The sequence below is a fragment of the Nycticebus coucang genome, chromosome 24 (genome assembly GCF_027406575.1).
Source record: "Nycticebus coucang isolate mNycCou1 chromosome 24, mNycCou1.pri, whole genome shotgun sequence".
Classification (NCBI taxonomy): domain Eukaryota; kingdom Metazoa; phylum Chordata; class Mammalia; order Primates; family Lorisidae; genus Nycticebus; species Nycticebus coucang.
Window position 1 is genome coordinate 23,455,071 of NC_069803.1, and position 278,587 is coordinate 23,733,657.

The window sequence follows — 278,587 nt, forward strand, 5'->3', positions numbered from 1 at the left end:
GAATCTCCAACTCAAGGTGACTTTCAAAGAAGTACAGATTAGGGGTGTGACTTCACTTCCAGATCCAACTGGGCTTGGCTCCCAGCAAACACATCATGTGGAAGTCTGCAAACAACTATGCCCTGATATTGAGGATCAGATTGTGTATTGAAGATTTCTAAGAACTCCCAAGAAGCAGAAAAAGCATCACTTCAGCCCAGTTGCCTGCCAAGGAGTGACCCTCGGGGACCATGGCCAAAAGTCTGTATGCAGAGGCGACTTGCTCAGTTTGTCTGGATTTATTCACCAATCCTGTCTCCTTGTCTTGTGGGCACATCTTCTGTTTGGATTGCATCCAAACTTGGGCATCAGAAAGGGTGGGTTTGAAAATGATCTACCCCACGCACCGAAGATCGATAGACGAACCTCCCAAGTTAGAATGGCAGATGAGAATACTGACCCTTCTGCTCAAGCAGCTGCTTGGGGCTGTCCTGGAGTATACACTGCATGTGAGCCATGAGCTCCAGCGGTTCCAGAAAGATATGAACCTGGATGTGGCCACCGCCAGCTCCCTTCTTGCCATCTACAAGGACCTAAGGAGCATCCAGCGTGCAAAGAGCCATCAGGACATGATGGAAGATCCCAGGAGATTCACCCACCTGGCCTGTATCCTGGGTACACCCAGCTTCTCCACTGGCTGACATTACTGGGAGGTGGACGTGGGAGAGGTGAAGGAGTGGTCTGAGTGTCTGCAAAGAATCGGTTGACACAAAGCAGAGTGCTTTATCCTCTAAGCAAGGCTTCTGGATCATCAGCATGAAGGCAGAAGCAATCTGTGCCAACTCTATCCCAGGAAGTAGGATGCCTGCAAGCCTGGACTTGCGCGTGTGGGAATTTTCCTGGATGTTGCAATGGAAGAAATCCGGTTTTTCGATGTTGGAAATGATGCCCTCATTTATATATACAGTCCTCTCTCCTCTCTGGGGCCTTTTTATCCGTTTTTCCTTCTTGAGCCACCAGGAGAAGATGACAGTGGTGTCCTGAGAATCTGCCCATGAGAAGTTGAGCTCTTCCTAGAAGCTTTTTAAAGAAGTCAAAGAGATCTTTGGCCTGAAAAAGGTCACAATGATCTAGGAACAGACAATATGCTGTAGTGCAAAGATTTGTTAAATATTGTCAAGTGCATTTTTTTAGCCTCTGTAGCAACAATGATAATAGATTTGTTTGTAGTAATATTTTAGGCTTGTAGGTAAATAACTATGACATATTTGTGAATGTTATGAAGCACAAGAAGGCTTGGTTTTCTAGGCTGTAAATTGGGATGATTATATCTCTCAGACAAATAGTTGTCATGATTAGAGACATCTCTGTAGTAACATCTTTAGCAAATAATGAATGGAGAATAGTGGGTTGTGAGTTAAATGATACTAGATTTTGTGGATAGAAACTGTCTTTTTTTATCTCATGGCTTTTTTTAGGGTGAAATTTCTGATGATAGTCATCTGTGGACAAAGATCAGATGGAACCAATGTGAGATGCTTTGAGAAGGCATAAAATTTCAGAGAGAGAGAAATAAGTCCGGGGGAAAACTAAGTTTCTCATTTTTATTTTCTCTAAAACACAGTTTCTTAAGAGACAAAGAACTTTGACCAAGGCATATCGTGGGTGGTGATTCATATTGTAATAAGTATTATATTTTGCCCATTTCAACAACTGACCTGTTGTGTAGTTGTCAGTATACTAGGGTATATATGAAAGGCATGAAGATGCCAATGGGTTTAATGAGATGATGTCAAGTTTACAAAATCACAAAAGATTGAGAAAGTTCTGTGATCAATTATACACAGGATGAAATGACTGTTCCAAAGACTGCATCCCTGAAGGTCTGCCTGGTAAATGCAGGTTCACTTCAAAACCCAGTGCATTTTCTGAGATGAAAGCCCATCTCCCAGCAAGCCCAAGAGCAGTGTTGCTGATTTTTGATCTATAAGAATTGTTTATCAACCATGTTAACTCATTAACGTGTATTCATCATAAATTTCCCTTTAAGATTGTTTTTGGATTTATTATTAGTAGAGTTTGCATTTTCTTGCAATTAAATTTATAAAATGTCAAAAAAAAAAAAGATAAAGATAGTTTTAATGCTACACCGGAAGAATCTTATTGTCTATCATGAGAGTTTTGTGGTGATATTGTGAAATGCTTGAGTTTCTGTTCCCCTCTGCAACCTCTGTGCCCCATGTTTGTCCTTGGTCTCAGCAGTGATAGGAGGGAGCGCGGAGCCCTCTCTGTGCGACATGAGATGTGCTCACTATTCTGGTTCTTCTCTGTGGAGCAGGTACATACCATCCGTGTCTAATCACCCATCCTGCACATGCCCCAGGAAATCATCTTGATAAAAAGCAAACTCTTTAACCAACTGATGTCACTGGGAAAAATAATGAAAAAAGATTTCAGAATGGGTAAATGATAGATATCCCATTAGTTTATCTCCCCCAGTCCACCCCCATTCTCCAGGTAACTAGGTGGGGATTAAAGATTGGAGCCTAAGCCCCCTGGAATCATGGTGAAAAGGCCCCTACTTGGTGATCCTATCCACACCAACAGCAGTGAAGGTGAAGGGCCTCCCTCCCTGGAGACATCACTCACGTTGAAACCAGCCAGCGATGGGGAGCGGATGATCCAACGACACCCAGAGCATCCCCACCGTCTTACCCTGAAAAAACAGATGACAGCCCTGCCCCAGTCATATACCAGGAGCTGACTGGTCTACGCACAGCAGAAGCTTAAGGATGCACAGCAGCGGCGTGGACCTGATGACTGATTCTTTGCTTTGTATTTTTTCACCTTCCTTCTTTAATCTTAGGTGTAAGACATGATGAAGGTTGTGAAAAATGACAAACTGTCAAAATTGTGTTATTGGTTTACTCTTATTATGAATATACAGGAAAGTCTGAAGGTACTTGCATATATAGTAACACCCAATATCAGGCTCAGCACCTGTGGCTCAATTGGCTAAGGTGCCAGCCACATACACCTGAGCTGTCGGGTTCGAATCCAGCCCAGGCCCACCAAAGAACAATGACAGGTGCAACCAAAAAATAGCCAGGCATTGTGGTGGGCACCTGTAGTCCCAGCTACCTGGGAGGCGGAGGCAGGAGAATCGCTTGAGCCCAGGAGTTGGAGATTGCTATGAGCTGTGATACCACGACACTCTACCTAGGGCAACAGCTTGAGGCTCTGTCTCAAAAATAAATAAATAAACGAAAATAACATGCAATATCAGATATGTGTGCCCCCTCAGTGGGCCAGCTGTTTGCCACAATCGTTCTGAACGCCCAGAGCAAACTGAATTTGCTATGGGGTATATGGATATCCCTAGAAAAACAATAACCTGAGTTATAACAGAAGGAATACCTAAACAAGTAAAAAAAAAAGAATCATTAATAACAATTTTGCAATATATACAGACATGTGTCTTTTTATATTTTTAATAATTAGAAGTTTTCCATGTAGAAATACTATGTTTCTGAAAAATTATTTTTATGTATTTCATATTTTGTGTTGTCATGTTAACTTTAATTCTCTAATTATAATGGTACACAATGGATATTTGTATATTGAACTTTTATCCAATAAATAAATAGCAAACTCTTTGTTTTTAGGCAGAAAGGTAAAGAAAAAGGCCTGGGTGTGGTGGCTCACACCTGTAATCCTTGTACTCTGGGCAGCTGAGGCGGGTGGATTGCTTGAGCTCAGGAGTTTGAGACCAGCCTGAGCAACAGCAAGACCCCAGCTCTAAAAAGAGCTGGGCATTGTGGCAGGTGCCTGTAGTCCCAGCTACTCAGGAAGCTGAGGCAAGGGGATCACTTCAGTGCAAGAGTTTGAGATTGCTGTGAGTTGTGATGTCACAGTACTCTACAGAGGGTGACAAAGTGAGACTCTGTCTTCTGTCTCAAAATAAATAAATTTATTTTTATTTTATAAATTTTTATGAATATCAAATAAAATTTTCTTTAAAAAGGTAAAGAAAAATATTTCACACAAAACAACTTTGTGTGAAAGTTGTCCTTTGTCCTTTGCACTGAGAAGGTCAAATTCTAGTTTTGTAGCAGTTTGATCTCTATATTAAGGCTCATTAAAAAAAATCTTAGTAATAAATTCATTCGGTGTTGTCAACTTGACTGCACAGGATTCCCGCTTTTGTTTTCTCATTCTTTTCTTTTTTTTGCAGTTTTTGGCCGGGACTGGGTTTGAACCCGCCACCTCCAGCATATGGGAGGTGCTCTACTCCTTTGAGCCACAGGCACCGCCCTGTTTTCTCTCTTTCCACTTTTAATTTTTGCTATGCTTTGAATGTGTCCCCCAAAGTTCACGTGCTGAGACTTGAATTCCCAATGCAACAGTGTTGAGAAAGGTGGGACCTTAAAGAGATGAGCAGGTCATTTGGGCTTTTCCCTCATAGATGGATTAATGTCCCTATTTCCAGAGTAAGCTCGTTATTGCAGAATTGGCCTTGTTATAAAAGGGAATTTGGGCCCCTCTTGCGCACTCACTCTCTCTCATGGATACTCTCCTGCCCTTCCACCTTCTGCCATGGGATGATGCATCCACAAGGCCCTCACCAGAGGCAGGCTCTCTGACCTTAAACTTCCAAGCCTGTACAACAGTAAAAATAAATCTGTTTTTTTTATATATTACCAAGGTTCAGGCGTTGTTATAGTAGCACAAAACGGACTAAGACAAAAGCCATGCAGTTTATCTTTTATTTATTGATTTATTTGGAAACAACTGAATAACTTCTAAACAAAAAGAGAATTACAGTCCATTCTTTTAAAGAAGAAAGAAAAAGTCCATTCTTAAACAGCCTAAATGCCCACCAACCCAGGAATGGATTAACAAGCTGTGGTATATGTACACCATGGAATACTATTCAGCTATTTAAAAAAATGGAGACTTTACATCCTTCGTATTAACCTGGATGGAAGTGGAAGACATTATTCTTAGTAAAGCATTACAAGAATGGAGAAGCATGAATCCTATGTACTCAATTTTGATATGAGGACAATTAATGACAATTAAGGTTATGGGGGGGAGGAAAAGCAGAAAAAGCTATTAAATCATAGCTGTGTACATTAATGCAATCATGGGGTACAATGTGCTGGTTTTGTATATTTGATGAAATATTTTCTTTGTTTTTTTTTTCAGACCTTTTTTGTTGTTGTTGGGGATTCATTGAGGGTACAATAAGCCAGGTTACACTGATTGCAATTGTTAGGTAAAGTCCCTCTTGCACTCATGTCTTGCCCCCATAAAGTGTGACACACACCAAGGCCCCACCTCCCTCCCTCCGTCCCTCTTTCTGCTTTCCCCCCCATAACCTTAATTGTCATTAATTGTCCTCATATCAAAATTGAGTACATAGGATTCAATTTGATGAAATTAACCAGGCTAGCTAAACAATAATGACAATTACAACAACAAAAAATAGCCCGTGTTGTAACGGGCACCTGTAGTCCCAGCTACTTAGGAGGCTGAGGTAAGAGAATTCACAGTAGTACACTGGACTCTTGCGTCTCCGTGCTTACGATACTTTACTAAGAAGCAAATTTCTTTTCGTTTCAAGTATTCAGTTGCCATAACAAAAAATGATGGCAAATATCTATCATTTAATTTAACTTAATAACTTAAGTTTTTTCAGTTATTAATAAATTAAATATTAAACAGTTTACTGAAAAGTATATATATTATTAAAAACATCACAAAAAAGGCATATTAGGTGGTGCCCATAGCTCAGTAGGTAGGGCACCGGCCACATACACCGAGGCTAGTGGGTTCGAACCCAGGCTACGGTGCTGTGGCATCAGCCTTATAATAATTATGGGGGCTGAGAAGTCCCAAGATGTGTCATCTCCAATCTGGAGAAATAGGAAGATTGTTAAGTGTCATTCACTGACATCTGAAGGTCTGAGGACTCGGGGCGCGACGGTGCAACTCCCAGCTTAGGTCTGAAGGTCTGAGAGCCAGGGAGGTACTGGGGTGGGTCCTGGAGTCTGAAGACCTCAAGGCCAGGAGCACCAGTGTCTGAGGATGGGAGAAAGTGGAAAGCTCAGCTCACAAAGAGAAAGACAGAGAATTTGCCTCTCCTCTCCCTTACTGACTTCTGGGGCCCTCGACAGATTACAGACTGCTGCTGTAGACTCAGGCTGTACACTTAGGCTACACTAAATCTGTTTTCAAAAAGTGTGTTTCTTTCCGAAATAATAAAATGGCCTTAGCTTACCATCATGTAATCAATATACCAAAAATTATGCATGAGATAATTTCCTATTCCCTTTTAAAAGCATTAAGTCTTTAGAATCCTGTCTGTAGTTTACACTACAGCTCAACAACCTGGGTCTCAGTAGCTTCCTGGGGCCAGTGGGTGCCACACAGGACAGGGCAGCCCCTCAGGAGGCACTTTGGGGGCTGAACAAGGCCTTGAACAAGGAAGGAGGTGGATGAGGGCAGGACAGAGTTGTTATGATCATCATCATCAGGGCACAGACAGGGTGGGAGAGAGTGGAGGAGAAGGGTATTTAGAGTTCAGTGGCCATAGCATAGAATCCCTTGCTTCCAGCACTGAATGTTCTAGAAGAGACATATCAACTATGGGGATGGCAGAGTTAGGACATTGTCACCATTCCCTGTCCTCTGCTGCATCACTGGGAACAAGAAAACTTACTGTCAGTGGGGTTGGCAATGCCATTCGCTGCAGGCAGCAGGCCCCTCCTCTGCGACTCTTCACCTTCTGCCTGTCCCTGTAACACACAACGGAGAATGCCCTTAGTCGGAGGGAGGAATCCTAGATTCCACGTGGCCCTGACAGCCAGCCTGCCATGACACCTGTGGCAGGTCACCTCCCCCTTAGGTCTCTATGGAGACAGACATATACTTTCCATCCTATGTGGCTCACAGGCTCTGTCTGCTGGTTACTGGTTGCAGTGGGTGTCACATGCTCACTTGTGTTCCTTTCCACGTACACACCTGTGTTACCACCACCAGATCAAGACAGAATATTCACACCAACTAGAAAGTCCCATTCTGATGAATTCCCACCCAGCCCCAGCAGGAGACAATCAATTACTGCTCACAGGCTTTTTAATTGACTCACATTAGACTGCATACACCCATGAGGGCACTTTGCACAATCTAAAAGGGCTTGGAGGAGGGGCCAAGATGGCAGACTGCACAGCACTGCCCTGCGGACAGGATCGGATGTAGAGAATTGATATCCACCTTTGGATTGATCATCTAAGCACCAGCATTGGGAATCTAGCCAGAGGAGGCAGGATTGAAGGGAAGGAGAAGGGGACAGGCTGCTCACTAGGACTGGAGGTACTCAGGGCAGGTGCTCACATGTGGGAAAGGGGCAGAAGACAGAATCGCCAGCTGTGCGAGGCAACCAGAGCAGCAGGAGGCCCTCCCAACACAGCAGGGTCTGGACTGTACAAAGACCAGAGAGAAGGCACAGCTGCTTGAACCCTGGGCACAGTGGCTGGCACTGTTGTAACATCCTAATTCCAGAACGCTACTGAAAATTTCCTTATGAGACAAGAGGTAACAGTGTACACAAAAGACTCCTTTCCAGGGCGGCACCTGTGGCTCAGTGGGTAGGGCGCTGGCCACATATACCGAGTGACGGGTTCAAACACGGCCCTGGCCAAACTGCAAAAAAAAAAAAAAAATAGCTGGGTGTGTGTGGTGCCTGTGGCTCAAAGGAGTAGAGCGCCGGCTCCATATGCCGGAGGTGGCAGGTTCAAGCCCAGCCCGGCCAAAGACAGCAAAGAAAAAAAAGCTGGGTGTTTTGGCAGGTGCCTGTAGTCCCAGTTACTCGGGAGGCTGAGAATTGCCTAAGCCCAAGAGTTGGAGGTTGCTATGAGCTGTGATGCCACAGCTCTCTATCCAGGCGACAGAGTGAGACTCTGTCTCTACAAAAAAAAAAAGACTCCTTTCCAGTAAAGTCTGATCAAAACCAAAACACCTCCCTTCTCGGGCGGCGCCTGTGGCTCAGTCGGTAAGGCGCCAGCCCCATATACCGAGGGTGACGGGTTCAAACCCAGCCCCGGCCAAACTGCAACCAAAAAATAGCCGGGCGTTGTGGCGGGTGCCTGTAGTCCCAGCTACTCGGGAGGCTGAGGCAAGAGAATCGCTTAAGCCCAGGAGTTGGAGGTTGCTGTGAGCTGTGTGATGCCATGGCACTCTACTGAGGGCCATAAAGTGAGACTCTGTCTCTACAAAAAAAAAAAAAAAAAAAACCAAAACACCTCCCTTCTCTAAAGACTGTTGAACATTATTCTGAAAGTTCTAGCTGCACAGCAGGACACAAAACAAAAGCCTCAGGGAAAATGTTTGCAATGAAGTGGGAAAAGCAGTCATTATGTTAGATATGTTTGTAAACTTTAAAAACTAAAGTGTAAATAGTACTTAAATACGAATATATATCTGGGTGAATGTTTTAAACCATAAAACAACTAATTAAAATAGGCAATTATAAGAGGATCCAACTCATACATGTTATAAAACATTTACAAACCAGGAAAGCAGCCTTAACAAGAAATAGGAGTAATTTATCTGAAGACAAACACAAGTCTTGAATTATAATAAAACACTTGACTTGAATTGTGATCTTCTGTGATTAAAAAAAAAGTATTGAATGTTAGCAAGATCCCAATTCTTCCCAGATCATTTTTTTCATAGTTAAGAAAAATTCAAGAAAAATTCCAATGACTGTCTTGGACATGGAGAAAATCATACGAAACAATTATAAATTTTATCTGAGTAGACTGGTAAGTTTTGAAAAACTAAGGAGGAGGTATTTGCTCTATTTGTTTTTTTTTTTTTTTTTTTGAGACAGAGCCTCAAGCTGTCACCCTGGGTAGAGTGCCATAGCATCACAGCTCACAGCAACCTCCAACTCCTGGGTTCAAGCGATTCTCTTGCCTCAGCCTCCCAAGTAGCTGGGACTCCAGGCGCCCCCCACAATGCTCAGCTATTTTTTTTTTTTTTTGGTTGTTGCAGTTTGGCTGGAGCCAGGTTCGAACCCACCACCTTGGTATATGGGGCTGGCGCCCTACTCATTGAGCCACAGGCGCCGCCCTACATTTTCTTTGTTAAATGAAAAATAGGCACTGATGTAAGAAAGGAACAGTCTAGATGAAGGAGATGATTGTCTATATTAAGATTTCACCTGATACTAAGGAGGGACCAAAAGCAAATGGAAATGGGAGAATTAGAGGCTAAATGGGGTTGGAAGACGCAGATAGTAACTGGAACATTTGAGGAAGTATCTAACTTCATAACAAATCAGAAAATAAATTCCATTTAAATTATGAGTTATATGCAAAAATTGAATCATTGAAAAAGTATCTCCTGGCTCGGCACCTATGGCTCAAGCGGCTAAGACACCAGCCACATACACCTGAGCTGGCAGGCTCAAATCCAGCCCAGGCCCGCCAAACAACGACAGCTGCAACCAAAAAATAGCCGGGCTTTGTGGCAGGTGCCTGTAGTCCCAGTTATGTGGGAGGCTGAGGCAGGAGAGTTGCTTGAGCCCAGGAGTTGGAGGTTGCTGTGAGCTGTGATGCCGTGGCATTCTACCCAGGGCGACAGCCTGAGGCTCTGCTTCAAGAAAAAAAGAAAAAGAAAAAAAAATATCTCCGGGCTCGGTGCCCGTGGCACAGTGGTTAAGGCGCAAGCTACATACACCGTGGGTGGTGAGTTCAAACCTGGCCAGGGCCAGCTAAACAACAATGACAGCTGCAACAAGAGATGGCCGGGCATTGTGGTGGGCACGTGTAGTCCCAGCTACTTGGGAGACTAAGGCAAGAGAATCACTTAAGCCCTGGAGTTTGAGGTTGCTGTGAGCTGTGATGCCTCGGTATTCTACACAAGATGACAATGTGAGACTCTGTCTCAAAACAAAAAAAAAAAGTAAAACTTGTATACATGAAAAAATTAGACCAGGGTGGCGCCTGTGGCTCAGTGAGTAGGGTGCCAGCTCCATATACCGAGGGTGTTGAGTTCAAACCCAGCCCCGGCCAAACTGCAACAAAAAAATAGCTGGGTGTTGTGGCAGGCACCTGTAGTCCCAGCTACTCCGGAGGCTGAGGCAAGAGAATCACTTAAGCCCAGAAGTTGGAGGTTGCTGTGAGCTGTGATGCCACAGCACTTTACCAAGGGTGATAAAGTGAGACTCTGTCTCTAAAAAAAAAAAAAGAAAAAAATTAGACCAAACGAAAGGACAACAAGAAATCAGGAATCCAGTATCTGTACTGGAGAAAGAGCGTGGGCAGGAGAGCGTGTCTTGTTACGTAAACGCTCTAGTAGACAAGACACTGACCATGTGCAAAAACAGTCAGAACAAAGAAACAGAGCTTCAGAGCAATGAAAGTCTTTCCAGATAGCAAACCCAGAAAAACAAAAACATCTCTGTCAGACCAAAATATGTGAAATGATACAAACCCAAACCAGGTGTGTGTGCACATGTGTGTGCGTGTACGTGTGTGCCTCTGCGTGGATGTGCAACTGCACTTCCACATGTTGACTCAAAAATTCTACTTCTAAGGAGTCTCCCTAAAACATGAACAGAAATCTGGACAAAGATTTATGTTCAAATATGTTCAATGTAATACTACTTCTGGAGCAAGTGCAATGCTCCTGCTGTTTTAAGCAAGGGCCCTGAGTTCTGTTAGGAGCACATGGTGGCTCTTAATCAGTCATCAACAACCCCCGGCAGGGCTCCAGGCTCTGGGGACAGAGCCAAAGCAGGACAGGGATAAGAAGCAGACAGCCCTGCAGAGTGGGGTGGTCACCATTTTGCCGCAGCTTCTCTGGCCTGTGCCGCTGAGACCTGGGCTAGCGGCAGGATTAGGGCTCAGCACAGCTGCCCCCACTCACCAGCGTGCATTCTGTCTCCCCTGGGGACGTTACAATGACATCTGTCAGTTCTGCTGGCTCCTGCTCAGGTACTGAGATGTACCGACAGTCTCTGCTGTTCAGGATCTCGAGGGAAATGTCCTCTGCTCCAGGCCCTTGTGGGACTCTCCGGCAACAGACCTTGGAGAGGCAAAGAGCAGACTCAGGAGTCCATACCCAGGGCTCCCTGCAGGTCCCCTGAGGCACTGCTGCTCCTGCCATCGCTACCCCTCCCAATGGGGTCACCCCAGGTAGCAGAGGCTCAGCACATCCAGCACCTGCTGCTGGCACCTGGCCCCTGCTGCTGTGCTAAAGCAGGTCATCCCATCCGCAGGGTGCAGGGCTACAGGGTGGGGCTGTCACCCAGGCTGCAGGAAGGACAGAGCTGTAGCACGGCCCACTGCCCTGTAGGGTGCTCAAAGTGGCCGTGTGCCCCTGTTGGTCAGCCAGAGCTCCAAGGCCACTGCAAAGAGCCAGGGCAGCCATACAAGAGAGTGAGGGCATGCCCACCCAGGGCTCTGCGTGGGTAGGAAGCTGGTCCTGAGCACCCAGTGCCCCCTGGTCCTGGAGAAACCAACTCACTTTGCACATGAACTCGGTGACCCAGTCACAACCTGGAAGAGAAGGGGTCCCTTTAGTGACTGGTGAGGGTCCCATGCAGCAGGAACTCCCAGAGGGCAGTGTCAGGGCAGGGGCAGGCTGGGCGCTGAGACACTGGACAAGCAGCCCAGGGCCTGGGGACAGAGATGGGGCCTTCCAACTCTAAGTTCCCCTCAGGAGGAAGAATCAGAGTAAAACACACACGTGTCAAATCTGTTTGGTTCTGCTCTGAGCAAAGCTGTGACCCTCTGAGCACTCCTGGTCCTCACCCTCCTCCCCCAGTGGAGGAGCCAGCTCCTTCCCTGCCCTGGCTGGGCCCAGAAGATGGGGGTAACTCAGACTTGGGAGATGAGGGCACCACCATCCCCGAGAGAGGGACCTATGGATCCTGGTCCTTAGGGGACGTGTGAGGCCAGAGGTGGAGTGACCACCACAGGGAGACAAGGATGTGGGACATGGGAGGGCACTTCTGCCCCGACAGCAGGGAGGGGGAGGGGCAGGGAGTGCCCAGGAGCCCCTCCCCCAACCAACACCTACCTGAGCGGATGTGTTTCCGGCCATAATGTATTAAAACCCCTATCACTAGGAAGCCCAGCACAACAGCCACGACGACGACGACGACGACGACGACGACAATATAAGTCATGAGTTGTCCATTGCCTGGAGAAGGGAGGGGACCGGTAGAATTCCCCAGATTGGTGCTCCCTGGCCCTCTAGGAGCTGGGCGTCTCCGCCCCGGCGCCTTAGTACTTGATTCTTCGTGGATGCACTCAATGTCACTCCAGGGGGTACAATTAGTTTTCATGACCATCCCAGCAGGGCACCTGGGTACACACAGGGAGGACACTCAGGATTCTGTGAGAGACAGCTGGCTAAATGGGACCTTAGAGAAGCCTCCCTCCATTCACTGTCCCTGAGCAGGTGACAGAGGAAGGACAGGCTCCTCCCGTCTCCAGGAGCCCCCCTCTCCCGTGATGAGTCTGGGGAAAGATCTGTGCACATGAACTTTAACCCCCAGAATCTCCCATCAGTGGTCAGAGCTGTGGCCTCCAGGATTCCTCCTTGCTCGGCACACACAGGTTCCCTGTTGCAGCTTGGGGCTGCAGGGGACACCCCGAGTTAAGCCTCACTCCAGGGGAAGGTCAGAAGCCCAAGTGGCCACAACCTGAGCCACACCCTCTAGCCTTCCCTGGTTATCACTAAGCTCCTGTCCCCACCTGTCTGCCCAGCCCTAGTGATCACAGAGCACACTGGTGGTCAGAGAAGCCATCAGTGTGGGACCCTAGAGCCCCCAAAAGGGAGAAGACAAGGGGCCAAAGCGGGAACAGCTGTGTTGGCTCTGGTAGTCTCGGAAATCTAGAAGGAGCTACACCCTCCACCTTATTATGACTTTTGTGGGCCACACAGGCACTTTTGTCTTCGTAAAACTATTACAAATTGCATTTTAGGACTCAATTTGTTTAAGGATAAATACATTCTAGGCTGGATTCTTTTTTTTTTTTTTTTTTTTTTTAATTTGGCCGGGGCTGGGTTTGAACCCGCCACCTCCGGCATATGGGTCCGGCGCCCTACCCGCTGAGCCACAGGCGCCGCCCTAGGCTGGATTCTTTGCAGTTATGATTTAAAATAAAATATTTCATGGGCTATCATGGGCCTGAAGTCCTGGCCTCCTCTGCCAAGGGGGACATGTGCTGGGCTGGTGTGGGAAGGGGCTGCCACAGGGAGGTGACAGGGAGATCGACCAGGAGGGGCCACTGTTTGCTCAGGACACCCCACAGGGTCAGGGACACCTGGTGGGGTGGAGGTTGGCCTTCTTCGGGGAGCCCCTTGCCTTTCATGTCTTACCCAAGGCTGCACTTCTGGCAGAACTCAGGGGACTTTTTATCCCAGAACTTTCCCGGTACGCACTGACACTCTGTGTTTTTGGTTTGCGTGCAGTTACTGATCAACACTTCATCTGCAGAGAAAGGAAAAGTCTTTGGGGATATGCTCCCTTGGCATGCCCCTCAACCCTTCCTCCCACCCTGATGCCTTCTCACTCAATTCAGGTCACTGAGGAGCTCTGAGAGCCAGGCCCGCACCAACTCAGGGCACACAGAGGATGGCCACCCTTCAGCCATCACCAGTAGTAAGAATTATCCAACAAGGACCAACATTCATTATCCATTATATAAGATTAGGGAAGAAGAATCCTTTAGAGAACATGGTTAATAGTGAGGGAGATACAGGGGTAGAACCTGAGGGAGCCTGGCAGGAGAGGAGCCCTTGGGTGATTTTCCAAAACCTGACCCTGCTGGACAGGAGGGACAAACCTGAGGCTGTGAGTCTGAGAGAGTTAACACACCTGTCAGAAGCACAGAGCTGGGGAGACAGAGCCTGGCCCAGGCCCAGACCAGTGTCACGGCTGAAACCCAGCCCTTTCCCCTCAGCCATGCCTTCTCCCTGCTGCACGGTTACCCACCCCATTGCAACTGATAGTTCAAAAGATTTCCTACCAGCTGGCATGCACTGTAAAATAGTTTGTCTTTATTTTATTTTATTGACCTAAGACATAATCACCAAACAGGGTATGAACTGCAACGTGGTTCTCTGACTTGTGTGGGCTACAACCCCATCTCATCACCCTGCACTTCATCTCTGGGGGTGGGATCCACGTGTTCTGTACCTGGTTTACAGACTTTACATGGTGAGCAAGAAGACATATTGTTCGGAAAAGTCAAGTAATCCACACCCTCTGTGCATGGGCTACAGTTTCCATCGAAGATGGAGACATAGGTTCCTGGGAAGAGAGAGCAGAGCCAGTGACTGAATTGCCACAGAATTCCCAGAGGCTGACAGAGGTGGCCAGGGACCTCTTATGGCCTTCAGTGGAATCCAATCCACCTACGCAGCTTGCTCTTGTGTTCGATTTTGCATCTCTGTACACCTCCAACCAGTGCTACTGACAGAAATATATTACCAGCCATGCATGAAATTCAAATACATAGCATCCGTATTGACACAGTGAAAAGAATGAGGTTAAGTTTCTTTTTAAAATCTACCTTTTGATCCAAAATATCTAAATCATTATCATTTCCACATGTATAATCAATATAAAACATTGAGATATTTTATTTTATTTTTAATACTAAGTATGCAATATCCAGAGTGTCTTTCTCATTGACAACATACCAATTCAGAATGGATGTGTTTGAAGGATCATTAGCCATGTGGGCCTAGAGACTACACAGTACCACCTAGGTTCCTGGAAACTCACAGAAGAAAAAGTCCTAACCCTTGTTAGGACTCCTGGTCAGTAGAATACTGTCATCTTAACAATGGCAAGTCTTGGGCGGTGCCTGTGGCTCAGTGGGTACGGTGCCAGCCCCATATACTGAGGGTGGCGGATTCAAATCCGACCCCAGCCAGCTAAAACAGCAATGCCAAAATGCCAACTGCAACAAAAAAATAGCCGGGCATTGTGGCGGGGGCTTGTAGTCCTAGTTATTTGGAGTTGAGGCAAGAGAATAGCTTATTCCTGGGGGCAGAGTTGGAGGTTGCTGTGAGCTGTGACGCTACGGCACTCTACCCACTCTTGAAAAAAAAGTCAAGTCTTTTGATCCATAAACATGAGATTTTTTTCATGTATTTAGATTATCTTTCATTTTTAAAATAATTTTTGTAGTTCTGTTAAATTTATTCCTAAATATGTATTACTTTGTGTGCGCTATATTAAATGAAAAAAAAAATTTTTTTTTTTGAGACAGAGCCTCAAGCTGTCACCCTAGGTAGGGTGCCATGGCATTACAGCTCATAGCAACCTCCAACTCCTGGGCTCAAGCAATTCTCTTGCCTCCGCCTCCCAAGTAGCTGGGACCACAGGCGCCCACCACAACGCCCAGCTATTTTTTGGTTACAGCCATCATTGTTGTTTGGCGGGCCCAGGCTGATTCTAACCCGCCAGCTCAGGTGTATGTGGCTGGTGCCTTAGCCGCTCGAGCCACAGGCACTGAGCCTGAATGAAATATTTTTATTAATTTCATCTTTTTATTCATTGTGAGTATATAAAAATATAATGAAATTGATTTCAGTACACTGATCTTATATTCTATAACCTTACTAGTAAGACTTTAGACTTTATTATTATTTTTTTTGAGACAGTCTCATTTTGGGTGCTGGATAGAGTGCCAGGGCATCATAGCTCATGACAACTTCAAACTCTTGGGCTCAAGTGATCCCCTTGCCTCAACTTCCTGAGTAGCTGGGATCATAAGACTACTGGTACCTGGTACAACGCCCGGTTAACTTTTCTATTTTTTTTTTTTTTCAAATACTAACAGGGTCTTGCTCTTGCTCAGGCTGGTCTCAAATTCCTGAGCTCAAGCAATCCATGTGCCTTGGCCTTCCAGAGTGCTAGGATTACAGGGCTAAGCCACCATGCCCAGCTGGACTTTATTATTCTTAATGCTTTTCTAGTGGATTCCTTAGACTTTTCTCCATATAAGCTCATGCCATTTACATATAGAGATAGCTTTACCTCTTCCTTTTCAACTTCCATGTCTTTTTTTTTTTTTTTGTAGAGACAGAGTCTCACCTTATCGCCCTCGGTAGAGTGCCGTGGCGTCACACAGCTCACAGCAACCTCCAAATCCTTGGGCTTAGGCGATTCTCTTGACTCAGCCTCCCGAGTAGCTGGGACTACAGGCGCCCGCCACAACGCCTGGCTATTTTTTTGTTGCAGTTTGGCCGGGGCTGGGTTTGAACCCGCCACCCTCGGCATATGGGGCCGGTGCCCTACCCGCTGAGCCACAGGTGCCGCCCCAACTTCCTTGTCTTTTATTTCTTTTTCTTGCCTAATTGCCCTGGCTAAAGCCTCCAGTGTAATATTGAATAAAAGCAGTAAATACAGACATCTTTTGTGGAGAAAACCTTTCGGTCTTTCACCATGAAGTATGACATTAGCTATGGATTTGTGTAGACGCTCTTTATCAGGCTAAGGAAGTTCACATCTATTCTTAGATTATTTTATGACTTTTATCATAAAAAGATGTTAGATTTGATCAAATGCTTCCTCTATGTCTTTTGAGGTAATCTTGTAACTTTTGCTTTTTATTCTATTGATATGATTTGTTACATTGATTTCTTTTTCTTTTTTTTTTTTGTAGAGACAGAGTCTCACTGTACCGCCCTCGGGTAGAGTGCCGTGGCGTCACACGGCTCACAGCAACCTCTAACTCTTGGGCTTACGCGATTCTCTTGCCTCAGCCTCCCAAGCAGCTGGGACTACAGGCGCCCGCCACAACACCCGGCTATTTTTTTGTTGCATTTGGCTGGGGCTGGGTTTGAATCCACCACCCTCAGCATATGGGGCCGGCGCCCTACTCACTGAACCACAGGCGCCGCCCACATTGATTTATTTTTCAATGTTGAACCAACTGTGTATTCCTGGGGGCAAAAAACCCACTTGGTTATGGTATAATTATTTTTATATATTTTTTATTTATATGTATATGGATTTACTAGTATTTTGTGTGTGACTGGTATATTTCACTTACCATAAAATCATTAAGATTCAGCCACCTTATCCTATATGTTACCATTTCCTTCCTTTTTAAAGCTGTATAATATGTATGAAAGCTGTATTTAAACGTATATGTCACATTTTCTTTATTCACTAGGCTGTTGATGGACACTTGGGTTGCAGATTTTTGCATTCATATTCATAAGAATCATTGGTTTGCAGTTGTCTTTTCTTGTGACATTCTTTTTTTATTTTGGATAGAGGTCATACCGTCTTTATAATATGAATTGGAAAGTGCTCCCTCCACTGCTATTTTTTTTTTTTTTTAGACAAGAGTCTCACTCTGTTGCCCCAGGTTAGAGTGCTGTGGCATCATAGCTCAAAGTGACCTCAGTCTCTTGGGTTCAAGGGATCCTCTTGAGTAGGGACGGGTCTCACTTTTTGCTCAGGCTGGTCTCAAACCTGTGAGCTCAAGCTATCCACCCTCCTCGGCCTCCCAGAGTCTTCTTGAAATGTTTGTTAGAATTCAGTGGTAAAGCCATCTAGATCTGGGCTTTCTTTTAAGGGTAATTTTTAATAATCTTTATTTGATTCTGGTTCTGTAATTTTTGCCTTCCTAGGAATTTCTACCTTTCCTCTAAGTTACCTAATTTGTTGGTGTCCAAAGGTTCATAGTATCTTTTTATAATCCTTTTTATTTCTGTGAGGTCAGTGGAGATCAGTATTAATGTCCCTTCTCTCATTTCTGATTCTAATGTAGTCATTAATCATGTAATGATGGGAACACATTCTGAGAAATGTGTCCTTGTTCAAACATTATGGAGTGTATTTACTCAAACCTAGATGGTATAGCCAACTACACTTCTAGGCTACAAACCTGTATAGCATGTGACTGAATGTTATAGGCAATTGTAACACAATGGAAAGTATTTGGGTATTTAAACATATCTGAACATAGAAAAGGCACAATAAAGATAAAGTGTAGGGCAGTGCCTGTGGCTCAATGAGTAGGGTGCCGGCCCCATATACCAAGGGTGGCGGGTTCAAGCCCAGCCCTCACCAAATTGCAACAAAAAAATTGCACTGTGGCGGGCACCTATGGTCCCAGCTACTTGGGAGGCTGAGTCAAGAGAATCGCCTAAGTCCAGAAGCTGGAGGTTGCTGTGAGCTGTGATGGCACAGCACTCTACCGAGGGCAACTCTGTCTCTAAAAAAAAAAGTAAAAGGTAAAAAATGATACACCTATCTCAGGCACTTACTGTGAATGGAACTTGCAGACTACAAGTTCCTCTGGATGAGGCAGCCAGTGAGTGAATGTGAAGACCTAGGACATTATTTACACTAGTGCAGACTTCATAAACACTGTACACTTGGACTATTTTTTGAGACAGAAATCTCACTATCTCACTGTTGGTAGAGTGCTGTGCCATCACAACTCACAACAACCTCAAACTCTTGGGCTTAAGCCATTCTCTGGCCTCAGCCTCCCAAGTAGCTGGGACTACAGGTGCCTGCCACAACACCAGTTATGGGTGCCGAGCCACAACACCTGGCTATGGGTGCCAAGCCTAAATTTAAAATCTATAAATTTATACAAACATTTTTCTTTCTTCAGTAATAAATGAATCTTAGCTTACTGTGTTTTACTTTATAAATGTTAGAGGTTTTTTTTAACTTTGACTCTTGTAATAACACTTATCTCAAAATACAAACTCATTGCACAATTGGACAAAAATATTTTCTTCATTTATATCCTTACTGTAAGATTTTTTTTTTTTTTTTGTAGATACAGAGTCTCACTTTATGGCCCTCGGTAGAGTGCCATGGCATCACACAGTTCACAGCAACCTCCAACTCCTGGGCTTAAGCGATTCTCTTGCCTCAGCCTCCCGAGTAGCTGGGACTACAGGCGCCCGCCACAACACCCGGCTATTTTTTTTTTTTTTGGTTGCAGTTCAGCTGGGGCCAGGTTTGAACCCGCCACCCTCGGTGTATGGGGCTGGCGCCTTACCGACTGAGCCACAGGAGCCACCCCTTTACTGTAAGATTTTAAAAAGGGTGCCAAGACCATTCAATAAGGGAAAGAACATTCTTTTCATGATATGATGTTGGGCAAACTGAATATCCACACGCAAGAGAAAGAAGTTGACACCTTACTTTACACTAGGTACAAAAATTAACCCAAAGTTGATCAAAAACCTAAAGTTTAAGGTCTAAAATAATTATGAAACTCCTGGAAGAAAACACAGAAAGCTTCACAGCAACCTGAGCTATAGGTTCGACCTTATCCCCATCAGAAGCTCAGGTGACTTCTTCTAGAAATTGATGAGCTGATTCTAAAATTCATATGGAATTGCAAAAATACTAACAAAATAATTCCGGAAAATGAAAACAAAGTAGGAAAACTCACACTTCTTGATTTCGAAACTTAGTGCAAAGCAACAGTGTTCAAGAAAGGGTGGTTCTGGCAAAAGGACAGGCACAGATCCATGGAATAGAATTAAGGGTCCAAATGTGAATGCACACATTGATGGTCAACTAATTTCTGACAAGAGTTCCAAGACCATTCAATGGAAAAGAGTAATAGTTTCAGCCATTGGTGCTGGGACAACCGCGACTGTATAGCCACATGCAATAGAATAATGTCTGACCCTTATCTGACACCATGTACAGACACCCATTCGTAAAAGCTAAAAGTACAAAACTCTTAGTAGAAAACACAGGGATATTACTTCATGGCCTCAAATGTGGCAAAGGATCAGTAAGTATCTGTTGAATAAAAAACAAAACAAAACACAGGAACTGCAAGAAACAGAAGATTGAAAGAACAAGGGTGGTAAAAAGGGGTAGGGATCAGTCTTAGGATGTACCTGGTTTACACAGTCCGTCACCAACTGTGGTGGTTACAGCGGAGTCACCCAGGACCTGTGGGACAAAGCAGGAACTGGCATGAGTGGCTTTCAGATCTTATCACAAAACAAATCTCATATGCCTCCCTCCACCCCCTCCAAACCTCCAAACCTAAACGGAACTTTGATCTTTATCCCAGGTTTAAAACGATTCATTTCTGGTCATATTTGTCTCTGCCTTTGTCTCCCCAGCCCTGGGCAGTGACTATTCTATTTTCTATGAATTCACTACTCTGGGTACCTCATACAAGTGCACCCATACAGTATTTAACTTTTTTCTTTTTTTTTGAGACAGAGTCTCAGTCTGTTGTCCAACCTAGAATGTCATGGCATTAGCCTAGCTTACAGCAACCCCAAACTCCTGGGTTCCAGCTATCCTCCTGTCTCAGCCTCCTAAGTAGCTGGGCTACAGGTACCCACCACAACACCCAGCTAATTTTTCTATTTTAGTAGAGATGGGGTCTTGATAGGTGGTATGTTTTAGAAATTTATCCACTTTATCTAGGTTATCTAATTTGTTGATATACAATTATTGATAGTATATTTTCTTAAAATAATTTTGTCCCCTCTTTCATTTCTGATTTTAACTGAGTCTTCTTTTTCCTTAGTCCATCTAGGTGAAGGTTGGTCAATTTTGTGGATCTTTCCAAAAAGCCAACTTCTGGGTTTTTTCAGTTTTCTCTGTTGTTTTCCTAATCTCTGTTTCTTTCATCTCTGCTCTAATTTTAATATTTACTTCCTTTGCCAGTAGCCTTGGGCTTAGTTTCCTCTTCATTTTCTAGTTCATTAAGGTGTAAAGGTGGTTGATAATTTGAAAATTTTCTTCTTTTTTTAGGGTAAGTATTTACAGCTGCTTTTGCTGTATCCCATAAATTTGGGTATATTGTAGCCGGGCACTGTGGCAGGCACCTGCAGTCCCAGCTAGTTGGGAGGCTGAGGCAAGAGAATTGCTTAAGCCCAGGAGTTTGAGGTTGCTGTGAGATGTGCTGCCAGGGCACCTTATCAAGGGTGACAAAGTGAGACTCTTGTCAAGAAAAGAAAAGGAAAGAAGATCTTTCCTATTAACTTTTGCCCGTAAAAGAAAAAAAGAAGAAGAAAGAAAAGAAAAGAAAAAAAGAAATGAGAGAGGGAGAAGACGGAGGTAGCAGAAGATGGAGGCTGGAGAGGAAAAAGACACCTCCCCCCCCCCCCCCATTGCTTCCCTTCAGGGAATCCGTGGCTGGAGGTGGCTGGGAGGTTGGTGTTCTCCACCGATTTTAAAATAGCCTGATCCTGGAAAGTAGCGAGGAGGGCGCCACGCCAGGAAGAAGGAGCCTGGCGGGGTGAAGTTCCCCCATCCCCCACACTCCCCACCCGGTCTAAGCGGAGGGTTCTTGCCCTCGAAGCGACAAGCGACCCCGGTGTTCCTCAGACTGATGACTAGTTTGTCCTGCCCGGACATTCCCGGCTGCACTTGGCCCAGAACCATACAGCTCCCTTTTCTCTCCTAATTCTCCTCGCCCCTTCCTGGCCCCAGACGCGATCTCCCTGAGCCGTGACCGGCGGCGGGGACTCACCCACGGCAGGACACCAACAGTGAGAAGCCAGAGCCCAGGCAGCTCTCCCCGCATGGTCCTGGAGTTTGGCGCGTGTCCTCCGAGGCTGCCGGTGAGCTCTGTCCCCGCCGTCCAGTGAAGTTAGCGCGCGCCCCTAGCCAGGCCCCGCGCCGCTCTGCGCTCAGAGGTGGCGCCTACGTCCCCGCGCTGGTTTTTTTTTTTTTTTTTTTTTTTTTTTGTAGAGACAGAGTCTCACTTTATCACCCTTGGTAGAGTGCCGTGGCGTCACACAGCTCACAGCAACCTCCAACTCCTAGGCTTAAGCGATTCTCTTGCCTCAGCCTCCCGAGTAGCTGGGATTACAGGCGCCTGCCACAACGCCCGGCTATTCCCCGCGCTGGTTTTAAACACACGTGCTGCTTTTCCAGGATCTCGCGCGACTGTCCCAGACTGGAGGCTTCCCCTGGTTTATTTATTTATTTATTTATGGTGGCCCTTGAGTCATAGCCTCACTTACTTCTTATTGCAGCTGGTGTTGTGTAATTCCAGCCGTGGCAAATCGAAGAAACTTTCCGCTCCGCTGTGAACAGATGAATCAGGCTCAGAGCCGGCGTGCAAGGCCACTCCCACTGAGCTCCAGTTCCTGAATCTGAACTACCTTCTATCCTCCATCCGCGCCGCCCCGCCTGCTCTCGGCTTCTGTTCCTCCACCTCCCCAAACATTTGGTGCTGCGTCCCTGTCACTGAATTCTGAGTGACTTTACCCCCTCTGTTCCTGTGCAAGGCTTCCTGGGCAGGGGTTGATTTTAGGATCTCAGTAGCCAGGTGGTGGCATGGAGCTGGCACCCAAATAACGAATGGGTGGACGATGAAGACGCAGAGGCTGTGACTGCGGAGTGCCAACAAAAGACTTTCACACCCTACCCAAAATCACCACCATGCGAGTGAATCATCCCGCTTTTGGTTTCAGGGTTTGTTTGTTTGAGACAGAATCTCACGGTGTCGCCGGGTCTAGAGTTACCCCGGTGTCAGCCTAGCTCACAGCAACTTCCAACTCGTGGGCTTCAGTGGATCCTCTCGCCTCGGCCTCCGGAGTAGGTGGGACTACTAATTTTACTACTTTTGGTAGATGCAGGGTCTCGCCCTTGCTCAGGCTGATGTCGAATTCCGGAGTTCAAGCGATCCTCCCTCTCCTCCGCCTCCCAGAGTGCTAGGATCACAGGCGCCAGACGCTGTGGCCCGCCTGGCTTTAGGTTTTTATGTCGGTTAAATGCCACCTGAGTCAGGCAAGTCCTACTAAGAGTTAGAGAGCATTGCCATTCTGCCTTTTTTGTGGATTTCCTTCCTGTTAGATTCTTGAAAGTCCAGTAGTAACAGAACCGCGGGAGGCGACCTGATTCGTGACATGCGCATTCCCAGGGGTCAGGTCCGTCCAGCAATCCCACCACCGCGGCGCCAGGTGGGCTCACCCGCAATCCAGCCTCCCCAAAGCCCCTCCAGGTCCCAACTTCGAATGTTCACAGGCAGTTTAGGGGCTGGGAGCGAGTAGGAGGGGAGGGAACCCGAGGGCGCTTCCAGCCTTAAGCCTTGTATTACCTTTCTTTGCGTGACACGGGATGAAGTTCATTTTTCTCCGTATTTTACTGTGTTTTGGACACCATTTGTTGAATAGATTTCTTTCTGTACTGAATAGCCTTATCACTTTTGTTGAAACTCAGTTGACCATACGTGTGGGTCCGTGTCTGGACTCTGTTCTTTTCCGTTGATTTTTGTCTATTCTCATGCTAATACCACATAGTTGGTTAGAGTCAGTCTTGAAATCACGATATTTAAGTCTCCCCACCCACCTCCCCAAATAGTTTGTATTTCCACATTGTATATAGAATAAAATTTTAAATTTAAAAAAGCCCATAAACGTTTGTGAGGTCAAGGTGGTTGATAATTTTTTCAACTTCTGTGAGTTTACTGATTTTTATTTTATTTTATTTTATTTTTTTTTTTTGAGACAGAGTCTCACTTGGTTGCCCTCGGTAGGGTGCTGTGGCATCACAACTCACAGCAACCTCGCAGTCTTGGGCTCAAGCGATTCTCTCGCCTCAGCCTCAAGAGTAGCTGGGACTACAGGCGCCGCCCCAAGGCCCGGCTAGTTTTAGAGACGGGGTCTGGCTGTGGCTCAGGCTGGTCTCCAACCTGTGAACTCGCAATCCACCCGCCTGGGATTACAGGTGTGGGCCACCTCGCAGGGCCTTTGCGGATTTTTTGACTACTTCTATGAATTGTTCATAAAGGGGAGTTAAGGGCGGCGCCTGTGGCTCAAAGAGTAGGGCGCCGGTCCCATATGCCAGAGGTGGTGGGTTCAAACCCAGCCCCGGCCAAAAACCAAAAAAAAAAAAAAAAAGGGGAGTTAAAAATCTCTAGGTATACTTGCATAGCCACTTCTCTCACTAATGCAGTCAGATTTTGCTTTACATTCTTGAAGCTCTGTTATTCAGTATGCACATATTTTTTAGGGTTATGTCATTCTAATGAATTGATCCTTTTATCATTGCACATCCTCCTTTATCTTGGCTAATATGCCCTGTCTTAAATCTACATTGACCAACATGAAGAAAAAGCCACACCAGGTTTCTTATGCTCAATGGTTGTGTGGTATGTCCTTTCCCATCTTTTACTTTCAGTCTACCCAAAGCTTTGTATTTAAAGTGCATGTGTTTTAAACAGTTTATAATGTTGCCTTCTTCTGTTTTTTTTTTCCCCAGTTGGAGAAACTCTGCCATTTAATTGGATTGTTTATTCTGGCTACATTTATTGTTGTGGATGAATTTGGAAAACACAATCCGCCACAGTTTCTTCATCTCTCCTTTGTTTTTAAAGAATATTTTCACTGGGTACGAATAATAGGTCAACATGTTTCTTTCACCAATTTAAAGATCTTGGGTTCCATTCTTTTAAGTTAGCTGATTATTCATATCTGTTCCCTATGAATGCACAAAATTTTCTCTTTATGATTCACTATCATGTTCCCAGGCAGTATTTTCTTTGTCTTTATCTTCCTTGGCAGGGGGGTGGGGATGCCATGAGTTTTTTGAATCACAGGGGGTGAAAGGTGTGAGGGGTGAAAGATGTTAGTTGGTGTTTTCAATGCATGTGAGGAAATGCTATGTATCAACCATTTTTTTCTCACTTTTCAACCATTTCCTGTTGGTATTCAGTTCCACCTACAATTCATGATACTGTCTCACAGGTCACTGAGACTCTTTCTTGTTTTCTCTCAGTCCTTTTTTCCTTTGTACAAGTCCTCTCCTTCTTTCTTCTGCAATGTTTAACCTTTCTTAAGGACATCCACTGAATTTTTCCTTTCAAATAGGAATTTGAAATTTCCTTTCAAATTTTCAGTTCTGCAATTTGTATTTGGTTCTTATTTTGTAGTTATCATGTATATGCTGAAATAGCTTATCCACCACTCATGTTGACAATCTTTTCTGCACACCCAACATATATTTTATAGCTTCCTAAAAGAGATTCTATTATGCATCAGCAGCAGGGACCACTGGGAAGGCAGAAAATCCTGTCTGGAAGGGTGAGATATATAATGAGGAGTAACAATAGCAGATCATGTTTATTAGCTTCTGCATACAATAACTTTGTGTTTATTGAGCATTGATTCCAGGCCATACCAGACATAACGTATGCAAAGATTAAAATATGCAGTACTTGCGCTAAGGGACTTGCACAGGAGTAGGGAGACAACAAAACTACTGTAATACAATGTGATATTGACAGGACATATTAAAATTTTTTCTATTCCCGACAGTTTGTATTTTTACTGTGGAGGGGTGAAAGATGCTTAGGATAATCAGGAGAAAGCAGGGAGGAGAGGAGAAGAGAAAAGAAGAAAAGTAAACTGGGGAATGTCTCAGACATTATTTACGAAGCAGTCTTTAGGGAAACCCAAAGACAACGGTGGAAACAAAAACAAGCAAAACGGAGGAAATTTTAGACACCACAGCATGCAGAGAACACATCCTGTCTCCTAGCCAGATAATCATAAACCCTTTCACTGAAGTCCTATTTATCTCAGTTCTTTTTCCCCAATTCATTATGTCTGTAATATATAAAACAAACATTGACAGAACTGAAGGGAGAAATTGACACTATAATAATGGTTTCTCATATCCATAATATTTAAAGCAAATAGTAAGAGACTTCGATTCCTCAGAAATGAATAAAACAACTCAGAATGAAGATCAATAAGGAAATAGTTATCACTGGGGACTAGTGGAACCTAAAAGACACACAAAACAGTCTACCACAAACAGAAGAATATAGGTTTTCTCAAAGGCACATGGAACAGTCTCCAGGATAAATCATATGTTAGGCCACAAAACAACACTTCATAAATTTTATTTTTTATTTATTTATATTTTTGAGACAGAGTCTCACTTTGTCACCCTGGGTAGAGTGCCATGGTGTCCTCTTGGACAAACTCTTGGGCTGAAGTGATCCTCTAGCCTCAGCTTCCCAAGTAGCTAGGACTGTAGGCACCCGCTACAACACTTGGCTAACTTTATAAATTTTAAACTTTTTTTTTTTATTGTTGGGGATTCATTGAGGGTACAAGAAACCAGGTTACACTGATTGCATTTGTTAGGTAAAGTCCCTCCTACAATTGTGTCTTGCCCCCAAAAGGTGTGCCACACACATAAATTTTAAAATACTGAAATCATACAAATTATCTTTTCTGGTCACAACAAAAGGACACTAGAAATCAACAGAAAAAGGAAAAGAGTAAAATCTACAAATATGTAGAAATATGTAATTTCTACATATTAAATAACCAATGAGTCAAAGAAGAACTCATAACAGAAATCAGAAAAGGTCTTGAAATAAGTGAAATAGAAAACTATTTCTATTACTAAAACTTATGAGAAGAAAGCAGAGCTAAGAGGAAATGTTACAGTGCTGAGTTATTAAAAAGTAAAAAAGATCTAAAATCAACAATATCATTTTACCCATTAATGAACTAGGAAAGAAAGAACTAAACTCAAAGCTAACAAAAGGAAGAAAATAATGGAGATTTGAGGAGAGGCTTTTAAAAAGAGAAGAGAAAAATTAATAAACCCAAAAGTTGACTCTTTGATTAATAAATAAAATGGAGAAAACCTGTACCTACACTGACTGGAAAATAAGAGAGAAGATTGAAATCACTAAAATCACAAAGGAAGGTGAGACATTATTACTGATTCCACAGCAATACAAAAGGGTTATAAGAGAGTACTATAAAAAATTGTATACTAGGCTTGGCGCCCATAGCACAGTGGTTATGGCGCCAGCCACTTACATCAAGGCTGGAGGGTTCAAACCCACACCAGGCCAGCTAAACAACAATGACAACCGCAACAAAAAAATAGCCAGGCGGGGCGGTGCCTGTGGCTCAAAGGAGTAGGGCGCTGGCCCCATATGCCGGAGGCGGCAGGTTCAAACCCAGCCCTGGCCAGAAACTGCAAAAAAAAAAAAAAAAAAATAGCCAGGCGCTCCCTATAGCCCCAGCTACTTGGGAGACTAAGATAAGAGAATCGCTTATGCCCAAGAGTTTGAGGTTGCTGTGAGCTGTGACGCCATGCCACTCTACCAAGGGCGACATAGTGAGACTGTCTCAAAAATAATAAATAAATAAATAAATAAAATTAATTAAAAAATTGTATACTAAAAAAAAGTGGCTGATTGAGCTGAAAGGGACAGATTCTTAGAAACATACAACTTACCCAGACTGATTCATAATGAAATAGAAAATCAGAACTGACTTATAACTAGAGAGAGATTGAATTAATAAACAAAAACTTCCCTGAACTAGATAGCTTCACTGGTGAATTCTACCAAGTGTTTAAAAAAAAAATTAACTCCTAGCTTTCTCAAACTCTTCCAAAAAATCGAAGAGGAGGAAATCCTCTGTATGAAGGAACTCCTCCCAGTCTATGAAGCCAGCAGTGCACTGACACCAAAGTCAGGCAAAGATACCACAGGAAGGGAAACTACAGATCAATGTCTCTCACAAGCATTGTTGCAAAACTGTTTAACACATAGTAGCAAACTGAACCTAACATTTAAAAAGTATTACATACCATGACCCAGTGGGATTTATTGCTAAAATGCAGGGATGGTTCAACATATGAAAATCAATGTGATAGAGCCCGTTAACAAAACGAAGGACAAAACCCACATCATTGGCTTGGCGCCTGTAGCTCAGCAGCTAAGGGCAGTAGCCACATACACAGGAGCTGGCGGGTTCAAATCTAGCCCGGGCCTGCCAAACAACGACAACTGCAACAAAAAATAGCTGGGCGTTGTGGTGGGTGCCTGTAGTCCCAGCTACTTGGGAGGCTGAGGCAAGAGAATCACTTAAAGCCCAAGAGTTGGAGGTTGCTGTGAGCCATGGCACTCTACCAAGGGTGACATAGTGAGACTCTGTCACTTTCTTTCAAAAAGAAAACCCCACATCATTATCCTCATCTCAACTGATGCAAAAAAAAATTCACAAAATTAAATACTCTTGTATGATAGAAATACTCACTAGACATAGAAGGAAATTACATCAATACAAGAGGAATCTCAAAAACTCCAAACAGCCAGAAGAAACTTGAAAAAGAACAATGTTGCAGGAGTCACACATTCTGATTTCAAAACTTACCATGATACTATAGGAATCAAAACAGTGTGATACTGGCACACAAGACAGACCTATATCAAATGTACCCCGTTTCCCCGAAAATAAGACATCCTCTGAAAATAAGACCTACTCACAGGAAAGATAAGACGTCCCCTGAAAATAAGACCTAGTGCATCTTTGGGAGCACACCTTAATATAAGACACTGTCTTATTTTTGGGGAAACAGGGTAATAGTATGGAGAACCCCAAAATAAGGATGTAAATTTTACCAAAATTAAAAAAAAATATTAGGTCACACTGGAGTAGGGTGGGCCCTTCCTCCAGTATGACTGAGATCCTTGACAATTCCTGACAATGTCCTTATAAAGACACAGACACACATGGAGAATGTCTAGTAAAAACAAGAGTCAGAAGGGGGCTGGGCACAGCGGCTCATTCCTGTCCTCCTAGCACTCTGGGAGGCTGAGGTGGGTGGATTGCCTGAGCTCAGGAGTTGGGAGACCAACCTGAAGAAGAGCGAGACCTCATCTCTACTAAACATTGAAAAACTGGCCAGGCGTCATGGTAAGTGCCTAGTAGTTCCAGCTCCTCAGGAGGCTGAGGCAAGAGGATCACTTGAGCCGAAAAGTTTGAGGTTGTTGTGAGCTAAGATGATGCCACAGCACTCTACCAGGGCAACTGAGTGAGACTTCGTCAAAAAACAAACAAACAGAGGCAGAAATGGGAGTTATACTATCACATGCCAGTGACACTCTAGAAGCTGAAAGAGGCAAGGTAGGATCATCCCCCTAGGGGCTTCAGAGGGAATCTGCTCCTACCAACACCTTGATTTTCAACTTCCTAGTTTCCAGAACTGTGAGAGAATAAATTTCTGTTGTTTTAAGGAAAAAAAGAAAAAAAAAAGGATTTTTTGTAAGTCAATGATACTGTACATGAAATTGTAAAGCTTCTTATCATGCCAGCAGTGTTGAATGCTTCAGTCCTCCCAGAATTCATACGTTAGAAACACTTAACTCCCAATGTGATGGTATAAAGGTGTCACCTTGGGGAGGTAATAGGTTTAAATGAGGTCATGAGGGTGGGGCCCCATGATGGTAGTTAGAGCCCTTCTGAGAAGAAAAAGAGGCACCTGAGCTCACTCACCCCATGTGCATGTACTGAGGAAAGACCATGTGAGCACGTAAGTGAGAAAGTGGCTGTTTAAAGGCCAGGAAATGGGTCCTCATGAGAACCGAATCTGCTGGCACCTGATCTTGGACTTTTCAGCCTTCATAACTATGAGAAATAAAGTCTATCATTTTATAAGCTGCCTAGTCTGCAGCATTTTCATGCAGGACCCAGAGCTGATTAATATAAACAGCATTCACTGTGGAAGTGGATATATTGTGAATTAAGGAAATTACTGGCATTGTAATGCAGCTCCTTATGCATCTCTGAGAGATTGCTAGAACTAAAAAATACAACAAAAACACAGAGTCCAGATATATATTTTATACACACACACACAGTGTCAAATGGCAAACCCCAAATAAAGTATGAAGAGAAGTTGCGGGGTTTTTGTTGTTGTTGTTTTTAAGACAGAGTTTCATTATATCACCCTCAGTAGAGGGCTGTGGCATCCTAACTCACTGCAACCTCAAACTCTTGGGCTAAAGTGATTCTCTTGCCTCAGCTTCCCAAGTAGCTGGGACTACAGGCGCCCACCACAACACCCAGCTATTTTTTGTTGCAGTTGTCCTCGATGTTTAGCTGGCCCTGGCCATGTTCAAACCCGCCAACTTCGGTGTATGTGGCTGGCGCCGTAACCACTGTGTTACAGGCGCTGAGCCAGAAGTTGCAGGTTAATGAGGAGTTACTTATACCTCGACCTGTTCCTTAGAGAACAATGCACAAATTATTAGTGATTTAGACTGAGATCCAAGTACTCAACTCTTCAAAATATGGAAAAATATTCCCAGTCATGAAACATGTGGTAACAACTATGACTAGTTTTTATGTTGATGAGTGCTGCCTTATAACTGAAGGTTTTTCATGCAGAAAGTTTGGAAGCCAGTGTGTCAACATTCAAAAGTCTCCATGACCATGTAGTGTGGTAAAGCAGGAAGAGATACGGGTCTTGAATTCTGTTTCTAACCATTGGTAGCTGTGCTATATTGGGCAAGTTACTTAATCTCTCTGAGATTTTCTTTTTCTGTACTTTTTTTTTTTTTTTTTGTAGAGACAGAGTTTCACTTTATTGCCCTCGGTAGAGTGCCGTGGCGTCACACAGCTCACAGCAACCTCCAACTCCTGGGCTTAGGCGATTCTCCTGCCTCAGCCTCCCGAGTAGCTGGGACTACAGGCGCCCACCACAATGCCCGGCTATTTTTTTGTTGCAGTTTGGCCGGAGCCGGGTTTGAACTCGCCACCCTCGGTATATGGGGCCGGCGCCCTGCTCACTGAGCCACAGGTGCTGCCCTGTGGCTTTTTTTTTTGAGACAGAGCCTCAAGCTGTCGCCCTGGGTAGAGTGCGGTGGCATCACAGCTCACAGCAACCTCCGATTCCTGGGCTCAAGCAAGTCTCCTGCCTCCACCTCCCAAGTAGCTGGGCCTACAGGTGCCCACCACAACGCCCAGCTGTTTTTTGGTTGCAGCCGGCATATGTTGTTTGGCAGCCCGGGCTGGATTCAGACCAGCCAGCTCAGGTGTATGTGGCTGGCGCCTTAGCCACTTGAGCCACAGGCACGGAGCATCTGTACATTCTTTTATGGATAGGGTGAGATTATACCTCTTTCAAATGGTATATATAAGAGCACCCAGCTTAATACTGGCATATAGTAAAGCAGAACATTTTCTCTCCATTCTAAATTCTAACAAAGGAATTTTCTCACTTCTTAGGGATTAATGTGGTCCAACTGGAGAGAACTCATTGGCAACCTCAGGTTTGAGGAATAAAAGTCTATATGGATGCATTTATTGGATGGGTGTCTTTGTTGCTGGGTAAGATTGTCTCAGTAATGTGGCATGACGGTTCCAGGCCTTTTTGCAGATATTTCCTTTTCCTTTCTTTGCTTAGTCCCTACCATGCTTTGAGGAGGTAATTGCCTCTCTGTGGCAGGAAATCATGAGTCAGTGAATCAGTTGTGCTGGTTGTTTTCTAGCCAAGAAAAGAATTGCAGCAAACTTGTGGTTAATTTTCCTGAAGATCCAACTACAATTAATATGCGATTTCTCCTAAAGCAGAGAAGTTTTAAGTTCAAAGCAAAATTGAGCAGAAAATACAGAGACAGGCCATACACTTCTGCACAGCCTCCCCCATTAGCAACATCCCCCACCAGAGCAGTATATTTGTCACAACCGATGAACCTATTTCAACACATCATTATCACCCAAAGTTCATAGTTTATGGTTCAATTTTTTTTTTGAGACAGAGTCTCACTATGTCACCCTGGGTAGAGTGCCATGGCATCACAGCTCACAGCAACCTCCAACTCCTGGGCTTAAGCGATTAGAGATTCTCTTGCCTCAGCCTCCCAAGTAGCTGGGACTACAGGTGCCTGCCACAATGCCCGGCTATTTTTTGGTTGTAGTTGTCATTGTTGTGTTGGCAGCCCAGGCTGGGTTGGAACCCACCAGCTCCAGTGTATGTGGCTGGTGCCCTAGCCACTGAGCTACAGGTGCCCAAGCCTAGGGCTCCATTTTGATGTTGGATACTCTGTGGGTTTTGACAAATGAATGTGATGTGTATTTACCATTGTCACATCATACAAAGTAGTTTCAATGCTCTAGTAAACATTCTCTGGGCTCCACCTATTCATGCCCCTCTCCCCTTAACTCTTGGTAACAACTGATCTTGTTATAAGTTCCATAGTTTTGCCTTTTTCAGAATGTTGTATAGTTGGAATCATACAATATGTTGCTTAAAGTTGTCAGAAAATGAAAATGTCATCACTTGCATTAAATCATGACCAATAGCATCAGGGGAAGGCCAAGAAGGGAGAATTCTCATGTGCACAAGCCTGATAGCAAGAACAATCATAAAAATATGGCTCGGCACCTGTGGCTCAAGCGGCTAAGGCGCCAGCCACATACACCTGAGCTGGTGGGTTCAAATCCAGCCGGGACCCACCAAACAACAATGCCGGCTGCAACCAAAAAAATAGCCGGGCATTGTGGCAGGTGCCTGTAGTCCCAGCTATTTGGGAGGCGGAGGCAGAAGAATCGCTTGAGCCCAGGAGTCAGAGGTTGCTGTGAGCTGTGATGCCACTGCACTCAGGGTGACAGCTTGAGGATCTGTCTAAAAAAAAAAAACAATCAGAAAAATCTCTGCAAAAAGCATAATCTCACACAAAGGCCACTGCAACCTCACACAGACAGGTACTTCTGGGAGGACATCTGCCCAGCATCTTCATCTTCCTGTCCAACCTTGAACTGACATTGCCTTTGTTATTAATCCTTGTATCCTAAGACAACTGTCTTAAAACAATTTATGTAACTCTTCTTATTTTTACTTTAAAATCCTGTCTTCTTTTACCTCTCTGGATACATCCACACATTTCTACTGCAATAAATGCCCATTCCTAAATAAATGTAATTTTCTTTTACAGAGTCTCCTCCTCTGTTACTTAGATTTGATATAGCCTGTTGAGATTGGCTTCTTTCACTCAGTAATACACACTTAGCTTTCCTCCACATCTCTTAATGGCTTGCTTCCTTATTCTTTTTAGCACTGAGGTAAGTATCCATTGTTTAGACGTACCACTGATTATTTATTTATTCAACTACCGAAGGGCATCTTGGCTTCTTTGAAGTTTTGGCAATTTGAACAAACCTGGTAAGAATGACCACGTGCAGGTTTTGGGGCGGATGTAGGTTTTTAACTCATCCGGGTAAATGCCAGGGAGTGCAAATTCTGGATTGTGTGGTAAGAGAATGCTTGGTTTTGTGAGAAATTATCAAATTGTCTTCCAAAGTAGGTGCACCAATTTGTGTTCCTGCCAGCAAAGGAGCATTCTTGTTGCTTCTTGCTGACACTTGGTATGGTCAGGTTTTTACACTTTACCGTTTTAATAGGTATGTAGTGGTATCCCATTGTTGTTTAATTTGCAAGTCCCCAGTAACATAAGATATTGGGCGTCCTTTCATATACTCATTTGCCATTGGTTTATCTTCTCTGATGAGATGTGAGCTGTGTCAGTACTCTGATTTAGTTCTTATTCAATATTGTGTTAGCTGTTCTGGGTCTTTTGCCTCTCCACATAAACTTTAGAATCGGTTTGATACTCACAAAATAACTAACCAAGATTTTGACTCGGTTTGCATTGAATCTACAGATCAATTTGAGAAGAATTGACATCTTGACAATATTGAGTTTTCCTGTTCATAATCATGGTATGTCTCTCTATTTATTTAGGCCTTCTGTGATTTCTTTCATCAGAGTTTTACAGTTTTCCTTGAGTAGATCTTGTACATATCTTGTTAGGCTTATACCTAAGCATTTCACTTGCAGGGACGCTAATGTTAATGGTATTGCGTTTTTAATTTCATATTCCACTCCATCATTACAGGTATATAGGAAAGGAATTGAATTTTTTTTTTTTTTAAGAGACAAGAGTTTCACTTTGTCACCCTTGGTAGAGTGCCGTGGTGTCACAGCTCACAGCAACCTTCAGCTCAGGGGCTTAGGCAATTTCACTTGCCTCAACCTCCCGAGTAGCTGGGACTACAGGCGCCTGCCACAATGCCCAGCTATTTTTTGTTGCAGTTTGGCTGGGGCCGGGTTTGAACCCATCACCCTTGGTATATGGGGCCGGCGCCCTACTCACTGAGCCACAAATGCCGACCCAGAAAGGAATTGAATTTTACCCATTAATTTTGTATCATGCAACCTTGATATAATTGCTTCTTAGTTCCAGCAATTCTTATTTTATCCAGCAATTCTTTCAACATATTGGGGCATCAGTAAAAAAAAAAAACACTCCCACAATGTGGTGACATTTAGGTAAAATTTTGTTCTTCTGGCTCCCTAGAACTAGTCTTCTGTGATCACTCACATATCTATAGGTCAGAGACAGTACATTTAGAATCAGAATGTGTGTGCTAGCTCTGGTGGTGGAGTAGCGAGCATAGCTGCCTTCCAGAAAGTGTGTGCTAGGAAAACATCCTCCAGATCATAGCTTTGAAACCTTTAATTCACAGAGAAGGAATCTGAGAGGAAAACCGCTTGCCTGAGATCATGCAGCTATTTATAAACAGAGATAAAATCAGAATGCACGTCTGTCATTTCTTTATTCATTTAAATTCATTCATTATGTCAGGCCCGGCACTGGATACGAGAGTATGATAATGTATACTCGCTGGTTCTTCCTCCTATCCTCTCACCTAACCCCCTGCCTCAAATATTAAGTAGTTTCATCCATAAATACTTTAGCTGGATCTTTAAAAGATAAAGACTTCCATTGAAACATAACCACCATATTATTGCCCTAAAAATAATTCACTAATATCATTAAGTATCCAGTTAATACTGAAATTATGTAATGGTCTCACAGATAAGTTTTTTTGTTTGTTTGTTTGTTTTTGAGAGAGGGTTTGCTCTGTTATTCTGGCTAGAAACAGCTCTTTCCCAACTCTTTTCTACTTTCTTCTTCAGCTCAACATCAACTGTATAGTTACAGCTACAACAGAGAGTACAAAGAGTTAATGATTATATTTCTCAAGAAACTAGGGTGCTGTTATTTGTTATATAGTTTTTTTCAAAGTTATTTTAGCTCCCTGTAAAGTTTGTTCTTTGGAGGAGGAGTTCTTCTGCAGCTGTCTGTTGCTTTCTCAGGATCATTAAGAAGTCTAAGATGTATTTCTCCTCCCTCAATCATAGCTCACTGCAACTTCAAATTCCTGGGCTCAAGCTATCCTTCTTCATCAGCTTCCTAAATAGCTGGACTACAGGCATGCATTGCCACGCCTGGCTATTTTTCTATCTTTTGTAGAGATGGGGTCTTGCTATGTTGCTCAGGCTTGTCTCAAAACTCCTGAACTTGGCCAGAAGCAGTGGTTCACACCTATAATCCTAGCACTCTAGGAGGCCAAGGCAGATGGATCGCTTGAGTTCAGGAGTTCAGACCAGCCTGACCAAGAGCAAGACTCTGTTTCTACTAGAAAAATTAGATGGGCACTGTGGAGGGCACCTGCAGTTCCAGCTACTTGGAAGGCTGAGGCAGGAGAATCACCTGAACTCAGGAGTTTGAGGTTGCTCAGAGCTATAACACCACGGTATTGGAGCCTGTGGTAAGAGAGTGAGACTCTGTTTCAAAAAAACAAACAAAAGAAACTCAACAACGGGTGGTACCTGTGGCTCAAGTAGTAGGGTGCCTGCCCCATATACTGTGAGTGGTGGGTTCAAGCCTGGGCCCGGCCAAAACTGCAAAAAAACAAAACACAAACTCAACAACAAAACTCCTGACCTCAAGCAATCCTCCTGCTTTGGCCTCCCAAAGTGCTAGGACTACAGGTGTGAGCCACTGTACCCAATCTCATAGATGAGTTTTTATGATTCATCGTGTAAGTAGGGTCCAATAAGGTACACACATCTCACATTATAAGTCTCTGTTGCCAAGGACATTAGTAAGTAGTATCACCCACAGTCTGGTTGTTGCTAATTGCAACTTCAGTTTCCACTTACTATGTTCCTCAACCTTCTGATTTTATTTTATTTTATTTTTTACTCAGCCTGGGTAGAGTGCCTTGGTGTCTCAGCGCACAGCAACCTCAAATCCCTGGGCTCAAGAGATCCTCTTGCCTCAGTCTCCCAAGTAGATGGGACTACAGGAGCCCATCACATGCCCAGCTATCCTTTCGCCTTTTAAGTGGGTCAGTTAAAAAGAAAATCAATTTATTCCCAACACACTGGACGGCTTAAGAATTTTATGTATGTACATGAACTCATTGTACCTGGCCTTACATTAGTGTTTAGGTCTAGTGGCTTGATCAGATTCAAAGTACTTAACAGGTGATTCCATGTACTTCCTTTTGTAACATTAAGATCAACCAGTAGGGCGGCGCCTGTGGCTCAAGGAGTAGGGCGCCGGTCCCATATGCCGGAGGTGGCGGGTTCAAACCCAGCCCCGGCCAAAAAAAAAAAAAAAAAAAGATCAACCAGTAGGTGTTGTCAAACTGACCCATCTATTCTAACATTCCTAGGGTGCTACTTTAGATAGGGTGTTCAGACAAGGCCTTTCTAAGGAGGTGACCTTTAAACTGTGACCTGAAGGATGAAAAGAGCCAGTCATACAGAGAGAGGAAGAGTGTAGGAGGCTGAAGCCCTGAGGTGAGAAAGAGTGTGCCACTTCCTCCCACTCAGGATCAGCAGGGCTTTACCTAGTCTCTGCCACTCCCAGTAACTCTTTCAGCCTCCAAAAAGAGAAAATGGAGAGGGTTCTGCCTGGAGGTGTCAGGAACCAGTGGCTTTTTCAGGTGCAGGCAGCCTTGGGGACTTAACTTTGCTCTCAGGAAAATGCTTAGGTGCAGGACGAATTAGGCCTAGAGACCAAAGTAAGAAAACAACTTGGTCTCTCTCATAACACAAACCAAGCAGCCATTTTATCGGGCATGACAACATGTCAGAAATGTGCTTCTTAGGATACAACTTATCTATTCATATCCTATGCTATTTTTTTCCTAGAATGTTCTCCACCAGACTTAAAATAGTTGTGTTTCAACTTTGTCTTCTGTAAAATGGAGAAAGTATCAACACTTACCTCACAGAATTGATGAGTATTAGAGGAGTATTGACTGAGCAAGCACTAGGAGAAATCTACCAGAATACAAGGGTATCATTTCTGCACTCATATATCTCTTCCCTTCCTTTAAATGCTTATTAAAATTCTTTTTTACCTTGAGTTCCAACTAATGTACGCAGTGAAACTCAGTAATAATGTCTAGTATACTACGTGCTAGAAACTTTACACACAACAAACATTTCCTTCGAAAACAACTCTATTCAGTAACATTATTTTACATAGCAAGAAAGGTTATATACTTGACCACGGTCACACAGCCAGGGAGTGCCAGAGGCCAGGTTCATATTTATTATGGTGATTGTACTGTTCAATCAAACAGGAAACTCCTTTAACTGTGGTGATTGTTATTTTGTTTCATCAAACAGGAAAACAGGAAACTCCTTTCACTTTTTTTTTTTTTGAGACAGCGTCTCTGTCGGCCTGGGTAGAGTGCCTTGGTGTCTCAGCGAATAACTCAAATCCCTGTGCTGAAGATCCTCTTGCTCAATCTCCCAAGTAGCTGGGATTACAGGAGCCCGTCACATGCCCGCTATCCTTTCGCCTCTTAAGTGGGTCAGTTAAAAAGAAAAGCAATTTATTTCCAACGCACTGGACAGCTTAAGAATTTTATATATGTATATGAGCTCATTGTACCTGGCCTTAAGGAACTACGGAAGGAACAAAAGACAAAATAGTAAATGCTAAACTGTGTAGTCCAGGAAAGAGATCAAAAATGAGTCAGGACAGTCAAAGGTTTTGGGAAAGAGTTACTTAGATTTGTGCTGCGCCTTAAGGGTTCAGTATATTGATTCTCGGAAGTATCTCTAAAATAAGTGTGTGCACCATCACAGAGCTTGAGTGACCAACAGTTCTTTTTATCCGCTGACATTATCTTAAAAGTAAGTATCTTGGAAGTTTAAATGTCTGAGGAAGGACGTCTGGTCTAAACCGTGATCCAAGGACCCACCAGGGAGGTACTGGAGCCACTCGCGTACTCTAGCGGGGACTTTCTAGTCCCATGATCTCAAACTACAAATCAGAGGTGTAATCGTTTCCCTCCCTATAACGCTTTACCAGACTGCGATTCCTGAACCGGCCGCAGTAGGCATCCAGCTGTCACGCACGCGCGAAGCTCTTCTTCCCGCACAAAGACCGCAGGCGGAGGGGCCGACGCAAAAGCTCTTGTGTCGCTCTGAAAATAACGTCATCACTCACCACCTGGTGAAGGGAGCGCAGCGCAAGGCATGCGTGGTGAGGACTTTCGGGACTTATTTCACGCTGGGGGCGGCGGTGACGCGTGACTGAGGAGGAGGTGGTCTGGGAACGGAAGCCGGGAGGGAACTAGGGCGGAAGAGGACTGGGGCCAGGGTTGTGTTCGGGTCCTTGCCGGGGCTGGGGTTCCGATGTGGTCCCCAGAGCGGGAGGCCGAGGCCCTGGCCGGGGCAGACCTGGCAGGCCTACTGCCCCCCGAGTGGGAGGAGGACGAGGAGCGCATGTCTTTCCTGTTCTCTGCCTTCAAGAGAAGTCGCGAGGTGAACAGCACCGACTGGGACAGCAAGATGGGCTTCTGGGCGCCGTTGGTGCTGAGCCACAGCCGCCGCCAGGGGGTGGTGCGCCTGCGCCTGCGGGACTTGCAGGAGGCCTTTCAGCGCAAGGGTAGCGTCCCACTGGGGCTGGCCACGGTGCTGCAGGACCTGCTGCGGTGAGGGGCGGGCCGGGGCCGGGCGGGCGGGGTTGGCTCTCTGAGGGCACCGAGGACCTGGTCCTCTTTGACCGCGCGCTGCGCCCAGTCCAAGGTCTGGGCCAGAGTAGGCGTCCAGTGTTTGTCCAGTGGGCGAAAAAGAAGGCTGGAGGAGAGAGCGAGGGGTTCTGGAGAGAGATCGTGAGGCCAGGATAGTCCAATTAGATGAGTTCCAGACAGTAAAACGAGAAGCCAGCGGTGACAGAGGTGACTATGGTTTGTCTGGACTAGAATCCCGTTGTGCAGTTATTTCTTAAGGGCCTCCAAATTTGAATTTCTTTTGGAGCAGAAAGTCTACGAGGTAAGATTTGTTGAACTAAGGAAGATCACAGCTAGGAAGAGGGCATTCGTAGGGAAGAGGCTTGTGTGCATCCTGCCATCAACCGGTGGCACAGGCCATGCGTCTGGCTTGTCCTTGGCACAGGCTGTTTGTAAACACAGAGCAGGAGGAGGAGGACTTTCCTGAGTATCTTGGTGTCCTGAAAAGGTCTGTAGGTGATACGTGTGCTACAGGTGCAGTGTTTTGAAGGTACCTAAGGAGGTGACATTGATCTCTATTATTTGTACAGCACTTCACAGTATAAATATACTCTGATTACACTATTTTATTGGGCCCTCCCAGTAGCCTTGTGGCGAGGTGATAGAGTTATCCTCAGCAGACAGAAGAGGAAACTGTCTCAGATCAAGTGACTTACTCAGGATTACACAGCTAGTTAGAGGTAATGCCAGGACTGGACCCCTGGTCTTCAGATTCTAAATCATCTGCACTTCACACTGTACAAATCATTGAGACCAGCCTACCATGGTAGCTCCCTCAGGGAAGGAAGGATATGGCCTTTTTTTAGCTTGCTGCTCTTGGTGGTTAATAGGTCTCTCTTCTTTACTTTTGTTCTCAGTACCTTTTCATTGATATTGATGTGACGAGCCTTTCAGAAATTCTCCTTTTGGAGAAAGTGTATTGTGGAAAAAGTTTTAGTTCATGCCTGAAGTGGGGAACAAGGGAAACAGTAGTAGCTGAAAAGTCAGTGTGGATGAGACAAGAATGGGCCTCTTTATTGCAAAGGGACAATTGTCTTCCACTTCCAACCCAGAGGTCTGTAACATATGGGTCATCTTGAAAGTCCTGACACACGCAAAAATCAAGAAATGTAAAATCTGCGTGGACAGAAATACATGAAGCCCTTCCAGCAACACCAGTAAGCTGAGCAAGTTGAAACTTGCACGGGTGAATCATAAAGAATGCTATCTACTGCATTGCTTAGATGTGTATTAATGGACCATAACACAGTCTATCTCAAAACTGTCGTAGTGATCCACGTACCTCCATATCTCCTCTCCTGGTTGCTGGCACTCTAGTGAAGCTTCCTGGTGTTAGACCAGGTCTGGCATCTGAACAATTTCTCAGGGAGATAATTCTCCATGGAAGTAGGTTAGCATAGTAGGTAACAGCTTTGCTTAAAGGCCAACTGGCCTGGAACCAAAACCTGGGTCTGCCATTTGTTAAATTATGTGCCCCTGGACTAATTGTATGCTGTCTTTAAGCCTCAGTTTGACTGATTATACAGTGAATGATGATTGTACCTAGGTTTATTGTGAGAATGTGAAGAGATGTTCCTTATATAGCCCTTAGCATAGTGACTGGCCTGTGGTAAGCATTTAATAAATTTAGCTGCTCTTACTATTACCATGAAACACTAACATCTTATCCACACGCTAACTTAGATATAGCAGAAAGTCCTTTCTCTGTACGTCTTTGTATTGCCCCTTACGTCTTAGCCTTAACAGTGATCCTTTATTTCTTTTTATTGTTTTGAGCACCATTTGTAAAAGGAAATGTCAACATAGGTTTGGTTGCCTCCTATGCCTCTGTAATCTTGGTGGAGCACTTGTGTTTTGGAGCCTAGCAAATCACGCTTTAAATTTGGCCTCTCTCCTCACCCTCTCATTCCCTCCGTTTTTTGATTAGTTAAAATGCTGGTAACACCACCTATCTCAGAGAATTGTGAGCCTTGGAGCTGGAGTATAAGTTCTGTATGTTGTAACTGACACAGAGTAGGGGCCTAATGCATGGTAGTGATGATGATGAAGTTCCTCTTTTGGGAACAGGGGGAAGGAGGGGACTGGAATGGGACATTGCAGTGAGTGCCACTACATGACCCTTTCTTTCTTTCCCTGCAGCCGAGGGGAACTGCAGCGGGAGTCAGACTTCATGGCCAGTGTAGACAGCAGCTGGATCTCCTGGGGGGTCGGGGTTTTCCTGTTGAAGCCTCTCAAGTGGACTCTTTCTAACGTGCTGGGGGAGAATAAGGTCCCAGCTGAGGAGGTGCTTGTGGCTGTGGAGCTGCTCAAGGTGGGTGCTCAGAAGGGGGTGTGGCCTGGGGTACCATCTGGTATGACGGGAGGGTCCTCTGCTTTTCTGTGTACATCCTTAGAAAAGGACTGTCTATTTTACCTGGTGACATAGTTACATAGTTGATCACTGAGTTTATCTGACCTTTCTTCTACTGTGATTTGTAGCATTATTTCTTTGTTAGTTAGACTTTGAAATTTCAAGGGTGATCCTTTGGGAATTGTCAGTAACAAACAGTTGGTTATTTTCTAGTATTCACAGAGATTAACGATAAGCTATAATTGAAGAAATGCTTTGCCTTCTGTGGTTTGCTGACAGGAATTTTCTCAGGATTTCCGAGGACCTTGTGGCTTTCAGCTCGGCCTGCCCCTAAATCAGCAAACCAGGCTCAGCCTTCTACTTTGACTATACGCAGCTTACGGATGGCCTGCGTGCCACTGTCCTTGCTCTTCTGTCTTGAAGAGCATGAGGGCCTTGTCCTGGTCAGTCAGCTTCCTCCTGGCCTGGCCTGCCCTTCCCACCCAGATCGCATAGCTGATTGCCTGGCCAGCATTCTCTGTTCCTTTGCATTTCCCTTGGTCCCAGCCAGGAGACACAAAGCAGAGCCACAGGCTTGGATCAGCCACACCGTCTGCCTTTCCTGCTGGGGAGAATCACCCTATCGCCCAGGCTGAGGCCCCCATCAGGTGCCATCTGTAGGAGGCCCGCAGAGCCCCCAGCTTTCTTCTCCTTTCCTGTTGCCTCACACTCTGGTTCTGTTCTCCGTCCTCTTCCTCTCTGTAGGCACTTTGCAGAGAAGAGCGCTCCTGAGTGAGGCCTGCAGCGTTCTGTGCTCGGGATGCAGCGCCTTCCTGCGCAGACCTGCTCTGCCTCTGCCGTGTCCCTCTTGTCCCTTGTCCCCTCAGCTAGCCTCTGTCCCGTCCGTCCTGTCTCCCTCTCTTGATGCTCTCCTTCTTCAGCCTCTAAGCCCACCCAACCTTTCCCCATCACACATGGTTTCCTGTGGCGCGTGGGCCCTGCCTAGTGACTGCTGTCTCTTTGATGAGGCGTTACCATCACCACTTCCTCATGTCCTGTTCACTCTGTCACTTACTTCAGTCCCCCTCTTTTCACCAAAACTGCCATGGATGACATTGTGGGAACTTTCTGTGTGTTTGTGTTTACGAAATGGGCTGAATATTTGAGTGGCAGAAGTACGTTGTAGGCGGTAGTTGTTTTGAAATGCACAGCCCGATCCTGACCTCTGGGCCCTTCTGTAGTCCTAGAAGCTTCCACATAGCTGGACCAGTGCACGATCTCCTCCCCCACCCAAAGAAAAACACCCATTTCTCCTCACCCCGACAGACCCAACACACTCTGCCTCACATTGAGGAGGTCTCCGAAATCTACCAATCTCTCTCTGTCCCCCAGGATTTTTGACTGAACAGCCCACATTTCTTCAGGGGGACCCCCTTCTTCCATCTATACTCCCTTTCCCCACCTGCATGGTTATTCCCCCAACCCTCTGCCCTGAGCTCCAGCGCTCAGTCAGGGTCCCCACAGCGAATGCCGGGTGCTTTGGGTGTTTCTGGGCCAAGCTCAGGTCCTGGTTTGCAGTCCTTTTACAGTGTTTGCAGTGTCACTGAATGACAGCAAAACGAAGCAGCTAGAATTGGAAGGGAATTGACCTGCCATCTCATCCACCCTCTTTGGTTTGTGAGAGGAATGCTGAGAACCAGTGATGTGGGGACTGATTCGGGGTTGCATTGGTTGGGCTAGAATTCAGGCCTCAGCTGAAGTCCACAGCTCCTTGCACTACACCTCACCACCTCCTTCTGTGCTTGGGGAATCAAGGCCAGGGAGAGGCAGAAACTTGCAGTCCCAGACGGAAGTGCGAGTACAGAGCTGTCTGCTGTGTATCATGTGCCTCACTGTAGACCTTGTCACTCATCTTTCCTCCAAAGTTTCAAAAATTACAAGTCTTTTTGCCTTTTCAAAAAGCCACTACTTCAGGGAGGGTGGGGTCAGCGTGTCTCTGCTCTTACCTTGTGTGATCATGGTTTTAAAGCTTAGGGTCAGGGCTCACTGCATCCCATGGTGAGCCGACTTTGCCTTCTCTGCAGGAAAAGGCCGAGGAAATGTATCGTCTGTATCAGAACTCCCCGCTGTCCTCCCACCCTGTGGTAGCCCTTTCCGAGCTGAGCGCCCTCTGTGCTAACTCCTGCCCGGATGAGAGGACCTTCTACTTGGTGTTGCTGCAGCTGCAGAAGGAGAAGAGAGTCACAGTCCTTGAGCAGAATGGGGAGAAGGTATAGAAGTTCGTCTGTTCACTCACTGACACAGCAGTGACTTAACTGAGTGGATACTGTTGTCCCCCCTTATCCAAGGTGCCCCCCGTGAGTCACTTGGTAGCTATCTTGGTTATCAGATCGACTGTCATGGAATCACAGTGCTCACATTTAAGTGACTCTTACTAGACTCGAATTGCAGTGCTGAACAGCCCACATTTAAGTAACCCTTATGCAGAGTAATATCCCAAGGCACAAAAGTTGTGATGCTGGCAGTTTGGATATGCCAAGGAGAAGCCTAAAGTGCTTCGTTTAAATGAAAACGTGGAAGTTCTCCACTTAATAATGAAAGAGAGAAAACCCACATGCTGAGCTTGCTCAGATCTATGGTAAGAATGGATCTTCTGTTGGAAAAATTATGAATAAAGAAAAATGTGTATAGTGTGTACAAGGTGAACATAAAGTTTGTGTGCGGTTTAAAATGGTTTAACATAGTAAATTGCACACCAATGTCACTGACAACCTGTACGCGTAGAGTTCAGTGCTATCTGAGGATTCAGGCATCTGCTGGGAGTCTTGGGATATATCCCCCATGGATAAGTGGGGTCACTGTACTCACATGCCCACCGGTACTCAGTAATATGTCCCTGTCCCTCAGATTGTGAAGTTTGCCCGGGGGCCACATGCCAAGGTGTCCCCCGTCAATGACGTAGACGTCGGGGTTTACCAGCTGATGCAGAGCGAACAGCTCCTCTCGCGCAAAGTGGAGTCCTTATCCCAGGAAGCAGAGAGGTAACTTACCCCTGAGCTGAACCCCCACCCCACCTTACCAGAGTTAGCAAAACATTGGTCATCTGTGGTCTCTTTTTTAAAAAGAAAGGTTATTATGGCGGCACCTGTGGCTCAAGGAGTAGGGCGCCGGTCCCATATGCCGGAGGTGGCAAGTTCAAACCCAGCCCTGGCCAAAAACCAAAAAAAAAAAAAGGTTATTATTATTATTACTTTTTTTTTTACTAATTATAAAGTACTAACTGCTCAATGCAGAAATCATGGAAAACACAGAGTATCACAAAGGAGAAGAAAAATGAGTCTCAGTGCTCCTTCCTCAGGATTACGACTGTGATGTTATGTTTGTGTTCTTTTGTGCCAGTGTTCATTGGGCCGGGTGTTGTCTCTGGGACTTGGGATGTAACAGTGAACAGACAGGTCTCTGCCTTCACAGAGGTCTTTCTGAAGGTCTCCTCCCTTGGACGACTGTGCCAGAGATCCCTGTCAAGGCACAGGAACACCCCTCTGAAACAGGAAGACACTGAGATATTAGCTCCGAAGTTGTTCAGTCAGTCTTAAAATGGGAGAGATCCAGCCTTGGAAGGGGAAGGGTTATGTCCAAGGTCATTGTTGGGGTTAGGAATTGATTTCCTATCCCCCCCAGTGAGAAGCTGTGTGTGTATTCTATTTGTGCGCTCTCCCCTAAGGACTGAAACTGCCTGTCCTTAGTCAGTTTGCCTTCCCACAGGCCTAAGTCTGTGTCTTGACTTGCTGCAGGAGTTTGGCAGTGGGCTGGTGGTTGCCATTGGGTAGAGTGGGTTTGTTTTTTTCGTTTAAAGCCACCTTAACTAAATGTTATTCTCAGGGACCTTTGAAGACTCTGCCACTCTCATCCTGTGGCACAGTCATCTCCATCTGTCCCTTTGTTTCACAGGTGTAAAGAAGAAGCCCGCCGGGCATGCCGAGAAGGAAAGAAACAACTGGTGAGTTCTCTTCCCCTCTGGCCGTGTAGCAGTGTCCTGGGCAGGCAGAGAGGGGCCCACTGCAGGCTTGTAGGGAACAGAGTCTGCAGGTGGCCCAGAGACTGATTTTACAAATGGGAGGGAAGAAGGTGTGGGTGGTTTTATTGTCTGGGAAGGGCTGGCTTGCCCTCTGGCTTGTCTAATCCATCCCTGACCTAAGTCTCCATGCCCTACTAGGCACTGAGGTCTCTCAAGGCCAAGCAACGGACGGAGAAGCGCATTGAGGCCCTGCATGCCAAGCTGGACACTGTTCAAGGCATTCTGGACCGGATCTGTGCCTCCCAGACAGATCAGATGGTAGCCGCTCACTCTGCTCCATACTGGCTGGTCTTTCCAGCATGCACTGCTCTTCCCCACAACCGTGGCTTTGCTGTTTGGAAGATGTCTGTTCTTTGAGGATGTGGCTGGGGTTGCCTTTGCTTTTCCTATTGGGAGGTTTGGCCCCAGTGCACATGGGGTGAATTGAGCCTGGGTTGCAGAAAAGCCCCCCAAAGCTGTCTTTTGGAGCTAAGACAATATTACATGTATTTTGCCAAATGTTTGTCATTTGCATTAATAACTTTGCTTTCTCCTCAGGTATTTAATGCCTACCAGGCTGGGGTAGGAGCACTAAAACTCTCCATGAAGGATGTCACAGTGGAGAAGGCAGAGAGCCTTGTGGATCAGATCCAGGAGGTACTGGGAGGGACCAGGGAGGGACACACACAAAGTTAGAGAGGACATATTTCACTGTGTTGCATGTCCTTTTCTCCAAACTTGACTTGTTATCTTGTGAACTGAAGGAAGCTTTTCTTGATTCTCAGATGGGGCAGTGTTTCTTTGTAACCCTAGACATTGTTCCCCAAAGACCAAAATGCTCAGAGACTCCATTCCCAGTGTCCAAGGTCATTCTTGGGGTTAGGAATTGATTTCCTATCCCTCACAATAAGAAGCTGTGTGTGTTTTCTGTTCTCCTCCCTCCCCACCCCAAGGATTGACAGCTTTTGTCTCTTACAGCTCTGTGACACCCAGGATGAAGTTTCTCAGACTCTGGCTGGTGGGGTAACCAATGGCTTGGGTGAGTGGATTGACAAGATGATGCTTTCTCTTTTTCTTCTTTCTTTCCCAGAGAGCTTTGCTTCCCTATGCTATGGTTTCATCATAGATTTGCTTTTCTTGGCATAGGCAGGCTTCACCTCGCATATCCTATCTGGGCTTTTCTGCAGGGGCAGTAAGAAGGAATTGCAATTTCCTCCTACAGAGGCTGTGATGGTGACCCATCTGTGCTCCAGTATTCCTTTTTCACAAGGCTTTTGGCCAGAAGATCCTTTTGAAGGGCAAGGGGAGGCAGTGTCCATTCAGTGGGGTTAGCAAAATACACTTCCTTGATGATTTAGCTCTATGGAAAATGAGTATCTGCTTGAAGGTCTCCTCTATCTCTTGACTCACAAGATTTTTGGGGGGGTAGACAATCTCACTCTGTCACTGTGGATAGAGTGCCATGTTGTCACAGCTCACAGCAACCTTAATCTCTTGGATTCAAGTGCTCCTCTTGCCTCAGCCTCCCACGTAGCTTAGGACTACAGGCACCTGCCACAGTCCTTCGCTAATTTTTCTATTTTTAGTAGAGATGGGGTCTCGCTCAGGCTGGACTCGAACTCCTGAGTCCAAACTATTCACCCACTTCAGCCTCCCAGAGTGCTGCGATTGCAGGTGTGAGCCACCATGCCCAGCCATGATTTTTTTTTTAACCTACAGAGAGGCCTAGGCATCCTTTGTAAAGCTGAGTGGGTTTTTGGTAACTCAGTCCTGTGTGCATTAATGCGTTACTTCCTTGGAGTTTATGCTTTTTTATGTTGTCTCTTCTGTCCAGATTTTGACAGTGAGGAACTGGAGAAGGAATTGGACATCCTCCTTCAGGACACCACCAAAGAACCTTTGGATCTGCCCAACAACCCCAATGAGACGTTTTATACCAACAGTGTGCCTAACCCTAGGAACTCGGATGCTGAACTTGAAGCTGAACTTGAGAAGCTGTCCTTATCAGAAGGAGGTGTGGAGCTGTTTTCCAGGGTTGCTGGTGGACACGTGGCACTCTGGCTAACCATGTTGATGGGTCCCAGCCCAATTACTCATTTGCTGGGGTGCCAGAGGCCTGTAAGGGAGTTGGGGGGTGGTTGTCACTTACATTAAGATTCAGTCCCTTAAACACTAGGATGCTTTCATCATAAAGATGTTCCCGTTATAGTGTTCCGTCGTTTCTTCTCCTTGCAGGTTTGGTCCCAAGCAGTAAATCACCGAAAAGGCAATTGGAACCGACTCTCTAAAGCCATTGTAGGACCCTCAAGTGAAGGACCCTCATGTGAATGAAAGACCAGGCTTGTCTGTGTATATAGTTATTTAAATGCAAAGCTCTCAGAGTTTTTGGGGAAGAGGAGGAAGGAGAACCACTCTGATTTATCTGGATGCTACCACTTACTACAGGACAGATAGGATTTCTGGAAGCGTTGCCCCAAAGGCTTGCTCCCAGCTGGTATCATGGACCTGCCTTCTCATCTTTATAGTGCCACGATTTATACAGTTCTGTGTTTGACCTGTTGTCTCTCATAGCCTGCAGTTCTTGCCATTGGCTCAGTTAGGTTTGTCTTCACCCACCAGCTTCGTTCCAGCCCATGAAGGTGAAAGATTTGCAGCTTTGCCAAATGTCCCCCCACCACCTGCCTCCATGGTTTTTTACAGGGGTTTATTCTGTCTGTGATGTCAGTTAAGTAACTTACTCCTGTCCCACTTAATTTCCACTGGTGATGAGAAGAATGAGAATCACACAGAAGTTTTATCTGAGGGGACTTAAGAGCTGCTATTTTATGGAAAAGCATACAATGTAAAAGATTTCTCTCTAGGGTTATTTGTCAGAATCTCCGGGTGTTCAGGAAAAAAGGTCTCCCTTGAGTGGCTCAGCGTTGTGACAGTTGGGAGGGGGATCATGTGGTTGGTGGACACTGCCTCTTCCATCTTATGCAGGAGATCTGATGATGGGGAAAGGATTAATCTGGGTCTTTTGCACTTGGGTGGGGAGAAGCCCAGAAGCCCAGAGGGCCACAAGATGTCCAGATCTCATGTGCTTTTTTAAAGAGGTGAAATTTTTGCCTTGGCCCCATCATCAATAACTTAAAGTGAAACATATATATTTATTTTCCACAATGAGCCACACAACAATACACCTCCCCTTCTTGAGCCTGGCACACAATAAGGCTCTTTGTTTGAAATTAGAAAGCATTTTGCTCTTAGCCCACTGCTCAGGGCAGTGGTCTGAGCCAGGATGTGCAATAGACACAGGAGGTCATGCCCTCTATGGGGTCTGCCGAGCGCGTCCCCGGCAGGCTCTGCACTGCCCCTGCCTCCCACGGTCCCATCTTCCTGCTTCCTTTGAGGAACTGGAGGTGGTGGTGTGGGAGGACAGACAGGAGAGAGTCTGAAGGCAACAGAGAACAGGTAACCGCCACATGGCCACTGCAGCCCAGGCGAAAGGAGATCTGCCTGGAGCCCTTGGCCCTGTCCCTCCTGTCTGAGGTGGCAGACAGCAGAGGAGAAGAATCTGCTCCAAGCCAGGAGCAGGAATCGCCGTTCTGGTCAGTGAATTTCTCTCCCACTGGACCTTGGGAAATGGAAATGTTGGGGGTGAAGAGAAACAATCACTATTTTTTCTTTTTTACCTGGTAAATAATTAAATGAAAAAACTCAAGCACTTGTCCTGGTCTTTTCTTGAGGTTGGGATTAGTTTCTGGTTCCTTCGTGCCTCCCCTGACCTCAGCCCCCAGCCCCCAGCCCCCACTTTGGTTCTGGCAAGGCCACAGGAGAGTGGGGTAGCTTGATGGTGTGAGCAGGGAGTTGCTGTGAAGGCTGGTCAGTCAGACTGCCACTCCCCTACGGGAGGACTGGTTTTTGGCCACTTGTGGCTTAGAGGTGTGCCGTTGTTTTTATCTGTTTCCCATCGCCTCTTTATATTCCGTGAGTGGCCTAATTGATTCCCCTGTGATCATACCATATTTTAGTCTGGCACCACCGTTTCTCAGTGTCTCCTATGTGCTTGGTGTCTGCCCTGTGGGGGAGATGGGCTTGGAGGTGGAGGGCAGGGTCAGACGCAGGCTAGGAGACTGACCACGGCACTGGGTCTGCAGCTCCAGGTAGGTAAGCCAGTGAGTGAGCCAGCCGGGGAGAGTGTTAAGAATGTAGCACAGAAAGCCCTGGGAGAAGGTAAAGGCCCATGACCTGATGGCAAGGACAAGAGCGACTATAGCTGACCGGTCACATAGAGGAGAGATAACTTCTGAGATGCCATTACTTCTGCTGGAGGAAAGTGGCTTGGACTTGGTGAGCCTTGTTACCTGGTTCATGTTACCTTTCTCTAGCTGTCCTGAGCCGCTAAGAAATCCTGGTTTAAATAGTCCAGCCCTATTCTTTGCTGTGCTACAGGAAATAAGACGACATTGAGTCTGTGCTTGGATCAGAGAACAAGTAGGGGTAACCTACAAGTATGTTTGGTGGTGGGTGCTGTTTCCAGCATGTCCCCACGGTGGGGCCAAGTGTTGCATCAGGAGTGAGGGCCATATGAGGGTCCCCTCCTCTTGAGAGAATGGACTTAGTTCATCAGGGGGTTGAGGAACTTTCTTACGTGTGGAGATACATCAGGCCCCGATCAATCACGTTCCTAAGCTGCCCTCTTGAAAGTGATGGACTTTAAAGAAGTTCAGAGGATGAACACTTCCAACTGGTGGGCTCAGTGGGGGGCTTTATGAATGATAGCTAAGCTTTTGCTTTCCTTGAGTTTTTTCTTGATTTTCAAAATCTTGTAAAGCAATCTACAATTTTAAAAATATCATTTGTGATTGTACTGAGAACAAGTGGGGAGAGAGAATGTCATAAGGCCAGGGTCACTTTTGGAGTCAGCAGTCTTGGCTGGGAGTCAGGAAACCTGCTTCTATATCTTACCTTGGCTACTAAATGTGACAGGTGTAGACGGCGTCACCCAGAGACCAGGCTGTAGAAATGTTCTGGCCAGGTTTATTGAAGGGGGAGGGTGACCTGTGTGGGCAGTGCAAGATGGCATCTGTGCCCTGGGAGCAGTTAGGGACCACTTTTATGTGGGGCCATGGAGGGTGGGCACATTCCACAGGTTGCCTGTCAGGGTCTTTCCTTCTGGTAGGGTGGGGCTAGCCAGATGCTTTGTGTTTTTGTTTGAGCAGGAGAGGAGGAGGAGGGGAAAAGGGTTTGTGTGTGGCTGCGTTAGGCCCCCCAAGACACCGGTCATGTGGCTTTGAACACAGACCTCTCATTCATCTTCTGTAACTTGCAGAAGTTGGACAAGTTGACCCTGAAGCTCTGATGGTCTAGCGTCCCTCTGATCTGCTTCTCTCTTGACTCCTTGCTGTCTTAGGAGTCACAGCCATGCCCAAAGTGAGGAGGCAGTGATGTGCCTGGGGAGGGTGGCTGCAGAGTGCCCAGTTACCACACTTGGGAGCAGAGATGTGGTGCAGGGAGAGGGCAGAGTGGGTATCAGGAAGGTGAGGGGAAGGCACTGCCTCAGGATCTCCTGGGCCTGCCCCAAAGAGATTCTAAACCCGAGTCCTGGGGCCTGGTGGTCTCTAGACATCTTGTTGTGAGAGGGACGAAACAGACAAACTGCACTTTTCACTGCCTGCTGGACACGGCCAGGCTGAGAGAGACAGTCCAGGGCTGAACAGACCTCTTCAGGTCATGCCAGGTCATGTTCAAGTGCTGAAATCTAGGCCATCAGAAAAGAGGAAAGAGCCACAAGAACCGCTAAGAAAGGAGACCACAAAGATGGGCTGACTCCCAAAGAATCAAAGCTCTGCGCCGAGGTTTGTGGGTGCTGAGTTGATAACCCTCTTCTCTTTTCGTCATTTCTTGCTGTTTTCTCTTGTGACTCAGTCGCATTTACTCTTTGGGGAAAGTGCGATCGCCTCCTCCTCCTGCTCAGAGACAACACAAGTGGGAGGCTCCAGAGCATGACAGCCAAGCGGACCCTCAGCGGTTGCCGGCAAAACCTCCAATTTGAAGATGAGACTGGAGCGTCGGTGACTTCCATCACAGAGTTCACAGGGGCATTTAGTTTGCTGACATCCGGTTGGGTATCCTCTCTGTTACACCCGCACTGGGGCTCAGAGAACCATGTGGCACTCGGACACGCTGAACCAAGAAGCAGCCCCGAGGTCCCTCCCTGACCTTCCCCCACCTCTCCCATCTCTCTGGTGTTCATTTTTTAACACAGGAGAAGCTCTTTCAGGAAGTTCCCTTATCTAACTGTGAAAGCTACTTCTAAAAGACTTGCAGCTGTCTTAAAACATCCCCCTTGGATTCTTGTTAAATGGCTAAGAAAGAGGAAAATCCTGAGAACAGATGAAAAGTCTCCACAAGTATGAAAACCGGGCCCAGACAGGTTTCTCGTGCATTCTGAGGGAGATTCTAGGAGGTGACTCTGTGTAATGAGACCTTTGCTGGCAAGGTCTTCCAGGCTTGTTCACAAGCTATTGTTTGTCTTTCCTCCCTTTCAGCATCCAAAGAATCATTTCTAAACCATTGTCTTGTCTTGTGGCCCATGTACAGCACCCCCATTCCTCTCTCCCCAATGAAGAGAATATTTAAGCAACTGTACGGCTCTTCTGTGAGTTTTCATATTTTTTTGTTGTTGTCTCACTTTGTCACCCTCAGTAGAGTGCCACGACGTCCTAACTCACAGCAACCTCAAACTCTTGGCTCAAGCGATTCTCTTGCCTCAGCCTCCCAAATAGCTGGGACTACCAGGGCCCACCACAACACCTGGCTATTTTTAGAGATGGGGTCTCGCCCGTGCTCAGGCTGGTCTCGAACCTGTGAGCTCAGGCAATCCACCTGCCTTGGCCTCCCAGAGTGCTGGGATTACAGGCATGAGCTATGGCGCCTGGCCAGTTTTTGTATTTTTTGGTACGGCTCCTGTGCTGATGCACGTTAATACATTGGTTTTGCTTGCCTCCTGTTGACTTGCCTTTGCCTGTAGGGTTTTTGGTCATGACCCTTTATGGTGGAGAAGAAAGAGATCACCCTGTGATCTCTTACACCAGGCTACTCTTACACAGACTCTCAAAAGCCAAATAACTATGACGTGGTAGCCCTAGCAAGCTAAGATACCAGGGTAACATTTGTTTGAGCAGAGGATTCCACAACTAAACACTGTTGAAAAGTTACTGGAATTGAGGTCCGAGCACAGCTTTGAGACTATTCACCTGGGTTCAAATCCCCGTGTTGCTGTTTACTTGAAGATTGATCTTGGGTCAGTTACCAAATACTGGGACCTGATTTTATATCTGTAGAATGGAAGTGATTATGTCCACTACAAGGGATTGCTGTGGGGTGGGGACTGTATGGGGTGGCGTATGGAAAGCACCAGGTACAGAAGGAGCCCAAGGTGTGAGGAAGCTTGAGTCCAGCCTTCCCTAGGACCTGGGATGGGCCATCGCTGCTTTAATGAACTTCTTGACTCCAACCCCTACCTGAGGGGGTCTCCATTGCGGAGGACTGAAAGTCAGCAAATTTTGCAATTAAGGGAGGGTCATTTAAAATATGTTTGCTCCAGCCTGAGCAAAAGTGAGACCCCATCTCTACTAAAAATAGAAAAACTAGCCTGGCAATGTTGTGGGCACCTGTTGTCTCAGCTACTCCGGAGGCTGAGACAAGACAATTGCTGAAACCCAAGAGTTTGAGGTTGCTGTGAGCTATAACGCCATGACACTCTACCAGGGTGCCAGAGTGAGACTCTGTCTCAAAAAAAAGTTTATTGTATTCATAAACTTTTACAATTTTGCCAAATTTGCAGGCCGTGCCACTTTGAGTGATTTGGGGAGAAAGAAAATAAATTTATTTTCTCAGCTTATAAAAATAGCACACCTATATTATACATATATTATAGAAATATACATATTCTATACATACAGCTTTGTATGAAAAGTACAAGAGCCTAAAGTGAAAACAACCCACAGTCACAGCACTCAGAGACTGCTCACATCTGGGTTTATTTTCTTTCAGTATTTTTTCCTGCTGCTTGTTTAATAGGTGAGATCAACTTGTGTCACTTTTTTTTTACAGCTTTTTTTTTTTTTTTTTTGTGGTTTTTGGCCGGGGCTGGGTTTGAACCTGCCACCTCCGGCATATGGGACCCGCGCCCTACTCCTTGAGCCACAGGCGCCGCCCTTTTTTACAGCTTTTAAACATAGGCACTTTCTATGCCGTTACAAAGGCTTAATATTCATGTTTAATCATTTCCCTTCTGGCCCCTCATCTCTCACTGCGGTTGATAAGAGGTTGGTGCTTGAACCGAGGAAAATAAATCAGGGTTTGGACGTCGTGTTCAAACATCTGCAAAGTCACGTTGTCACAAGGAGACCCTGGCAGAAGCTCGGGAACTGAGCTGAGGACAGGCTTGAGCCCTGCAGCCTACTGGGGAGAACCCTCTCACTCCGTAGGGCTTCCCAATACTCTGGCCCTTTAAGAAGGGCTAGAACTTGGGAGGGGCTGCAGCCCTGGTCTCCAGGGAACTGAGGGACAACAAAGCATCAGAGATTTGGGAGGTGTGGTGGGAACCCTCCCCGGCTGGGGTGACCTACAGGAAGGCCAATCAGGTACAAGCAGAGGCTGGGGTGGCCGTTCCCTCCATCCCCCCGCCCTGCCCGTTCTCAGTTCCCTTGCTGGTCTGACTTCTACTCACAGCCTTGCCCTGCTCTGCTCTCTGTCACTTCCACCGCCTTGGCTTGACTTATGGGCACTGTTCTTGCTTTTAACATTTTGTTGATTTTCTTGAATTTTTAGGTTAAAAAAGTCAAATCATCTGTGAACGATGATGATTTGATCTCATCAAATTTCTAAGCTTTCTTGTCCTTATGTCTTTTGGTCAACTGGCTTTTGCTAGTACCGGAAAAATGGCAAGTGCTAGAGGCTTTGGTAGATATCCTTGTTGTGTCCTGAATTTAATGTGGTACTTCTGTGTTTCTCCATTAAGCACAGGATTTTATTTAGATCTTTAAATGAATTTGCATAGAGTTGTTCTAGGTGAGAATTGGGTAAAGAACATATAATGATTTTTGCCTTTTTTTTTTTTTTTTTGAGACAGAGTCTCACTTGGTCACCCTTGGTAGAGTGCTATGGCGTCACAGCTCACAGCAACCTCAACCTCTTGGGCTTAAGTGATCCTCTTGCCTCAGCCTCCCAAGTTGCTGGGACTACAGGCACCTGCCACAACTGCCTGTTTTAGAGACACAGTCTCGGTCTTGCTTAGGCTGGTCTCCAACCTGTGAGCTCAGGCAATTCACCCACCTTCGCCTCCCAAGTTTTGGGATTACAGGCATGAGCTACCGCGCCCGGCTGATGTTTTGCTTTTAAAATTTGTAATTTAATTGAATTATCCCACCCTTGGTTTGCTATAAAAACATTGGCATTCTATCACTGATTGTTTTATGCTCCACCCTGACCCCATTTTTTTCTATATAATCCATATTTCTTTATTAACCAACCTCCCTAGCCTCCACCAATTATTTGGAAAAAGTAGCATTTATTGGGTGGCACCTGTGGCTCAAGGAGTAGGGTGCCGGTCCCATACGCCGGAGGTGGCAGGTTCAAACCTAGCCCCGGCCAAAAACCAAAAAAAAAAAGAAAAAAAAAAGAATAGCTTGTTTAAAAAAAAAAAAAAGCATTTATTGACTTTGCCACTGTTATATACCCCACTTCTATACTTTAGAATGTATTCTGGGGCTCCTGTCCTAATTTGTTGTGATAAAAAATGCTTTTGTTTTTACGTTCCGTTGCCCTCCCTCTGAGATTTATAACATTTATATATCATTTTGTTTCTCTGATTGTTTTAATTATATGTTTTAAGTAAATGAAATAGTCATCACTGGCGTTTTCTCTCATGACATCCCAGCTTGTGAGTCATTTATTTTGATTCACCTCTTGATTGCCTGGACCAGGTGTCCTCCAACTGCAGTCCGTGGGCCACATGAGGCAGTGTGAATTGTATTTGTTCCCATTTTGTTTTTTACTTCAAAATAAGATATGTGCAGTGTGCATAGGAATTTGTTCATAGTTGTTTTTTTTTTAAACTATAGTCCAGCCCTCCAACGGTCTGAGGGACAGTGAATTTGCCCCGTTTAAAAAGTTTGAGGATGTCCTCTAATAGCTTTCTGGGAAGGACCATGAACTTCAAAGCATGACTCAGAAACAGCTGGGTGACTAAGTCACACAAAGGAAAGAGACAGCCATTTAATTCTTATCTAGGAAAAAAAGAGAAAAGGAGGGAAGAAGAGTGAATTGTTTTCCTTCCTTCCTTTCTTTTTTTTTTTGAGACAGTCTCACTTTGTCACCTCAGTAGAGTGCTGTGACATCATAGCTCACAGCAACCTCAAACTCGTGGGCTTAAGCAATTCTCTTGCCTCAGCCTCCCAGTAGCTGGGACTACAGGCACCTGCCACCACCCCAGGCTATTTTTGTTGTTGCTGTTGTTGTTATTGTCATTGTTGTTTTAGCATGCCCTGGCCAGGTTCGAACCCATCAGCTTCGAAGCATGTGGCTGGTGCCCTAACCACTGAGCTAGGGCGCCCAGCCTAGGAAGAGTGAATTGTTTTTCTAATTAAGGTGATTAGTTGGAGGCTGTCAAAGAAGCCAGTCTGGGCAATGTATGCCCTTAAAGGGAAAAATATTGAATTATGTATGGAGTTTACAGTTTTGGGGAGTTAAGCCATGCAGGACAGACAAGATAGGCGTCTCCAACTGAGACAGGCCAGGATCACCCCATTACTCCTGGCAGAATTTCCATGGCTTCCAGTGTTGCTGCAGGTTTGAGAATACTTCCTGTTGCCATCACAGTTTATAGAATTTTCTGGTCTTAACATTTATTCTTAAAAATTCTACAGATACTGTTCTGTTGTCTCCTGGCATTGAGTAGCTAGGAAAATCTACAAGCTATAAAGTTTTTTTTTCCTTTGTATTCTGCCTAAATCATGACAGTAGTCTTTTTTTTTTTTTTAATCCCCTGGGAAAATAAATTTTACCATAATCTGTATTAACCTTTTATTTATTATCTATTTTCTGGAACACCACTTTAATTCGCTAAGCCATTTTAAAGCTGTAGATTCACATTTTCTTTGGTTGCATTTTATTTATTTTTTTCCTGTTCCAGCAATTTTCCTTACCTCTTCAGCTATACCAATTATACACGTGTTGGATCTTCAATGTAAAACTTTGTAGTTATATTTTTCTTTTTTTTGTTTTTTTTGGTCAGGGCTGGGTTTGAACCCGCCCGTCCAGCATATGGGGCCGGCGCCCTATTTATATTTTTCTTTAACACTGTACTCTCTCCGTTTTTTTTCTTTGATTTCCATATAGTTTTCTATGTGAAGTTTTTCATGTCTGAGAGTAGCTTTTATTCACAAATGACTTCTAATTGTTATTTACATTTTGTTACATTAGTTTGTAAAAAATAAATTCCAATAGCTACTTTTCATTATTATAAATATTTATAATGTATACATATTATAATTTTGTTTATATATCTAATATATTTGATATAAAATGAGTAAAAACTTTGGTAAACTCAAGATGACAGAACAAGTTTTTTTTTTTCCATTTTTTGGCCAGGGCTGGGTTTGAACCCGCCAACTCTGGCATAAGGGGCCAGCGCCTTACTCCTTTGAGCCACAGGGGCCACCCTCAGTTTTTTTTTTTTTTTTGTAGAGACAGAGTCTCACTTTATGGCCCTCAGTAGAGTGCCGTGGCCTCACACAGCTCACAGCAACCTCCAATTCCTGGGCTTAAGTGATTCTCTTGCCTCAGCCTCCTGAGTAGCTGGGACTACAGGCGCCCGCCACAACGCCCGGCTATTTTTTGGTTGCAGTTCAGCCGGGGCCGGGTTTGAACCCGCCACCCTCGGTATATGGGGCCGGTGCCTTACCGACTGAGCCATAGGCACCGCCCCTCAATTTTTTTTTTTGAGACAGAGTCTCTCTCCGTTGTCCTAGGCTAGCATGCTGTGGCATCAGTCTAACTCAAAGCAACATCAAACTTTTGTGTTTAAGTGATCCTATTGCCTCAGCCTTCCAAGTATCTGGGACTAAAGGTACTGGCCACAGTGTCTGGCTAATTTTTCTACTTTTAGTAGATATGGGAGTCTCGCTCTTGTTCAGGCTGCTCTCAGAACTTCTGAGCTCAAAGGATCCTCCTACCTCAACTCCTGGGGTGCTAGGATTACAGGCCTGAGACAGTGTGCTGGGCCTGAACAAATTTCACTTAACAGTTCCATTTTTACTTATATTTATTAAGTTATTAAACATTTCATCTGTACTTAATTCCATCTATTTGATATTCCATTTTTCAACTGAAATTCTTATAGACAAAGTTATAGAGTCCCGTGCAATTGCAAGAAAAAATACAGAGAGCTGTCATGTACCCTTTACCCAGCCCCCAATGGTAACATTTCACAAGCCATAGTACAATATTACAATGTCGATATTGACATTAGTACAATCTTCTAACCTCAATCAGGGTTTTCCAATCTTATACTCGTGTGTGTATTTAGTTCAATATAATTTAATTACCCGTGTAGGGTTGTGTCTGGGACATGAGGGTCCTTCCTGTAACTCTTTAAGTCACACTCACCTCCTTTCTACCCCTGTACTCTATTCATCACCCCCATCCTCTCTATTCCCTATTATTGACGCCTGCAAATTCTAATCTGTTCTCCACTTCTAAAATTTTGTCTTTTCAAAAAGTTTATATAAGTGGAATAGATTAAGCTTTTGGGATTAGATGACTTCACTAATGTATGTGTAAAGTTGTTTATGAGATATTTCTTTGTTATACTGTTGTCTGTGTAAAGTTGTTTATAGTATTTCCTTGTTATACTGTTGATGTCTGTGTAAAGTTGTTTATGAGATATTTCTTTGTTATACTGTTGATGTCTGTGTAAAGTTGTTTATAGTATTTCCTTGTTATACTGTTGCTGTCTGTGTAAAGTTGTTTATGAGATATTTCTTTGTTATACTGTTGCTGTCTGTGTAAAGTTGTTTATAGTATTTCCTTGTTATACTGTTGATGTCTGTGTAAAGTTGTTTATGAGATATTTTCTTGTTATACTGTTGATGTCTGTGTAAAGTTGTTTATGAGATATTTCCTTGTTATACTGCTGCTGTCTGTGTAAAGTTGTTTATGAGATATTTCCTTGTTATACTGTTGCTGTCTGTGTAAAGTTGTTTATGAGATATTTCCTTGTTATACTGTTGCTGTCTGTGTAAAGTTGTTTATAGTATTTCCTTGTTATACTGTTGATGTCTGTGTAAAGTTGTTTATGAGATATTTCCTTGTTATACTGCTGCTGTCTGTGTAAAGTTGTTTATAGTATTTTCTTGTTATACTGTTGCTGTCTGTGTAAAGTTGTTTATAGTATTTCCTTGTTATACTGTTGATGTCTGTGTAAAGTTGTTTATGAGATATTTCCTTGTTATACTGTTGCTGTCTGTGTAAAGTTGTTTATAGTATTTTCTTGTTATACTGTTGCTGTCTGTGTAAAGTTGTTTATAGTATTTCCTTGTTATACTGTTGATGTCTGTGTAAAGTTGTTTATGAGATATTTCCTTGTTATACTGTTGCTGTCTGTGTAAAGTTGTTTATAGTATTTCCTTGTTATACTGTTGATGTCTGTGTAAAGTTGTTTATGAGATATTTCCTTGTTATACTGTTGCTGTCTGTGTAAAGTTGTTTATAGTATTTCCTTGTTATACTGTTGATGTCTGTGTAAAGTTGTTTATGAGATATTTCCTTGTTATACTGCTGCTGTCTGTGTAAAGTTGTTTATAGTATTTCCTTGTTATACTGCTGCTGTCTGTGTAAAGTTGTTTATAGTATTTCCTTGTTATACTGCTGCTGTCTGTGTAAAGTTGTTTATAGTATTTCCTTGTTATACTGTTGCTGTCTGTGTAAAGTTGTTTATAGTATTTCCTTGTTATACTGTTGATGTCTGTGTAAAGTTGTTTATAGTATTTCCTTGTTATACTGCTGCTGTCTGTGTAAAGTTGTTTATAGTATTTCCTTGTTATACTGCTGCTGTCTGTGTAAAGTTGTTTATGAGATATTTCCTTGTTATACTGCTGCTGTCTGTGTAAAGTTGTTTATAGTATTTCCTTGTTATACTGTTGCTGTCTGTAGAGTCTATAATGATAGCCCCTGTTTCATTCCTGACACCGGTAATTTGCGCCTTTTCTCTTTCTTTAAGTTTTAGTAGAGGTTATAATTCTATTGATCTTTTCACAAAAGTAGCTCTTTTGTTGATTTTCTCTACTGTTTTTCTGTTTTCAATTTCATTGACTTCTACTTTTATTGTCTATTTCCTTCCTCTGTTTTCTTTAGGTTTATTTTGATCTTTTTCTTTTGATTTGAGACTTTTTCTTTTTTCCTAACATGTGTATATACATTTAGTACTCTAAATTTTCCTTTCTTTTTCTTTTTCTTTTTCTTTTTCCCTTCCTTCCTTCCTTCCTTCCTCCCTCCCTCCCTCCCTTCCTTCCTCCCTCCCTCCCTCCCTTCCTTCCTCTCTCTCTCTCTCTCTTACAGAGCCTCACTTTGTCACCCTTGGCAGAGTGCCATGACATCATGGCTCAGGGCAACCTCAAACTCTTGGGCTCAAGCTTTTCTCTCGCCTCAGCCTCCTGAGTAGCTGGGATGCCCACCACAACACCCAGCTATTTTTTAGAAATGAAGTCTCACTCTTGCTGGTCTCAAACTCCTGAGCTCAAGCAATCCACCTGCCTCGGCCTCCAAGCACTGGAATTACAGGCGTGTACTATAAATTTTTTTCTCAGCACTACTTACCTATGTGTCACATTTTGGTATTTTCATTCTATTCAATGTATTTTTTTTTTCAGACAGTGTCTCAAGCTGTCACCCTGGGTAGAGTGCCGTGGCTTCCTAGCACACAGCAACCACCAAATAGGGCTCAAGCGATCCTTTTGCCTCAGTTTTTTCTATTTTTAGTAGAGACGGGGGTGTTGGTTTTTGCTCAGGCTGGTCTTGGACCCCTGAGCTCAGGCAATCCACCTATCTCGGCAGCCCAGAGTGCTAGGATTACAGGCGTGAGCCACTGTGCCCAGCCACAATGTATCTTTTTAAATTTCTCTCAGGATTTCCTCTTTGACTGATGGATTATCTGGAAGTGTGATGTTCAGTTTCCAAGTGTTTGGGGATGTTCTTGCTATCTTTCAGCTATTTGTCTCCGGTTTGATTCTATGAGGATCAGAGAAGAGACTCTGCTTTTAAATTCATTCTTTTCAATTTGTTGAGGTTTATTTTATAGTTCAGGATATGGTCTGTCTTGGAATATTTTCCAAAGGCACTTCAAAAGAATGTATATCCTGCTGTGTTGAACAGAGTATTCTCAAGCTCCCAGTCTAGGGATCTGAGACATAGGGACACCTAAGTAGACTTTGTTGTCCCTTAGACCCTGAGGTCCCTACCTGGCCTGCTTTCTTCTCTACACCTTTCAGAGTCTTCTTATGTTTGTTTATAATATAATATAATGTCCAGGAGTTTTAGTTGTATTTAGTGGAAGGAATAGGAAAAAATGTGTTGGCCAGGCTCAGGGGCTCACGCTTGTAATCCTAACACTCTGGGAGGCTAGGTGGGCGGGTTGCCTCTTTCTTGTCTTTCCATAGCTCACAGGTTCAAGACCAGCCTGAGCTACAGTGAGACCCCATCTCTAAAAATAGCCAGGTGTTGTGGCAGGCACCTGTAGTCCCAGCAACTTGGGAGGCTGAAGCAAGAAGATCACTTGAACCCAAGAATTTGAGGTTACTGTGAGCTGCGATGCCACAGCCCTCTACTGAGGGCAACAAAGTGAGACTCTGTCTCAAAAAAACAAACAAAAAAAAAATTGTGTTTACTTCATTTTCCCAGAAATCCTGATTTTCTTTTGAAACACATCAAATGAATCACCCGGCAGGCTTTGAAGCAAAACCTTCCCGTGTACTGTAGTCAAACAACTTTTACTGATCTAAAATATCGTACATCTACTTTAGTATTATAACACTGTTTACAAACTGTCAAATTTTCTTACATCTGCCCATTTAAAATTCTAAGTCTGATATTCATTTTACCTTCTAATAGAATCACCAGCTAATGTGCTAGATTCCCTAATATGCCAAAACTGTGTGAACATTACAAAGACTTTAAATAACAAACATAAATGGGTCATACTTAAACTTGACCTTCATGGGAGAGAACATCTCAAGCAAGCCGAGGTTACTGGGGAGACAATTCAATCCTATGTTACCTTCTCAGGTGGGTTGTGGTTGATTAGAGTGAGACATGAGACTAGGACACAGACTCTAGAGATGTATTTGCCCAAGATAATCTTGCCCATGGCAAGGAGAGGGTCACTGTGGCAGTGGAGAGCTCCAGGTCTGTCCCTTCAGCTGAGACTCTTTGCAACCCCATGTCCCCTGGATTCAGCACTTTCATAATCTTTCAATCACTCCTCCCATTTTGGGTAACATTCTGTAGCACACACCCAGGCTGCTTTTTCCCTGATTGGATTCATCTCATTTATTTAATTCCTAACTTTGGTGTCTGGCCAGTGGCCACAGGATTAAGACAATGCTAATGACATTCTAATGATGGGAAGTCTTAATCTTGTTTCAGAGCTGGGGGTCCTTGGCAGTCAGACTAGAAGTAGCGGTTCTCAACCTGTGGGCCATGATCCCTTTGTACAATGAAAATACATCGCAGCAATAGGAAGGTTGAGAACCACTGGACTGGAGAGTCCCAACTCTACACTTCATAGCTGGGGGCCCCTGGGCCAAACCTCATTTTATCCCCCTACCATATGGGTAACAATTTTCATCTGAAAGGGCTGCTGCAAAGATTAAAATACAGTTTGTTTGGCAAGCTCTATGCAAATAGTAATTATCTTGATTTTCCTAAGCCTTTACTCCGTATCACTGTTTCCAGCATTGTTGCTCTAGTTTTTGCTGTTTCCACGATGAACATGATTGACTCTTTCTTGTCTTTCCATAGCTGACAGTTCTCTCTCATCTCAACCCATTATTTACCCATTGAACATGAAAATCAGGCTTTCTTTGACTTGAGGGTATAAAGCGGTTATTAGCTGAAATTTTCTTCTGTTTTCTCAAGAAAGTCTTTCAAGATATTCTTACCCTGTATCTTTTTCCTGCTGTGCCCTAATTCTTTCTTCTTTCTGTAGAAATTCTGCCTGTCTCTATATTGCTTCACCTTTGAATTGGGACCATTCTATCCCTACCATTTGTTCCCAAATAATGTGGACAGATGTGCTTTAATTTGATGTGCTTTAATTTCTTTTTCCAACTTTACCTATCATCTTTAGATACCCTCTGTCCATGGCGGAGGCCTAGATGCTAAATCTTTCTCTTTTTTTGCAGTTTTTGGCTGGGGCTGGGTTTGAACCCGCCACCTCCAGCATATGGGGGTGGCGCCCTACTCCTTTGAGCCACAGGTGCCGCCTATCTTTTTTTTCTTGTTTAGCCTCTGAGTTACCCAAGGAGGGTGTGGTGGAAACTAGACTCCCGAGGAAGCCTTCCTCTGGGAGCTTGCTTGTTTCCACTGTGTCTCCCACTGAATTTGCTGAACGCCTGTATCATGAACCAGCTCTCAAGAGATGGGGGATTGGGCTTGTTTCTCGGAGTTTGGGTTTGTTCCTCCATTTGGGGGAAAGACTTTGTAGGGAAAGCTGGGCCTTTGTTTTCTGGCCCAGCATGTGTTTTTCTCCCTGGTCATATGTGGACATCTCTGGTCCACAGCTGCTCAGTGGGCTTGCCTCTTAGCCTCAAACCTCCCAGGGAAGGAACCCTGGTCAGATTAAACAATGCTAGGCCTGGCCAGGTCCCAGTTCCACTCAGCCAGCATGGAGTGTGGGTGGGACTGGCAGGGTCAGAATCCAAATGGGTGTACTCTGTCCTTTCTTTACCCTCAGGATCTGGATGCCCTCTGGGTTAGGGGCAGGATCTCCAGAATCTCCTCTTATACCCATGCCCTGAGAGGGAACTCATGACTTGGCTCCCTGAGTTCTCTCTGCACTTTGGTTTTGTCTTTATTCTAGGTCCTTTTTATTCTGGTTGGTGGGTACTGGAAAGATAGTTTTGTAAATGTGGTACAACACCATCATCTTTTAAAGAAATGCTTCGGGGAAAATTGTGAGAGAGGAAAATGTATCCTATTTTTTTTCTCCATGTCTCTGTCCCCAGGTCTCTCAGTTGGCTTTTGGGGGACATCCCTCCCTTCCCCATCCTCCCTGTATCTTATTACGGGACCCACAGACTGTCCCACCCTGTATAAAATCTCTGTCTTAAGTGCCCTTAGCTCCGGGCCCTGCTTTGCTTTTTGGGATGCTCTGGACTTAGGATGACCAAGGTTTTTTGTTGTTGTTGTTGCAGTTTTTGGCCGGGGCTGGGTTTGAACCTGCCACCTCCAGCATACGGGGCCAGCACCCTATCCCTTTGAGCCATAGGCACTGCCTAGGATGACCAAGGTTTTACATTTTTCAGGGAACAGAAGGATTTTAGTTCTGGTCTCCTAGATTATACATGATTAGCCCATCTGATAGACCGATGGCAAGAATTCTGGGCCCCATTTACAGTGGATACTGGCATTATTTCTGGATGGAGCAGGGTAGTTTAAGTTGGTGACCGCAAATCACCATGACAGTGCCTGCCTGACCCAGGTACCCACAGGCTAGCACACCTTGTCAGTGACCCTGCTGTGTGAACTACACATCTTTACAGGTTCCACCAATGAAGAAGAAGGAAGGGCAGTGAAGGGCAAAGGAAGGGCAGTGCTGAGTACTTGGTGCTCAGAAACTTCCTTCCTTCTATTCCTCTGCAAAGTCTCTAAGGTGGGGCATAATGAATGGGAAAATCTAGCACTGCCACTGTCTAGCATACAGCAGCTTCTCTGAAGTGTTTGCTGAACTGAAATGCTCCTAGATGACAGTGTGCTGTCACTGTCAAGAGCTGACCTTGGAATGAAAGACTCTAGACTTTACTATCTGTGAGACTTTGGACAAGTTATTTCACCTTTCTGGGTCTTGGTTTTGCATGAATGTAATACCTAGTCTTTTCGCTGTGGGAGAAGCGGTGGTATCTGTGTTAGTGGCAGACGCACCCAACCCCCTCTTCCCCCAACAGACAAGCGTCCACCCCTCTCCCATCCCTGCGATAACTCCTCCAGGCCGCGCGGTGGCGCTGCGCCTCCGCAGAGCCCAGGGTCTCTCTCGGGCGTGCTGGCCCCCCGGGACCCTAAGAGCGACTGCGACGCACAGGCGGCCGCGGTGAGGCCCGCGGGTCTGGGGGCGGTCGTCTGGGGTCTCTGGCTCCTGGGTGTGGCGTGGCTGCTGGGCCGCGCCGGACAGGTCCCTGAGGGCCCGTGTCCCGGGGGTGGAGCGCAAAGCGGGATGCGAGGCCATCCCCAGTCTCAGACCCCCGGGCGGAGCGCTGAGTGGGGCCTGGTCCATCGACTGGCTTGGGGGACCCTGGCACGTCAGTTCCCTACCGCCGAGCCTGGCTTCTCCAAAGCCCTTTCGCCACCGACTTAGCGGGGTCGTGGTGAGCCGAGGGTCTGTTCTCTGATCCTCGGCCCTGTTTGTATCCCCTGCAGGCTCTCTCACCGGTCACCCTGGCCCTTCTCTGCTTGGACGGTGTCTTCCTCTCCTCAGCCGAGAATGACTTTGTCCACCGGATCCAGAAGGAGTTGGACCGCTTCCTGCTGCAGAAGCAGCTGTCGAAGTAGGCTGGTGTGCAGGGTGCGGGTGCCCACTCTGCTAGGAGAGGCGGGGTCCCCGGAGCCTCCTGGGCCCCTCCCCCCGGCTAGTGCATTCTGGGGAAACTGGGTGGCCCCTGGCCCTGTCTTGGCTTTCAGTCTTCATAACCTCTGTGTCAGCCTCCTGCAGCTGCATTTTTCCTTTGTAATCCTGAGCATCCCCCCCTCCCACAGATTAAGGGGCCTGACTCCGGGATGGGGATGGACCAGTAGCTCCCTGTGATCATCTCTTGCTTGGGTCCTCTGCAGTCTGCCTGGGACCTGGTGGGGCAGAAGGAGCCTATCTTTAAGCCACCACTAACCTGCCAGTGGACCTGGTAGAAGTCAGGCCCCAGGGGTTTGACCTGGACCCCCACTCAGCACTCCTTCCGGTCCCTTCCCAGGGTTCTTCTTTTCCCTCCACTCTCCAGTCGTCTCCGGTACCTGATCCACAGAACAGCAGAGAATTTTGATCTCCTGAGCAGCTTCTCTGTTGGGGAGGGCTGGAAGAGGAGGACAGTCGTTTGTCACCTGGACATCAGGTGTGTAGCCTACTACCTGGGAGTGCTGTCTGCAGTTGCCTGTGGGTGGGCCAGCTGGTAAGCCCGGGAAGGGTGGAGCTTGGCGGGAAGCACCCTCTGCCTCTGCCCCCAGCCCTCGGTGCCTAAAATCAGTGCTGCTGTTTGCTTCCTCAGTGGAGAAGACATGCACTGTTTGTTGAACTCTCTTGGCAATTTCAGCTTTACACATTGGGCAGAGACAGTGAGAGAGCATACCTGAGCCTTGTCAGTAGTGACTGGGATTCAGCAATCCCAGAGATACAGGGCAGCCGAGAAGCTCCTGCTGGGGCTTCAGTCATCTCTGTTCCCATGTACGTCTTCCAGATTAAGTATCTTATGGCAATGACTCTGATCCTGGTGCTTAAAGTTACTTGTTTTCCTAATAGTATAGCTCCTAAATGCAAGTATTTACCTTACCTGGTGTATAACCAAAGATTAAGCTAGATTACTGTGGCAGAGGGCAAGTTGGCTGCTTTGGGCTTGTTCAGAGATGGCATTCAACCTCCACCATGCTGCCTTCCTAAGGTTTTTTTTTTTTTTTTGAGACAGAGCCTCAAGCTGTCACCCTGGGTAGAGTGCTGTGGCATCACAGCTCACAGCAACCTCCAATTCCTGGGCTCAAGCGATTCTCCTGCCTCCGCCTCCCAGTAGCTGGGACTACAGGTGCCCGCCACAACGCCTGGCTATTTTTTGGTTGCAGCCGTCATTGTTGTTTGGCGGGCCCGGGCTGGATTCGAAGCTACCAGCTTAGGTGTATGTAGCTGGTGCCTTAGCCACTTGAGTCACAGGTGCTGAGCCCCTAAGCGGTTTTTGAGGACCGTTTAGGTGCCTAATGCTGACTTGAGCATCACACCCGAATGAAGGCAGCTCCACTAAACCTTTGTCCTTTGCCCCCCCCCCCCACATTCCGATCACTTCTTTCTGTTCTTGTGTAGGGTATCCAGTGCAGATGGCCTCTCTGGCCCCTGCCGCCCTCCTGCCACTCACTCCATCAAGTTCCGTGGTTCTCGACCCACCTCAAACCAAGGAACAGCTGCTGGTGTCCGAGGGGCACGGGCTGGCCGGTGGCATGGGCGCAGGCCAGACCAGCCTTTGTATGTGCCCCGGGTGCTGCGCAGGCAAGAAGAATGGGCACTCACTGCCACCTCAGGGCTCAAGGGAGAGTCCCCAGCTGTTGGGGTCCCCGAAGCGCCTAAAGATGTTGGTGCTGGGGACCCAAACTCTAATCTGGGCATCCATGTGTTGGTGACTGAGGGACCAGAGGACCCAACGGACCTGGGCGAAAGTGGTGAGAAGGAGCCACAGCTGGACCTAGTTGGCCCTCAGCCCCCAGGACCCGGGAGTCCCTCAGGGAAGGGAGACAGGGTGGAGACGACCACGCAGCTTGGGTCCAGTCTGCAGCAGGGCCTGGAGGAGAAGGAGAGTCAGCTGGAGAAGACTGTGGCAGCAGAGGAGGGAGAGGGAGAGGAAAAGGTGGAAGAGGAGGGGCCCAGCAGCCGCTCTGAGGACGACCACAGTGAGCTGCTGCAGGAGGTGATGAGGCTGTTCAGCCCGGAAAGGGGAGGGCGGAAGTGAGGTTGGTGTGGCTGTGGGCGACAGGCATCAAGGGGGGAGTACAGGGCTATGCCAGATGGTACAGGGCTGGGTATCGGGTGATAAGGCCCTTTAGGAAACATCGGGGAGGATTTGGGTCTCAGCCATTTGGGGGCTGGTTGGCCCTGGGCAAGTCATTTTGCTTTTCTAAGTCACAGTTTCCTTATCTGGAAGCAAACATGATGATCAGTGCTTTGCAAGGTGACATAGGTGTTGGTCGTGGAGATTACTCTTCTACTGGCAGCTCTGTCTTACAAGTCATTTCTTTGGAACCACGTGTCTGCCTCGGAGATTGACTGTGGAATTGGGTGGGAGAGTGGGGGCCTTTTATTGTTATTCTATATGTGAAGAACGCAGACCAGAAAGACTTGCTTAATATCATATCATTATAAGAGAAGGGGAGATTCTGGACTGGCTTGGCTCTGTCTGCCCAAAATTACTTAACCCTTTGGCCCTTAGTTTCCTCATCTGTAAAGCAGCTGAGTGGAATATAGTTTTCAGGATTATATAAAACATAATGTGTCTAAGTGCCAGTCAGCCAGTGGGGACTCCATAAAAGTAGGTAGCCTCCCCCAAAACCCATGTTTTTGACCTTCCAGCCCGCTCTGCCTTGTGCTGCCCCGCCCAGCTCCTGCCAGGCCAGCCCCCTCCTCCCTGTGGAGTTCAGAATGTGGTGTAGCTGCTTTATGCCTTCTGTGTCACTTCCCTTGCTGAAGGGTCTGATCTCTCCAGATCACAGACAACCTGACTGAGAAGGAGATTCAGATAGAGAAGATCCTTCTGGACATGTCTTCCTTCATGGAGGAGCTGCCTGCAGAGAAGGACTTCGCGCATGTGGTGGAGATCTACGACTTTGAACCTGAGCTCAAGACCGAGGACCTGCTGGCAACGTTTTCTGAGTTCCAGTGAGTGGTGGCCAGGGAAGTGGGGTGATTGCTTTCTGGAGAGGAGCTGTGTCCCTTTGCCTGCCTCAGTGCCTAGGAGAGAAAGGCAGAAAGCGGGGCGTGTTGCTTGCGCTCTGTACTTCTGGGCAGCTCACCTGCTGGCTGTGACTGGTGGAGAGGAGAGCTGAATGTTTGGTTCTAGACACATTCTGGAGGCCCAAGACTTGGGCCGGCCTGCCTACCAGGACCCCTAGGGCAGCCCATTGCCCTCCCCATATATCTCACCTGCCACCCAGCTGCTCAGGGGTTTCTAGCAGGCTGCAAGCCAGCTCAGTGCAGGGACTGGTTCTGGACTGGACTCAGCTACTCGGTGGGCAGCCTGGAGGTTAGGATGGAGGCCAGAAGATGTGTTAAGACCAGATTTCCCTTCTCGCTTCCCCAGATTCCTTTGGCTCTGCCCTCCTATCTTCTTTTTTCTTTTGCCTTTTTTTTTTTTTTTTTTTTTTTTTTTGATTCTCATTTTCCTTTCTCTTTTCCTGCTTTGGCTTTTTATTTATTTATTTTTTTTTTGCTTTGGCTTTTAAAATCCCTTTCTGCATGGCCCCCCTTGCTGCCTCTGCTTTCCAAAGCCTTCCTTTGTGCTCTGCACCTGAGCTGGAGGAAAGCCCTGGGCAACGGGGGGTGGGGCATGACCTGTTTCTCTCCCACCAGATGGCATGGCCAGGCCGGTTCCCAGCGACTTCCTCAGCTGGGGTGCCAGTACCCCCAGAGCAGCTGGGTGGGCTCATGCTGTCATTAGCCTCTCACAGGCTGCAGGGTCTTCGACATGCTTATTTAAGGGCCTGTCCTATCTCCTTCCCTGACAACACAGACTCTTGCCTTCCCAGCTTCAGACCCCACGCCCTTGGTCTGGCTGTGACAGGGTCTCTGAGGAGCCCTCTTCACCCTTGGTGTTCGTTATATATCCAAGCTCTTGGAGTCCTGGCTTTTGAGTTCCAGAAACTGGGGACCCACAAGACATATTAACAGACATTTGTCTTTCTGAAACTGACCAGCTGGGCTTCAGAGAAGGTTTGCTGCAAATGGTCATCTCCTTCCCAGGAGAGATGGGACCTGGACTTGGGCTCCTCACGTTTAAGGATTGGTGGTGGGAGGAAACTTGCCCGGCCACTTACTTTCCTAAGTGCCCTGTCTCTTCCCTGCACAGAGAGAAGGGGTTCAAGATTCAGTGGGTGGATGACACTCACGCTCTCGGCATCTTTCCCTGCCTGGCCTCAGGTAATGCAACTCACGGTGGGCTCAGCCATTTCTCTGAGCCCCATTGGGAGGGGAAGGACCCTTTGTTCCCTGGCTGCAGGTCAGCCATCTCACAGATGCAGGCTTACCTCAGCCAGTGGCCTCCCAGGGTGCTACTCTCACCTGGCCTAATCCAAAGTCCCAGGGCAGCCGAGCAGGCCATGGCCCAGGGGTCAGAGTAATGTCTTTTAAGTAACAAGCTCTTCCTGTTGTGTTAGTGCTTTCATTGCAAAGGCTTTAGATTCAGGTGACATTTACTGAACAGGTGTCACAGGCCAAGCCCTAGGGACATCTCCATATTAAATGAAATCATAGAAAAGTACTATTTTTATACATCAAAAACATTCCAATATCGGCAATTTCATATGCTTCAAGTAGATGCGTTCTTGTTCAGTTTTCACTACAGTCTCAAGGTGTAGGTCAGGTTACCTACACTTTCCAGATGGGGAGGCTGAGGTCCCAGAACATTAGGATCCACCCAGGTTACAGACCCACGTCAAAGCTGGGGATGCCACGTAGCCTCCTGGCCATGGCTCCTGTGCGCCTGTCCCCTCAGCTGCTTTCCTGTGCTGCCTGGCCACACTGCTTCTATGGGTGTAATTTATAAACAGCCAACACTCCCCACCCCGGGCTGGGCATCCCAGATCACAGCTTTCGGAACACCAGAGCCTGGAGGGCTGTCGCTGGTGGGACCCAATTCTTGGAGCCGGACAGGAAGGGCAAGGGGGTAGGTGGGGAGTCAAATTTTAGAGAGGGAGGCCAAGAGGCTGCCAGTGCCAAGGAAGAGTGTGCTCTGGCTAGGGATGGCTATGGCCATCTCCTGGGTTCTGCCACAAACTGTGTGGTGTGAGAAGGTCGTGCCCTGGCCTCCTTCTGTTAGATCTGAGTTTCCTCATCTGTAACACAGTGGGCAGCTGGGACCTGCAGCCCTCCCAGTTCTGCCCTGGCCTGTTTTCCAGGGCCAGGCATGACTTGGGGCAATGAGCACACATCCCTGTGGGGTCTTGGCAACTCTTTTGAAAGGGAGCATCTTTTTTAAGCTGTAGGCGTTAGAGGGTGGGAATCTGCTTCTCCTGATATCAGGATCGCATCTTCACTGGTATGGCTCCTGACTGGCTGGGGTAGGAGCATCGTCTCGGAGTGTGGTGTCCTTGTGCTGGCATGCAGGGTCTGGGGGACAAGGTGAGCAGGCAGCAGTGTCCTGCCCAGACAGGGTGGTGTCAGAGCAGCCCTGCCCTGAGCTTTGAGTGGGTGTCCACCCCAAGTCCTGGGGGAACCAGGGGTGAAGGGGCTGGCTCCAGACCTGCTTTCTTTCCACAGCCGCTGAAGCCCTTGCCAAGGAGTTTTCAGCACTCAAGATCCGGCCCCTCACGCAGGGAAGCAAGCAGTCCAAACTCAAAGCCTTACAGAGGCCAAGTAAGGAGGTGGCTGTCCCTGGTGGGAGTGTTGGGTAGGGTAGGGCCCTACCCACTCCCTGTCCATCCTCCCTTCTCCAATTCTGTGCTCTTTAGAAACCCTGGGCTACATTAGCTTGTGGGCTGCACCGGGGGCCTAGGGCGGGAGGCCCCTCTGAGTGGCATCTGCCAGTTGCTGTCCTGCTCACCCAGGGAGAGCTTGGTCTGTCTTCTGCAGGGGAAAAAAGAACCTGGGCTTTGGGGTCAGCCCTTTGTGACCCCAGCTCTGTTCCTTACTTCGGTTGACCTTGAATGAGTCACTTAAGTGTGTGAGATGGCTTCTTCTCCATAAAGGAAGCAGATCAGGAAGGGTAGCCTGGAGGATCAGTGTGGCACACCTGCCTGGGGCCCTGAAGGCACATAGAAGGTGCCAAATGGGTGTTGGTTCCTCCTCTTTCCTCTTCCAGAAAGCATGGTGTGGCTTTTAGAGGCCAGTTTTCCACAATTGCAGAGTAGCAGAACATGCCTGACAGAGTTCATGTGCTCATGGCTGGTTATATGGCCTTTGCCCCAGGGTTCCTGGAATGGCAGATACCCTGTGTGTGGGTTCAGGTGCCCCATCCTGACTTGCTTTCCCTCCCAGAGGGCCCTATAAAGCAAGAAGGTGGCAAGATTAACCCACCTCCCACCCCACTGTAGAGACAGAGAAACAAGGGTTCTGGAGGTGTCACACTGGGTCAGGACCCCTCAGGGAGCCCTAAGCAAGCCCTTCAAATGAGCGTCTGGCCACTCTAGGCATAGCTGGGCCCCACAACATTAGAGGTTGGCTCAGATATCCTCAGGCTGCTGTCACTGGGGGAGAGGGGACCTTCAGTCAAGTCACCACCATGGGGCTTCCCTTCTAGAGCTCCTGCGTCTGGCAAAGGAGCGGCCACAGACAAATGCTGTCGTGGCACGGAGGCTGGTGGCCCGGGCCCTGGGGCTCCAACACAAAAAGAAAGAGCGGCCAGCCGTCCAGACTGTCTTGCCGTCCTGAGGCCCCAGAGGCCCACCTGGGCTGGATCCCACCGGGGCTGAGCTGGGCCCCAACACCGCAAGCCTTTACAGACACCAAAGCAGCCCAATGTCACTGTTGGGAGTTTCACTGTGGGGCATGGTGGGCTTTAGTTTGGTCTGGTTCCAGAAATTGAGAAAAAATAAAAACGTATGTTGCTCTAATGCAATTGCTTTGAAATGTAAGTGTGTGGTGTGACACTAGGGGGCACTGGCCAACCTCCCACTGCAGCCTCCTGGCTGCTGAAGGAAGAGATCGCTCAGAAATATGGCCCAGAGGACCCCAGCTGGCCTCCAGAGCCACTGTGCACCTGGCTTATCAGCCCGTTTTGCAGGGTGGGTTGCACCTGCTCTGTGATGCCTGCCTAGAATCTTCTACAGTGCAGCTGTCTCAGCCTGCCAGCGTGTGCTACAGGGCAGCTCTGGGACATTGGGATGGTCCCAGTGTTACCTGTTGGTGTGGGCTACAAAAGATTCTTGCAAAAATAAACACAAAGCCAAGAGTTGAGGTGAGTGTGTGCTAAGTTGGCTTCCCTGCTGGGAACAGGTGTGAGGCATCTTTGTGGGGGTGGTGCTGTTTTTCTGGTTTGGGTGGAGTTGGTGCCAAGGTGCCCCTGCCTGGAGCTTCAGGGTCATCAGGGATGCTTCAACTTGCTGGGCTTGAGGCACAAATGGGCGCCCCGTCCACCCCCACTACCCCAGGAAGAGCTTGAAGCCCCTACTAATGCACCCCCTTCCCTGGGCATGTGCCTTGTGAGTATTTTGGTCTTGGTGTCCCATCTGCTCATAACACTGCTGTGCCTCCAGACAAGTTTCAGTAAAAAACAGCAGGTGTTTGAGAAAGGTATGACTTGTGTTCTTGTTGATTTTTGTGATGGCCTAGGCTGCTGCTCCTAGAGGGCAGGGGTTGCTTCTTTTGTAGTCTACTGAAGGAGGCCCCGGTGGCCACGCTGGACTGGAGAGGACACCATCAATATCTGAAGCTCAGTTTGGGAGACTGAACACAGAAATTCTGCTAATCAGAGCATGGGCATGGTGGTTCAAATGAAACACAGACGCATATCATACATCTTTTATTCCAAATTCAAGTATGTGTAAGTGTCTCTGATGACACATGTTTGGTGAGCGTCCCTGTCACTCAGCACCCTGGATATAGCACCGGTGAATTATTAACCAACAGAATTGGAATAGTAGAAACATGAGTCACTTACACAGGTGGACTGGTTTTTCTTCTGAGCTGTATTTCCAGGTCTGTGAAAATATAATACCTTGAAAAAAAATAGGAGGGGATGGAGAGAAAAGCACCAACTCTGAGCTCGTTTAATCTGAAAGCATGGCAGCATCTTTTATATATGTTGATAAGCTCACGTCTTCCCACATGTAAACTGAGGACAGGCTCATGTTACTCGTGGTGAGGTCAGTGGCTTGGATGGGACAGGCTGATGATGACCTGTGGGTGGGCCTGGGGTCTTAGACAAGGCTGGCTCTTGGTGCTGCTCCCACAGCCTGTGGATAGCCATGGACCCCAGAGGCCTTCCCAGGGCTTAAAGGGCAGGTAGCAACCAGCAAACCATGAGAAGGTCCCCTTCTTCCTGAGCTTGGACATAGCCGTTGTGGGGGTCCAGGTGGGGCACTAGGTCAGACTTAGTTGCGGGAAGTCCCAGGTTAGATGTGTAGCCCAAAGACAGGTGACCACAGAGGCTGCTTTTTCTGTTGTTTTTTTTTTTTTGTTTGTTTGTTTGGTTTCTGTTTTTTTTTTTTTTTGAGACAAGGTCTTGCTCTGGGCTAAAGCAATCCTCCTGCCTCAGCCTCCCAAGCAGCTGGGACCACAGGCACCATAACGCCCAACTAATTAAAAAACTATTTTTTTTTTCTTTTTTGTAGAGACAGGATCTCGCTGATGCTCAGGCTGGTCTTGAACTGCTGGCCTCAAGCAATCCTCCAGCCTCAACCTCCCAAAGTGCTGGGGTTCCAGGTGTAAGCTACCGTGCCCCGGCGCACAGAGCCTTCTTTACCGCGGGGAGAGCTGGTTATTTAGGAGTCCACTGAATTGCTCAAACTTTTTTTCTGTTTCTTCACTGAGGGAACCACCTGAAGAGTAGGAATTGGAGAAAGAGTTGGTAAATCAGATGCTTGGCCCTCTCTTGAGCCAGAGAGTTGGCCCTAGGCATCTGCTGGGGCCACTTCTATGCAACCCCACAGGGACAGGAACCAGGTGCCGGCCATCTCCAGGGCCAGGCACGTGACTGAGTGAATATATAAGGTACTTTTAATTTTATTTTTTAATTTTTTTTTTCTTTTTTGAGACAGAGCCTCAAGCTATCGCCCTGGGTAGAGTACCATGGTGTCACAGCTCACAGCAACCTCAAACTGCTGGGCTTAAGCGATTCTCTTGCCTCAGCCTCCCGAGTAGCTGGGACTACCGCCTGGCTATTTTTTAGTTGCAGTTGTCATTGTTTGGCAGGCCCGGGCTGGATTCGAACCTGTCAGCTCTGGTGTATGTGGCTGGTGCCTTAGCCGCTTGAGCTACAGGCACCACCAGTACTTTTAATTTTTTTTCACCAAGAGTGAGGTCTGTCACTTCTTCTGCAGAGGAAAAAGCTCTTTTCCTTGTGTTCCCCAAATCATACCAGGGAAGTTGTCTTTACCTGCAGACTAGAAGTGACTGGCTGGCTGGCTTCTAGTTCTTGACAGGAAAACCTGATGCACAGAACCCATAAATTGCCACACCTACATTTTGGAGGCCACATGCACAATGAGTTAGAGGCCTCAGCTCCAGCCCTTAAATAGCTTTGGGGTCTGCGCTGGGCCGGCCTAGTTCTGTACCACCCTCCCACCATCTGCAGGTCAGAGCTGGCTGCAAAAACTCGGTCTCCATCAAGCCTGATGTGTCTATGGCTTCCTTCCGGAGCGTGGAAATGTGATGCTGGCTCTATTCCCCAAGCTCGTTTCCCAAATTAGGAAGCTGCCTCTGGTTCCTGGAGAAAATAGAGCAGCTCTGGCCTGTTTCCAGGCGGGTGGGCAGAGGCCCAGGCAGCCCCAGGCCTTACCTATGTGGCAGTTGTACATCCAGATGCGGTGGCCATCGTAGCGGCTCCTGCACTTCATGATATTATTGGAGTAATCAGATTCCGCAACCTCGTAGTTGGGGTTAATGACAACCTGGGGGAGAAGCAGGGCAGAGAAGATGCTGGGCCCTCTTCGGCCATTTCCACCCCAAGCCTGGGGCTCTGTGAGACCGGCCCAGCTGCCAGAGCAAGTGGCCTCAGGGAAGGACAGGTGCTGGGATCCAAAGCTGAAGGCAGGACTGGCCAGAGGGGTCTGTGGGTCTTGACAGAGCCCTTGGGGCAGAGATGAGCTCAGGGAGGCTGAGGGAGCGAGGCCTGGAGGAGGGAGACCTTGCACCACACTGTGCTTCTTAGTGATGACTCACATACCCATCTGCCAAGGGGTCACTCTCTTCCGGAGCGCTGGGGAGAGGCCCAGAAGATGCTGGAGTGGCAGAGAAGGGTCCAAGTGCCCAGATAGGAGGGGAGTGGGAAGATGGGACGCTCGTCCAGCTGCCTGACTGTGGACACGTCCCTCTCTCTTGGCTCTGTACAGCAGTGGGCTGAGCCAGGTTATCTGAGTCCGTGCCCGCTTTGCAGGCCCAGGGCCTGGTGCTAAATCAACAGGCATTGTACCGCATACATGCACGTAGCCACGAATATTCATATTTTAAAGAGCGTTCTGCTCTTTGGCTGGGCCTCTCCTAAGTCTGGTTCTGGGCTGGTGGTAAAAAGTGCCTGGCTGTCTGATTTCCAGCCTCTGAAACTGCCCTGGAAACCTCTCAAGGCCCCTCTTGTGGTCACCTCTCTACAGGTGTTGTTTCTTCAGAGGGCTGGCAGTGGGCTGCGGGCCAGACCCTGGGCTGGCTGAATGCCCCCTCGGGAATGCTTTCAAGGCAGAATGACACATTTCCGGTCATCTACTTTGCTGCCCAACAGGGCAAGCTGGAGAGCGAGACGGGTGGAGTTGTGGGAGAGAGTGAGGGTAGCCGCACACCAGAAGGGAGGCATTGGGGTACGGGATACAGCTATTTGCAGGAAAGTGCAAAGGCCCCCTGGGCCCTCCTCAGGGCTGCCCTTCCACCTGAGCAGAGTCTCCACAAAATAGTGCCTGGCCAGGCTGTCTCTAGTGTTTGACAGTCTACCATTATATATTCATTTCTTTGCATTGAGACTGGCCCCCTCTGCAGGTCCTATTTTAAGAGGCAGATATTTCTGGGAAGAGGGAAGTCACCGACACTTGGAGTACATACAGACTGGCTCTGTATGAGGTCGCTTTCAGTCCTGACAGCAGGGACCAGGGCAGGTTAAGGGTACTGGGAGAAAAGGGGTGCAGGGGAAGGTGTCTAAGGGGGAGGCGAGAGCTCCTTGGAGTCTGGGGAGCAGATTCTGGCTGCAGTTGGGTCGTGACTTGTAAGCACCAGGTGTTAACTACATGGAATACGAGTGTCTCAGCAATCTCCGGTTCCCCACAGGCCCCGCATGCGCCCTCTTTCTTGGGCCACACGTACTTGGGTTACCCAAGGCCTAGGATGACCTCTGGGTGTAGCACCCTGTACTTGAGACAGCCTGGCCTCCATGCAGCTGTCCTCCCTCCCCGCCCCCAGCAGGGCTGGCCCCCTTCCCGCCTGGCTTACTTGGAACAGGTATTCTCCAGGGGGTACATCAGTAATGTCGATCCACTGGCAGTCGATGTCATGGCGGTACATGTCCCAGCAGCCCATGGTGATACCCTGCTCGCCAAAGTTGGCACACTCATAGCTCTTCTGGATGTCTGCAGGCAGGGCAGAGGGGTCCTGTTACCAGGCACATGTGGCCTGTGGCTGTTATCTCTCTTCCCACCCCCAAGTTCCCACCATCTGGGCTCAGCATCCCCTCCCCACTGCATGGGTTTCCAATCTGTTCTCATTTCAGTGGAACCTCCCACTCATTCCTTACCCACATCACCCCCACCTTCAGGCTGAGCGCCAAGCCCCTTCCTCCATGAAGCCCTCCCTGACCACTCTGGTTTGCTCTGGCCTGTGAGCTCCTCGGCCTAGGGACACCTGTGGCATTCACCATTCAGCTTAATGTGGGGGGTGGTCTTGTCTCTCTCCCCTGGAGCCCCGGCAGATGGAGGGCGGGCACACGTCTCGTCTACCTCTCTGACCCTTATGTGCTGTCTGCACACAGCAGGTGCTCAAACCTATTCCTGTGCCAGCTCTTGGCAGTTGGTTCCGTGAATCACAAATTAAACACTTCTGTGAAGAGGCTGCCACGTCGGGGCACTCAAGATGGCAGGCAGAGTGGGAAGGATTGGCGTGTCTCCCCACCAACAGCCCGAGGGTGGCAGGTGTACCAAGGGCAATCACAGTGCAGGTGTGGCCACCTGGGGGACTTGGTTCTGGGACACGTAGGAAGAAAGGTTTGTGACAGCCAGAGTGGGAGGGCTACATACATCAGGTGCAAGGGTCTGGATCCTGCTCAGGAAGTGCTGTGGACCTATCAGTGGCTGTCAGCACAGCTCCGGGGGCTCCAGGTGCCTTGGGAGCACCAAGATGCAGCCATGGAAGGGCCCAGAGATTTGTGCAAACAAAGGCACAGGGTGGAGAAGGGCAGCAGTGGTCAGGGTGACACAGGGTCCAATGGGGGTGTGAGCATTCAAGTCTCTCAGAAGCCCCCACCTGCTACCCCCAAAGATACCTCCTTCACATTCCGTGTCCTCCAAGCAGAAGCTGGCCTTGTGGCCTTCTGCCACCTTGGTACCATTGAGGTTCAGCAGGTCATAGTGGGTGAACACTTCCATGCTGTGGTAGTGCCTGCAAGTGCAACAGAGGGCTGGAAGGTCAGTTTGCAGGCAGAGGCCTGGCTGGCAACCTAGCTTTGGGAATAGCTCCGTAGCATGGTCCAGAAGGGTGGTCAGTCCCAGGGGGTTACGTGGGACAGGGCCACAGAAAGAAAGTAGAGTGAGCCAGGAACTGCGGTGCTTCAGAGAAAATCTAAGGGCTCTGGAGGCCAGCAACCCACTGGCCTTGCAAAGCCTCAGTCCCCTCATCAGCTAAATGGGGTCATGTTGATCAGCAGAGCGCCCGGTACATGCTGCGCTCAATCATGTCTACTATTGGTTTTAATGAGTAGGGACCCTCCTGATTGCTCGCTGGTTCCCACAGCTCATGCCTGTTTGGTGCACTATCTCGAGGCTGATAGAACAAAAAAATCACATGGAGATATCTTTTGAAAACATGTGGAAGTGGGAATATGGTAGGGAGGGAAAGACCAAAAAAGGGGAGGGTAGTGGGTAAGGGGAGAGGCGGCAGAGCAGGCACCCAGAAGCAGGGCGTTGTGTCCTGCGTGGGACACACATGTGCCCAGTCACATCTGGGCTTCAGGCCAGGTGGGCGGGGCCTGTGGCTTCGCCTGGGCCCTGGGAAGTGAGCTGCAGCGAGTCTGTGCTCCTTGTCTTGTGCGAATACAACAAGGAGGGGAAGGAAGACAGCTGTGGGGGCGTGGGAAGGCCGGGGGAGGGTTTGTGCGCCAGGCAGCAGTCCCTGGGCTGACAGTTTACATAACGACTTCCATCTCTCCGCTGGGGAGGAACTGAGATCAGAGGCAGCATGTTGGGAAGTGGAAAGATGCAGTGGGCTCAGAATAAACAAGGGAAACAGGGCTGAGGCCCTCGCTGCCTGGGCCGGGGCTGAAGGAGGCAGGTTCTCACCATCCGCATCCTAACACACAGTCGTGTGCCGCAAGCATCTGCAACTGTTCCTATATGCCTGTCTCTGCCATTACAGGGACATTTGGAAAATGGGGAAACTAAGGAACAAGGTGCCCAGGGACGGGGAGCAGGTCACTTGTCTGTGCATGACCTGAGCCCTGTCAGCAAAGAGGGAAGGATGACCTTACCCATACTCGGGGCTGTGGTAGGGACTGAACAAGACGTAAAATGCCCAAGACAAGGCTGGTAACGGGTGAGTACCCAGCACCTGTCATCACCACCACTATTCCTCCGTGTCACTCCAGGCCAAGGGTGGGTGCTCACTTCCTGAGCCTCACATAGCTGGCCTCAGGTTCCCTCCGCTGGGTAGGGATGGAGGAGGACAGAGGGAAGAGGGGAATGAAAAAGGTAGGTTTTCTGAGAGGAAATTAGAGGCTCTTCTTCCCTTCCTCTTGAGTTGCTTGGGCTAAAAATAATGGCAAGAGTTGCTAAGTCGGTCTTCCCTGGTCACTCATGTTTCTGGGTGAGGTGATGCCCAGCTGGGGGCCCCTGGAGAGCATTCACAAGGACACAGTCTGTGGCAGCTGGAGTGATGACTTTGGAAAAGTCTATTTTGGCTTCCTGAAGGAGCGAGATGAGACATGAGGTCTGACTCACCGCCTAAAAAATGTCTGCGTTGCTCAGAGAGGGGCTTATGTGACCATGTTTACCAGACTGGAAAGACTGAAGAGAAGCAGGTTTCTGTCCCGTTGTCTAAACAGAATTCAGACGGAGTCCACAGACGGGCTCTTGTGAGGCTGACCTGGCTTCCCACTCCTCGGCTCCCTGCAGACTTGATTTAAGAGGCTTCCCTGGCTTCAGTTTTTCCCCTGCAAACAGCCAGCAGGGAGCCACGGGTTTCACAGCCTCCCAATTTGTCTGTTTCCAGCATCTCTGCTTTAATTGATGGTGTATGTGGCATCCCCCTGGGGCCACACCACCCTCCCAGATGCCTGGACAGATGTGGAGGCTAGAATGCTCCCCGCCCCTGCCACTACCCCCGGAGCGAGAAGCAGGGCAAGTGGGAGAGCGACCCTGGCGATGCAGACACTTCCTCTTTCCAGGCTGAGGTGTCAGGGCCTTGAGGTGCCTGGGGGGGGCCTGATCCCTGGGCAAGAGAGAGAGAAACGCAGGCTTGGAAGGGACTTCCAGAACTCTCAGAGGAGAGAGAACAGCCTGATGCATGATGGAGGCCATCGTATCTCATCTGGACAAAAGAAGAACATCCTCGACCGTCGCACCCCAGAGCTCAGGGTTTTAAGTCAAGGTCCTTGTCGGGGAGGAGACTCTGGATGAATGAATACGGTGATGAAAGGGGAAGCTAGTTGGGATAAAGGTGGGAGGTTTGGCTATGTCCTTTGCTATTCTAGGTCCTTGGTGGCCCCAATAAAACTCTCTATCAGAGCTTCAGTGCACTTTGTAGAGGAGATGTTTGCACTCCGTGTCTCTTCCCATGACAGCCACATGCCCAGGCACCTCTGGAATGGACAGTCCTGGTGGTGCTCTGCCCCAGTGGGGGCAATGCTTCTGCCCTCATTTCAGAGAATCTGCTGGAAGACACCCCACATTCCCATGCTAGGCAGTCCCCGGCAGGAACAAAGCCCCACGGGTGTGATGAGGCCTCAGATTGGCTCACAGAGGCCACCTTGCCTTTGAGGGCTTTGACCCTCCAGGGGGGCCGTTCTCCCTTTGCAGCAAGCCACCCCTGACCCACTCCCACCTCCTACTTCTCCAGCTCCTAGCTCCTCTCCTGGGGCCCCAGCAACTTCTGTAGACCTTGCTATGGATCTATGGTCAGCTCTCTCTGTCGCACAAAGCTGTGGCATAATGTGCCAGCTGAGCAGGTGTGGCACCACATCAAGGTCACCGACCAAGTGTACAGTATGAAGGAGGGCATTTTCCTCTGTGTCTGGTTAGCAAGGAAACTTCCAGGGGCTCAGTCTTTGGGCTTCAGCTTAGGGCTTTCAAAGAACAGGGCTCTGTTCCTCGCTCTAGTGTCAATTAAATTGGAAATGGCATTTTTTCCCATTCACACTAATCTGAGCCAGAGTTCTCAAGTTTTGCTCCACAGATGGGCTTCCAAGTGTCTTAAATATGCTGAAACAGGACGTTAAACTTCCACATTTTTTTAAAGAGGAAGGGCCAGCTTTCACCAACCTCCTATGCAGCCTGGGGTTCTGGAGGCTGAGGGGCCCTCTCTTAGGGTCCTATTAGGATCTTATGGTCATGGTTTCTCAGCTGTGGACTAAGAGGGGGAGGCTGGGAGGGACATATGCTGGCTAACATGTCCTTTCCTCTTGTGCCCCACCAAACCACTGACTGGACCATCTGTACGCAAAGAAATAAAACAGACCACAGGAAAAGCAGGGGCAGTCCAAGCCTCCAGGGCTCCAGATCAGAAGAACACTTCCCGGATGTCACCAAGGGACTATTCTTAGAGAGACCGATTCCTTGGAGAGTAAGCATATGGCACACAGAGACTCCTGCCATGTAATCTCTGGGTGGGCTGCCATAGGCAGGACTGGGATGCAATTACCTTCCACTTATAGACGCATCAGCCTCTCCAGCCCTGCCCAGGCCTTCCACCCCCATGTGCCCTGCAGGAAACCAGGTGCTGTTACTCCCACAACTTTAACGCTCCTCTTTCCCTTAGACCCTGAAGAAGACTGGCGTGCTTTTATATAGAGACCAAAAATTCTTTGGCTAATTAAGATGTTCAGGCCATTAAAAGAAAATCAGCACCTTCAAAGTCTCTCATAGTCCTTTTTTTTTTTTTTTTGAAATGGGTTGAACAACTCTATCCCCAAACTGGTTTGAATGTAATAAGGTCATCAGTTGTGACATGAAAAAACACCGAAGATGGATTTCTGGTGAAGATTCAGTAGAGCTAAGAGAAAGAGGGCACGCTTCGCAGTCAGACAGCCCCGAGCTAGGATCTCTCCTCTCTGTATCATCTTGGGCAAGAGACATAACTCGGAGCCTGTTTTCTTACCTATGAACATGAGGACTCGGTGAGCCTGGCCCTTAAAGGGGACCAATACAGGCTTGCTGTTCTCCTCCCAGCAGTGATCGCCACATTAAAGAGCTGAAAGGAAGCCTCAGCAGCACCTAGACAAGAGCTCCCCATTCCCTGATGTGCACCATCACCTGGGAATCCTGTTGAATGCAGCTTCTGACACATAGGTCTGCAACAGGCCCTGGGGTTCAGCGTTTCCCAGGCTTTGAGGTCGTGGCAGATGCTGCTGGCCTGGGAACCTCACTTGGAGAAGCAGAGCTCTAGGGCAAAGGCTTCATTTTGTAGAGGAGGTAACTGGGCACCAGGAAGGCACTGATAAGGCCCTCCCTGGGCTTCCTGCTGCCTCGGGTGGCAGAGGCCACCCTCCCTCCCTCCCTGTTGGGAGTGTCTGCTCCTGTTCCCTCCACCTGCCCCGCTCAGGTCTGACAGGCGCAGCAGGTTCTGGATTAGATTTTGAGTTAATGCAAAAAAAGAAAATAAAGAAACAAGAGCAAGGCAGGATGACAAAAAGGGGGCTTCTGTGGGCTCCAGCGAGGCCGGAGGATTTCACCCAGTTCTCCCGTCTTGCCCGGCATTCACAGCCCTGGGACCAGATCTGCAGGACAACAGAGCTGGAACGCATTTCCCAGGTCATGTGGCCTGCCTGCTCTGACATGATGCAGCCAGGTGGAGGCTCAGCTGGGTTTAGAGACCAGGTCTAGTGACTCCCTCCGGGCCTAGAACCCTTGTCTCCACAGCCACCGTCTTGTAGGGGTATTAAAAGTATACACTGACATGTGAGCTTTACTTCTACCCTGGTTCCCCGAAAATAAGACAGTGTCTTATATTAAGGTGTGCTCCCAAAGACGTGCTAGGTCTTATTTTCAGGGGACGTCTTATCTTTCTTGTGAGTAGGTCTTATTTTCGGAGGATGTCTTATTTTCGGGGAAACAGGGTAGAAGAGCTCGGGGTCCGACCGTGCAGAGTGCAGGCTTGCCCTGAGCGCTTGGAAACCACAGACGGATGGTCAAAGAAGGGGCGCAGGCACCGGACAGGGAGGGAGGGGAGCACCCACCTGTGGCAGTCGTGCCAGATCCATGCATGGCGGCCGTTCTTGGGCCGGAAGTCAGACTGGCCATTGTTGTGGATCTGGGAGGAGAAGCGCAGGAGGCGGCGGTAGCCCGTGGTGCGGTCGGTGCTCACGGCCGAGGCCGAGAGACAGTTCTCCTCCATGGCGCACTGCAGCATGAACATGGGCCGGTCCTCCAGGTAGGTGGTCTGCTGCACGGTCTCAGCATTGAGGACCAGGTCAGGGGCGGCTGGGGAGGAGGACACAGAGGTCATGAAGACAAGAGACCCCTCTCCAAGGGGTCTGACTCCTGAGCAGGACAAACCCCCAACCCCTGCCTGCCACCGCCTTGTGGAATGGACACAAGGACTCCCCAAGGTTATCAGCCTTGTTCAAGAAGATCCCCAATTATTCCTGCTCTCTGCTAAGATTCTCTTTGATGCCCTTTGGTTATCAGGGAACATGAGCAGGATATTGACAAGTGTTCAATCTGGGTGATTAGCACGTGAGGGTTTATTGTATTAGTCCCTCCACTTTCAAATGGCTTCATGTTTCCATAATAAAAAGCAAAAAATGACAAAAAACGATGTGGCTATACTACACAGACAGGACACGCTGCTAAAACTCTGGTCTGATTCTTCTGGGAATGATGTATTTCCCAATATGTATAATATTACATGGAGATTTCCCGCCTGCTAATACTCTTCCCTTTAAAATGTCTCTTAACATATTTCCATGTTAATTTATATTCATTGCAACCATTCATTTCATGGCCACGTAATATTTAATTCAAAACCCTATCTATCTCATATTTTTAGATACATTGGCTGGTTTGAGTTTTTCCGTTAAAAGCTGTGATAAACATTCTGTAGTAAATCTGCGTATATCACTTTAATATAATTCTAGAAGTGAAACTGCAAGGAGAAAGGGTTCCTGTCTTTGAAGCTCTCATGTGTATTTCCAGATTGCCTTCTCGATTTGCTTTTCCAGTTTCTACCCATTCTCTGATGTCCCCAGGTGCCTGTCTTTTACAAAAAGCTTAATTTACTCAATTAGTGCTGCACTGCACAGAGCAGGTGTTAAAAGAATGATGGATGGCAACAATCTATGTTAACTAAACAACTGGATTAGGAAGCTCGGTGTCTTTGCAAATGGATTAACTGTCGGTGTCCCCTCAGAAATGAGCTTTCATCATGTTTCTAGTAAGTTCACATCAATTAAAAAAAGTGTCATACATGAATTATTTACAAGAACCTGCTATCTTCTTTTGACAAGATGCTTGTAAATTTGTCAAGCAAATGTAGTCTGTGAGCCTTGCTTCCTTCAAGTTCACCAGGACCTGCAGGGGCTCTGCCTCCTGTTCTTGACACAAACTTGAGGCTCTCAGTGAACACTGAGCTCACTGGCGCCCTCTAGAACTGGGTGTGGAACTGAATGGTAGCAAAAGGGGCTGGCAGATGGGATGGAGGGTAGAGAACAGAAGACAGGAATCAAGAGGCTGAGTGCAGACAGGTGTCTCCTTGGGAGGGTACGCTAGGATGTAGCACTTGTCAGTCCGGAGGGTTCTGGGCACACCTATTTTTATGGAGGTGTTGTGTGAGTCTCTTATTAGCTGTTGGCACCCAACAGGCTCTAAGTTGAGCATGGGCTGTGCTCTCCCTGGGGAGCCTGGCCTTCTCCTAGCTCAACAGGAGTGAGGAATGGGATGTGGTGATCTGAATGAACAAGGAACTCTCTGCCAGAGATCTGCCCGAGGTCACTGGAATAGTCCACAGTGGCCCTGTGACCTGAACCCACAGCTACCAGACTCCCAAATCCCTCCCTCCTGTGTCCCTCTCCTCCATCACATCATAGGCAAGGCTCTGCAGCTGGAGTACAACCAGGGGGGACAACCATCCTCCAGGAGCTCTCACTTTCTGAGCAGGCGACTCCTGCCCCGTACTGCACCCCGCCCTGGGGGCAGGCCACGTCCTCCCCGTCGTGGCGGCAGTGTGCCAGGGACAGCTCCGTGCCCGAGCACTTCACTCCACTCATGACCACTTTGTTGGCGAAGATGTCTCCGTGCCAATACCAGGTCTCCTGCATGCATCAACAAAAGAAATGGCCGCTGCATAACCTTGATTTTCACTTTCTCATATTCTATCTCAAAGCTTTATGATCTTATTTTACAGATGGAGACAGCAGAGGCACAGAGAGCCATTCACCCAAGCCACATAGTGATTTGCTGGCAGAGGAGGTGAGGCTCCAGGTCTCCTGACCCTAGTACTTGGGTTCTGTCATTCTCTCCCTTGGGAGAGTGAAGAGCTAAGGTTACAGAGAAACACCTGTGCAATGCTGGGTGTCAGGAATGGCAGGTGCCTGCAACTCACTTGCCCACTCTCTCCACCACAGCCAGGGCAGACATTATTAATCAATCACACCACTCTCTCCTTTAAGCCCTAACGTGATCTCAGAATCCTTCTTCCTTCAGGAAGACAAAGATAAATTGATGGGAATTGGCAAATGCCAATAATTAGATATGTCATAAAGACTAACTTCTGGATCTAGAATTTTCCCTAGGTTAAAAAGCAATTAATAGAACAGGCTGAGGAGACCTCAGGTTTATGATGCTGAGATTTATTGGGCCCCATTGTTCTATGGGGCTTTAAAATGCTGTTAGGATATATTCTCATTGTTCAGACAAGTTCCCAGGAGAGAAAAAGAAAAGGGGACAGTCAGGCACAGAGCTGAGACAGGAACACAGGTGCCTGTGTTCCTAAGGTCTCTTGGTCTTGAAGTCTGAGGCAGATTAGGAAGTCTTCCTAGGATCTTCAGAGAGAGGGACCATCAAGACAGGAAGGCCCTTGGAAGTGTCACATCAAATCCTCCTGTGATGGTTAATTTTCTGTGTCTACTTGATAAGGCCATAGTACCCAGATGTTTGGTCAAATACTATTCTAGATGTTTCTGTGAAGTAGTTTTTAGATGAGATTAACATTTAAATCAGTAGACTCTGAGTGAAGCAGATTACCCTGTGTGAGCGGGCTTATGCAATCAGCTGAAGATCTCAAGGGGTAAAAAGACAGAGGTCTCCTAAGGAAGAGGGAATTCTGACTGCTTCACACTCGAGTGTGACATTAGCTCTTCCCTGGGTCTCTGGGCTGGGTGCTGTACCCTGCAGATTCCAGACTTGCCAGATTCTGTAATCATGAGAACCAAATCCTTAAAGTAAGCTCCTTTCTCTACACACACACACACACACACACACACACACACACACACACACACACACACACACACACACACACACACACACACACACACACACACACACACACACACACACACACACACACACACACACACACACACACACACACACACACACACACGTTCTACTGGTTCTGTTTCTCTAGAGAACCTGACCCACAACCCCCTCATTCTTGGGATGGGAAAACTGGGGCCTTGAGAAGAGACAGGGCTTGTGGCAGGTTTGGGACTGATGTCAGGCCCAGATCTGTTTCATGACCCCAGCTGAGGCCTAGGTGTCTTAGGAATGAGCAGATAGGAAACAAAAAGAGCTGAACAGCAGCTCTGCTGAAACGTGGCAGTTTTTCCACTCTCCTTGGAGAACTGCCAGTTTCCGTGCCCTGGCTCGTCGTGAAGAGTATTAGCAAAACACACATTGCCCTGGGAGTCTAAGCTCCCAGAAGGCATGGGCAGCTGTATCAGAGGCCCATCCCTCCTGGGTGCTGGAGCAAGGAGCCACAGGAGAGGGACCAGGGCAGCTGCGTGGGACTCAGCATCTGTCACAGCCATGCAGGTCCCAGCCAGCGGTGGGAGACAGGCTCTCCCTGGGTTAGGATGATGGATGTTCTCCTCTTCTCTAAGAAACTCCTTTCTTTCTTAGGGCCCAAGAAGGGCCACTTGGAAATGAGAGCTGGAGACAGAGTTAAGAAAGCGAGAGTCTCAAAGGACTTTCTGTTCTGTAAACTGCTTAATGAAAATGTTTACAGCCAGGATACTGAGGTCTTGGGATTATTCATTCTATGTCCCAGGGAGGACAACTGAGGCACAGAAGAGTGGCCACTTTGCCACAGACCATTATGGAGCCAGTGTTAGAAGCATAGCGAGAAATGGATGCTGAACCTCCTATTCCCGCTGCCTGTCATGGGGAGGGAAGTGGGAAGCTGCTCTGGCTGAGTCGTCTCTTTGGAGAAGGGGCCAGTGGGAGGAGGGTGCAGCTGATGTGACAAGGGCTCTGGGCAAGGCTTGGGGACCTACTAGTGTATCGATGGGAGAATGCATGAAGCTCGGACATCAGCTGGGAAATGTTTGGGCCAAAGCAGCTTCCAAAGGAGCAACCTAAGGGCATTTGGGGGGCTGGGAGTTGGCCTAAGGGGGGTTACCACTGCAAAAGGCTCACTGGGACCCCCCAGGACCAGCCATCAGTTCAGGTGAACCCCAGCATGCAGAGCAAGAGCTGACCCAGAAACAGAGTCCAGCCCCTTGTTGTATAGCCAGGAAACAGTGGCCAGGGGCAGAGAGTGACCCACTCAAGGGCTTAAGAGCTGTAAGGGGCAGAGCTGTGGGGAGGGGGAGGTTTCCTGGCACCAGGTCTAGGGCCCTTTGTCCCACACCTCTTGTGTGGCTGCAAGAGGTTCAGGGCAGAGGATACTGACTGTAGGTGGGCATATCAGGCCACAGGGGGGCCGTCGGGGCAGGGGCTGGTCTGCAGATGGGGTTTCTCACCTGGAAGGCGTTGCTGGCGAACCCCAGGCCCAACTGCCGGCAGACCACCATGGCCTCCACGATGCCCCAGTTCTCACCGCACACCGTCCCCCAGACGAGAGACCCGTTCCTCTCCACCAGCACCTCTACCCTGCCCTCATAGGGATTGCGGCCTCCATTCAGGCGCAGCTGTGGACAGAGAGGAAGGAATGGCCACCAAGGGGGACAGAGGGGAGCTTCCCCACCATATTTCCCAATTTCTCCAACCCCACGGCAGGCAGTTGTGACCAGGACATGCTCAGAGTCAGCAGCATCTGCAAGAGGCCTGTGTGACAGCAGTGAGGCCATCCTGCTCTTCAGCCAGGTCCCCACCCTGGGCTTCCCGAACTCCTACAGGCCTCAGCAGCTGGTGGGCCTGCTGACCCCCACCTAACACCAGGCAGAGGCATCTGATGCTGCTCCCCAGGAGCCTCATAGTGGGGCTTCTCTTCCTCCCAGGCACCTGGAGGTGTCCTGGAGGGCTTGTAAGTGTCACAGTTCCCTGGGCCCTTTCTCCTTGCCACAGCCCCTGCCTGGCTAGGTCCGGCTCCTGCTCTCACCTGAGCCTTCCCAGCCAGCTGCCTGACATTGCCACTTGCAGGAGGCCCCCAATCTGAACTTGTCATCTTTTCCCTCTCTTCCTAAATGACTAGGAATGGCTACATTCCAACACAATTTTATTTACAAAAACAGGCCTAGGGATGGGTTTGGCCTGCTGGCCACAATTTGCTGGGATCCTAAATCTATTGTTATTCAAGCCAGAAATGCAGGACTGATCCTTGACACCCCCACATTCTGCCAAAAGCTTTGTCTGTGGATTTCATCCCTCTCCACCCATCTTCTTCCTCCCGGTCCTCCCCACACTCCCTCACCTCCGGCCTGGGCCAGGCCTCCTCTCTCTGGCTGCCTCTTGCTGTCATCTACCCATTCTCTACTCAGAGGCTGGGGTCATGATTCAGAGACACCTGATCATGCCATCTTCCCACCTAGACACGTGCGTGGCTTCCCACTGCTGTGGCCCCTTCCAGCTTTACTCCATGTCCCCCCTCATCCTTATTCTCTGACCTCCAAGACCTCCTGGAGGGAGGCCAGTTTCCGTGGCTGCCTGACTTTCTCAGCTGTGTCACACGTTAAGTGCCACATTTCACAGGCGCCCATTTGCCTGGTTGCTCCTCATTCCTCTTTCAGATTCCACACCAATGCGACCTCCCTCCGAGCGGGGTCAGCGCCCAGCTGCACACTCCACTGCTCCGAGTCTCCTCCTCCCATTTATAGCAACTCTAGTTATGCTAATTTGCAAGTAGTTTAACATCTGCCCCCCTTCTAGAATAGAAGCTCCGAAGGGCAGAGCTGTCTTTGCCTGGTTTACAGGGCAATCAGTACCTAAGACTGCATTTCACAAATGTTAAGTACACCACAGGTATTTCTGGAATGAGTGAATAATCAATCTCAGGGAATGAATGCACAGATCAACTGATACGAGCTCAAACAGGGAGGTCTGGAGTTTGGGGAAGAGTTCTGAAAATATAGCCCTTAATCCAAACAGCGAACCCTGCTTCCCTTTAGACATCTAGTGACTAATTCCTTCAGGATAAGGCACGCTTCCCCAGGAATCTGCAGCACCTTGAGGCATTAATACCTCAGCAGCACCACGGCCAAGTTGAGGGTCCGCAGTCAGGATGGAGGACAGAAGGCTCCCACTGGAGGGCCAGACCCTGGGTCCTGGCCTAGGCTTTCTGAAGCGTTTACTGTCTATTGTGAAAAACATCTCTGGTTACCTCTCGAAGGCTGCTGCATTGGCAAGGAGCATCTGCCAGCCTCTGACTCACATCTGCCCCTACTCCTCAGGCCCTCCAAGTCTTCTGGTTGTGGCCCAGGTGAAACTGTGTGTCCAGGACAGACATGGTGACAGGGACAGTAGGCCTAGTGTCCAAGCCTTGGGATAAGCCCTCTAACAACCTGGGCACTGGTTTTCAGAAGCCTGAATCGAAGCCTTGGAGATTCTCTCCCCTGCCCCTGGCATGGCTTTCTCCCCCATCCCTGGGGTGCTGAAGGCCCTTACATCAGGGTGTATACAGGGAAGTGAAGGCCAAGGGTGTGGGCTCTTTCAGTAGGCACAGCTGTCACTCATGTTTAGAATGCCCAGGTACAGTGATGATAAAAAGTAAAATGACTTTTAACTGGGTTTATGACTGTTTTCAGATTCTGTACAGATGGCTCCCATCCCTGCTTCTTTCTTAAGAAACTGACTTCCCTTTGTTATCCCAGGTCAATGTTAGAAGAGGGTGGAGGACCCTTAAGGACCCTGTTCTTGTGGTGGCTAAGTTTGTGTGACAGCTCCTGTCTCCAGGGCTCTCTCCCCTTGTGTGTTGCCACCTGTGTGGCCCTCCCCTGAGTTGGGTGGCCATGGGGCAGTGTCCTTGTCCTGGGTTCTAAAGCCAAGGCAAGTCCCAGATGCTCTGGCTGCTATAATGACTCCAGGGCCAGGAAACCGTGGTCACCAAGGACACTTCTCAAGGCCCCAAGATATTGCTGGGGTTCTCCAAGGCCTGAAGGCCTGAAGTGGCTTCTGTGACAGGGCACACGTTTCCACTCTCTGGAAGGCATCAGGGCACTTCATGCATGGTGGGGATGGGGGTAAGACTGGAGTGCACGGAGTGGGTGGCTGTGAGGGTCAGACTCAGCACAAGACATCGCCCACCATCCCAGGGGCTCAACATGGAAATCACCCAGTTTGCTGACAAAGGTGGTCTGACCTCACCTGTGACAGTGGAGTCCTGAGGGGTCTGGCTGGAAGACCCTGGCCTAACTCTTCCCCCTCTCCTAATATAGCTCAGCACTTCCCTTTTCCTGTTCCTTTGGTCCTTGGAGGCAGCTATGTGGGGTTTTAAGGACAGAAGTGAAGTGTGTGGGCCGCTCAATTTTTCTGAGCACGAACAGAGAAAACAGAACACCTCTAGCCAGAGGACGGCCAGGCTGCACCTATTTTTGGAGGGTGTGCGACAGAGGCGGACACAGAGGGTACAGAGGCTTTTCGAGCTTATATTCCACAGGAGGCCCTGGGCTTCCTGCCAGGCAGCAAGGGTGTGGCCCTGGATTGATCAATTCACCCACAAACCCACCTGCCATTCCCAGGCCCCTGCCTTGGCAAGTGTCTCCCTGTGATGAAGGAAATGAGGCTTTGCTCATGCCGCCAAAGTCTGCCGCCTTCACGGCCCACTGAAGAGAAAAGCCCATCTCCTAATGACCAGGGCAGGGAGGGAACCTATGAATCATCTCTCTCACCTCCTATTTTCAGAAGAGCACGAAGACTGAGGACATTAATTAGGGAATTTTCTAGTATCAGCTAGTGAGTGATCGACGATTTATAAATTGAAGCCCAACGCTGATGCCACTATAATTGGAGCCCAGGCCTTTGAAGAGGTAATCCAGGTCAAATAAGATCAGATGGGGGGAGGGGGAGACTAATCTAATCCAATCTGGGTGTCCTCATATGAAGAGGAAGAGACACCAGGGATATGCATGCACAGAGGGACACCGTGTAAGGACACGGTGGGAAGGCGGCTGGCATCTGCAAGGCTGGGAGAGAGGCCTTGGGAGAAACCAACTTTGCCACCACCTTGACCTTGGGTTTTCAGCCTCCAGAAATGTGAGGGAATAAATTTCTGCCGGGTAACCCCTCCCCATCTGTGGTTGAGGCAGACTGAAATAATATAGTAATAACACTTGGGGGGGGTTGTCTAAACTCTTTGGATCCCCATACCAGACCACAGAAGAGCTGGCCTGCCCCCATGGTAAGACAACCAGGGCAGCCCCATGTTAATCACTCACCTCCTGGAGCCAGAGCCCCAGGAAAAGACAAGGCTGATTTGTGCTGAGAGGGTGACCCCTCTGTGGTATGATCAGGTACATGGCCTGGCCCAGCTCTCTCCACCTTTGCTTTCTTAGGCTGAAGTGTTTCAACCCATTCAGTTTCAATCTGTCTGAAGTGAAGAGTCCACAGCATACTGGAACTCATGCCTGTGGCCCTTTCTGCAGACCCGCCAGTTCTGTGTGTTTCAGGAGGCCCTGGGCTCAAAACTAGTGTGGGTTAAATACAACTCACATGACAGTGTGTTAAAAATAAGCACACAGGGAGCTCTTCCAGCATGCCGGTCCTATGCTGGATGTGGCCCGGATCTGACCAAGTTCATGACACAGTCAAGAGCATTATGTGGGATGTACTGGGTCTTTCTGAGGGTTGGATGGAAATCACACATGGCAGGAAGATTCCACCTTGTTGGCTATTCCTGCGGGCAAGGTCACCCCAGCCAGGAGGCACAATGTTGGTTTTTAGAGGCCCTGTCTCAGGAAAGGAAAGGAGCGGTGTGTCTCTGGCTGCTAAGATTTTCTTCTCTCTGGTGACCAAACACTGTCTGTAGTGTGCTTACATCTGTGTTCCTCTGGGAAAGGGTCCATACCCCCCCTCCCAAGTCTGAGTCCCCCCTCATGTCACAGGTGCTGTGAACCTAGCATCCCCTACAGAAATGACCACACTGCTATCACACTGTATGTCCAGTCTCAGAGCAGGGCATGGTATATAGTGGCGACTAACATCTCCACTGAGGAGGGTAGTGCTTACAAGGATGTACCTTCATTGGGCACATCTGCAAATGATCGGTGACAGAGTCATCAGCAGTGACTTCATCTGCACCTGCACACTTTCTGAGTCCATCTTCAGAGCACGCTAACACGCCTTCTAGGCTCCTGTGGAGTGAGGCCACCTGCTCCACACTTTTGGGGCACTCAGAATTAGTCCCCTCGGGGCTTCCTGACTCCTCACCTTCTTCTGAAAGCCCATGGCAGGGATGTTACACCTCACAGCAGCATCTTCCTCGTGGTTGCAGCCCTGAGACTCGGCATTGAACTTGCAGTCTATGAGGGACTTCTCGTCCCCTGTGCACTCAATCTCGTTCAGGTGGATGGGTCCTATCCCTGTTGAGGCAAAACAGACATGTGCTACTTGGAAGGAAAAGTCCCAGGCAATAAGGACACACCTCTGCCAACCTCAAAACTCTTCCAACTACCTTTTAAATCAGCTCAGCGACCCAGGCCTCTTCCCCCAGGAGAGAACACTGCTAATGGTCTTGGGCATCAGACAATACAAGGTAAGAGCATAAGTTTGTTACTAATGTGCTGTGTGACCTTGGCCAGATAACTCAGCCTCTGATTATTGTTTTTCTCACATAAATAAAGCAGTTGGATTAGAAGATGTCTAAGTTTCCTTCCCAGCTTTAATATTCTGTGACTTTATGAATAGGAAAAGGGTGTTTATTACTATTCAGTCAGGGTCCCTGCAGGAAGCAGCTGGAATATACAGAGTGGATGTATATTTTTAGAAAAGGGATTTTTAATGTAACGGTAGGGACAGAATGTAGGAAAAGCACAAAGGATATTCCAGTCCTCCGGAGTTGTTACCACTGACACACAGATCCCACACTGCAAGTGAGGAGAAGCAGCCAGAACTGACCCAGGAGAGGCAAAGAGCTGTGTGAGGAAGCCACCTGCTAAGAGCTGTCACCCCAGATGGAGGGACACAGCATCCGTGGGGACCCTGCGGGGAGAATAAACACCCTGGCCCCTCTACTCTGCCCACACATCCTTTTCACCCATGCTCCTTGTTGGCCAAACCTGACTGTGCCTCTGGGGCCCTGGACGTTGTAGGCCAGAGTGGGGAGTGGTCCTGGAGGGGAAGAATGACAGAGGGAAGAATGACATCCAGCAAGGTGACAATGGGAGGAGGCTTCTCTTACAGGCACTGAGGTACAAGAGTGAGCCTCCCAGTGCTGGGGCGAGAGCAGACCCGGGCTGGCCAGCTGTCCTTTACTCCAGCTCACACCTCCAACTCTCCTCTGTCCAGTCAGGACAGGGGCAGGGGCAGTTCTTCCTGGGTGCTCTGGGGTGTGTCCACTGCCACCTCCTGGCAGTGAGCGCTGCTGACCGCCCTACTCTCCTGAACCTCCCTGTCCTCCTGCTGGTCCTCCCTCCACACTCAAACATGCTTGAAAACCTCCCTTCTTCACCATGCCCCATCCTTGACCCCTGCCTCCCTTGGGCCCATCATGCGCCTCCCTTTCAGGGTGAACTTCTTGGAAGTGACCCCTGATTTTGTTCCCACTCCTTCCAGGGGCAGCAGTAGGATCCCCTGTCTGTTCACCACCCACCCTGTCTCAGGAAAGGGCATCTCTGACTCCTAGGTGGTTCTTACCAGAACCCAGCAGTCATCTCTAGGACCACCTTTCCTCCCTGAAAACCAGTTCATCACCACATTCTGCTTACTCCCCCCAAATCGGAATGCTTTCCCCCATTTTTGCTACCACGACACTACCCTGTTGGCTTCCATTTGGACAGCAGCCTGGGTCCTCTACCCCTGGGCGTGTGCCCATCTGTTGGCGCCACAGCATCCCAGATATTTTTTTTTATTTCCTTGCTATTTTTAATTTCTTTGCTTTTTTTGTTTTTGTTGTTGAGACAGAGTCCCACCCTATACCCTGAGCAGAGTGCAATGGAATCATAGCTCACTGCAACCTCAGACTCGGGCTGTGGGCATTCTGCTGCCTCAGCTTTCGGAAGCCACTGGGATTACAGGCGCTTCCCGCGGCATCTGGCTGGGTCTTTCTTTCTTTTCTTTCCTTTCTTTTCTTTCTCTCTTTCTCTTTCTTTCTTTCATGGAGTTGGGGTCTCACTCTTGCTCAGGCAAGTCTCAAACTCCTGAGCTCTAGCAATTCTCCCTCCTCACCCTCGCACAGTGCTGGGATTACAGGCGTGAGCCACCGCACCCAGGAGCATTCAGATCTTTAATGCCTGTCCAATAGCATCACTGCAATTCGACATCTGAAACCCTCCTGTGGCTTCCCACTGCATTCCAGGAAAAGCGCATGGGATCTACTCTTGCCGGATGGCCCCACGGCCCTGTGTGATCTGGTCTCTGCCCACACTCCAGCCTGCTCACTCCTTTCTCATGGAGGAAGCTATTTGTGGGATGCCTATCTTTCCCGCTAGGCTGGAGGCCCCATGAGGGCAGGGACCCTCATCTCTCTCCCTTTCTATTTTCCCAGACAGCATCTGGCAGGTCACTCATTTGTTCTTTCTTCACAATACTGTAGCAATATGTGCTGAGCACAGACTCAGCGCTGAGGTCACAGAGATAAAAGACACAGGTCCTCCCCTCAAGTGGCATTCAGACTTGGGGGGCATGTGGATGGAGCGGCCAGCAGCTGAGTCCTAATGTGTGCGGGGTCCTGGAGCCCAGAAAACAGTGCCTGACTAGGACCTAACAAGCTTGCTGGTGAGGCTGGAGCCAAACACAGCGTTGGGCACTGTTAATGCAGCCGCCTCATTTTACAGTGAAGAATTGAGGCCCAGAAGGTCACGCAAGGTCACCAAGCAAGTAGGTGGCCCTACTGGGCCGAGGACTCAGATTGCCCGACACCCAGTCCTTGCTCTTTCCCTCTCCCTGGCTGTGAGTGTGGTCACTTGGTCCGTTAGCTGGTGCCAGGATGGAAGGACTGATCCTGTCTCCTCTGTGACTCGACATTGAATGTGGTTACTTTTCCCTTTCTGCCTACTGCAGTTGACCCTGCCCAGTACGGCAGAAGGTGATAAATCATGCACAGTTCCTTCAAGGACAGCTTCAAGAATGCCAAATGCCTCTTGCTCCCAGAGTTCTGCAGGCCCTTGGAACCTCTGGCTGCTCTGGGCAGCAAAATAATTAGGTTACACAGCACACGCCCATGATACATGGAATGTCTATGTCATCGAGTGCTTGTTTATCCCTCAGAATGAGTGGTCTTTGTCCAGTAGGCCTTCAAAGAACAAACCCACACGTCAGTTGATCAGTAAAATGGATTTGGGGACCTTGAGGGGCTCATGGTGACCAGGCAAGGAAGTCAGTCACATGGCACAATGGAAGCTTCCAGGTGGCATGATATGACACTAACATCTACACCCGACCTCCAAACTTCAGTGCATCCCCAGGAAGCTTGCACGGGTTAGAGAACAGAGGTAGAGAGAAGTTCTGAATGACAACAGGACTGGGCCATAGTAGGGACAAGGAAGAAGCCCATATCTAAGAGGCACAAGACTTGGGTTTCAGTCTTCTCTAGCATCAGTTATTGGGGCGACTACAGACTTGTTCTCCTGAGCCTCCAATTCTTCATCTGTTGGACTAAGAATCCGAGGTCCTCTCTGGCACTACTGTCCATGATTCCAGGACTCTCCTTGGGCCCCTGGAAAGTGGTCTTCCTTCTACTTTTGAGAACCATTTAAGAGCTGACCTGCTACAGGCTGGGGCATGGGCAAGTTAGAGAAAGAATCAACAAATTCCACTTGAAAGATAAGCTTCACTTCTGGAGGTGTGAGAGCTGCATGATCTTCAGTTGGGCTGGAGGTTAAGTTCAATGCAGGATTCCGGAGTCTTACACAAGGAAACCACTGGAGGTGGTGTCAGACTCTAGACGAATGGGGACTATTACTTCCTCCAGGCTGCAATCAATGACCTCACCACATTCCTTTCCATGGGGTGATGGCCCTGTGTCTGACAGTATGGAAACATCCCCTCCCCATAGGACAGGACACCCTACCCTACGTCCACAGCCCCTTCTTCTTCTCCCCTCCTCCTCCCAGTGAAGGCAGCCCACGCTCCCGATGTCTGCAGAAGCCTCCCTGCTGGTCCATGAACAGATTCCAGGAAATGACTATGGCCTCTCTTGCTCAAACCACAGTTCTCCAGGGGATGTAGGGCTAGGCTCTCACTGGCCTGCAGAGTCTGTTTTGGGCGAAGACTCCTTCTGCAGGCCTGCAATGGTGAGTGGTCATTGTGGGGCTTCTTGGGAAAGAGAAGAGATCTGTCCTGTGTCATCTCGTGGGTACAACATTGCTTTCAACAACACAACCCACTTAAGGCCTCCTATACTTCTGTTCTTTGCTCACATGATAGATTTGTTCAGGACACTTAATGAAAACCAGGCCCTTTCTCAATTAGTGTCTGATGACATCCTGTTCCCTCTCTCTGCTGTCAGGGAGAGGATGTTTGCGGGGTTGCACCAGGACAGAAAAGATGAAATTTGGTTCTGTATCTCCTGAACACTTTAGTCTCATGAATGCTATGGTCTTCTCCTGGAGAAAGGGCCCAGGAATTCTGGCTTTCCCAGGGTGGGCAGCAGAGAGCATGGGTTAGGAGTTAAGAGACTTACATTGGGGTATTCATGGGCCACTAGTATGTCATCTCATTTTGGCCATTTTATCCCTTCTCTGTGCCTGAGCTTCCAAATCCATAAAATGAGGATTCAATGTTCTCCAAGCCCCTTCCAGCTCTGAGTATCTGGAGACAGGTCTGGGACTCTTGCCCAGGCAGCAGCTGCTGCTGGGGGTTGGGAAGGCAGGAAGGGCCAGGGCTGGCGATTCTGAGCTTCCTGTTAAGAGAGGCCCCTCGACAGCTTCCCGTTCCTTACCTTGCCCCAGCCGGGAGCCAGTGACCGCTTCTTTGGCACTGCCAAAGCCCAGTTCTCTGCAGACCACACTGGCTGACAGCAGGTCCCACTTGTCATCGCAGACGGTCCCCCATTCTCCATTCTTGAGCACCTCCACGCGGCCCTCCCCGATGTTGGCGCCGCCTCTCAATCGCACCAGGGGTTGCTGAAGAGACACATAGTCCTGCTGAGTGCAGAAGCTGATGCATGTTCAGCTGGCATTGTCACTGTCCCCCCCTTCCCCAGCACCCCACCCCAGCCAGGCACCCAGTCCGGGAGGCAAGCTGTGCTCAACTCTGCTGGTGTGTGTCTATGGTGGGGGGTGACAGATGGGGCGTGTCTACCAAGTCGGCTCTGGTGCAAGCTCCCTTGCAGCCCTCACATGGAGATTTTGTCCTGGACCACTGCAGAGCCCACCAGGGACCCTCATCACTCATCACCCCAAGCCATGGCTTGGCTTGCGGATCCTGCCCATAATGCTTCCCTCCACTCCTACTCCAGAGCCTCCAGTTTCAGAGCTGCAGAAGGAAGCTCCTCCCCCAAAGGTTGCAGATTCCAAATGGCTCCTAATGCTGCCTACAGGGCACTGCTGCAGCCTAGTACTATCGGGAGGCTGCCTAGCACTTAGCGGACCCCACTGCAGGGGCTCTTCTGGGTGCACCCAAGAGGGGCAGCGGGGAGCAGACAGGAGAACCGGCAGCAGGGAGCTAGAGGGCAGCCCTAACGTAGCCGTGACTCAGACAACAGATGCCGTAAGGGAGAGGAGCCTCACTCGGGTCTGTGCCAGAGCTGGGTGCACGCCCAGCCACCCCGATTCTCCTCCAAGTCCAAATCAGGAGGAGACTCCTCAGAACACGCAGCCCCACCAGATAGGCAGAGAGGGCTGAGGATTAGTTTCGGCACTTCCACGCTGACAGCAGGAAGCCTTAACGTCCTGGTGGGGTGTACTGAATTACACAGGGGAAAGACCCCAGTGGATCGTGTCTTCCTAGATGGGACTCCACCTGTCCACACACCCAGGTTTGCTGCAGTGTTTTGCATGTCTGCACACACACACACACGTGTTCATGGGCACACATGTTCGCCTACACGAACACTGCCTGTGTGTGTGTGTGGGTGGAGGCTCTGACTTGTTGCTGACTCTCATTCAGCTCCAAATGGAGGGTGACTGTGCAGCTGTCCTGTGTGTGTCAGAGTCATCGTCTACATTGGCCTATGCTGTCCTCCCAAGGGCCAGGGCAAGGTGGTGTTTTCAAGCGCTCACATCCACTGACCACCTTGAGGGCCAAGGCATCAAACGAGAGCCTGCCTCTCTACCCTCCAGCCACACCTCTACTCCACCAACTGCATTTGGGGGCGTCTACAGCAGGACAGATTTGCCCCCAGATTTGCAGATCCCAGGGACTGCTCTGACCCTGGCACTAGAAGGAACGATGGGTGCAAAACACTCAGTGACTACAGGAACTTTTATTCTGGCTTAAAAATAAAAAAGAAGTAAATGAGTAAGACTGCTGGCTCCAGCCTCTGTTTTTGTAGAACTGTGACCTCCCTTCCCAAGCTGCCTAGCTGATGCCAGGGGCCCCTTCCCATGGAGCTGACCATCCATGACACAAGCTTAATCTAGGCAGAGTGTCAAATAACCCTGCCCCAGCCCAGCAGTGGCCAGACAGAGTCAGCTGGCCCCTGAGGGTAGACAGAAACCAAGGGAAAATGTGATGTAAGGCACGCTCACTCTTTTCTAACTGGTTTGGTATGAACTTGATTCCTTTGCTTTAAACCGCATTGTAGAGGAATTCCAAAACAGTAGGGTCTGGTATTCTGGATGACACACAAGGGAAGCTCCAAGGCTAAGGCTGAGGCTGAGGCTGTTGAGAGGATGTGGTCCTTAAAACATGCGATAGGAGGCAAGTGAGGGTGTGCTGGTGGGGGAGGGAGCTGGTTAATAGAGGGCTGGGAAGTGGTGCTGTCTAGGACTGGCTGTGTGCACACGTACGGTAGGATGGTGTATTGTGGTCACATCCATGCACTTGGGAGGACCCTGAGGTGACTGAGGAGGGGTCAGCCTTGCCAGGAAGTACTCCAAATAGCCCCCACACCCTCCTGTTGAGGAGGCTGGGCCCAAGGTGTCCATTTCACTCCTTTGACTTAAGGCTCAGACTTTTATCCACATGCACCCCCAGCCTGGGAGGGGCACCCAGTGTGGCTTATCTGGCTCTTGCCCTTATCCCATCTTCACGTTGGAGGAAGTGTGACCATGCCCGTCTAAGAGCAAGTCTGCAGGTTGACAGGCAGGGACACTGGGGAGGGCAGGGGTTAAGGTGGGAGAAAGGCGGGGAAGGGGACACAGGAGATGGGGGGCAGTCAGCTCAGCCTTTGTTACTTCCACCCCACCGCCTGGACCCAGCTGGCACACCACCTGCTCCCCAGGGCTATTCTCCCTCCTCTGTTCTCTCTCACCCCTGACTTGGTCAGAGCCCACTTAGAACACACCCTGCTAAGGTGACAATTACTAAGTACTGAGGTTTCATCTGGCACTGGGCACAAGCCCCTCAATAACGGCCAGTTGCTTGTTCTATCCCTCCCCTGCCCACGTGCTAATCCCACTCACAGGCTGGCTATCAGCAGTTTCCAGAACATAAATCACAGACACCCTTTGGTGGATATATGAAAAAAGAGGAAGGGGTGGCGCCTGTGGCTCAAGGAGTAGGGCGCCAGTCCCATATGCCGGAGGTGGCGGGTTCAAACCCAGCCCCGGCCAAAAACCACAAAAAAAAAAAAAAAAAAAAAAAAAAAAGAGGAGCGGGGAAAGGAAAAGCTGATCAAGGGGGGCAGAGGAGGGCACTTTCTCTTTTTCAGAGGATGGGCCAAGCCCGACATGGCTGGGGTAATTCACTTGTCCTAAGAGATCAGTCAGCTGAAATGTACATTTAGGTGTCTCTAATATGTTCGCACATACAACTCTCAGACACACACAAGCTCTCCGACACACATACACACAGGGTATTACACAGGTGTCATGTGACTAATGTACCGACTTACACATGACAGTGGTAAGTTTTCTACAATGGTAAAAGTTTTTAAAAACGGTTGTCCCTTCTGTTGCAAAATAAACCCAAACGTGTTTGAAAACTTATAATTAATGTCCAGTGCTTTTGAGAGGTGCAGTGTGTTTCCACGTGCCCCCTAGGAACTGTGCAGGGGCCCGTGGGCCCTGTCCCACCACCCTCTGTCCACCTGTGCGGGGTCAGCAGACAGTGCACAAAGAGCCATGATGACCAATAATGGGGTGCTCCCCCCACGTCCAGTGTCCTTCCTTCATGGAGGGGGCTCAGGTGCCAGAGTGCAGCAGCAGGAACAGTGGCCTCCGCTGGGGCCAGCTTTCTTCACTCTCTCCTGAGGGTCCCTGCCTGCCTGTCACCCCCACCAGGTGTCTACTGGCCACACCTCCTGCCCCGTCCTCACCTCTGGCTTGTAGGCTTTCCGGAAACGTGACGGTCCATCTGGGCTGAAGACCTGGCCAGGCACACAACTCACCACGGCCGGCAGCCCATTCTCACAGGTGACATTCTTCATGGGGTCCAGTGACACCAGAGGGCCCAGCTTGCAGCTGGAGATGTGGGCCTCTGTGCCTGTGCAGTCCATGGAGTAGGGCCAGTAACGTTGCTTCTTCCGAGAGGCAAAGATCCTGCAGAGGGCAAGAAGGACCACGGTGTCCTGTGAGAGCAGGACAGACCATCTCTGCTCCTAGAGCTCGGCCAGCCCCACAGACCAGGTCCCTGCTCAGGGCATGCTGTCAGCACTGCTGGGCACTGGGAAAGACCCCGAAGTTGGACACAGCCTCCTGCCTCAAGCATCCTCCACTCTAGGAGAGAAAAGATGACCTTGGAGCAGTGAAATAATAATGATGACCACAACGAAGACCCTAAATCAGTGGTTCTCAACCTTCCTAATGCTGCGATCCTTTAATATAGTTCCTCACGTTGTGGTGACCTCCAACCATAAAATTATTTTTTCTTTCTTTCTTTTTTTTTTTTTTTGAGACAGAGCCTTAAGCTGTCACCCTGGGTAGAGTAGATGGGACCACAGGTGCCCGGCTATTTTTTGGTTGCAGCTGTCATTATTGTTTGGCGGGCCCAGGCTGGATTCGAACCCGCCAGCTCAGGTGTATGTGGCTGGCACTTTAGCCGCTTGAGCCACAAAATTATTTTCATTGCTACTTCATAACTGTAATTTTGCTACTGCTATGAATCGTAATGTAAATATATGATATGTAGGATGTATTTTCATTGTTACAAAGGGGTTGTGACCCACAGGTTGAGAACCGCTGCCCTAAATACAAACTGCAAACACGGTGAGATCTTTGGTCCCAGAGAACCCATCAGTCCCAAGTAAACCAAAGTGGCTGGTCACACTAACTCTTCAAATAACTTCAACACAATCTGCTCTCGCTCCTTAGCTTTATTTTCCTTGCAATGAGCAGGATGGGGTGATTGCTAATCCTTCCCAGTGACACACCTACAAGATTAAACATGCAAATCCAATAAGAGTTGTGAGAATGGTCTTAAATTACTCCATTTGCTGAATCAAAGTATAATTTCCTTAGTAATGGGAATTACAGCAGTGATGAAACTGTGCCACAGAACTTGGCACCCGGGAAAACCAATGCGACTGGGGCTGTCGGACACATCCCCTATCTCTTACACGTGCAAAGCATTCCTTTTTATGGTTTTTTTTTCAAGGCAGAATATAGATCAAGGTAATTCACAAGTGTTTTTTTCTTTCCTAAAACAATAACCAGCCAATACGTAATACATTGGTTAATAGGTTACTGTGCCTCAGTTTCCTTGTGTCCAAATCAGAGGCAGTAACAGCGTGCACTTCATAAGACCAGGGCTGACCCCATGATGGGGTAGACACAGGGCTCCATCCCTGCTGGTCTGGCAGCCCTGGAAGCAATTGGACATGAACAGAGATCGATCCTAAAGAAGCCGTTCTTATCTTTCCTTAGCCAAAATTTGAGACTTTAATGATTTTGTGTACCTGTGAGTGCAGCGTGCACTTGTTTACTACATAGCAGCCTGGAGCAGGGAACTACACAGGAGGGGTGTTAATAATTTCACAACCAGTGCCTGGCCTGCCCTGCTTCTTGCAAGGCCCTTGCACTTGGCAGCCTCCAGCTCGCTCTCCACGATGCCCCCACATTGAGCAGGAGAATGCACTGGAGGGAACGTGGCTCTACAAAGAACAGCCAGACCTCCCCACCTGCCGTGGCTCCGGACAGTCCTGCTTCCAGCTGTCAGTGAACGCCACCCTCTCCAGAAACAGATGTCCTGTGCCCTGAATAGAAAAGGCCTCGTGGCCACAGCAAACACAGAGCTGGCCCAGCCGTGTGCCTGTGTCCCCAGGCAGCCGGGGTCCCTCTTACATCAGCCTCCAGGAATGTGCTATGGCCCCCCATCCCAGCGCGATCCAGACAGAGGCCCTCGGCGGGTGGTACACAGCCCAGACCAGGCCCGGAGATTGTAGGGGTGACCCAAGTTAGGGCCAATCTTCCACCAAGCGGGAAGCCCACTTGCTAGAGGCGTGATGGCCTGTGAACTGGACTGATTCGACTACACACAAGTCCTGCAGGCTCTCCCCCAGCCAAGGGGGGAAGACAGATTTCGTGGGATGCTGCCAGTTGCTGTGTGTCTGTTCCCATCACGCTTTCCAGAACTGGGGAAATCACAGGAAGGGTTTGGGAGCCTACTGTGAGATGGACGGGAGGTAAAACTCCATACAGCCCTGCCTTGCCAGGGGGCGACAGGGTCACTGTGGGTCTCCCGAAATTAGAGTCAGCTCAGAGCCAGTGTCCAGTGTGCCTGAAGGTCTGATCATTTCCTTTTCCCCAGAGCATGGGGACCAGGTGTTCCCCCCATTCAAAAGGTTCTGGATCTGTAAGCTGACCCAAGTCTAGGAATCGATTTTGGGGCCCTGATTATGATTCAGGATGGACCTTTGTTCTCTTACACAGATCAGGTAAGAATTCAGTAGTCTTCCTATTTCACTTGGAGGACACATGATTAACTGGCCAACGGCAGGGGTCCACATGGGTCTGGCTGTCCTCATCGCTGCTTTGACTGCTGTCCAATGGGACAACCACACCCACTGTGCCTGTAGCTCCTGCCAGCCCGGAACCCTCTTTCTCCCAGTTAGGTTTCCCAGTTCACTGGCTGCAGTGCCCACGGTGAGGCGTGACCTCCAGAGAAGAGTGATCCCAGAGCTCTTGAAGGATGCCAGGGCTCCCCTCACAAACTTACTCCTCAGAGTCTCGGCGACAGGTGTGTTTTCTACACTCTTTGGGGGTAGATGAGGAGGTCTTCTGATTTTCTGTATTTTCCTTTATAATCTTTACTAAATATTCAATATTTTGGTGTTTTTAATTCAACAGTTCCTCAATTTTTAGATACCCTGTTTCACATTTCCTCTTAAACAGCCTTAATTTCCTTTTTTCCTCTTTCGTAGTAAGTATATTTTTATATAAATTAGTGTTTTTTTCTTTTTTTGTTTGCTTTTTTCTGTTATCCTTCACAAAGAAACTGTTTTGTCTTGATTTCCTATCTATCGATGTGTCTTCTGCTATTTAAGAAATATTAATATTAATAATAATTATTAACTAACACTATTTTTTTTAGTATTTTGGGGTTTTTCCCCATTTCTGTATATCTTCATGAGGTACAAGTGCACTATTATACTACATTGTGGTGAAGTCGGGGCTTCAGTGCATCCATCCTCGAGCCAGCAAGCAGTCTCCCACCAGAGATCTCACTGATAAACCCACTCTCACATTTCAGTGCCCCTAAGGCTTTGCTGCATTTCTCGTTCTCTCCCTGGGGACCACATTTTGGTCCATGTTTCCGCCAAGCAGCCAACCAAACCATTGGAGTATTTTTTAAAGTCCTAAGCTGTGACATTAAATGCAGAACCTCTGCTTAGTGAGCTCGTATCAACAAATCAATGTCTACATTGAGATCCTGCTTTAAGGAAAAAAAAAGACCACAATAAAAACAAAACAAACAGCAATGCTCCTGGTCCTAGGGACAGGGCCCTGCAGCTAAAGCTTCGTCAATACCAAGCTGTACACATAGCACCCCGGCCCTGCAGAAGTTGGCTCCACGGCACAGCCAGGGCAGAGCAAGGAGCAGCGTGTGGCGAGGAGCCCCTGCCCCCACTTTCAGGAACCTGAGGATGTCTGTGGGGTGCCTGAAGCTAACCAGGGGAGCAAGGGCTCTGGAGAAAGAGCTGCAGTCACCAGCTGTGGGGTAACTCCATGAGGCCACCAGCCCACAGGTGCACAGAGGGACCTAGCCCCAGCGGGCAGTGGCGGCTCAAGGTGGAAAGGCCGTGGGGGCTAACCGGGGAATGTTGAGGCTATGAAGCCCATTAGGGCCCTTAGTGGATATGTGGAGATTGCTTGCTCCATCCCCGACTGAGAAGGACTTTGGAAACAATCTTCTTCCTGGAGTGGACAATGCTGCCTGGGATGTCACCTCTCGGGCCTTAGGGTGTGCTGTCAGTAGGAGCAGGACCTGCCTGAGCCAGAGTGAGACCCTTTCTCTAAAAATAGCCAGGTGTTGTGGCGGGAGCCTGTAGTCCCAACTCAGTAGGCTGAGGCAAGAGAATTGCTTGAGCCCAAGAGTTTGAGGTCGCTGTGAGCTATGACACCATGGCACTGTACCGAGGATGATAAAGTAAGACTCTGTCTCCAAAAAAGAGAAAGAATCACCACTGAAGCCCACCAGCTGGACAGCTCTGTGGTCACACTCATTCACCCCTGGGGAGGGCTGAAGTCTTGGACCAATCTATAGCTCGCCTTGGCCAGGCAGGGTGCGGCCTCCCCTGTACCCAGGAAGCTGGAGGCAGCACTGGGTCTTGCAGCCAGCCTGCTGACTCAGAAGCCACCTCAATTACTTGGTGGTGTGAGGATTAAGTGACCAAGAGCGGTGCCCTGCTGATGGCAAGCACACAGCAAGCAGAAGCTGGTGTCCCATCACTATTAAGGGGAGACAGCAAGACCCCACCACCAGCCAAGCATATCCCAGCTGCCAGCTAACGGGTACTAGAATCCTTTTACTGGACACCCGTCAGGTCAGATGCCTTGAATCTACTTTTCTCTGGGAAACATTAACCTTAGAGACCAAAAGAGCATTGTGAGATTTAATTGAGATTGGATGACGTGAACTGAATTAACCAGTTTCTCACTATCTACCAATTGCTCAAACTTCCAGATTGCTCAGAATAATTGGTGCTAAGGGCAGGAAATCACTTCTTGGGTCAGTGCTCTTTCCCCAGCCTGGCTTGGGTAATGCGGCTCTGGTTCAGCCCACACCGTCCCCGAGCTGGTGTTACACCTGAGGTGGGGTTTCCGGGCCTCATTTCCGCCTTCCCCTCCACCCACTGAGTGCTCCAGGGTTTAGGGTCCGCTAAGGTATGGATGGTACGGGTGCCCTTGAACTCAGGCCTGGCCCAGCACGGGAGGTCCGTGCAGGCCTGCTGAGCAGCTGCAGGAAGGGCACCCCAGGGCTGACGCCTTTGACAAGGCAGGGAGGCCAGGTGCCCGGGAAGCCACCCGCTTGCCGGGTCCCCTTACTTGTACACTTTGGCGTTGTATGCCTTCTCCCCCGGGAAGCCGAACATGCCGCAGACCACACGGGAGTTCTTGGCCGTCCAGTGCTTGTCGCAGATCTGTTTCCAGTGCTTGCCGTCCTTCACCTCCACGTAGCCCTCCATCACCGGTGTGCGCTTGCGGTAGGCCGAGAGGACGGCCCGGATGCGGATGTCCTCCACCTGGATGTTCAGGTTCTGGAAGGAGGCAGGGAAGGAGAGGGTTACCTTCCTGTGCTGGCCTTGGAGAGGCACCAGGCCACCAGGCTTGGGTGACTGCAGGCCAGGCTCCCTGCTGTTCAGCCCCAAGCTAAGGACATGCCCCATAGGAAGTGCTGTGCGTGGGATAAAGTGAGCCCACAGGGGCCCACTGCGGGGAGTGGGGTGACCTGTGAGAGTCAGTGAAGACTCTGGGGACCCCGGGAGCCCCTCCCACCCCCTCGAAGAACCTAGAGAAGAGCCCCTGCCCCACGGCCTCAAAATAAAGGCAAGAGAAAGTGTTCTTTGAATTTGGAGTTTGCTTCTTACTTCCAAGCATGCGTGTGTGCACCTGTGAGTCTGTGTGTCTCCTCCACCAACCATTCCCCCAAACTGCAGTTTCAGGCCGGGGAGCCTCAGATATCCTGAAGCTGGTGGTGGGTGCCACCTTGTTTAGGAGCTCATACCCCGGGGGCAGGTGTACCTCCACTCCAAAATCCCCAGAGGGGCGCAGAGAAGGGGCAGGGCTTGGAGAGAGAGGAGGCAGAGGCTCCCCAGTGTTGACAGCACATGTGCAGGGACACATGCCTGCCGGGCACTGACAGCTGCCTGGGGACCAGGGAGAGAGGGTGGGGGAAAGGTATTTAGCTGTGGCAAGGGAAGAAAAGTTTCCAAACACCCGAAGCCCTTGGAAAGCCCCTTGCTCACACCGACCCCCTTTTCTGTGGCAGTGAGGGAAGGAGGCCATAGTCAGTGTTGGGAGGACTCCTTGGAAGGACCCCTTGCAGGAAGAACAGGAAGCTTGGGAGGGGATTGGTGGAAGGGAAGAAGGCACCTGCCCCCATGCTACATGGGCTCCCCCTCCTCCCTCCACGGGGGGCTGGAATGTCTCTGTACCATATTCACACCTGAGTCCCAGGGGTTAGGCAGGAGAGGGGGCCTTGTGAGGCCAAACTAGATAAGAGGAACGGAAGGGTTCCCCAGAATTACAGTCACACTTCCCATGCTCTCCTAAAACATGCCCAGTAGTCTCCAAATACTCGGCTTGCTCCCTCTGCAATCTCTCCACCAGCCCTTCCTCTTTCTTCCCCCATCCCTGCCTGAATGGGCCATTACCAGCTCTTGCAACCATCTCAGACTGAGTCCCCACCATTGCCGGCCCAGCGAGCCTCCAGAGAGCTCTGCCTGCAACTCAGACCTACCCTGTCCCCTGACTGCTTCCTCACTGTCTAACCACCAACTAAGCGAGATGCTCTGGTCCTGCAGGACCCATGCTCTGTGTCCCCGCCTCCCTTGTGGTCCCAGCTTCAAGTGGACCCACAGAATCCACGGGCTGCAGCATGACAGTGACAGCTCCCACGGAAGCTTGCCAGGTGCCGAGCCTGTACAAGGCGCTTTCTGTGTTCTCTTACTTAATCCTCAAGCACTCTAATGAGGTGGTTTATAGCCACTGTCTCCCCCGTTTTACAGATGAGAAAACCAACCAGTGGACTCCAGTTTCTTTCCTGGTACCCCCATGCCGTGCAGTGAGACACATATACTCTGAGCTGGGCCAGGGATGGGTGGGAGCTGGTCTGAGCAGGGCTGGAGCAAGAAGGCCCAGTGACCTGAGTGTCCTGTCCCTGTCCAGCCAGGATGCAAATGAACCACCAGGTTGAACAGAGCCATTCTTCGGGTGCCCAGGGATTCACGCCTTCTTGCCACCAGCTGCAGGGATCCCAAGTCAGGCATCACCTCCCAAGGCCTGCCAGGCGGTGGAAAGAATGTGGGACTGGAGGGCTGGAATCTGGCTCTCCTCCTTTCCACATGGGGTGGAAGGAAAGCTGCCAATGGCAGGATTATGTTTTCCAGTCTGGCTCCTGGATCCTTTACAGCCCTCATTCAGGCCGCAGGACCTGGGCCGCCAAGATGCGTGGACAGGGCTAAGCCAAGAATGGCCCTGAGGTCTGAACCCCACCCTCGGCCAGCCTCCTTCTGCCCCCTCCACCTCGGGAGCCGGGCTGGGTTCCAGAGTGCAACTGTCGTGCCAGAGGAAAGTCACCAGCCCAGCGCCAGCCACGTGGCTTCTCTGGCAGGCAGAGTCAGCTGACTTTCCTCACGCGCAGACCCCTCCCCTGCTCAGGGACGGGGAGAGGTGAGGAAGGCCTAGCTGGGGCTCATCAGACCCCACAGAGAAGGATCACATTGGCCATGGGGCCTGAGGCCAGTGCGTGCCACCCTGAGAGCCAAAGAGCCAGGCCCTCAGCAGAAATGAAGGAACAGCCAGGTGGACTCTGGGTTTGGGGTGGGTAGAGGCAATGCAGCCTGGTAAGGAGAAAGAGCTAGAACCAGGCATCACTGCCCACATTCCTCCACCAATTCACTGTGTATGTATGTGGTGATGTGTGTATGTCCGTCTCGGTGTCTGTATGTGTGCACGTGTGGGGGCGTGTGTGTCCACGTGTCAGATGAGTCTGTATGTGCCGTATCTGTACGTGTGTTCACATCCTGTGGGTCTCTGTAAAAGTGGAGTGTGTGTCTGTGTGAGCATCTGTGTCCATGGCAGTGTGTGTCTACGTGTGTCTGTGTGTGTACTGTGTGTCTGTGTGTGAATGTGTGTCTATAGGAGTTATGTGTGAGTGTGTGTCTATGTGTGGCTCTAGGAGTGTGTGTCAGTGAGTGTTCATGGGCGGCTGTCTGTGTGTGTGTCCATGGGAGCATGTGTGTGTGTGTCTGTGTGGTGGAGGAAACTTCAGAAGGATCTTGTTTCCTCCAGCACCTTAAGAAAGTCATCAGGACAGGCTTTGAAACTGGAAACTCTGAAACTCTCCTCTTCTCCCTCCAAGGAACTGAATCCTTTCTAGTCTGTAAGGCTAGAATCCACCTCATTCATTCATTCAACAGAATACAGCCTCTATGGTCCATGGCCCTTGCTGGCTACCTCCCCACCACCCGACCACAGTGTCCGTCTCCTCTGAATGACAACTCTGATGGGTATCACTTACCAAATACTAATTCGCTGTACCCCAGCTTCCATGCACAGAACTTCACCCACATTCCCTCACTCGATCCCCTGACCACCTTCAAGATAGCAAATGGTAACCCCCTTTAAAGGTGAAAACACGAGAAAGCCCATGAGCTCTTTCAAGTTCTCTTCACCCACACAACCAATCAGTAGGTGAAGAAGGATGCAAATTGGGTTCTGACTCCCGGCCTGGGCTCCAGACTCAGAGTGGCCACTTGACACCCTCCCATCACGTCCTGTAGGTTACCTGGTACTGAGGTGATCCACATGGGCAGGGCCTGCGGCTCAGACTTGGGTGGCACTTTCAGGGACTGTCTGGTGCTGTGCACACTGGATGTCCAGCACCCCAACCCCCACCCCCATGGAACTCAGTCAGATGGGCTGTGCACGTCAGTGCTGAGCTCCCAGCACCCTGTCCTGGGGCCAGCTGGAGGAGGCTGGGAGCTTGCACGGCACACATCACCACGCTCACAGAAGCTGCTCAGAGACCTCTCAGAAAACACACGTGTGTGGCGTAGCCTCCCTCCTTAACCTCACTGCTGTGGAATCTCTTCCCAAACCGCCAGGGTTAGAAGTTTTTTTCTCCAGAAGTTAAGTCCCAAAATAGAAGAGAAGGTTTGAAACAGTAAAATATATACACATTTTTTTAATTGTTAAATCATAGCTGTGTACATTAGTGCAACCAAGGGGTACCATGTGTTGGTTTCATATACAATCTGAAATATTCTCATCAAACTGTTCAACGTAGCCTTCATGCATTTTCCTAGTTATTGTATGTAGACATTTGTATTCTGCATTTAGTAGGTTTCACCTGGACCCATTCTAAGATGCACCGTAGGTGTGGCCCCACCCATTACCCTCCTTCCACCTTAACCCTCCCCTTCCTTGCCCCTTTCCCCATATTCTTGTGCTATAGTTGGGTTATAGCCTTCATGTGAAAGCTATACATTAGCGATTGAGGATCTGTTCATTAAAAAGGGCTGTCTTGAAGGTAAATCTTCGGTGACTCCAGCCATTGAGATGGACAGCAGAAGGAGAATCACATGTGAAATTCCTTGAATAAAAATTTATTAATTTCTCCTACTGCCATAATAAAAAAAAAACTTTTACACCAAAAAGAAAAAAAAGCTATAAATTAGCTTCATAGTAGGGCTGAGTACATTGGATACTTTTTCTTCCATTCCTGAGATACTTTGCTAAGAATATGTTCCAGCTCCATCCATGTGAACATGAAAGAGATAAAGTCTCCATCTTTCTTTAAGGCTGCATAATATTCCATGGTATACATGTACCACTATTTGCTAGTCCATTAGTGGGTCGATGGGCACTTGGGCTTCTTCCATGACTTAGCAATTGTGAATTGGGCTGCAATAAACATTCTAGTACAGAAGTCTTTGTTATATTGTGATTTTTGGTCTTCTGGGTATAAACCTAGTAAAGGAATTATAGGATCAACTGGCAGGTCTATTTTTAGGTCTCTAAGTATTCTCCAAACATCCTTCCAGAAGGAACGTATTAGTGTGCATTCCCACCAGCAGTGTAGAAGTGTGCCCTTTCCTCCACATCCACGCCAACGTCTCTAGTTTTGGGATTTTGTTATGTGGGTTACTCTTACTGGGGTTAGGTGATACCTCAAAGTAGTTTTGATTCGCATTTCTCTGATGATTAAGGATGATGAGCTTTTTTTCATGTGTTTGTAAATTGTGCGTCTGTCTTCTTTAGAGAAGTTTCTCTTCAAGTCCCTTACCCATCCTGAGATGGGATCACTTGTTCTTTTCTTGCTAATACGTTTGAGTTCTCTGTGGATTCTGGTTATTAAACCTTTATCGGAAGTATTGCAAATATTTTCTCCCATTCTGAGGGCTGTCTGCTTGCTTTACTTACAATGTTCTTGGCTGTGCAGAAGCTTTTTAGTATGATCAGGTCCCAGTAGTGTATTTTTGATACTGCTTTAATTGCTTGGGGAGTCCTCCTCATGAAATATTCACCCAACCTGATGCTTTCAAGAGTTTTCCCTATACTTTCTTCAAGTATTTTTATAGTTTCATGTCTTAAGTTTAAATCTTTTATCCAGTGAGAGTCTATCTTAGTTAATGGTGAAAGGTGTGGGTCCAGTTTCAATCTTCTACAGGTTGCCAGCCAGTTCACCCAGCACCATTTGTTAAATAGGGAATCTTTTCCCCACTGAATGTTTTTAATTGGCTTGTCAAAGATCAAATAACGGTAAGTAGCTGGATTCATCTCTTGGTTCTCTATTCTGTTCCAGACATCTACTTCTCTGTTTTTGTGCCAATACCATGCTGTTTTGATCACTATCGATTTATAGTACAGTCTCAGGTCAGGTAGCATGATTCCTCCTGTTTTGTTTTTATTGCTGAGTAATGTTTTGGCTATTCAAGGTTTTTTTCTGATTCCATATAAAATGAAGTATTATTTTTTCAAGATCTTTAAAATATGACAATGGAGCTTTAATAGGAATTGCATTAAAATTATATATTGCTTTGGGTAGTATAAACATTTTAACAATGTTGATTCTTCCTAGCCATGAGCATGGTTATTAACATTTGTTAACATCTTCAGCTATTTCTTTTCTTAAAGTTTCATAGTTCTCTTTGTAGAAATCTTTCATGTCCTTTGTTAGGTATACTCCCAAATATTTCATCTTCTTTGACACTACTGTGAAAGGAATAGAGTCTTGGACTGTTTTTTCGGCTTGGTTATTGTTGGTATAGATAAAGGCTACAGATTTATGGGTGTTGATTTTGTAGCCTGAGACATTGCTGTATTCCTTGATCACTTCTAAAAGTTTTGTAGTAGAATCCCTAGTGTTTTCCAGATATACGATACTATCATCTGCGAAGAGTGAAAGTTTGACCTCTTCTGACCCTATGTGGATACCCTTGATCACCTTTTCTTCCCTAATTGCAGTGGCTAAAACTTCCATTACAATGTTAAAGAGCAATGGGCTCTTTACTGGGCGAACTTGCCTGGTTGCTGATCTAAGTGGAAATGATTTCAATTTAACTCCATTCAGTACGATATTGGCTGTGGGTTTGCTGTAGATGGCCTCTATTAGTTTGAGAAATGTACTTTCTATACCAATTTTCTTAAGTGTTCTGATCATGAAGGGATGCTAGATATTATCAAAAGCTTTTTCTGCATCAATTGAGAGAATTATATGGTCTTTATTTTTTAGTTTGTTTATGTGCTGAATTACATTTATAGATTTATGTATTTTGAACCAGCCTTGAGACCCTGGGATAAATCCCACTTGGTCATGGTGTATCATTTTTTTGATGTGATGTTGGAGTCTGTTTGTTAGGATCTTATTGAGTATTTTAGCATCAACTTTCATTAGTGATATTGGTCTATAATTTTCTTTTCTTGTTGGGTCTTTCCCTGGTTTGGGGATCAAGGTGATGTTTGCTTCATAGAATGTGTTGAGTAATATTCCTTCTTTCTCTATATTCTGGAACAGATTTAGTAATATAGGTACTAGTTCTTCTTGAAAGGTTTGATAGAATTCTGACGTAAAGCCATCTGGTCCTGAACTTTTCTTTTTAGGGAGATTTTGATGCTATTTCAGAACTTGATATAGGCCTGTTCAACATTTCCACTTCATTCTGGCTAAGTTTTGGTAGGTGGCGTACTTCTAGGCATTGGTCGATTTCTTTCAGATTTTCGTATTTCTGAGAGTACAGTTTCTTGTAGTATTCATTAAGGATTTTTTGAATTTCTGAGGGGTCTGTTGTTATTTCATCGTTACCATTTCTGATTGATGAAATTAGGGATTTTACTCTTTTTTTCCTTGTTAGTTTGGTCAAAGGTTTATCTATTTTATTGATCTTTTAAAAAAACCAACTTTTGGATTTATTGATCTGTTGTATAATTCTTTGATTTTCAGTTTCATTTAATTCTGCTCTGATTTTGGTTATTTCTTTTCTTCTGCTGGGTTTGGGGTTGGAGTGTTCTTCCTTCTCCAGTTGCTTGAGATGTCCCATTAAATTATTAACTTCCTCTCTTTCCGTTTTCTTGAGGAAGGCTTGCAGTGCTATAAATTTCCCTCTTAGAACTGCCTTTGCAGTATCCCAGAGGTTCTGGTAATTCATGTCTTGATTGTTGTTTTGTTCCAAAAATTTGGTGATTTCCTTCTTAATCTCGTCTATAACCCACTTATCCTTCAGCATAAGGTTGTTTAGCTTCCATGTTTTTGTATGGGTATGCAGATTCCTATTGTGATTGAGTTCAACTTTTATTCCTTGATGGTCTGAGAAGATGCAAGGAATAATTTCTATTTTTTTAAATTTGCTGAGGTTAGATTTGTGGCCTAGGATGTGGTCGATTTTGGAGTATGTTCTATGGGCTGATGAGAAGACTGTGTATTCAGTTTTGTTGGGATGAAATGTTCTGTAGATGTCTGTTACATCCAGATGTTGAATGGTTAAGTTTAAATCGAAAATTGCTTAGCTTCTTTTTGGAGGATCTATCCAGCACTGCTAAAGGGGTGTTAAAATCTCCAACTACTATGGAACTGAAGGAAATCAAGTTGCTCATGTCTGTTTGAGTTTCTCTTATAAATTGAGGTGCATTCTGGTTGGGTGAATAAATATTAATAATTGAAATTTCATCATATTGAGTATTACCTTTAACAAATATGAAGTGTCCATCCTTATCCTTCCTTACTTTGGTTGGTTTAAAGCCTATTGCATCTCTGAATAGGATTGCAATACCTGTTTTTTTCTGTTTTCCATCTGCCTGGAGTATAGATGACCATCCTTTCACCTTCAGTCTATATTTGTCTTTTAATGTAAGATGCGATTCTTGTATGCAGCAGATATCTGGCTTGAGTTTTTGTATCCAGTCAGCCAACCTGTGCCTCTTTAGAGGACAATTTAGACCATTCACATTAATTGAGAATATTGATAAGCCTTTCGAGAGTCCAGTGGACAGTTTTAATCCTTTTGCGACTGTTGGAAGTTGGAATTTGATCAAAATTTTCTGGGTGGGTTTACTTTTGTGGTGGAGTGCTATGCCGGTCTTTATGAAGGATAGGTCTGAGAATATCCTGGAGAGCTGGTTTAGTTATGGCAAATTTCTTCAACATGGGAATGTCGTTAAAGTATTTAATTTCTCCGTCATAAATGAAACTCAGTTCAGCTGGGTACAGGATCCGGGGTTGAAAGTTAGTTTGTTTTAGGAAATTAAAAGTCGATGACTATCCTCTTCTAGCTTGAAAGTTTTCAGCAGAGATATCTACAGTTATTCTAATATTCTTGCCCTTGTAGGTGATGGTTTTCTTTCATCTGGCTGCTTTCAGAATTTTCTCCTTCATATTAACTTTAGTGAAATTGATTATAATGTGTCTGGGTGATGTCTTATTTGGGTTGCGTCGTGCTGGAGTTGTGAAACTGCTATCTGAATTTCATGGTACGTCTGGAAAGTTCTCCTTCATAATCTCATGGAGAAGAGACTCTGTGCCTTGTGAAGCCACTTTTTCGCTTTCGGGGATCCCTGTAAGACGAATATTAGTTTTCTTTGAATTATCCCAGAGCTCTCTGAGAGAGTGATCTGTTTTTGCCCTCCATTTCTCTTCCTCTTTGAGAGTTTGGGAGCATTCGAAAGCTTTGTCTTCAATGTCAGAAATCCTTTCTTCTGCTCGGTCCATTCTGTTACTGAGGGATTCTACTGTGTTTCTCAGATCTTTGAAGGGTGCAACTTCTTGTCTCAATGTGTCAAAATCTTTGGTCATTTGGTCTTTGAATTCGTTGAATTCTTGAGATATCTTTTGGAATTCTAATTCGATCCTATTTGCTATCCAGGTTCTGAATTTGATTTCTGACATCTCAGCTATTTGTTTGTGCATGGGACCTTATGCTGTGTCTGCTCCATTGATCCTTGGGGGAGTTGATCTACTCTGATAATTCATATTGCTAGAGTTTTTCTGTTGATTTTGCCTCATGACTGTTTTTTGCCGTTGCCTCTGGCCATCCTCAGAGTTGGGGAGGTGTCTCTCCAAAATTAGACCCCAACAGGCTCACTCTATGTTGCTGGATCTTTGTAGGGAGTGACCCTGTGTAGTTCCTCTGGGGCTGCCCCAGCCAGGGAGTTTTGGTGTGGAAGCAGCTCCAGAGTGTGACACACCCGGATCCAGCAACAGGGCGGGGGGTGGTGCACACGGTTCTAGGGGTGCCTGGCGCCCAGTGACTTTGGAACAGAGGGTCCAAGGCTCCAGCAGTATCTGGCCAGCAGAAGAGCTCCGGAGGCAAGGAGGGCTCCGGAGGGCACGCGGCTACCACAGTCCCTGGCCAGATGAGTGGGCCGGTGTGGAGGCAGGGAGGGTACAGGAGGGAGGACGCAGGGTTACATGGCTCCTGCAGTTCCTGGTCAGGGCGTGTGGAGGCCCAGCGGGCGCGGGTCACGGCGCAGCTCTTTCCTTGGTCCGGGCAGGCACCAGTCGCGGTCATAGCCCAGCTCTTACCCACATTTTTTTTGTTTGTTTGTTTTTGCCTGGGGCTGGGTTTAAACTCACCACCTCCAATATATGGGGTCGGCATCCTACTCCTCTGAGCCACAGGCACCACCCGACATTTTTTTTTTTTTTTTTTTTTAAAGAATGGGCTCTCTGGGCTTGCCTATTTAAGAGGAAGCCCAATACCTCAGAAGCTGGTCAACCATCTTGCACATTTTAAAATTCAAACTCAAACCGAACACTGTCTCTCTCAGCAGAGACAACAAAGGGCTTCAAAGGGCTTCCCTCCATGGGAGTCACAGAAGCTCCTGAACGTGTGGTCTTGTCAGAACGTATCACACCCTCAGGGAGGGTGTCAGGTGCTGGGAGTGATGGTCACCCACTTCTGGAAGGGAAAACAGAAAGGCCCAGCCAGGGAAGGACTTTCCCACTTTAGTCCACAGGTTGCTAGGGGACAGAGCACTGGGCTGGGACTCCGAGGCTTCTGCCTGAATAACATTTAATATTTGCAGCATCTGTCAATGACTTGTAAATTCCAGAATGTGACAGTCTGGGGCTGTGTCCAATGAGGAAAAAAAAAAAATCACCCTTTTTGAAAGTCCAACTAGAGATTGCATCAGGGAAAGATGCAAAGAGAAGGGATGTGGGCAAGCCACAGAACCCACTTTGCCATTCTTTGACCAGCTCTGTAGTAGCCACACAGCCTCTTGGGAGGCACAATGTCCAGTCATCCCCTTCCTCCCTTCTGTTCTAGAAGTCATAATGTAATATTAGCCCAGCTTTCTGACCTGAGAAGTTGTCCTTGGGGTGGTGCTGGGTGGGAGGACTGCGCTGGGGGGGGGGGGGACACACCACCTAGAACTGGTTATTGCTATGCAACTTCTGCTCCCCTAGCATGCTGCATCCCACTACCACGAACAAGTTCCTGCACTTTCTTTATTTGGATATTTATATACAACCTCCTCAAAAAGCCCTTCAGATGCAGACCCGGTTCCCCACTGCCCAGCCTGGCACCTTCTGTAGGACACAAGACTGAACACACCCAAGAAGCCCTCAGCTCTTCTTCCTTTTATGGAGTCACTGAGAGGGGCTCCCTCCCCCCAGCTTTACAGAATGAGAGCCTGTGAGCCTTGGTTCCCCCCCGCCCCCTCAGTCTTGAAGTCCACTGGGCTGAAGCAATACCTTCCTGCCCTTCCATTCCCTCTCTGGTCCTGTTTTACTTCCTAGTCAGGTGCACAAAGACAATCACACAAACACAGGAAGGGCATTATAATTCTGTCATCTCACTCGGGTGCGGTACCCTTGTTTCATCTCACATCCAGTCCACTGATCCACAGATGCATCCATCTTCTGTGTCCTGCTCACATCTTCCAGGTGCCCCATTTCTCGCTTAGGCTGGAGCCGCTTCTGGCCATTCTCTGTCCTTTCTCCCTACCTGTCAGATTCCTGCCAACACTCAGCGACAACGTATATCATTCATTCATTCAGAGGTATTTGTTAAGAGCTATTACCCATAACTCCCAGTGCCAGACACATAGTAGGTCCTCAAACATTTTTGGAATGAGCCAATGATAACTTTAAAAAAATCCAACAGGAGTTATATTAGCTCAACATGTTTGGTGCCCAAGCCAAACAATGTTATTAAAGACTTCCTTTATCCTTTGCTTAGTGCAAAATAAACAGTGAGTCTGTCCTTGCCTCTCTTCCCAATATAAGCACTACTATGTGACTCATGGATAGACATGGGGACCATCTGCATTTTGTCTGGGCTTTCAATGGTCACTTGAACTCTTCTCCCTCAAGATCCAACACCAGTGAACAGTTGCTGAACTGATCCTCTGCACATGGTTAGAAGGCTTAGCTGCGTGGGTATTATCTGTACACAGCATGAGGCATGCTGTATTAGCATTAGCAAGTCTGGCCACACTGTAATTATCCCCTTTGATGATCCAATCAGGAATTCTCAGTTTAAGAAGCTGCCAAAGCATTCTGAGCCTGTGACTTCTGACAGGCTGATGCCTGTGGAGGGAAGGCATCTCAGCGATTTCTGTTCTTCAGCTCTAGGCAATAGAGGCCAGAGGGTGTAGGGCAGGAGACAGGGTGGGGGTGGCCTAGAAAGCTGAGGTCATACTGACACACCAGAGCAAAAAGCCTATGGTCTATGGGGGCGTTCCTCCTATAAATCAAGAGCTTTGCAAGGCTGCTGGAAAATCTGTTTCATTTTCCAAGCTAGAAGCACTTGGGTAGGAAACAGAGGCTGCTTCTTTGGCGACCCGGCAAGCCCTGCCGCCAGTTTCCTGCAGGACATCTGCTTAGTAGCCAGCCCCTCTGAGCCAGCAGCTCCTCTGGCTCTGGTGGGGGAGAAAAGGAGGACCTGAGAGGCCACAAGCCAGGCAAGTCCTAAGACATGCTAGACCACTGTCCACCTTGCACGCTGGACCTGGTGCTTTTCCTCTCAACAGTCATCACCATGGTAACAGGGTAGTGATGCTCGACATTGACTTTCTCCACTGCTAGATGATAAGCTCAGAGCAGGCAGGAATGCCCATTTCATCAACCCCTTTATTCTCATTCTTAGCAAATGCTGCGCTAAAATGTTTACCACTGAGCTAAAATGTTTATCAAGTGAAATAAACAGATGCTTGGCACCAGCCTCCTGGGTTAGGGTGGAGGATTCCTTGGTGTGGACCACCCAGCCTGGCTGAGGTGACTCACATTCAAGCCCACTGCAGAGCCAGACTGGACACTGCCTGCCCCACCCTAGTCATGTCACCAGACCATCTTGAACAGAGGATCTGTTTAACTGGGGCAGGGAGAGGCTTCCTAGGGCCCAGCTCAAGGGCCCTCCTTCCTCCACGTGGCCATTTTCCCACTGGCCTCTCCTCATTCATCTCTCTTCTCCAAACTACCACACTGTCCCTTCATTTACTGCATCTAACACAAATTACAAGGCTCTTCATTCATTGTGTAATCTAGCAAACAAGTAAAATGTTATTTATTTATTTTATCTCACAGATAATTAAAATGTTATTTATACTTTTCAAGGGATTGTATGTGTAACACCCTGGCCAGGAACCAGGTTCCTAGATTCACTAGATGTGCACAAGTCCACCTATTTGTTCTGTTATCCACATACGCACTTGATTGCATTTCAGGTGCTGTTTTTAGGGAACACAGGCATCTCAGAGCTACTTCTTTTGTGCTCCTTGTGGTATCCAGGAAGCCCTGGTCACATAGAGGATCTTAGTGAATAGAATCACAGAATGTGAGCACAGACGGCATCTTACACATCCTTTTGCTCAAGCTCCCTGTGAAGTAGGAGAGACCAAACCCAGGACAGTGACATCTGACTGCCTGCTGGACAGTTCAGCAAGATGAGGATCAGAGGCTCTGGGCTTCCCTGTGGCTAGTTCCTCCCTGGCTGGAGTCTGGTACAAACTACCTGCTTGTTACCATTTCTCTTCCTATCATGGAAGTAGGTTCCTCTTCCAGAGAAAAGGGTCTATATTTAGGCCTGGAGGGACCACCACCTTAAAACTGCAGAGATGAACACAGACTCCCTTTCTTTCCTGAACCACCACTGTGATCTGTCTACCTACTCTCTGGGTGTGTGTGCGTGGGTGTAGGTATGAGACTCCTAGCTAGGAAGTGCATAGACTTTTTCTGGGAGTCTTTCTAGAGACCGTCCCCTTTTGGACTCTAGGCCTCCACCCCCCAGGGCCCTCAGATGACACAGAGGAAGCTGTTGCTGGGAAGCAACACCGAAACATTTGGCAACCGACTGTGACTTATAAAAACCTGGACTCCTGGAATTTAAAAAATTCACAGCAGCTGCAGTCCCTGTTGGCTAAGAGGAGAAGAAAGGGCTTTTTCAGGTCTCAGCACCCTTCCAGGAGAATGTGAGCACGGAGAGGGTGGGGACCAGATCCTCCCCTCTCCTGGAAGGAGAGAAGCCCCTGGCTCTGTCCTTATCATTCCTCTTTGGCCCCTGAGGACCCTTGGTGGAGAGACAACCACAGCCTGAGATTTTCGGGTCCATTCTGGTAACTTAACTGCTTTTTACAAATGAACCTTTAAAAATGGGTAGGGAAGAAGGTGAGCTTGGGAGTGGGGTGAAAAAAAGAGAAAAGAATGTTCCCAAATGTTCCCTGATCTAATAGCACACGGCTCCAGCCACGAGCCTCCTTCGAGCACATGACACCTCAACGTGCGGAGCAGCCAGGGCGCAGAGGTTTGCCCAGCAGGGCATCTGGATTTGTCATCTCTCCTTATCAAATGCTTTTTCCAACTTGTCCACCCGCCACAGACAGGAAGCAAAGCCTCTCGATTTAAGAGCCTCTGAAATCCGGGGGTGGTGGGGGGAGTTGTCTGGAACTCTGTTTTCTGAGTTTAAAAGAGATTTGCTCATTTGGAACCAACCATATTTCTATTTCATTATTTGCTCCCACTTACCTCCTTTTAAGAAAGTTGTGAGGACTGACTCATTTGCTCCCTACCCAGCCCAACTTTGGTTTTTTGGTATGATGCCCAGAGATATAAGAAGGGTTGATCACTCCAGTCATGCGGCTGTTAAATTCTAGTGCCCAATGGGGCTGGAACCCAGAGTACCTGCCCTTGACTTCCGGGTCCAAAACTGAGAATACACAGCAAGCTACAATGGTACAGCCTGTGTCAGAAAAGGGGAGAACTGGGATGGATTTCCCGGATGGCACAGGGCAGTGAAGCAGTGGGGGGCTAACATAGCACACAACTTCACAGCCTCCAAAGCACCTTTACAGGAATCATCTGGTTTTCCCTACAGAATGTGTAAGACTACCCTATAAATGATGAGTGAAAACTGTGTCGTTCTGATGGAGAAACCATCACCACTGGATTACAGAGCATCCTAGCTGGAAGGGACCGAATCCAACCTGCTCAACGCTTTCCCAGTATTCTGGCTGCTGCTCTGCGGGTTGCTTAGGGTCCAACCCTGTGAACTTTCCCCTGGTTGGTGGGGTTGTTCCAATGATGAAGGTGTGATTTTTTCCCTCCTCTGCAGGGGAATTTACGAAATGCCAAGGAGCCCCCAAGCAGAGGTAGAAGGCATTCAGGGAAGCACAGTGAGCTCATTAAGTGAAATTCCATCAGCCGGGCTCCAGGGCTCAGTGACTCAGACGCCTCTGGCATCCCACAGTAGGACGGACTTGGTCTAGACTGATGCAGTTTTCTTCCACTCTGCTTAGAGAATTCCAGTGTGCTGTGAAGGAAGCACAGCCTGGGAGGGCCATCTGCAGTGGTGAGTGATCCTTCTTTCATCTTCAGGAGTCAACGAGGGTGAATGTTATGCACAGAGGAGGCGTGGGAAGGGGCAGGATGTCCTCATCCCATTTATCAGCCCAGTGGTTTACAGCTGGGGTCACAGGTCATGGAGAAAGCATTCACTGACCTTCATTTATGGCTACCTTTGAACTTGCAGACCCCAAACTAGGGGAAGTCAAGAGAGGGCTTTAACTCTCACACTTTGGTGTGGAAGAGGGAAGGGTGCAAACCCCACACCTGGTTTCAAGGCCAAGGTCACGAGTGGCCAAGAGAAGAGGCAGGGAGAGAGCTCGAGCACACAGTGCACACACCAGTTGGCATCCCTTGTCCGTGTGTGTGTGTGCACTCAACACATGTGCGCCGTCAGTTTACTCAGTGTTGGATGCTGCCAGTATCCAACTGGGGCTCACCTGTTTTTGTTTTTAAATAGTCGCTTTAGTCACTTTCCCTAAACCCTGTACTCTTGTGGCTGATTTTTTTTTGAGACAGAGTCTCACTATTTGCTCTTGTTAGAGCACCATGGCATCACAGCTCACAGTAACTTCAAAGCTTAAGCAATTCTCTTGCCTCGGTCTTCCAAGTAGCTGGGCCTACAGGCGCCTGCCACACACCTATTTTTTGTTGCAGTTGTCATTGTTGCTTAGCAGGCACGGCCGGGTTCAAACCCACCAGCCTCGGTGCATGTCACTGGCACCATACACTGTGCTATCGGCGCTGAGCCTCTTGTGGCTGATTTCTTCTCCCCCGTGAACATTGATCTAGGGCCCTATATTCGTCTCTCACATTATACAGCTTGGGCCTATGATGTCAGTTGACTGCAGTTTGTCTGAATCTTTGTTGCATCATTTGTTATCCCAGCAATTCCTCCTTGTTTTATATCTCCTATAAATTTCATCAATCTGCGTTTTAGTCTCCATGAAAACTCCTGATACATGGTGGGGAGGCAGGGGGAGGACGGCGGGGCCACGGGAGAGACCGTCCACGGTGTTGATACTCATCAGTCAGCAGTCTGCTGCGATATCCCTGGTCAGCAAGCTGCGACTCCACCTAACTGCACATTCACCAAAGCTGCATCTTCCTCCTGTCCACAAAAATTCAATAGGCAGCATTTCTTGAGCTCAGAGGAATGATTCCATGATTTCAGCTACTGACACAGGCTATTCCATGTGGCACTTTGGAGAAATGTCTCAGTATCCCACAAACAGCCCCTGGTAGGTGGCCTAGGCGGATCCCTACCCGCCAGCCCAGCCCTGCCAGGAAGCATGAGCCTTAGCCACAGAGACCTGGATGCAAGAACCTTCTGGCAACTCACAAAGGCTCTCCTCAGACTTCCTGAGATCTAGGCCCTTTCATGACCTACTTTTAGTAGCTACCAAAGGGAAGAAGTTATGACCTACTTTTAGCAGCTACCAAAGGGAAGAAGTTATAGGGTACTGATCATCAATGAAAGTTCCCTCGGGGTCTGTGGTTGGGCAAGACAGCTCCATCCTGGCTCGTGGTAACCAGTCTGATCTGTGTGACAGCAAGAGGGAGGCCTTCTAGGAAAGCAGAGCATGGCAGACACTAGATATCTCCCAGGTTGCCCTTTCTGGGTTTCTGTAAATTCATTAGGGTCCATGCTCCCAGCTTTGAAATGATCTCCCCAGACCACCCCCACTTTCCCCAAGCCATGCCTCTTGTTTTTGCAGGCTCTAAGGGCTCGAGAACAAGGGCCGTGTTTTCTTTCTCCACTGCTGTCCCAGACCACAATGTGTGAGCAGCAGGCACTCAACAAATGTCCAGAATGCAGGTAGATGCTAAGCTTTCCTATCATGGAACTCACCTTTCCAGGGTAAGAAAGTTCGCTCCAACTTTTTCAGTCTTTTCTATACTGATTCCATCCCATTAAAGTTTTGCTTTTGATAAGACCCATCTCATGTCCCCTATAAATTTGAAACACTGAAACTGGCATGAGGTAGGTATTCAATAAATATGTATCTAGCGAAGTGCCACTCACAGAGTCCTTTGTGCAAAATCATTTCTTCTAGTGGCAAGTGAGTCTTCTCATTTTCTTGGCCTTAAACCCATTGGCATTCCGGCCTTCCTTCCTTTTATTCAAACCATCAATGACGTTCTTGGGCCAAGAAGCTTGGGTCTTCACTTGATACTCCAAATGGACTGTCCTGAGGTTCTAGGTTGAATAGAGGCCCATGAAAGATGTTACAAATGAGCTCACTGTCCTATGAGGCAGGACGATGCTATGAAGGAATGACTTGCTCCTGGGTGCCTCTCCTGGCTGTTTAGTTTACCATTTTCTTCTGGGAGATTCTCCACCTAAGGGGTTAATGATCTCTGGTTTGTACTTCTGGGGAAAAGGAAATCTCGGAGTTGGTGATATTGCTCCTATTAGGTAGGTTCCTAGATTTTATCTGTTGGATTCAACAATGAGTGAGACACAGCCCCTGCCCGCTCTCTGGGATCTTCCAATCTCATGGGGGAGATGAGATACGTATACATGAATGCTAATTATTCTATATGAGGTTACGAAGAGTGGAGATAGAAAGTTCTGTAAAACTGGATTAGACAAATGCCCCCTCCAAATCGTAAACTTTGTGATAAAGCAAAGTTGTCATGAGTGACTGAACACTAAATAAATTAGTATCGACTCCATGATAATCTCTCTAGTTAGTGCCAAGCAAACAGCAGATTTGAAGAGTTCAACTGAAGTGGTCTCATCCTTCTAGCTGAGAGCAGGCTGGAAAGTCTCTCCCACACTATGGAGCAGGCGTGAACACGCTCCCAGTGTGTGTGGTGTGTTCTAGGAACACGTGAGGAAAGAGCAGCTTGGGGTGAGTCATGACCGTAAAGACCACAGTCTGGGCAGAGCCTCCTCTGGAGTCCAAGTCACCTTTCCTCCCTCAAAGCTGGGGTCAGCAGGAGGCCAAAGCAGTGACAGCTCCTGGACTGGGCTTTTTGGCCAAGCCCTGCATGTTGCTTGAGGACAGAAGTCTTGTTTGCTGAGTTCTTCTGTTCTAAGCCCCACATATTTAAGTGCTTATTAATGTAATTATTTGGAAAAGAAAATCCAAACAGCCAACCATTTAGCCATAAGTGGAGCAGAGGGGTCATCAGATTGGAATCACCTAGGGAAGCTTAAAGAAAAATAATCTGGTCCCATACTAGGAAATTCTGAGTCAGCAGGTCAAGGGGGAGGCCCCAGTACCTGCACTTTTAAGGCGATTCTGATCCTCAGCTAGATTTGGAAACAACTATCCAGTTGCAGCCAGTTTCCAAGATATCCCCAACGACCCCACCTTCTGATTCACACCCCTTGAGTAATCTCCTCCCACACTGTACCAGGGTGGGTGAGTGATCAGTAGAATATAGCACAAATGACAGGATTAAGGGATTGCTTCCAAGATGAGGTTGGGAAGCGCAGTGGCTTCCATCTCATGTTCCTTCTCTTGCTCTCCTTTGGACCACTTGCTCTGGGGAAGACAACCACAACATGTTGAGGCCACTCAGGCAGCCCACAGAGAGGCCACAGAGAGAGGAGCAGAGGCCTCCAGCCTGCAGCCAGCAGAACTAAAGCCCGAGGAGCCTGCATGGGAAAGACTCGTCCTGCCCTCACTGCTGGCCTGACAGCAACTTCATGAGAGATTCTGGGCAGAATCCAGTAGCTCAGCTGCTCCTTGGTTCCTGACCCTCAGAAACTGTATAACATTATGAACGTTCACTCTTTCAAGCTACAAAATCTGGGGCAATTTGTTAAGCAGCAGTTGATAACTGCTACATTTCTCTCGCCCAAAGGGCAAGCTCCGAACACGGCACGGAAGGTGTTGCCTGCCCGCCTTTCTAGCTCCAGTCCACACTGTTCACAGATGCACCCAAGGTACTCTGAGTGCTATTCTCTGTTGAACACCAATCTGCACCCACCTTCGCATCTCTGTGCCTCTGCCCAAGCTGTTCTCCGTGCCGGGGGTGCCCTCTCCCTACTGACGGGATCCCGTTCTCCAGAAACCCTTCCCTCAACAACCCTTCCACCAAATCTAGTTGAATTAGGCCCCACTCCTTAGTGTTCAACACATCTTGAAATCAGTAGGCAAGAAGCGAGTTCCATGGAAGAAGAAAGCTTTACGTGAAGGAATCATCAAAAGAACAGGGCTTGCCTCTATCTGGTTGACCAACGAATTGTCAAATTTGAACCCAGGGATCCTCTTTTCACTGCACACCACGCCAACGTCTTCCGTGTGCTTGCAGTCAGTGACGCCCCAGCCGTTGGAGGAGCAGGCTGCAAGGGTCGCCTCTTTGCCAGTGCAGTAGACATTGTCCAACCAGATGGGCCCTGAAAGAAGCAGAGGAGAGAGAAACCAAGCGCCACATCAATGCAGGTTTGGGGGCACCAATTTCTTACATGGAAAGCGAATCCTCTCTAGTTTAGGAGCTGTGTGTGGCCGTCAATTGATTTTTATTATGGTACCACATAAAGTTCTGCACCATCTGGATTCCCCTGCCTGAGTAGGGAACTGATGTGATTTGAGGATGTGGTAGATAGAACACGATTAGAATGGGAAGCAGATTTGAGCCTGGAAGTCGCATGGAACAGTGGGAAGTGTTTGATTTTGAGTACTAAGCTTGGTTTGAATTCTGGTTCTGCCACTTAGCTATATGACCTTGGTCAAAGCCCTTTTTTCTCATCAGCAAAGCAGGGATAACAATGAATTGAATTGCAGAGGTGTGTGCAATTTAATAACAGCCATGGTTACTACAAAATGGTAACAGTGATGATGATGATGATGACTTAGCGATACTGACGATGGCACAAACCAGCCTTACCTTCCTGCAGCAGAGGCTGAACTCTGACCCCTCAGGGAAAAGCAAAGCTGTGCTGCCATTGAGGGTTTGAAGTTATGAAGGCATGTTCACCTGTTTCCTCCCTGGTCTTCCCATCCTCCGGGGAAGAAGACGAGATGGAGGGATTATTCCCACCAGCCCCCAAGCTGTTTCCTCCCTGGTCTTCCCACCCCCACAAGCCCTCAGAAGCTGGACCTGATTGACCATCCAGTGCTCTTTTTACCACCTGACATTCCCCAGCACCGACTCAGGCATCCTAGCTGGACCAACCCACACAGCCACTTCTTCATGTCCTGGAAGGCCACCCTGGAACTCCGCTCACTTCCTGTTCTTTTACCTCACTTGCACGAACCAGAGAATTCAGTGTGCAAAGTACTAGAGGATTAACCACAACGAGATACCACCTCCCGCCCCTTATCACCACCTCACACCACCTATCAAAACCCCCAGAAAATAATAGTGCTGGCAGGGAAGTGGAGAAACCAGAACCCTTGTGCACTGTTGGTGGGAATGTAAAATGGTGCGACTGCAATAGAAAACAGTATGGCGGTCCCTCAAAAATTACAAGCACAATTACCGTATGACCCAGGAGTTCCACTTGCAGCTATACACACTCAGAGATACCTGCACACCCTTGTCCAAAGCAGCATCCATAGCCAAGAAATGGAAGCAACCCAAATACCCATCAACAAACCGTGGGCTATCCATATAATGGAACATTATTCAGCCTTAAAAGGAAGCAAACTCTGATACATACTATAACATGGATGAATTGTAAGGACATGATGCTAAGTTAAATAAACTGGTCATGAATCAAATCGGGGAAGCAAAATGTAGAATGGTGTTGCCTAGGGTGAGAGAGAAATGGGGAGTGGTTGTTGAATAGGTCCAGAGTTTCAGTTTTGCAACATGAAAACTTTCTGAATATGGATGGTGGTGATGTCTGTACAGCAACGTGAACATACTTAGCACTACTGAACTGTGCATTTGAACATCATTACGGTGGTAAATTTTATGTTGCTTCTATTTTACAACAATTAAAAATAAAGATTTTATATAATGCTAGAAAAATAACATTATAAAATGTTATTTTGTTACAAGTGCCACAACAAAATGAAAGAAAAGAAAACAAATCCCTCATTCTTCCTGTAGCTCCTTTGAGGAGTCTACAGATTAGCAGAATCAAACAAACCTGAGCTCAAATTCTGACTGCCACAAACCTGGGCCCTCTGTGATGTGGCCAACTACTGTATTTGACCAAGGCCACTTCCCATTTCTAAAGTAAAAACCACCAGGTCAGCAAACAGGTTGCCATGGAGATTCAGCAAAGTAATGATGTGCTTAGCACACTTTCAATCTCCCTTCCCCTTCCTTTCTCTGGATAGACAGAAAAGCAATGAATTCTTGTTCCATGATGCAAGGAAAAAAGCAGATACAAACACTCCCACTGTAGAGATTAGAAAACCAAGGAAGAGAAGCTGTGGCCCCTTGAGGTTAGGGAGGACAGGGGTCTAGTAGCCTGACTTCCAGGATGCTTCCTGCTGAAGCATGTCTGCTCTGATGGCTGCTGGTCGGGGCTCAAACGAGAGCACCTTTCATGCATTGTGAGGAACAAAGAACTGATTGAAAACATCTGGGCTGAGGTTTTCCAACTGGTTTCTCAATTTGGCCCAGTTTCCAAGCCGTCAAGCTCCACTGAAACATATGCTCCCTAATCGATTGCTGTCTTAACAACAAACCAATGTTTGTCTTGCTAAGTACTAGCAACGGAAGAGACCCTCCACATTTTAAGCAGGGCTTCTTCCTTGGAACATTCTGAAGCAGCAGGGATGGTGGGAAACAGCAGCACCCGGTCCCATCTGCAGTGAGAGACACCCCTCGCTAAGGGCTGGGGGTGGCTGCCAGCGCACAGTTATTGCTACCACGGACAGTTTGAGACTCAAAACTTTGAAAACAAAGGAGCCACTAGATCAGAAGCCAAATTTCATTTTACTCTTTATGAGAGTCTAAGCAAACCCCCTTCTGATGACGGAAGAGATATACAAACAAATTAACAGGTCATTTGTAAGATAAAAATCATAAATGAGATTCCATTTGAATGCCAGAGCCTGTAGGCTGTTAGGGCAATGGAAATTATTCAAGATCCCAATGAGGTCATTGCTGGCTCTGTCACTTCAATCTAATATGTGGGGGGAGGTGGTGGGAGCAGGGTCAGCCTCTCAGTTCTGAAGACAGTTGAGACCAACCACTTTATGTCTGAGTTGCTTCGAGCCCCACCCAAAGGGTAAGAAATTGGGACAGGTGTTCCCTCTAGAACTCTCTGAAAGGTTCACCTCAACTCAGAGATGCTTTGGGAGAGAGACCTGTTGACAGAATAGGCTGGAAAACCCAAAGTCTTGGTGGCATCCCTGGCTCCATTATTGTAGCCTGAACTTCAGAGGAGTGTGAGATTCCTAGAGGGGCGGACTCTTAATGGGGTCAGCTGTGGAGTTCCCAACCACAGACCCTCACTCACAGGCTAAATGTATCCAGTGCTAAAAAAGAAACAGAGACAGAGCCTCAAGCTGTCACCCTGGGTAGAGTGCCATGGCATCATAGCTCACAGCAATCTCCAACTCCTGGGCTCAAGCGATTCTCCTCCCAAGTAGCTGGGACTGTAGGCACCCGCCACAACACCTGGCTGGCTTTTTTTTGGTTGCAGCCGTCATTGTCATTTGGCGGGCCCGGGCTGGATTCACACCCACCACAGGCGCTGAGCCAGACAGTGTTCTTTTTTTTTAAGTGTCTATTTCTCCCTGTCCTCTCTTAGACTCTCCTCCTGTTATAACCCTTGATGGTTTCAATGTCCACAAAGATGCCCTTGCCAGTACTCTGGTGCCTCTGCCAGTACTCTTATTATAGCTCCTGTGTCCATGACTCTTCCACCCTACTGTACCTGCTGACACCCAGTGATAGCTCAGGCTTTGTCACCACCAGTGACCGGACGCCTCAATGTCCATTCTACCCTCCTGCTCTGCATCATGGCCCCAATCTTTCTAGAGTACTTCTCGTACCCCAATCACAACAAAGACCCACACCCCGTTGGTCCTAGCAGCTTTGCACCATCTGTCTCCTCCTCCATGGATTCCTTCCCTCCTTCCCCAGCACGAACTCCAAGGACCATGATTGTAATTGTTCCCTTTCCTGTCTTCTCCACTCCCTTGAACTGTTCATCCTTCATCGTCCTCGGACACAAAGTCACACCCAGGTAAGGCTCTTTCTTTTGCTCCTAACAGGAAAAAACCACAACCCTCTTGTCTGATGACAGGTAAATTTTAAATCTGCACGAAAATAAAGTTTTCACTGGAAAATACCACCATCGTTGGAAAGCGCTTGTTATAAAATACTGAGGATTGGATGAGGTGAATCTGCTGTTCCCCGGGGTGGGAGGCAGAGACTGGAAGTGCAGAGAAAGATAGGAGTTTGTTTAAAGGTAAAGGAGACAGGAAGTGGGTCTGCTAGCGTTTGCTAGCTCATCTTAACCGCTTTGCCTCTCATCACTGACCAGGAGCCCAGAATGAGCTTCAGAGAACATATACCCTAAGTGCCGTCTCGTGATCCAGTTACTCCAAAAGGAAATTTCCAATTGTGGAGCTAAGACATGTATGAAATGGCACTTCCTTTCTTCCACAATTTCTAGAGTAACAGAAAGGAGGCTTGGAAGGGAGCACCACAGTTATCTAGTTCAATAACTCCCACACCTGGGTGCACCAACAATCACCTCCCAGGCTTCCCAAAGACAGAGTCTGAAGCTCCAGCCCAGACCTTTTAAACCAGATTATCGTTGGCTGATGTCTGATATAATCTGTATTTTTAAGCCCTCTCAGATGATTCTTATGCATCTAGTGTGGCATTAACCCTTTAGTTCAGCAGCCAAGCCTGACCTGAGGCCAGTGCGGTGGTTCAGCTGGTGCTGTAGCCACCTCTGTTTTACCAACCTGGGGATGGGGAACTCTTAGCTCCTGGAAAACATTTTTTTAAAAAAACAACACCCTTCACACTTACCCACTTTCCTGTTTGGGAACAGAGAATATCAGAGTTTCAAGTGTTCTTAGAGACCCTGACTTCCCGATGGGGAACCTAAGGCTGAAGAGGAGGGCACGTGTTTTTCTGTAAAGCATATAGTCGGTGAGGGCAGAAAGGGACTGAGCTAGAGCTTCAGGGCTCCAATACCCACCCTCCCTCAAGACTTCCACAACAGTTTACAAATAAATGGATGCAAACCTGACAAGGGGGGAAACAATAGGCCAGCCAAAGGTGAGAACCCCAAAGTGACTCTGTTCCTGTCATGACCAAGCCCACAATAGCCTATGAACCTCAGAACCATAAACCCTATAGGGGCAAGAAGGTGGGAGAGGCAGGGAACTCTCACATGTGAGAACCTTTGTGACAAAGACCCAGGGCTCTCAATTGAGGAAAGGATTTGGGGTGAGGCACAATTCCCCCAAGCTGATGCAGCCACCAGGAAGGGCCTGTGGCTTGGACAGAGAAGTGCATGCTGGTTTCACCCCCTACTTAGGGTCACCAGCCATCCTAGTTTGCCTGGAACTCAGCAGTTTTTCAAGATGTGAGACTTTTCATGCTAAAACTAGGAAAGTCCAGGGCAAATCAGGATGGTTGGTCGGACCCTCCCTTTTCACCCCTCCCGCCTTCCTGCAGGGCACAGCCTGTGTGGGCACAGGATTGTACCCCCAGAGGGAAGGTACACTTCATACTGACACAGCCTCCGTCACCAGGCTGACCTCACGGAAGGCTGCTCCCGGGTCGTGCCAGGTGACACAGCACTCGGTTCCAAAGCACAGAACGGCTCACCTTCCCCCTTGCCATAGGAGGAGCTGGAGGTCCAGGACTTGGCCTCCACATAGCCCAGCTCCCGGCAGACGACGTGGGCGGCGTGGATGGAGAAGTCGTCGTCGCACACGGTGCCCCACTGGCCGCTGTAGTACACCTCCACGCGGCCCTCGTTGTGCTTCCTCTTCTGCCCGGTCAGGCGCAGCTGGACCTTGGCCACGTCGGCGGGCACCCGAGGCTGCTGGTACTCGGGCGCCGGCTGCTGGAAGTACTCGGGGTAGTAGGGCCAGCTGTCATACTGCGCCAGGCTCGGGGAGGGCAGCAGGGCCAGCACAGCCACACAGAGGCACAGGCAGGGCCCCTGGAGCTTCTCCATCCCAGTCTCAGCCCAGGATCCCACGGAAGGGCCCCCGGGCAGTTAGGAAGGGCAGGCGGGGCGGAGGCAGCAGAAGTTTCCTGGAAGAGAGGACAGGTGCCATGAGCTGGGGTGCACGAGCCCCGTGAAACGCCCAGTGCCCTCACACAGTCCTCTGCGCAGTACACAAAGCTCTCCCCTTCCGGACTCCCACCTGCCCCGCTCCCACCTGCTGCCTCCACCGTGCAAGTCTGAGTTCCGGATACTTTTGTCCTCCCGTTTTCCCATCTTCCAGGGGGGTTCTGGCAGGGAGCAGAGCACACTCCAACTTAATTTGAAGAGGAGTTTTTAAAGACTATGGAGGTGCAAACAGAGGTCAGGGGATCTAAAACATGCTAGAGTCATCCCCCAGGGCTGGCAACCCGGGGAGCTGGTGCCACCCTTAGGCTAAAGGCCTCCCCACGGGAGGGAGTGGGTAGCAGAGGGCGCTGCCTCTTAGGGGCTATGGTTTTTACTAGAGGGTCTCCACACTGCAGGAAGTGGGGGTGGGGGGGCGGCAAACAGCTGGTGCCTTGTCTTGGGCAAACTCAACCGTACCCAACCTGAAGCCACAGGCAAGAAAGCCGGCTGAGGGACCAGCATGGGCCAGTCTCCTGAGGCACAGGGGCTGGCAGAGAGGGCTGCAGGGCATTAGCACAGCCTCCCTCTGCCTCCCCACATCTCACATCTTTTCAGCCCCATGCCCCATGCAGGTGCCAGTGACACAGCCTCCCAGGCTCTGTCCTTCCAAGGCAGTAGTGGATCTGGACACTCTTCTGACTCTTCCCACATAGTTCCACACCCCCAATTAGGTCACAAACTTCTGCAGTGTGGGTTATTCTTCTCTGGCCCCTCCAGGGTAAATAGCACGGGTTCCATGGACATGTTTACTGAATGAGGTGACTGAGCCACTCGTGAAGCCTGAGGCTTGTGAGTGCCACCCACATGGAGAAGTCCTCCGAGGGACACACCGCACACTCACTCAGGCTCCCCATCTCATTACGCCTTCTCCTCTGGGCAGCGGGAGGGTGAAGACACCAAATGAGGAGGTCACCAGCAGAGACCCCCTGAACAGCTCTCAGGCAGGGCCTGTCTTTACCAGCCTCTGAGTCAGGTCTGTGTCTCCCACTCAGAGAAGCCAAGGATGCCCTGCAGACAGTTCCCTTCCTTCTCATGGTGTCTGTCCCTGAGGGTCCCAGGGGCCGAGCCAGCCTGCTGTCAGCACAGAGGGGAGGCATTATGGTCAGGTCTGAAGGAGAGGGGCCAAGCAGCCAGGCCTTAGGCTGGGAGGGTGGGCAGCAGAGTGGGGAGGAGCACAGACTCTGGAGCCAGATGGTCTCAGTTCGAATCCTCATTCTGTTTGCTAGCTGTGCACCTCTGGGCAACATACCTAACTTCTCTGTGCTTGCGTTTTCCTCACATATAAATTGGGGATAACAATCATATGTAGCTCATAGAATGAAGATTAAATGAATGACACCTAAAAAAGTACGATAGGAGCATTTGCTAAATGAACTTTAAAATCCTCAAGGTTCTGGTCACCATACTCAGTGGAGCCTACCTATAAGAATTCCAGAGTGTTGGCTGCGCCTGTGGCTCAAAGTGGTAGGGCGCCAGTCCCATATGCCAGAGGTGGCAGGTTCAAACCCAGCCCTGGCCAAAACCCACAAAAAAAAAAAAAAAATTCCAGAGTGGGGTGGCACCTGTGGCTCAAAGGAGTAGGGCACTGACCCCACATGCCGGAGGTGGCGGGTTCTAACCCAGCCCTGGCCAAAAACGACAACAACAACAACAAAAAAAAAGAATTCCAGAGTGAGGCCCATAGCAACAGACCTATGTACTTTGGTCCTTCTATCATTCAGAGAAAGAGAGGGAGACTGTCTTAAAAGGACTGTAGGTGTGTCTCATGGAGGAGGAAGCAGATTGGGGTGGGGGGCCCCAAAGGCAAAACCAAGAGGAGCAGTAGAAGCAGAAGGGGGCAAAAGATACTCTTGCATGTGGGGAGGGGGGAAGCATAATCCCGCTGCTCAGATCCCAGCAAGCTGCCCTTGAGGCAGGTCTGCTTAACTCTCCAGTGATCAGAGCTGCCCCAGGCTGCCCATTGAGGAATGATCTGCCTTGGAGAGATGTGTCTGTTGGGTGGCCAGCAGTGCCCAGTGCCTTAAGGTGGACACTGGAGTAGAGATATCAGTGCTTGGAGAACTGTGGGAACAAAGGGTTTTGGAAGCCCCAACCCTGGAGAGCCAGCCATCCTCATCCCACGACTCACAAACAAGGCCAGAAAGTGGTGGGGTTCCTGCAATAGTCCCTACCAGCCACAGTCTGACCAACTAGGAGTGTGGCTCCACAGGGAAACAGTGTCCCTACCACCTTCTTTCCTACCAAAGCACATTTGCATCCACAAACTCAGCTGTCTCACAGGAGCCCTGGGGAGTAGAGGAGGCAGCTGTTAGTAGGATTCTTATTTTACAAGGGACACAATCATGAACCAGAGAGGACTGGGGACTTGGCCAGAGTTGCACAGTCAGTACAGGCAAAGCCAGAACAGGTCACCCCCACCTACCATCACGTATGAAAAATGTATAGATTCAGCCCGAGAATCAAAAGCCTTTACACTGTGGCACACACCACACCCTTAGCTCCAGTTCCAATGACAGTGTTTCCCTTCCCTCACCCAAGCCCCTCCCATGGTACATGGGGCCAATTCCATCAGCCTTTACTGGGCTCCAGTTTTGCCACCTACAACAGTGCTCCTCCCTCCCCTCGTCTCCTAATGGCATTTGTGACAGTCCTTCTCAGGTCCTCCTAATCAGATCTCATGTCTTTCTGATTCCCTTTCAAATCGCGTTCTGCCTGTGCTTTACCCTGTTGTCCCGTGTCTGGCTCTACCACCAGCTCCTCAGGCCCAAGGGACAGAAACCGGATCTGTCATTTCTGCACAGCAACACATCTGTTTCTCGGTATGGCACGCTAGTTTGTATTAGGTGGCCTTTCTGCCAAGAACAACTAAGAAAGGTAGATAAAATACCAAAAACATATGTTTAGACACATAGGAAACTCTGAGCAGCAGGAACTCAAGGGGCCAAGAACCCAAAGGGGTGAGTAAGGCACAGGGTAAGCCTCACACTTGTCTCTGCTTTTCCCTGGAAGGCATTTGCTGATTCCACAGCAGACAGCAGTCAACAGGCTGACAGCTAGGCAGAGCTTTAGGCAGCCTCTGGGGATTAGGAGACAAAAATTACAGCTCAGAGCCTGCCAAAAAGGCTGTTAAACAGCCTCAGGCTTCCCAATAGGTCCAGGAAGGGCTACATTCCAGAAGTCAGGGCAGAGAGTTTAGAGAGGTCTAACATCCACATAACTGGAATCCCGAGAAAACATATGCAGAAAAAAACATCTGAAATAATGACCAAGAATTTTCCAGAATTGAAAATGATAGCAAGCCCGAGCAGTTTACAAAGAAAACCACATCTGGGCACATCAAAATCCAGCTGCAGAGAATCCAAGACAAAGAGAAAATCCTCAAATGCAGCCAAAATGTAGAAAGTGCTTTGCCTTCGAAACAGCAGCAGAAAGACTCGCAGCTGGCCTCCCAACAAAAGTAAGGTGAGGATGGTAACAGCATTGCATTTCATTTTCTGAAAAAAATACATCAGCCAAGAATTTGTACCCACTGAAGAGAGTGAAGGTGAAATAAGGATGTTCAGACAGACAAAAGTGGAGAGAATCTGTTACCAGAAGTTCCGTAAGATAGAAATAACACAGGCGGCTCCTTAGGCTAATAGAAAAAATAATCCCACAGATATTAGTATGGAGGTTTATGAAGGAATGAGGGTATACAACAGGAAACCATAGGTAAATCTAAACGAAGATCAACTGTGTAAGACAAGAACAATGTCTTATGGGGTTTCAAATAACTGTACTATTAAAATGTGTGGCAACAATAGCATCAAAGGTAGGAGGGGGTAAAATGGAGTTAAAGTGTTTTAGGGTTCTCATGTCTGGGAAGTGGGTAAAAATACTACTTTCTGTTAGGCTTTTGTAAGTCTACTAGATGCATGTGGTAACCTAATTATATTCATCATCGCATGAACAAAACACAATCAAAAATGATACAACTAACAGTTTAATAAAGTGGGCAAATATAAAAAATGTATGATTAACCCAAAATTGAAGCAATAAAGCAGAGAAAAAGTAACAGAGAGCAATTGTCACAAACAGAAAAATTTCTAAGAGGGTGGATTTAAGCACTAATATATCAGTAATTACATTAGAAGAAATAACAACTCCAATAAAAAGTCACCAGATCACCAGAATTCCCCCCCCCAAATAAAACTCTCAATTGAATTTAACAAAACAATTGAGATTTTTATTTCTTACAAGAGACACAAAAGATTTAACATAAAAGTCTGGAAAAAGATATACCACACACACATTAATTACAAGAAAACTGGTATACAGTCAGATAGTGTGGACTTTAGGATAAGAAACATTACTAGAGGAAAAAAAAAGGACTGATTATGATAATGAAAGAGTCAGCCCACCAGGAAGACATAACTCTTCTAAATTTGTACACATAGCTTCAATGTGTATAAAATAAAATATTGACAGAACTACGATGAAGAAAGCGCACAAATCACAGTAGATTTTATATACCTCTGTCAGTAACTCGCAGAAGAAACAAAAAAATCCTGGCCATGAAGATGTGAATGACATCATTAACAAACTTGACCCAGTTCACAAGTTTCTTGACTGTACTCAACAACTGAAGAAGACAGATTTGCTTCAAGGACACACGGACCTGAAATTGGGTTGTAAATCCAGTCTTAACACTGGATTTGAATCTGTATGATTCAATGACATCATACAGAATGTGTTGTCTGTCCACAGTAGAATTAAGCTGTAAACCAAAAATAAAAGGATAGCTAAAAAATCCCCAAATATTTGGAAACAATGGATAAGGAAATAAATCTATTACTGTTAATCTCCATCCAGGCATCAAATGCTTGATTTATTCATTCAACAAGCATTCATTGAGATCCTCCCACACATTGGGTGTGAGGAGAACCTGTGTGTGAGTCAACCTGCGTGCTGACATGAAGGGGACAGTCTAGCTGGGCTTCGCCTACTGGACGTCATGGATGAAATGACCAGTTCCTAGGTGACCTAACTTTGAATTTAAGAGAGTTTTCCTCATCTACACTGCCACTTTGTCCTCATCTTACAGAAATTAAAGACAGAGAGTCACTGACTTGCCAAAGGTCTCACAAGTGATTCACAAACAGCTCTCTGTGGGCGCTGTTTCCAATACGATTTTAATGGAAATCGTATTTGTGATGTGGTAGGGACTGTTATTATTCTCAGGAGGAAACTGAGGCACAGAGAGGTTCAGCAAGTTGCCTGAGGATACACAGATGCTACGTGCAAGCCAGCATCTGAACGGTGGTGGCAGCTGACATCTGCTGTGTCCCCCACCAAGATGCTCTACTGCTGCAGCCCAGCACTTGCCTACTTTCCCTCCCTCCCCAAGCCCCCTGCCAAGGACCTCACAGGATTCTAGATCCTCTAATCCTGTCCTAGAAAGAAACGGGGAAAAAGTGCAGCCTTAAAATTTGTTTAAAGAAATCTCAATCTCTGGATTTGCGTATCTATAAACTATTCCACCCATCTCCCGGGATTCTCCCAATCTGTGGGAATGCCCAGTGTTCAACTCTTAAATCTTTCCTAGAAAAGGCCTCTTGAATTTTTTTTGGCTTCTTTTGTGAGGCCTTCAAATCCTTCCTCTGGGGGATTATAACAGATTAAACTCAGCTGCTTCTCTCTTCTTTTACAAATAACTTTTACGGTTTTTATGTTTTTTTATTTTGAAAGCTATGCGAGTTGACGATGAAAATCTGGAAAACGGGAGGCGGAGCAAGATGGCAACCGAGTAACAGCTTCCTTGCATCTGGGCACCGTGAGTCTGGGGAGATAGGATTCCAGGCATCTCTGGCTGGTGGGAACTGCCTATCATCACTCCTATGAGGATACAGGGAGTCAGCGAGAGACTTCTGGACCCCAAGAGGAGGACTAAAACAGTGGAAAACCGGCAAGTGGTCGCGTGTGTTCAATCCGTCTAAACCCGCCCACAACTGTAAGTTCAGTAGCAGTGAGACTGCAAACCAGAAAGGCCTTACCTGTGAACTGTTTTGATGTCCTTGGGCTTGGCACTGAGTTGAACTGCCCTGGGGAAGGCCTGAGCGGGAGTGCGGAGAACTTTGGCCGTTGTCTAGGGCCCCAGTCTGAGCCGCTGGGCCAGACGAAGCTAATAGTGTTTGGCGGTGGGTCACACGGAACCATTGTCAGTGATCTGTCCCAGCAAGCTCCGCCCTCAGGGTCGCAGAACTAGAAACGGGTGGGAGCTTGTAACCCAGCAACCAAGTAGCCTAAGGGTGGGCTCTGAGCCGCCTTGCAGCCCTAACCCTCAGGGGCATAGTGGGACCAGATTTGGCACACTGGGTAAGCGGATAGCCACTTCAGCAGTGATTCCAGCGAGAAAGCTGGGAAAGCTTCTGCTCAGCAAGTTTACAAGTTCAAAGTGCCTTTTAAGGGGGCTGAAGAGAGATTTAGGGTATCTACCTGCTGGGGTTTGAGAAATCAGCAGCCTCCAGTCGTATCAGAACTGTGACTAACATCTCATACCCCAGAAGACCACGTGTTGAACAGACAATATTCAATAACATATACAAACTGCTTTGTTTTTGGTTGTGTATTTTTTTCTTTTTTTTTGTTTGTTTGTTTTTTTTTTGTTTATTTTGACGTTGTTGATGTTTTGTTTTTTAATTTCAATCTTTTCCATACAGATCCCTTTTTCTTTCTCAACTTTTCTAGTTTAATTATAATTTCCCATTGCTGCCTTTTTTAATAACTACAACTTCATTTTTGCTAGTGTTTCTACTGCTATTATTTGTTTTTTCACCCAATTGTATCCCCATAAAGTTTTCTGTTTGCTTGTTTTGGTTTGATTTATAGCATTTTTGTCTTTCCTCTCTACTTGGTGGAGGTGGGGTACTGTGTCTGATCAGGTTAGCAAAGAGCTGCTGACCTCAAGGGAACCACGCAACTGGGCACCCCCGGAAGGTGGGGTTTTTTTTAAGGTTGTGTCAAAGTACCCTACTGTACACCTATATTGCCCTGTCTCCCTCTTTCTGTACCTCTCTTCTTTTTGTCAATATTCCTTATCCCCACCCCCTCTCCTTTCTCTATCTTTCTTTTTTTTCTTATCACTCGGTCCTCCTTTCTTTCATCCCTTTTTTGCTCCTCAACCTTCTCACCCTTCTGGTCCTGTAACCCTTAGTCCACAGGCACAAGAACTTAAAGAGCAAGAGGAAGTGAAAGGAAAATTAGGGCAAGGAAACAGATAAAAGAAATCACTCATGAGGAAGAATCAGCAGAAAACTCCAGGCAACATGAAGAACCAGTCCAGAACGACCCCACCAAGGGACCATGAGGTAGCTACTGCAGAGGATTCCACCTATACAGAAATGTTAGGAATGACAGAAAGGGAATTTAGAATACACATGTTGAAAACAATGAAAGAAATGATGGAAACAATGAAGGAAACTGCTAATAAAGTGGAAAATAACCAAAAGGAAATCCAAAAACAGAATCAAACCAGAGATGAACGATATGAAGAATATAAAAAGGATATAGCAGAGGTGAAGGAAATGAAACAGTCAATCAGGGAACTTAAAGATGCAATGGAAAGTATCAGCAACAGGTTAGACCATGCGGAAGAAAGAATTTCAGAGGTAGAAGACAAAGTTTTTGAGATAACTCAGATAGTAAAAGAGGCAGAAAAGAAGAGAGAGAAAGCAGAACGTTCCCTGTCAGAATTATGGGACTTTATGAAGCGTTCCAACATACGAGTTATAGGAATTCCAGAAGGGGAAGAAGAATGCCCCAGAGGAATGGAAGCCATACTAGAGAATATTATAAAAGAAAATTTCCCAAACATCACCAAAGATTCTGACACACTGCTTTCAGAGGGATATCGGACCCCAGGTCGCCTCAACTCTAACCGAGCTTCTCCAAGACACATTGTGATGAACCTGTCCAAAGTCAAGACAAAAGAAAAGATTCTGCAAGCTGCCAGGAGTAAGCGCCAGTTGACTGGCGCTTACTACAGGGGCAAATCCATCAGAGTGACCGCAGACTTCTCTAATGAAACTTTCCAAGCAAGAAGACAATGGTCATCTACCTTTAATCTACTTAAACAGAACAATTTTCAGCCCAGAATTCTGTACCCTGCTAAGCTAAGCTTCAAAATTGACGGAGAAATCAAATCTTTTACGGATATACAAACATTGAGGAAATTCGCCACAACAAGACCAGCTCTACAGGAAATACTTCAACCTGTTCTGCACACTGACCACCACAATGGATCAGCAGCAAAGTAAGAACTCAGAAATCAAAGGACAGAACCTATCCTCCACACTGATGCAAAAGATAAAACTAAGCAATGGACTGTCACCAAATAAGACGAATAGAATACAACCACACTTATCAATTATCTCCATAAATGTTAATGGCTTGAATTCCCCACTGAAGAGACATAGATTGGCTGACTGGATTAAAAAACACAAGCCATCCATTTGCTGTCTGCAAGAAACACACCTGGCTTCAAAAGACAAATTAAAGCTCCGAGTCAAGGGTTGGAAGACAATTTTTCAGGCAAATGGAATGCAGAAGAAAAGAGGAGTTGCAATCTTATTTTCAGATACATGTGGATTTAAAGCAACTAAAGTCAAAAAAGACAAAGATGGTCACTTTATATTGGTCAAGGGAAAACTACAACAAGAAGACATTTCAATTCTAAATATTTATGCACCCAATTTAAATGCTCCCAGATTCTTGAAGCAGACCTTACTCAGTCTGAGCAATATGATATCTGATAATACCATCATAACAGGGGACTTTAACACACCTCTTACAGAGCTGGACAGATCCTCTAAACAGAAATTAAACAAAGATATAAGAGATTTAAATGAGACCTTAGACCAACTGTGCTTGATAGACGCATATAGAACACTCCACCCCAAAGACAAAGAATATACATTCTTCTCATCACCCCATGGAACATTCTCCAAAATTTATCATATCTTGGGACACAAAACAAATATCAACAGAATCAAAAGAATTGAAATTTTACCTTGTATCTTCTCAGACCATAAAGCACTAAAGGTGGAACTCAACTCTAACAAAAATGCTCGACCCCACCCAAAGGCATGGAAATTAAACAATCTTCTGTTGAATAACAGATGGGTGCAGGAAGAAATAAAACAGGAAATCATTAACTTCCTTGAGCATAACAACAATGAAGACACAAGCTACCAAAACCTCTGGGATACTGCAAAAGCAGTTTTGAGAGGAAAATTCATCGCTTTAGATGCCTACATTCGAAAAACAGAAAGAGAGCACATCAACAATCTCACAAGAGATCTTATGGAATTGGAAAAAGAAGAACAATCTAAGCCTAAACTCAGTAAAAGAAAAGAAATATCCAAAATCAAATCGGAGATCAATGAAATTGAAAACAAAAGAATCATTCAGAAAATTAATGAAACAAAGAGTTGGTTTTTTGAAAAAATAAATAAAATAGATAAACCATTGGCCAGACTAACTAGAAATAGAAAAGTAAAATCTCTAGTAACTTCAATCAGAAACGATAAAGGGGAAATAACAACTGATCCCACAGAGATACAAGAGATCATCTCTGAATACTACCAGAAACTGTATGCCCAGAAATTTGACAATGTGAAGGAAATGGATCAATATTTGGAATCACACTCTCTCCCTAGACTTAGCCAGGAAGAAATAGAGCTCCTGAACAGACCAATTTCAAGCACTGAGATCAAAGAAACAATAAAAAAGCTTCCAACCAAAAAATGCCCTGGTCCAGATGGCTTCACTCCAGAATTCTATCAAACCTTCAAGGAAGAGCTTATTCCTGTACTGCAGAAATTATTCCAAAAAACTGAGGAAGAAGGAATCTTCCCCAACACATTCTATGAAGCAAACATCACCCTGATACCAAAACCAGGAAAAGACCCAAACAAAAAGGAGAATTTCAGACCAATCTCACTCATTAATATACACGCAAAATTCTCAACAAAATCCTAGCCAATAGATTACAGCTTATCATCAAAAAAGTCATTCATCATGATCAAGTAGGCTTCATCCCAGGGATGCAAGGCTGGTTTAACATACGCAAGTCCATAAACGTTATCCACCATATTAACAGAGGCAAAAATAAAGATCACATGATCCTCTCAATAGATGCAGAAAAAGCATTTGATAAAATCCAGCATCCTTTTCTAATTAGAACACTGAAGAGTATAGGCATAGGTGGCACATTTCTAAAACTGATTGAAGCTATCTATGACAAACCCACAGCCAATATTTTACTGAATGGAGTAAAACTGAAAGCTTTTCCTCTTAGAACTGGAACCAGACAAGGTTGTCCTCTGTCACCTTTACTATTCAACATAGTGCTGGAAGTTCTAGCCAATACAATTAGGCAAGACAAGGAAATAAAGGGAATCCAAATGGGAGCAGAGGAGGTCAAACTCTCCCTCTTTGCTGACGACATGATCTTATACTTAGAGAACCCCAAAGACTCAACCACAAGACTCCTAGAAGTCATCAAAAAATACAGTAATGTTTCAGGATATAAAATCAATGTCCACAAGTCAGTAGCCTTTGAATACACCAATAACAGTCAAGATGAGAAGCTAATTAAGGACACAACTCCCTTCACCATAGTTTCAAAGAAAATGAAATACCTAGGAATATACCTAACGAAGGAGGTGAAGGACCTCTATAAAGAAAACTATGAACTCCTCAGAAAGGAAATAGCAGAGGATATTAACAAATGGAAGAACATACCATGCTCGTGGATTGGAAGAATCAACATTGTTAAAATGTCTATACTTCCCAAAGCAATCTACCTATTCAATGCCATTCCTATCAAAGTACCTACATGGTACTTTCAAGATTTAGAAAAAATGATTCTGCGTTTTGTATGGAACCGGAAAAAACCCCGTATAGCTAAGGCAGTTCTCTGAAACAAAAATAAAGCTGGGGGCATCAGCATACCAGATTTTAGTCTGTACTACAAAGCCATAGTGCTCAAGACAGCATGGTACTGGCACAAAAACAGAGACATAGACACTTGGAATCGAATTGAACACCAAGAAATGAAACTAACATCTTACAACCACCTAATCTTCGATAAACCAAACAAGAACTTACCTTGGGGGAAAGACTCCCTATTCAATTAATGGTGTTGGGAGAACTGGATGTCTACATGTAAAAGACTGAAACTGGACCCACACCTTACCCCACTCACAAAAATTGACTCAAGAAGGATAAAGGACTTAAATTTAAGGCATGAAACAATAAAAATCCTCAAAGAAAGCATAGGAAAAACACTGGAAGATATTGGCCTGGGGGAAGACTTCATGAAGAAGACTGCCATGGCAATTGCAACAACAACAAAAGTAAACAAATGGGACTTCATTAAACTGAAAAGCTTCTGTATAGCTAAGGAGACAATAACCAAAGCAAAGAGACAACCCACACAATGGGAAAGGATATTTGCATATTTTCAATCAGACAAAAGCTTGATAACTAGGATCTATAGAGAACTCAAATTAATCCACATGAAAAAAGCCAACAATCCCGTATATCAATGGGCAAGAGACATGAACAGAACTTTCTCTAAAGACGACAGACGAATGGCTAACAAACACATGAAAAAATGTTCATCATCTCTATATTTTAGAGAAATGCAAATCAAAACATCCCTGAGATATCATCTAACCCCAGTGAGAATGGCCCACATCACAAAATCTCAAAACTGCAGATGCTGGCGTGGATGTGGAGAGAAGGGAACACTTTTACTCTGCTGGTGGGACTGCAAACTAGTACAACCTTTCTGGAAGGAAGTATGGAGAAACCTCAAAGCACTCAAGCTAGACCTCCCATTCGATCCTGCAATCCCATTACTGGGCATCTACCCAGAAGGAAAAAAATACTTTTATCATAAGGACACTTGTACTAGACTGTTTATTGCAGCTCAATTTACAATCGCCAAAATGTGGAAAGAGCCTAAATGCCCACCAACCCAGGAATGGATTAACAAGCTGTGGTATATGTATACCATGGAATACTATTCAGCCATTAAAAAAAATGGAGACTTTACATCCTTCGTATTAACCTGGATGGAAGTGGAAGACATTATTCTTAGTAAAGCATCACAAGAATGGAGAAGCATGAATCCTATGTACTCAATCTTGATATGAGGACAATTAATGACAATTAAGGTTATTGGGGGGGAAGCAGAAAGAGGGATGGAGGGAGGGGGGTGGGGCTTAGTGTGTGTCACACTTTATGGGGGCAAGACATGATTGCAAGAGGGACTTTACCTAACAATTGCAATCAGTGTAACTGGCTTATTGTACCCTCAATGAATCCCCAACAATAAAAAAAAAAAAAAGAAAATCTGGAAAACGCAAACAAACAAAAATAACTTGCAATACCACTGTCTAGGGTAACCGTTATCAAAATCATGTATATCTCGGCAGTCTTTTTCTGAACATATTTCCTTTTAAAAAATGAAATCATTTGCTATATATTGCTTTGTAAACTGCTTGTCACATTGAACAGTACATTGCAGACGTTATGCCTCCTTGCGTATTCTTTTATAAGATTGTTATTACCTAGTATTCAATCTTATGGATAAATAATAACGACATTTCTAAATTGTTTACTGCTACAAACGTTGTTAAAATGAATATCCTTCTAGCTGAGATTTTGTACTTGGGATAAACTGCAAAACTGCTGGGCCAAAGGGTATATAAAAAGTCAACACTTTTGCAAAACTGTATTAACTGCCTCCTGGAAAGACTGAGTCAACTTCCACCCCTGCAAGCAACACACAGGTTTCCCCCAGCCAAACCTCAAAAACTCTGGGTATGACGTTTTCAAGATTTCCTCCAGCTGATAAACAAAAAAGGGTATTTTGTTTGAATGAGCATTCCTTTGGCTAGTGGAGATGCAGAGCTTTTCTCCCCCACCCTATGCTTCTTGGCCATGGCATTACTCTCTTTGAAGATTGCCTTCCTGCCTTATACCCCCTTTTCTGTAAGCGTTTTTCTTGATGCATTGGAAGATTAATTTTTCACATTGGTATCCATTCCACCTCAGGAGGGAAAAACATGGCTGCACTGGTCTCAGCTTCCCTGTCCAGCCCCTTCCTCGTCAGATGAGGCCAGGGGGGCCATGCTAGACTCAGTGGCAGCCAAGGTCACCTCTCTGTGCTGTGCTCACATTGCTCACACAGAGGGGGATGCTGTTGGCAAATAGGCACCCAACTGGGCCCCAAGTCTAGCACAGTGCCTGGCACATGTTAGCCACTTATTTAACACAGTAGGGTAAGAACAGGGTCAGAGAAGACTTCTCATTCCTGGGAGAAGCAGAAGGGCCAGGCAAACTGCAGGTCCTGCTGATGGTGGACAGAGCTACAATGTCCTTATTTCTGAACAACTGAGAGCTCGCAAAGGCACTAGAATGGAGTGCCAGGCAGGGATTCTGAGGTTATAGTTAGGCTGGCACAGTGGGTGGGCTCTACTGCAGAAAATCAGTCCCCCCTCTTCAGCTATTTTCTCTGTAAAATAGACACCTCCATTCTGACTTGTCTAAAATGCAATCAGTGAATGAAAACAAAGCAAAGGAGAAACTTTAAGACCCTGTCCTCATTTTTTCCTAGAAGGTGGGAGTCCCATCTTGGCCTGTGCTAATGTCTCCAATCCCAGCTTCATCATATAAAGCCATCAGCTGGACCTGCCTTAGGTGCCTGGGTCAATTCTCAGTTCTGGGGATTCAGAGGGGAGAAGGAGCGATGGTCTGTGCCCAGACCTCAAACAAGAAAGACTTCTCTGCTTTTTGCCATTAACAATAAACAACATGTTTTTTATACATGCGTCTTCCAAGGAAGGATCAACTTAAGATTATCTAATGAAGATGGAAATGACGTTTGTCTCACTGAACAGTGGCAACATTCTTGACCAGATTTTGGTTGTCCCTCCCCCACTCCACCCCAGAAAGTTCCCTCTAAGGATTTAGCCTCCTAGGAAGGTGATAAAATAGTGAAGAAAAATATGCCCTCCCTTCTCTTCCTGAAAGAACTTCTTAGTTCCCGGGAGCCAAGTCCTTCTTCAGTTCTGTGCCGCTCACAGAATCTTCCTAAGTTGTGTTACATGGTGAAAGTAGTATCATTATGCTTAATGGGTATTTAACTGAGCACCTGTCAAGTAACCAGCATGGAGCCAGCCGCAGTGAGACAGACACTAAGAAAAGGGGGTGCTCCTGTTCCTGCTGGGTTGGACCTGTCTCCTCATCTCAAATGTAAATTCTGTCCTGATTATTCTCCCATTTTTTCCCAGGCTGGTCCTGTCTCCCTGTCTTTAATAAGAGCATCACATGTGATTTTACTCACGGGTTAAAGAGTTGGGCCCATTTTTTATAGGAACGTTAGGAGTTATGGGTTCAAGTCCATGTGAGTTGGAGCAAAATCAGAGAGGAAGGTGGAGCCAGAAAGGCACAGGTATCATTTGAGAGCACAAAGGCCATGTCCAGGAAAAGAGCAGGGACTATGACGCGTCCCTCCCTGGCTCCCTGGACTCCTGGCACTGCAGCTCTAAGGTCAGGAGAGGCTGCAGGAGGAGAATGGCCTTGAATATGTGTGGGAAGGAGAATCAGAAAAAGAAAAGGAAGCGAGCGTGGTCTGGGCTACAGGAAATGACATAACTAAAGCAGCAGATGTGCGAGTCAGCCGTCAGAGTAGGGGCAGGAAGGAGATGGTGCTGGGAACAGTGTCTGCAAAGTGCAGAGAAAGGACAAAAGGGCTGAACTTCACAGCAGAGGGGAACACCCATGGGCAAGGCTATCTCTTCTCACTTTACAGGGAAAAGAAACAGAGACTGCCTATGATTGGCCAGATCAAGGTCAAGGGTTAGTACCTGGCAGAGCCTCATCTTGACCTGGGTCTCCCAGCTTCCAGTTCTATCTCTCAGACCAGGCCAGTCTGTCTTTGTTTTGCCTCTTGGCCAGGCTTCAAGTTCCTGGCTGAGGTCAGCCTGCAGGAGACCTGGGCATCGTGCTGGGCCTGAGCTGCAGCAGGGGCCATGGCAAGGGGTCGCCCCACAGCCTCTTCTGCAATCTTAGCAGGTCCTGCCACGCTGGGTCCCTGTTCCTTCTCTGTGTAATGAGGAGGGCCAGGACAGGGAGGGCAAGTGCATGCAATGTTCCCATCACGATCAACCAGCTGGTGGCTGTCTAGGGTGCTGAGTGGCGTCAGGGCCCAAGGAGCACAAGTGCTGGCTGGGAATTTCATCATCTGCAGTGGGGCTAAAGGGTGGGGGTTTTTCATGCCTGCTGAGCACTTGCTGTCCCAGGCACTAGGTGAACCCTCTTAAGAAGCCATCTGGTTCTAAGACTTCATAGAACCACTGAAGTCCTAAAAGTCCTAGGTGAACAAGAATATCGTTATGAGCTCGGCGCATAGCACAGTGGTTATGGCGCAGGCCACATGCACCAAGGCTGGTGGGTTCCAACCCAGCCTGGGTCAGCTAAACAATGATAACTGCAACAAAAAATAGCTGGGTGTTGTGGTGGGCTTCTGTAGTCCCAGCTACTTGGGAGGCTGAGGCAAGAGAATTGCTTAAGCCCAAAAGTTGGAGGTTGCTGTGAGCTGTGACCCCACAGCATTCTACTGAGGGTGACATAGTGAGGCTCTGTCTAGGTGGGAGGAGGTGGGGGGGGAAGAATGTTGTTATGTATTGAGTTGTGTCCCCTGCCTTGCCTCGGTCAGTCTCTCTAGGGACTGAATCTCTCCCTCTCTGAACCCTGGTCTGGTATCAGAAGTCCCAATTCTGTTGCTAGCACCTTCTGATGCTTCCTGGCGACGCTCTCTTGCTGCTGGGGACCATTCTCTCTACTTGCTATGTCTGCCATGATGGCGTCCACCCTAAACACCTGCTCCCACCCTCAATTCCATGTGTTTTTCTCTAGGCTCCGGCTTTCACAGTTGTACTCCACTGATCTGACCTGACAGTCATCTGGTACTTGACATGTGTCTCAGTGGTGGTTTTAAAACAAGTTCTACCCTATGACCTGAGTTCAAAGGGCTAGTAGAGTAGCACCTTTGGCTTCCTCACTTCCACTGTGTAAACTCTCCTCCCTCTCGAGACCCTCCTTCCAGTAACTGTTGGCAGCACTGCTCCCCTGGAGAGGTGATGTTGGATATCTTGGGATCAGGGTGTAGGTCTGAATCCCACCTTCACTTCCTAGCTCTATTAATTTGGGGGCAATTTACTGTTAGAGCCTTGATTTCATCTTCTGAATATGGAAATGAACTTCATTACAGGGGTTTGTGTAATAATTAAATGAGAACATGAAAATCCACAGCACACTGCATAGACTCACTCCTGTTAGGTTTTTTTCTTTCCTTCCTTGCAACCTCACTTTGGGGGTCTCTGTACTCTGTAAATATTTGCTGAGTGAATAAAAATTTTTATTCAAATCTTCACATCTTGTTAGAAATGCCATTTTCCTCTCACCTACTTGGAAAACAAGCTGATACATTCATTCCAATTTATTAAGAAATGGAAGGCATAAAGGAATAAATTATTGAAGGAGAGGTCACTTTTGCATTTTTAACAAGGAATTCCTAGATACGAATTTCTACCAGGGCAATTTTTTTTTTTGAGATAGAGTTTCACTATGTCACCCTTTGTAGAGTGCTATGGCATCACAGCTCACAGCAACCTCCAACTCCTGGGCTTAAGCAATTCTCTTGCCTCAGCCTCCCAAGTACTGGGACTACAGGCGCCCGCCACAACGCCCGGCTATTTGTTGTTGCAGTTGCCTTTGTTGTTTTAGCTGGCCCAACTGGGTTGGAACCCGCCAAACCTCAGTGAACCCGCCAGCCTTGGTGCATGTGGCTGGCGCCATAACCACTGTGCTAAGGACCCCAAGCCCCTACTGGTGCAATTTGTAACTGTTGTGCAATGCTGGAAGTAAAGACAACTGGAGTTTTCGTGAGTGGGTGGACCCTCCCCACATTCTTCCAATCAGCTCGTCTCAGTGTCAGCTTCCCTCAGAAGTTCACTCTGTGATGCAGAAAGGTGGTAAGCAGATGGTGGAATAATTCATGAGAAATCAATCAGATACGAATCCAGAAAACCTCACCCCAGAAGATAATCAAGGCTTGTATCCAGACACAAACCACGGTTATTTGAGGTTAGACTTACAAGAGGCAGAGCAAGTCACACCTGTTTGCCCCGAAGGGAACCTTAAATGTGTGCTGGGTGTTGACTTCTCTAAAAGGCTGCCAAGTGAGTGGCAGGGAGTGCTGCTGATGCTCAGAGGACGGCACGGGGAGCTTCTGCAGAGCCCACAGGGAACAGCAATTCCACACGTGCCACCTCCTCTGAGAAGCCTGTGAGGCTTACTCCAACACCACCTTCCGCTGGGTGCAGGCAGCTTTAGGGGGCTAGGCATCATCTCCTGCTCGAAGTGTAGCAGGCACCCCAAGCACACTCCATTCCCAAACAGATGGCTCAGAAAGGCAGAAGGAAGGAGTAACTGAAGAGTCTCTAGTTTTCATTACATACAGTAGGTTAGAAGGTGCTGAGAGGGAATGCATTAAATGTAACCTCTGGGGCTCTGGCAATTTTATCATGCAGATTGAAGTGAGCACTTCCACAGTTCTCCCATCTATAAATATAAAGACTTTCTTATTCTCTGCTTGTCTTGTGTGTTTATTTACCACGTACTGTTCTAAAAGGATGACATCTACCTGGATATAGCAACCTGGACACCATGTGGGCTGGTGTTGAAGGTGGAATTTTGTTAAACAGAAAGCTGGATTTTAAAAAAATAAAACAAAACCAATATTTATTGATTACTCATCATATCAACCTATATTGGATCAGTATCAATCACCATGCAAAAAGTGTGACTGGAATTAATGCATGTCAGCCTCTCGTCCAGATAAGTGCTATCCCACAAAATTACATGTGTAATTTAAATTTTCTAGTAGCCACATACAAAAAGTAGAATGAAACAGATAAAATTGATGTCAATGATACATTTTATTTGATGTAATGTATCCCAAAATTATCATATGGGATATGATATGCAATCAATATAAAAATTATTAATGCGAAAAAAATAAAAATAAAAAATTATTAATGCGATATTTCACATTTTTTGGCACAAAGTCTTTGAATTCCAACACATGCTTTACCTTTGCAATCCATCTCAATTCTGACTAGCATACTGCAAGCGCTCAGTGGCCCCATGTGGTGGTGGTTGCCATGCTGCACAAAACAGCTTCAGATAGCCCTCTGAGCACAGAACTATCTGCATCCTCTTTCCTGAGGAAAAACCAAGGGACAAAAGGCTACATGACTTTCCTACGGTCAAACTGCTAAAAAGTGTGCCCCCAGGCCAGCCAGCCAACAGAGCAGACACCTTTACACACTAATCAGTTTAGCCCTGTCCCTGAGTCAAAAACACGCTGGTATATCCAGCATTGCCCAGCAACTGACTTACCTGAAAAGGTTGCTTTGGGCTAAAGGAGTTGAACTTCACTAAGAAATTTTCTAGGATCCAAGTGATTGAAAAGAAAGAAAAGATTGAATTTTTATTTGAATAAAATGTAAGAAAACGAACAGACGGGCTGTATGTCTCTTACCTTTTCTGATGCCTAAACATAAATAAATATGGTGAGTACTCCATCTAGCTCCCCTTCTGGCCATTTGAAGACCTTTAGACTGATGGAAGACACCTCTCTCTTTTTCATACGTGTTCTATCCAAAGTTGATCAGAGATTTTTATTTCACAAAAGGAATCGAAAAGCCTGGAGGAGACACTTCTCTGATACCAGAGTTGGGAGAGGTTTTTAGATGACAGGAAGAACTATTCTTAGCAATCACCTTGGAAGACCTTCAAGGGTGTCTCAACATCCACACCCAAGAAGTGTCTGCACTAACGAAGTTGCATCAGCACACATCATGGAAATTCCAGGAATATCCTTCACCCTGAATGCAGGCAGAGAGTGTCTGCCCGCTGGTCAGTGGAACATAGGAGACATATGTTGAAAATTTCAGCACCTCGCTTCACCCATACCAAACCAGACTTGGGTTTCTCAGGCAGGGAGGGGTTGTTCCACAGGAGAAGGCCCACCCTGGAGAGTATTCTGTTAAAATCTTGTCTGAGTGAAGTCTGGGCACTGTTGTAGCAGATGGTCTTAATTATCCACACAGTTGAGCCCAGGAGTGGGTCACGATCAGAGAACTCGGTGCAAGATGCCTTAAAGTATTTGACTGACACACACACACACACACACAAAAAAAAAACAGCTGAGCGCCAGAAAGAGGTTGGCTGTGACTGGCTCATCAGAAAGAGGGATATTATTCCCATAATATTTTCTCACTGGGCTCTTGACTAAGTGGCTGAGGACATTTGTATGTTCAATTTAATCTATTCAAGTACACAACGTTCATCCGGTTGACACTGGTATAAGCCAGGCTAACAAGAAGTATTACAATCCCAGGGGTGTCTGAGAAAGACAAAGAAATTTCACATCACTGAGATTCAGTGTTCGAAAACATCAACTGGGATCAGCTCACTTTGCCCAGGGTCCCTGTCCAGTGACCCATGCAGACAGCCACACACCTCCTCCAAGAACAGGCTGAACGCTCTGCCACCTTGCTACTGAAGCAAGCAGCGTGGACTAGTGCAGGGGTGTCCAACCTTTTCTTTCTCTGCCACACATTGGAAGAATAAGAATCACCTTGGGCCACACTTTAAATACACAAATACTAACGAAAGCTCATAACCAAAAAAAAAAAAAAAAGAAGAGGTCTGTGCCTATCTGACACCACAGATAAGCAAAAAGTCTTCACAAAATCAGCATGTGACCCGCAAACCACAGGTTGGACACCCCTGGACTAGTGGCTCAGAATCAGGCAGAACTGGGTTCAAATCACTTTTCTACCATTTATTAGCTCTGTGACCTCTGCCTCACTTATTTCATCCATAAAGTGCAAAACTTTAGAACAATGGTTCTCAATCTGTGGGTCACGACCCACAGGAACTGTATTAAAGGGCTACAGCATTAGGAAGGTTGAGAACCACTGCTTTAGAACAACTTTTTAAAGGAAAAACAGTGAACATCTATTTTTTCAGGATTGTTGTAAAAAAAAATCAAAGATCATGTTTCTTAAGTTCCTGGCCCATGGCAGGTGGTCAAAAAAAAAAAAAAAAATCAGTTAATATATCTTTTTTTTGAGACAGAGTCTCACTCTGTCACCCTGTCATAGCTCAATGCAACCTCAAACTTTTGGGGTCAAGTGATCCTCTAAGTAGCCCAGTAGCTGGGACTACCGGCACCTACCACAACACCCGGCTAGTTTTTCTATATTTAGTAGAGACAGGGTCTTGCTCTTATACGGGCTAGTCTCAAACTCCTGAGCTCACGCAATCCACCGGCCTCAGCCTCCCAGAGTGCTAGGATTACAGGTGTGAGCCACCCCAAAGCCAATATAAATAGATGCTGACTGCTAGCATTTATGTATATTGGCTAGCTGGGTGGGATGGCTTTCGGTCAGGTTATTCAAGCGCAAACCACAGTTCTGATTGATACTAAACTGCATAATGCAGGTAGGTCAGATTTAATTTTGAACGTGAGTCTCCCCAAGAGTTATCTGGAGAACTGGGAGCTCCCAAGGCTGAGCCTATGTAGTTCCTTCTGGATCCAACTCCTTGCAACAACTTACTTGAAAACTAGTTATGTCCATTTGCTCCAAAGAATACACAATATTGGCAAAAAAAAAAAACAAAAAAAACACATCTTAATTATCTAAATAAAAAGGAGTCTTTACATGTGCCACATAAACTAGGTATAAGTGCAAAATTGTGCTGAGTCTGCAAATAAGACTTTCAAGCAGGGCTGATGTCAATCAATGATTGCCCATCTTTGCTGGAAGCTGGGGAGGAGGGTCAGGTCAGAGCGAAAGAGGTTCTAAACCTTGACCTTACACAAGGTTCTGAGTTGATCATGAATAGCGCTATTTCATTGTCTAATAAACATCATTCACTTGGAGGGCATCTTTAAGCCCTGAAGCATCTGTCCCTCTAGAAACTTTGTAGTACATTCCAGAATCCTTGATTTCTATGATTCCAGGAGTAGCATTACACTGATAATGGATGGATATCTGAAAATCTTTTATGAAGCCTTATTTAATTTTGCCAGGAGGAAAAGGACAAAATATAAAACTGGCGTTTCCAGGGACCTCTCATTAGGCTACGATTTTGACAGCCATGCCAGTCAGTCTGCCTAGGAAGGAATGTGAAAGGTCTACTCTATAAAATGCTCTCAATTTCAAGATCTTCCTTGGGGCCACTTAAATTTTTTTCTTCCTCCAAAAGCAGTGCCTTCTGAATTGTCTCATCTACCTGAACATGGCATTCTGTGTTACAGAACTCCTGAAAATCCAACTAACTGGCCGTGGGCTTCCCTCGTGCATTCTTAACCAACAGGACAGACCCAAACCATGGCCTCTGATCACTGACCCCTGACGCTGTGGCACTCAGTCTAATGATGCCCCATGTGAACAAATGATCCCTTGACAAGACTGATAGTAATTCCTAGTCACGGGCAGTTAAGGGGAAAAGCACATTGTGAGAATTACCCACTGTATTTGGACATCAAGTTTTTAGCTCTTCAAACTGCTCTACAGAGCCTGAACCTCGTAACTCTTCCCCAACTTAACATGAATATCTGAGGCACAGGAAGTCTCCTACCTCAGGCTTCCATCGTTCACTTTGTATGACTGGTCAGGCTGTGGCCAAGGCCCCTGGTAGGTGGGGAATGATTCATCCCCTTCCAGCACTTGCTCACATCTTATGCTCTAGAGCTCCCAGCAATGGCCCTGCCTGCCCAAATGTGAAGCATCGCACAAACAACCCTGCCCTTCCCAGGGGCAGTGGCCCACATTGCCAAGGCCACTGGCTTACAGCAGTGCTGCCCAGAGCTCGTCTGAATTATTCCACCCAGACAGAATGCTCTGCTTTCTCATCTTTGCCACATGTCCTCATTCAGATTTGGGGTCGGGGATGGGGTAGGGGCTCTCTCCTCTGTTGGACCCTCCCCCGCTCTCCCAGTCTAGGACTCCTGCTTGGACCAACATGAGTGATGAATGGTCCTCATTCATGACCCACAGGGCCTGCGGGTGGCAATCCCAGCTGTGGTCCGGGTGCTGCTTCTGGCCCCACATGGAACACATTCCTTTGTGTAATGAGGCTGTCTTGGGAATGGGGTGTGCTCCGAGAATGAGGGAAGCCGGTAGGGGACTAGGGGGCTCTTTTGAACCATCTCAGACAAGAATGGAGACTTTGACACCAGGCTTGGCCAAGGCTGGCTGGTCCACTTGGCCCTTGGCCAAAGATTCTATTTCTGGCCACAGAGCAGGAATGTTTAGGGCACAGAGAGATGGTAAGAAGGTAAATACACAAAACTGAATTTTTTAGCCTATAGAAAGAGGTCTTTGTTGGCATAATTTGTTGTGACCAATTGGGATCCCCCGTAGTCCACCGGGTGGAACCTCATTTTGACCAGGATGTTTCCGGGGGAGGTTTAAGGCTCAATTTCAGACACCTTAAAATGTGCCTGCTGGAGACTCTCAGATTGGATCAGAGAGTAAAGGTATGCATGTGGTGTCTATAAGAGACACATATCATTTCTGAACAGGGAAAATACAAAATTGCTGATTTTGCTTAAAGGCAATTTGGAAAGTGATTGAGACAAGGGTACCCGTTGGGTTCAAATTATCTATCCAAGCCTTACCCATTCAAAAAAATGAAGACAGGGTGGCGCCTATGGCTCAAAGGAGTAGGGCGCTGGCCCCATACACCAGAGGTGGCGGGTTCAAACCTAGCCCCAGCCAAAAACTGCAAAAAAAAGAAAAAAAAATGTTTAAGACCTCGTTTGAACAGAGTGAGGATAACAGAAGCTAGAGCCAGAACAGCAAACTCGGTGAGCAATGCAACCAATACAGCACTGGTTCTCAACCTTCCTAATGCCGTGGCCCTTTAATACAATTTCTGTGGGTCATGACAGGAACTGCTGCAATACAGCAGCCCTTTAATACCTTTACTGTGGATCTTGACAGGTTAAGAACTGCTACAATACAGCAAATGAGTCCCAAATGAGTCCAGGAACAGAGGTTGGGAGGTGCTCAGACAGTTGGGGATAAGATGAGTGTACTAGATGAAAGATGGTGGAGGCTGGTGGGTTTGAGCCTGGCGCAGGCCTGCTAAACAACAATGACAACTAGAACCAAAAAATAGCTAGGCATTGTGGTGGTGCCTGTAGTCCCAGCTACTCGGGAGGCTGAGGCAAGAGAATCACTTAAGCCCAAGAGTTTGAGGTTGCTGTGAGCTGTGACACCACGACACTCTGCTGAGGGTAACATAGTGAGACTCTGTCTCAAAAAATAAAAAGAAAAAAGAAAAAAAAAAGATGGTGGGAGCCCTGGGTGACTGGAGTGCACAAACCAGTTTTTCTCAGAGATGACCCATCAAAAGTGGTCAGGGAGACATCTCCTGAGCTCAGTCCCTAAGTGACATCCTTCCAAGCCTTCCCTGCTTAGCCTGCTATGTGCCCCAGGTAGGGCTCCTCCGGGAAGGTCTTGCCCTTGGCTTTGTGACATTCTGCATCTCCAGAAACTGCCAGGCCAAGCTCTCATCCAAGCAATGCGACCCAAGCCAACAGGCCTAAGCTTGTCCCAAGAAAGCCAAACCCAGAGAGCCCAGTGAAGGAGAGGGCAGCTGGCACAGAGACCACAGCCACATCTTCAGGTTGTCTGGAGTGTCCAGGGAGTCAGGTGGGAGTGCCATTCTGAAGTTCATTAAGAGCCAGTGATCTGGGACCCCACTGCCCCTCCCAGTGATGGCTCCTATCCAGAAGCCCAGAAAGCGGTAGCAGCAGGCACCAACTGCCACTTCGCCAAGGTTGGCCAGGCGTGGCTGCACAATGCCAGCTGGCGCTGGGTCACCAGTGAGCATGCATCACGGTAATGGCATCCATGGGGTAGTGCCATATACACAGACACCTGTAAGTTCTTGCTCTTAGCTACCTTGGGAGCTGATCAATGTCATTGGTGCTGATCACAAACCCCTTCTGGGGCTCCTTCTAAGAATGATTCTAATATTCTTACTGCATCTCCAGACACAGCTCCTGTTACCAGCTCTGAGATGCCTCCCTTCTTTTTAGCATGACACAAACTAGCTTCAACCTGCTATTCTGAGACCCAGCCACCCTGACCTGTATGCACATGGTTCCACTGCTTTCACACCTCCCTGCCTTTGACTCACCATTCCCTATTCTAGAACACCATATAGTCACCTTGTGGACACTTAATTTTTGCTGTTTAAGGATCTACTCACATGTGTATATAAACATACTAAGGAATCTACTAAAAGACTATTAGAACCAACAAATAAGTTCAGCAAGTTTCGAGATACAAAAAGTAACTGCATTTCTATATACTTTATAATTCAAAATGAAATAGGAGGGCGGCACCTGTGGCTCAGTTGGTAGGGCACCGGCCCCATATACCGAGGGTGGCGGATTCAAACCCGGCCCCGGCCAAACTGCAACCAAAAAATAGCTGGACGTTGTGGTGGGCACCTGTAGTCCCAGCTACTCGGGAGGCTGAGGCAAGAGAATCGCTTAAGCCCAGGAGTTGGAGGTTGCTGTGAGCTATGTGAGGCCACGGCACTCTACCAGGGCCATAAAGTGAGACTCTGTCTCTACAAAAAAATAAAAATAAAAAATAAAAAAATGAAATAGGAAGTAATCTCATTTACAACAGCATCAAAAAGAATCAAGTACTGAGGAATAAATAACAAAAGAAGTGCAAAATTCATACTCTGAAAACTACAAAATAATGTTGAAAGAAATTAAAGAAGATCTAAATGGGAGAACATACCATCTTCATGGATCGGAAGACTTAATTACTGTTAAGATGGGAACATTCTCCAAATTGATCAACAGATGCAATGCAATTCCCATAAGAATACCAAAATAATGTTGAAAGAAATTAAAGAAGATCTAAATGGGAGAACATACCATCTTCATGGATCGGAAGACTTAATTACTGTTAAGATGGGAACACTCTCCAAATTGATCAACAGATGCAATGCAATTCCCATCAGAATACCATATATTTGATAAAGATGTAGTATCCAGAATACATGTCTATAATATAAAAACTCTTACACTTTAACAAGCAACCCCAATTAAAAAATGGCCAGATGGGCGGTGCCTGTGGCTAAAATGAGTAGGGCACCGGCCCCATATACCAGAGGTGGCGGATTCAAACCCAGCCCCGGCCAAAAACTGCGAAAAAAATGGCCAGATGAACAGGCACTTCCCCTAAGAAGATATACAAATTGCTAATAAGCATGTGAAACAGTGGTCAACATCATTAGTCATTAGGCAAATGCAAATTAATGCATAATCAGATACTACTTTATACCCTTAAGGGTGGCTATAATTTTTTTCAGTAGAAAATAAAAAGTGTTGGCAAAAATTGGAGAAATTAAACACTCATACATTGCTTGCAGTAATGTCAAATGATAGGCTACTGTGAAAAACAGTTTGGTAGTTCCCCTGAAAGTTAATCATAGAATTACCAGCAATTTCACTACTAGATTAAACAACCAGAAGAACTGAGGCAGGTGGCCAAACAAAACTGGTACGTGAGGCTAGGCCTGTAATTCTAGCACTCTGGAAGGCCGAGGTGGGTAGATTGCTTGAGCTCAGGAGTTCTAGACTAGCCTGAGCAAGGGTAAAGACCTCATCTCTAAAAATAGCCAGGCGTTATGGTGGGTGCCTATAGTACCAGCTACTTGGGAGGCTGAGGCAAGAGGATTGCTTAAGCCAGCGGTTCTCAACCTGTGGGTTGTGACCCACAGGAACTGTATTAAAGGGCTGCAGCATTAGAAAGGTTGAGAACCACTGGCTTAAGCCCAAGAGTTTGAGGTTGCTGTGAGCTATGATGCCAATGGCCTTCTATGGAGGGTGACAAAATAAGACTCTGTCTCCAAAAGAGAAAAAAAGCTGATATGTGAATGTTCATCACAGTACTGTTCATAATAGTCAAAAAGTGGGAAAAACTCAAATGTCCATCAACAATGAATGATTCAAAAAATGTGGTATGGCTGGGCATGGTGGCTTATGCCTGTAACACTAGCAGTCTGGGATGCCAAGGTGGGTGAATCACCTGAGCTCAGAAGTTCAAGACCAGCTTGAGCAAGAGCAAGACCCCATCTCTAAAAAGAACATAATAGGCAGGCATTGTGGCAGGTGTCTATAATCCCAGTTACTTGGGAGGCTGAGGCAAGAGGATCACTTGAGCCCAAGAGTTTGAGGTTGCTGTGAGCTGCGATGCTACAGCACACTACAGAGGGTGACAAAGTGAGACTGTCTCAAAAAAAAATTTTTTTTTAATTAAAAATATGGTATGTCCGTGTGATGGGCTATTTGGCCATAAAAAGTAACAAAAGACTGACACACGCTACAACATGGATGAAGACCAACAGCATTAGGCAAAATTGAACAGATCATATTAAATGAGTCTGCTTATATGAAATATCCAGAATGGGAAATGTAGAAACAAAGTAGATTAGTAGTTGGTTAGAAGCGGGGTGATGGCTAAAGGATATGGGCTTCTCTTTGTCTTGATGAAAATGTTCTAAAATTGATAGTCACACCTACTCGTGAATATACTAAAATCTATTGGCTTGTACACTTCAAACGAGTCAACTGTAGGGTATATGAGCTTTTTAAAAATAATCTTTTTAAATGAAACTTCAAGACGTTTCAAAAATTTCAATGAACCTTCCATTTGGTAGTTGATATTTATTAAGTATCTGCTGCTCTGTTAGGCACTGGGAGTTCAAAGATGGATGTGACATGGGTCCTGTCCTCAAGGAGTTCACAGTGCACTTCCAGAGGCAGAAAACTAAATCTAAAATCCAGAAAGAGAACTGGGAAGGCAGTGATTCCAACTGCAGTGGGCAACGGGGAAGCTTTGGGAAGGTGACGCTTGAGTCGGTGTTGAAGGGACATAGGAGTTTGGTAGCGGGTTGGGTGGAGTTGGCCGTCCCTAGATAGCAGATTGGAAATAACATGGAGCGTCCTGGGGGCAAGATGAAAAGTAGAAGGGCTGTAGCAGTGAATATGGTGAAGAGAAGTGGAAGGGGTGAGGCTGGATTAGCAAGCAAAGGCCCAGGAGGAACCTTGTGTGTCATGCTGAGAAACATGAGGGTTCCCTTAGGGGATGAGGAGCCAATGAAAGGTAATTGGGAGGGTGATGGGGGTGATGGAGGGTGATCTGTGATCTAGAGCAGGGATGGGCAAACTACAGGCTGTGGGCCAAATCCATAAATGAAGTTTTCGTAATAAAGTTTCACCAGACCACAACCCTGTTTATTTCTTCACATACTGTCTTTGGTTGCTCACCCACTACAATGGCAGAGTGGACCAGCTGTGACGGAGACCTAATGGCTTGGAAGATTTAACAGGTTTGCTGTCTGGCCCTTGAGGGAACAAGTTGGCTGACCCCTGCTCTAAAAAGATGACCCTGGCTATTGCAGAGTGTTGCGTGATTGGAGACGCGAGAGAGTCAGCAGCTTTGCTGTGGGTGCAAACTCACTCCTGCAATGTTATTCACATGGGTTAAAACCTATGGAAAGGAAGCTATTTAGGAGACTACCAAGGCTCTCCAGGTAATGGATGACTTTACTATAACCTCAATCACATGAACTCAACCCATGTTCCCACCTTCGCCTCCTAAGTAGCTAGGTACAGGTTGCCAAACTTCACTGATTTTTAAAAAATTTTTTGTAAAGAAGTGGTCTCACTGTGTTGTCCGGCCTGTTCTCAAATTCCTGGCCTGAAGAGATCCTTCCACCTTGGCCTCCCTTGTGTTGATTATAAGCACCACACCCATCCCTCAGTATGCTATTCTTTAAAAAAAGCTTAAAGATGTGCTTTACTCAAGTTTATATTTGTATTTGTTTTAGGGAAGTTTTAGAAAGTTATCTTTCTTGCTAATCTTTGAGTCATGCAGGAACTCTGAAAACCCATGCTGTTTATCCTGGTATACAGTGGTGCATTAGGACAAGGCTGGGGAAGGAAGAAATTCATAGATCCAAGTTCAAGAACTTGCATATTAAGCTGCTCACAAGTCTTCACCGTTAGTATCCTGCCACAAAGTGTATATTTTACAGACTAGCAGCATTATTTTTGTAGTAAATCCTCTCAGCATTATGCTGACTTTGAGGGGACATATGAGAACTGTTGTCACAGAACATCCAGGAACCAGCTGAATCTGCTTGTGTGATGCAGATTACAGCAATGAAAAAAGCAAAGATAAGGCCAGGCTCAGAAACTCCGACCTGTAACCCTAGCACTCTGGGAGGCTGAGGCAGGTGGACTGTCTGAGCTCAGGAGTTTAAGACAAGAGCAGGACCCTGTCTCTACTAAAAATAGAAAAACTAGCCGGGCATTGTGGCCAGTGCTTGTAGTATTAGCTACTTGGGAAGCTAAAACAGGATGATCTCTTGAGCCCAAGAGTTTGAGGTTGCTGTGAGTTACGATGCCACCATGGCACTCTACCCAGGGTGACAGGTGGTACTCTGTCTCAAAAAAAAAAAAAAAAAAACCCTAAAGACAAAACATTGGTTGGGTGCGGTGGCTCATGCCTAAAATCCCAGCACTTCAGGAGGCCAAGGTAGGCGGATTACTTGAGGCCAGGAGTTGGAGACCAGCTTGGGCAACACAGTGAGACCCCTGTCTGTACAAAAAAGCAGAGAAAGAAAATATTTCTATTTGCATATAATTAAATTTAATACTAAAAGTATCTCAAGTGAAGGATAAAAAAGCCTTCACCAAGCACTTACTGTGACCCTCATCATATCCTCATTATCTGCTGAGTACTTGCTTTAACATCTCCATTCCCCACATATACCACTCGCCTGGTAATACTGTTTCTCCCAAGGAAAGTGCAAAAGATTTTTTAAAACTCTGGCTGGAAATCTAATCTAAACTGGCCCTATGATATGCTATCATCCTCAAACAAGTGGCATTTCCACTATTTTGCAAAGGTGGTCCTGCTTCTAGAAGCTTCTGTGACTCAGGTCCTGGGAGAAGAGCAACACACGTGCTTGGCCAGATTGTAGCCCCTGCCGAGCACGTGCTATAGTCCACAGCAGGCATGCACCAAGTGGAGTTACTCGGGTGAGAAGTTCCTCAAGACTTGCTTCCACCTGGGCACGGCTGAAGACTCAGAAGATCCAGCTGTGTTCTGCAGCCGCTGCTGCTGCACCTCCATGGCAAGCTGCTGGGCTCTTCCCTTTCTAGCCCACACTGCTAGTTTTGATGGTTCTGTGGGCCTGGAGCAGGGCAGGCTCTGGCCACTTCATCTGAACCTCATGGCCCACCCAGGGTGTGACTGCCAGGCACAGTGACCATGAAGGCCTTTCTCTAGAAGGCAATGAGCAATGGTAATTACAAGCTGCTCTTCTACAGCCCGGCAGCCCCTGGGAGTGGGGAACGATAGCACCTGCTTGGCTGGAGTATTTGTCCCCTCCAAAACTCAGGTTGAAATTTGAGAGGTGGAGTCTCTGCCCTCATAAATGAATTAATCCATTCTTGGGAAGGGAACTGGTTCCTTTCTAAGAAGAGAAAGAGAGACCTGAGGTGGTGCAACCAGCCCGCTTGCCAGCTGATGACTGTGATACCTGGGGTCTCTACAGAGAGTCCTCACTAAAAGAAGGTTTTCACCAGATATAGCCTCTCGACCTTGGGCTTCTCAGCCTTCATATATATTAAGAAATAAATTGCTTTAGCTGGGTGCAGTGGCTCATGCCTATAATCCTAGCACTCTGGGAGACTAAGGTGGGTAAATTGCTTGAGGTCAGAAGTTTGAGACCAGCCTGAGCAAGAGCAAGACCTCATCTCTAAAAAAACTAGCTGGGCATTGTGGCAGGTGCCTATAGTCCCAGCTACTCAGGAGGCTGAGGCAAGAGGCTCACTTGAGCCCAAGAGTTTGAGGCTGCTGTGAGCTATGATGCCAGGGCCTTCTACCCAGGGCGACAAAGTGAGACTCTGTCTCAAAAAAAAAAAAAAATTTTCTTTTCTTTATAAATTACCCAGTTTCAGGGATTCTATTACAAGTAACAGAAAATGGACTAAGATAGCTCCTAAGTCTCCCCAGTTTGTAAGTATACCGCAACTGCTGATGTGGAATCACGGAGAAATGTTACCTACAACAGCTAAAGACAGCTAAAGAAGAAGAATTTATGGCTGCCAGAAGACTGTGCAACTTAAGGTTAATGTTTTGCCCCTTTTGAGTCCAGTTGAATAATGGGAGTGGATCAATCAGTTTCTTGGGAAAAGAATCCCAACTCATGAGCCTCATTAAAAAGGTGTAAACATTTCTTTACTCCGTTTCAAAATCAAATAGACATAAGTAATGAAAATGCTAATAGCAAAAAGCTTTGCTGTTGTGTATCTTCATTAGATAAAGGCAGAATAAAGGAAGTGTCCATAAACTCAGGACTTCAGCGGGAAGCCTGTATACCTCTGCCCCTCTTCCCTGTTACAGGATTTTGGGGCTTCAGCATGAAGGTGCCAGCTGCCAAAATTCTCAGGTGATACTCAAAGATGGGTGATTGTTCTCTACCCGATCTCCCTCTGGGCACTGTTTCTTCCAGGAATTCCAGCTACATTCATTTCACTCATTTTACATTTAGACCTAGAAACCAGAAAATGAGGAAGCATAATGGTCTCTGGGTCAGAGAGGGCAACCCTGAGCCCTTGACGGGTAAGTTGATTTCTTACAGTTTTACAATAAGCTGGAAACAAACCCAGACTTCCTGACTTTGCGGTTCATTTATCTCAATCAAGCATGAAAGGGCCAATGACTGAATCTGATGTGATCACCCCTGGTCAGGATGAAGCCTGAGCCATGATGACCTTCTCAGAAAGCAGCTGGTATTTTACTCCACAAGCAGCATGAGGGGGACCAGACCACAGGGCCCAGCAACTAGAGCCTGGGTTAGACTCTACTCCACCCGTCCCCAGCTGTGCTATCTGCCCAGCTCATCTGTTTGCCAATTTCCTAGGCCAGAAAATGAATTTTACAATACCCACCCCACAGTTTTGTGGGACTTTGTAAGCATCAAATGACATGGTGGATGGAAAAGTGGTTTGAAAGGAAAAACAACAGGAATATGACAAGTTATACAAATCAACAAAACTCAGATCAAGTATTAAAAAAACATTCTGAGGAAAACTGGAAAATGTTTTAATATAGACTGGGTATTAGATGATGCTAAAGAATTTCAGTTTTCTTAGGTGTAATAATGGCATCATAGTTATTCAATATCTTTAGAGATCACACTGAAATATGTAAGGAAGAGATGATACGCTGTCTGGGATTTGCTTTAAAATAAATGAAAAAAAGGAGAAAGGAAAAGGTGAAGTGTGTGGGGCAAGATCAAGAGAAGCATCTGAGGCTTCAACATACCCTTCTCTCTCCTTTTGTGCATATTTGGAATTTTTCACAATAAAAGAAGTTTAAATAAACAATGCACAATTTTCTGGGACATCAGCTTTGCTGAGGCATGTTCAGAATACAGAAAATCTGCTTCCTGCACAAGGCCCTTCCACGCTGTTCCACAGAGGTCAGAGAATAAGGACGTGGGAAGAGGTCAGGAGAGGGAGCCAAGGAGCCCCGCTGAAAATGAGGTAATCAGAAGCATCTTGGCAGGATCCCCCATCTGTGATGCCAAGTGTCAGCCAATGAGTAATGTCAATTGTAAGTTTTGTCTTCAGACCTGAATTTCACACTCAGTGTTGCCACTCAATGGCCAAGTAACCTTAGACCAAGTTGCTTTTTAACACAAAGTCACAGAAAAAAACGAGCAGATGCACACCACCCCCACCCCCATACACAGAGGCCCGGTTCCTTTAAGGGGCCCCTGAAATCCACCAGGGGCCCAGAGAGTGCACACACTTTGTCGTGGGTCTGACGGTCATCTAAGGATGGTACTAAAGACCAGGAAGAGGAATAGGAAAAAAATGACCAGGAAAACTAACTCTTCCCTCTTCCTTGCTAAGCCCCATCCCTACCCGTAAGTACCTGGCACAATACATAACTAATTCCACCAAAGATGACAAATGGACTGTTGGGTTACCAGGGCAGATAGGCAAGCGGTGGTGCAAGGGCGGGCCCAGGAGTAAGGCGCACGGGTTTCAGGCCTCACACCGACTAACCCAGCCGAGTTCAGCTGGTCTCCTCTTCTGAAAACAGAAATGACTGCACCGTTTTAGGGTGTTTTTTTTTTTTAAGGTCTTCACAGCGCCAAGATTCTAGGGGCTAAAACTAACGTGGGGCACGTTTCTGACAGTCATGCCTGTCTCTGCTCTCATCAGGACTTGGGGTTTTCTTACCATGTGGATTAGCTCAGTAACCCCCCACCCACGCCGTATTTTGCTGCGTCGCCTGAACCCCTCTGGGTTTTGGTAATCTTTGCCCCAGGGGAGGTGGGAGACTTCCCTTGTTCCTTCCGATCATTTCTGTACCGGCGTCCATCACAGCGATACCTACACCTCGGGCAGGCAGCTACACTCGAAGGGCTCCCAGATTATTGGCTGGGGAGAGTGGGGAGCGCCCGGGGCAAAGCGCCTGCGTAAAACCTGTAGGCACCGAGATGCGCGGGGCTAACTGCACAAGACTGCGATCAGCTCTACCATTTCTTTCCTACTCCGGGGTTTCTCGTTGATAACCGTGAGAGACTCCCGGTTCCCGGTCTCCAGAGAGCCATGGCGACTTGGGAGTGACTACCTGGCGTGGGGCCGCCGTACCTCTCCTCCCGCAGGGCTCAAGGCGCTCCCGCACCACCACCACCCCAGCCTTTCTGGAAGGGTGGGAAGAGGACCCAATTTTAGGTAGTGGGCGCTGGAGGTCTGGGCTCAGCCCTGGTGGTACCCAGCACCGTGCGCTCCACAAAGCCAAGTCACAGCTCTGCGCACCCCACTCCTCAGAAGCCAGATCCCCAGGCACAGACACAGACCGCACGTCCTCGATGCAGCGCTGCACCCTCCAAGACACCCAGCGCTCACAGAAGCTCGACTGGCTCTGTCCCACCTGGCCACAGGCGCTCCGGGAGAGCAGGGAATCAAGGAACCTAGCGCACGGCTCCCTGGGCGCGCCAGCTGCAGCGCCACGATTCGCCCGGACTAGATGGGGCTGGGAGGGGCCGCCCACAGCTGCAGGGCAACCCGTCAGCCCGCACGTCCCTGCATAGCTCCCAGTGGGAAATCTTTGGGACCCCCAGCAACGCCGACAGGCTGCCCCACCGAGGCAAAGCCTGCGGCTCCCACAGGCATGCTGCAGCTTTCCCGCGAACAGCGGCGGGGAGGGGTAGTGCGGGTAGGCGCTCTTACTTGGCATCAGGGGTCCGCAGTGTCTGGGCTGGGACCTGGTTCTCCACCGTGGCCGCCCTCCGCGCTTGTACTGCTCAGCCCCGTGCCGGAGAAGGGGCAGCTGAGTTCTCCGATCGTTCCAGAAAGTGAGCCCCAAGTTTGGGAAGCCGCGCTCTGGAGTCACCGGTTTACTCTTTTCCCCTTACTTTTAACGGGAGTTGGAAGGCAAACTCCTCCCCAGACCCACCCCCTTCTCTGAAGGCGGCTGCCGCAGCAGGCCGGGCCTCTGGCCCCTTTTGTTGTAATTGGAGAGCGGCCACTCCCTAGCGGGGCAGAGGGGGGTCCGCGGGGGAGGCGGCGGGACCGGCTTCCCGGGCTCCGGAAACCCGGGCGCGGGGAGCGGGGAAGCCGGGGAGGGGACTTTGCTTCCGGGAGACTCCTCTACCCCCTCCCCCGCAGGGCTCCCAGAATTTAACCCTTCGATGTACTCAGCCACCAGCCCTGGGGCCTGCGCCGAGTCCATATGCAAGTCCTGAAAACCCTAGCCCTGCCTGGCGCATAGTAGACACTCAATAAAAACTGACCGCCGAAAGAGTTCTGAAACGCGCATGCATCTCGCTGGGGTTTCACCTCCCTTCTCTTGTGGGGAGAAAACAGATCTTGAACATGAAAACAAAACAAAAAAAGATCCCCCGCTTCTGCCTTGGCCAAACCCTTGAGGATTAGTTATCTCCTTTGTAAATTAAATGCTTTGGATTCCACGAGCTCTAGGGTCCCTCTGGGATTAACAAGCCTTGAATCCCGTCCTTGCACAGCTAAAGGCATGGACATTGTGCCAAAGGCCCTTCCATGTCTAGCGCTGAAGAGCGAGTGTGTGTGTGGGTGTGCGCGCGCGCGGGAGAGCCCTCTGCGCAAATTCCTGGGCACAAGGGGTCGCCAGGCGAGAGGAGGCAGCCAGTGTACAAAGTCATCAGGTTGGTGCTCTGTGCAGAAGCTGTCAATTTCTCTTGGGCAGACACTGTCCTGTGATCCTCCTGCCGCGCCTTCCTCTGTCCTTTCCTTGTACCCCACCCCACCCCCTAGCCAACCCTCCCTAGCAGCAGTGATAGGAGCCCCCAAACCTCACCCTCAGCTCAGACTTCTCAGCCGTGGATTTTTAACTCCACTGGCCCCTGGACATTATCCTGGCGGCAGTGACCCTAGGAAGCCCCAAACTTAGCACCCCAACTCACAGCCCACCCCTAAACCACTGTGGGCTCTCCCAGACAGAAATAGGGTCTTCTCAGCACATTCCTCCATTCTCCCCACTGAAGAAATTACTAGCTGTGGTGGACAGTGTCCCAAGGGGTAAGGGGGTAGTGGGAGTGGATATAAAAGACCAAGAAGTCCTTGTGGTGTTGGAACAGTTCTGTATCCTGAGTGTAGTGGTGGGTACAAGAAACTACACAGGTGACAGTATTGTCTAGAATTTATTACAGGAGAAAAAAGCGGGCTTGGGGCCTGTGGCTCAAGCAGCTAAGGCGCCAGCCACATACACCTGAGCTGGTGGGTTCGAATCCAGCCCGGGCTGCCAAACAACTATTCTACAACCAAAAAAAAAAAAAAAATAGCCGGGTGTTGTGGTGGGTGCCCGTAGGCCCAGCTACTTGGGAGGTGGAGGCAGGAGAATCGCTTGAGCCCAGGAGTTGGAGGTTGCTGTGAGCCGTGATGCCACAGCACTGTACCCAGGGTGACAGCTTGAGGCTCTGTCTCAAAAAAAAAAAAAAAGGAAAGAAAAACAATCCGCCGGAGGCTCCAAGGCCCTCAGAATGTTATCTGAACCTTTTGACAACCCTGATGGCCACACAGGGGCAGCTCCCACCTGTGTGCTCTCCTCCCCTCCATGGGCCTTACTCACCCCTTTCCTAGTGCCCAGAACCTGTGAACAGGCCTGCCCTTCCTTTGTCTTATCGGCCCAGTGAGAGATCTCACTCAGCTGTTTTGCTTGGTTATAAAAAAAAGGCAAAATTCTTAAACATTGAGAAAGTATGAAAAACTGTAATGAAGAAACTGTCATCCCGTTTGTCCTAATATTAATAAATAAATACTTAATATTTTGGAGTAATTCCTTCAGGATATTTTTCCTACCAAATTATAGATAGTTTTTGTATCCTGATTTTTTTTAACTATATTATTGTTAATTTTTCAATGTAATTTTTAAAGGTTATAGACAATTCCAAGGTCTAAGACTATCATGCTGTGGAGTCTTTTCACCATCACTGGACACTAAGTTGTTAACAGCGTTTTGCTAGTATAAATCACACCATAATAATTATCTTTATGAGAGTCATATTTCTTGAGTAGTTGCAACGTGGTTCCTGCTAACTGTCACAGATGTGAAAGCCTAGGCTCAGAAGGGAGAAGTAACTTTCTCATAGTCACAGTGCCAGAAAGCTGGGATAAAGGGTGACTGACGAAGTGGCCCACCCTGGAGGCCTAGTAAGTCGGTCTCTACCTTGGCATGTCACCACTCCCAAGACAAAATGAGTATTTGAAGCATGCACAGAATGGGTTATTGGTAGACTGTGGCTGAATCGAAATCAAGACCCAGGAGACTGCTTCAGGGCAGCAATAGACCCTTGTTCTAGAATTTAGATGAAACAAAATGATGACCAACACCTTATGTCTGTAAGTGTCTGTCCGTCCAGGTGCACCACCCTGCCTGAGCCTCCCCCACTCCCCGCAGGTCCTGTAGTGCTGCAGAGGTGGATTCTGGGCATGCATATGTGGTCAGAGGACCAGGGTTCAAATACTGACTCTACCATTTACCATATGAAGCCTGAGCTTTTCCTGTCTGTAACAGTCGGCAGAACCACATTCACTGTCTTGAATGTGCAGCTCCCTTAACCCCTTACTTGCCCCATCTGTGAGAAGCAGCTCACTCAGAATGCTCCTTAAAGGACTGGATACTCGTAGGAGCGCAGAACAGGCCTTGGCATGCAGTACTTGGACAATGGATGTGTGCTGTGATCACATCTGCTTCTGAGGTGCTGCAAGGTTGCAGAGAGGAGGGGACCCGAGAGGAGGGAACAGCACTGCTGCCAACTCCCTGTCTGTCCCTCCCTGTCCCTTGGGACAGGAAGAAGAAAGGCAGCATGACTTAATCCAACATGGGCCAAGTAAATTCCTGTCTTAGGACCCGTTCCCAGGATGAGATTCCCAGTCAGATTCCCAAAGGCTGCAGGCTATTCCTTTTTTTTTCTTGGCCTTTGAACGCTATTGCCAAATCACTCTCCTAACAGTCTAGATTGACTTAGATTGGAAGAAGCTGGCACATCCCATCAGCACAACCTCAGAGGAGGCCCAGCAGAGGTAGCAGACATCTTTGCTCTCAGGCACTTACCCTATCAGAGCAGGAAACTGACAAGACACAAAGAGACAGAAATTGTGGAACATGGATGTCAGCTGGTGTCAGGTGCTAGGGAGAAAACTAAAGCTGAGGAAGGAGAACAGAAGGTGAGGGAAGCTGGACATGTAGTCCATTTGGGGTGACCAGTCTGAGGAGGCATTTTGGTTGATATTGTTAATGATCACCCAGACTAACTAGTAGTTCAAATGTATAGAATTGGAGAAGAGACTTCACTTGGTCTACTTGTTAAATCAAAAGAGGGATCAAACAACTAACCAATCAACCACAAAAATGAACCTTGGTCCAGTGATTTGGGAAAATGATTTGGAAATACGGTCAGTATCGCATCATGACGTTTATGTTAATGACCAGCTGCAGGTATGACATGGTCCCATTATAATAGATTATAATGGAACTGAAGATCCATTATAGATTATAATGGAACTGAAAAATTCCCATCGCATATTGACAGGGCCATTGTGATGTCATAGCGAGGCAAATAACTCATTGTGGTGATGCTGGCGGAAACAAACCCACTGTACTGCTGGTCATATAAAAGTATAGGACATGCGATTATGTACCGTACATAGTAATTTTTTTTTTTGAGACAAGAGTCTCACTGTGTTGCCCTCAGTAGAGTGCTGTAGCATCACAGCTCACAGCAACCTCAAACTCTTGGGCTTAAGCAATTCTCTTGCCTCAACCTCCCAAGTAGCTGGGACTACAGGCTCCAGCCACAACGCCCAGCTATTTTCTTGTAGTTGTCATTGTTGTTTAAGAGGCCCAGGCCAGGTTCGAACCCAGCAGCCCTGGTGTATGTGGCTGGCACCCTAACCACTGAGCAACGGGCACCAAGCCCAGTACATAGTAATTGATGATGATAATAAGCGAGAACGTTACTGGTTTATGTCTTTGCTATGCTTTTTATTGTTGCTTTAGAGTGTCCTCCTACTCATTTTTTTAAAGTTAACTATAAAACAGCCTCAGGCAGGTCCTTCAGCAGGTATTACAAAAGATGGCATTGTTGTCACAGGAGAGGACAGCTCCCTGCCTGTTACTGCATCTCATATAACAGGGAGCCGTTACTCTCTTCAGGGCCAAGTTATAAAATTAATAGGGTCATAGAGCCACCAGGAAACTTAAGAGAACTTGTGGTCCAAGCATGTTATGTACAGACATGGAACCAGAGACCCAGAGAGCTGTCAACTTGAGTATGTTCCCCAGGGGAGGGTTTAGCAACGGTGCTGAGACCAGAGCTGGAGCCAGGTCAGCTACGCCCCAGGGAATCCCAGATCTGCTCAAAATGCACAATTGTAAACTGCACCACCGCCTGTACACTCAGGAGTGGTTGGGATACAGCCACCTTGTCTGCAGGAAACACAACAGATTTCCATTGAAAAGTGTAATTTCTTTTATATAAGTATTTTCTAGGCTATAAGATCATTCTTTACCACACACTGTGGACTAAACTTCCTCCACCTCTTTCCTTTCCCTTTGCTTAATTTAGTATTAATCATCATCATTAACAGCATGTCTGAGAGCACAAGAGTTTACTTGGAGAGCTCAAAGCTTTGCATAGCCTTCTTTCATGAAGAAAGCTGGGCAGCCAATCCTTCATATTTGGCAGAGAAAAAAATTAAGGCTGGGAAGGAGGAGGCTTCCATGAATTCAGGTTCCATGAATTCCATCCCAAGCTTGGGCTAGCAGCAAATGGGCCCCTCCCGTAACTTCCTGTGCTTGAAGCCCGTCTGGGGCTGTTGCTGCCCAGTGCCTCCGCTGTTTTGAAGCTACAATTCTGGAAAAGTCCTACTCCTGAGGCATGCGTTCCTCTCCTGGTTATTATCATATCTGAAATCCCATGCTTAGAAATTCACTCCTTTGAGTGAACTATCACAGGCAACAATGTCTTGTTCTATGCTGCTATAACAGAATGCCACCAACTGGGTAATTTATAATGAACTGAAATGTGTTTTGCTCATGGTTCTGGAGGCTGGGAAGTCCAAGAGCATGACACTAGAATCTGACGTGCAAACTTTGCCACTTCCAAGATAAATAATGACATTAACCCTCACGACCTAGTCTCTTCTCATCAGGCCCCATCTCCTAACACTGTTGCACTGGGAATTACATTTCCAACTCATGAACTTTGAGGGACACATTCAAATCACAGCAAATAGTACAGATGAATCTCAAAAATATTAGGCTGAGCCCCTCTGACCTTCTCAAAAAGGTCAGCCACAAAAGAGTGACATATTACCTAGTTCCATTCATAAGAAACTTCAGAAAAGTCAAGACTAAACTGTAGTGAGCGGAAGCAGATCAGTGGTGGCCTGAACTAGGGTGGTGGGACGTGCCCTGGAAAGGAGCAGGAGGGAACTTTCAGGAGTGATGGAAATACCTATTTCTTGATTGTGGTGGTATTTACATTAGTATATGTGTTTGCCAGAACTCATGAAACTGAACATCCAAAATGGGTGATTGTATTTTAGGCAAATTGTTCCATAAGGTTGATTTTTTAAAAATTAGTCCTTTTGGGCACCCTCCTCTTTTAAAATGAAAAGTTTGGGGAAGAGCAACACAGAGTAAAGTGAGGTTAAGAACACAGCAGCCAGAGCCCTGTAAACTAAAATAAAATCTTAAGCCCGGCAGGCAACTGAATGGACTCCCTATTGGCCAATGGGACCCCCATAAAACCTTAAAGCTGAATTTCAAGCCATGAGGAGAAGGGAGGTCAGACATACCCAATTATGCTCCCTCCCTTTTGGAGTTATTATTTGTAACAACAAAATACAAAATCATTGACAGGCCTGAGGCCCATGTAAGGCAAAGGTTAAACCACACCTGTAGCTCATCAATTTACTTAACAGACCATTTGTGTCTAGGTATACGTCTGGTGGCTTGTCTCTGATTAACAGATTTCTTTATCTTAGCTTAAAACATTCCAAGCCTTTTAGACAAACCTTTATTTCTTTAACTAATTGCAAATCAAAGAATCTTTAAACCCACCTATAACCTATAAGCCTCTGTTTCTAGATGACCTGCCATTTGGGGCAAAAGCAAGGTAAGCCTTCCATGTGATTGATGACTTTATGCGAAATTTCTGTCTCCCTAAAATATATAAAACCAAACTGTCACCCAACCATGGGAGACCACTTGCTCTAGGCTTCTTGGGAGTGGCTCTGGTAGGGCCACAGTCACACGTCGTTGGCTCTCAGAATAAATCTTTGAAAAGTATTTTTACCAAGTTTGGGTTCTTTTCTGTGGATACCATGCTGCCTGGGTTTGAATCCTCTATCATTTACTAGCCACATGAATTGAGTAAGCCGTTTAACCTCCCTGGGTCTCAGTTTCCTCACCTGCAAAATGGCGAGTAACACATAGGAGTCTTGTAAGGCTGAAATGAATTCATATATGTGCTGTGCTTAGAGCTCGGGATCCGACATCTAGCAAGTGACATTTGGTTTTAAACTAATTTACATGGACATAACTTGTTAGACACAGACTGACTTCACACTGACAGCTTTCCTTCTAGTATAATTCCTTTCAATTTTTTAGAGTAGTTTTAAGTTTACACAAAAATTGAGCAGAAGATTACAGAGGGCTGCCATATACCCCCTTTTACATGATGAGTTTTGCCTGTTATTTACATCTTCCACGTGGGTGGCACATTTGTTACAATTGATGAACAAATATTGACACATTGGTATTAACTAAAGTCCATGGTTTAGATTAGGGTTCATTCTCTGTGTGGTACATTCTGTGACTATGGCCAAATGTCAATGTGTCCATCACTACCACATCCACAGGATAATTTCAGTGCCCTAAAAATCCTCTGTGCTCTGCCCATTCATTCTTCCCCCACCCCTAACCCCTGGCAACTGCTATTTCCACTGTCTCCATAGTTTTCCCTTCTCCAGAACGTCATATGGTTGGATTCATAGAGTATGTAGCCTTTCCAGTATGGCTTCTTTCACACAGTAACATGCATTAAGATTCCTCCATGCCTTTTTATAGCCTGACAACTTTTTTTTTTTGCCAAATAGTATTTCCTTGTCTTATTTATCCATTCACCTATTGAAAGATATCTTGGTTGCTTCCAAGTTTTGGCAATCATAAATAAAGATTTATTTATTTAGAAGGAAACAGGGTCTCCTTCTGTTGCCCAGGCTGGAGTGCAGTGGTGTGATGATAGCTCACTGTGACCACGAACTCCTGGGCTCAAGTGATCGTCCCATCTCAGCCTTCTGAGTAGCTATAGGCACACAACACCATGCCTGGCTGAATGACGGTATTATAAACATTCACATGCAGGATTTTGTGCAGACCTAAGTATTTAACTCCTGTAGATAAATACCAAGGAATCCAATAACTGGATCTCATGGTAGGAGTGCATTTATTCTTGTAAGAAACTGTCAAACTGCCTTCTGAAGCATTCTCACCAGCATTGAACGAGAGTTCCTGTTACTTTGCCAGCCGCTGGTGTTGTTACTGCTCTGGATTGCGCCACGCTAATAGATTTAATCTATTGTTTGAATTTGAAATTCTGATGAAACATCACATAGAGCACCTTTTGGTATGAATTTATGTGTATTTGCCATTTTTATGTCTTCTTTGGTGAGGTATCTGTTCAGATCTTTTGCCCATTTTTTTTTTTTAATTGGGTTTGAGTTTTCTTTGTAAATTTTGGACACAAGTCCTTTATCAGACATGTGCTTTGCTGACTTTCTTCCCAGTCTCTGGCTTCTCTTCTCACTCCTGTCCAGGGTGGTGGGGAGGACGTGGGGGCAGGTACTAGGCATGACTAGCACTTGATGCAGTCCTCAAAGGGTTTACTTCTGACTGGGAGAGAAGATTATATAGATATTAAATGACAAGAAAAGCAATATGAGATTCAGTGCAAAATGCCTGGTACCCTGCAGGGATGGGGGCTGGGGGCTCAGCTGCAGAGAGTCTGAGAGGGGTCGCTGTATGCTAGGAGAGGACAGACAAAGGCATAGGAATTAGATGGCCTGGGAGGAAGGGGTGATGCATTCCAGGCTGCGGTGGGTGGGGGGTGGCATAAGAGAGACACAGACGTGGAAAAACAGCTTCATCCTTCCTCCTGGAGCCTCAGGACATCTGGGAACTGAACTGGGCAGATGGGCTAGGGCTAGTGGACGTTGGCACTCTATCCTGGGAAAAGGCACAGAATGTGGGGTGACAGGTTCTGAAGACAAATGTGGCCCACATTATAATTTAGCCGCTCCACCTAACTTCCCACTTGTCCTCTCCACAAAGAAAGCTTCCTGCTAAGAGAAGAGGGGGACTATTACCTAGCACAGTCACTCATGGAAATTGAAAAAAAGAAATCTGATTCCCAGACACCTGGCTTTTGCCAACTCTGACCACCTTGTCTCGAAGACACACCCAAAACAGGGAAGGGGGAGCGCCAGACACAAATTGGGGCTTTGCTGCAGAGAGATAGGCTGGTGTTTGGCAAAGCCGGTGCTCTGGGCTGCAGTCCTGCAAAAACCTCTCAGGTCTTGGAGAAAGCATCCCAGCTGCCTGCCCAGGTCCTCAGGGTTGGCTGAGGACACAGCCTGTCTCTGTTCATTCTAACTGCTGGTATTTATGGGCCCCTGGGAGCCCAGGCCGAGGTCTGCACAATAGGGAGGCAGGAGAGATGCAGATCCAGCCTCCTGCTGGGGATGGGGAAGAAGGCCCAGGAGGTACTCTGGAGAGGATGGAAGGTTCATAGGAAGGAAAAAGGCCCTAAACCTCAGCAGCTGTTAGTCACTACAGTACTGTAGTAGGAACAAGGCCATTTCTCTAGTTAGGGGAAACTGTTATTAAACCAACTCCCCTGCTCCTGAGGGGGAACCCTGGTACTGGACTCCAAGTTGCCTAATATCCCTAGAGCTCTTCCCAGGGACACCAGTCTGTTAAGAATGCCAAAATGAATTAAATGTGAATGTGTTCCAATGAGGGGAAAGTGCTCCTTGGTTATGAGGTATGATTGTCAAGGGAAGAACAATGGAAGAGCGGAAAATGATCAGCTGACACTGAATCTAGTCAGAGACCAGCCCCCAGCTGCACCTCCCTTTGTTGCTAGGAGACCATCAAGGGACCCTCCATTCAATGCAGCATCAGTCTTTAAATGTGGTCACCTCTTCCGTGTACCTTCCATGCTGGGAACTTGGATCATCTATTTTTAGGGGGGGGGGTCTCACTCTTGCTCAGACTGGTCTTGAACTCCTGAGCTCGAGCAATCCACCAGTCTCAGCCTCCCAGAGTGCTAGGATTATAGAAGGGAGCCACTGTGCCGAGCCAGATCATCTCCCCTTAAAGAACCTCTGGAGGGTCCTGAGCTGTATATGAAAATATATGAAAATAAAACAATTAAAATTCAGCATCCAATGGCCCAACATAAATAGTTTCTGGCCTTTAGTCTCATTCTCTTACTTGCTTCCCTTTTAAAATTATGAAATATAACCTACATACACAAAAGCTGCATAAAACTTAAATATGAGCATCATGAACTAATATCAAATACCCACATAATTACTAACCAAAGAACTAGAATATTACAGGCATGCCAGAGACATCCTCATAACCCACATTCTATTTCCCAAAATTGCCTCCCTGCCTGGAAGGTAAACACTCTACTTGTTTCTTTAAATGGTAATGAATTTCTTGCTTTTTCTTTGCCTGACCTCTTAATGTCTGCAGCTCCTGGGGCTCTAGAGCTCAGGGCTGGGTGATCTCATGCAGGATCCTGGCTTCACATTCCTCCTAGATGCTGCCAATTCCCAAATGTCTATCTCTAGTGTGGGCCTCGCCAACAGTCTTCAGACTCTCATATCCAGCTTAACCTTGCCTCAGCTGTGTCCAAAACTACACCCTAGATCCTCTGCCCAGATCTGCTTCCCTGCACTCTCCCCATGTGGGAAGGCGAGGGCATACTGCCTGCTGCTTGATTATTTTACTTTGGACCCCAGGCCCGACATATTCTGTTGGCTCTGCCCCCATGGGATCTCCAGAATCCCACTGCTCCTCACCTGCTGGCTCATCCTCTCTCAGCCGGATAATAGAAATAGTCCAGCAGATGGTGTCCCTTCTACTATAGCCCCAATAGTCCATTTTCAGGACCACAGCTTAAGTATTCCTTTATAAATAGCTGTCAGATCATGTCACTCCCCTGTGGCCTGGGAAACCCTGAGCTTGCAGGCGTGTCTAAAGTGAGGATAGTCGGGGAGGAGACAAGATGGCTGACTGAAGCCAGCTTTCCACAGAGGCTCCCGTCCAGAAGGAGAGTTAAAGAACAAAAATTCAGCAAGTAACCTGGTAGATTTGAGCTGCACTAAGAGAGAAGGTTGTAGAATGCACGTCAACCCCACTGAGGTGAGCTGCGACCACAAGGATACAAACAAAAGGTACAAAATCCATCACCAAGCGGACGGGAGTCCCCTCCCCCATGAGAACAGCTCAGAGTGCCCCACAAACAACCGGGCAGAGTTCAAAGGTCCTCCCACTGCACTCCACGGGAGAGACCCTCTAAAAACTGGACCTACCTCCCCTACTAGGGTGCCACGGTGTCCTCCTGCCAGGCATAAAACTGTATAAACTGTATATGGTCTCTACCTGGAATTCTGAGCTCCCAGCGCTCCCCTTCACTCACACTAGGGTCTGGAGGCCAGTCCTGGTCAGTCGGGGGAGAGGGGACTGCACCAGAGTGGCGGTTCCCTGAGGCACAGTGCGACAGCCGTCTTTTGGTGACAATATAGCCAGGCATAGAACTGTATAGAGATCTGTGTGTTCTCTGCCCGCAGCCCCAGGCTCCCAGCGCTCCCCGCACTCCCCTCTGCTCTCGCTCCAAGGTCTGGAGGCCTGTCCCCCAGGGGTCCAGACTCTTGGGCGATTGCTCGAGGGGTGTAGACAGTGCTGGGCTGCAGCCTATTGGTGCAGACTCTGGGGTACGGAGCGGAGGAGGGGAGCTACACCGGAGCAGCTGTTGCCTGAGCCATAAAGCAGCAGCCCTCTTTTGCTAGCAATACGGCTCACTACTGAATATTCTGAAGCCACACCCCCGTCTCCCTGGGCAACCAGAGACTCTGAGTTTGCCTGAGGCAACTCCAACTTGCAAACCAGGGAAACTCCCAGGGTGGGGCTGACCCAGAGGTCCACTTTACTAAACCTAAGATGCACCTGGCCCTCAGGGGATTGTCAGCCTATAGAGCAAAGACAAGAGCAAAGACAAGCTGATTTGGAGCTCAATTCAGCTTCTCTTCTGCAGGGGAACCGCAGAGTTGTTCTGTTCTGTTCTGTCAGTAACATTAATCAGGGGCGAGACTGGACCTGAGTGAAAACCCCTCAACCTTCATCAAACGCACGAGGTTGTCAGGCCTCACCTCCTCCTGCCGGAGAGAGGCAGAGTGCAGCGGCCTGGCAGACTTCCTTGCGATTCAGGCAGGTACAAACTCTTGGAGTACGGATTCACTACAGGCAACTGGGTCAGCCAACTGCAGGGCTATCAGTGACTGGATGTGAAGTGGTGCAAGGTGGGGAAGGAGGCAGCAACCTTCCCAGACTGACTTACTGGCTGGGTGGCTTCTCCTGACTCCACGCAGCACTGGAGCAAGCCACACCAGAGTAGTCACCAGACCCCTGTGATCCAGTTCCCAGAGACCTCTTAAACTCTCTCACCCGAGACAGGTGCAGACTGAGACAATTGATTTGGACCTTTTTGAACTGAACAATCGCCTGAGGACAAATCAGGTGGTGCCCTGGGTGCACGGTGGTAGGAAGGTTTGATTTTTCTTTTCCAATTGTTTGCCGGTGGGGGGCGGGGTGACTTAATTGCTGATATTTCTCCACAGCTGAGACTTCAATCCAAAGTATCTGTTTCACTACGGTGGAACAGAAACCAGCTGAAAACAAGACAGAACCACTTAGCCCCACCACACTAGACAGGGCCCCAGTTTTTCAGGCCACAACACTGTACAGGCCCTCGACAAAGCCCCAGGGGAAAAAAATCAGAGGGAGTAAAACAACCATGGGGTGGAATCAGTGGAAAAACTCTGGTAACACGAATAACCAGAATAGATCAACCCCTCCCCAGGAAAGATATGGCAGATGCAATTGACGATCCCATTCATAAACAACTGGCTGAGATGTCAGAAATCGAATTCAGAATTTGGATTGCAGACAAGATTAACAAAGTGGAATTAGGAATTCGAGGAGAAATTCAAAAGTTGTCTCAAGAATTTAACGAATTTAAAGACAAAACCACCAAAGACTTAAGACACACTGAAGCAAGAATTTGCAGCCCTCAAAGATATGAAAAATACAGTAGAATCCCTCAGCAACAGAATGGAGCAAGCAGAAGAAAGGATTTCTGACATCAAAGATAAAGCCTTTGAACACTCCCAAACTCTCAAAGAGGAAGAGAAATGGAGAGCAAAAACTCTTCTCTCCGAGAGCTCTGGGATAATTTGAAGAAGGTGAATATCTGAATCATAGGGGTTCCAGAAACAGATGAAGTGGCCTCGCTGGGCACAGAGGCCCTTCTGCATGAAATTATGAAAGAGAATTTTCCAGACGTGCCTAGAAATTCTGACATTCAGATAGCGGACAGCTTCAGAACCACAGCACAACTCAACCCCAATAAGACGTCCCCCAGGCATATCATAGTTAACTTCACTGAAGTTAATATGAAGGAGAAAATCCTCAAAGCTAACAGGAGAAAGAAAACCATTACCTTCAAAGGCAAGAATATTAGAATGACTGCAGATCTCTCTGCTGAAACTTTTCAAGCCAGAAGAGGGTGGTCACCGACTTTTAATCTCCTAAAGCAAAATAACTTTCAACCCTGGATCTTGTATCCAGCTAAACTGAGTTTCATTTATGATGGAGAAATTAAATAATGACATTCATATGTTGAAGAAATTTGCCATAACAAAACCAGCTCTTCAGGATATTCTCAGACCTATCCTCCATAATGACCAACCCAATTCTATACCACAAAAGTAAACTCACTCAGAAACTTCAGATCAAACTCCAATTTCCACACTGGCGAAAGCATTAAAAATGCCCACTGGACTTTTGAAAAACTCGATATCCAAAACTTCACCAGACTTATCAATATTCTCCATTAATGTGAACGGCTTAAACTGTCCTCTAAAGAGGCATAGGTTAGCTGATTGGATACAAAAACTCAGGCCAGATATTTGTTGCATACAAGAGTCACATCTTAACTTAAAAGACAAATACAGACTCAGGGTGAAAGGATGGTCGTCCATATTTCAGGCAAATGGTAATCAGAAAAAAGCAGGTGTTACAATTTTATTTGCAGATACAATAGGCTTTAAACCAACAAAAGTAAGGAAGGACAAGAATGGTCACTTCATATTTGTTAAGGATAATACTCAATATGATGAGATCTCAATTATTAATATCTATGCACCCAACCAGAATGCACCTCAATTTATAAGAGAAACTCTAACAGACATGAGCAACTTGATTTCCTCCAGCTCCATAATTGTCGGAGATTTCAACACTCCTTTGGCAGTGTTGGATCGATCCTCCAACAAGAAGCTGAGCAAAGAAATCTTAGATTTAAACGTAACCATTCAACATTTGGATTTAGCAGACATCTACAGAACATTTCATCCCAACAAAACTGAATACACATACTTCTCATCAGCCCATGGAACTTACTCCAAAATCGATCACATCTTAGGTCACAAGTCTAACCTCAGTAAATTTAAAGGAATAGAAATTATTCCATGCATCTTCTCGGACCACCATGGAATAAAACTTGAACTGAGTAACAACAGGAATCTGCATACTCATACAAAAACATGGAAGTTAAATAACCTTATGCTGAATGATAGCTGGGTCAGAGATGCGATTAAGAAAGAAATCGCCAATTTTTTGGAACAAAACAATAATGAAGACACGAACTATCAGAACCTCCGGGACACCGCAAAGGCAGTTCTAAGAGGGAAATTTATAGCACTACAAGCCTTCCTCAAGAGAACGGAAAGAGAGGAAGTTAACAACTTAATGGGACATCTCAAGCAAATGGAAAAGGAAGAACATTCCAACCCCAAACCCAATAGAAGAGAAGAAATAACCAAAATTAGAGCAGAATTAAATGAGATTGAAAACAAAAGAATAATACAACAGATCAATAAATCAAAAAGCTGGTTTTTCAAAAAGCTCAATAAAATAGATAAACCTTTGGCCAACCTAATCAGGAAAAAAAGAGTAAAATCTCTAATCTCATCAATCAGAAACAACAAAGATGAAATAACAACAGACTCCTCAGAAATCAAAAAAATCCTTAATGAATATTACAAGAAATTTATTCTCAGAAATATGAAAATCTGAAGGAAATTGACCAATACTTGGAAGCACGTCACCTTCTGAGACTTAGCCAGAATCAAGTGGAAATGTTGAACAGGCCCATATCAAGTTTGGAAATAGCATCAACCATACAAAACCTCCCTAAAAAGAAAAGCCCAGGACCAGATGGTTTCACGTCTGAATTCTACCAAACCTTTAAAGAGGAATTAGTACCAAAATGTAGAAAAAGAAGGAAGACTACCCAACACGTTCTATGAAGCAAACATCAACCTGATCCTCAAACCAGGAAAAGACCCAAAAAGAAAAGAAAATTATAGACCATATCACTAATGAATATAGATGCAAAAGTAATTCAACAAGATCCTAACAAACAGAATCCAGCAACACATCAAACAAATTATACATCATGACCAAGTCGGTTTTATCCCAGGATCTCAAGGCTGGTTCAATATACATAAATCTATAAATGTAATCCAGCACATAAACAAATTAAAAAACAAAGACCATATGATTCTCTCAATCGATGCAGAAAAAGCTCTTGATAATATCCAGCATCCCTTCATGATCAGAACACTTAAGAAAATCGGTATAGAAGGGACATTTCTTAAACTGATAGAGGCCATCTACAGCAAACCCACAGCCAATATCATATTGAATGAAGTTAAATTGAAATCATTTCCACTTAGATCAGGAACCAGACAAGGCTGCCCATTGTCTCCATTGCTTTTTAACATTGTAATGGAAGTTTTAGCCACTGAAATTAGGGAAGAAAAGGCGATCAAGGGTATCCATATAGGGTCAGAAGAGATGAAACTTTCGCTCTTCGCAGATGATATGATAGTATATCTGGAAAACACTAGGGACTCTACTACAAAACTTTTAGAAGTGATCAAGGAATACAGCAGCGTCTCAGGTTACAAAATCAACATTCATAAATCGGTAGCCTTTATATATACCAACAACAGTCAAGTTGAAAAAACAGTTAAGGACTCTATCCCATTCACAGTAGTGCCAAAGAAGATGAAATATTTGGGAATTTATCTAACAAAGGACGTGAAAGATCTCTATAAAGAGAACTATGAAACTCTAAGAAAAGAAATAGCTGAAAATATTAACAAATGGAAAAACATACCACGCACATGGCTGGGAAGAATCAATATTGTTAAAATGTCTATACTACCCAAAGCAATATATAATTTCAATGCAATCCCTATTAAAGCTCCACTGTCATACTTTAAAGATCTTGAAAAAACAATACTTCGTTTTATATGGAATCAGAAAAAAACCTCGAATAGCCAAGACAATACTCAGAAATAAAAACAAAGCAGGAGGAATTACGCTACCAGACCTCAGACTATACTACAAATAAATAGTGATCAAAACAGCATGGTACTGGCACAAAAACAGAGAAGTAGATGTCTGGAACAGAATAGAGAACCAAGAGATGAATCCAGCTACTTACCGTTATTTAATCTTTGATAAGCCAATTAAAAACATTCAGTGGGGAAAAGATTCCCTATTTAACAAATGGTGCTGGGTGAACTGGCTGGCGACCTGTATAAGACTGAAAGTGGACCCACACCTTTCACCATTAACTAAGATAGACTCTCACTGGATAAAAGATTTAAACTTAAAACATGAAACTATAAAAATACTAGAGGAGAGTGCAGGGAAAACCCTTGAAGAAATTGGGCTGGGCGAATATTTTATGAGGAGGACCCCTGGGGCAATTGAAGCAGCTTCAAAAATACACTACTGGGACTTGATCAAATTAAAAAGCTTCTGCACAGCCAAGAACACATGAAGTAAAGCAAGCAAACAGCCCTCAGAATGGGAGAAGATATTTGCAGGTTATGTCTCTGACAAAGGTTTAATAACCAGAATCCACAGAAAACTCAAACGCATTAGCAAGAATAGAACAAGGGATCCCATCGCAGGCTGGGCAAGGGATTTGAAGAGAAACTTCTCTGAAGAAGATAGGCGTGCAGCCTTCAGACATATGAAAAAATGCTTATCATCTTTAATCATCAGAGAAATGCAAATCAAAACTACTTTGAGATACCATCTAACTCCAGTGAGACTAGCCTGTATCACAAAATCCCAAGACCAGAGATGTTGGCGCGGATGTGGAGAAAAGGGAACACTTTTGCACTGCTGGTGGGAATGCAAATTAATACATTCCTTTTGGAAAGAGATATGGAGAACACTTAGAGATCTAAAAATAGATCTGCCATTCAATCCTGTAATCCCTCTACTGGGCATATACCCAGAAGACCAAAAAGCACATCATAACAAAGATATTTGTACCGGAATGTTTATTGCAGCTCAATTCATAATTGCTAAGTCATGGAAGAAGCCCAAGTCCCATCAATCCACGAATGGATTAATAAATTGTGGTACATGTACACCATGGAATATTATGCAGCCTTAAAGAAATATGGAGACTTTACCTCTTTCATGTTTACATGGATGGAGCTGGAACATAGTCTTCTTAGTAAAGTATCTCAAGAATGGAAGAAAAAGTACCCAATGTACTCAGCCCTACTATGAAACTAATTTAGGGTTTTCACATGAAAGCTATAACCCAGTTACAACCTAAGAATAGGGGGAAGGGGGAAAGGGAGGGGAGGGAAGGGGATTGGTGGGATTACACCAGGGGTGCATCTTACAAGGGTATATGTGAAACTTGGTAAATGGTCTGTAAAGCTAGTGAATGATGCCCCATGATCATATCAATGTACACAGCTATGATTTAATAAAAAAAATAAAAAAAAATAAAGTGAGGATAGTCTTGTGTGGTAGTGGAGGGTGGAAGAGACACTGTGCCCTTCACCTGTGAAGTGTGGTCTAACCCTGGGGAACTGGTGTCAGAATCGCATTGCAGAGGCCAGATGCCATGGCTCACACCTGTAATTCTGGCACTCTGGGAGGCCGAGGCTGGTGGATCGCCTGAGCTCAGGAGTTCAAGACCAGCCTGAGCAAAGTGAGATCCTCTCTCTGCTAAAGCTAGAAAAACTAGCTGGGAGTTGTGGCAGGTGCCTGAGGTCCCAGCTGCTTGGGAGGCTGAGGCAAGAGGATCTCTGAGTCCAAAAGTTTGAGGTTGCTGTGAGCTATGACACTCTAGGGCATTCTACCCAGGAAGACTGAGACTTAAAAAAAAAAAAATTGCTATGCAGGGCAGGGGATGTGGGGTTCTTTTAGAGTGGAAATCACAAGTCACCAACTGGAGCTACCTGAGGTGCCGCTACCTATCTTGCAATATACACATCTGCATTTTAATTTCTTTACAATAGATTTCTAGGAGTGAGATTATCTAGCAAAAAGGCATAAATACTTAACAATTTTTTTCATTTTCTTTTTTTTTTTTACTGGAGCTTGAATCTACTTTGAGAATACTTTTAATTTTAATTGACACTATCTACTTTCCTCAAAGATTGTAGCAATTTACATCTTCACTAGCAAACACTGAATATGAGATGGCCTGACTATTTTGTCATCATTTCACCAGAACTAAACAGTACCAGTTTTTAATGTTTCTCAATCTCATGACAACATTAATTGACTTGATTAATTCATGAAATCCAAAATGCTCATCTTTCTATATGTATTGGGATTCCAGGTTCAATTTCAAGTTCTATTATCACCAAATAAAGGAGCCTGAGCCAGCAGACATCTGGTGCAGAGGCTGAGCACCAAGTAATCACACACCTAGTCACAGAAAGTAAACATGAACCCTAAGTGGGCATCAGCACAGACATCACACCATCTAAATGCTTAGAAAGATATCACATGTAATAACGTTATAATGAACAGCCTTAACCTTGGTTTTTGTTCAAGAGTGTTTTCTCTATACTTGACTATTTGCTCCTCTGTATAAATTGTAAATTGTAGAACCAATTTTCTGTTTTCTGTTAAAAACCCTCTTGAATTTAAACGTCATCGAATTGATAGATCAACTTGGAGAGAACTATTATAACTGATACCTTAAGTATCTCTGCCCATGAATAAAATATATTTTTCCATTGTTGGTCTTCTTATGAAGGTCTTACCCATTTTTTAAGGTTTATTCTAAGAATTTTATATGATTTATTGCTTTTATAAATGGCATTTAAAAATTATATTTCTAATTCTGTTACCACTGTATGGAAATGTAATTGTTCTTTGCATATTACAATATTTAGCAACTGTGCTAAGCTCTTATTAATTCTGATAAATTAAGAGATTCTTGGCTTGGCGCCTGAAGCACAGTGGTTACAGCACCGGCCACATGCACTGAAGCTGGCGGGTTTGAACCCAGCCCGGGCCAGCTAAACAATGATAATTGCAACCAAAAAAAAAGAGAGAGAGATTCTTTTCGGTTTTCTATGTAGACAAACATATCATCTGTGAAAATAATGGTTTTATTTCTTCCTTTTCAATTCTCACAATTTTTTCCCCTTGGCATTGTGCACAGGCCTGGTTATTCAATAAGATGGTTGAATAAAAATGGTCACAGTGGGAATCTTCATTTTGTTTCTTATTTTACAGAGAATGACCGTAACATTTCACCATTAGAAAGCAGGCTTGCTAGAGGCTTATGATAGATAACCTTAACAATGTAAAGGAATTCTCTTCTACTCCTTGTTTATAAATAGATTATTACACCTATATATTGAAGTTTTAATCACACGTTTCCAGTACATATCGACAAAGTTGCATGATCTTTTTCCTTTAAAGTATTTAATTACATAAATAGATATTTTAGTTTTCCCACTGTCCTTTTCCACTTTAAGTATTATGTTATAGCAGGCTCACAGAATGAATTGTGACTGCCCTCTCTTAAAGGTTTGCATAAAACTGAAATCTGCTGTTCTTTGAATATTTGGTAAAATTTTCCCTTAAGACTGACAGGGTCCAGTGGGAAGATTTATAGTAACTATTACATACTCCATTCTTTTGTGAATGCAGGGTATCTATTTCTTCTTTCTGAATGAGGTTCAGTGAGCTCTACCTGTATAGGTTTTTGCTCATTTCATCTAAGTTTTCAAACTCAGTGTCATGAACATATTCATAATTTCTTATCTTTTAAACATCTGCTATATCTGTAGTTATCTCTTCTAGTTCCAAAATTGTGCCTTTTTTTCCTTGAACAATCTTGCCAATGTTTTGTCCATTTTTATCAGTCTTTTCGACAAGCTTTTGGTTTTTGCCAATCCTTTATTTATAAGCTTATTATTTACTTCCTTCTACTAATTTTTGTTGTTGCATTTACTGTTGTTCTTTATTCTGCTTAGTTTATTCAATTTTACCTTTTCTACTTTTCTAATATATACATTTTAAGATTACAAGTGTTTTTTTTTCCTTTTTGAGACAGTCTCACTATGTTGCTTTTGGTAGAGTGCCATGGTGTCATAGCTCACCACAACCTCAAACTCTTGGGCTTAAGTGATTCTCTTGCCTGAGCCTCTCAAGTAACTAGGACTACAGGCGCCTGCCACAACACCCAACTATTTTTTTGTTGTAGTTGTCATTGTTGTTGGGCTGGCCCGGGCTGGGTTCAAACCTGCCAGCCCTGGTGTATGTGGCTGGTGCCCTAACAACTGAGCTACAGGAGCTGAGCCAAAGATTACAAATATTTTTTAAGAAAAACATCAGTTGCACCCAGCAAGGTTTGGGATATGATATTTCATTAATGGCCAGTTCTCATTGTTTCATAATCTCCAGTATAGTTTTTTCTTTGGCACATGAGTTACTTGAGTGTGTTAAAAAATTACGAAATGTTGGCTAGGTATGGTGGCTCATGCCTATAGTCTCTGCACTTTGTGAGGCTGAGGTGAGCACATCACTTGAGTCCAGAAGTGGCAACACACCAAGATCCCATCTCTACATAAAATAAAAAATAATTAGCCAGGCATGGTGGTACATGCCTGTAGTTCCAGCTACTCGGGAGGCTGAGGCAGGGAGATTGCATGAGCCTGGGAATTTGAGGCTATAGTGAGCTATTACTGCAATACTGCACTCTAGCCGAGGCAACAGAGTGTGATCCTATCTTTAAAAAACTCAACAAGAAACAAACAAAAACAATAGAAAAATCTAACATTCAGTTTTTTTAAAAGTTCTATTTTGTTATTAATTTCTAACATAATGATATTGTGGTCAGCAAATGTGGTCTGTATGAATCTAATTGCTTGAAGTTTGTTAAGCTCAAATTCTGCACAAGTTCCACATGTTTGAGAAGTATGTGAGTGTCTGCTCTACTGAGCTTGCTTGACATGTTACGCAAATGTAGAACACACACTGATTTTTGCTTCTTGATCTGTCAATAATTGGCAGAAGTGTCTTAAAATCTACTTTGAAAGTGAATTTGTCTATTTCTCACACTGGTTTTCCTATATGTCTGAGGTGTCCCATAATACACCAGTTAACCTTTTCATCACAAAAACTATTTCTTCCTAGAGGGTGTTCAATAAATGAGTTCTTGCCATCGTTGGTTGAATCATATTCCCCAAAAGATATGTTAAAATCCTAACTGTGGCTTGGTGCCTATGGCTCAGTGAGTAGGGCACCAGCCACATACACTGAGGCTGGAGGGTTTGAGCCTGGGCCGGACCTGCTAAACAACAATGACAACTGCAACCAAAAAATAGCCAGGCATTGTGGCAGGTACCTGTAGTCCCAGCTACTCGGAAGGCTGAGACAAGAGAATCACTTAAGCCCAAGAGTTTGAAGTTACTGTGAGCTATGACACCACAGCACTCTACCAAGGGCGACATAGTGAGACTCTGTCTCAAAAAAAAAAGAAAAGAAAAAGAAAAAGAAAAAAATTTGACTTTGCTAGAAATAGGGATTGCACTCAAGTTCAAGTAAGATCACACTGGATTAGGGTGGATCCTACATCCCACGATGGGTGTCCTTACAGGGAGAGATGTGAAGACACAGAAGAGACACACAGAGATGAAGGTCAAGTGACAACAGAGGAAGAGACTGGAGTGATGCTGCCACAACCAAGAAACATCAAGGACGGCTGGTAACTGCCAGAAGTTAGGAAGAGGCAAGGAAGAATCCGAGTCTCAGAGGAGTGTGGCCCGGCTGACTCCTTGATTTCAGATCTCTAGTCTACAGAACTGTGAGAGAATAAATTTGTTATTTTTATGCCGTCCAAGTTTGTGGTTGATTTGTTACAGCGGCCACAGGAAACAAATGCACCTGCTATTCCAAACTGCTGATGTGAAGTGAATCTCCAGCCCACCACTCCCACCTCATCGTCATGGGTTAAAGCCCCCTTGTTTAAGGGGAGGGATAGGTCTGTCATACTCAAAGACCCTGACAGGCTGTGAACAGTGTAAACACCTGGCGCAAACAAGCAAACAGAGGCAGGCACAGGGGTGTTATGCAGAGAATACCTGGCCATGGCCATGCTACCTGTCCGTAGCTACCCTCAAACAGCTGAGTTGAGGTGAGATGTGGCAGAAAGTTTCACACTTAACAGTTCAACCTATCTGGAAGTCTATCTATAAAATCAGGACTTTTAGCTCCAGAAGCTCAGTTCAGGTTCTTGGGGGAGGGGCCACCAGGTGGCGACATGTCTCTCTGGTGGGTTGGCGGGGTGACCTCCCTCCCTGCCGGCAGGACTCCAGGCCAGACTAGGGAGGGAAGCAGCCAGACAGGAGGACGGAGGCTGCGGATGAGCCTGAGAGTCAGGAAAAATGGGCTGGGAAATAAAACCCAGGGTTGGAAAAGAATGAGCACACCAACCCTGTTTGCACAGACGGCTGTTTATAGCTCTGAAGAGCTTTCATCACACACATTGGTTTATTGGAACCCCCAACCTCTCTGTGTGGAACATATGACAGTTTTTATTCACCTTTCATAGGAGGGGAAACTGACGTCCAGAAAAGCAAAATGTGTCAAAGGCCGCATTTGAAGTGACAGAGGCAAGTCTCTGAAGGGCCTCCTGAGTGCAAGCTCCTTTCATCAGACACTACAGGATGCTTGAGGGACAAGAGGCCATGGGGACTCAGAAATAGAGGACATGTGCTCGTTGTAAAGAGCTCATAGTCTGGGGTGGGACAGAGGGCGGGGAAACAAGCACATAGATACTTCCAATGAAATGTGAAAAGATGCAGGAGGGGGCGGGGGGAGGGCAAGGAGAAAGGCCTGAAGTCAGTCAAGCAAGACTTCCCATTCAAGTGCCAACTCCAGTGCTTCTGAAAGTGACCATGTTGGGAAATAGGATGCAAACAGAGTCAAACTGAGGTTATTAGGATGGATCCCAAGTCAATATGACAGGCAGTCCCTTTAAGCAGAGGAAATGCCGTGTGAATACAGGGGCAGAGACTGAAGTGATGAGGATGCAACCAAGGGATGCCAAGGATCAACGGCACCATCTTATGTGGCCAGTTGCCATGATACTGGATGGCCTGGCTTAGAGTATAGACTGGAACCAGGCAGCCTGACTCCACAGTCCAGCCCCATCACTTACAGCCTTGGGCAAGTAAAGTCACAGCTCCATAAGTTTCTCCTCTGGTAAGGTGGAAATAATACATGCACCATCCACGGTGTTGTCTTTATGAGCTAACAAAGAACACAGGAAACATTTGCTTTCCCCTCAATAAAGCAAGGCACTTGGCCCATGCTTCTTGCCCCTTCCCCAGGGGCAGACAGCAGAGTTCAGCTGCTCCTCAGTTTTCCATCCTGAGCCCTGCTCAGGACTCCGACCTGTAAGGACCCTGCCTTGTTCATTCATTGAGCATTTACTGGGTATTAGAACCTGAGCCTGAGGATACCACACAGAAACAGACACATGAAGCCCTCTGTCCCTGTGGATTATGTTTCAGCAGAGAAAGCCTCACAAGGAAGAGCCTTGCTCTATGCACCACCTCGTACCAAACTATTACAGAAACCTGGAAACCATTCTAGATTCTTTCTCTCTTGTCAACCCTCACTCTCTCTCTGATCAGTCAGCAGTGAAGGGCTGCATCTGCCCCCCGGCTCTCAAACCTCTCTTCCCTAACACCCTTTCCACCTTGTACTACTGTTCAGTCGTGCTCCACGGTACTGTCATAGTGTCTGTCTCTTACAAGTACATAATGGCATTTTGCTACAAATCCCATTTCTTGCCTTTGGTGGTCAATGTTATTTTTAAGAGTCATCCATCCATTCTGCAGTTCTTACCTCGTCTAGTTCTGTTTCTAATAGCCACACAATATTCCATGATACACATCTGCCATCTTTTACTTAGACCTAGCTTGCCTCCAACAGCACAGTAACTCACAAACATTGCCAAAAGCATTCTTCTGGAAGTCCATTTATGGACCCAGGTAGGAATTTCTCTGGGTAATTACTCATGAATGATTGCCTGGATCAGTGGGCACACGGACAGCCAGCTTGCTTTAAGTGCTTCCAGCTTGCTCTATGGAATGCTTTCTGTGGTTCACGACACCTCCAGCAACATGTAAGTACTGTCCCCACGTCACTGCCAGCATTGTAAGTTTGGCAATTCTGAAGGGCAAAGGTAGATTTCCCACCTGCATCTCGTTCTGTGAATCACTCATTAATATCCATGGCTCATTTTTCTTTTAGATTTCCCTTTTCTTGCTGATTTGCAAGAACTTTGTATAATACACTTTAATCTCTTTTCAATTTTCGTCACTATAAATACCTTCTCAGTCTGCCATCTTAGCTTTGACGATGATGCCTGTTGACAGGAATATTTAGATTGTAGTTAAACCTATCCTTCCCCCCTTACATTTGGGGCTTTTGGTGAGATTTTAAAAGTGACTAATTTTTAGGGATAACTTAGAATGAAAAAAAAAATCTGAAGCTATGCTTAGAACAAAGATAAATATACAGGAATTAGTTCCTCTAAGCTGGGCTTTAGAAAACATCAATCTTGCTATGCCTCTATTACAACTACTGTAAAGGAAAAATAAATATCTCAGGACCTCCCCAAAATCATCATGCCAAAAGGGAGAACTGAGCCTAAGTACCCAGCCATGCAAGCACTGTGTCCTCTCCCCTCTCTTTGAAGAAATGAATGGACTTGGATAATGTCCAGAGTTTCTTTGGTGGATAGGGTATGGGAAGGAGAAAGGAAGCCAGGTTGGCAAAGCGGTCTTGCTGGAGATTCTCTAAAATCCCCCAGCCTTGCGGCATTATTACTGTTTGCCCATAGCCATCTCAAAATATGTTAAACGTAAATATTTGGAGGCAAAATATTTCTGATTTATTTCAGCCTTAAACCCCCACACACACATACACACACACACCTTCAAGATATTCAGTCTCTTTTCAACAAGTGCATGTCAATTATAACCTTAGGACTGTAGTGCAAATAAACTCTTAAATCAGTTATCTCCACAAATGCAAAACCAAGGACTAGATCAGATCAATCACTGTCCCAATCAATCTGGGAAGATCACAACATTGACTATTTCCTCTACCCTCTTTTGAATGTTCATCTTAACAGATTTACTGAGCACCAAATAGAACTTCACAAGAATATCGCCAATATTCCTTCATCCCTTCTGCTTTTTTCCTGTACCCCTTTAAATGTGAAATCCTCAAACCCCTCTGCAGAGAGTCCAGTGCACACAGCTGCTTTGTGAGCTGTGCTTTTTCTGGGCCTGTCCTCAAACCTTGGCTTAGTAAACCTCAATTGAGTGTGACTCTTATTTTTTAATTACTTACTATTTAAATGAACACTACCTAATTCTGGGGTTTCTTTTGCCTTTTGTCAAGCCTGAACAGTAAGAAGAAAGGAAACCACATGAAGTAAATTTGGTTCTCTTAAGTTTTTCTAAACACAACTTTAAAATGCAACACTCCCTTGACAAACTCTGTGGTGGAGGGAAGCAGTGACGGATGACTACGCAAGCCTGGGGTTCCATCTCATCCTCCACGCACAGAGCACGCTGCAGGAGGTTGTAAAACCAGACAAAACTCTGCAATCTGGAAAGAAAAATGGAAAAAAAGATTTTTAAAAGATCTGTTGTACAGATTTCTAGAAACTTGAGGTGATTTGACAAAGAAACTGGATTTTGAATAGATTACACACACTTATGAAACACTATGTACAAGGTATTTTCTTCATTTAGTTGTAAATATAGAAATGAAGAAAGTAAACACAAGACCTATCATGCTCTTTGTTGAAGGAAGGTCAGGGATGAAACAAATGCGCTGATGAACAACGACAGCACCATGGAAGGTTGAAGAGAATGTTAAAAGTAATTCAAACATTACAGAGAACCAGGAAGTTCCAGAAAATTCTCTCCTGCTGCTGTGACCAGAACAAAAGGACTTTACAAGGCTCAGCAGAGCCTGTTAAACGTTTAAGTGTCTCCGTAGTTTTAAATCTATATAAAATCTGGGTAATAAAGCTCATGCCAGGTGGGGAAGATGAAATCTTGAGAGAAGAAAAGTGTTAAGCCTGGTTCCTGGCGTTTCAGTCATGTGTAATCACAGGCAAGAATAGGATGATTAATCTTTCCAGAACTGCCCACTTGGAACTTTGATGAGCATGAATGTGAGAAAAAGGGAAAGGTTATGAACCTGAGAGAATGGCAAGAGCCATTTGTGTTATTTTGAAAATAACACAAAGTGAGTCCCATGCGGAAATGAAAAAAATGCTCCTTTGTCTTTTGGGGACCTTGCCACAAACTAACTTTTTCCCTTCTGGTAAAACAAGGGCCACTGAAATTCCAGCCCCACCGCCACCTACTCACCACCCCAGACAAAACACCACCAGATGCCTGAGATGTTTATATGCTGATTGAACAGGTGGGAAAACCCCCCTGCTTTCCCATCCATTTACTGAAGTTATGTATCTAAACAGAAGCTCGTCCTTTGTGCCCACCGCCATCATGTTCTGAGGAGCTTTCAGTACTTTTCTCAGGGCAAAGATCCTCAAGGCCTGGTTTTCTTGTCTCTTATACATAACAAACTTATGCTATTGACAGAAACATTTAAGTGGCCATGACGTCTGGAGCCCAGATGTCATTCACCTGCCAAACAGGATCAAGGGTGAAGGGCAAAGATCAAAGGCCAAAGTGCTTGCTGGTTTCCCCTGCAGCAGGTCGTCATCAACCTTAATGGATGTATTAACAGAAAGAGGCAAGACTGAAGGGGAGAGGCACTAACCCTGCTAAAAGGAAAAGAAAACACATCAATGGATAAACTCTTCTGTTAAGAGGAGTTGGGGTCCGGGGCTGAGGGCAACAGGCTCCCAGACGAGGTGGGGCCCAATCTGCCAAGATGTGCTTTGGGGCTATAGGCACCCCTTTGTTTCCTGATGACCTTTCCAAAAGAAGACAAGATGCTAACAGGCGACCTGCTCTTCTCTTCTGCCAAACCACCACAACCCTGTCTGTGCAGAGCATTAGCATTTCAGGATTTCAAAGAAAAAAAGGGGCCACAGAGTGCATTCCAAACTCCTGAGACAAATGGAAACAAACTAAACACAAACACAAAACCAGAGCCACGGCCTTTCCAATCTGTTGGAAATAGGCACACATTTCTTTCACCAAGTGGAATAAAAATTTAGATGTCTTTTGCCATCTTAGAAATCTTAATGTTATTTGTCCTCAAGCAAAATAACCTCAAAAAATCATTTGGGAAAGTTCTCTGCTTACATCGTTAGCCAGCTCTGGCAGGCAACGGCTAGAGCGCCTCACTTAGGAGCTCTCTGCTCACTGCATTCCCATTTTGTTCTTTCCCACGCTCTTCTGCAGATGCCGCTCAGGACTCTATTCTGTTGTTCTTAACAGCTGGTCCCCTTCCCTTCCTATCAGTCTCTGTTGTCTATTTTCAGGTTACAGCTTAGGACTACCTTCCTCTCCAGGATAACCTTTATATGTTCTCGAACAGCTGAAAAGGATGTGTAGTTTGTAATCTCATCTTCTCTATCAGTTACTAGTAACATTAGTAATGAGATTCATAATTCTCTGGAATTAAACCAAGATTAAGCTTTAAGCTTAAATCTAACTGCAAAATGATGTTGTTTAAAGTCAGCATTTGCTGTTATTATCTATAAGAGTAAATACATAGAAGTTGATTTTATTTCTTTTTCCTATCTAGGCATACATAGGTATTTGTATGTTATAAACAGCTGTCTCAGCTGGCAGTTACGGATGGTGGGCGTCACCCGTTGGTCAGTATTTCCCTTGTTTAGAATCTGGTTTCCGTGCTGCAGGGTGCAGACTCCTCCTTCAGCCCCACACAGCTGTGCTTCACAGTGAGCACATCCAATACAACAAATGCAGACAAAATGAAAATTTTGAATTTAGACTCAAGTTCAACTAATCATTCTAATAAGTGAGAAGATCTAAACATCAGAGAGAAATCTATTTAAAGCACAAAAAAGCAAGTTCACACAGTCTGCAGGCCATCAGATGAAATTTCATTTTATTGATTTTCAACACCATCCATGTGCACATGTGGCAATGTGAGGCTGCCACGTACAGCAAATGACACACCACCACAATGACCTTCCAAGAGGATTCCTACAAATGGAAAACATCACTTACAACAAAAAAAAATTAAAAATTCTCCCTTAGTTCTTATAATTCCTAACTGGAAAATATATTTTTTAGTAACAGAACAATGAATCATTCATCATTCAAAGGGAAAATTAAAGTTGTAAGAAACAAAACACTGAAATAAATAACTCACTTCAAGGTAGTTTTTGCTGCACTGCACTTGATTGCACAGAACTCGAAAGCTGATGTTTTTTAAAGCTTGGAAAACCCATCTGCCTTTTCTAGTTTCTTGCTAGGTGACACACGCTCCTCATAAGGAAGACTATGCCACGTTGGCCTGAGTTCAAGATGTAAACATCTGTTCACTGAGAGTTGGTCACTCTAGAATGCACAGAAGCGCTCAGTCTTCAGGGTGGCCAGGCAGAGCCTCTGGGTTGCTAGCAGCATTTTCAACTTACCCCCAGGTCCAAAAGCACTGCCTAACACTAGTAGTTTAAGGGTAAAAATGGGCCAAAAATCCATGTGTTTTCTTCCTCTGTGATGTCAAAGGGGCTGTAAAATCCTGAGAGCATTCCCTGGAGGTGTAAGGAGAAGCACACAACATGGCCATGCAACGTAAGAAGTTACTGTGCAGTGCTTAACACAGAGTGTTTTCAGCAAGTTCCCAGTCCAATGTCTTTTGTTTCTTCTTTTCTTTTCTTTTTTGAGACAGTCTCCAGCTGTAGCCCTGGGTACAGTACCATGGCATCATACCTCACAGCAACCTCCAACTCTTGGGCTCTAGCAATCCTCTTGCCTTGGTTTTTCTATTTTTTTAGTAGAGATGGGTTCTCGCTTTTGCTCAGGCTGGTCTAGAACTTGTGAGCTCAAGCAATCCACTCGGCTTGGCCTCCCAGAGTGCTAGGATTACAGGCATGAGCCACCCCACCTGGCCTGTCTTTTATTTCAAGGACACAGTTTACTGCCTCCCTGGTCAGCTCTAGAGATGAATCCTTCACCTCTTGAATTAAGCTCCTCTTCGCCTGCCTCTCACCTACCTTGCACCACTCAGACGCAGCACCTAGCAGTCTCTTCTGTGGCATGTACAGAGTTGTGAGGAACTACGTGAGGCTACCTCTGAAATGCAATGTGCTGTGACTGCAGACATCTCAACACAACATGATGGGCTCCCTTCAATAGAACTTTTAAAATTTTATTTTGCAGAGACTAGGTTTCCTAGTTTGCTAGAAAACTCATCTTGAAAGTAATCTAGAATCAAAAGTAAGAGGTGAAATTCTGCATAAACAAGTATTTTAAGACTTAAGTTCGGTTATTTCTCTTGCCCACTTTTTTATGCCCACAAATGGTAACTATGTTCCTGGATTAAGAGTATGCTACTGTCTTCTTGAACCAGGCTGTTCTTCCAAGGGCTAGGAAACTTTTTCTGTGAATAATTTAGGCTTTATAGGTCACATATGGTGTCAGGTGCAAATTCTTCCAACTTTTCTTTTAAAATTGAAAATCTACCCCTTCCTTACAGTTCAAGCAGTGAAGTTTTTCTTAACCCTTGTTTTGGGTCACTGATGTTTATGCCCTAACGTTTCTTCATGTCCAGACCCAGAAGAAGGGTTACCCCTACCAACTCCTTTGGGTGCCCATCCACCTTCTCTCAAAGGGCCCCTTTGCAGCCCTTTCCTTTCCCTCCTCCTGTCCAACTGCTGACCTCTTGTGGCTTGGCCCCAAACTCCCTGCAGTTTCTACCAAAGAACCAAGGCTTTGGCTAGGAGAGGTGGGAGTTGGATGGCCAAGACCAACTCCTTACAGAGCCAGAAGCTCACTCGCTTTCTTAAGGACTTCAAGCATGAGGTGCATTCAGTCAGATGGGTAGAACGTCCTGGAGCACCACAAGACCCCGAGGCCCAAGGCACCTGTTCTAGAACTGACCCTGACTGGACTACTTCGCTTGTGATGAGTCTCCACCTGGGCCCCCTAGTTATCCACAACATCCTTGGAAATCTAGGTGGAGGGACCTATGCCCCCACAGCTCTTGTCTCCAGAATTAGAAGCCTTGGATGCCACCAAAGTTATGGCCTGTATTTCTGGAGCGGCAGGTCAAGCTATACCTGGGGCAGACTTTCCTCAGTCTTTTCTTGTAAGTCCTTACCAGACTCACCCTTAATAATCAGTTCACAGCAAAACAGGCCTCTTTTAGCCTGCTCTTCCAGTCTCTGCCCATTACCTAGTTCCAAGGTTCTTCCACAAACTTCAGAAATCTATTATAGTAGGGATCCCACTTAGGGCACCAATTTGCAACCAAATATGTGAATTTAACTGTTCTGGAGTTAGGAAACAGTACATTTGTACACACATGTGCATACACACATTGCACACACACATACACATTCACACAAAAAGAACTTCACCTAAAAAAAAATATGAGAATTCCTGAAACTTCTAAACTAAAGGAATGGGTAAAAAACAACCAATTTCACATATACCAGTTCTGTTGTCCTTTTTAGGTTTTTGCTTATAATGTCAGATTTGTTGTTTTCAAAATGTGAGTTTTTCTTAGATCAGACTCTTCCCTCAGTCTGGATTAAGAGTGGCATTGCCAACCACAGCCTCAGCAACAGCAATAATAAAGAGAATTTATCAAGCTATGTGTTTCCCAAATCAAATTGCTGAGACAACTTTTAACTAAGAGACTGGGGAGAGAGGATACCGGCTTGAAGTTGGGAGAAATTGGAGCACAATTACACAAACAGAAGTGTATTTGTAAGAAACAGTGAAATGACTGGAAGTTAGCTCTAGTTCTAATATAATTAAAACCAGTGAGACTTAATGAATTTTCCAATTCTTTCAAAAACAAAATATTCTAAGGTCACTGAAATATCAGATAAAGAATGTGATTACCTATGGTTAAGAAAATATGACAGTAATGGGGATTTTTCTAAATGTAATGCAATTGTAAATTCCAAAGTATATGTGTTTTTTTTCTTAAAAGACAGTCTCACTCTGTCACCCTGGGTAGAGTGCCATGGCGTCATTGTAGCTCACAACAACCTGAAACTCTCAGGTTTAAGCAATCCTTTTGCCTCAGCCTCCAAGTAGCTGGGACTACAGGCATGCACCACTATGCATGGCTATTTTTCTATTTTTAGTAGAGACAAGGTCTTGCTCTTGCTCAGGCTGGTCATGAACTTCAGAGCTCAAGCAATCCAGCAATCCACCCACCTCGGCCTCCCAGAGTAAGAGGGTTACAGCCATGAGCCACCACGCCTGGTTTGAAGCATGTTTTTACAAGAACCGGCACCGCATTCCCTCATTCTGGTTCATGAGCGTTTTCCATACACATACACAAAGCTCAATAGGTCACATTTTCCACATCTCTTCAGTATAAATTTTAAAAATGGTTACCTCCAGGTGCCTAAATTACTTTATTTTGGATATAAATGGTTTTAAATTTTTAAACCTGAAAAGAAAACATAATAATTACAGACCTGAACAATAAATAAAAATTAAACATCACTGTCTATTTAGAGTTTTCAAGATAGAGAAAAAGGTGATCATTTCAGTCAATAAGTTTTGGTTTTATAAAAGTATCACTCTTTTGTCCTGTCTCTACTGACGGAACACATCATTTCCATGTCTTTCCAACATCAAAGTGCATCTGTTTAAAATTTAATGTACCTTAAAAAAACCCACAAAATTGTGTTAGCTTTTGGCAGATGTCCTACACAGAAAAAAATCAAGTGAATGTCCCCTTTTCCCTATTCCTCAATTTAAAGCTGTGATCAAAACAGCTAAATGGACAGCAAGGCTTACAAACAATGGATTTTGCTTTATAAGGAACAAAAAGGAAAAGGAAAAACAAAACCACAGGAAAATAAAGATGAGAAACCCTGAGGCAAAAATGGCTTTTCCTTGAGTCTTCCTGGAGGTCCAACTGGGTTCACACGGTGCCTGGAGCCTTCTGGGAGGGGAGGCCTTCCTCCATCCAGAGCGCAGCGGCGGAGCCGGGGCGCAGAGTGCGCCAGTGGATACGCCGGAGCCGCAGCAGGTAGAGCAGGATGGCCAGGAGGACCACCAGGAAGCAGCCAGAGAACAGGTAGTGATTGTAGACAAAGGAGACGCCCCGCCAGTGAGCATGACTGGCCCGGAAACCCTCCTGCTGGATGTCTCTGTCCACATGGAGACCAAACAACAGAAACAAATGGGACAGGTTAAGTGAGGGAGTGGTGCGAATGGTATACAGGGCATGGGACAGGAGGGCTTGGTGTAGGCCCCAGCACTGTGGACCAGAACCTGACCCTGGGGCTAAGACTTGGTTTCCTTGCTTGTGAAATGTGGGGTACTTGTAAGTATTAACTTGATCACATGTGGAAGTGTATTCAGAAATCCACAGCAGATACCATCATTATAATTTGGTTATCAAAAGCCAGAGAAATTAAGAAGTACTGTGAGGGTTTCCAATACACGGAAGTCAATGTAGAATCCAACCACAGGTCTGTGATCCATAACACCCACTGTCATAATTTTCACAGTTAGCCAATCTAGGAGTATTGCTAGGGCAATGCTCAGTTAATTGGAGCAAAAGAACTAATAAAACATCTATCAGTTAACTAGTGTTTCTGACAGGGGGTCAACTGGGTCTGCAAACTTGAATGGAGAAAAGCATACATTTTTATTTAACCAATCTGACTGAAATCTAGCATTTCCTTTGATCACAAACATAGATATTGCAATACTGGCAAAATATGACTCAACTCCTAATGAAAACCGTGAATTGTTTACCTCACACATGTCGTTGAAACCTCTCAGGATCACGGATGCTCCTTACTACACTGAAATCACAAAGAGTGCTAGTTCTGCTGCTAGGTCTTGCTAATTAATGTGTTAATAAAGAAGAACATACATGACTGTACCATACATTAGTTTTCTGTAGTGTTTTGATAAGTGTATGTCAACACAATGGCTTTCTCTGTAGTCCTATATATTCACAGTACACATTCAAAAACAGTATTTTGAGAAGGGGTCCAAAGCCATAAAGATTAAGAGCCGCTGAATTAATCCTTAAGCAGGGGTTGGGAAGCAGACAGCTGAGAATAATCAAACCTAGGCCAGCAGCGCAAAAGTTCTGTGTATTACGGGATGGGCAGGGTGGGGAGGAAAGAAGAGCTTCTGGGAAGCTGGAGAGAAGAAATCCAAGTGCCACTGACTCCTCCATCCTGCCGTGACAGCCCCGACAGCCAGCCCCAAACACCCACACACCACAGTTACCACCAGGCACCGTAACTGCACAGAAGCACCTTTTTGATTCTCATTACCCAATTCAAAGCCCTACCTTAAGGGTAAAAAGCGGGTCCTGTATAGGATTGCTCCTAGCGTCCACTGAACTTCCTTGTCGTAAACTTGCAAGGCAGTCTTCAAGTTTTTATAGTTGATAGGAAACGAAAAGCCCCTATGAAACACTTCATACATCCAGGCAGATTTGAAGCACTGATACCTACAAATGATAAGCACAAACACACATGAGACTGAACCACTTGTCCACTTGGCACCGCACAGAGACAGACTTTCCTCCGTGACCAGCACTGGTATAAATGCTTCCTCACTCTGGCCAGCTCTCCCGGCAGCCACACCAGCTCTGTGTTTCACACAGATTTTTGATTCATGCCGACCTCCCACAACATGAAACAGTTCACCTGTCAAAATCAATTAGTTCATGAAACTTAGTTATGGTATAATTTAGTATGTTATGAATTTTCTCCCTTCAGGCATTCCATCATTTATTCAATGAATACTAAGCAAGTTCCAACCTCTTGTACTATAGTTTGTTACACAAAATGAGAAGGTATGAAGGTCCTTCCCAGTTCTGATAGTCTATGAATCTAAATATTTATTAGAGGCCTGTTTTTTGAAAGCATTGTGCTAAGCAAATAACAAATACAATAATTTACAAGATATAGTCTCTGCACTTAAGTGACTTATCATGACAGCAATTTTTAAGAAGCAGCAAATAACTATAAAACAAAGTGGAATATGACAAGTATGTTAGAGAGGTCATCCCAAAAGCTGCCCCTAAAGTTGCCACACATAGGGAATAAGGAAAATTGCAGCTTTTAAAATGTACATTTACAAAATATTTATTACAAAATTTTACAAGGAGGTGGCCAAAACATCAAGAATATTTTGTAAAATTTTATATGAATATTTTATAAATAAAGGTACATTTAGGTACAATTTCCCATTTTCCCTGTGTGGTGACTTTAGGGATGGATTTTGGGACATCTGTAGAGACTCAGAGAGAGGGATGAAGTCTGGCTGAGCGGGCAGAACACTGGACAGGGTCTGACTTGACTGGGTAGGACTTGAATAAACAAAGGTATCAAACTGTAAGTTTCAGCGGCAAGGGACAGCAGAAAGGAGCCAAGGGCAGATAAGGATGATGATGGAGTAGGAGGGAGGGGGAAGCCAGGGCATGGCAATCCAGTGGAGCCGGCACTGCGTTAATGTTTTCTTAGGAACACCCAGGGCTTAACCTGCTAGTACTTACTTAAGCCTGTGGAGGTCAGCGTGAGAGGCATACAGTCCTCGGTCAAAGCGTTCCCGTAAGATCGACCACTTTGTTGCACAATAATCCTGAAAGAAATTTCAAACCTCAAATAAATCACTAGTAAAGGCTTATTAAAAACTTTTCATTTAAAAAACGGTTTACTATATTCATACTCATAATAAGCCTTTCCTTCTAATTAGGAAACACATAGCTTATACAATGAATGCAAGACAAAGACATACACTCAGTGAATATCTACCGATTAGCAAATAAAATGCCTGTTCTTTACCTGAAAATTCTGCCAAGGGTACTGTTAAAGAGTACTTCACTGCCTATAACCAATCTCTCCAAAACTATGTAGTTTCTCCCTCCATGATCGCATGGTACAGGCACAAACTTTTGTAAAGCAGTATTTTAGCTAGTTGAAGCTGAGTATCTATGTCTGTAGAAAACATGTGCAAGATGTTGGGAAGACGATAAATGATTACAAAAGGCTTTGTCTTTAAGAGAAAAGATATATCACCGGTTCCTGAAGTTATCTGTAATAATATTAATAGCTAACAACATGTGCTTCTGAATGTACTACTGAACCTAAAGGATGAACTGAGGCTCAAAGAGGCTGTGAAACTTAACCCCGGTATGCAATAGGAACACAAGCAAACATGGCTCAGCTGGGGAGAGGGGACAGCCCAGGCATTTCAGGAAGAGGAGACATCATGAACCAAGACACAGACAGGAAGTAGCAGAGAGCCTGAAGGGAACTAGCAGTTGCTTGATAACAATGTGAGTATTTAAAGTGCTGTAGACTCTAAGGTGGGTTTGAGAGATACTTATGAGATAAAATGTCACACTCGGAGATGGAGTATACGGGGGTGTGGGAGAGGCATGAATGAGACAGGAAGACAGCGCACAACTCTTAGGTTTCAGGGAGGGGGGCTGGATGGCTGGTGATGCCATTAATCAAGACAGCACAGTGGGGACAAGTGGGGTGGGGAAGTATGCTTGGAGTGTGAAACCCAGATGACGACCAGGCAGGGTGAGGACTGGAGATGCTTCTTGAGAGGGAGTGGCAAAGCAAGAGCATGGGTGACACCACCCAAGAACCTGAAGATCAGGGGGCCAAGGGAAGGAGGCAGGCATCACCAAGTTTTAAGGGGTGTTAGGAAGGCAGAACAGGCTCTGCGTATAGCGAAGTGGTTACGGCACTGACCACATGCACCGAGGCTGGCAGGTTTGAACCCAGCCCGGACCTACTAAACAACAATGACAACTGCAACAACAACAACAAAAAAACAGCTGGCCATTGTGGCAGGTGCCTGTAGTCTCAGCTACTTGGGAGGCTGAGGCAAGAGAATCACTTAAGCCCAAGAGTTTGAGGTTGCTGTGAGCTATGATGCCACAGCACTTTATCAAGGGTAACAAAGTAAGACTCTGTCTCAGAAAAAAAAAAAAAAAAAGACAGAACAAGAATAGTAGTGTCCTGGTAGCTCAGCACGCGTGAAAGCTGATGGGAGCTCTGTCAGATGCAGCAAAGCAGGACAATCACATAAGACTATAATCTGGGGTCACTGGTGACCAGAGCAGCTAAGGCAGCAGTGGGCACAATCAGCCTACAGTACATTTTCCACTTTGGCTAAGACTTTTTAACCTCCTTCAACCAAAGGGAACATGCTCCAAATGCGAAAGGAAGACGGACGATGTCACCACCCACCCTGGTCTCTCAAAAGCATGAAGGAGAGTTGGCTTCTTGGAAGGTTACCTTTGCAGCTTTAGTAAATGTAGCAGCATTGTAGTCTCCGCCCATGCGTAACACATCCTCAGTGCAGTAGTAGAATTCAGAGAAGCCATAGAATTCACTGTTCTGGAAGTTAACTGGGGGCTGGTAGACTCCATTGAGGGAAGTCTGTGTCTCGTTTGTTTTATTCATGAATGGCTGGACAGTCTCTCGACACAGGTCAAAGTCTCCAGTTCCTCGTAGGTATACGGTCTGTCCATTTTGCTGTATTTCATCTTTAATGTCTAGGGGTAAGCAGGGGTCCAGGTACGGCGCATCTGGAGTCAGACCAGTCTGTTTACTCAAGAGCCTATGGCACAAAGAGAAACTTTATCATGAATCCTACAGAAAGCGGTTTCAAAGAAGTGGCTGCAAGCCAGTGTTTCTCAAAGTATGTTCTGTGGAACACAAGTCCTGTAGTAATACAAAAACATTCTGAGATAACTGAGGAAAATAAACATTTGAGCCTTCTCGGAGACTCATGATACCTCGGTGCATGCACAACACAGGTTACCAGTTAACCAGCCTGATTACCTGATGATTCCTGGTAACACAGCCTGATGTGCCCAGCTGCTGAGCGTCTAGCAATCGTATTGCTCCCAGCCCCATTTTTGCTGCTAGTGCCTGTGATTTTAACTATACATAGATGGATGAAATGCAACTGTGAAAAGAAGTAACTGGTTCTGGAAAAACCAGGTTAGATGCTTCAGAAAAGCATGGTAAGGACAAGTTGCTAGAAGATAGCTGCCAAAGTATGTGTGGGCAAGATTTGGAAAATGGGGAAAAATTCATAAAAATCTACAAGGATTTGGGAGACGCCGCAGACTCGCGACCCGGAGCAGCTCGGAACCGGTGAAGTCGTAATAGCTCTTCAAGTCTGCAATAAAAAATGGCCTCCAATAAAACTACATTGCAAAAAATGGGAAAGAAGCAGAATGGAAAGAGTAAAAAGGTTGAAGAGGCAGAGCCTGAAGAATTTGTGGTGGAAAAAGTTCTGGATTGACGAGTACTAAATGGGAAAGTGGAGTATTTCCTGAAGGGGAAGGGATTTACAGATGCTGATAATACTTGGGAACCTGAAGAAAATTTAGATTGTCCAGAGTTAATTGAAGCATTTCTTAATTCTCAAAAAGCTGGTAAAGAAAAGGATGGTACAAAAAGAAAATCTTTATCTGACAGTGAATCAGATGATAGCAAATCAAAGAAGAAAAGAGATGCTGCTGACAAACCAAGAGGCTTTGCCAGAGGTCTTGATCCTGAAAGAATAATTGGTGCCACAGACAGCAGTGGAGAATTAATGTTTCTTATGAAGTGGAAAGATTCAGATGAGGCAGATTTGGTGCTGGCAAAAGAAGCAAACATGAAGTGCCCTCAAATTGTTATTGCTTTTTATGAAGAGAGACTAACTTGGCATTCTTGTCCAGAAGATGAAGCTCAATAATTGTTTGCATTGCTTTTTATATATATTTATATATATAAAAAAATCTGGGTCTTGAGAGTGTGAAGAAATAACTACATTCTAACAAATCAAGTTTGATATGTTCATTTTGAAAGTAGTACTGGGAGAGTCATTGGGGGGGCTTGCATCAATAGCACTGGTTACTTTGAACAAATAAAAGCTTTCTCTAGTTGCTTCCTTTATCAGAAAAAAAAAAAAAAAACACTTGACACCATGGTATATTATTTCTTCTGCATTAGAAAACAGCTTTTCTAAATACTAAGGGAAATTTCCATAGCCATTATTCAGTAAGAACTTGTGTTTAACTCTTTGCCTAAGGGCCATTCTGGGTTTTGTTTTTTTTTTTTTTTTTAATTTGTTTCTGTATGTGTATACGCGACATTCATATGTAAATGATTTTCTTTGTTTTTAAACATTCACCAAAACAAAAATCACAGGTAAGCCCAGGTGTCTGCAATACCATCATTCTGAGCGATGTAATAATAGAAAATTTTCCTGAAGCCATAATGTTTCAAATTAAATAGTTGATTCTTAATTCGACAGTTTAAATGGATAATTTAAAAACAGCCATGTCAGAATCTGTATGTATAGTCATATAAATGCAAAATTGTGTTTACAAAATTTCTAAAAGGAAAAGCTTATCCTAACCAATAACCTACATGAGGAAACTAGACAAATCCTGGTGTGTTCTAATGAGGTAAATGAATGAGACTTAGTTAAATGGTCATTAAAGATTCTTGTGGTAATCCATTCCTACACTTGGCTTACAGAAACCTAATCAGATGGTTGAACCATGTTGGCAGCTTCATACCTTTTTACATAAATGTGTGAACAAACTCTAATCTAAAACTACTGACGTGCATGTTTTTTCCTTACCGCAACTCATTCCTTACATGTAGACTCAAACTTTTCAGTATTTGGGTTAATGGTTGAGCAGAAGCCATAAAAAAAGTCATAATCAGAATGTTATCTAATTGTATATTGTTTACTTTTATTGTAAATAATAGTGAACAGTGGTCAATAAATAGTTTTATATTCCTTTATGCAAAAAAAAAAAAAAAAAAAAAAAAAAAAAAAAATCTACAAGGATTTGGTATCAAGTTGCTTCACAAATGTAGTCTTTGGTATTCTTTATAGAAGGCTGACATCTGGATGAGGGGTGCAGGGCAAGCTGGAGAAATGGAATCTAAGAAGATACCTTAGTTCAGAGCAAAAAATTAGCAAATGACAGAAATTAAAACAGAATATTTAGGATCTGAGTCTATTTTTATGATCCTCTATTTCAACTTATTTTTTTTAATTGATCAACTTTTGGTCCTAACACCAGCAGACAGCAGTTTCCATCGTATATTAGAAGCTCTGGGAAGTCCTGTAAAAATGAAATAGTAACTATGCTCAATGAAATTCACGAGGCTTATTACTTCCCAATACAATTTCTGGAAATTAGTATCTGTCATCCAACTGAATGTACACACCTCTAAGCAACTGAGAAACAGAGAAGAGCTTACAAAAACTGAATTGATGTTGGTGCTGAATACCATGAAATCACGTGGGACTGACAGGTGCTTAACTGCTAGAGTTAAATATTGCCAGAATTCAATATGCATCTTTGACAGTCACGTTTTTACTTTTCACTGACAAGTTTCTCAGCGCTATCCATAATGCACTTTGATGTAATAAATTAAGGTCTTTTATCATAACAATGTTTATTTAATTTAAAAAATCAATCATCACTATGAATGGCAAAGAAATAAACATGCATTTCAAGGCTCAGTTCATGAAGTATGGAACAATTATAAGTTTTATAAAAGTCCAACAGTTGTCAAATATATGCTTGCACTACTATTCTTAGTGTCTTACCTAAAAATTAAGTAGTACCACTGAAAGGTTCTTTATACAAAACTTTTTGACATTAAAACCAATTAGTAAAAATTAAGGTTTCAGCAAAAGGTGTTTAGTGAATATAAAAAAGTATGATTAAAATGTCATTTATAAAATATCTGTTTTAAGACTATTGTAAAAAATAATATCAAATGTGCTAGATACTAATTTTAAAAAATGGGACTATTAATCTCATAATTAACACTCTTCAATTAACATTTAAATAGCCATTAAATAGATTTAAATAGATTTTCCTACTTAAATACATGAATTTTTGGTAAATGTGGTAATGAATAACCCCAACTTGATCTTTAAAGTTCAGGGCTTCACAGGTTTATAAAGATTATATCATTCAAGGAAACACGCTATCACTTAGCTCTATGGATTAGGATTTTTCTCCTCAAATTGTTTCATCAAAACACATAAAACAGTAAGGAACAGGATGGATATCTTTACACTATCCTAGATTCAGATTTTCTTATTCATCCAAATAGTTTTTCTGTTCTTCTGGACTAACTGCAAATAAATAATTCCTATATACTTAAACTTAGCAAATAAGTTTATAAGTGTTGCTTTAGTTTTACTTATTTTCTATCCCAGAATTCTGTACACTTGTTTCTTAAAGTTCCTCTCTTAAAAATATTTAAGAACCACTAACTCTGGGCGGTGCCTGTGGCTCAGTCGATAAGGCGCCGGCCCCATATACCGAGGGTGATGGGTTCAAACCTGGCCCCGGCCAAACTGCAACCAAAAAATAGCCGGGCGTTGTGGCGGGCACCTGTAGTCCCAGCTACTCGGGAGGCTGAGGCAGGAGAATCGCTTAAGCCCAGGAGTTGGAGGTTGCTGTGAGCCGTGTGACGCCACAGCACTCTACCGAGGGCGGTACAGTGAGACTCTGTCTCTACAAAAAAAAAAAAAAACCACCACTAACTCTGACTTCTTGCTCTTGTAACTCCCTTCACAGTGATTCTTATCTATTTCGTGGCTGTCTGGGTTTCTTATGCATCCAGTCTCCAGAACATGACACATCTCAATCTTCAAGCAATGACAAATGCAAACACTAACTGCATGTCTCCAGGACATCAGCAATGCCCCATGTGCTGAGTTTCCCAAGGACTCTGCAACCATGAACATTACCCAGGGCTCAAAACTATTCTATAGACTGATGGTGAAATTTCTAATTCATCAGGTGAGGTGCACATCTAATAGAAAGAGAGCGAACCTTCTTTGAAGTGTGGTGGGTCACAGCACTGGAGGCAGCACCCTGGAGTTCTCCCATTCCTTCTCCCGGCTCAGTCAGTGTGGGAGTAGGAAGCTGAAGGTGCCAACATGTGTTTGTTGGTTGAGTTCTCCCTGTTGTGCCTAGATCTTGTTTTTTAGGAGAAGAGAACTGGGTTTGCAAGTGACTTTTGAGTAGCAGAAGGTGCTTTACCTGTTATTTTGAATTGTGTTGGCAAATATTCTGTCTTCATATCTCTGTCGAGCAGCATTGCCACCAAATCCAAGAAATGTGGCCACATAGACTCGGTACACATGCTCAGTTTGGTGAACATCACATCCCAAGTTAAATTCAGCTAGTAAGTTCTTAGCTACTTCCTCCTGCAGACATATCGATAACAAACTTGACTATTTTAAGCAATTCAAAACCTCCTTCTAAAAGGAAGGGTTTTTAAAGAGTCTCATCTAACAGGCAAAAATTTCTGCTTTTGTATTTCTCAGGGATCCTTCAAAGCATCTTTCATAACTCAATATGACAATTCTGACTTAGAAAATTTCAGATGTCTTGCATGTTTGTAATACTGTTCTGAATTTTTGAAAAAGGAAGTCAGCAATGTAGTTCTTAACATCTGACCTAGTAAATCTATTTGTGGAGTCTTATGCTGTGGAAATAAACCTAACCACCAAAGTCTCCATTAGATGCCCCTTATAATTCTATGGCATAAAAAACTAATGCCATGTAAATATACAATACCAAAAGAAGGTTAATTATAATAATCACTGAGGAACATACTCATGCACCGTTAAAATAAAGGACACAAAATCATATGAACAGTAAGACTGTAACAACTATATTTAGAATGAAAAGAAATTCACCAAAATACTAGCAATGGTTTTTATGGATGATGAGAATATAAGAAATTTTTTTTTAAATACAAATTCAATTTATTTAACAAGTATAGGACTATTTTTTGAGAAGCATTTTAATGTCTGTAGGATCTGTAGTAATGTCAGCTGTCGAGACTATAAGAAATTTTTAATTTTGCTACCTTGGTATTTTTCCAAAATGTCTTTCAAATATATATATTTTTACTTTATAGTGAAGGGAGAAAACACAATGTCTTACTGAGAATGTAATAGTTTCTAGAGGCATGTCTGGAATGGGAAATAGAAAATACAAATTGTAATACTTGAATTTATGAAGCATTTTCCCAAGGAGCTCAATGAAGACATCAATAACATTCACTGAGCACATACAAGGTGCCAACCAGCACATTAGATGTTACATATGCATAACCTCATTTAAACCTTCTGATAACCCCATGTCGTGTCTTATTCATGCACATTTACAGATGAAGAAATGAGCTCACAGAAGTTATGTGACTTGCATAAAGTCCCACAACTAGTGAGGACAGGATGATGATGCAACCTAGCCTTGCCCAGCTCCAAGATCTCACTTTTAATTATCAAATTACCCTGCTTCCTCTACTTAGGGGAAAATGCAGGAAGTCTTTTATTTAATTTATAGCTAAACAGAAAGAAAGTAATAAAGACAAGTAGCAGTTTAGGAATACATCTGGAAACTGTGCTGTGGTGCCCTAGACAGGGCCACCCAGCCTATACAAAACCTCAATACTTCCTAGTGAAGTTCAAAAGCTGTCTGAGCTTTCTGAACAATCCAAAAAAAAGGACTGTTCCCAATTATAATTTCAAAACCCTGATGATATTATGTGATATTTTATAGAACCTGTTGAGAAGTAATTGAGAGAAAATACAAACAAAAACGCAAGCATGCTACTGCAAATACACCAAAGAAAAACTCTAAGTACAGCAAACAAACCAGCTGATTTCAATGAACAAACACAGGGCTTAGCTGAGGTCTGCCTTCTTCCTTCTGTCTTTCTCCTGGGCTGAGAAGGTGGAGCCTCAGCAAGCACAGTAAAGGTGTGTTCAGACGCAGCAAAACAAAACAAAAAATGGATGGAGACATGTTAAATGAAAACCAAAACAAACAGAAGGAAATTTGTACAGATAATGACCTGCTGTGAGGAGGCAAAGCTTACAGTTTTGGGGACTTCATAGGCTATCTGAGTTGACACGCCTCCCATGTCAAGAATGCCTGCTGTTCTTTTACGCACAATGGCTTCACTGCTTTCACTACCAGGAATGTTAACTTCCACAACTGCCTCGTCATCTGGAAAGAATAGAAAATGTTCACCAAACAGAACAAATCCAGAGAACTGGGATCTGCTTCAGAGTCACCTTGTTTTCACTGGACATTTCTTTTTTTTTTTTTTGTGATTTTTGGCCGGGGCTGGGTTTGAACCCATCACCTCTGGCATATGGGAACGGCGCCCTACTCCTTGAGCCACAGGCGCTGCCCTTCACCGGATATTTCAAGCACATTTAGGCAAACCCAGACTACTCCTCCCAACTGAAATCAAACTCAACTGTGTTAAACTGCAGCTCCTCCCATTCTACTCCCACTTGCTCAGTAGAGTCACAAAACTTAGCCCCCTTTTCAGCCTTGGGGTTAAACAGAAAAGCCCTAAATTCCAGTTAGATAACACTAGTTAGAAACATGATACTTACCATCCTCAATATGCTCGAATCGTCCAAGTACAAAATTAATGCCAATCCAAGCATACACACCTATAGGCATTTCACAGGGTGAAGAAAAAAAGGATAACATTTTAAGATATTTTGTGTAACTTTTATCAATGCACTCTCTGTAAACATCTCATTAATTTTACTCCTCTATGAAAACATCATCTCAAATAACACATTTCTTTTACATCTCTTCTTAATGGTTTACCAAGAACCGTCAATTTAAAAAATAGTTTCATAGGGCGGCGCCTATGGCTCAAAGGAGTGGGTCGCTGGCCCCATATGTCAGAGGTGGCAGGTTCAAACCCAGCCCCAACCAAAAACGTCAATAAAAGAAAAAAAAAGTTTTTATAGCATTTACATAGGTTGAAAATATGATTCCACAGGTGATAGTTTTCCTTTGAAATTTATGGGTTATTTCAAAATACTAGAGTTACTGTCTGTAAAGTGAAACCTATGGATTGCCAGGCTTTAAAAGTTCAAGGTACTCTCTACTCTTCTTTTTCCCTTATTCCTCTCATTCTCTCAGTTGCTAAGACTATTTTCTACACATTTCCCACCCCAATCTTTACCTATTTTCATTGCCACCTGGATTTACATCTTTACAAGAGTGGAGAGATGGCCCATCTACTCCATATTCCTGCCCCTACCCCTCCACTGTAAGCCACTCTGTCCTCTGCTACTGCACCCACCTGCAGTAAGTCCAATCCCCTGGACAACTCGAGACCCACTCAACTCAGAACATTACTGTACCTTTCAAAAAGGTCAAACTAAAACATTTTTATTTTTCTGTCTATAGTGCATTCTTTCTAACCTGTGTTTACTCAAATTCTCTTTTCTGGCTGGAATGTGCTTCCTATCCCTCCCTCAGTGCACTATGCTTACTGTGCTCTGGCATGTTCTATTTAGAACTGCCCCTTGAGGACAGTTCAAATATTACGTTCTTCCTGATGGCCCTAGCTGGGGAAAAAAAAAATGCCTTCCTCCTTTGGAGATATTTTTTCCTTATCTTTCTCCTGACACCTAAAACTATCTCTATGTATTCCACTTGTCTATAAGCAGCTCAAAAGCAATATGCGAATTTCACCTGATTCTGTGTTCTACATTGCCTGTCACATAGGAAGGATAAACTGAAATGATAAACGACTTTGAAATAAATACTTTTGGTCACTATTTCCAACAAGCTATTCCCCAAATTGTTTCACTGTCTTGTCATTTTATTCTCAACTAGAATAATTTCTTTGAAAACAGCATGAACACTTAAGTGTACCAAGTCAAGAAGAATTTCCCCTCCCTATCAAGTAAATCAGGAGGTTCCAACAGCTCAACAATTCTTCTAATCCCTGGAAGCCATATGATTTAGGCAAAGAGCACAAATCTTTTCTATCAAAATGAGTTCCAGGCTCGGCGCCTGTAGCTCAATCAGCTAAGGTGCCAGCCACATACCCCAAAGCTAGCGGGTTTGAATCCAGCCCAGGCCTGCCAAACGACAATGACAACTACAACCAAAAAATAGCCGGGCTTTGTGGCAGGCGCCTGTAGTCCCAGCTACTTGGGAGGCTGAGGCAAGAGAACTGCTTAAGCCCACAGGAGTTGGAGGTTGCTATGAGCTGTGGTGCCACAGCACTCTACCCAGGGCAACAGCTTGAGGCTCTGTCTCAAAACAAAACAAAACAAAAACAAAATGAGTTCCAAATATGTTTCCTAAATGTGGTGAAGACAAACAGATATTTTTTAATAAAGACCAGTCATGTAAGAAAATAATCTAGTCTTTTAAAAATTATAATATTTCAGGCAGCACCCGTAGCTCAGAGGCTAGGGTGCCAGTCACCTACACTGGAGCTGGTGGGTTTGAATCCAGCCCATGCCGGCCAAACAATAATGACAACTACAACCAAAAAATAACCGGGCATTGTGGCAGGTGCCTGTAGTCCCAGCTACTTGGGAGGCTGAGGCAAAAGAATCGCTTAAGCCCAAGAGTTTGAAGTTGCTGTGAGCTGTGATGCCACAGCACTCTACCAAAGACAAAATAGTGAGACTCTGCCTCAAAAAAATCCCCAAATAAATACATAAAAATGTTATTTCAAATCGTTTCCCAAATTTGAAGACATCAGAAGTAATTTAATAAAATGTACACTGGGGAAAATGAGGAAGATTGAAAGGAACAGCTTTCAAATTATCAAAGACTAACCTTCCTGTTTCCCTGAAATTACTTCTGCATGAGAGTCAGAAAACAGAAAGTCAAAGTGCACAGGGATATCGGTCAGAAGATCTTCCAGGATGGCCTTCTGTTGGCTGTAAGGCAACGCAAACATTTACATTTACATTTACATTTACATCCTGAATTCCTATTTGGAAAGAAAAAAACCTTCAACCCCCATGGCTCTGGCATGTAAAACATGGCTCTTACATGTAAAAGTTATTTTAAAACCGAAGCAATTGTTAAAAAATTATTTTAGGAAAGATTTTTAAAAATGAGCAAGTTATATGAATTATGTGATCCTAGATGTTAAACTACCAGTGCAAAGATTCCTTAAGTAAATAAAATAACAACTTCATAGTTATGATTTAGTCATCAACAAGTGAATTAAAAGATATTTGGTGGGTTCAGACTATGGGAATAGTTCTAATATTATTTCAGAATGGAAGACTTTTGAATGTCTTCCTTTTGATGATGATGGAGGAGGAAGAGGGAGGAGGGCAGAGAACACTCTCCCACAGGCCTGCCCCCCACCCTCACATGGAGGATCACCTTTCAGGAAGGATTCTCATTCCAGCTGTGCAGAGAATGTAGAGAGGTGTCTCTTTGTGTTTTGCCCGTGGCACGTGCTCTGCAGCAAAGTTCAAAAGTGGAGAAATGTAGTCACTGACTTTCTCTGGAGAGGTAGCAAATTCTGAAATGCCTAGAGAAACAGGACACCTCAGTTAACAAGGGGGGCATTTTAGCTTAATAGAGAAATTCAAGTTCTGTGTTCTCCTAGTCTTTTCTTAGCAACTACTTCTTCCTTACATGTTGGTGGCACTAAATATTCAGTTCTGTATCCTCTTCCTGATCATCAAAGCACACAGACCTGATTGGCCATCTGCTACGTGCCAGTGCTACCACACAAGGGCTCATCCCTGCCCTTGAGTAACATGCTCCCTCTTCCCCTGACCAGTTCACACACTCCAACAGCTGCCGTCACCATCAACACATCCTGGGCTCCACATAGTATCAGCAGCCACCCCAGCTCATCCCAGATCCCAGGTCAGTGTGCAGTAACTGTCCCTGGATATTGCCCTTGCTGTCCTCAGCCACTCCAAAAGCAGCATGTCTGAATCTCGATTCCACTGTCACTACCAGCCTTCCCCTAATGCTTGTTACCTCCCTCAGTGATCATCAGCACTGGAGGCCAGAAGCATAAGCCAACATCCCAGATAAAATCCCTCTCCCTCATAGGGCAGCACCTGTGGCTCAAAGGAGTAGGGCGCCAGCCCCATATGCTGGAGGTGGTGGGTTCAAACCCAGCCCCAGCCAAAAACTACAAAAAAAATCCCTCTCCCTCACCCCATTGTGCATCCTGGTTTCACAAATTGCCTCTTCTTGGCTCCTATCTCGTTATTTCACTTCTCATCTCTTTGGACACCACCAGCTTCTTCCATTCTGCTGCAACATATCCTACCTCTGGTCTAGACCATCCCCCTACCATTCCCTACCTAGAGGATTCCTCTGCCTGGCTTCCAGATCCCTTTGTGGCTCCTCAGAGTCCTCCAGACAAGGCTCCACTCTAGAACAGCAGACCGGTGCTCTGCATAGTCACCCTTCCTTCTCTTCCTGTGTTCCTTCCATTCACCTTCAGCTACACTGAATTAACATTTCTGTAACACCTGTACTAGGAAGAGCCTTCTCTACCTCCCTACCTACTCCCTACCCCTTTCCACATGGCTAATTCTTACACATCTACCCAGCTCCTTCTTCTGTGGGTCTCCCCTAACAGAACCCTGAAGATAGCTCCTGTTACCTTCTGTGGTTACCCCCACTGCTGGCTGTACACTCGTTACACCTTATCAAAACTACCCCTTAGGCTCGGCACCTGTGGCTCAAGCGGCTAAGGCGCCAGCCACATACACCTGAGCTGGCGGGTTGAATCCAGCCTAGGCCTGCCAAACAATAATGACTGCAACCAAAAAACAGCCTGGCGTAGTGGCGAGCACCTGTAGTCTCAGTTACTTGGGAGGTGGAGGCAGGAGAATCGCTTGAGCCCAGGAGTTGGAGGTTGCTGTGAGCTGTGATGCCATAGCACTCTACCCAGGGTGACTCTGTGTCAAAAAAAAGACTACCCCTTAATTTGCCTGTCTCATTGCAATTAGAAGTTCCTCAAAGGCACAAATAAAGTCTTGTTCAAATTTATATTCCCACCACTAATATAGTGCTTAGCAAATAGTAGGTGCTCAGCAAATATCTGTTGAATGGGTACATAAATGAATGAATGATTTCCAGCTGTCTATATTAAAAATGAAGGAACTTTTAAAGTCCAAAAATTCTTTATTCCCCAGTATTAGGAAATTGTGAACCTAGAAGGATTAAGTGATTTATCAAAGGAATCTGCAGAAATTGGACTAATCTATAGAGGTCTGACTCCACATAACAATGCTATTTCAATGGCCACCAAGCTCCAAACTAGCCAGAATCTATTCAAGCTGTACACTATGCTGTCCTATGATAAATGCTACAGGAGATAGAAAGACATGTGTTTTGGATATTTTATCAAGGTGTTAATCATCCTATGCCAAACAGAAAAGGGAAAAAAGTGAAATTAGGAGACCCAGCAGGTCCTGGCCTGAGCCGGGGATGAGTGGGGGAAGTGCATGTAAGATACCACAGAGGATGGCAGGACAGAGCCTGGTCACCAGGCAGATGTTCCCATTTACATACCAGGTTTTATTTTCATGACCACTGGCTTTCGATTTTTATCCCTCATTTGCCTGATATCCAACAGATCATGTGGATTGCCGTTATGCCTTGGCCAGCAGTAGACAAATATTCGAGACCCACTGCTCCCACAGTCCACCACGATCCCATAGTTGACATTGGGGTTATTGGTGTCTGTAGCTTCAATGTCAGTAACTCGTGCCAAGTACCTTGTGTGGAAAAACATACATGCTTTTATTTAGAGAACATCATCCTAAACCTAACAGAGAAAATGCAATAAACAAGTTAACAAGTCAGTGATCTCTAAGCTGTGTGGTTAACATTTTTACAACTGCCTAATGAATAAAGAGTCAAAAGAACACAAAACAAATGATAAACCAGATACACACTCATTATTTCACTTGTAGTTCAGACAAGTGCCAAAAAGCAAACCTCTTTTTCCAAACTATCAATACTACCTCAAAAATCCGTTTAAAAAGGTGGGACACAGTGGCTCACGCCTATAATCCTAGCACTCTGGGAGGCCAAGGTGGAGCTTTGGCTTGGAGATTGCTTGAGCTCAGCAGTTCTAAATGAGCCTGAGCAAGAATGAGACCCCATCTCTAAAAAATAGCCAGGCACTGTGGCAGGAACCTGTAGTCCCAGTTACCAGAGAGGCTAAAGCAAGAGAATTGCTTTGAGCTCAAGAGACAATGTGAGATTGTCTCCAAAAAAAAAACCAGTTTAAAATATATTACAGGAGAAGCTGACAGGTAAATAATCACTCCAGAGCCTCTTAAAGAGTTAAATTTTCCATGCCACTCTGCATACAGTTCCTGAAGTCACATGCTCCTCAAGATCCAACTTAGCCCCAAATGTCCCAAAGCCAGGAAATGAAGGTGGGATAATCTAAAAGTTTGTGTCTCCTCAAAATTCATTATTTAAGATCTAATCACCAATGTGTTGCTATTAGGAGGTGAGGCCTCTGGGAGGTGATTAGATCATGAGGACAGAGACTTCTGAGAGCTTCCTTGCCCCTTTCCTCATGTGAGGACACAGTGAGCGAAGAGGCCATCTACAAACAGGAAACAAGCCCTCACCAGACACAAAATCTTGCAGCACTATACTGTCCAATAAATTTCTGTTGTTTATAAGCCATGCAGTCTACGGTATTTTGTTACTGCAGCCTGAACTAGGTAAAGCAAAAGACAAATGTTTGTATTTCTTTCTTTTTTTTTTTTTTTTGAGAGTCTCAAGCTGTCGCCCTAGGTAGAGTGCCATGGCGTCATAGCTCACAGTCACCTCCAACTTGGGTCAAGCAATTCTCTTGCCTCAGTTTTTCTATTTCTAGTAGAGATGGGGTCTTGCTTTTTGCCCAGGTTAGTCTTGAACTCCTGAGCTCAAGCAATCCATCCACCTGGGCCTCCCAGAGTGCTACGATTACAGTAGTGAGCCACTGTGCTTGGCCAAATGTTTGTATTTCTTACCTTTGAAATTTCTTGTCCCTGGATAGACGCCCATACTTATTTCGGATTATGACAACAGAAAAGCATAAAAGTGAAATAGCAGCAGCCAGGATGCTAATGACAATAATTTGGCGTAAATTGGTATTCAGAATTCGAGGACACCCCACTGGAGAAATGCTAAAATGCCAAGAAGCAGGAAAAAGACAGGAGACGCCAAACCTGAAATTCCAAAAAATAGATTTTAAAGCAACTTGTTTCAAAGAGGCCGCACCTCATCTAAACTGATCCTATAGTAAGATGTTCAGCTTGGGCTATCCCTTTTCCTTCCCTACAAATATCTGTACGCCAGCTCCTTTCATATTGCACTACATATTTAGCTATAGATCCCTTTATTATAGTTATATGAGAATTAGGCCTTAATGGCTATGAAACTTTTGTGTTTTCCAGTTTTCTTGAGACTATTATGTGTATTTTTATTTTACCCTGCTTTGTTCCAAAAAGAATTAGAGACAACTTATAAGTTCAATAAGATAAATACATAAATTGGGCTTGGCACCGGTAGCACAGTGGTTACAGCACTAGCCACATACCCCAAGGCCGGTGGATTTGAACCTGGCCTGGGCCAACTGGGCAATGACAACTGCAACCAAAAATAGATGGGCACTGTGGCAGGCACCTGTCGTCCCAAGTACATGGGAGGCTAAGGCAAGAGAATCACTTAAGCCTAAGAGTTGGAGGTTGCTGTGAGCTGTGATGCCATAGCACTTTACTGAGGTCGACATAGTGAGACTCTGTCTCAAAAAAAAAAAAAAAAAAAAAATTAATAAAATACAAAATAGTGCTCGCTTCGGCAGCACATATACTAAAATTGGAACGATACAGAGAAGATTAGCATGGCCCCTGCGCAAGGATGACACGCAAATTCGTGAAGCGTTCCATATTTAAAAAATAAAAATAAATAAAAAATAAAATAAAATACAAAATAATAAAGTCAGGTTTAAGAATCGTATGCAGAAATGCATGTTGAAAGGTAGGCTTGCAAATTCAAAATCATCAACCAGCAAATAGAGGCCAAAACATTGCCCATTACGTTAGAAACGTATGAATAGCTCAGGATGAGTAAATCTTCCTAACATTGAATTCCAACGCAAATTTCTCCAAGATGAGTAATGGGAAAAAATAGTATCTTTAACAACATCTCCAAAACAAAGTCAATAAATGCATTTAGTACGTCTTGTGTTTTTACCAATATTCCTATGAGATATTTTTGCAAATGACAGGAATTTTTCTTCTCTATGTCAGGGGTGGGAGGCTCATTCTAGAACTACGACTAGGTTTTAAAAGAAAAACCTTACTGCCTTTGAGATGCATTTGATTGTTTTACAGTTAACTTCTACTCTTTGCCTTGAAGAGTATTTCATGAACTAAAATACCTCATTGAAGGAAGGAGGTATCTTACTAACTCAATGGAAAGTTAATTCCGCTTGTAGTTTCTAGTCTCCATAGGGGTTCTTAAACTACTCCATGGTATTTATCTTCCTCTTCCTCACACCTCAGAGTTATGTGGTGCTTACTATAACCACCTTGCTGATACTAACAGGCATGCCTTGACTGCAAACTACACCTACCTCTGAAGACACCCCCCTCTCCCATTATCACTTTCTTTCTGTAACAGGCATCCCCGCTGGGCGCTGGGCCCTCGAAGAACAAAGGTATAGAAGTGTAGTACAATTTCAAACATTTTTTGCTTGGGAATTAGATTTTGTGTTTTTTTCCTCTTAAGATCTACTTTTGTAGCACCAAAATCTCAGATTTTACCATGCCAATGATTGGGCCCACCACTCACCTCCCCATACTGAAAGGTCAGTGACCAGGTAGTACTCAGTCCTTCTCACACACAATCACGTCAACAATGCTGAGGTCCTCAAGGAGTTAGAGCCCTCCTATTTCAGGAAGTGAGAAAAATCACAAAGCACAATCAAAGAGAATGTCTACCTTCCCCTTCTTTTTATTTTTCTTTTCTTTGAGACAGAGTTTTGCCCAGGTTGGAGGGCAATAGTGTCATCCATACTCACTGTAATCTCAAACTTCTGGGCTCAAGTGATCCTCCTGCCTCAGCCTCCCAAATAGCTGGGCCTACAGGTGCATGCCACAAAAAATGGCCGGGCGTTGTGTTGGGCGCCTGTAGTCCCGGCTACTTGGGACGCTGAGACAAGAGAATCACTTAAGTCCAAGAGTTTGAGGTTGCTGTGAGCTGTGATGCCATAGCACTCAACCCAGGGCAACGTACTGAGTGAGACTCTGTTTCAAAAAAAAAAAAAAAAAGAAAGAAAGAAAAGAAAAGGTGCACTGGGGGAATGATCACGGCATAGTTAGTAAACTTTACTTCATCTGGTGCTTGTTTCAGGACTTTTTTTTTTTTGGTGAGATATGAGGATTTTGACCAAGAGAACAAATATTGTAAGTTATAAAACTTGCATTTCAAGACAGAGAGAAAAACAGGAGAGCTTATAAAGTGCTGAAGCATTGTAGTTATTTTTACTTCAGACAAAACCATGGTCAATTATTGCCCGGCAGTCAACAATACCATAATATGATCTTAAAATGTAATTCCAATTGTCCTTGCAGCTAGACTCTTGGCATCAAAACTCTGGGAGGCAAATTCAGTACTACAAAAAATTGCTATGTTTTTAAAAGGCCAAAAGTGTATTAGATCTATCACCAGAGAGATGGATTAACTCTCTTGATTTCAGCTAGCAGGGCTCTCCTTGGCAGACATTCTTTAATGGAGCCCATCTGGTCAGGGTTCAATGTCTTGTCAGTCTCTCACTGACAGTCCTAAGGACAACAGTGAAACAAAGCAAATCTATCACAAAGGGAAATGTTTTGTTCCTCAGGCAAAAAAATGCAGGATGTGGGGGAAACAGACGTTACTGACCTGGACAATCACAAGTAGATAAAATCATAGACAACTGAGACTACAGGGGGGCTAGGCTTTGAAATAAGCCAGCGGTTCTCAACCTGTGGGTGCGACCCCTTTTTAACAATGAAAATACACTGCGGCATTAGGAAGGTTGAGAACTACTGGAATAAGCAAAGGTAAAATCACCCGAAGAGTGCTTCAAAAAGAATGATTTCAATGTCAAAGGATTATAAAAGGATCTGAAAAAAATTAAAGATGCCCTCAACCACTCTAGCAGAGTTTTATAAGAAATAACTTGTCCTTCTGATAGGGAGCTGCCAATGTGAAGGATGTTATGGCATGTTCACTCAGTCGTGGAAAAGACGCATTGAAACAGCCTGATTTCTTTCTTTGTTTAAAGAAAGATGGATGTATGATCTACATTTTCTTTAATATTTGTTTAAAAAATTTTATTTTTCAGTATCAAGTCCTAATCAACTTTTTCCTACCTCTGTTCATTTGCAAATTCTGGCTCCAATTTTAAAGTTTTTTGTTTTTTTTTTTGGTTATTTTTCCTGCATCACCTGTAGTTTCCCAAATCTACAGGTGCAGTGGCTCATGCCTATAATCCCAGCACTCTGGTAGGCCAAGGTGGGCAGATTGCCTGAGCTCAGAAGTTCAAGACCAGCCTGAGCCAGAGCAAGACCCCTTCTTTAAAAATAGCCAGGCGTTGTGGTGGGCCCCTTGTAGTCCCAGGTACTTGGAAGACTGAGGCAAGAGGATCGCTTGAGCCCAAGAGTCTGAGGTTGCTGTAAGCTATGACGCCACAGACTTTACCAGGGGTGACAAAGTGAGACTCTGTCTCAAAAAAAAAAAAAAAAAAAATGACCTTCCTCAAGTTCCAGTCCCATATCCCAAGCTTATGGAAGCCCTGCTACCACAAACTCCATTAGCCCTGGTAGGGTCACAATCTTTTGATGCAAACTAACACCTACAAAATGCTCCAGGTCTCAGGCAGGTGTCATCAATTACTACTGCCAGGGATTACCTGGTCCTCAGCTTTGATTCCCACTTTTTCATGTGCTGACATATTCTCTCACTGATCAAGTCCTGTCAATTCTTCATCAAATACTCCTCCCATCTAAGATGACCACAGCAGTCATTACCATCTCAAAACAGATCGCCTGATGGCTCACACACTTTCTGCCTTCGCTGTGCACATCACTCTTCCCAAACATGTCTTTGTAAAACACTGCCTTCAAAATATGAACAGCTTAAGAGACTTCTGGAAGCCTATGGTCAAAACCAACTTTCCAGGTGGCGCCTGAAATCTCACCACCCTGTTCTCTCATCAGTCCCAGATAACCTCTATCTGCTCCAGTGCCTGGGTCTCTTTCTTCTCACACACAAGCCTGTCCTCAGTCTTGCCTCTGGCCTTCACTAATGTCACTCCCTCCTAACTAGGGTATTCTACTCTCTATAATACACTTCTTCCAAGGCACTGGTTAGTATTTTTCTTTGTCCAGATGTAAACCTGTTGTACATCCTAATGTTTGAATCTTTTCTTTATTCATGGGCAGTCTATTTCAAATAAACGTGCTGAATAAATAATGTAGAAAATATAAATCCTAAGATTAACTTTCATTTTTGTCTCTCCTTCCCAGACTATATACTTAAAGGCTGAGATCCTACATTCCTTTAAGGGCTAGAAGATTGCAGAATTCAATGTGCAATTAAAGTAAAAGACAAATCAACCTTAAGGTAAATAGAGAAGTAAACAATTCAACTACTTAACACAAATTAGCATTCCACTTTACAATTCTGCTACCATCAAACAGAACTAACAAACCTGATACAAAGATAACATCAAACATAAGATAACACAAAGAATTATGATTCTAAGTTTTAGGCCTCTCAACGCTGGACAATTGGGTATTTTCATTATACAAGGCAGAAGACGATAATAATTAAAGTGTGAAATTAAACTGAGATTTGAGTCTCTATTTTAGCCTTCTTCAGTAACCTCTAGTTTACCTTCTGGCATGAAAGTTGCTGAATGATAAAGCATCTCTTTTTCCTCCTTGTGACAAATGTTTTCTGAAAATGCCCTGCACCAGTGTTCATCTAAACAGGGTCTGGGGACCCTTGTGGGATCTGGGAAATATTCTCAAGAATGGGAGAATTGTCCCTTTTGGAGACCATGCATTACTCCAGTTGAGAAGCGCTGCTGGGCATCATCGCTTTATCGCCCAATTAACTCCATTTTTCCAAGGAGAAATCTACCATGAAACTTAGGAACAGCGGAGCAACGCAAAAATGCTGCAGAACGTGTGTCATCATTTGAAGCGGCAGGCAGGCCCAACTGGGTCCCAGGTGCAGCGTCCCCTCTCCGCGCCCGGGTTCCGCCCACACTACGCGCGAGGGAGGGAAAAAACCAGCGTGGTCGCCCGAGGCAGCGCGACGGCCGGACGCCCAGGTCTCTCCGGCCGGGGACCCGGGGGGACACCTGCCACCCCGGGTCACAGGGTGAGCAGGGGGGAGCCCAGATGTCGTCGCGAGGCCCGGGTGGCGGGGAACCGTCCGCGGGGCCGAGCGGGCAGCGGCAGCGGCCCGGCCACGGCGCCTGGGGCCGGAGGAGCAAGTCTGCGGCCCGCCCGCCCCGTCAGGGCCTCCACGCTCCAACCGTCCCGCGACCCCAGCCGCCCGCCCTCCCCTCGTCCGCGACCGGAGAGCAGCCTCACCTGCTCCGCAGGCCGGCGTTCCCGGGAGCGGGACGCCGCAGGCGAGCAGCATCCCGGCCACCGAGTGGAGGCGGCGAGGCGGCAGCGCTGCCTCAGCTTCCTGGAGCCTCGGCTCCTTTCCAGCACCCCAGCCCGGCCTTCGCCGGCGGCGCGTCACCTCCCGGAGCGCGCGCGCTGGCGCCGGGAGCGCGCACGGCGGGGGCGGGGCCTGTGCCTTAAGGGCTGGTGCCCGCGTGCCGGCTGTTGCGCCCGCGCACCTGAGCACCGCTGCGCGGCGAGAACGCGACATGTGCCAGCGCTGTCACCTCAGTACCCGGTACTGTGGCGTGGTGTCCCCTTGGCCCAGCCCGTCAGCGAGCCACAATATGCTTATGACACCGCAGTTTATCTTTCCCTAATGTGCCTAAGGATTATGGAAAACAACACTCCTTACAACCTTACAAGAACCGGGCATTGTTGCTCAGCTCTTGACGTTATTACAACTTTGTTAGAGCCTGTCCCTATTTTAAAGAAGGAGGCTCAGAGTTCTGCAGTGACTCTGTTGAGGTCCCCATAATTCGCGCTTGAGAGAAAGGCGGGACTTCATTCTTGCCCCCCAATTGCATGTATTAGAGACTAGCTGCTCCCCAATACACGCAGTGGTTATGAGAAAAAATGATAGTGAAGAGCACAGTTCCTGAGATTGATGGTGTGACCTGTACTTAGCTCCAGGCCCCTCTTTCTAGCTTGGTAATAAACTGCCTTGCAGTCACAGAGCTTTGTACACTACTGAGCTCAGGAATCACCAATTCCACGCTTTGCTCCCTCTTTTATATGGGTGAATACATTATGGCCCTGAGGGACTGACTAGCTCTTTTTTTCTTAAAACAAGAGTCCTAGAAATATGTATTCCATTCCGTTTGCCAAGTAAAAACAAGTGTGGACAAAAAACTAGCAGGTCTGCATTTTAAGGCAGAACCCTTCTTGGTTCAGCACCAACTTGGGTGACCTGTCCTACCGGTACTGATTCACCCCTGATTCAAACAGAATGAGAATGAAAATACATCAAAACAGGTAGAAGGGCCAGGCAGGGTGGCTCACACCTGTAATCCCAGCAGTCTGGGAGGCTGAGGTGGGTGGATTGCCTAAGCTCATGAGTTCTCTATCAGCCTGAGCTAGAGTGAGACTCCATCTCTAAAAATAGCCAGGTGTTGTGGTGGTCTCATGTAGTCCCAGCTACTCAGGAGATTAAGACAAGAGAATCACTTGAGCCCAAGAGTCTGAGGTTGCTGTGAGCTATGATGCCATGGCTCTCTGCTCGGGCAACAAAGTGAGACTTTGTCAAAAACAAAAAACAAAAAAACCTTGTACAATGCAGTGAAAGTACTTAGCAAGAAATTTATAGCCTTAAAGGCTTATTTTAGTGAAGGAAAAATGTTTAAAATCAATTATCTAATTTTTTTTTTTTTTTTTTTAGACAGAGTCTTACTTTGTTGCCCTAGGTACTGGAGTCATAGCTCATAGCAATCTCAAACTCTTGGGCTCAAGTGATCCCCTTTCTCATCCTCCCAAGTAGCTGGGAATACAGGTACTTGCCACCATGCCCGGTGATGTTTTCTATTTTTAGTAGAGATGGGGTCTCTCTCTCTCTCTCTCTCTCTCTCTCTCTCTCTCTCTCTTGCTCAGACTGATCCTAAACTCTGAGCTGAAGCAATCCACCTGCTTAAGCCTCCTGGAGGGCTAAGATTACAGGCTTGAGCTACCACATCTTGGGCCTGCAAACATAACTTCTTTAGGATTATCTTTCTGGAAAACTCTCCAACATGACAATTGCTTGGGAATTCTGCTCTCCAAATGTTTTAATTCCTCACTCCAGGGATTCTAACCTGACTGAACTGTCCTTCCTGGCAAGGTGGGACCAGGAGGTGTTGATGTCTGGAAACAAAGGAATCACGTGGCTCTGGGAGATGACGAGTCCTGTTGCCCCTCCTTAGCCCTGTCTGTCTTCCAATGCATTCATGCACAGACTAGTTTTGAGTGGCTTGACTTATAATCCTATATATTCATGCAGCATTTGTCTTCAGGGACTCATGTCTGAGCCTAGCATTCCTAAGGCAGGTAATGGCCAAGAGAATTGTTATTTTATGGTGTTTTGTTATAAAGAGAAAGTTCTCGAGATCTAAAAAGGAAAGGTGACTCACTCAAAGTAACATGAAAATCCAGGGTTTTCTTCAACCTTTTCTCATCAGAGCAGCGGCGCCTGTGGCTCAAGGAGTAGGGCGCCGACCCCATATACCAGAGGTGGCGGGTTCAAACCCGGCCCCAGCCAAAAAAAAAAAAAAAACTTCACGATTTCAATATTCTTTCATCAGAGCAAAGCAATCAAGCTAACCCATGCAGGAATTACGTGAGATATGAATTATTAAATACACAAACACAGGAAGGGTAGTGGACATGATTGATTTTGCTGCTTAGGACTCAGAATTAATTAATTTCCTTCCTTCCTTCCTTCCTTCCTTCCTTCCTTCCTTCCTTCCTTCCTTCCTTCCTTCCTTCCTTCCTTCTTTCTTTCTTCCTCCTCCTCCTCCTCCTTATTTTTTTAGGTACAGTACCTCAAATTCCAAAGGAATACACTTATTTCTATTCATTTGAGTCAGAAAATATGACTGCTTCATGAAGCAATTTCATCCTCTGATCATGACGATTGGTGCATGCGTCAATATTGTTCTGATCAGACACAAGCCACATTCTTCAATATCAGCTTCACCTGCGATAAAGATGATACTTTGGTTCTCATGTAGTTTTTGTTTCATGTATAAAGTCACTCAGACTCACACGGGAAACAAAAGGTTATTTATTAGCCCCCTTCAAATTTAACTTTTATATTCCTTTCTCACTCCAGGTGACTTATTCTTCTCAGCGCCCTTTGGTAAATCCTCACTACCTCTAAGTTAAAGTTGAAATTCCTAGGCAAACTGACTCTGCGTATCATTGGGGTGATTAGATGTCATTAACAGGATGGCCTCACATTCACCTCTTAGCATGACACCCCCAGGTCATGACTAGGCCACTTTCAACTTCTAAGCCCCTATTTGTTCCCTGCGTTATAACTTGCTTAACTTACTACTTATTCCCAAATTATGCATTCTTTTCTTTTTTTTTTTATTGTTAAGTCATAGCTGTGTGTACATTAGTGCAATCACGGGGTACAATGTGCTGGTTTCATATACAATCTGAAATATTCTCATCAAACTGTTCAAAGTAGCCTTCATAGCATTTTCTTACTTATTGTATGCAGACATTTGTATTCTGCCTTTAGTAAGTTTCATCTGTACCCATTCTAAGATGCACCATAGGTGTGGCCCCACCCATTACCCTCCCTCCACCCTAACCTTCCCCCTCCCCTCCCCTTCCTTGGCCCTTTCCTCATAGTCTTGTGCTATAATTGGGTTATAGCCTTCATGTGAAAGCTATAATTTAGCTTCATAGTAGGGCTGAGTACATTGGATACTTTTTCTTCCATTCCTGAGATACTTTGCTAAGAAGAATATGTTCCAGCTCCATCCATGTAAACATGAAAGAGATAAAGTCTCCATCTTTCTTTAAGGCTGCATAGTATTCCATGGTATACATGTACCACTATTTGCTAGTCCATTTGTGGGTCGATGGGCACTTGGGCTTCTTTCATGACTTAGCAATTATGATTGGGCTGCAATAAACATTCTGGTACAGATGTCTTTGTTATATTGTGATTTTTGGTCTTCTGGGTATAAACCTAGTAAAGGAATTATAGGATCGAATGGCAGGTCTATTTTTAGGTCTCTAAGTATTCTCCAAACATCCTTCCAGAAGGAACGTATTAGTGTGCATTCCCACCAGCAATGTAGAACTGTGCCCTTTTCTCCACATCCACACCAACATCTCTGGTTTTGGGATTTTGTTAAGTGGGCTACTCTTACTGGGGTTAGGTGATATCTCAAAGTAGTTTTGATTTGAATTTCTCTGATGATTAAGGATGATGAGCTTTTTTTCATGTGTTTGTAGATCTTGCGTCGGTCTTTTTTAGAGAAGTTTCTCTTCAAGTCCTTTGCCCACCCTGAGATGGGCTCACGTGTTCTTTTCTTGTTAATATGTTTGAGTTCTCTGTGGATTCTGGTTATTAGACCTTTATCAGAGGTATAACCTGAAAATATTTTCTCCCATTCTGAGGACTGTCTGCTTGCTTTACTTACTATGTTCTTGGCTGTGCAGAAACTTTTTAGTTTTATCAGATCCCAGTAGTGTATTTTTGATACTGCTTCAATTGCGTGGGGAGTCCTCCTCATAAAATATTCACCCAGGCCGATTCCTTCAAGAGTTTTCCCTGCACTTTCTTCAAGTATTTTTATAGTTTCATGACTTAAATTTAAATCTTTTATCCAGTGAGAGTCTATCTTAGTTAATGGTGAAAGGTGTGGGTCCAGTTTCAATCTTCTACAGGTCGCCAGCCAGTTCACCCAGCACCATTTGTTAAATAGGGAATCTTTTCCCCACTGAATGTTTTTAATTGGCTTGTCAAAGATCAAATAACGGTAAGTAGCTGGATTCATCTCTTGGTTCTCTATTCTGTTCCAGACATCTACTTCTCTGTTTTTGTGCCAGTACCATGCTGTTTTGATCACTATTGATTTATAGTACAGTCTCAGGTCTAGTAGCGTGATTCCTCCTGCTTTGTTTTTATTGCTGAGTAATGTTTTGGCTCATCGAGGTTTTTTTCTGATTCCATATAAAATGAAGTATTATTTTTTCAAGATCTTTAAAATATGACAATGGAGCTTTAATAGGAATTGTATTAAAATTATATATTGCTTTGGGTAGTAGGGACATTTTAACGATGTTGATTCTTCCCAGCCATGAGCATGGTATGTTTTTCCATTTGTTAACATCTTCAGCTATTTCTTTTCTTAAAGTTTCATAGTTCTGTTTGTAGAGATCTTTCACATCCTTTGTTAGGTATAGTCCCAAATATTTCACCTTTTTGGCACTACTGTGAAAGGAATAGGTCCTTGACTGTTTTTTCAGGTTGGTTATTGTTGGTATATATAAAGGCTACAGATTTATGGGTGTTGATTTTGTAGCCTAAGACATTGCTGTATTCCTTGATCACTTCTAAAAGTTTTGTAGTAGAATCCCTAGTGTCTTCCAGATATACAATCATATATCATCTGCGAAGAGTGAAAGTTTGATCTCTTCTGACCCTATGTGAATACCCTTAATTGCCTTTTCTTCCCTAATTGCAATGGCTAAAACTTCCATTACAATGTTAAAGAGCAATGGAGACAATGGGCAACCTTGCCTGGTTCCTGATCTAAGTGGAAATGATTTCAATTTAACTCCATTCAATACGATATTGGCTGTGGGTTTGCTGTAGATGGCCTCTATTAGTTTAAGAAATGTCCCTTCTATACCAATTTTCTTCAGTGTTCTGATCATGAAGGGATGCTGCATATTATCAAAAGCTTTTTCTGCATCAATTGAAAGAATCATATGGTCCTTTATTTTTTAGTTTGTTTCTGTGCTGAATTACATTTATAGATTTACGTATGTTGAACCAGCCTTGAGACCCTGAGAGAAATCCCACTTGGTCATGGTGTATAATTTTTATGATGTGTTGTTGGATTCTGTTTGTTAAGATCTTATTGAGTATTTTAGCATCAATATTCATTAGTGATATTGGTCTATAATTTTCTTTTCTTGTTGGGTCTTTCGCTGGTTTGTGGATCAAGGTGATGTTTGCTTCGTAGAATGTATTGGGTAATATTCCTTCTTTTTCACTATTTTAGAAGAGGTTTAGTAATATAGGTACTAGTTCTTCAAAGGTTTGGTAGAATTCTGACGTAAAGCCATCTGGTCCTGGGCTTTTCTTTTTAGAGAGATTTTGTATAGTTGATGCTATTTCAGAACTTGATATAGGCCTGTTCAACATTTCCACTTCATTCTGGCTAAGTCTTGGTAGGTGGTGTACTTCCAGGTATTGGTTGATTTCTTTCAGATTTTCATATTTCTGAGAGTATAGTTTCTTGTAGTATTCGTTAAGGATTTTTTGAATTTCTGAGTGGTCTGTTGTTATTTCATCGTTACCATTTCTGATTGATGAAATTAGAGATTTTAGTCTTTTTTTTTTCTTGGTTAGGTTGGCCAAAGGTTTATCTATTTTATTGATTTTTCAAAAAAACCAACTTTTGGATTTATTAATCTGTTGTGTAATTCTTTTGTTTTCAATTTCATTTAATTCTGCTCTGATTTTGGTTATTTCTTTTCTTCTGCTGGGTTTGGGGTTGGAGTGTTTCCTTCTCCAGTTGCTTGAGATGTCCCATTAAGTTATTAACTTCCTCTCTTTCCATTTTCTTGAGGAAGGCTTGCAGTGCTATAAATTTCCCTCTTAGGACTGCCTTTGCAGTATCCCAGAGGTTCTGGTAATTCATGTCTTGATTGTTGTTTTGTTCCAAAATTTTGGTGATTTCCTTCTTAATCTCATCTATAACCCATCTGTCCTTCAGCATAAGGTTGTTTAGCTTCCATGTTTTTGTATGGGTATGCAGGTTCCTGTTGTTATTGAGTTCAACTTTTATTCCACGATGGTCTGAGAAGATGCAAGGAATAATTTCTATTTTTTTAAATTTGCTGAGGTTAGATTTGTGGCCTAGGATGTGGTCGATTTTGGAGTATGTTCCATGGGCTGATGAGAAGAATGTGTATTCAGTTTTGTTGGGATGAAATGTTCTGTAGATGTCTGTTAAGTCCAGATGTTGAATGGTTAAGTTTAAATCTAAAATTTCTTTGCTTAGCTTCTTTCTGGAGGAGCTATCCAGCACTGCTAAAGGGGTGTTAAAATCTCCAACTGCCATAGAACTGGAGGAAATTAAGTTGCTCATGTCTGTTAGAGTTTCTCTTATAAATTTAGGTACATTCTGGTTGGGTGCATAAATATTAATAATTGAAATCTCATCATATTGAGTATTACCTTTAACAAATATGAAGTGTCCATCCTTATCCTTCCTTATTTCGGTTGGTTTAAAGCCTATTGCATCTGCGAATAGGATTGCAACGCCTGCTTTTTTCTGCTTTCCATTTGCCTGGAGTATAGATGACCATCCCTCACCTTGAGTCTATATTTATCTTTTAATGTAAGATGCAATTCTTGTATGCAGCAGATATCTGGCTTGAGTTTTGTATCCAGTCAGCCTCTTTAGAGGACAATTTAAACCATTCACATTAATTGAGAATATTGATAAGCCTTTTGAGAGTCCAGTGGACATTTTTAATCCTTTTGCAACTGTGGAAGTTGGAATTTGATCAAAAGTTTCTGGGTGGGTTTACTTTTGTGGTGGAGGATTACGCTGGTCTTTATGGAGGATAGGTCTGAGAATATCCTGGAGAGCTGGTTTAGTTATGGCAAATTTCTTCAACATGTGAATGTCATTGAAGTATTTAATTTCTCCATCATCAGTGAAACTCAGTTTAGCTGGGTACAGGATCCTGGGTTGAAAGTTATTTTGTTTTAGGAGATTAAAAGTCGATGACCATCCTCTTCTAGCTTGAAACCTTTCAGCAGAGAGATCTGCAGTTATTCTAATATTCTGGCCCTTGTAGGTGATGGTTTTCTTTCATCTGGCAGCTTTCAGAATTTTCTCCTTCATATTAACTTTAGTGAAATTGATTATGATGTGTCTGGGGGATGTCCTATTTGGGTCGTGCTGGAGTTGTGAAACTCTGCTATCTGAATTTCAGAATCTCTTGGCATGTCTGGAAAGTTCTTCATAATCTCATGGAGAAGAGACTCTGTGCCTTGTGAAGCCACTTTGTCACTTTTGGGGATCCCTATAAGACAAATATTGGTTTTCTTTGAATTATCCTAGAGCTCTCTGAAAGAGTGATCTGTTTTTGCCCACCATTTCTCTTCCTCTTTGAGAGTTTGGGAGCATTCGAAAGCTTTGTCTTCAATGTCGGAAATCCTTTCTTCTGTTTGCTCCATTCTGCTACTGAGGGATTCTACTGTATTTCTCAGATCTTTGAGGGATGCAACTTCTTGTCTCAATGTGTCAAAATCTTTGGTCATTTGGTCTTTGAATTCGTTGAATTCTTGAGATATCTTTTGGGTTACTGCTTGGAATTCTAATTCCATCTTATTTGCTATCCAGATTCTGAATTTGATTTCTGACATCTCAGCTATTTGTTTGTGCATGGGATCTTGTGCTGTGTCTGCTCCATTGATCCTTGGGGGAGTTGATCTACTCTGATAATTCATATTGCTAGAGTTTTTCTGTTGATTTTGCCTTATGATTATTTTTCACTATTGCTTCTGGCCGTCCTCAGAGTTGGGGAGGTGTCTCTCCAAGATTAGACCCCAGTGGGCTCACTCTATTATTGCTGGATCTTTGTAGGGAGTGACCCTGTGTAGTTCCTCTGGGGCTGCCCCAGCCAGGGAGTTCTGGTTGTGGAAGCAGCTGTGGAGTGTGGCACACCCGGATCCAGCAACAGGGCGGGACGTGGTGCGCACGGTTCTGGGAGTGCCTGGTGCCCAGTGACTTTGGCACAGAGAGTCCAAGGCTCCAGCAGTCTCTGGCCAGGAGAAGGGCTCCACGCAGAGGCAGGGAGGACTCCGGAGGGCACACAGCTACCAGCGTCCCTTACCAGATGAGCGGGCCGGTGTGGAGGCAGGGAGAGTGCAGGAGGGAGGATGTAGGGTTGCGCGGCTCCCACAGTTCCTGGTCAAGGCATGCGGAGGTCCTGTGGGCGCAGGTCGTGGGTTGGGTGTCGCGGCACAGCTCTTATGGGAGTCTGGGCGCTGCCAAGCCCAGGAGTTTGAGGTTGCTATGAGCTGTGACACCACGGCACTCTACCCAAGGCAACAGCCCAAGGCTCCAGTGTGCCAAAACTGATCTCACTCTGCCCCTGAGGGTTAAGGCTGTAAGACAGCTCAGTCCCTGCCTTTAGTCTGCTCAGTTGCTAGGTTACTAGCTCCCCTCTGATTCTTGCTCTATGACCCTGAGTGCGGATCTTGCCAGGGCAGTTCTCTCACAATGGCTCCCTGCAGCCCACAGCCGAACACTGTTAGCTCAGTCTGGCTCAGCGGCTCAGTCTGGGGCCCTAGACAATGCCCTAAGTTCTCTGCACTCCTGCTCAAGCTCTTCCCAGGGAAGTTCAACTGAGTGCCAAGTCCAAAAACACCGAAACGGTTCACAGGTAAGGCCTTTCCGGTTTGCAGTCTCACTGCTGCTTGTACTTACAGCTGCCGGCGGGATTAGGCCGATCAAACACACGCAACCACTTGCCAGTTTTCCACTGTTTTTGTCCTCCTCTTGGGGTCCAGAAGACCCTTGCTGACTCCCTGTATCTTCAAAGGGATGATTATAGGTAGATCCCACCAGCCAGAGACTCCCCAGACTCACCGTGCCCTGTTGCAGGGAAGCTGTTACTCGGCTGCCATCTTGGATTGTTCCGCATTATTTTCTTGACTCTGCATTTACACACGTTTTCCATGACTGGAATACTTTCCTCTCTCCTTTGGCAGTCTAGAAAGCAAGCCCTCATTCGTCAATTTGCTCCTTAGACATTGCACTGTTTGCCCTTGTCCCTGTTCTTCCTAGGCCAGGAAGTGTCTCTCTTCTCTCTTTCAGCACCATTTTTTTTTTTTTTTTTTTGTAGAGACAGAGTCTCACTTTATGGCCCTCGGTAGAGTGCTGTGGCATCACACAGCTCACAGCAACCTCCAACTTCAGCACCATTTTTTGTGTAACTGTTGTTGGTTTCTGAACTGATCATGTTCCTCTGTGCATTCCTATCCTGGAGAAAACACGAGCTCAGCAAAGGCCATTGTGTGCCCAGAATGTGTTCCCATCCCTGTAGCACTAAGGAGGATCCAGCTCCCTCCCTCTGCACAGCAGGAATGGATTCCCCCCTTCTCCTGGGTAGATCCTTCTACTTTTGCCCTGTCTCCAAACTCCTCCCTGCTTGAAATCCATGCTATACTTTTTTTAGTGTGGAAGCTCAATAATGTCTACTTGAACTGAACTGAATTATATTTCATCTTGTTCAAGTCAAGCTAAGAGCTTCATCTGTCAGAGTCTTTGGAATGTATACTTCATTATCCAGCAAACTCATTATCCTTCTTACCTTTGATTAAGAGTTATTGGCATGTGGGCGGCGCCTGTGGCTCAGTGAGCAGGGCACCGGCCCCATATACCGAGGGTGGTGGGTTCAAACCCGGCCCCGGCCAAACTGCAACCAAAAAATAGCCGGGTGTTGTGGCGGGCGCCTGTAGTCCCAGCTACTCGGGAGGCTGAGGCAAGAGAATCGCTTGGGCCCAGGAGTTGGAGGTTGCTGTGAGCTGTGTGATGCCACGGCACTCTACCGAGGGCCATAAAGTGAGACTCTGTCTCTACAAAAAAAAAAAAAAAAAAAAAGAGTTATTGGCATGCATCTTATCTCCCTTCCCCCCTCTCCCATTAGACTCTAAGCTCTTTACAAACAGGGACTGTGTCTTCAACCCTGTACCCTCCACAGTGCTTAGCACAGAGACTATTTGCTAAGGGATTAGTGAATAAATGAATGATATTACTTTCTTTTTTAATCAGAGGGAGGATTGATGGAGCTTGGTGAAAGAAGTCATTTCCTGGCTTACCTCCCTTCAAAGCCATTAAAAATTGGGAAGAAAAAAGGGAGGGAGGTTTGGCGATTGTAGCTAAGTGGTTAGGACACCGGCCCACATACACAGAGGCAGGTGGGTTTGAACCCAGCCTGGGCCTGCTAAGCAACAATGACAATTGCAACAAAAAAATAGCCAGGCATTGTGGTGGGTGCCTATAGTCCCAGCTACTTGGGAGGCTGAGGCAAGAGAATTGCTTAAGCCCAAGAGTGAGAGGTTGCTGTGAGCTGTGATGCCATGGCATGCTACTGAGGGTGACATAGTGAGAGTCTGACACAGAAAAAAAACAAGGGAGGGAAAACAGTGGGTGATCCACAGATAAGCTTTATCTTTCCTTACAATATTCTGATCCCATCCCCACTGACTTATGTGGCAAACAGGAACTTTTTCAGAGCTTTTCAACTTGGATACTGAAGGCTGAAACTTACTATTGCATTTTCTACTCATTTCAGTTAGAATTGGGGAAGGGGAGTCAAATGTAGCTTCTCAATACATCTATGTCTGCGATATCTTCTCTGATCCCTACTTTTAAAATCACAAGCTGTCCCTCCTTGATCCTAAATCACAGGCACACTCTCTGGGTCTGGGCTCATTCTCTGCTTCATTTTTTTTCTCTGTATCACATGTCACCATCTGGCATACTATTATTATATATTTAACTTGTTTAGTTAGTTTACTGTTTGTTCCAAGATTGTGCTTTACTTTCATGCCTCTGTGTATTCATACATCAGCTGGGAGGCAAAACATTTGTAGGTATTTGAACAGAGAAAATTTATTTTTATTTGTTGAATAGGGAAAATTTAATATAAAAAATTACTTACTAGTAGAAGTAAAAGAAGGAGTTTCACTTCTTAGCAGGCCCAGGCCGGGTTCAAGAAGGGCTGCAGAAGAAACGGGTGCAGAAAAGCAGTGACTGCCCCAGGGTGCAGGAGAGGAGACCCCAAGGAACTAGGACTGGGAGAGCATCCCCCACCTCCTACCCCTCCCCTAGTCCAATACTCACCTCTTCCAAGACGGCATGGCTACATAGGACAGGCTGCACAACGTACAGGCTCAGTGCAAAATGAAAACTTGAGGCTCCCTGTTCAAAAATTATTAGGAATTTCAAGATAGTAAAGCAGGGCATTAAACTGAGGGCGGGGTGGGGGGCTTTTCTAAATGCAGCCATCTGTGACTGTGCAGGCCCTATGTCCTTGAAGCAGCTCTGTAGCTGCTGCAGGAATGCATAGCTTGGTGGTGGCCTTGAGTGTAGAAGCCTCTGCTCTTGCCCAAGAGTGTGGCTGGCCCCAGGGCTTAGTAGAAAAGGTTAGAGGTGAGATGGTAATGGTGGAGAGCAGGGCTTAAAGACAGAGCCTTAGCAATTAGCAAGCTCAGGCTTTTCTTGTTCATATAGGGAAATGGAGGCCCAGTGAATGCCGTTTGTCTCACATAGGCAGAACATCAAAACAATGGGTGAGACACATCTGCTTTCACCATTAATTCTTGGCAGCTGGGGAGACAGGTAGAGATAGGTCTTGCTGTCCCTCAGGGCCATGTTTAGCCCTGTGAAAGTTTCCCAAATACACAGGGAGTGTCACTTCAGGCTCACAAGGGGCCTCCCAATGCTGACCCTACTTGGGAGTGACCTTTGTGTACAGCTGATTTCCTGCTCCCTGCTGGGGAAGAGGTTGTTCTTTGTTGTGTTTCTAAACAAGATGATCAGTCCCTGCTTCCTCAGCAGGGGGTCTGCTGCCCCACTGCTCTGTATCATGACTTGGATCAAGAAGTTTATGTTTCTTCCTGCTCTATATAAGTGAAAAGGTAAGAAGGTTAAGTGGAATATTTACTATACTCTAACAAAACAACTCGCTTTTGGGTACAACATCTACTACTGGAATAGATCACTTTACATTTTTGTGATCATGGCATAACTCCATCTACAAAGGAAAGAGAGAGTTTATGTTGGGGGCCCCTTTTATCACTTGGTACTTGGGATAATACCTGATACATAGGATAGGATCAAGAAATAATTATCAAGTGAGTGCTATTTTATAATATGCTGTTTTCTTTTAGCATAATAGGAACATTTCTCTATACTTCTAGAGGGTACATGATTATAATTTTTAATATTTCCATAATGGCATGGCATCATAATTTATTAAACGTTTCATTTAGTTGTACTTTTGTCTGTTCCTTTTCTGTCTTTATACTGTTGTAGATAATATTATCATAAGAATTTTTGTGTATTTTATTTTTCTCTTTTGCAATTAGTTTCTTTTCTTTTTCTTCTTTTTTTCTTTTTGAGACAGAGTCCCACTATGTCACCCTCAATAGAGTGCTGTGGCGTCACAGCTCACAGCAAGCTCAAACTCTTGGGCTTAAGTGATTCTCTTTCTTCAGCCTCCCAAGTAGCTGGGACTACAGGCGCCCGCCACAACACCCGGCTATTTTTTGGTTGTAATTGTCATTGTTGTTTGGCAGGCCCAGGCTGGATTCTAACTCGCCAGCTCCGGTGTATGTGGCTGGCGCCCTAGCCGTTTGAGCCACAGGCGCAGAGCCTGCAATTAGTTTCTCAGAATAACTTCCCTAGAATGAAATTGCTGCATTAAGGAGGCATCGATAGCTTTATGGTTCCAGGTGTATTTCTGTAGGGCGTGCCCTCTCTACACAATGTATTCATGTCTCTCTTCAGTGTATTCATGTTAACCACGAGGGACACATGAGCTGTCTCCAAAATTCCCTCACTCAGAACCCTTTGAAAAGCCTAAAGACATTTATTGGTGGCCAGAGCACTAGCAAACAACCCCATTAGATCGACAGAGATCTTCAGGTTTCTGATGTACACCAAAAGCCCTGACTTCAGCAGGATGCTGTAGTTTATACCCGTACCAGAAAAACACTTGTACCCCCTAATTTTTTTTTTTTGGAAAATAAATAAAATTGATGACTAACAGAAATGATGCCTTTTCCCTACATCCTGAAACAGAATCCAGAAACACAGCCCCTGTCAGAACTCAGTCTCTAAGGGGCAATATGGTTCTAGTCAGTTTTTGCTTTGATATTAAATCAGACTTTGTGATCTCAAAGAGTAGGGGAGACCTCTATTAATAGTTTTTATTGCATTTCTAACAAGCTATCCCAAACTTAGTGCCTTAAAACAATGCAAATTTATTATCTTATAGGTCTGTAGACATGGGCCTACAATGGTCTCACCAACAACAGGGCTGTATTCTTTTCTGAAAGCTCAGGGGGTGGGAAAGGGATCTGTGTCTTTGCCACTTTTAGCTTTCAGAGGCCACACACATTCCTTGGTTCATACATAACTCCCTTCCTCCAAGCCAGTAATGTCAAATCTCTCTCTGACCAGAGTTTGATGTTAAAGGACTAATGTGGGCGGTGCCTGTGGCTCAGTGGGTAGGGCGCCAGCCCCATATCCTGGGGATGATGGGTTCGAACCCGGCCCCGGCCAGCTAAAACAGCAGTGGCAACTGCAACAAAAATAGCCTGGTGTTGTGGCGGGCGCCTGTAGTCCCAGCAACTTGGAAGGCTGAGGCAAGAGAATCACCCTAGCCCAAGAGCTGGATTTTGCTATGAGCTGTGACGCCACAGCATTCTACTGAGGGTGACAAAAATGAGACTCTGTCTCAAAAAAAAAAAGAAAGGACTAATGTGATTACATTGGGCCCACCTGGATAATCCAAGGTAATCTTCCCATCTCAAGGTCCTTAACCTTAATCCGATCTATAAAAATCCCTTCTGCTATGCAAGGTAACATATTCACAGGTTCCAGGGATAAAGACATGCACATCTTTGGGGTGTAGAGAGAAGAATTATTCTAGCTTCCACAAGCCCTAAAATGAAAATATTTTTTTAAATTAAAAGACATGCATCCACAGAACATAAAATACTGTTCACTCATATAATGAATGACTAAATTGAGTGAGTCAAGTACAAAAAGTCAGTATGAACTCAGAGAACTCTTCGGCTTGCAGTTGTATGCAGAGAAGTTTCTCTGGGATGCCCCACAAGCTCTCCGTCACCTCTGACCCCTAGGCCTGGTCTGCATCTCTGGACCATTGAAGCTGCCTGCCTCCCTTCTAGCTCTGCACAATTGCCTGCTGGTGTTGGAAGGTGGGGCTGGGGCAGAGGTGTGACAGGCAGTGGCTCCATGCAAAGAGAGAGGGAGAAGAGCTGGAGGAAGGTCCTAGAGGTGGACCTTGAACCTCCTGAAACTGCTGAGGACGCCCCTGTATCCTAGGCTCTGCTCATAGGCCTTTCCTTTGCAAAGACATCATTGTCTCCTTTTGTGGTCCTCACCCTCCTCGCCTCCCCTATAATTGGATGTTGTTTGCCTAGATCTTGTATTTAGGGAAAGTTCCACTGGAGAGGCTCTGTGATGAATGACCCTACCAATAGATGCAGGTGTGTGCGTGCATTGTGGAGTTGCAAGACTTGATTCCCTGAATTTAGGTTTTTTTTTTTTTTTCCACTTTTGAGTAACATGAATGGAAATACAAAGGAGAGTAAGGGGAGGGCATACAAATATCTCACTTGGAAGCCTGGAAGGTGAGGGTGAGGGCCAAGAGAGACCCCTGAGCCCAGGGAGAGGGATCTGAGGGTAATGTGGCAGTAAGCGAATGTCTTCTGGGATGCCATGATGGGCTCTGGCCTGGGATTCAGGGCCCACTATATCCGACTCTGAATCCAAGCTCTCTGTAGATCCGAAGGCATGCTGCCACCAGATCCTTTTTGAATCCTGCCCTGAAGCTTGAGACACGCCACTAGATGGCGTGTAAGCTTGTGATCCCCACATCGACAGCAAGGCCGGCCAGAAGCTGTCCCCCAGGCAACTCTGTGGGGTTGGTCCACCTCATATCTGGACCCACATGACGAACAGACCTCTACCTCCCAAGACACAGCCACACCTGCCTTGGCTTTGCCTAATTCCATTGTTTTGCCTACTTCCACTAGGACTAACCTTGGAAACTTTTGTTCTATTCTCTGGATTAATCCCAGAGACAATGTGATCGTTTTGTTCCTGGGGACTCTCAAAAGGAAATGTGTATATTCTCCAACAAAAACTATTTGTCTCGTATTCTGTTTGTTTGTTTTTTGGCATAACTGGGTTTGGGATTTTATTTCCTAGGCAACATCCTCACTGGATTTAAATTTTCTTATACAAGGAAACCATTAATGCCTACTTTATAGGTTTGTGTAGAGTAAAATGTGATAATGATATAGCACATTTCTGTCCTTTAGGAGGCACTTCTATCTCACTTCTTCTCCAGATGCATGGAGGCTCTGTTCATTCCCCTTCCTGCCCTGTCGGCTATCATAGTGCTTGGCACATAAGCATCTTTTTTCTTTCCCTTTTTTTTTTTTTTTTTTGTAGTTTTTGTCTGGGGCTGGGTTTGAACCTGCCACCTCCGGCATATGGGGCTGGTGCCCTACTCCCTTTTTCTTTTTTTAAGCAGAATTACAAAATAATGTTTTCATCAAATTCGTTTCTTGAGAAACTGTCAGATTTCCATTTCTTTGGGGGATACTTTCACCAGTTTGCTGTTTATTTCCACAAGTTAAACTTTATCCATTACTATAAGGAGTTTTAGACATGTTAAGAATATCTGAGACATTACGTTCATTGCTTTTTCATCTTCTCAAACAGACATGGGCAGGCTGAGTGCCCGTAGCCCAGTGGGTAGGGCGCGGGCCATGTACACCGAAGCTGGTGGGTTCGAGCCCGGCCCGGGCCTGCTAAACAACAATGACAACTGCAACCAAAAAATAGCCAGGCGTTATGATGGGCGCCTGTAGTCCCAGGTACTTGAGGCTGAGGCAAGAGAATCACTTAAGCCCAAGAGTTTGAGGTTGCTGTGAGCTGTGACGCCACGGCCCTCTACTGTCTACTGACACAGTGAGACTCTGTCTCAAAAAAAAAAAAAAGATATGGACAGTTTTGCTAGACTAAGCAGACATCTTTAAAGGCATGGCATAATGACATCCACACAACCATTCTGAAGAAACCACTCAAACTACCCTAAAGTCATCACTGGGCGTATCTTTCTTTAGGCATCCTTTTTATATGGAATAAGGTAGCTCCTACATGGAGCTTGTGCACATTGGTCTTTATCAACTATTCTCCTATTACTGAAATATTAAGTTTTGTAAAGGTAAACAGAGGATTACATCATAAAACTCCTATCTGTGGGTTTTAACAATCTGGAGAAGACAAGATTAATTAAAATTGAAGAGGGGGTGGCTCAGTACCTGTAGCTCAAGCAGCTAAGGTGCCAGCCACATACACTGGAGCTGGCTAGTTTGAATCCAGCCCAGACCCACCAAACAACAATGACATCTCCAGTCAAAAATTACCCAGAGAAAAACAAAACAAAACAAGAATTAGCCGGGTGTTGTGGTGGGTGCATGTAGTCTCAGCTACTTGGGAGGCTGAGGCAAGAGAATCACGTAAGCCAAAGAGTTTGAGGTTGCTGTGAGCTGTGATGTCACCGCACTCTACTGAGGGTGACAAAGTGAGACTCTGTCTCTAAAAAAATAAAATAAAATAAAATTGAAGAGGGAACATAGCTAGCCTGAACAAGAACAAACCCTTTCTCTACAAAAAATAGCAAAAACATTAGCTAGGCATGGTAGCTTCTACCTGTAGTCCCAGCTACTTGAAAGGCTGGGACACGCACTATTTATGATTAAGTGTATAGTTCCTCAACAGGGCTCCGTTTTTCAGATTCTGACATTCATGGTGTGAGTTTACATTTGGATAGTTTGTTGGTAGTAGGCTGTTTCTCAGATCCTGGAATTTTTTTTATTTTTGAGACAGAGTCTCCCTTTGTCACCCTCAGTAGAGTGTGGTGACATCACAGCTCACAGCAACCTCAAACTCTTGGGCTTAAGTGATTCTCTTGCCTCAGCTTCCCAAGTAGCTGGGACTACAGGCACCTGCCACCAGCTATTTTATGTTGCAGTTGTCATTGTTGTTTAGCTGGCCTGGGCCAGGTTCGAACCCGGCTCCCTCAGTGTATGTGGCTGGCACTGTAACCACTGTGCTACGGGTGCTGAGCCAGATCCTGGAAATTTTGATAGGGGAAGAAGAGAACTAATTTTGCAGCATGGACATTATGTCTAGAAGGCATACCTGGGACCATCAAGCTCCCACCTGGGGCCATCAACCATAAGATAGAAGTGTTTGGAGACAATAGAAAAGGAGCCAGAAAAGGGAAGCCAGAGGACATTGTAGATGACATTTAGCTTCCATGCCAATTGATTGATGATTTATTCTTCCTTTCAGTTGTGAATAAAGGCATAGAATTTAAGGCTGGAAGTGACCTTAAATGTGTTCTGGCGTGATCTCATACCCAATATGGGAGTCTTTATATACTGTTGCCAACCAGAAGACATCCAAATCACAGCTTAAGGACTTTTAGGGATGGGAACACACAGAAAGCCCACTTCTTCATTAGACAGTTCTAACTGTAATTATTAACCTCAAAGTTTTTTCTAGCTTCCATTCATTGGAATTACTTGTGTGAGTTTCATCCCTCTTTCAGAGGTCAGTTCTTCAACTTTACAAGACCTAGCATATCTTCCTTAACTTTTTCTCCTCAAAGATTCCCACTTCCTTCAAACATTTGTCAAACGACCCCTTGCCTCTTTAGGCCTCAGACCAGTCAGGAGCAAAGGAGTAAATATCCCCCCACCACCCCCGACACCCAGCGTCTTGCGCCTTGGCGTCCCTGCTGTGTCATGACGTGGCGCTAGGGGGCGCTATAGCCACAGACTAATTCTGGTGCTCCAGGCGCTGGGCACTAATAGGATGGTCGCCCACGTCCCCTGAGAAGCTGTCAATGCCAATCTCATCATGCCTCACATCCCTGTTTTCCTTAAGGACCACGGGAAGTCCAAATCCAGCCTCTTGAGCGACTCAGTATCCCTCCACCCCTCAGCCCTGCCCTGCTCATGCCAGATGTGGCCATCCCGTGTTCCTGTCCAGTACCCGCCCTTCTCTTGATGGCAGTAAAGCAGTTTTCCTTTGAAGAACCACTCCCCAGCTTGCCAGCATGTGGTTCGGCTGGGTTCTGCCCACCAGCGGTGGCCTCTTAGAGATGTGTCCACGCTAACCACAGTGATGGCTCAGGTTGGGACTTCACAGGAAAGTAAGGGGTGGGGAAGGCCGGAGGACCATGCGGACCTGGATCTGTGGGGCGGTATCTGCTGCTGTGCCGCCGGCACAGAGCAGAGGAGAGGAGAGGGGGAGATAGAAGCAGAGCCTGCTGAGGCCCTGGTGTGGGTCCCTGAGCTGATTGGGACTGAAGCCAGCAGCCCCACTAGACTTCCAGTTTGATGAGCAAATTCTCTTTTCTTTTGCTGAGTCTAGTTTGAGTTGAGTTTCTGACTTTTGAAACTGAAAAATTCTGATAGACTCCCTAACCTAACCTCCCACACCTCCTGGGGGGTGACGTCATTTTGACCTGTTGGAGCCCCCACGGTATGATCACACAGGGTCTTGTATTCTCACCCTCTGCCCTGAATATGCCTTCCCACCTCCTTTTATGACCTGAAATCTGTCTCTCTCTTCCCCCAGGACACTGGTTCCCCCCAGCCCTCTCAGAAGATGGTTGATTTCTTCCCCTTCTCACCTTCAGGGCCAAGCTGTCTCCATCCACCCTCACTGCTATATCAACAGTGCTGGCCACCGCCCCTGCTCACTGAAGACCTCAGCTCTCTGCCTAGTCCTGGCCACTGTCCTCAGCTGCTTCAACATCTCCAGGGATGATTCACCCAACACCCTGGTTTCCATCACCTGCCTTAACTCCTTATTGTCACGAGTCACCACATCACATCCAAAATCTCATGTGCATGCAAACAGCCCACTTTCTGACCATCACCTTTTCTCCTACGGCTTGCCCACTCGACTACCCCAAGAGCACTAATTCTTTGACCTCAGGACTGTCAATTTATGTGATCTCTATATTCCAAATCCTATGGTCCTTCATTATAATCCCCTCCCCCCTGGAAATTCCTGTCTGTCTTTTCTTCCATTATACTCACCAGGCTGTGTTTTCCTATTGATGACTTGTTTACACTGGGAACTATGCTTCTAAGATCCATTTGTCTGAATGGTTCAGGGTCAGCCTTGACCAAAAGTGAGGTTGTGCAAGATTTGGGAGGAGACGTGAAACGGGAGCCATTACTTCAAAGGCTGTCATTGGTGAGATAGGGGCAGACACAGAACAGTCCTGAAGGAAAAGAATATGTGAATGTGTCAAAGAGATTATTTGGGGGTGGTGGGATCATTAATTGTTTTTCCCATTCCTTTTACTTGTCTCTATGTTTTAACATTTTACAATGAATGTATTACATACATTGTTTAAAAAACTGGAAAAACATTTGAGATGCCTAAGATATGTTTTATAAACTATATGCCTTATAAATGTTTATGCCCCTTAACTATATGAATTCCATTTGGAGAGTCACTTGAAGGAAATAATTCAAACTATAGAACATGCTGCAATACAAAACCATTAATGTGAGGTTGTGTATAATAGGGTCAAATTGGTAACAGTCTAACAATGCACGAATGATTAGAAAGAGAATAATTATAGGAGAATACATCATCTAATTTAAAAAATTGGAAGATTTTTTGTTAAAATAATTATTGATTTTATTTTTCTTTGAGTTTTGTGAGAGAGTCTTACTCTGTCACTCTGGGCTAGAATGCTGTGGTGTCAGCCTAGATTACAGCAACCTCAAATGCCTGGATTTGAGTAATCCTCCTGTTCTAGCCTCCTGAGAAGATGGCTATGCCAATCTCATCATGCCAAAGATGGTTTTGGCAACCACCAAAGACAGACTTTCAAAATTGTGTATGTAAAGTCTGTAATAACAGAGAAAGCTTATGAAATAATGTTAAGTGAGAAACATAGAATAAAATATTCTGATTATAAGCGTGTTATTTTAAACAGGCACAAAAATACATTAAAAATAATCTGGAATGGGGTGGCACCTGTGGCTCAAAGGGGTATGGCACTGGCCCCATATGCCAGAGGTGGTGGGTTCAAACCCAATCCCGGCCAAAAAAACAAAAACAAACAAAAAAAATTAATAATCTGGAATACAGAAAGGTGACTATTATGGGTAGTGAGACTTAAGGTAATCATGAAATGTTACTTTGACTGTTCTATACTTTCTAAATATAATCACTTATGTACATAAATAGGAAAAACATGTACAAGTCTTTTAAAATAAAAAACACCTGCTCTATGGGATAGAGCCAGATGAGCTGTGCTTATCTCTTTCTGGAGACCTTCCTGGGGTTGGCTGGAGGCAGAACAGATAAACTGCCGTCCTTATTCCAGGGCTGCGGGGCCCCACCCCCAGAGCAGGGGCTCCCACCCTCCTTGTCACATGGAGCTCACTGCCTTCCAGCTAGATGCAGCCGGGGCCCCTCAGCAAGCAGGTCTCTCCCAAGGGTGCTGGAGGTCTCCGGAGAAACAGGGAGGGGCCTTCTCTTAGCACATTCTCCCCCAGCCTGATCGCAAAAATCCCTTGTCACATTGGTTGTCATCTCCAACTCCTCCCCGCTGGGTGTTTTTGTCAGCAACACTTTTGATAGTGGAAATGATAATGGACGCAATAGCTTACTGAGTTCCCGTGACAGTCTAGTCACAGCATGGTCAGCAAATCTTCATGGGGTGGTACACGCCTCAGAAGATCTCTCTGGATACCCAGGAAAGGAGGGTATCCAGATATCTGGATCTCCTGTCAGCCTCACTTCTTTCCCATGTAACCAACACAAAACTTCCTTCCTTAGGACATGCTGTGATCTGTGTACAGTTGTACCCGACACCCTGAAGCAAAAGCAGCCTGCCAGGGTGAGCCAGTCCTCTGACCCCAGACCTCCACATGTCTCCGCAGTCACTCCTCCAAACCAAACACCATTTCTTCTTTTTTTTGGCTGAGAAAGGGCTCTTTACTGCTCCCAGAGCACCTTTCTCTCAGCTGTGTTGCCTATTTCTCTCCCCTCCCCCCGCACCCCCCCTCCCTGGCCAGGGCTGACATAGGCCTGCTGAAACTGGGGGCACATTTTGAAGTTGGGCGAATGTCATTTCCCCTCCTACTCAGGTCTCCTAACAACCGGTTATGATGCTGCCTTAGATGTGCAGAGCAAAATACCATTTACAAGACACTTCAGAAATGTTACCTCCATTGGCATATGATTGCTATTTGCATATAATTAGAACGAGAAGGGATATACTTCATAATTTCCATTTCACCGAGAGGGACACTGAAATTCACAGAGCTGGCTTGTCCATGTCATCCATCGTGATATCCAGGTGACAGAAGTGAACTCAAAAGACCCTTCCTATCTTAAGTCCCACGAACTCATCCTGTTGCACATTTCTTTTCTTCTTCTTTCTCCACTTAGATCCCTTTATGCCCAGAGCTGTTCTTCACGTATTTACAAACTTGTACTCATGCCTCCAGGTATGACATGGAGACCCCTTGCTTGACACCCAAAGCTGGGCCCTCCTCCCCACTAGGGGAAAAACCATAGGAAGGTGGTTGCACACACTTTGACTCTTATAATAACATGACTGTATGTTTGTGAGATGCTTTCAACTTTTACAAAGTTAAAAAAGCTCAAGAACATCATCTCATCCCTGGGAGGTGGGACAGCCCTGCCTGGGGGGTGTTATTACTCCCCAGATGAGTTAAGCCACTTTCCCAAGGCTGCTCAGTTAATATGTCAGAACAAGGATTTCAAGACAGGCCCATCTGCTTGTAACCACTGCACTCGGCCAAGGTGGTGGCCGAGCAGGACTCGAACGCAGACCTCCTTCCCTGTGTATATTCTGCACCTTCTTCAATCCTGGGGCCCCCAGTCTGAAGTTTATTTATCTTTGTGCCATCTCTGAAAGAAGGCCTTTATCAATGCACAAGGGTAAATGAGACAGATGAGTATTGGGGTAGGCTGAATAATGCCTCCCCCTAAAGATGTGCTTATCCTAATCCCTGGAATCTGTGGATGTTACTTTACATGGCAATAGAAACTTGCACATATGACTAAATTTAAAAATCTTGAGATGGAGGGTTATCCTGGGTTATTTGGGCGGGACCTAAAAGTAATCACAAGGGCCTTACAGGAAGGAGGTGAGAAGATGATGGAGGAAATAGGAGATGGGGGACTAGAAGCAAGAGGATGGAGTGATGAGAGACAAGCAAGGGTGCAGGGGCCTCCCTAAGCCAGAACAGGCCAGGAAACGATGCCCCCACACCCTCCACAAACAATCACCTGATTGACATCTTGATTTTAGCCCAGGAAAACTGATTGCAAACACCTGGCCTCCAGATCGCCAGTCAGAGAATCAATTTGTATTGTTTTAAGCCACCAGTTTGTGGTAATTTGTTAGAGCAGTCATAAGAAACTATTGTAAGTATTTACCTACTTAAGAGAATAAACTATTTAAAGCATTTAAAGGTCCCCTTTTATGTGTAAATACTCTTCAGCAAGTCACTGCAAATAGAGGCCATGATTGTTTAAGCTGGCTCTTCGATATTTGAATTAAGAATCATTTTAAATTACTCATTAAAGCCAAAACTTTGCTAGAACAGGCTTCGCAAGCCTAATTTTGTAGAACTTTTAAGTACAGTATTTGAAAGTACATTTGGAAATCTCTACATCAGACTTCTAATACTCAACATGTTGATAAAGAAAGTATACTTAATGCATACAACAAAGATTAATAATTTTAGCAAGGTGGAAAGATTTGTAAATTAATTGGTATTGTTAATAATTAATTAATTTGTAAATTAATTGGTATCACCTTTGTGTTCATTTCCCTTCTGATGAATTATTTGCTCAGTCATATATTCCCGTCTTGGCTGGAGATGTCTACATAGAAATATATATCTTTTGGCACATAATATGTGAAAGAAAATTTATGTTTTGTTTATTATCCTTTCCCTAGAAGGAATTGGCATGTGGGTTTCAGACCTGACATATTTCTAGGATGTTTTGTGTTTTTTGTGTAATTTTTGTTCACAAAGTTGATGTTTAGTACAGTACACGTTATCTTATTGAAGTTACCACCGACTATACAAATTACTCTTTTTAGTTATGATTGTTTTTTTGTTTTTTTTTTTTGTGGTTTTTGGCCAGGGCTGGGTTTGAACCTGCCACCTACGGCAGATGGGACCAGTGCCCTACTCCTTGAGCCACAGGTGCCACCCAGTTATGACTGTTTTGATCGTAATCCTTTTGCTGATGAATATATTCCAAAAATCTAATTGGCATGGACTAAAGGTCCAAGTCATGGCTATCATTAGGTTTTGATCCACCTGCTTTCCAAGGCAGCTACAAAACTGTTCACCGCAATTCACTTAATAATGGGTTAAGTGATAGAACATAATCCTTAGATACTAAGAATGCTGTTTACCATTATTTTGCTGGTGACAGGATTGTCAAGCTTTGTTGAGGCTCCGTGGTGTGGGCTGCCACACCCTTTGCAAGTATGACATACACCGAACGGAAACATAAACACAAAACACAGCCCATAAATCATTAATGAGCTTTAGTTGGATAACACTGACTTGAGTTGGAGGCGCTATCAGAGACATCAGTAATAGGGAAAAAGAAAATGTGAGGCTTGAACTGGACATTTAAAAGAGAGAAAGAAACCTTAAGTCAATTCAGTGAATACAGCCCCCAAATGAGGGGTGGCCCCTGCTGTTGGGCCTTACCAGAAGCAGCTTGGAAGCCATTGAATTTGATTTTGAGTCCCAGGAACCATCTTCTCTCCTCTATATTATCCCCTGGGTAGGACACACATAAATATTACCAGGTCCATTTTTAAAAGGCCTAGGTGCTGTTGCTTACAGGTCAACATTAATGCATCCCCAGCGTGCCTGGGCATGGTGCAAGGTGGTCACCCTATAGGTCCTGATTCTTACACAAAGGACCACAGCTACAGCACATTTATTATCAGCTCAGCTGCTAGGAACAGACAGGGGGTGCGTTTTGTTGGGAGTTGGTGTTAATTTAAAATACATGTACTTATGGACCATATCACATACTTTAGTTCAGAATCTGTTGCCTGACCTGTTATAGTCGCTTCCTCTGGATTCAGGAATAAGACCATGTTATTGTTTCTATTGTTTCATTCTCCAAAGCTAGGCCCAAAGGGGTTCACCTAAATCTAAATCAATGCACAAAGCCCAACCGATGCTAGCGGAAGGGCCTGGTGGGATATTAGTAGCACCCTGCAAAGGAAAAATTGGGAGGATAGAGAATAAGGGAAAATTATGCTTTCCTACTCTCCAAATTAAGGGAAAATTATTCTTTCCTACTCTCCAAATGTTCAGTGTTGTTCTGATTCCATATTCTTGCCTTGAACTCACTGCTAGAGACTACCCTTGTCCAAAGACAGGTAATTACCTTTAAACAGACTTGGGCAATTTTTAGAGTTTCCAGGGCCACATATAAAATTTTAACTACAAGCCATTGATCCTTTTTTTTAATTATTATTATTCTATTTCACTTAGGGGAAAAAAGAGCCCCAAATTCCATTTTAATCCCAGGTCTATGAATGTCCTCCTGGGTGGTGTGGGCCTACGGCAGGGCCATCTATGGTCAACTGAGTGACTCAGGGCCAATGGCATCCAAGTCTAGGCCTGGTCTGTTCCTGTGCACAGGGGACTGGACAGGAACAGCTGACTCAGACTGGAGCCTTGCTGTGTGACAATGCTGGGCTTGGGGCTATTTGCTCACCTGCAAATCTGGTTGCAGCAGGTCTCTGCTGAATATACTAGTCTGCCCTGCCATTAGACCCAAATGGGAGGCCCAACCAAAGACTCCTCCCTGTGACTTTTTTTTTTTGGCCGGGGCTGGGTTTGAACCCGCCACCTCCGGCATATGGGACCGGCGCCCTACCCCTTGAGCCACAGGCGCCGCTCGTCCTCCCTGTGACTTTTAGGCATAGGTGCTGGTCAGGTGCAAGGTACCCTTCTTACTCTCTCTGTCACATTTCCCTCTCCCAGTTGGAAACTGCCCCTTGAAGAGGTCACACTTTAGGTCATAAAGTCAAATACCATGGGGAAATGGAGAACCTTAGCCCCTGACTTCTAAGCCATAGCTTTTCACGTTGGACCACCCACCCTCCCTGTGCCTGTCTTCTGGGTTACCCATCACATCCAACCGCCTTATCTAGAAAATACTTTTCTCTTATTCTCCCTTATTCCTTCTTTCCCCACCTCTGTTTTTGTTTCTGTCTTATTTTGTTGCAGACGCCCTTGCCAGGGAAGTAGACCAGGGAGGCCCAAGAGATGTGGACTGGGTGGGCTCCTATCACTTGTAGACACATCTGCCCCCAGGGCTCCTCCCTAACAGCTGGCTCTGGAGCCAGGAGATGCTGCTGTGTCACAGTCTGCAGGGGCAGATTATGTTACTATGTGCTGGTCATAGCCTTGAGCCTTAGGTCACATCAGGGATGAACCCAAAGGTGGGGCATCTCTCTGGATGATGCCCTGTTCTTTCAGGGCAGGACAGGCAGAGATGTGTGTCTATAGCCAGAGAGTCTTTCTGTCCACCTACTGTGCCTCAGTTTCTCTATCTAAACCATCTTCATAAAAACAACTTATGGCTCTTAGAGTAGAAAAACCTGAAAAATATAAAGACAAAAATTACTCACACTTCTCCCATTAATATTTTATGTGATTCTCATTTTCACATTTTTTGTGTGTAACTGAATCACACTGCATACGCAATTGTGTGTCCTATTTTAAACAATAACCTTTCCTCATTTTAAAAGTAACCCATGTTTATTATGTAGCAGTGAGAAAATTCAAACACAAGGCCAGGTGTGGTGGCTCATGCCTGTAATCCCAGCACTCTGGAAGGCCAAGGTGGTAGATTGCTTGAGTTTAGGAGTTCAAGACCAGCCTGAGCAAGAGTGATCAGGTGTTGTGGCAGGTGCCTGTAGTCCCAGCTACTTGGGAGGCTGAGGCCAGAGAATCACTTGAGCCCAAGAGTTTGAGGTTGCTGTGAGCTGTGATGCCACAGCACTCTATCCAGGGTAACAGAATGAGACGATGTCTAAAAAAAAAAGAATTCAAACATGAAGAAGTAAAGAAATTGATTTCATATTATTCCACTGAGAATTAACCAACATTAATATTTTGATGGATATCTCGCTCGTCTTTTTGACAAGCATACTATAACCAAAAAAAAAAAAAAAAGCACAGAAGGTTCATACTTTACTTACTTTCTTATACTTTCCTTTTTCATAGGACTCAGCATGAACAATTTTTATATCATTAAATGTTCTTTTGCCTCTGTGATGATGACTACATCTCTATTCAACCAATCTCCTATCACTATATCTTCGACTTGGTTCTAATTTCTCCCCATCGTAGCAGGCCTAATTGCAGCTAAATCTTTGCATTTTTCTTGTTCTGCTTCTGAATCTCCCAGGGCTGACCCCGCACAGGTTATGGCCAGAGAGTGATAGTGTGCATGAAAGTGGTGTGAGAACTACTCTCACAATGCTGTGCACAGGGGAGGGGTTACCATTCATTTGTCAGTTAATTCAGGGACTCGGTGGTATTGGTAAAATCGGTGTGTATATTAAGCTAAGAAGAAGAGTAAAAAACAAACCTTACATGGTATTTTCTATGTGCCAAATAGTGTTCTAAGTGCTTCCTATTATTATTTTTAAAAAATATTTTAGTTTTTAGACAATTTTAGGTTCACAGCAAAATTGAGAGAGTTCCCACCTACACCTGCCCCCACACATGCACGACTCCCCCACTACCAACATCCCTTCGGGGTGGTCCATTTGTTAAAATTGACGACCTACATGAACACACCATTATCACCCCAAATCTATGAGGGCTCACTCTTGGTGTTGCACATTCTCTGGGGTTTGCACAAACATGTAACGAAACATATCTATCATCACAGTATCATACAGAGTCGCTCCATTGGCCTAAAAACCCCTGTGCTCCACCCATTCATCCCTGCCTCCCCCAACTCCGGGCAACCCTGGAGCTTTTTACTATATCTAAGGTCTGGCTTTTCTTAGAATGCCATATAGTTGGAATTACACAGTCTATAGCTGTTTCCAACTGGCTTTTTTACTTAGTAACTAACACACACTTAAGTTTCCTTCATATTTTTTCACAGCTTGATAGCTATTTCTCTTTTCTTTCCTATAATAATTAAAAAATGTGGGGCCGGGTGGTGCCTGTGGCTCAGTCGGTAAGGCGCCGGCCCCATATACTGAGGGTGGCAGGTTCAAACCCGGCCCCGGCTGAACTATAACCAAAAAAAAAAAAAAATATGGGGCCATGCTAATCTTCTCCGTACTGTTCCAATTTTAATATATGTGCTGCTGAAGTGAGCCTAGCTCATTTCTTTTTAGCACTGGATAATATTTCATTACCTGGATGTTTCGCTGGTTCAACGTTTTAATCCTACAACCACCAAAGGAACAAATCTATTAGTTAACTTAGTTTTTAGATGAGGAAACTGAGGCATAAAGAGATTAAGTGTCTTGCTCAAGGTAGCAGAGGTGGTGGAACTCAAATTCTAAACTAGTCTGGCTTCAGAGTTTATGCCTCTTAAGAAACCAGTGCCCCTAAGGGCAGGCTACAGGGAGGAAGGGCGCAACAGGGTGTGAAGTAAACTTTCCCCATCCTTGAGAAGTGAGGGCTGACACCCCAGAGAGGGATGACTGGCCTATGTTATGTGTCCCTGTTCAAATGGGTGGATTTATTTGCGTTAACTATTTCTGCGTACAATGGTATGTACACTGTAAGTGCAACTATATTTGAACCACTCATGTGGGAGGTAACAAGCAAAAATAAAGAAGTTGTGTTGGTTACGCTATTTACATGTTATAAAATATATATCATGTTTATATTGCTGCTGTATTAATTTTCTCTAAAAAGAATGAAAGGAAAAACTTATTTCACATGATATGGAAAGGAACTCAGGTTTCTGTAGTGTTTGCCCAGCAGGTGTACATTTTGTGTAGGTGAGACATCTCCAGACAGGTAAGAAATGGCCCCAGGTCACATACTGAGTCAGTGTCCCATGACCAGTAACAGGTGGCCCTCATGGTGTAAAATTCTTTCCCCACTGTTTCTAGGGTTGCAAAATAACTAATCCCAGTAACTCGAAAATAGATTTCTCACCTTTTTCTCTAGCTGCTTCTTTATGAAAAGACCAGAGTTGGCCATCAAAGGACCATGCTTGATCTGCATAATTTCCCTCTTTAATTTTTACACCTAACCACGATTCCATGAGTTTGATCCTCTGGTGGCTCGACCCCCCACCCCACAAGGTTTCCAAAGTCATCTCTTGAAGGAGTTCAGCTGTCTTGAGGCTCTGCTTCACAGATCAGAGCACCCTGATAGCAACATGCAGATGATTATCGAAAACAAAAGTTTGCTACCTTTTAGAGAGGCACACTGTGTATTTAGGAATAAAATGCCACGATGTGTTTTCTCCGCTTCAGCATAATCCTTGGTGGAGGAGAGGAATGAATGGAGTAAAATGGACGCAGTATCAGCCATGAGTGGAATTTGTTGAAGCTGGATGGTGGATACATGGAGGATTCTCTTCTTTAGGATTTGCCTGAAACTTTTCACGCTAAAATGTTCAAAAAAAAAAAAAAAAAGAAGAAGAAGTTGGACATGACATCTTAAATCATTGGATACCCTTTGGGGTGTAAAGGTTCAGATAGGTCACTAAGACAAACCCAGCTCTATTGCAGCTTTCTAGTTAAGATTTGCTAGTTTCAATTAGCTCCTTGTAAGGCGGAGAATGTGTAGAGTGAGCCGGATAGGTTTGCTTATTCGTTCAAGAATGATAACTCTACTCCCCCCTTTTAGTGGTTTTATAACTTTATTTGATGATTTGCAGTTAGTTTTCACTCACATTGACTGTACATTTTTGAAAGTGGTAGCAAGTACATGGGAACCAACTGTTAGGTGATCTTCACCCTCATTTTTTCTGGACAAACATATATGGACAGGACCTGGGATCTGCCTTATTACATTGGGCGGAACAGCTTTGCTGAATTTAGGGATGAGCCGTGAGAAATGCAGCTGGGTTTGGGGAGGTAAGATAAACAGGTGCAAAGTGAACTAACAAAGACTATGGTAACAGTTCACGGCTGTCCCAAACCTTACCCGATGCTAAGAGGGAAAGGAGGGGTTGAGCTCTGTCTGGCTCTCCACTCTGCCCCCTGCCCAGGGCTCTGCAGAGTTCCAAAGGCAGGGAGGAGGGAGCTGGATGCACAGAGCGGGTTTCTTCCCCTCGGCCACATGCTTTGCACCTGGGCTCAGGACCACCCAGCCTGAGTCACAGGTTGTGTAGAGGATGCTGCTGGTTTTCCCTACCGCACCAAAGAGAGAGAAAACACCTCCCAACACCTTCTCTACACCTTACTTGGTGGCATAAGTTAAAGACAAACCAGGCCATTTTGTCTTTCTTCTGGGACTGAATTTGCCAGGAAGAACAGCACTGTTAGGAGGTGTGTGCAATCTACTCCAAAACGGTTTCTATGCTCTAAAAAAAAAAAAAGAATAAGAGAAAGCAAGCCCTCCATCACCGCCAAAAGAAAAAAAAAAGAAGGTGGGTGGGGGTGGGGGTGCTGAGCCCAAAGGCAGTGAACCAGTTGAAGAAACTTGCCTGTGGCGGTGGCCTAGCCTTGCACTCTCAGGGTCACGTGCTCCTCGCCTACCAATAGCAGCTCCGGGAGCGCCCGCCCATTTCCCCGCCCCCCCGCCCCACCTGCCTCCTCCCGCGGGTTAAAACTAGTGTTTAGTTCCTTCCTTGGGTCCCTGTGTTGTTGTGTCAGGGTTTAGGGTAGAAGAAGAAAACTGAGATAGCCTTGTGGATTTCAAGCAGGGCCGATTTGCTCATATTCCTGATGTCTCCGGCCTGGAGGCAGCAGGAGAGGCCCCATCAGACCCGGCTAGGGAGGCTGCGCGTCTACCTAGGACGTAGCTCTGGTGGCCGACCCACCTCGGCCCCTGCCGCGCATGCACAGTCCGCCTGGGTCCTCCTAGCGTTTGCTTCGTGGGGGAGGGAAGAGCACCCCGGGAGTTAGGCTCTCTGTTCTGTAGGTTAGAGAGAAGCAGCCAGGAGGTCCCCAGCTGAAGCTCTTCAGGATCCCAGGACAAGAGACGTAGAGCAACTGGGGTCCTGAGTGTTAATTTACAGTTTGCATGGCTGGGCACACGCTCTGGCATGGATAGGCAAGACAGAAATTTAAGCTGTTTAATCTCTCGCTGCTCCCAACTAATCCTGCAAAACAGGAAGCAAAAGTGAAAAACGGCAGAGGCCTTGTGTCAAACGCTTCTGCCAGTACAGAGAACAGGAACTAGAACGAGACACCCCAAGAGGGGCACAGCCACTGGTTTCTTCACTGGTGGGCAAGCACCGCCTTTCCTGGGCACAGACAATTTTCACAGCGCCCATAAATCCACAACCTGGATTCTTCAGTCTTACAAGGAAGAGCTTTTCCCTAGCCTTGGCCTTGAAGACTTCTCCCAAATGGTTTCTTCAACCAAAGCAAGTTAGGAGTCCAATTTCACCTGTGAAATTCATTCTCTAGTTTATGTAAAAAGGGCCTCAGCTCTTTTGTTGATGGCAAGTCTGAATAGTAGTTAAAACCGAAGTTTGTTATCTCAAAAGCAAGGGTAACCTTAGATGCATTAAGTTCAAAAGAAAAAAAAGCAGAGTAAGGAATGAGATTTTCTCAATTTATTGCACTGGTCAGAATCTGGAGAATTATGTTAACTTGTGGGTTTCACTTTTAAAAAAAATATTGGCTTATTTTGCAAAATTTCCAGAAAAGAGACCAGGATGTTGAGAAATCTGGAACTATGTCTTAAAAGGAATAGTTGAAGGAATCAGGAGCCATAAGCCTGTTAAAACTGAACAGGGAGGTAGGAGCCACCTTCAAATCATTGCAGACCTATGTCAGTTCTGAAAGATAGAACCAGGGGCTGAGAGGGGCCAGGGCGTTCTGGGAGAGAGATTTTGACTTTGTAGTAGCAAGAACTTTCTTTTTTTTTTTGGCCCGGGCTAGGTTTGAACCTGCCACCTCTGGCATATGAACCGGCGCCCTACTCCTTGAGCCACAGGCGCTGCCCAGCAAGAACTTTCTAATACAGTACATCCTCCATAGTTGACCATCTCCCTACACTGACCACCTCCTTAAGTTGACCTTATTTTCATGGATGGGACGTGACATGCACCATCATGTTGACCAGTTTGTTGCAGTCCCTTGGGTGGTCAACTTACAGTGGTTCTACTGTACTTAGAGCTCTTTCAACATGGAAAGAATTCAGTGAGGTAGTGAGTCAGGGCCTTCTCAGCCTGAGTGCCAAGCAGGACTGCTGCAGGGAGATTCCTGCATTGGGCAAAAGATGAACTCTGTGATTCTGCATTTCTTGGAAATGCAAGCTCTACACACCCTAAATTAGTCAGGGGATATAATAAAGATTTTCAGTGGCTTCTTAGAAACTTGTGTTTATAAAAGGAACAAATTAAGTAAAAAACAGAGCCATAGATAGTTTTTTAGGTTACTCTAGGCATTTTAATTTTATATGGCTTTGATTCCTCTTAATTACTGGTCCTGTATTCTTTCTTTTACCACTAAGAATATACCATCATATCCTAGCTACCCAGGACATCCACTTTCCCATAGAGAGTTGTCATTTATGCCTTGGGTGGTAGGGCTTTGGAACACATTGGAGGAACTATTTGTAAAATGGATAGAGCAAAAACTCCATAATGTCTTACTTGGCTTCTTTCTTCCTCCTTCCCTTCCCTACCCTTCCCTTCCTTACTCCCTTTTTTTTTGACAAATCTCACTCTGTGCCACAGTGTCAGCCCAGGTCACAGCAGCCTCAAACTTTTGGGTTCAAGTGATCCTCCTCTCTCAGCCTCACAAGTAGCTGGGTGTATTTCTTCATACTTTTCTCCAACCATCACCTTCTGGTCAAGTTTGGCTTGACCACCTTCGCATTTAAAAAAATTTTTGACGATAATGGAAAATTCTTATAATATTACAAGTAAAAAAAAGTAAATTTGGGGAAACGAATCTGGAAAAATGACTATGCAAGTAACAACCAAACCAATGTTGAAACAAAATTTTACAAAAAGGAAAGTAAAACAATAATGAGAACTTTCCATGATGCTAGAAATGACATGTATTATAATTATACTAATTAACATAATGCTGGCAAAAGAATATACATCAATTTAAAAAGAAAAAGCTCAAAGCTCAGAGGCGACGTCTGTGGCTCAGTGAGTAGGGCACCGGCCCCATATGCCGAGGGTGGCGGGTTCAAACCCAGCCCCCGCCAAACTGCAACAACAAAAAAAATAGCCGGGTGTTGTGGCGGGCGCCTGTGGTCCCAGCTGCTCGGGAGGCTGAGGCAAGAGAATCGCATAAGCCCAAGAGTTAGAGGTTGCTGTGAGCCGTGTGATGCTGTCTCTACAAAAAAAAAAAAAGAAAAGAAAAAGCTCAGAAAAAATTTAATATAGTATGTAGTAGGAGAAAAGATGGCTATTTATGAAATGGTGAACTTCTTGTAAAAACAAAAAAGAGTTATAGGCCCACCTCAGCCTCTAGACTAGAATAAATTAAAAGAAATAAAGCCATGGAAGTATTGGGGAAAAGTATAGATGAAAATTATATGTAATCTTTGAGGGAAAGACCTTTCAAAACACCAAAACCCTGAAGACAGAATCTGAAATGAAAAACATAGATACATTTAAATTTGAAAATCTGTATGTCAAAACACAATAAGTGGGGCAGCGCCTGTAGCTCAACAGAGTAGGGCGCTGGCCGCATATGTCGGAGGTGGCAGGTTCAAACCCAGCCCAGGCCAAAAACTGCAAAAAAAAAAAAAAAAAAATTAGCAGAACAAAAATATTAACAATGTACGTGAAAAGAGAGTTAATACCATGTGTATGAATGTCTTACTAATTATAGCAGAAAGGAATGCCTCATGAGAAGACAGGGCAAAGCACATAAATAGCAAATCAATAAGAAGAAATACAGGTGCTCAATTAACATGTAGGGATTTAGCCTCTGACTGATGGAAAATTAAAGTCCTGAGATCGCATATGAGACCACATGTTTTTGCTTAAATACCATTTAGTATTGGCTTTAATTTAAGGAGGAAGACATTCTCATGTACTGATGAGTATGTGTGGATTGTTGCAACATATTTGGATGTATATTTGGCAGTATATCTCAGAAACTTTGAAAATATTCGGACTCTTTGCCAGAGGAAGTGTACTAATGGGAAATTTTTTCCCAGAGAAATAATTAGGGCTGTGTGTCAGGGTTTAGCTGTAAGAATGTTTGCTATAACATCACCTTTAGTGAGTAGAAACTGGAGCTGATCTAAATGTCTAACAACAGTGATGGGTTAAACCAATTTTGGCAGGTCCGTACAATGTAGTACTATGTAGCTGTTAAAAAATCTGTGGAAGAATATTTAATCACATGGAAATATGTCCACAGTGTTTATTTCTGTTGCTGTGGTTGGAATAACTGTCATTATTTATTTTGTCCCAGTTGGTTTGTTTTTTGAAAAATGGATGTAAGCTTTGAGTAAAAGAAGTGAGATTTACTCTGGAAGGTTAAAGAATAGTAACAAAATTGGAGCTCCAGGGAACTTTGGTGTCTCAAACCATTCTTTTTGACTTAACCCCAAAGTTCTCAGTCTTTGGCCTAGAGAACTTCTGGACAAGCTGTGGGCTTTGCAGACTCTGTGTTATTATAAATGTCCCACCAGGTCTGAAAGGACCAGCTGAGGTGTGCATGGCATAGCAGCTGGTGGCGCTCCTGGGAACTGGTCACTATCAGGAGGTTTCTGTTCCATCACCCCCAGGCCTGGCTCTGTGCAAGATGCTGAACTGTAAATCAAGTTAAATATGACTGCTGTCCCACCCTTGAGTTTACAGTAAACACATGTTCCAGGCACAGGTGCCCAGGCACTGGCCAGCGATGCAAGGCAGGCATTGAGAGGAAGCTGGCTGTCTTTTGGAATAGATTGTTTTCTTCCCTTCTCCTCCCCTACACCTGCCTACATACAGGCCTGAAGCCACACAATTTTTGAGAATAAAGCAAGGCCTCTTTTAAGAAAAAAAAGAATCCCAAATTAAGAAACACAGGAAATTTAAGTGCAAGACCATGAGAGGAGTCATGTAAGTGAAGGGTCCAAGCTTAAGCTTCCTAAATTTGCAGTAAATCTACTTTCAATCCTGAATTTGACTTCTATCATTTGTGTGGCTTTTCTTTTAGTATTTTTTTTACATATATATTCCTAAGCTATATGAAATATTATTTTACATGTTGTAAGCTTTACGTAAATGGTGCTCTCCATGACGTTTTTTTTTTTTTTTTTTTTGTAGAGACAGAGTCTCACTTTTATGGCCCTCGGTAGAGTGCTGTGGCCTCACACAGCTCACAGCAACCTCCAACTCCTGGGCTTAAGCGATTCTCTTGCCTCAGCCTCCCGAGTAGCTGGGACTACAGGCACCCGCCACAACGCCCAGCTATTTTTTGGTTGCAGTTTGGCCGGGGCTGGGTTTGAACCCACCACCCTCGGTATATGGGGCCGGCGCCTTACCGACTGAGCCACAGGCACCGCCCTCTCCATGACATTTTTATCAACTCGTTTTTTTCATTTAACATTTTGTTTGGGAAATGTATCCATATTTGATACACGTAGGCTTAGTTTTTTTCTGATTGCTATATAGTATTCCTTTGTGTGACTACCAGAATTTATTCTCCTGTTGCAGTTTTCGGTAAAAACAGTAGGTTGTTGATGGTGCCTGTGGCTCAGTGGGTAGGGCGCCGGCCCCATATACTGAGGGTGGCGGGTTCAAACCCAGCCCCGGCTGAACTGCAACCAAAAAATAGCCGGGCGTTGTGGCGGGCGCCTGTTGTCCCCCTGCTCGGGAGGTTGAGGCAGGAGAATCGCGGAAGCCCAAGAGCTAGAGGTTGATGTGAGTCCTGTGACATCATGGCACTCTACCGAAGGTGGTAAAGTGAGACTCCATCTCTACAAAAAAACAAAACAAAACAAAAAAATACAAAAAAAACCCAGCAGGTTGTTAAGCAAAAGTCGGTTGTAAACACACACATGCATACACACACCCCTCTACTGCAGAGCAGTTAAATTAGTCTCATTTTGTTATCAGACTATCATTTTAAATGTTATCAGTTATCATTTTTGTTATCCCCACTCAGGATAGAAACTGGGTCAAGAAAGCACGATTTTAAAAAAATTCAGAAACAATACCAGTAAATTGGAATGTGATGCAGGCAACATTTCAAATCAGTGGGGAAAAAGGGACTATTTAATAAATAGTATTGAGGGAATCAGCTACCTGTAGACAAAATAGATAAAATTAATTAAAAGTCTCTTATTTTATTAATAAAATTAATGTTATTAATTAAATTTTTAAATTAACTTTTAAAATTAATTTATTATGAGGTACACAATATAAATATAACCCAACATAAACATTTTAATTTATTAGATTTTTTTAAAGTATTAGAAAATATCATTTTGATCCCAGGGAAGCAGAAACTACATAAATCACAGAAAGTAAAAACTCACGCAGTCAAAGGCTGAGACGTTTAATCAAGTCAGTGAATAAATGTCATTTAAATTGTAAAAAGAACTGTAAGATACCACAATGTTAAAGACAAGCTGAAGACTGGGAGAAAATTTTGCAACATACGTAACAAAGAAAGTATATAAAGGCTGTATAAGAAAAAAACAAATACCTGTTAGAAAAACAAGCTAAGGCCAGAAGAGGTGGCTCCAGCCCGTCGTCCTAGCTGCTTGGGAAGCTGAGGTGGGAAGATCACTTGAGCCTACAAGTTTGAAGCTGTAATATGCTATATTCCTGCCTGTGAACAGCCACTACATTCCAGCCTAGGCAACACAGCAAGACCCTCTCTCTAAAAAATGCAAATAATCTGGGCAGTACCTGTGGCTCAAAGGAGTAGGGCGCTGGCCCCACATGCCAGAGGTGGTGGGTTCAAACCCAGCCCCTGACCAAAAACTGCAAAAAAAAAAAATATATATATATATATATATATATACATATATATATACAAATAATCTAAGAGCAAAAAATAGGCAATTGACAAAAGGGAAAATACAAATGACTACAAACATAGAAGAAGATGCTCAAACACATTTTTATCAGGCAAATACTCGTTAAAACGACGACGAGATACTGTTTTACGCTTACTGCACTAGCTGCCTTGAAAAGTCTGGCAGGTGGATAGGGTGGAGCAAGATGGCAGCCGAGTAACAGCTTCCTTGCATCTGGGCACCGTGAGTCTGGGGATATAGGACTCCAGGCATCTCTGGCTGGTGGGATCTGCCTATCATCACCCCTGAGAGGATACAGGGAGTCAGCGAGAGACTTCTGGACCCCAAGAGGAGGACTAAAACAGTGGAAAACCGGCAAGTGGTCGCGTGTGTTCAATCCGCCTAAACCCGCCCGCAACTGTAAGTTCAGTAGCAGCGAGACTGCAAACCAGAAAGGCCTTACCTGTGAACTGTTTTGGTGTCTTTGGACTTGGCACTCAGCTGAATTGCCTTGGGGAGAGCCTGAGCGGGAGTGCGGAGAACTTTGGCCTTTGTCTAGGGCCCCAGTCTGAGCCGCTGAGCCAGACGGAGCTAATAGAGTTTGGCTCTGGGTCACAGGCAGACATTGTGAGCGATCTGCCCTGGCAAGCTCCGCCCTCAGGGTCGCAGAGCTGGAATTGGGTGGGAGCTGGTAACCCAGCGACCAAGTAGCCTAAGGGCGGGGTCTGAGCCGCCTTGCAGCCCTAACCCTCGGGGGCAGAGGGAGACCAGTTTTGACACACAGGGTAAGTGGATGGCCACTTCAGCAGTGATTCCAGCAACAAGCACTTCCCTGAGAAAGCTTCTGCTCAGTAAGTGAACAAGTTCAAAGTGCCTTTTAAGTGGGCTGAAGAGAGATTTAGGGTGTCTACCTGCTGGGGTTCGAGAAACTAGCAGCCTCCAGTCGTATCAGAACTGTGATTAACATCTCATACCCCAGAAGACCACGTGTTGCCCAGACAATATTCAATTCCATATACATACTGCTTTGTTTTTGGTTGCGTGTGTGTTTTTTTTTGTTTCTTTGTTTGGTTTTTTTTTTGGTTTGGTTGTTTTTTTTGTTTATTTTGACGTTCTAGATTGTTGTTTTGTTTTTTAAGTTCAACCTTTTCCATACACATCCTTTTTCTTTCTCAATTTTTCTAGTTTAATTATAATTTCCCATTGCTGCCTATTTCAATAATCAGAACTTCATTTTTGTTAGTGTTTCTACCACTATTATTTGGTTTTTCCAGCCAATTTTATCCCGTAAAGTTTTCTGTTTGCTTGTTTTGATTTGATTTATAGCATTTTTGTCTTTCCTCTCTACTTGGTGGAGGTGGGGTACTGTGTCTGATCAGGTTACCAAAGAGCTGCTGACCTCAAGGGAACCACCCCACTGGGCACCCCCAGAAGGTGTTTTTTTTTTAAGGTTGTATGAAAGTACCCTACTGTACACCTATATTGCTCTGTCTCCCTCTTTCTGTGCCTCTCTTCTTTTTGTCAATATTCCTTTCACCCAACCACTCTCCTTTCTCTATTTTTCTTTTTTTTCATTTTTTTTTTTTTCTTATCACTTGGTCCTCATTTCTTTCATCGCTTTTTTGCTCTTAAACCTTCTCACCCTTCTGGTCCTGTAACCCTTAGTCCACAGGCACAAGAACTTAAAGAGCAAGAGGAATTGAAAGGAAAATTAGGGCAAGTAAACAGATAAAAGAAATCACCCATGAGGAAGAATCAGCAGAAAACTCCAGGCAACATGAAGAACCAGTCCAGAACTACCCCGCCAAGGGACCATGAGGTAGCTACTGCAGAGGATTCCACCTATACAGAAATGTTAGGAATGACAGAAAGGGAATTTAGAATACACATGTTGAAAACAATGAAGGAAATGATGGAAACAATGAAGGAAACTGTTAATAAAGTGGAAAATAACCAAAAGGAAATTCAAAAACAGAATCAAATAAGAGATGAACGATATGAAGAATATAAAAAGGATATAGCAGAGCTGAAGGAAATGAAACAGTCAATCAGGGAACTTAAAGATGCAATGGAAAGTATCAGCAACAGGTTAGACCATGCAGAAGGAAGAATTTCAGAGGTAGAAGACAAAGTTTTTGAGATAACTCAGATAGTAAAAGAGGCAGAAAAGAAGAGAGAGAAAGCAGAACGTTCACTGTCAGAATTATGGGACTTTATGAAGCGTTCCAACATACGAGTTATAGGAATTCCAGAAGGGGAAGAAGAATGCCCCAGAGGAATGGAAGCCATACTAGAGAATATTATAAAAGAAAATTTCCCAAATATCACCAAAGATTCTGACACACTGCTTTCAGAGGGATATCGGACCCCAGGTCACCTCAACTCTAACCGAGCTTCTCCAAGACACATTGTGATGAACCTGTCCAAAGTCAAGACCAAAGAAAAGATTCTGCAAGCTGCCAGGAGTAAGCGCCAGTTGACCTACAGGGGCAAATCCATCAGATTGACCGCAGAATTCTCTAATGAAACTTTCCAAGCAAGAAGACAATGGTCATCTACCTTTAATCTACTTAAACAGAACAATTTTCAGCCCAGAATTCTGTACCCTGCTAAGCTAAGCTTCAAAATTGACGGAGAAATCAAATCATTTACGGATATACAAACATTGAGGAAATTTGCCACAACAAGACCAGCTCTACAGGAAATACTTCAACCTGTTCTGCACACTGACCACCACAATGGATCAGCAGCAAAGTAAGAACTCAGAAATTAAAGGACAGAACCTAACCTCCACACTGATGCAAAAGATAAAACTAAGCAATGGACTCTCACAAAATAAGACGAATAGAATACTACCACACTTGTCAATTATCTCAATAAATGTTAATGGCTTGAATTCCCCACTGAAGAGACATAGATTGGTTGACTGGATTAAAAAACACAAACCATCCATTTGCTGTCTGCAAGAAACACACCTGGCTTCAAAAGACAAATTAAAGCTCCGAGTCAAGGGTTGGAAGACAATTTTTCAGGCAAATGGAATTCAGAAGAAAAGAGGAGTTGCAATCTTATTTTCAGACACATGTGGATTTAAAGCAACTAAAGTCAAAAAAGACAAAGATGGTCACTTTATATTGGTCAAGGGAAAACTACAACAAGAAGACATTTCAATTCTAAATATTTATGCACCCAATTTAAATGCTCCCAGATTCTTGAAGCAGACCTTACTCAGTCTGAGCAATATGATATCTGATAATACCATCATAACAGGGGACTTTAACACACCTCTTACAGAGCTGGACAGATCCTCTAAACAGAAATTAAACAAGGATATAAGAGACTTAAATGAGACTCTAGAACAAATGTGCTTGATAGACGCATATAGAACACTCCATCCCAAAGATAAAGAATATACATTCTTCTCATCACCCCATGGAACATTCTCCAAAATTGATCATATCCTGGGACACAAAACAAATATCAACAGAATCAAAAGAATTGAAATTTTACCTCGTATCTTCTCAGACCATAAGGCACTAAAGGTGGAACTCAACTCTAACAAAAATGCTCGACCCCACCCAAAGGCATGGAAACTAAACAATCTTCTGTTGAATAACAGATGGGTGAAGGAAGAAATAAAACAGGAAATCATTAACTTCCTTGAGCATAACAACAATGAAGACACAAGCTACCAAAACCTCTGGGATACTGCAAAAGCAGTTTTGAGAGGAAAATTCATCGCTTTAGATGCCTACATTCGAAAAACTGAAAGAGAGCACATCAACAATCTCACAAGAGATCTTATGGAATTGGAAAAAGAAGAACAATCTAAGCCTAAACTCAGTAGAAGAAAAGAAATATCCAAAATCAAATCAGAGATCAATGAAATTGAAAACAAAAGAATCATTCAGAAAATTAATGAAACAAGGAGTTGGTTTTTTGAAAAAATAAATAAAATAGATAAACCATTGGCCAGACTAACGAGAAATAGAAAAGTAAAATCTCTAGTAACCTCAATCAGAAATGATAAAGGGGAAATAACAACTGATCCCACAGAGATACAAGAGATCATCTCTGAATACTACCAGAAACTCTATGCCCAGAAATTTGACAATGTGAAAGAAATGGATCAATATTTGGAATCACACCCTCTCGCTAGACTCAGCCAGGAAGAAATAGAGCTCCTGAACAGACCAATTTCAAGCACTGAGATCAAAGAAACAATAAAAAATCTTCCAACCAAAAAATGCCCTGGTCCAGATGGCTTCACTCCAGAATTCTATCAAACCTTCAAGGAAGAGCTTATTCCTGTACTGCAGAAATTATTCCAAAAAATTGAGGAAGAAGCAATCTTCCCCAACACATTCTATGAAGCAAACATCACCCTGATACCAAAACCAGGAAAAGACCCAAACAAAAAGGAGAATTTCAGACCAATCTCACTCATGAACATAGACGCAAAAATTCTCAACAAAATCCTAGCCAATAGATTACAGCTTATCATCAAAAAAGTCATTCATCATGATCAAGTTGGCTTCATGCCAGGGATGCAAGGCTGGTTTAACATACGCAAGTCTATAAACGTTATCCACCATATTAACAGAGGCAAAAATAAAGATCACATGATCCTCTCAATAGATGCAGAAAAAGCATTTGATAAAATCCAGCATCCTTTTCTAATTAGAACTCTGAAGAGTATAGGCATAGGTGGCACATTTCTAAAACTGATTGAAGCTATCTATGACAAACCCACAGCCAATATTTTACTGAATGGAGTAAAACTGGAAGCTTTTCCTCTTAGAACTGGAACCAGACAAGGTTGTCCTCTGTCACCTTTACTATTCAACATAGTGCTGGAAGTTCTAGCCAATACAATTAGGCAAGACAAGGAAATAAAGGGAATCCAAATGGGAGCAGAGGAGGTCAAACTCTCCCTCTTTGCTGACGACATGATCTTATACTTAGAGAACCCCAAAGACTCAACCACAAGACTCCTAGAAGTCATCAAAAAATACAGTAATGTTTCAGGATATAAAATCAATGTCCACAAGTCAGTAGCCTTTGTGTACACCAATAACAGTCAAGATGAGAAGCTAATTAAGGACACAACTCCCTTCACCATAGTCTCAAAGAAAATGAAATACCTAGGAATATACCTAACGAAGGAGGTGAAGGACCTGTATAAAGAAAACTATGAACTCCTCAGAAAGGAAATAGCAGAGGATATTAACAAATGGAAGAACATACCATGCTCATGGATGGGAAGAATCAACATTGTTAAAATGTCCATACTTCCCAAAGCAATCTACATATTCAATGCCATTCCTATCAAAATACCAACATCATACTTTCAAGATTTAGAAAAAATGATTCTGCGTTTTGTATGGAACCGGAAAAAACCCCGTATAGCTAAGGCAGTTATCTGTAATAAAAATAAAGCTGGGGGCATCAGCATACCAGATTTTAGTCTGTTCTACAAAGCCATAGTGCTCAAGACAGCATGGTACTGGCACAAAAACAGAGACATAGACACTTGGAATCGAATGGAAAACCAAGAAATGAAACTAACATCTTACAACCACCTAATCTTTGATAAACCTAACAAGAACATACCTTGGGGGAAAGACTCCCTATTCAATAAATGGTGTTGGGAGAACTGGATGTCTACATGTAAAAGACTGAAACTGGACCCACACCTTTCCCCACTCACAAAAATTGATTCAAGATGGATAAAGGACTTAAACTTAAGGCATGAAACAATAAAAATCCTCCAAGAAAGCATAGGAAAAACACTGGAAGATATTGGCCTGGGGAAAGACTTCATGAAGAAGACTGCCATGGCAATTGCAACAACAACAAAAATAAACAAATGGGACTTCATTAAACTGAAAAGCTTCTGTACAGCTAAGGAGACAATAACCAAAGCAAAGAGACAACCTACACAATGGGAAAGGATATTTGCATATTTTCAATCAGACAAAAGCTTGATAACTAGGATCTATAGAGAACTCAAATTAATCCACATGAAAAAAGCCAACAATCCCTTATATCAATGGGCAAGAGACATGAATAGAACTTTCTCTAAAGATGACAGACGAATGGCTAACAAACACATGAAAAAATGTTCATCATCTCTATATATTAGAGAAATGCAAATCAAAACAACCCTGAGATATCATCTATCCCCAGTGAGAATGGCCCACATCACAAAATCTCAAAACTGCAGATGCTGGCGTGGATGTGGAGAGAAGGGAACACTTTTACACTGCTGGTGGGACTGCAAACTAGTACAACCTTTCTGGAAGGAAGTATGGAGAATCCTCAAAGCACTCAAGCTAGACCTCCCATTTGATCCTGCAATCCCATTACTGGGCATCTACCCAGAAGGAAAGAAATCCTTTTATCATAAGGACACTTGTACTAGACTGTTTATTGCAGCTCAATTTACAATCGCCAAAATGTGGAAACAGCCTAAATGCCCACCAACCCAGGAATGGATTAACAAGCTGTGGTATATGTACACCATGGAATACTATTCAGCCATTAAAAAAAATGGAGACTTTACATCCTTCATATTAACCTGGATGGACGTGGAAGATATTATTCTTAGTAAAGCATCACAAGAATGGAGAAGCATGAATCCTATGTACTCAATTTTGATATGAGGACAATTAATGACAATTATGGTTATGGGGGGGGAAACAGAAAGAGGGAAGGAGGGAGGTGGGTGGGGCCTTGGTGTGTGTCACACTTTATGGGGGCAAGACATGATTGCAAGAGGGACTTTACCTAACAATTGCAATCAGTGTAACCTGGCTTATTGTACCCTCAATGAATCCCCAACAATAAAAAAAAAAAAAAAAAAAAAAAAGAAAAGTCTGGCAGGTGAAGGATTGTCTCACTTTCATATTCTGCTTTCATACTTAGGATGGGAGAACAATTTGGTCATGCCTTGGACACACAATTTCCTCTAGTAAGAATTTAGAGTCCAGAGACACAGGAAAACACACATGTTTATTGCAGCTTTATTGGTGATGGTGAAAAACTGTGAATGATCCTAAGTGTCCACTGAAAGGAACAAGGTGAAGTGACATACGGTAAAGATATCTGTACTGTGGAATGCTATTCAACACACACAACACACGCACATATGTAATTATCCTATGTGAAATGAGATGCTATACAAATACGTGAAATTCTGGAAGGAAACACACCGAATTGCTAAGAGTGGTTGGTCACTTAATTAGGGGCAATGGTTTGGGATTATTGGAAGTAGTCAACAAGTAATTTAATTTTATGTATGATGTCTAATTTTGTTTAAAAGCTACGTGCAAGAAAAAGTATCCAATGTACTCAGCCTTACTATGAAACCAATATATAAGAACCCACACTTCCATAGGAAAGCTATAACCCAACTATAGCCCAAGATAAAGGGGAAAGAAAAGGCGGAGGGGAGAGGATGGGTGGAGGGAGGGTGATTGGTGGGACCACACCTATGGAATATAATATAAATAGAATAGAATAGAATAGAAATGTCTTAACACAATAACTAAGAAAATGCGGTGAAGACTATGTTAACCAGTCTGATGAAAGTATTTCAAATTGTATATAAAACTAGCACACTGTACCCCATAATTGCATTCATGTACACAGCTATGATTAACAAAAAAGCTATGCACATTTATGTATCTCCTGCTCAATGAAAAATAATTTAAAAAACAAAAAGGTTGGAAGGATATATTGAATGTACATGGTCCTATTTTGGGGGAATGAAATTATCAGTGATGTTCAGTTTATTCTTTTTTCTTACCTTTATTTTCTAAAATTGCCACAGGGTTTGTCTACCTCATTCGTAATAAAGAAACGTTATTTTTAAAGGATTGCAGAAAGTTACAAAAATTCTCAAAAAGTGAGTTTTGGGCCACCTTAAGTATACTACTCCTCCCTCACCCACACCCTAGATAAACAGAACTGTGTTTGTGAGGGGTGGCAGGGGTTATTGCAACGTTAGATAACTCCCCTAAGTTTGGGAGTATAGAAAAAAGTCCCAAGGTTCACTTAGTCCCGAGGCTGGTCAGGGAGTTCTGGGTCCCCTATTAACTTGCTCACTGTAGGGATTTGACTTACCGACTTAAGATAAATATTTACCTCTGGTTTAAACTCAGCTACTTTCTAGGAATGAGTCTTCTCGGATAGCTGAGGGTTTCTCCTTTTCACCTCTTAAACATTTCTACATAATTATGATTTGGAGTAGAAATATTTCTAGACTATTTTGCCTGCTTTCCTGCCTTCTTCAATAGCACACAGAACATCTACAGATGGTCTAGCTTTCCAAGCTTTGCCATGTCTAAAGACTGCTGAATGTTCATACCATCAGTATCTGTCGAATTCAACCTCTTTCCTTCTAATCCACTTGGGTTTAGATTGTAACTTAGTGGAACTGTTAGTACAATAATCAGTGTGAAGGCTCACATCAAGAGGGTTCCATAAGATAAAAGAACACACAAAACTTTATGGACATTACCTTGACTGTTTCACAAGTTTGTTTTAGTGCTTTCTGATTTTCAGTAGTGTTCTGAAGTGCTAGCTGCAAGTTGCGAGGTGGTGGAGGGTCGGAGAGGAAAAAACAGCTTCATTACTTGCTAGCTGTGACCTCTGTAAGGTCAAGGGCTTTGCCATTGGCACAGGCCTCCTGACGCAGCAATGAGTTGCCAATAGATGAAATGTGTGAATAACTCTATATTGAGACAGAAACTGGAGTCACAGTGTCTCTGCTATAAGATTTTGTGCTTTTAGATGGGGATTTCTCAAGATAAAGTGAGTGATTATCAATGGCCTCTGTTAAGTGGTGACCCTATAAAAAGTGGGAGCCCACAGAGGGGTGGGAAGAGCTGGGGGCTGTAATTATTGGCCTACTTCTTCTGAAATCAGAAGGGGGCAAGGGAAGGGTGCGTGTGTGTCACTGTTCTTTGCTGTTCTTCATACTATGGTAGTAAGTCCAAGGCATGGTGATTCACAATTGAATTCCAAGCTTCTGAGTCCAGGAAGTTACATTATCAGTTTGCTGGGGTGGTGGTGACCTAAGGAAAATACATAGGATGAAAGCTCCGGGTCCTTTTAAAAGGAGAGTTCTCACCATAAAGCTTGCAGGGTCTGTGCACATTGCCCCTATGATGTGTACCTGTGACAAAAACTCAGAGCACAACATGGGGAAAAATATGGTAGAGGAAGTCCAGGGGCTCTGCCATTCATCTCTGGCCCATGACAGCTCCCAGTGAGTCAGTATTTTTGTTGTGTGGATATGGTAATGAAGGAGACTTCAGGACAAAGCACAGGAGTCAGGGAGATGAGCTGTCCTTGTCTCTGAGCTTTTCTATCCCTCTGTACCTTAGTGTCCCGTCAACAAATGGATAGTTTCACCCTTAGCTCTGCCCAAAGGCAAAAATCCATTGCTATGCCTGTGACAGTACTTGGAGTTACTGGGAGTGGAAGGGGATTGTGTTAGATGGGAGGATAACATCTCTCCTGAAAGGCCTCGTGCTGAATAAGGGAATCAGACCAGCTGACTGCTCCTCTATAGTTCACTACGGGGTCGCCTGCCACAATAGGAGATTTAGAACACCCTTGGCTTTGAGAGGGCATTGTGAATGTGCCTGAACTCCTGGGATACTGGTGCTGGGAAGAGAGTAAAGGATCTGTTCTCTTATTTTATGGACAGAGAAGTGGGGTCCAGAGAGATGGAGTGATAGATCCAAGATCACATGGCTACTTCCAAATCTAGGCCTCAGAGCCCAGTGCTCTCTCTACTGACTTTCTCCAAATGGGGTCCTCTGATATTTCACTTTGGAATCACCCAGGGTGTGTATCGAGGTGAGGAGGAGATGGTGTGGTAGTGGTGAAGAGAGTGGCTAACATTTAGATTCCTGAGTCCTACTCCAGACCTACTGAATCAGAATCTTTGGGAGTCATCCCTGGGAATCTATTTTAGCATCATGTAAGTCTTACACAGTTTGGGCTTTAACACCACCTAAATGTGTTTGCTTCTAAATCATCTATGTAGAGTAGCTATCATTGATAAAATGTCTACCATGAGAAGAACATATCCTGTTAGCAGTTACAATACCATGCCCTCAGTTAGCTATAATATATGGTGATTAGCTTAATGACCTTTAAGCCAAAATCATATAGTCGAATGTTCTGGACAATCAAAGCCAGCTGCAGAAACACATATGGCCAGGTTGCTCCTTTAAGAGCCTCTCTTGCCTGGGATCCTAGTAAGGGCGTACATCTGGGACAGGTCACACCCAGCTTATCCAACTGTACCCACCACTCTCTGAGACATCTTGCTCTGTACATGTGTGTCTGGCCTAAGACCAGACGGTTTCTGATACAGAAATGAACCCACCCTAATCAACCTAATCAACCAAAAAGGACCCGGGGGTCTGTGGGAGATAAATGTTGCTGAGGCTCCTCTGGGGAGGTTAAATATGGTATGTGAACAAGGGGCGGGCAGGTGAGAAGCCTCCCCTAATGCCCTTTGAAGCCTATTTTCACAAGTTGGTTAGTGTGCAACTGTGCTGGACACTCCCAAACAAAATCGAACTGAAAAATAAACCCTCTGAACCCAGTGTGATTCCTGCTGCTCCATAATGGGTGCTTTGGGAGGATTTGTCCCTGGGAGCCCGCTCACCTGACGACTCCCATCTGCCTCCCAGCTAGTCCTCACTTGACTCAGGAGGATTCCTCTGGGTCAAAGATTTTTTTTTTTGAGACAGAGTCTCACTAAGTCACCCTCAGTAGAGTGCCAACAGCTCACAGCAACCTCAAATTTGAGGGCTGTGGTGTCACAGCTCACAGCAACCTCAAACTCTTGAGCTTAAGTGGTTCTCTCGCCTCAGCCTCCCAAGTAGCTGGGACTACAGACGCCCGCCACAACACCCAGGCACTGAGCCTGGGTCAAAGATTTTGAGGCTGTTTCTTGCTTCTGTGTCCAGGTAGCATGCAGCAAAGACAGAGAGGATTTTAAGAAGGGCCCCAGAGGAGAAACCAGTTATTTAAAGACAACCTTCACGTCAGCACTCTTCCAGGGGCGGTAGGACAGCACCGCTTCATTTTCCTTCTGCTGATATTTCTTTCTTTATTTACTGTAAAAGTCATCTTTTTGCTTGGGAAGGGATAGGAAAAGCTATTTGAATTTCTGTGAAAGTTACAGTAGGAAACAAAAATCAGAGACAGAGGTGTGATCTCCAAAACTCCAGGACTCAAAAAGTGCTCACATATCATTTGTCAAATGCATCAGCCGCTCTGTAGGTGTGCGGCTGGGGGCACAGCTGCATCTTGCTGGTGGCATCCATGAACACCGTTAGTGGCTATATAGGCACAGTCTGGGGTGTGGGCCCAAGACTTTCAGACTCTGAAATCAAATCTTTTTTTTTTTTTTTGGTAGGTATAGTCTCACTTTGTTGTCCTTGGTAGAGTGCTATGGCGTCATAGCTCACAGAAACCTCAAAGTCCTGACATAGCTGGGACTAGAGGCACCCACCACAACACCCAGCTAGTTTTAGAGACAAGGTCTCACTCTGACTCAGGCTGGTCTTGAACCTGGGAGCTCATGCAATCACCCGCTTCTGCCTTCCAGAGTGCTAGGATTGTAGGCATGAGCCACTGCCCCCCGCCCTGAAATCCAATCTTGTTTGATTTCTCAGGGGCTGGTTCATGTTTATCAAATTCACAAGATTAACATGTGGAATGAGAATGCCAAACTATCCATGAACTGACAGTGAGAAATAAAGAACTGGAGTCCAGAGCCTTCATGTCTTTCCCTCTCTGGAGGGGAATCCTCATGGAAACCCAAGGGTGGCCCGAATGGTTACCTGGTCAGCCTAAAGCCAGAATAAGGGGAACTAGATGCTTCAAACATCTCATCTCAGAACAGAGATGAACCGCAGGACTTCATACAACTGTCCAGCCAAAGGCCCTCGGAACACGAACAGAGCACTGGCTCTCTTGAGCCCTGTGTGTCTTAGCCTCAGGGAGGCTCTCAGAGGATGGGACAGCAAGGCCTGTGCACGCCGCCTCTTTTCCTATCCTTGTGTGGATAGCACTGCTGCGGTCTCTAAGTGAGACTCTCCTTGTACTTCCAAATTGCAGAACCCTTCCCTGTTAACCTGTTCTTCCTCTCTCTCTAATTGAAACTGTCCAGCAGTGGGTGTGGCGGTTCACACCTGTAACCCTACCAGTCTGGGAGGCCGAGGCAGGAGGATTGCTTGAGCTCAGGAGTTGGAGACCCGTCTGAGGAAGAGCAAGACCCTATTTCTACTAAAAAAAAAAAAATTAGCCAGCCACAGTGCCACAGTGGTATGCCTGTAATCCCAGCTACTCAAGAGGCTGAGGAAGGAGGATCGCTTGGGCTCAGGAGTTTGAGGTTGCAGCAAGTGAGCTGTGATGAAGCCACTGCCCTCCATCCCAAGCGATAGACGAGACTCTGTCTTAAAAAAAAAAGAAAGAAAGAAATGAAACATCGCTACTTGCAACCCATTATCAGTCAGATTTTATGGGTCTAGATCTCTCTCTCTCTCTCCTGCACAGCCCTGCTGGTGTGTCCGTAGACTCTCCTTTTTAACACTCAGAGGGTATGGGCAGTGCCTGTGGCTCAGCGGGTAGGGCTCAGCGGTCCCATATGCCGGAGGTGGCGGGTTCAAACCCAGCCCCGGCCAAATTAAAAAAAAAAAAAAAAAAAAACACTCAGAGGGTAGTCACATTTCTCTCACTGCCAAAGTCACGAAAGGCACCTATACACTAAAGGACAGCAGTTAAAATCAGTCTTCCAAGGATGCAGGCTGGTTTAGGGATCCTTGTCCTGTTTACCTTTTGCCCTCCTAAATGCTCAGTGCTGTGGTGTGTCGTATAAAGAGCTCAGATGGATGTTGGCCAGAACTTCCCAGCATAAGCCAAGGAGGCCAGTGCATTGAGCACATGCCTGAGTGGAGAAGTGTAGAGGACACAGCTTTGGCCCATCCTCTTGCCCATCCTTCCCTCTCCCCCCTTTCTCTGTCACTTGCAGAGACTATTTGGCATGCTGGAGGAGCCTCTGGTTTCGTTTGGGAACAGAAAACTTCAGCATGTAAGATCCAGAGTGTGGCAGCAGCGAAAGCGCTGCCCAGAAGTCACAAGGAACACAAAACATTAGAATCAGAAGGAAGTGACAATCAGATAGCACCTAGAACAGGATGTGGTGCTTATTAAGCACTTACTATTCAGAGTGACCTACAGATTGAATGAATGGATACGTGAATAGTCCAACCACCTCACTTTACAGAAAGGAAGCTGGAGCCGAAATTGATTTGGTCTGAATCCCACAGCTGCACAGTGACACCTGGGATGGGCTTGTAGGTGACAGGAGTCCTCACTCTTTGGTTCTGATTTCATAATGATAGCCACGGAGGAGGGCAGCGTGGAGAGAAGGAAGCAGGGTGAACACCAAGAATCATAAAAAAGAATAATATGATTTTAAGTGGTTATAGAAGAAGAACCCAACCAGCCTCAAAGTTTGCTCTTGTCTTGGTCTTTGATTTTACCCAGTGTACTTTCTTCCCGTCCCCACACACCCCTTCAAGCTTCTTCCTGGAGGAGGCACCATTTATTTCCTTCCTATTCTATTTTTAGTCCCTCTCCTCCCTCCCCTGACATGTATCCTCAGCATCTGATACTAAGTACCTCTTTCATTAGATCTATCTCCCTGCAAAGCATAATCTTATTTCTCTTTGATGTGTCACCACCAAACTCATTGAAAAAAGGAGTCAGAATCCAGGATCCAGCCCTCGCTATGTACCAGTGTGCACATTTCCTAACTTTCCAGGGCCTCAGTTTCCTAATCTATGAAATAGGGATAATAATAGTACCCACCTCATTGGGGTATTATGCAGATTAAGTGATTAGTACATACAAAACAGAAGAGTGCTTGGCATTCCATAAATATACTATTTCTCCATGCAGGGCAGTCAGCCAGGCTGACCAGCTATGGGCTCTTTGTGGTTTGCAGTCTAGTGAAATGATCAGACCAGTAAATGATTACATGTCAACTAGGATTTATTCACCGGCAACCGTATAATTAAAAATAGGTTTTTACGTAGACACAAACCTCCGTCAATGCAGTACAATGCATAAAGTTTTATGCTGAAGGATTACAGGGTGATGTGGGAACACAAAAGTGGAGACAGAACTCATGCTCATTGATTCACTTACTGACTTATTAAAAGTAAATACTCATTCAGTTCCTACCATGTGGCAAGTACTATTGTAAATTCTGAGAAGTATCAGTATCAGTGAGCAAATCTGCAGCTTACATTTTACTGGGGCAAGGCATATGATAAATAATAGATCTAAACAAGCACCATAAAAACTGTACTTGAAGTCTATCTTAAGAAAGAATAAATGTAACTATTTTGTATTTGAAAAGCAGTACTTTGCGGGTAGAGCTGGCATGATTCTTGATAGATAATAGATGATTCCTGTCATTCTGTGTGAACGACAATGAAGATTTAGAAATGTCTCCAGGGTTTTTGACTTGACCAGTAGAAGCAAACCTAGGAAGTGAGGACAGCTTCGCAGAGGAGGTACCATCCCTCCAAATGGGGACTGGTAGGGAAATCAGCAGCTATCCAGGTGCAGAGACAGGAGCTGGAGCTCCCACCAAGCTTTTGAACAAGGATGGTATCACGCGAAGTCTTACTAGTTCTGGAGAGCTTTATTCTGTCTACTATATTCCCAATGTTTAGAATTTAAGGGTAAAATTTTATAGTTTTAAAGATTTAAAAAATCTTGACTTTTAACATTCCAAGAAGCCACTTTTCCTAGCACGTGTTTTCTGGGAGGTTGATACATCTCCATTCCATGAATTTTTCTAGTAGCTTGTAAAAAAAAAAAAATAGTTCAGTTGAACCTGGTCAAGGACAAGAGTCCCATGTCACACCTCCTTCCTGCTGATATTGTCACCATTAATCAATTCGCTTAGGGTGCAGCTGCAAATGGACCCAACCATCATATAAAATTACATAGCCTGCGTTTCTCCAGTTTGCTCCTTAATAACAACTCCAAGAAGCAAAGGAGATAAGATATGTGAAAGTGCTTGAAAGTTATCAAGTTGCTATTATTTAGTGTGACTTGGCCACCAGCTTCTGGGAACAGAGAGGCATGGGGATTAAGTGAGTTCACTGCCGTCCTAGGACAGATGACTGAGGGACAGAGGCAAATACAGCACTGCTCTAAGACGGCACTCTGTTTTTCTACCTGTGCAAATGCACTAGATTGTAATATCCTTGTTCTTGAAAAAGTGCATGAGCCTCGTAAGAGAAATTTGGTTTACTTGTACCACACTGATCAGTTTGAGACACTGCTAATGTTCTTGAAGGAACTTCATGGTTGTGACACAGATGATTCGCATTTGAATTGGTCTCCATATGAAAATTAAGACTATTAAATCATGTTCACACCCTGATTTTATGTACTTGCATTTATTAAAAACATTTTTACTTTTGGGGAAAAAAAGACACTGATAAAGCAGAATTAACTGCTGATTACGAGATCATCGATGAACATAAGCATCCTATAAAAAATGACTATGGCTGCAGTAAGGGTTGAAATATATTTGCTAACCACTAAAGGGTAATTAACATTTTTGTATATATATATTTTTAATATATTTACATATACATACACATATTTCACTAATATATGTATTATACATATATAATATATAGCACAATATATATACAATGTCTGTATAATAGCACTAATATATATCATGTTTTTTATGTAACTTTTCTGTTAATTCTGTAATGTAGACATTCCTATGCCTATTTTATAATAGAGAAACTCGACTCGGAGAGGATAAATGATTTTTGCAAAGACTTACAACATGGTAGCAGGTGGTAAGCCAGTTCTGACTTCAAAGTTTATCTTTTCAACTATACTCTGCTTCCTCTTCAATGTTTGTTATGTTTTCCCTCCAAAATATATTTTTTCTACATTTATAGTTATATATTGATTTATATGAATATGTAATAAAAATGTGTTGAGGCTCGGCACCTGTAGCCCAAGCGGCTAAGGAGACAGCCACATACACCAGAGCTGGCGGATTCAAATCCAGCCCGGGCCTGCCAAACAACAATGACAACTACAATGAAAAAATAGCCAGGCGTTGTGGTGGGCGCCTGTGGTTCCAGCTACATGGGAGGAGGAGGCAAGTGAATCGCTTAAGCCCAGGAGTTGGAGGTTGCTGTGAGCTGTGTCTCAAAAAAAAAATAAAAAATAAATAAATAAAAATGTGTTGAAATCATAAATGTCAATGAATTTCCACAAAGTGACCAAGCCTGTGTAAACAGTACTCAGGTAAAGAAACAGAACACAACCAGAATCCCAGGAGGTCCCTCCTGCTTCCCTGTAGCCACAAGGCTTATTACTATCTGAATTTCTACCACCATCAATCAGCTTTTTCAGGTTGTGAACTTTACATAAAAAAAAATCACACTGCTATTTTGTGTCTGGCTTCTTTTGCTCAACAGTTGTGTTTGTGCTATTGATGTGTGGTGTACAAAGGTGAGTATCATTCATTTTTATTGCTGTATAACATTTCATTGTGTGACCATAACTTCAGTTCATTCATCCATTCTGCTATTGATGGACATTTGGGTTGTTTCCAGTTTAGGACTATTGTGAATTGTGCTGCTATGAGCATTTTTGTGCATGTCTCTTGGCACACAAGATACACATCTCAACTGGGCATATGCCGTACTAGAAGTGGATTGCTGAGTCACAGGCCAGCTGTAGTAGATACCGTCAGTTTTCCAAATTGGTTGTATTAGTACCAGTGAGCTTTAAAAACAGGAGTAAAAATACTGATTGTGTTCACCAAATGCCCTGATTATTGGTAACCTGTTCTGCGTAGGCATATTTCTTGGGGAAAACTGCTACATATAGCCTATAGATACGTAGACAGACTTTGTGAATTACCATATTTGAGCTCAACTGAGAAAAATGTATTTATTATATCAAGTGGGACTCTGGTAATTTCAAAGCAGAATTAAGAACTTGTGCATTTTGTGTGTGGCTAGATTTGCCTGCAGCCTGGAGCTTAGATGTAGGGAAAAGATCCATCTTGCTTATTCTAGCACAGCAAGGTTGGGAATCTCAGCTACTCCATCCACCAGCGACAGCTGAGGGCTCAATCTGGGAGCCTGCGAGAAGGAGGGAGTTCTGGCGAAATGTTATCTGAGACCGCTCACAGCCTTGCTTCCCTACATTTCTTTCTTTCTTTCTTTTTTCTTGATATAGAATCTCACTCTATTGCTCAGGCAGGAGTGCAGTGGTCTTATCATAGCTTAGTTAACCCTCGGCTCTCATCTGAGAGACTCCTGGTGGCCCCTGCTTTTTTAGGTGGTAACCCAGTCACCTTCTTGTGGCTTTCACTTGCAAATTCACAATTGTTCTGCAATTGCCTCCAACAGCAGCTGAAATTGAGGTCCAGACTTGAGAGACACCAGTGACTAAAGTCAGGAGAGATATGCCATCGAATAACTGGCTACTGTGGACAGAGAACATGAACCTGAAACTCAAATGGAAAATCACAATGCTTGGTGCTTCAAATTGCAAATGAGCTGCTTCTCACAAAGACGACTCTTAGAAGTGGTGGTGGGTTTTTTTTTTTAACGTAATCCTAGCCTGTCTCCAAAGCTTATGCTTTTTATTTTTATGCTATATCATCTCCATTCTCCTGCAGAGTGCTGCTTCCCTGCTTAGTAGTATGTTGAGACACTGAAAATAGAACAACTCTGCTGCCTGCAGGCTCGTGATCAATGGACTGTCTTATTTACCATGCCTAGAGCTCGGTACAAAACTTATCCCAGGAACTTGGCAAATGAAGCCAAGTGCTAACGTGCTGTGTCAGGTGAACCTCGCTAGAATAGAGAATTGATGACTATTGATTTTTACAGAGCCGGCACCTGAGATATGACTAATGACAGTAATAAAGGAGTCTTATCAGCCTCAGAGTTTATTTCAAAGGTGAGTGAGTAAAAGGGTACTGGATGACACACCTGTGGTTTTATCCTGGCTGTGCTACCAACCACGTCCATGTCCTTGGGCAAGTTACTTTACCTTGAATCTCTTTTGCTCACTTGTAAGTAGGGGCTTACAGACTATATCATATTCTAGGTGTCTTCTGGGTCCCCAGCATTTGGAACTCCACGCTATATAAGAAAGTACCCTAATTGAGCATTTGGGATACATACTTTGAAAGAAAAGAAAATGCATGTTTTTCTATAATAGACATACTCTTATTTGACAATGCGAATGTTACTTTTTTTTGCATTATTATTATTATTGCTCAATATTTCGTTGCAAAAGAAAATGGCATGTTTTTTCTGTCTTCTTCACAAACTATGCTCAGAACCTCCAGATCTGAGGTAAAACCTATTAATTCCCTGGAAAGCATAGATGTCTGTAATACTTGAATGATATATATAGGAATATAGTGCTCTTTTCCAAAGAAGCTCTTTCCCATTTAATAATACACCCTGAGTGTTTACTTAGTATCCTCAAGGAACTTGGATGTGATGGGAGGGTAAAAAAACCATGGTTTCTGGAATTGTAATATAAAAGGGAAGGTCGTGACAACTCCGGAGTTCATCTTAACTTTTTAGGGGGTCAGGCAAAGCTTTGTGGAAGATAAAGCATCTGACCTGAGAAATGGATGGTAAACCCTATTTCAACATGGAGGGTCTTTTCTTTGAAGAGGATATAAGGAAAGAAAAGGGCCACAGATTTGGGGAAATGGTTTTGGGAATGACAAACAAAGGCCGGCTATCATGAGGGTGAACATATGTCTTGGTTTCCCAGGAAAGTCTCAGTTTATACCTTTATTCTGTCTTTATTCTGTGTAATTATTAACAGTGACCCTTGTAACTCTCGAAAAATGTCCCAGTTTGAAGGATAAATTATTTTGTCACTGTAGATATAAGGGATGCTGTCCCAGAGGCTAACTCTACACATGGCTAATAAGATCAAAGAGACAGAAAAAGAGAATCAGAAATGACCCTAAATTTGCCAGCTGTTTAGCTGGTAAAATAGAGGTACAAGGCAGGGGGCAAAATGACATTAGCAGGAGTGGGTGAGTGTGAGAAAAGATGATGAATATATTTTTTAACTTTTTAATTTTTAATTATTATTGGTTGGTAATAGTTATAGTGAATTTAGTTTTAGATTAGAAAGAGCTGGCGGGAGCCTTGCACACCACTGAATAACTAACACCACTAACTCTAACCCTAATCCAGATCTTCTTTTCACAGATAAAAGATCGCAGGCAAGAAATATTAGGACTGGAACCCGGCCTCTTAGAGACCTTGCCTGTTTCACTGTACTGAGTTGAACAGTGTACCACCCCCCCAGCTAGCACTGTGAGATGAGAAATTTCTGCTGTTTTAAGCCTCTGTTTGTGGTGTTTTGTTACATAGCCCCAGACATGAATACTGTGCACTTTCTGCGCTTTAGGTTCTGTAGAATATTTCCGTAGAACAGCCTGGGAGGCACAAGAACACTGAGGCTGGGGCTCTGAGGAGCCCAGCTCGCTCACTGGGGCGTGGGGATGGGGAGATGACCAATGGGGAGAGAGGAAGGAGAGGGAGGGAAGGGCAGGAAGCAGGAGAGCGGAAGTGAGAAAGGAATTCCAGAGGAGGCAGAACTGAGGTGGAGAGGTTCCTAGGGGAGGTGGGGGGGGGGGCGATTGGGCATTGAGGTCATTGGTGACCTTTGCAGAGTTCCTGTACAACATCACAGGGGCTAGAAACCATCATGCAAAGGGTTAACTGAGTGCACGGCAAGGAGAGAGGGCAGCGAGATTGCTCTTCCATGGCCTTCGGGATGGAGAAGGTGGGCAGTGCTTCCCTGTGGGGCAGGGAAGGGAGATTTTATTAGGCAATGGAGGCACCTAGTTGATTTGTAGAAATAGGGGAGGAGAGGGAAGAATGAAAGATGTGAGCCCTTGTGTTGGCCCAGCCACGTCGTATGGCACAATTACTAGTGGACTCAAGCAGGAGAGTCAGAGGACACCAGAACACACACAGGCTCTCAAGAGGTAGATCGGGTCACCCTAGTACCACCCCATCCAGTGCCCAACTTGACATAGTGCCGGCCTTAGTTGCTCCACAGCAGTAAGGGACCTTCTCTCTGGTTCATGGCAGAGGAATGCAGGGACCTGGGGGGAGACTCAGCATTGGTTAAATTCTGTAGGCTGGGAACATAACTACGTAGCTGTGTGTCACATGTGTGTGCAGGCAGACATCAGGGTTACAGTAATCACTGTGAAAAAAGCAGGTGGAGAAAGCCTGGACCTCTGGCCTCTGCACCCCTCACTTTCTGTCCCCTTTCCTCCCAACACACCTAAATTATGTATACTCTACCACGAGCTTTCATTCTATTTTTTTCATGTTTTTGTTTGCCTTGGGGTGAGTAGCAGTGACCACAGTCCACGGAGGAGGAAGCATGTCAACTAGATAGGCCAGACTCACACAGCTGGTCAGTGGTGGAACCAGGGCTTGCTCAGGTTCATGGCTCTAAGCCAGGTGCTCTCCGCCCACATGCTCTGTAGCTTCCCCTTTCTAAGTGGAGCTTGGCTTCCAGTTGGGCCCCAGGGCAGCATGATGACATCTTCGGAACTTTAACGTTCAGGAACCTTACATAAGACTCTGATAGAAGCAGTAAGTCATGCTAAGTATCCTGGCCTGTCCCATCCATGGGAGAGGATCAAGTTAGCCGTCACTCCTCTTTGCTCCTGGGTCCTTAGGTTGTGCCCTTTCAAAGACAGAACTGCTCCGTCCTTGTGGCAGTGTGGTTCATGTGCTGTCCGCTCCCAACAGGTCTTCCCCAGAGGTCTAGGAGCAGGGTTGGCGGCTGCATTTGGGCATCCCTGACATCTGAGCCCTTGTGTTGGTCCAGCCCCTGTGTTGGTGCCTTCCTAATGATGCCCTTTGCTGCTATACACAGTATCGTTGAGGAGGGTAGAGGAGCAGAACCACACTGCCAAACTGGCTTCATAAGGGAGTGTATCTCTGCCATGGCCTCAAAGGTTAATCAGAGGACCACCAATTGAAGCCATGGTGCAGGGACCAAGAGGCTGCCATCACTGCTGTCATCCCCACTGCCACACATGATTCTCAATACTCATGAATCTGGTGACCAGACACTGTAATGCTGACGCAGCAAGGAAGCCACTCTCTACCCAACTTTTCCTACCTAAAGTGTCTCTGACCTTGCTTTCAGCAGACAACATCAGGAAGGCAGCCTCATCTCATTTTTACTTCCAGATCTTGATAGTTCATCTATTGGTAGAAAATAATTCACAGCTAGTCCCTGGCTGCAAAGGAGTCTTGATGAATGGGGCTTTAAATGTTCTGGCCACTGCAGTCCAAGAAGAAATGTAAGATAGACCAAACCATCGCGTCTACTATATACAGGGAGAAAAAAAAAAAAAAAGAATACTTACAATAAATATTTCAATGATTTTTAATTGGTTCTAACTTAATATTTAATAAAACTTTAAAAAATTACGTCTCTGAAGATTACAAGATATTCACTCCCATTTGCCAAGAATCCTCTGGGATCCAAAATGTGGTTTCTTTCTACCAATATCACCATTGCAAAGTTCATAGGGTTTCTCATTCATTAGGAGGTATAACTAACACACACCTGTAGGTAGGATATGTAGTATATATGGTATATATTTATGTATATCCTAAAAATGACTCACTCATTTTATTTTCAAATTATAGAAATACTATAAGTATTACTTAAGCTCTTCAAAATAGTCAAAATAGTTGCCTATTACCCTCAACCACTACAATAATAACCACTTCACTCTTTTCCCGTGCATATTTACATCTTTGTGAGAGTAAGGTAATAGAATTTTGTTTCGCTTTTCACCTAATATTACATTATAATCATTTCCCATGTTGTTGTATAATGCAATTACAGTTTTTAATGGCTGAATAATATTTCACTAATACTTGCTTCAAGACTTCCTTAGC

The 278,587-nt window shown here is 45.4% G+C and overlaps 5 protein-coding genes, 1 non-coding gene and 1 pseudogene across 14 annotated transcripts; 4 read left to right on the forward strand and 3 right to left on the reverse strand.

Moving 5' to 3' along the window:
- Window positions 1-1,671: 1,671 nt before the first annotated feature.
- Window positions 1,672-21,990, reverse strand: LOC128576304 (tumor necrosis factor receptor superfamily member 10A-like). Its single transcript, XM_053578360.1, has 10 exons — window positions 21,501-21,990; window positions 19,906-19,960; window positions 14,201-14,314; window positions 13,381-13,492; window positions 12,073-12,359; window positions 11,518-11,549; window positions 10,918-11,076; window positions 6,704-6,779; window positions 5,937-6,063; window positions 1,672-2,840 (listed from the first exon to the last, which is right to left on the reverse strand). Exons 1-10 carry the CDS (start codon window positions 21,552-21,554, stop codon window positions 2,726-2,728), a joined length of 1,131 nt encoding a protein of 376 aa, XP_053434335.1. The 5' UTR covers window positions 21,555-21,990; the 3' UTR covers window positions 1,672-2,725.
- Window positions 21,991-38,012: 16,022 nt separating this feature from the next.
- CHMP7 (charged multivesicular body protein 7) lies at window positions 38,013-48,777 on the forward strand. Of its 2 annotated transcripts, none has more exons than XM_053578182.1 (10): window positions 38,013-38,604; window positions 40,822-40,993; window positions 43,096-43,281; window positions 43,919-44,052; window positions 44,963-45,011; window positions 45,228-45,347; window positions 45,627-45,725; window positions 46,047-46,107; window positions 46,903-47,082; window positions 47,304-48,777. In XM_053578182.1, exons 1-10 carry the CDS (start codon window positions 38,306-38,308, stop codon window positions 47,354-47,356), a joined length of 1,353 nt encoding a protein of 450 aa, XP_053434157.1. In that variant the 5' UTR covers window positions 38,013-38,305; the 3' UTR covers window positions 47,357-48,777. The 2 variants fall into 2 exon arrangements, with proteins under 2 accessions (XP_053434157.1, XP_053434158.1); XM_053578183.1 differs by having other exon boundaries at window positions 38,231-38,434.
- A 2,278-nt stretch (window positions 48,778-51,055) lies between these two features.
- Window positions 51,056-72,456, forward strand: R3HCC1 (R3H domain and coiled-coil containing 1). The gene is made up of 9 exons (XM_053578361.1): window positions 51,056-51,178; window positions 64,204-64,419; window positions 64,746-64,873; window positions 65,291-65,428; window positions 66,382-66,979; window positions 67,772-67,944; window positions 69,131-69,201; window positions 70,540-70,635; window positions 71,519-72,456. The coding sequence occupies exons 1-9, from the start codon at window positions 51,056-51,058 to the stop codon at window positions 71,647-71,649; spliced, it is 1,674 nt and encodes a 557-aa protein (XP_053434336.1). The 3' UTR covers window positions 71,650-72,456.
- Window positions 72,457-72,724: 268 nt separating this feature from the next.
- Window positions 72,725-164,288, reverse strand: LOXL2 (lysyl oxidase like 2). Its single transcript, XM_053578184.1, has 14 exons — window positions 164,069-164,288; window positions 130,065-130,499; window positions 124,529-124,704; window positions 105,398-105,609; window positions 100,231-100,453; window positions 96,751-96,934; window positions 92,082-92,233; window positions 87,242-87,409; window positions 84,424-84,589; window positions 82,517-82,760; window positions 77,396-77,511; window positions 76,351-76,487; window positions 74,717-74,828; window positions 72,725-73,757 (listed from the first exon to the last, which is right to left on the reverse strand). Exons 2-14 carry the CDS (start codon window positions 130,417-130,419, stop codon window positions 73,678-73,680), a joined length of 2,325 nt encoding a protein of 774 aa, XP_053434159.1. The 5' UTR covers window positions 130,420-130,499; window positions 164,069-164,288; the 3' UTR covers window positions 72,725-73,677.
- A 27,857-nt stretch (window positions 164,289-192,145) lies between these two features.
- On the reverse strand, window positions 192,146-219,871 carry ENTPD4 (ectonucleoside triphosphate diphosphohydrolase 4). Of its 8 annotated transcripts, none has more exons than XM_053578186.1 (14): window positions 219,710-219,871; window positions 215,913-216,009; window positions 214,088-214,285; window positions 212,625-212,830; window positions 210,462-210,612; window positions 209,901-210,004; window positions 207,695-207,754; window positions 207,166-207,293; window positions 206,932-207,027; window positions 205,317-205,483; window positions 200,530-200,854; window positions 198,771-198,856; window positions 197,559-197,720; window positions 192,146-196,395 (listed from the first exon to the last, which is right to left on the reverse strand). In XM_053578186.1, the coding sequence occupies exons 2-14, from the start codon at window positions 215,918-215,920 to the stop codon at window positions 196,167-196,169; spliced, it is 1,920 nt and encodes a 639-aa protein (XP_053434161.1). In that variant the 5' UTR covers window positions 215,921-216,009; window positions 219,710-219,871; the 3' UTR covers window positions 192,146-196,166. The 8 variants fall into 8 exon arrangements, with proteins under 8 accessions (XP_053434161.1, XP_053434163.1, XP_053434162.1 ...); XM_053578188.1 differs by having other exon boundaries at window positions 206,977-207,027; window positions 207,166-207,296; XM_053578187.1 differs by having other exon boundaries at window positions 206,965-207,027; window positions 207,166-207,296.
- Window positions 201,348-203,017, forward strand: LOC128576226 (chromobox protein homolog 3-like; annotated as a pseudogene).
- Window positions 214,905-215,011, forward strand: LOC128576627 (U6 spliceosomal RNA). The gene has a single exon (XR_008377458.1). It is a non-coding gene; the product is annotated as a U6 spliceosomal RNA (small nuclear RNA).
- Window positions 219,872-278,587: the final 58,716 nt, after the last annotated feature.

Coding starts and splice junctions, on each gene's coding strand:
- LOC128576304 (XM_053578360.1), bottom strand. CDS start 21,554: ATGCGGGGAGAGCTGCCTGGGCTCTGGCTTCTCACTGTTGGTGTCCTG. Junction 19,961..21,500: donor CTGTTGGTGTCCTGCCGTGG/GTGAGTCCCCGC, acceptor TTTGTCCCACAG/GTCCTGGGTGACTCCGCTGT. Junction 11,550..12,072: donor CCGGAAACACATCCGCTCAG/GTAGGTGTTGGT, acceptor CTTCTCTTCCAG/GTTGTGACTGGGTCACCGAG.
- CHMP7 (XM_053578182.1), top strand. CDS start 38,306: ATGTGGTCCCCAGAGCGGGAGGCCGAGGCCCTGGCCGGGGCAGACCTG. Junction 43,282..43,918: donor TTGAGCAGAATGGGGAGAAG/GTATAGAAGTTC, acceptor CCTGTCCCTCAG/ATTGTGAAGTTTGCCCGGGG. Junction 45,012..45,227: donor GAGAAGGAAAGAAACAACTG/GTGAGTTCTCTT, acceptor ATGCCCTACTAG/GCACTGAGGTCTCTCAAGGC.
- R3HCC1 (XM_053578361.1), top strand. CDS start 51,056: ATGACAGCCAAGCGGACCCTCAGCGGTTGCCGGCAAAACCTCCAATTT. Junction 51,179..64,203: donor GTTTGCTGACATCCGGTTGG/GTATCCTCTCTG, acceptor TGTAATACCTAG/TCTTTTCGCTGTGGGAGAAG. Junction 64,874..65,290: donor CTGCAGAAGCAGCTGTCGAA/GTAGGCTGGTGT, acceptor GTCCCTTCCCAG/GGTTCTTCTTTTCCCTCCAC.
- LOXL2 (XM_053578184.1), bottom strand. CDS start 130,419: ATGGAGAAGCTCCAGGGGCCCTGCCTGTGCCTCTGTGTGGCTGTGCTG. Junction 92,234..96,750: donor TGGCTCCCGGCTGGGGCAAG/GTAAGGAACGGG, acceptor TTGCCTCAACAG/GGATAGGACCCATCCACCTG. Junction 84,590..87,241: donor TCGCCAGCAACGCCTTCCAG/GTGAGAAACCCC, acceptor TGATGCATGCAG/GAGACCTGGTATTGGCACGG.
- ENTPD4 (XM_053578185.1), bottom strand. Junction 198,857..200,529: donor CATTTACTAAAGCTGCAAAG/GTAACCTTCCAA, acceptor AATTTCTTTCAG/GATTATTGTGCAACAAAGTG. Junction 196,396..197,558: donor ACCCGCTTTTTACCCTTAAG/GTAGGGCTTTGA, acceptor CCATGTGGACAG/AGACATCCAGCAGGAGGGTT.